The sequence below is a fragment of the Alligator mississippiensis genome, chromosome 12, assembly GCF_030867095.1.
Source record: "Alligator mississippiensis isolate rAllMis1 chromosome 12, rAllMis1, whole genome shotgun sequence".
Lineage (NCBI taxonomy): Eukaryota > Metazoa > Chordata > Crocodylia > Alligatoridae > Alligator > Alligator mississippiensis.
Window position 1 is genome coordinate 29,868,414 of NC_081835.1, and position 288,358 is coordinate 30,156,771.

A 288,358-nucleotide genomic window follows, 5' to 3' on the forward strand; every position below is an offset into this window, starting at 1 on the left:
GTGCTTTGAAATGAAACAAAATGTCGAAACAAAACACTGTCCCTTCAAAATGGTAAAATGAAAGTTGAAACGAAACAGTGCTATTTTGCATAGTATTAATGTTTATATATAGCAAGTGTAGCACTTGAGAACCTTTCAGGTAAAGGTTCTGTATAAATGTAATATTATTAAAGTTATTATAGTTTTTGCTTCCCTCGACTCCTCATGGGAAACCTATAGTTTGTTCTCCTGAAATCCTACTCCCATGGTTAAATTAAAGGAACAGGGATGAATTTAAACACAAGTTTAAATGCAGTCATCAGGCCCATCTTTAAAAGTCTAATTCACCTAACACTGAAGTCTACAGAAATTTACACATAGACTTCAGAGGGACTTGGAGTGATCTATTTATAGAGCAGTAATTTTCTCTTTTATAAAGGAACAGTTTTGGTTGATTTGGACTTTGTCAATGTAAAGGGAAGAGAAAAAGTCTGATTAAACCCATTGCAGCCAGAGACCCACCTGCCATAAGGGAACCAGCAACGCCGAAAGAACAAAGGATGCCACAGGAACCTTGTTTCATTAGCATCTGCTCAGTCTGGATTGGACTGCCCTGCAGCTGCATGGGTATTTCAAGCCTGCCAAAAAGATCTTCAGGGGAGCAAGAGGAGCCAAGGGGAAAAGCAATGAGTCCAGAGCCCTGAGACACTGGAGGAGAGGCTCTGGAGGATGAAGAGCCAACTGCCAGCCAGCATGAGAGCTCGGCTGAGCACTGGTGAGCCAGGAGACAACAGCATTGGATCCACCGTGGGAAAAGTGGCGGGAGTCAGTGGGAAGCCTCGCCAGGAACTTCGCCAGCCATGGGAGAAGTGGCCAAGCTCAAATTAAGGCTCTGTTTCTTTTTTTTCTTTTCCCTGTTTTGGGGGTTTATCTTCATTGGGGATTATCCAGAGGACAGCCAGCTAGGCTGAGTTCTGACCCTAGCACTGAAGAGGGGAACAAACTGGCCGCTGGCCAAGAGAGAAGGAAAGGCGCAGGCCGGATGTAGTGCATGAGTGCCTGAGCACATATAACTTGGCAGGGCCAAAGAAAGCCCCATGCTCAAGGGTTCAGACCTGGCTGGGAAATGCTGGTCCAGCACAGAAGCACCCCAGGGCTGGAGGGAGCCTCCACATTTCAGGGAGGCAAACCCAGCTGGGGTTCTTTTTTTTTCTTTTCCAATTTGATCCAAAGAATCAAAATAAAACCCCTATAAGCTTCAGGAGCCCAAAGCATGGTGAGACTTACCTGGGAAGTCAAAATCCAAGGACAAGACTGATGCAGTAACATCTGGGTGACGCTTCCTCGGCCAGCTGTGTTAAATCTAAACACCTCCCGATTTAAATTATCATCTACGCATCAAGACGTGGCAGGTAAAAATCGGGTAACTCTGCAGTGAGCCCAAGGCAAGTGTACTTGTGCCCCATGGTCCAGTCTGGATGGGCACAGGGACACTGGGCCCCATTGCCCTATCCAGTACTGTGCCGCCAGCCAACAGCTCCCAGATAGCAAAAAATGAAAAACAAAATTCTGCCTCTTATCTCTCCATGTATAAAGTCAGTAAGAAGGCACTGATGATTAGAGATTGTTATTGTGAGCAGTTGTTAACTATGAGTAAATGTACATAATGAAAAAACAATTTAAAGAATAAAAACAAAAACAAAACATTGTCTCCCCCACAATCTGATTCTCTTTCTGAACAAAAAGTGACATAGATTACTTTTCTGGAAAACTTTGTTCTAACCATAAGGGATGCTTTTTTGTACTCTGTGGCCATGTCTGCATGAGATGCTGACTGCGTGGTAGCTTGTTACTACTGTGCAGTAGCATTGTGTAGCACAAAGCGTCACCAAAAAGCTATTCAGAGATGCTATCGCACAGTAACACCAGTTATTGAGCTGTCATTTAGTATTTGTGTACGCAAGTAGTAAATGACTGTGCAGTAACTACCGTTCAGGCAGAGTCTCGTGTAGACACAGCCTGTGGGCACATCTATGCATGTGCTTGACAGAGCAGTAAACTAATTTGCTGTGCAGTAAAGCATCACCATGTACACATGTGCAGCAGTTAGGCCAGTGTAAACTAATTTACTGTCAGATAGTACTATCAAACACAAGTATTATTGGACAGCAGAGTAAATTACTGCGCTTAAACAAATCCAGATTAATTTAGAGCTGCATCCATTTTAGTGAGCCACTCACTTTAGCTTGTGCCCCTTCCCCACGTTTTACTCCCCTGGCTACCCAAATGCCCAGTTTCAAAAGGCAGGCTGGAAAGGGCCTGGATAATGTGAAAACTGTGGCCTAATGGTTAAAGATGCCAGTTGCAACCTCCTTGGAGTGAGGTGCATCTAGAACAGGGGTGGACAATTGTTTTGGGTGGAGGGCCACTTACTGAGTTTTGGCAAGCTGTTGAGGGCCACATGGGTAGCACTGCTCCTTGCAGGTGCCCTGCCCCACAGTTGCTATCTTGTGACTGGAAGTCCTGTCTCCTAACCCCTGACCTCTGCCACCAGAAGTCCCTCCCCTTGCCCCCGGAAGTACTCCTTTCAGTGAGGGGTTTTGCCATCTCAAAACCAGAAAAATACCAAATTATATTCTAAAAAGCAAACATCTACAACAGGGGTGGCCAACCTGCAGCTCCGGATCCATGTGCGGCTCTTCAGAAGTTAATATGCGTCTCCTTGAATCTTTGCACAAGCACACAGTGACCAGATTCCAAATGGACCAGCTTCCAAATGGAAGCTGATCACTGTGTCTTTGTGCAAAGATTCAAGGAGACGCATATTAGCTTCTGAAGAGCAGCATGTGGCTCCAGAGCCACAGGTTGACCACTTCTGATCTACAACATTCATTAATTTGATTTAAAAAAAATACTTTGTCCTAATTTACATGTGTTTGTGTAGTGTACATAGAAGTGATTGCACAATAGCTTAAAATGCAGTTTTACTCTTGTGTATTGTGAGGGGTTAGGGGTTATGGAGGTGTGGGTATAGGTTTGTGGGACTATGTGGGTATGTGAGATGTGGGGGAGGGTGTGGGTGTATCTGTGGGGGTGGATGTGGGTGTATCTGTGGGGGTGGATAGGAGTGCGTGGTGTGGAGTGAGGGAGCATGTGGGCATTGGCTACGCGTAGGGAGTGCATGCGGGTGCATGTGCATCCCCGGAGCTTGGCAGTGCAGCCGCTGCAAAAAGGTGCCGCTGACACTGCTAGCGGCACCTGTGGGCAGTTGCCGCTCGCCACCCCCTCCCCACAACAACATTGTGGCCATCTGCAGGAGCTCACCGCTTGCTACCACCATGCTCCCACTACTGACAGTGCTGCTACTGCCTGCAGGAGCTTGCCATGCCCCCACAGCCTCCAGGGGCATGCGGTGTTCATGCCCCCGGAGATGATCCTGGACCTCATCCAACCCTCTGATCATTACCCCATGGTCCTCATCCATGTGGGAACGAATGACGCAGCCAGGGGCAACCTGGACTGAATCACAAGAGACTACAAGGCTCTAGGGGCAAAACTCAAGGAGACAGGGACACAGGTGTTTTTTTCTTCTATCCTTCCAGTGAGCAGACGTGGATGGTGCCATGAGACATGCATCGGCGAGGTCAGCCAGCGGCTTCAGACCTGGTGTTACCAGGCTGGTCTTGGGTTCTTGGACCATGACCCACATTTCTGCATAAAGGGCATGCTCGGGCGGGATGGGCTTCATCTCTCCCCGAAAGGTAAGCATGTTTTTTCTTCTAGGCTGGCTGATCTCATACGGTGAGCTTTAAACTAGGTTCACCGGGGGAACTCAAGGACACTTCACCATCAAGCCAGGTGATGCGCACAGGTAGTACCCAGGTAAGTGACAGGGGCCAGGGCAGACTTAGGAACAAGTAGGAGGCACAGGCACCTACAGGAGGCCTCAAATGCCTCTACTCAAATGCTCAAAGCATGGGGAATAAGCAGGAGGAACTCGCTATCCTGCTAGCTAGTAAAAACCCAGACCTAGTGGGGCTCATGGAAACCTGGTGGAATTCTACCCACGACTGGGCAGTGGGATACAGTGGGATACAGTGGGATACTGTATCGAGGGATACAGGCTGCACAGGCAAGACAGAGCAGGGAAAAGGGGTGTGGTGTAGCGCTATATGTCAAAGAGCAGTACACATCTTCGATGATCAGGATGGGGTCAGAGGAGGGGCAAAATGAGGCACTCTGGGTAAGAATGAAAGTGGGGAATGGGGAAAGGGACTTGATAGTGGGCATCTAATACAGACCACCTCACCAGGGGGATGAGCTGGACCTGGAATTCTCAGGTCAGCTCATGGAGGCTGTAAAGTCAAGGGATGTGGTTGTCATGGGTGACCTAAACTACCCAGACATCTGCTGGGAGAAGCAGTCAGCCAGGTTCGACTGCTCATGTAGGTTCCTAGCCGGGATACAGGACCTCCACCTAAGCCAGGAGGTGCATAGTCCCACCAGGGGAAATGCCTTGCTGGACTTGGTCCTTGCCACAGACAATGACCTGGTGAGGGGTCTGTGGGTACTTGACCACCTGGGCGACAGTGATCATCCCCTGCTGGAATTTACTATCCAGCGCAGGGTGGTGAGAGCAAGCAGCAAGGCAGAGGTCCTTGACTTCAGGAGGGCTGACTTCTATAAGCTAAGAAGGTTAGTAGGAGAGGCATTGGGGTCTCGGAGCTTCAATGAGATGGGAGTCCAAGACAGGTGGTTGTTCCTCAAGGAGATGATTCTCCTAGCTCAAAGAGAGTCAGTCCCAATGCACACCAAGGGGGGCAGGAGTGCTAAGAAGCCTCCATGGCTAGGCAAAGGCATCCAGGGATGCCTGAGGGCAAAAAAGGAGGCGTACAAACAGTGGAAGCAAGGGGCTATCACCAAGGAGGATTACACCTCTGTTGCTTGGGACTGCAGGGAGGCTGTTAGGAAGGCCAAGGCAGAGATGAATTTAGGGCTAGTGACCAGAATTAAGGATAATAAAAAGTCTTTTTTCAAATATATAGGAAGTAAGAAGAAGGTACCGGGTAATGTGGGGCCCCTACAGGATAGGCTGGGCAATCTGGTGATTGCAGCAAATGAAAAAGCTGACCTCTTCAACGAATTCTTTGCCTCCATATTCCTGAACAGGGACTGGGACATCTCCCCCACTAGAATTGTGGATGGACCCAGGGGAGGCACCGCCAGGCCTAGGGTCAGGGATGACCTAGTTAGGGAACTTTTGGAGGGGCTGGATGTGTTTAAATCAGTAGGTCCAGATGATCTTCACCCGAGGGTGCTGAAGGAATTGGTGGGGGTCATAGTGGGGCCCCTGGCACAGCTCTATGAGTACTCGTAGGGCACTGGCCAGGTACCAGAGGATTGGAAAAGGGCCAATGTGGTCCCCATTTACAAGAAGGGGAGAAAGGAGGACCCCGGCAATTATAGGCAGTCAGTCTTACCTTGGTCCTTGGGAAGACCTTTGAGAAAATTATCAAGGGCCTAGCAGGGGAGGTAATGATCAGGGGAAACCAACATGGGTTCATTGAGAGCAGATCCTGTCTGACTAACCTGGTTTCTTTTTATGATCAGGTCACAAAGTCCCTGGACGAGGGTGATAGGGTGAATATCGTGTTCCTGGACTTTAAGGAGCCTTTGACATGGTTTCCCACCACATTCTCTTAAAAATCTTGGTGACTGCAGCATTGATGCCTACACAGTCAGATGGGTGGCAAATTGGCTAGATGGTCACATCCAGAGAGTGATGGTGGATGGGTTGTTTTTGACCTGCAGGCATGTGGGCAAGGAAGTCCCCCAGGACTTGGTCGTGGAGCCTGTACTGTTCAACATCTTTATCAGCCATCTGGATGTGGGTGTGGAATGCACACTGTCCAAATTCACTGACGACACCAAGTTGTGGGGCGAGGTGGGCACACTGCGGGGGAGGGACAGAATCTAGCTAGATTGAGACAAATTGCAGAGGTGGGCAGATGAGAATAGGATGGAATTCAATGCAGACAAATGCAAGGTACTGCATCTAGGGAGAAGGAACCAGCAACACACCTATAGGCTGGGGAACACCCTTCTTGTCGACACAGTGGCAGAAAGGGATCCTGGAGTCATTGTTGACTCCAGGATGAACATGAGCCACCAGTGCGAGGAAGCAGTCAGTAAGGCTAACCGCACCTTGTCATGCATGCACAGATGAATCACAAGCAGGTCCAGGGAGGTGATCCTTCCCCTCTGTGCAGCATTGGTCAGGCTGCAGTTGGAGTACTGTGTCCAATTCTGGGTGCCAGACTTCAAGAGGAATGTGGCTAGCATTGACAGGGTCCAGAGAAGGGCCACTCACACGGTCAAGGGGCAGCAGGGCAGGCCCTACAAGGAGAGGCTAAAGGGCTTGAAACTATTCAACCTCCACAAGAGAAGGCTGAGAGGGGATCTGGTGGCCGTTTAGAAACTCAGTAGGGGGGACCAGTGGGAACTGGGGGAGGCTCTGTTACCCTGGGCACCACCCGGGGTTACTAGAAATAACGGCCACAAATTGTTAGAGAGAAGGTTCAGGCTGGACATAAGGAGACATTACTTTACAGTTAGGGCTGCAAGGCTCTGGAATGGGCTCCCAAGTGAGGTGGTACTTTCTCTTACCTTGGGGGTCTTCAAGAAGAGGCTGGACAGATATTTGGCTGGGGTAATATGACCCTGGCACGCATTCCTGCCCAGCGCAGGAGGTCGGACCTGATGATCTGTTTAGGTCTCTTCCAACCCTAAGCACTATGATATACTACACAGGAAACAGGCTCACAAATTGTGCATAAGTGCCAAAAATGGCAGTTGCTGTGCAAATCTTTTGCACTGGATTCTATCACTTTCTTATGCAATTGCGCAGTGATTAGAGCACACAAGAGGTGGAAAAACTAGGTTTCATTCCCTTTTTTGCTGCAGGGGATTCAAACTCACATCTCCCACATCCTGGGGCAGCATCTTGACTTATATGTTATTCCATCCTCCTACTTTGCAAAAACAAAAAAGTTTAAGATTAAGTAAACTAAAGCGAAAAAGCAAGAGTAAAATGATTCTCCAGTCTAACAATGAATGTACTCACTTAAAGGAGAGAAGCTCTGCTCCAGTGACTATTTTAAAGTGTATAAATAGAGCAGGGATTGTGTCCCAGGACTCTTCTCTTCCAGGTAAATGCCCTAACCACTAAACCAAGGGCTGGCAACTTGTGGCCCATAGGCCAGATCCAGTCTGACAAGCAATTTCACCCATCTTATGGAGTTAGGGACACTGGCAGCAATTTAGTATGAGGACATTCAGCAATGGGTCAGAAGCATGGTGGCAGCAGTTCCATGGTGGGCAGTGGCAGCGGTCAGATTGCAAGTGGGAGCTTGCCTAAGACCAAGCTGCATTATTTTGTCCCACTGATCTTAAAAACTTGCCAACCCCTGCACTAGGCTAAAGGTTCAGGCTTACTCTTGCTCTTTCTTTCTATCCTTATGGCATAATCAATTTTAAATTATTTTCTACAGTGGCATAGCTTCAGCTGGAATGAAAGAGCCTGCAGTGATTAAGCATGCTCCTGGGATGTGGGAAATGTGAGTTTGCATTACCTCAGACAAAGAAATTGACCCTGGGAATTCTACCACATGGCTGAATTTTACCACCACCACCACCACACTATTTGCAGCTGTGTTTTCAAACAAAATTGTTTTCCGTGTTCTATTCTCAGATGAAAGACCATAAGCACATATCTTTAGGCGAGAGTTTTGGGCTGTTAATCCCAACTGGAGGTAACTACTTCCTGCAGTCCCCAGTAAAATGCTTAAACCCTAGAGCAGGAGTGGCTAACCTGCAGCGCACAGCCTTTGTGGGTGGCACATGGCATATCAGGGATGGGACAAGCAGCACAGTGGTAGATATGGCAGGAAGCAGAAAGGAGGTCAGAAGATCAGGCAGGAAGCAAGAAACAGAACAGCAGAACAGGCACAGGAGGGGGATTAGAGTGATGCTTGAGGAGGGTGTGGAGCTAAATTGTGGCATGTCTGACAAAAGATAGGCCCCCACTGCCCTAGGAAGTGGTGTTTCCATACTGGCCAGCGCTAGGTTTCTTTCAACCATACTGGCTTGTTTTGGTTCTAATCTGAGTAGCCTAATTCTCTTCATGCACTGTATAAAGGGCCTATGTGCCTAACTCAGAATTCTGGATTCCACTTCAAGGCTAAGTGCATAAAAATAGGCATTGCAGCACTCAGTAATGCAGTACCTAAGACTGTTTTTGATTCTAACTCTTAATTTCCATGTGCCTTGGTCTCGAGACTCTTTGGTAAAAGAGAGGTATTGTAAAATGAATTATTGTTGGTGAAATTTTTGAGATGCCTAAAGAAAAGGCACTTTACAGGGTAAAGAAATAATTGGACACTTATCTTGAGAACCTGCAGTCTAACTTATATAGATAGCAGAAGTGAAAATACATATTGGGAGAATGCTTCTCTGAAATAATTTAGGGGTAGTGTAACAGGAATCAAAACAATTTACACCAGATGTTCTTTGCTGTCTAAATCTTGGCCAGAATTATTCAATCCAACTGTAGAAGTACATATCTGAAAATTAAGCAGAAACTGGGTAGTGACTTCAGCTCAAGCACTTTGGGACTCAATTCTCCCATTAGTGGATGCATCTACAAGTGCTATTAGTATGATGCAATAATCTCTGGCGCAGTTTGCACTGGAGTTTATTGCTCCCGGGCGCCATGTTTACATGTGTGTCTGGGACTGCCATATGTTGAGCTGGGTCAAAGAAGCCCTAGCTGGCAGGGGACCTGGGTGGGGGTCAGACTACACCCACATCTGATCTGACCCAACTCAGCATGCTGCAGAGGGGCTGGCTGGAGCATGAGGCTGCTAACTGGCAAGCTGCACCAGCACTGAAGCACCCTCGTGCCCCAGCCAGTCATGTCAGTGTCCACATGTGCACTGTGGTGCACTAAATAACGTTGCTGCAGGACAGTACTTGTGTTTACAAGTACTATACTATGGTAGTGTTTATTAGTTTACTGCGGACATAGGACCTCATATGTAGATGCTGAGACTTTACTGCAGAGCTAATTAGTCAGCTCTACAGTAAATGTCTTGTATAGACATGCCCAGCGTGTCTGGAATAATTTCATTAATCTATATTGAATTTATCCCAGGTAATAAAGAGAAGAGTTTGTTCCAATGACATTGGCAAAAAAAAGAATAAGAATCACTAGATTCCTCTAACAACTCTGAAATAAATCAGGCTGCTGGCTAACCAAGAAATGTAAAATGAGACACCTGTGTTTCAGATATAAACAGATGTTTGCTATTCATTTCCTTTGCAGAATATGTAATGTGTCAGTTGTTTTCCCTAAGGTAGACTAGATTTCTTGAACAGAAATTCCACAATGCAATTAACAACTTTGTGCTTTCCCGTTGTGATTCAAATCTCAGTCAAACAATAGACTTTCCATTCATGATAACACTTTTAGAGAGAAATTTAAGGGCTTTAAAAGGCCCTTAAATTCCCACATCTGAGTGTGAAGACACACTAAAGGACCTACTCTCCACTTGGAACTCCCTTTGCACCCTGACTGTAAATACAGTGAGGTTCAGTTCACTGGCACATCCACCTTCATGCAATTGATGGTAGAGATTAATGTTTTCTTAAAATAAATTCCTACCTATGGGTTGTCCAGCTAATAAGCAAGACCCTTTCTTTTTAGAGGTATTAGATATGAAGTTTCTGTGCCCAGTATCATTTCCCCTTTGTAGGTTACAGTGAATAATTCCGCAATTCTCTTCAGTATTGTAGTATTTATTTTATTAGTTTTTCAGTCATTACATGAAATGTTTTGGGATCCTATCAAAATGCTAATAATTTGTACAAAACTCCAATAATTAGATTCTATATATGGAAAATTATATCAAATTTATAAATTTTCCAGATACAGAATCTAATTATTGCAGGGGGAGGTCATCTTGTAACCAGGGTCATCTTATAGTCAAGTAAATATGGTAACAGGCTTACTCCCCCAAATAAGAAAACTAGCCCTCAAATAAGAAACTAATCCACATAGTTCACTTGTCCCAAGTACTGGCAAAAATCCCCAAAGTCCACTCGCTTCTATGGGGTTCCTATCTGCAGCCTCCCTGCTCCTTATCCAGCTTCTCCATGCCTATTGGCTAAGGCTCCTGTTATCAAGTTGCCTCCAGATTTGCTCAGTCTTTGCTGACTTACATCCAGTTCTGGCTTTTTCTCAGTCCTCCACTATGGCTGCTGGGCTTTCCCAAGCTTTGGCCCTTCCCCAGGCCTACTCACCATGACAATATCCAGTCTAAGTTCCAGCCAGAAGAAGCTCCTCTGCCTTCTGTTGCTAGGCCTTTCTGCTAAGCCTTGGCAGAAACTAGGCTTATACAGTCAGGGGTACAGGCTTTCCAGCCAACACAGCCTGGCTCTTAAAGGCTAAGACCCTTATGCCTCTGTTTCAGGGGTGTCAAACTCATCTGGCCCCCAGGGGCGGTCCTAAAGGGTGTCAGGCTCATCAGGAGGTACGGCTCCAGACTGGTCTATGGATGCTGCATACAGCATAGGTCCCAGACCAGCTGGAGTGGGCACTGCAAGCAATGGAGTTCTGAACTGGCCAAATCTGGTGCCAATCCAGCATGCAGGGGGACCCACAGAACTGCCACCCTACTACCCCACATTCTGGATTCAGTGCTTACTCTGGCTAGTCTGGGACTGCACCACACATGACCCACACTTCAGGACTTGCACTGTATGTGGCACCCACCCTGGACCAGTTGGAGTAATCAGCGTGCAGCTTGTGTACCTGACTAGCCAGAGCAGGCATTGCATGTGGTGTAGTCCCGGACCTGCAAGAGCACGAGCCACAGGCAGTGGAGCTGTTGTGGAGTGGGGAGAGTCACAGACTGGACCCACACAAGGCCAGCATCGCGGCCTGGATGATGGGTTCCACGGGCCATCCTGCTCTTTGACATCCAGAGCTGTCTATAAGGGTGTGTGGGACCCGGGGCATATCAGACTGTGTGGGGCCCAGAGCAGGGGCGGGGGGTGGGTGGGGGCGATGGCTAGCAGCCAGACCCAGCAGTGTTTGGTGGCAGCAGCAGTGGCAGAGCCAGCAGCTCTTTGCAGTGGCAGAGCATATCAGCACTGTCCATGGGGCCCCCCAAAGCATGGGGCCTGGGGCAGTTGCCCCGATTCTCCTCCCCCATGGATGGCCCTGTTGACATCCATCCCTATTATATCTCTTTGTAATGGGGTTAGGGACCTCATGTTACGGAGAGACACAGTAACATATTTATCATTCTCTTTTGTGAGTTAATGTATCTACACAACTGCCCTGAAGTATAGCAGGCTTAAAAAACAAGAAGCAAGATAGCCCCCATTTTCTTTTTTTTGAGATGCCGGTAACTTGTAAAAGGTTCTGCTGAGAACACCTCATCTGTGAAGTCTTCTGTGAAAGCAGGGGAGAAGTTAAATATAAATTCAAGAGTTATACTTAAGAGTGGGGCTGCCTACAAGCTCATCGGGGGGGGCGGTCAACAGCAAATAGGCAGAGCCCTTTTCTCCCCAGCACCACCTGGGGTGACGAGGAACAATGGTCATAAGCTGATGGAGAATAGGTTTAGGTTAGAGATCAGAAGGCAATATTTTACAGTTAGGGTGGCCAAAATCTGGAACCAACTTCCCAGGGAAGTGGTCCTCGCTCCTACCTTGGACAAATTCAAGAGGAGGTTGGATGATCACCTGTCTGGGGTCTTGTGAACCCAGCATTCATTCCTGCAGGGGGTCAGGCTAGATGATCTGTTCAGGTCCCTCCTGACCCTAGCTACTATGAAACTATGAAGACCCCCAGACCACTTCCTAGAAACTGAAAATCTTATAGATTCCAGTACCACGTGGCACATGGAATCTTATAGATGATGGTGGGAAAGGAATTTTAGCTTTTGAAGTCATGGCAATAAAATCATTGGTTTTAAATGAGACCTTCCAATAATGCTAACATTGGTGGCGCTGCATTATAAAAAGGCTTAAGTGTGTGTGAATTCTGGTGTTATGTAAGCAAAAGCAAGCCTGCCCCTTTCAAAGCAGAAGCCCTGAAAACAGGCTGAAGTGAGAGGTCGAGTTGTTCTTACAATATTCTGTCATTTGAAAATAAAGTGTGACTGTATTTGTTGAAATACTTCATTGTGCAAAACAAACAACTCACGCCTTCTCAAAAACCCCACCTTTAAAGTGATCAGTGATTTTCTAGAACAGAGGTGTTAAACTTATCTGGCCCTGTGGGATCTAGTGCTCATGGCACTTGTTCTGGGATCTGTGTTGCATGTGGCATCTGTTCTAAACAGTCTGGGATGCACACCACATGTGGAGGCGGGGCGAGGGCAGGCGGTCTGGTGCAGACTGCGTGGGCCAACTATAAGACCCAGGGACAACACTGAGGGCAAGATTAGGGGGCTCTGTGGAGCAGTTCCAGCCCACAGACCGTCTTTAACAGACCTGTGCTAGAAAAAGGAAACAAAATGCTACAACCAAAGTAGTTTTGAGCAAAGCATTATATGCTCATAACCATCATCAATTTATTTCACACATGTAACTTAAGTGAACTTGAGCTGACATCACTCTGCCCTACTCATTTTCTTGTTATAGTACGAAAAGAAAAGCCAGAGATTTATCATGTCATTTATCTGTCCTCTATTCTTTTGAAACAGAAGAATAGCAGATGGGCAGTGAGCAGTTCAACAAAGGCCCCTTAGTGCCTGTGTTCTAGCAAGAGATACAACCAAGAAACTCAACTAGAAACTGCAGATGGTGCAATAAAATTTATGCTGACATATCTTTAGTCTAGTAAAGATTCTGTCAGTCTCTAAATCAATGATCTCCACTTGGGAAATTTTGTACAATTTAAAATAGCTAGATCAAACCAAGTGTAATTGTTTTAACATCTACCTCCCAGGAACTTATTGGGATCTGTTCACCTGCTGTGGCGAAATGGCAGATGTGGATTTATATGATATCTGCTCTAAATTCTAGGTTTATGGTTTGTATTTTCCCATTCCCTAAAAGTTTGCAGACCCTTATCCACTATTTTAATGTACTACCTTTAAGAGAATCTAACAAGCTAAAAAAGAGAGTTATCAACGGAAAGATTTATTAATCTAGCCACTCCTCCTACTAATCAAGAATGAGTTATATAAGATAAATAGTTATTGTTTAACACTTCATAAGAAAAAAAAATGAGAAAATGCCCCTCACAACTAGATCTGAGACTACCTTAACAAATCAGAAATGCACTAGAAAGAGGGTTTTAAAGCCCCTGATGTTTGCATCACCATAAAACAAATTACTGTTTTGGCTAACACATGCTTAGAACAGAAAACATGAGGGGTCAGATCTCAGACCTTCAGAATAACAGGGCCTGATCCTGGGGGGGCCCCAAGCGCCCCAGGGGAACTTCAGACTTTTTAGCATAAATGCCAAATGGGGCTCTTCAGGAAAACAGTATTGTGTGCTGTCAATGTACAGATTTTACCATATGAATAATCATAAATCTGATTTTTATTAAAGAGGACAGATCAATAGGCCCTTTGTTCCACAAAGATGTTTTCTCTTGGTGATTCAGAGCAGATGGAATTAAGTCACCATTCTCATTCAGTGTGAACTAAGGACAGTTACTCCATTCAGCAAATATTGCCCCAGATCTTGCTTGAGGAATCCCACTGAAGTCAATAAGAAGACTAAAGCAAAAAGGTAAACATGTTTACAATAAACATTTTTTTAGCATTTGAATAAAACAAATTGAATATTGACTATTGTTTGTTCAAATGTTAACACAGCTACAACCTACACCCCTGTAATTTTTAAAGAGAATTTACACTACCCCTGCAATAGATTCTGAAAATCTCAAATTTCATAGTCTTAGAAACCACAGTGATTTGAACTTATTTCTTTTAATATGTTATAAATCACAAACTGACTTGTGCTAAAAAAGATATCACAGCTACAGAGGTGAAAAAAATTCATGAGTGAGAGAACAAGCAACGAAATGAACAACCAAACAACAAATTATAGCCTGAATTCTGTAATGTACTTTAGCAAGTGCTTTATTTTAACGAGTAGTCCCGTGAACATAAATGGGGATATTCACATGCTTAAATTATATGAATACTCAAATATTTTGCTAAAACGGGTCTTTATAACACATTTTAGGCTATGGTAGAAATGAATGCTTAGCCTAATCTCACACTTAAGAAAACACAACCCCTGTACAGACAAAAATAGTGGTAGGGTTACTTATGCTGAACCTTTAATAAAAAATCCTCCTGAAATATTATTGTGGCACTTGGTAGTGCTGCTATTGTAAAGAGCATTTCCATTATAAACCCCTATTTGAGAGGTTTAAATAACTCAAATGAAAAAATGCTGCAGAATGAAACTAAACAGAAATCTTTCCAAAGCAGCAGCTGTTGATTTAAAAAAAAGAAGAAATAATAACACCTCCAAAAACTTAAGGGAAAGAAATAAACTGGATCTTTATTAGTACCAATATGCCTTTATTTCTTGTATATTTGCATAAAAATAGGTAATTTAAAATGAAATGTCGCAGATGTATTTGAAAGTAGTATACTGTCATGTGAATGAGATATTAAGATGCAAAAAGCAATTATAGATATTTTCAGAAAGCAACTATTTCTGACATTTTTATAATGTGGTTGGAAGCATGGACCTGTAGCACAAAACAGGGTCCAGTACATTTGCATTCACAGGACACTGTACACAATTTAAGCTCCTGGTGTTTTGACACTAAAAGCAGGTCACAATTTTCAACTCAGAATTTAAACTCTGATGCAGTGTCAACTGACAGCAATGAAAAGACTCCCATTGATTTAAGCAGACACAGAAGAACCTGTTAATCCTGCAGTCCTCCCAGGCAAAATGCATACTGAAGTTACCAGAAAGAAGCTTTTCCTGAAGACATTTTTTAATCAAAGTCCTAAGACCTGGATTCTATCTCCATTAAGTAAAAAATACAGCTCTTATGAGACCAGGACCAATGAAAAAAATGGTCTTGTGCTCTTTTCTTTTTTGGCCAAGAATGTATCAGGAAAGCCTGACCTATTGTCCCCTTCCCCCTCCTCCATTTGTTGCTTAATTTTTACATGAGAAAATCAGAATATATCTCCCCTGAAGACCATTGAAAATATCAGAACAGTCATATTTCAACTTGGGCAATTGAAGCTGTCTTCAGCTGACAGAAAACGGGTTTGAGAGGAGGAAACCTAACAGGCAGAAACTAGCCTGTCGTAGAAATGCAATGGGTACAGGACACTTTCCTTTTAACTCAGTACTTTGAAAAAATCAACCAGAGCCAGAGGCTGTCTCTGCCTTCTGTTTGAGGAACACAAAGTGATGAGCCTCCATTAGGCGAGGGGCAAGCGTGTGCGAGTGAGTGAGCCACAAGCACTGCGTCTCCGTCCCGGGGGGGGGAGGGGGCAAATGCGGCCGCGACGAGGTGCAGTGCGGGCCGGGCCGACACTGCAGGGGCTCTTGCGCTGCTCAGTAGCGGGGGAAGCCAACCCAAGACCGCGCCTGAAAGCAGCGCCGAGCTACGCTGAGGAGCCGCGAGCTCGGGGTCCGCCCCGTCCCAGTCCCCGCCTCCGGCCCGGCCCGGTCCCTCCCTGCTCCGCTCCGCTCCTGCCGGCCAAGGCGCGGAGTAGGCTGCACGTGCACCCTGATGCGGGCAGGAGGGGACCGGCCCGGCCGTGGCCCGGGGGCCGCCTGCTTCAGCGGCGCGCGGGCGGCATGGTGCGGGGAGGTGGGAGCCATGGCCGCGCGTGAGGCGGCGGAGCGGGGGCCGGAGCCGGAGCGGGAGCCGGACCCGTACCGGCGGCCGGCGCGCAGGATGCAGTGGCTGGTGAGCGCGCTGGCCTACCACTACGGGCTGGACCGCGGCGTGGAGAACGAGATCGTGGTGCTGGCCACGGGCCTGGACCAGTACCTGCAGGAGGTGTTCCACCACCTGGACTGCGCCGGCGACGGCCGCCTGCCGCGCGAGGACTTCCAGACGCTGTGCCACGTGCTGGGGCTGCGGGCAGGGACCGGGACCGGGGCCGAGGAGGACGCGGCCGCCTGCCGGGACGTGTCGGCTGAGCTCACCTTCCGCCAGTTCCACGCGCGGCTCTGCGGCTACTTCAGCACCCGCGCCGGCTGCCCGCCCGGCCGCGCCGCGCTGGCGCGCCTGCCCGTGGGCGAGGAGAGCGAGCACATCGAGACGCAGATCCGGCTCCGCAGCCCGCTACGCCGCCGCCGGGGCCGGGGCCGGGGGGCCGGCGGCAGGAGCGGCGCTGCCCCCGGGCCGCCCGGCGCCTGCTCGCGGGAGTGCTACGAGGAGATCGTGGCTCTGGAGCAGGCGGAGGACCGCATCGCGAAGCTGGAGGACGAGAACGCCAGCCTGCGGGAGCTGGTGGAGGACCTGCGAGCCGCTCTGCAGAGCAGCGACGCGCGGTGCCTGGCGCTGCAGGTGAGCAGGGCGGCGCGGAGCCCGCACCCTGCCCGGCCCGCAGTGCTCGGCGCCTTCCTCCGCCCCGGCGGTGCTGCGAGGGAGGGTGGGCGGGCAGGCAGCCTGCGCCTCGGGCTGAGGAGCTAAGCAAGAGGCAAGGGCGAAGAGGATGTAGGGGGCGCGTTGCTGGCTGTGGTAGGTCTGCCTGCGGCTTCTAGGGTGCCCGTGGGCAGCCAGTGTGTGCAGGTTTGCATCGCTGCTTTGAAGTAGGTTTATCAGTTGATAATTGAAGGCAACCCTCTTCCAGGGAATACAGGCTTCTAGGTACTTTGCTGAAGAGCTGCATTCAAGCTTGGTTTACATTTAACTTGTAGCACAAGTAACCTGTCACCGGCTGGAAGTAAAAATCACTGGTGGGTGAGTCCTACTGTTGGGTAAGGAAGGTCATTACATTCTGGGATCCAAGTTCAGACCAAACTTCTTGTCAGGTTGTAGCTCTTGCGCATTCTCCTTGGCCTTTCAAGGAAGACAAAGCACCATAGAGAAGAGCTGCAGGTTTGAGTTCATTCAAATGTTTGCTGGTTTTAGAGTGAACAGGATATCCTGCTTAACAAGTTAAGGCTCCAAAAGTGTATTGAAGAAATTGTCTGTGGAAGTGCACAAGAGAATATGAAAATTTATTATCTTGCTAGGTCAGCTGGGAACTCTTCATTCATGCTGGAAACATTTCTTGAATCTTCAGGCAAAGTTGCTTTCCTTGGCCATCAGGACTTCCTTTTTTTAGCTAAATTCTGTGTTAATATTGATACAACTTGAATATGAAGATGTTGGGTTCTTTTTAATGAACATCAAAAAAGCTGATTATATTAACCTGAGGGAAATCAAGTATTGATCATATATCTGGTTTCTAATTAGTGACTATAAATGTAAGTAGTTTGTAGAAGAACAATAACTTTTTTTTGGTATTTTTTTCTTGTTTTTATTAGTTTTATTGTGTACAATCTGCTTGGACAATCTTTTTCTTGATGTACTATCAGATATTGAGAGCTATACTACATAGTTTCTTAAAATAGTGAAAGGTTTTCTGAAACAAGTACACAACTTCAATTTAGTGAAGTTGAGGATCTAGGGGTGAAGTGGGAAAGTTGTCTCATTGTGTCTCCTCCTCTGGACTCATGTAGGAAGGTGCCCTTATGAATGCCCTTATCAAGCTCCTAATGCATACCAGCTCATTCCAGCTGAGTTGATGCTGGATGCATCATAGCCTTGTGTGTTGTTTGGTAAGAAACTGGTGCATCTTAGCCATGCTTACCTTGTGGGCCATTAGGCTGAAGTGGATCATTCTTGCCTTTAGTAAAGAATAGCTCCTTGCAGATGTTGTTTTTGGGGGGGGGGGGAAGAGGACAACAACAAACAAACAAACAAACAAAAAAACCTAGCGCTTTACTTTAAACTCAGTACATTCCTGTGCTGAGTGTCCCTCACATGTCCAGCAGAGGCAGCGTGTTGCTGTATCCTGGCTCTGCAGCGTCTAGAAATTGGGCGCTTTAGCAGGGCTTTTTTGACATTTATTTAATAGCCGATCAGCTTTAGCTAAAAGCACCAAAGAGCTCCGCTGAAGCTCCTGATCTTTACAGATGCTGCAGAGCTGGGCTGGAGTAACTTGCTGATTCTTCTAGTAAAGCACAAGCAACCAAAGTGTATTTTGATCTTTTTCTGTGGCCTTTGATTTGTCAGCAACTTTATATAATGTCATATTGTCTAAAGTGTAAGAAAGAGTGTATGTTTGCAAGAACAAAAAATAGGATGCCAGTTGTCAAAGGAATATTTTGGGACTTACACGTAGCCAGAGTTGAGAAGTGCAGTCTGAGGACTCGGTCGTGTGTGTTCAGATTTGGAGCCCATTCTGAAGAGCGACTGCTAGACATACCCATTCAGAGCCTGTTAAATATGGAACCCAATTCTGCTGCTCTTGTTCAGGCAAAACTGTCTGATTCCAGTTATAGATGACAGGACTGTAATAGCAGGCAGAACCCGAGACAACAGGCAAATTCTTGCACACAAAAGGAGCAGTTGAAATGATGAAGAATTGGAAGCCCAATATGCCAGCTATTTTAGCATACCTAGTTACCTTAGATTTAAGAATAAAAAACGTAACATTCATAGAATGTTTACTGGTGTACGTGACTGCAGTTCTAGTTTACCATTAATGCATTTTTCTAAGCCGACTGGAGTGGTAGATACATGTTAGCCCAGTTTTACAAATAGGAACAATGAGACATGTCACAACCCAAAGTTGTGATTTTTTGTTTGTGTGCGCGCTTCGGCACCGCTAAATTATTTCCCGCCAATTTGTCGCTTTCTTTGCATGGTAGAGTTCTCTGCTGCAAGAGAGAACTCTGGTGCAACAGGGGATTTCCCGCCAGATTACAGCTTCTTTGCAGGGTGCATTTCTTTTGCATCGTAGTGATACACGCTGCAAAGAAGTTCCCGCCATTTGTATCAGGATTTGCGCCACATTATTGGCCCATTCCTAATGTAGGCACACATGGCGGCTAGCGATTGGCTTGCTAGCCATACAAAAGGCTTGGGTAGTTTCCTTCCAAGTCGGAGGAGGGAGGACGAGAGAGATTCTGTGTGAAGATCTCCAAGCGCTGCGGACCCTCGCGGACCCAACGCGCCTCCCCTAAGCAGGCAATAGAACCGAGCCTACGGAGCTTTCGCTTCTCGCCTCTCCCTGTCGCCGAGTGCAATCCTAGACGTATCCCTTTCCTGTAACTTCGGACCTGCGGAGCCTAAGTAACTCCGGGGAAACTTTTCAAACCCAATTTAACTGGACCCGCGGAGCCTAGCAAACTCCGTGGGAGCAATCGATTTGTTAGAGTCCTCCAACGAGGGTTCAAGCGGGAACTGTGCCTAGAAACCTGTCCAGCCTACACCAATACCATCTTTGGGTGTAAGTAAACAATCTTTTCAGTCAACCATTATGCCTCCGTAACTAATTCTAACTTGCGTGCGCTAAACCGCCCCGCGGTTCTGTCCAGCCCCGCGTGCCCGGGCTGCTGGCCACAGCCTGTGTGCACCGAAGACGGGTCCGGTACGACCCCGGTTCGCTCCCGGCTCGCCCGTGGCAGCCAGAATGGGATCGGAATCACCGCCGCACATGGCGACGAGGGCGGGATCGGGGCCCGGCCCGCACAAGACAAAAGGTGAAGTAATGGATCCAAAACCATAAAGTTAATGCAAGAACCAGGATTAGAACTCAGGACTCCTGACTCCCACCTCTTAGGTTATTCCAACTGGCCAAACTGGCTTTAAAAAAAAAAAAAAAAAAAAAAAGAGCATGTAAAGCTTCTCCAAAGATTAGCAGCCCACTGATACTGACAACAGAAAAGCATATTATTTGAGTCATAAATTTTAAATAAGTCTAATGATTTACCCCAAGGATTGGCTTTGCATAGGGTAAAGGAAGGTTTCTAATTAAATGCAGATCATCTGTACACAATGAAAAATGTCAAAACATTATCTATTTTTAGCTCTTATTAAAATGCCAGTTGTTTCCAGATAAGTTAATTTTTCTTCTTTATACCTCTGTTCATTATAGGTAGGACTGCGGAAGAGCCATGCTGATCATAAGAAAGATGGGACTTGTTTCATAGGTAATAAGACACTATTAACTCAGAACAACTCCCCGACCACCAAGTGCATTCAGAGTGTCCTTAAGGAAGTGGAGCTACTTCGGAGTTCCAGAGATGGACAAATTGAAGAAGCAATTAGGTTCAATCAGGAATTGGAAAGGGAGTTGAGGAGTTCTCAGGAAGCAGTAGTCACCTTGGAAGACTGCAACCGTAACCTAAAGAAGGAACAGGCAGAAATGAGGAAAAAAGTTGAGGAAGCCAGATATGCAGTCCTGAACAGTCTTGAGAAAGTGAAGGAACTAGAAGCAAAAGCCAATGAAGTACCACAGCTACAAACACACATTCAGCAGCTAGAATCAGAACTACAGTACTACAGGTAAGCTTTCTTGATTTTATTGTCTCAATTGTGGATCTGTGTACAACAGTATTATAGATTCATGTCTTTACAATATTATACTAAAAATGGAGCCCAGTAACAAAAACATTTAATATAAATATAGTAGCAAATAGTTTGGTTACTTTGTTCAAACTTATTTATATTATGGGTGTATGTGTGTTGTGTCATTTTTGGGAGCATGGCATTTAGCTAGAATCCTTAATAAACTGAATTGAAATTGAATTTCTTTATTCTTTAAAGAAGTCATTTGAAACAGGTAGGCTTTAGACCATACAAATGAAATGTCTATCAAATCACCATCTTTAAACACAGCTTGACTTGAAAATAAATGGTTATTTTATCAAATCTATTTATAAATGTGGTTGGAGAGAAATTAGGAGCTATCTATTCATTTACTTAGTAAGACTCCACAGCAGATATCACTGCATTTTTTTGGCGGAAGTAAAGATATATTACAGTGAGGAGATTCTCCAAATAACTGATACACCAAAAAGAAAAGAAGCAGCAACACTTCAAGATAAACCTATAGAATCATTAATTTACTCACTCCTTTATTAGTCTACATTTTTCACCTATTACTTTAAGTTTTAACAACTAATTAGAATTGCATTATTTCCTGTTTATTAAACCTGATATACACGTTAGAAATGGTAACTGAATGGAGAGTGTTCCATCACTCATTTGAAATGTATACTAAGTCATAAGTTGGAAATGTCATGAGCGAAGCTAGGTTCTAGCCTCAAGTTTTAAATTATGCTGTGCATTATAGTCTATCTATGAAAAGTGATAGATGTATCTCAGTTCATTGGATAGCAAATAAACTAAAAAATAGCTTTTGGATAATTATTGTGCATCTTGTAGACATTACAAAGCTTTTCACTGAAGTTAAATAGAAACTAGTGGATTCTAGGACCTAGTATGCAGGGAAAGTGGCTGGGGAGCCGTGAGGGGTCTGGTCCTCCTTGTAGCAGTGCAGCCCTGGCCCCTTCGCCACCATCTTCCCTGAGGCACATATGCACCCACTGCCAGCAATGAGCTGGGCTGGGGTTCTATGGACCCCAGTGCAGCTGCTTGCAGTCTTGGCCAGCTATGCGCTGGCAGCAGCAACAGGCAAGGGGTTTTCCCAGCCAGTTGCTGCCAGCCCTGCCACAGCCCCATAAGGGTGGCAGTAGCACGAGGGGCTGTCCTAGCCTGCTGCTGCCACCTAGAGAATAAGTGAGAACAGACAGGGGTCAGTCCCTGTAGATAGAGGTTATTGGTCAACTGTTTAACAGACAACATTAGGAGAGTTTAAACAGGTACTTAATTAATGGGGATTTACATCCCAGTACAGACCTAATTCCTTTGATGCTTTTGTTCAGACAAAAAAAAAAAAAAAACTTCCACATAATGCAGTGGTGCTTATTTGAATCGCAGGAAGTTTCTCTAGAATCAGAACTGGATAAATAGTGTTATGTATATATCAGCATATCTAGGTGGACATAATAGAGAGAGAGCATTTATTTTCAAATAGACTTCTCTTCAATTTTTTTCCTGATATCTACATATTTTAGTATTTTTGGCTACTCCAAATGTCATAATCTTTTCCAAATTGGTGTTTCAGCTGCTTGCTTATGGTAAGACTTCATGTTGAGTTATTTATGGCAACACAGCTATTGTGCTATATTTACATTGTATATTTATATCAGAAGAATCTAAAAATACCTACTCTATCCGGTGTCTTTATATAAGCATTGTGTACGTTTATAGTTGTGTGGCTGCAAAAAAATGTATGCATTTCATTAAATCGCTGCAGCATTTTAAAAATACTGTCAAGAGCATGTCATTTCCTAGACTACACTCCTAACTTATTAGGCCCCACTGCCAGCAAATCCCTCTATGAGCAGTACAGCCTTCATTCTGTTGTCTGTGACAGTACTCCACCTGCCTGGAAGAGCAGATCTCCACTGGCTTTGCAGTGAGAGTGCAGGCCCTTCTTGCTTCCCACCTGCAGAGAGATTTTTCTCAAGTGTGATGAAGCATGAAAACTCATCCTTGAGAAAAAGGAGTTAAAGATAGGGTGACCAAACATCCCAGTTTGGCCAAGACAGTCCTGGATTCCATAGGCCAGCTCCAGCCAGTTGGTCAAAAGTCCCAGGCTGGAGTCTGGTAGGAGACAGGGCAGCATGGTGCAGCAGGTGGGCAGGCACCACTGCCACTGTGGGGAAACAAGGAATATAGGGACCTCAGATTTGGCATCTTAGGGTGACCATACGTCTTCCTGGCTTGCTCCTGCAGCACGGCAACATTGACTGCTTGCCCCCCTGCCTGGCACACCATGCCACTAGTGTCCCACCAGACTCCAGCCTAGGACTTTTGACCAATCAGCTGGGACTGGCCTATTGAATCCAGGACTGTCCCAGGCAAAACAAGATGTATGGTCACCCTAGTTAAAGATCAATAGTTCAATAGATCATACTTTAAAGATAAAAAAGGGCTACAGCAAAATAAAGGCTGTGGTTTAAAAATGTATAGTCACATTTTATTTGTAATAGAACACTTTGATTTATAATGCAATTGTAAAATTGCACAGTGATTTTTAAATTGAGTATAGGGCTCAGGAATGGAGCCTGATGACAGCCTGAAAACAATCTTTTAAGATGCTGAATATATTCAGCACAGGATAAATGCAGTTATTCCATAATGTTTCATCAGCAGGTTTTTGTTCTGTACAGATATCAGCTCAAAGGGCAAGACATTTGTTGCATTTCCTTGCCCATTTAACACTGGCCTCTGCTTTAACCAACTCCTTTGCTGGCAATTTATGTCAGCTGTGATATAAAGACATGGGGACAAATTCCTCTCTCAATGGGGGAGTCTGTACTGCACATTCCAGGATAGCAGAGAGATCCAGGAGCTCTTAAAGAGAAACAGGATAAGTTAGCTTGCATAGAGATCCAGACTGCTGTGGCTGTGCTATTTCTGCTATTTAAACTAGAATATTTAAAGTTAACTCAGATATCTGTGCACAACTTCAGTTTGCATTTTGGATATACCCAATTATACATATACATTGAATTCCATTTATGTAATGGGTGACAGAATCTAGCTGCCATTAACCATACACTGAAAAGCCATACTGTACCCTTTGCTTATTTAGTTCAAAAAAGTCCTTGGAGGTAGATTGTGCAGAATCACAGGTTGAAGTTACATGTTAAACTTAGACACTATTAAAAGGCACTTAAAATGCAAGCGTCCACACAATGCTCATTAACTCATGCTGAGGGCCTGATGAGCATCTCAAAGTTGCTCCACTTCAGGCAAGGGTTAACTCTTGGCTGTGCTACCTGGCTTGTTGAAAGTAACTTCAGTCTGCTCCATGGAGATGAAGAGCAATTTGCAGTCCTCCAAACATCCCAGGATGCACTGTTCCCAGCCCTCCCCACCCCTGCTCCTTGGACAAACTTTACACCTTTCCAAACTCTACTGCCCAGCAGGTGTTACTGTCAAGGAGCAGGTGGGGTCCTGCCAGTGCCAGGAGGCAGGTTGCAGTGGCAGGAACATGGAGCTGAGAGGTAAAGAGGTGTGACCATGGGGGTTTCCTCCCGCAGGACAGGAATGAGGGTCTGAGGCTTTGCTACAGGGAGCCCTTCACCAACTCTTGCCAAACCAGTGCCCCCCACTCCTGATCTCAGCCCTCCCAGCCTTCCCTGGAGAGGATTGTACTTTTTGCCCAGAGCCAGGCAAGAGCCATGGAAAACTTCAGTTAATCTCCATGCTGCTGCTATGCTAAATCCCTGGCGTCTGTGCTGGTAGCATAGCCCTCTTCCCCCACCCCCCCAAACTCAGGATAGGAATAGGGGTGCAGAGGAAAGCCACAGCCCCATTAGACCATGTGGCTGGGGGAGCACCAGAAGTGCTTGAGGGAAATGGGCCAGGCAATGTGGGAAAGTGTCAGTTATCTTGAGTAATTGAGGTTAATTTAACTTTGTGGCTTTTGGCCAGCTCTGGGCAAAAGGTGTAAGTGCTCTCTGGGGAAGACTTAGGGGGCCCGAGATCAGGTCATAGGGGGCTGCAATCAGGTCAGCGGAGGTCAATGAAGGGCTCCCGCAGCACAGCTTTTTCCCCACTACCCCCTACCCTAAGATGCGGATATGGGGGGGCCTGTGGAGGGAAGCCGAGACCCCATGCCTCTCTTCCTCCCAGCTCTATGCTTCTGCTGCTGTAACCCCTGACTGCCCCCCATCCCCACACCCAGAGCAGGGATACAGCCCAGGTCTCCTAGGTGCACCCCTGCTCACCAGCCTTTTAGTGGTAGGTGAGAGCTGTATAGGAAAGAAACAGTATTAACCCTTAGTGTGCAACTGCTCACAGCACATTCCAGCTTTAACACTGCTGAACTCCATATTTAGTATGGAGTAAATATACCATGCAACTTGACCCATAGAATCCTAAGCTAGAAGGGACTTCAAGGGTCATCTAGTAGTTGAACCCCCTACATGAATGCAGGATAGCACAAGAATAGTGTATCCCAGACAAATGTCAGTACAACTTCTCAAAAGTCTCCAATGAAGGAAATTCCACAAACTTCTCTGAACAGCATATTCCACTGTCCTCCTGTTCTGGCATTGGGGCACAAGGCAGCCCATATAGAAGGGAAGAATGAGGTGTGGTCTCTCTCTCTTCTGTACATACTTGCCTTCATTTATCTGCCCTCTGCTGTCCATAAGACCTGTAGATAGGTAGGGAGTTGGCCAAAGAATACAGTGAGGTGAACAGCTGCTTTAAACCTCATGTTTCCCCCAGATGTCAGATGAAAATTAGAATGCTTAAAGGACTGTAAATTATTGCTGCTATGAACAGATTATTCCAGCTCTATGAATTTTCTGCATCTCAGCAAGTCTGTGAGTACATTACAAGCATCCAGGTGCAGCATGAGTAAATACTGCAGGGTGTGGACAGAGAGAGGCACTCAAATAGAAGCTGTTGTGCTCACAGGGCAGAGGAAGGTTAGTCACTTGAGACTCCCAGCCTAACTTATTCAAGTCTCTTTTCATCCCCAGTATACTCTGGTGAAAGCCCTGCTCTTCTCAGAGGACAGGTACTAGTCTACCAGTCTCACACAACGTCCTTGCTCACCTTTCATGCTTTTTAAAATGTTAAGGAGAGGTCTGTTTGCCTCAGATTCCCCAAGTAATTTAGGTGACTGACTCCAATTTCCAGCCCTTAGTTACCAAAGGCCACCAGGTTGCTGTAACTTTTGGGCATTATTAGTCATGACTCAGGTAATATTACCCAACATCCTCCCAAGAGGTGGATAACTTAAGTCTACCTCTTGAGAGGAAAACCATTTAAGGACTCACTGTTGACAGAATGCTCTCCTGAGTAGGGATGTTCTCCTGTTTTGGCAGGACTAAGGTCAGTTCCCCATTGTATCAGTGCACCTCTAGTGGATACATCAGTCCGATATCGGATCAGTACCAATATAAAGAAAATTTGCTATATCGGATATTGGCCCAATGGGGCAGATAATTTGGCTGATAAATGCCCATGCTGCATGCAGCAGCAGTGAAGCACAGGCAGCAGCATGGAGAGTTAGTTGCCTTCGGCAGATTGGGGGGGGCAGATCAATGCCCCCACAGTGAGGGAGGGGGCAGGGGAAGGGGCAGGCTCTGCCCACACATGGTGGGGGGGCATGCAGGACAAAGCCATGGCTCAGGGGGGGTGCAGCTTCCACCACTGCTTGCACCCTGGGAGGGTGGGAACCATCACGTGTGCTCCTGGATCTGCATGGGGTGGGCAGGCTGCAGCTGCCGGCTCAAGCCAGCACTGTACAGCATTCTTCTTGGCAGGGGTGTGGTTCGGAGCAGGCACCAGTGGTGCTGGGAAGGGGCTGCAGCCACCCCAAGTTTCACTGCAGCTCTGCTCCACTCCTAGCACCGCAGCCGCTGCCTGCCCAGTGCACCCCACCTCAATAATCTGCTGCCACCCATGCGATGGGAAGAGCTGAAGTAGTGCCAGTCAGCTGGCAGCTGTGGCACTGGGAGTGGAGCAGAGCTGCAGCAAAATTTGGGGTGGCTGCAGCCCCCTCCGAGCCCCGTCCACATCAAGAAGAGCCCTGTGCAGCGCTGACTCGAGCTGGCAACTGTAGCCCACCCCACGCAGAGCCGGGGATACACGCAACCCCACCCCCGTGCCCTCCTGAGATGCAAGCAGGGGTGGGAGCTGTCCCCCCCCCCCCCAAGCTATGGCTTTGTCCTGTGTCCCCTCCCCCAGCCCTGACTGGGCATCACCTGCCCCCTCCTTCCCTTCCTTCCTCACTGCAGGGGTGTTAATCTTGCCAAACTGATTCAGGCTGAAGTTTTCCATGTTAGGTATCTTCCTCAAACTAAATTATTTGGGGGAAATTTTAGTAAAACTAGTTAAGTTACTTCAGAGAGCAGGATTAGAGGAAAAGGTGTGGTTTTGTCCATATTAAAATAAGGACATGTTTAGCCGAATAGTTCTAGTATTGCGAGCTAGTGGGGACAGGGAAGAAGTTGAGATCGGATGAGGAGCTGGGGATACAGAGATTGACTAGATGAGGAGCTTGGTTGGGAATAGAAATAGAGGAAACTGATAAATTGCTGGGAAAGGAAAAGGCAGTGTAAGACTGGAAGAGAGAGAAGCAGGAGGGTTTCAGCTTGAAGGGAAGGGGGGGGGGGGCAGAAGGTTGTTACTCATAGACTAACTTCCCTTCCATGGCCAGGCAACTTCCAGTTAAAGTTTATGCACCAAATAAATCTATTAAGGCAAAATAGAAGAAGAGAGCTGAATGGCATGTCAGGAGACTGTCTAGTTCAGCACCATGCACTAATCAGGTGCTGCTAAATGTTGTCTGACAGATATTTGTCTAACCCAGGTGTGAGAAAGTGGGGGTCCCTGACCAGCCACAGTGCTAGTTTTTCCCCACCTGCCTTTGGGCATCCCACCCACCTGTCTCACCTCTCATGCCTTGTTGTTAATTAAGTTGTTAATTAAGGCAGGAGGCTGCCCATTCTTGCTCTGATGCCAGGGGGCGCTGTCTGCAGCTCTGTTCCTCCCCTACACCACAGCCCAAGCCTCACAGATGGCATCCAGATGACAGTATGTTCCCAGCCTACAGCTGGAGCTAGCTTAGGCCTCGTTGTCAAGCTGGAGATGCACACACATTCATACTGCCCGCCTCTCACCACAGAGTCTCTCACTCCCCCCCTTCTCACAGGGTCTCTTTCACACCTCAAAAACTTGTACTGCGTTGCTCCCTCTTGGAGCAGGCCCCTTAGGCCATAGGCTTTACCTGGCTCATAGCCTGGGTGGCAGACATACTGTCTTTTGGGCCTTTCCCACAACCCTTACTGGGGTAGTGGCCAGCCAGCTGGGTCTAAGCTTGCCCTGGCCCTTTCCCAAGGCAACTCTGTACACTCAGACAATACTAGGCTCCCAGCCCTTTGGTTTCTCCCCTCCCTGGGGCCCCTTATCTCCACCCCCTCCCCAGTGGGTTTCAGGCAGCCACAGCCATGCCTGGCCACTGCTCTTACTCCTTGGGGTCTTGCACCCCACACCGCTCAGGTGGCCACAGCTGTGCCTGGCCCAACTACTTCTAATGTTGAATGACCCACCTGAAGGTGAGGGAGGGAGTTAAGGTGCCCCTACCCACCTTTCACCAGGGTGGTAACTGGTCTGGCATTTCCTGGGATTCCCATACCACTGAGAGCCCCTCCAGGCCACCCACTCCCAGCAGGGTGCAGTTTTAGCTCATGCCCAGGACCAGGAGCCTCCAAACCATCCCCTACAGCTCCTGCCCTTACCTCCAGGATGTCACATGCAGCCTTGCACTCAGGCAATGTTACTACCTGGCCTGCCAGCAGTAAACTGCTCTGTTTATATGGCTGGCCAGAGATCTAAAATGGCCGCCGCAATCAAGCTCCTGTTGGCCACTTGGCTCAGCTCTTAAAGTGACAGGCACCAACAGTGCCCTGCCACATGCCTTCCCCCTTAAAATAGTTCCTGTGGGAGGTTTCCCCTGCTGCTCCTCCAAAGCAGGCTCCCCTCAGAGCCTGTGAAAGCCCTCAAGTGGCGAGCACCCCCAACGGTGCTCCGCCACACACCTCCCCCCTTCGAATGACATTTAGGGGCTTCGCTTGGCTGCCTTCCCTGCGGCCTTTGTCCCAGACTGCTGCAGCCCCTACCACGTGGCAAGCGCCCCAACTGTGCTCCGCCACACCAGGGGTGGGCAATTATTTCGGGTGGAGGGCTGCTTAAGGAGTTTTGGTGAGCTGTCAAGATGCCATATAGATAGCCCTGCCCCTTGACATTTGTCCTGCCCTGTGGTCACCATCTGGGAACTAGATATCACACTCCTAACCCCTGACCTTTGCCACCAGAAGTCCCTCCCCTTGCTCCCTAGAAATACTCCTGGGCGGGGGGGGGGGGGGGGGGGGGGTGCCATCTCAGAACCAGAGAAAAAACAAATCATACACTAAAAGTCAAACACCTACTATAGCATATTTACATTTTATTACAAACAGTATATTTGTCATTATGTGTGTTTGTGTGCTGGATATAGAGGTGATTGCATAATAACTCAAAATAAATTCTTAGCTTTGTATATTGTGGGGGTGTGTGTGTGTGTGTATGGTGGGGTGTGTGTGTATATGTGTGTGGTGTGTATAGTGGGTGTGTATGGTGGAGGGGTGTGGGGGAGGTTTGTGAGGGGGTGTGGCTGTGGGGGGGCATAGGGTATGTTGGGGGGTTGTGTATATGTGGGGAGTTGTGGGAGCAGAGTGTGGGTGTGTGGGGGGGAGGGGTGTGGGAACCCCTCCACACTCCTCCCATGATGCACAGGTGCCTGGCAGAATGCAGCTCCAGCCAGCACTGCACATCGCAGTGGGGGGCACAACCTCTGCCGGGCTATCTGTATCGCTGGTGCCCCCCACCACTCATGTGCAGCCCCTGCACTTGCACAGCACAGGAGGGAAGCCCCGCATGCTGGAGCAGGGGGCTATGCAAGTGCAGGGGCTGTGTGTGAGTGGTGGGAAACAGGTGGCCTGATGCGGAGTTGTGCCCCTTGCTGCGATGCGCAGTGCTGGCTGGAGCTGTGTCTGGCTGGACACTTGCGCCGAGTGCTGCCCTGCAGCTGCTGCCACCACCTACCAGGCTGTGCGCCATGGATGGCGTGTAGGGGACTCCCCACCCTCCCTCACACCCACATGCTGCCCACCCAGGCTCCATGCTGCCACCACCCCCTTGGGTGTGGGCTCTGCGCTGCCACCAGCACCAACCGCACACTCTGCGCTCCCGCCCAGCTGCAATCCCATCCTGCTGCTTCCCTACCTGCAGCAGCAGCCCTGCGCAGAACTTGTACACTGGCTGACTGGGCCTTTCTGCCTACAAGGATGGGAGTGAGGTAGTAGGGTACATTTGGGGCTGTGTGTACACATGGGCACCTCATTCCCACCCTTGTGGGCAGAAGGGCTGGGCAGGGCACAATTTGTTGGTGGGTGGGGCACAATTTGTTGCTGGGCACCATGGGCTGGATGAAAAAGCTTGGCAGGCCAGATTTGGCCCATGGGCTATATTTTGCTCTCTAGTGAAGGCAGATTTATAAATCTCCCTCTTTAGCCTGTTTCAGTGCTTCACTGTCCTTATAGTTAGACAGTTTTTCCTAATATTCAATCTACATTTTCATTGCTAAAAATTAATGTTTTGGGGTTTTTTGGCTTCTCTTCCCTGGACATGGAGAATAATCCATTACTGTTGGGGCTTTTTTATACAAGAACTTTTTACATATTGGAAGACTGTTACCATATCTTGCCTTATTCTTGTCTCTTCTAGACTGTCTAGCCAAATTACTTCCAACCTTTCCTTGTAGGTAACATTTCTTAAACTACTTTTGACTCTTATTGATCTCCTCTGGACTCTTGTTTAAATGTTTTGTAAAGTGTAAGTATGGCTGTCATCTTACTCATGTCAAATAGAGCAAAATTAATTACCTCCCACATTTTACATTCAGTGCTCCTGTCATTACAGAATAAGATTTATCTTCTTTGCAATAACATCACATTCTTCGCTCACGTTACGTTTGTGATCCACATTAATCCCCAAATCTTTTTGTGCATAACTGCTTCCTAGCCAGTTATTCTACAGCCAGTTTTGTGCTTGTGCATTGTTTTCCTTCCCAAGTGTAGTGTTTCACACTTGCCTTTACTGAATTTCATCTTATTGATGTCAGACTATTTTTTCAATTTATGAAGATCATTTAGAACTCTGATTCTGTCTTCAAAGGTGGCTAAAACCTCTCACCATGAACTTATCTGAAAATTTAATATGTGTAGTCTCTGTTCCATTGCCTAAATTTTTTAACAAAAATAGTGATTCAAACTAGATCCAGAAGACTCCTATAGGGCCCTACTTGAACTGCTCTTGCAGTTTGATAGAAGCTTACTTATAGTTTCTCTCTGAATGTAGTTTTTCAACCAGTTGAGTATCATCTTGTCATGATTTAATCTAAACTGGGGCTGTCCAAATGCTGGCCATCAGGCTGCATGCAACCCACAAGGGACTAAAATGCAATCCAGCCATTGCTGATGTAATTGGCCTTGCTACAGCTGTTCCTTTATAAAAATTAAACTTGAGAGAAAGCATTAAGCAGTAGTTTTGGTACAATAGGCAACATGCTGTCTATATTTATTTAGTTTAAGCATTGACCATTGATTAAGAAGGCAATATTGAATTCTGGGGAAAGACTGTATACTACACTCAGTTGGAAATGGACTTCTGTAACATGGGGAATTCTGATATACATCTCATCCATCTATATATCCAAACATAAACAAAATGTTATATATAGTATCTTCATGAAGGGGAAAATAATGGTACTTTAAAGTTATATGTAAGTTATACACACAAAAATATCTATAGATTTATATCAACCTTTGGATGTAATCTAAGGCAAGGGTGTCAAACATATGGCCCATGGCTGGATCTGGAGATGAGTCATCTAGCCCACAGGACTTCTCATGGTTTGGACCACCCATCTCTGTGGGCCAGATTTGTCTCATGGGGATTATTGCTGCCCCCGTGATGATGCCGTTACTGCTCCTGTGTTTTGGCACAGCTTTGGAATTATTTAGCAGATGTAAGACTGTCTTATTATTACAGATGGGTTTAGGAGGTGCTGCTGTCTATTTGTCCATGTATCTGAATGTGCAACCCAGCAGGTTGCATGTATTCTGGAATTGTTTTCCAAAATGCACTATGCCAGGGGTGGGCAAAATACGGCCAGTGGGCTGGATTCAGCCTGCCAATTGATTTTATCTGGCCTGCAAGTAGGCAATGCAGGTGGTAGCACCACACAGCAAGCCATAGGAGAGCCACACTTGGGCCCATGTCTCTCCTGCCAGGCAGCATGGGCAGCAGCTGTGGCTCTGGCCTCTGCTGGCACCACGGGGAATGCTGGGCGGAAGTAGCCCTGACAACCTTCCCAGCACCTCACAGTAGCCTGGGAGATGGAGTTGAGTCCACCCAGGGCCTGCAGGACTGGACTTGTATCTCCCAGGCACCATGGGGGATGCTGGGAAGAAGCAGCTCCTCCTGCCTACCCACCCGCCACTGTGCTGTGCCAGCAGAGGCCAGAGCTACAGCTGCTGCCAGACAGCAAAGGTGGGGGCTCGAGCACGGCTCACCCAGGGCCTTCCATGCAGTGCTGGATGGGTGAGGCTGTTTCTGCCTAGCATCCGTGCTAGGGAAGGCACACTCACATGTATGTATGTGTGTGTGCGCATGTGCATGCATGCATGCATGTGTGTGTAGCCCTCAACAGCTCACCAAAACTCTTTTAAGTAGCCCTTCAGCCCAAATCATTGCCCACCCCTGCATTTTGCTCTACAAGAGAAGCTATATACTTTCCTAGCACAGGGGTTTCAACCTGTGGTCTGTGGATCCCGGGGGTCTGCAGACAATGTCTGAGGATGCCTGGGGCCTCTGGGACCCAGGAAGAAGGAGTAGGGGAAATCCTGTCCCTTCTGGGACAGAAAGGGCACAGGCCAGGATGGGGGGTGGACCTGGTGCAGGGTTGTGGGCTCCCCTCACCGCCATGTCTTAGGGGTCCATGAAAGATGACTGATCAGTCAAAAGTATGTGAATACCCACACTTAGAATTCAAAGGGGTCCACACCTCTACTTGAAATTGTTAGGGGTCTGCAGATGAAAAAGGTTTGAAAACCACTGCCCTAGCACATTGCAACAGTGCAAAATTAGATTAATAAACAGTAAATGGTTTAAACAATGCATTGCCATAACAATGGGGCCAGCTTTGATTATGCTCAATATTGCTAGTCACCTTGGGTCTCCTTGTGGAGATGACAGCTGGAACCAGAGTACAGATATACAAGAACAGCAGTAAGTTATTTTGCACTGTAAGAGAGAGACTAAGTTCTTACCTAACACGTTAAGAACTTCTATAATAGAAATTAAGAACTTTTATAATTACCTATTTTGTTTTAATGGAAGGAATTGAAATATAAGTGCAAGCTAAATTCTATACAAAAAGACAGAGGCAATATACAAGAAAAGATAGATCAGGAGTGTCAGACTCATTGGGCCCCACAGGCCCAAATGACCTGTGAGTAGCAGTGGCAGTGTTAATCCCCACAGGTGCTGGAGCTTCTTTTTCAGCCTGGCTATGATACCTAGAGAGTTAACGTGGCTGTTGCTCACCCCCATCGTTTCCCCTTCTATCAGTTGTAATAGCTAGGAGCTACTAAAAAAGCCCTATTTTGACAGTGGGTAACAGGAAGGAGAGTGGCATTAACTTCCTGGGTTCCAACCAGGGTGGATAAAAATCAATGATTTTTTAAATAAAAAAGAAATAGGACTTTTAAAAATGTAAATTAGATTTTGCTTTTAAATCAGATTTTTAAATTAAAAAAAATCAATAAAATACTAAATTTCTCTCTCGTTTAAAAAAAAACAATTCCAATTAAATCTTATCACAAACATGCTACACCCAAGGTTCCCTCTAAGGTGTGTGTGTGCACGGCTACACACAAGTAAAAGTATGGCCGTGCACAGCCTTTTCAAGGCCGTGCACCAGGAGAGGCTGGGGCAGAGATTCACTGGCTCCGGGGAAGTGCTCCATTCCTCTGCATCAGGGCCGGGGGGTGGAGCACTTCCCCAGAGCCGGTGGAGCCCGCGCCAGCCACCCACCCCAGCCTCCATCCCTGCCTCGCCTCACCTCGGGGAGGAGCCGCTGCCTGCCCCAGTGAGGCTCCGCCGGCTCCGGGACACTGCTCCGCTCCCCTGCATCGCCCCTGCATCGCCTCAAGGAGCAAGGAGGCATGTGGCATCAGGGCCGCGGAGCGGAGCAGTGTCCTGGAGCCAACACAGCCTCGCTCGGGGCAGGCAGCGGCTCCTCCCCGAGGTGAGGTGAGGCAGGGATGGGGGCTGGTGCGGGCTCCGCCAGCTCCGGGGAAATGCTCCACTCCCCAGCCCTGATGTGGGGGAGCAGAGCACTTCCCCGGAGCTGGGGAGTCTGCACCAGGCTCTGGCTCCAGCCTCTGGTCCCCGGCTCCAGCCCCTGGTCCCTGGCCCCAGCCTCCAGCCACCGGCCCCTGACTCCAGCCCCTGGCCCCTGGTCCTAGCCCCTGGCTCCTGCCTCCGGCCCCAGCTCCAGCCTCCGGCCCCAACCCCTGGCCTCCAGCCCCCAGCCCTCAGCCCCCTTCAGTAAGTGTACCACGCCAGACTGAGGCGGTGCGCTCACGGACCAAGGCGGTGCGCTCACGGATCGAGGTGGCGCGCTCACAGACCACTGCTCCTTAGAAGGAACATTGGCTACACCTACACTTACAGTCTCATAACAATGAATTCATGGCTCTGTCACACACACACACATTGAGTTACCTACCAGTCAAACATGGGCATTCATTTCAGTTTTTCATCTCCTGAAAGTGGCTCTAGTCTGTCTGTCCAGCCTAACTACCAGCTCTTGTCCCTTGAAAGTTCTGGGCTTTCAGTTTCTATTTCTCAGCAGACTAAAGTCACATGTGCAAAGTCCCAGGCTGGATAGGATTGTTGTTCTGTGCTTCTGTGGTGGTGGAGCTGGGCCAAACATGGCAGAGGACTTAGTTAAGACACTATCTTAAAGACAGAGAGACAATATAGGAAAGGACCGCGGCAGAGTAAAAAGGAACAATGGAGTGGACTGGAAAGAAAAAGGGAAGACATTATTCAATAGTATTCACACAGCTTCCTATATTCCCCCACACTTTTGCCACAGTAAAACTGCCATGGCTTCTGGATGTAAGAGAGACCCTATCTAGGAATATTTTGAAGAAATTCCTTCCCTGGGTAAAAAAGGAAAATGTATCAAGTGTAAGCAGTGTAAGAAGGAGATGCAGGGCCTAGTTGCAAGAATTAAACATCATAATGAAAAACTGCTTATTGGGAGAAAATGTGTGGATGAAGACGTGGATATGTCTGAAGAACAATGTGGATCAACTGATTAGTAAATTAAATAATTCACTTTTCAATGCATCATTCTTCAAGACTCTCTCTATGCCTTTTAGTATAAGTGTGATTTAACAAGTAAATTCCCAAGCTGTTTGCTATGTTGGATGTTGCTAGAAAAAAAATTTAGCTTAGCTAATCCTTATGGCTTGTTTAATTAGTTAACCAGGTTTAGAATCTATCACACAAGTTTATGGTACAGAAAGCTGCAGTAAGAGAAATCTAGAGTTGCCAGTTGCTGCTGGGTGTCACTTTCTTATTTTATATTACACAATACATGCCCCTTATTTTGGAACATCATGGCCCATAATGTTGATGACATCAATCTATTCCCCATTTTACTTCAGCATAACTCAGCTTTCGCAAGGGAACCCCATCCTGTTCTTAAAAACAGAAGTGCCAGTGAGTTCAATGGGGCTTACTCCAAAATTAAGTGTACTCTAAGTGCTGTCAGGCTTAGCTTTTTTGGTAATTTGGAATTAGATCTGCATCCTTGCTGAAAAAAATGTAAATGATTAACTGAATAATAGAGTGAGAAGATCTGAAAAGAATGACTATTCAAAAATCATGTTTGTTTCAGGATCTTATTTAGGCATGAGACTTTGACTGTCCATCTGAAACAACTTCAGTCATCCGTTGGTACTTTTAGCAGCAGTGCTGCAGCTAAATTTATTTCAGACAACAAAGTATCAGTAGCAAGCAAAAGATTTCAGTCATCCAGTAAAACCACCACCATGGATGGGTTTGTAGTAAGGACCAGCAAATACCAACAAGACACCATAGATGAAAACATTGCTCGGTTCTTTAATGCCACAAGTTCTCCTTTTCACATCGTTAACAATAAACACTTTGTTGACATGGTTGAGTCCTTACAACCAGGCTACACTCCACCTGGTAGAGCAGACATTGGTGGAAGGTTGCCACATACAGTGTATGAGAAGGAACTTTAACTGTGTGCAAGAAATACTGAGGGAATATTTGCCAGTTTAAGCTTTGATGGGTGGAGCAATGTACACAATGATGCAGTAAGATGTGTCTGTGTGACAACAGAAGATAGGGTTGCATATCTTTCAGACACAAGAGATTCATTGGGAAATGCCCACACAGCAGAATATTTAAAAGAAGTGGCAGTGAAAGCTGTAATAAACTGTGAACAAAAATTCACCTGTCACGTGCAGTTTTGTCACAAACAATGCTGCAAACGTGGCAAAGATGAGAAGATGCTTAGAAGAAGAAACGGAAGGATGCTCCTAAATAACATCTAGCTGCAGTGCCCATTCAATGCATCTTTTAGCTAAAGACTTAAGTACTTCTTCAGGAATAAAGGAAAATGTTGTTGAAGTTGCAAAATACTTTTGTAACAACCATTTTGCTTCAGCTTCACTGAAGAGAGCAGGAGGATGCAAACTAATTCTCCCTCAAGATGTTTGATGGAGTTCTGTGGTTGATTGTTTTGAACAATTTATTAAGAACTGGCCTAGTCTCATAAAAATTTGTGAAGAAAACCGTGATGAAATAGATGGAAGTATCTCATCCAAAGTGTCCTTAAAGAGGAATATAGAGGATATGCTCAGTATACTGAAGCCTATATCCATAGCCTTAAACAAACTTCAGAGAGATTGTTGCTGCATTGCTGATGCTGTCGAAACTTGGAAGGCACTTGAAGAGACGTTGAAGAAAGAAATACCTAACCAGAAAGTTAAACTGCAGGCAATAAAGAAGCGAATGGATCAAGCACTAACTCCAACTCATTTTCTTGTGAACATTCTCAACCCCAGATATAAAGGTAGATGCCTAACTTCTGAAGAAGATGATGCTGCCATGGCATGGGCATCTCAAAATCATTCCTCAGTGATGCCAGTCATAATACATTTCAGGGCTGGAGGGGAACCATTTAAACAGTACATGGTTACTCATGACGTTTTGAACAAAGTCACTCCCTGAATTGGCAGAAATCATTAGCCAGGCATCTTGAAACAGAGTTCCTTCAGTTGCTAAGCCAACTTTTCACAGCAGTAGTTTCCTCTGCAGGCACAGAGAGAATACTTTTATCGTTTGGTATTATTCACTCAAAGCTAAGAAATCAACTGGGAGTTGGGGAAGAAGAGATGTAGTTGTAGAAGTTTTAAGGACAGTGTACATTTAGTGTTGTGATGACTTGTCTGTTAGTGGTAATAAAATTTGAAAATTAAAAAAAAAGTTTAAGGACATGTAAAATGCTATATTGAGTTGTAAATTAACATGTTTTAGTGATCAGATTTGTGCCATTGTTTAACAAATATGTGAAGAAGTATCAGTGGGAAATGATTTAAATCAGGGTTTTCTCTTGGTGATATAAATCATGATTTAAATCAATGATTTAAATTGCCTTGATTTAAATCAATGCACCCTGCTAACATACATATGAAAACTCAAGAAGGCATCAAGTTTCTGATTCTGTGGGATTAATAACTTCAAATAGTTTGACTTTTTAGATTTTACAGTCTGCAGCATTACAAGTTTATGCATTTAAAATGAGCAATGTTTACAGGTTGAGCATGATGATAATTTGGAAACTGAATTAATTGATGGTGAAGCAGACACTGATTGAAGCAGCTGCCTTAAAAATGGTTGTTTTATGTAAACTTTAGTGAAAAGAGCAGTAAACCAGACTGTTCTAGTTCAGGAACCAGATTCCTATGGTTAAGAACAAGTTGTAGGAACTTGTTATGTAGTGAGTTTAAAATACGGGTGCACCAGCAGAGATTTTTTGGGCCATTACCAATGGCTGATTTTTAAGGAGCCATATCGGCTGGTACCAATCCAATTTCAATATGCAGCCAGGCAGTTTGGAGACCAGCATTGGGGTGATAAGTCTGGTGTGGGAAAGGGGTGGGAGGGGACATGTAGGGGGGCAGATCGAGCCCCCACACTGAGGGAGGGAGTGGGGCTGGGACAGGTGCTGCTCAGCTGGGATGGGGCGGGGTGGGGCATGGGAGCCAGGAGTGGCTTGTCTAGGGGGCATGTGGGGGCATAACTCCTGTCCTGCACACACCCTGGGAAGGCATGGGGGGCATGTGCCCCCAGATCTGTGCATGGGGTGAGAGTGGGCTGCCACTATGGGATGAGGCCGGCCGGGGGTGGCACTGGGCTTTCCCTGGCAGGGAGCTGGGCCAGGCTGTGCTTGGGGTGGGTGGCAACAGTGCTGGGAGGAGACTGCGGGGGCAGGGGCTGCAGCCACCCCAAAATTCACCATAGCACTCCTCCCAGTGCTGCTGCCTGCCCCGAGCACAGCCCTGGCTCATCACTCCCACCGGGAAGAACCTGGTGCAGCCCCTGGCCCCAGCCCACTGTGACAGCCCGCCCTGCCCCATGCACAAATTCAGGGGCACATGCCCCCCGTGCCTTCCCAGGATGCGTGCAGCAGCAGGAGCCACACCCTTGTGCCCTCTGGATGAGCCACTTGTGGCTCTGTCCTGTGCCCTGCCCGTCCCAGCTGTGCAGCGCCTGCCCCACTCCCTCCCTCACTGCGCGGCCCTCAGTCTGCCCCCCCAATGCCTCTTCCCTCCTCCCACCTCTTCCCCCACACCAGACTTACCAGCCTGATGCTGTTCTCCAAGCCACTGTGCTGTGCTTCTGGCTGCGTGGGTGCTGCACAAATGCACGGGGCATTTATTGGACACATTATCGGCTACATCAGGCAAATAAAGCTGATTTCCAGTACTGTCAGTTTTCCCTACATCAGTACCAATCCGATATGGGACCAGTGTATTGATGCACCTCTATTTCAAAACAAAGAAAATGAAAAATGAAATTCTCAAATAAGTTTACAGTATGAGCAACTAAACACTTCTCACATGATTGGAATGCAGCCATAAAGGGCTGCACCCTACACAGAAGGGACTGAGTAGGGAAGAAAAGTGCAGGTGTAGCTCTCTTATGTGAGGGAGCAGTACACCTCCTTGGAGGCTGACATTGGCTTGAAAGAACAGCAGCTCAAAACCCTCTGGGTCAAACTACCGGGTGGGTGGAGCACGGTGAGAGAGATCTAACTGTAGGTGTTTACTACAGACCACCAAACCAAGGGAGGAGCTCAATTTGGGGTTCTCTCGAGAACTGGCAGACGCCGCGTGCGTGTGGGACATGGTTGTCATGGGTAACTTCAACTACCCAGACATCACTTGGGAGGAATACTCGGCTAAATCGGATCGGTTGCACTGCTTCCTGACCTGTGTCAAAGAGCTCTATCTGACTTAGGAGGTGCACAGGCCAACCAGAGGTATCTCTCTCCTAGATTTGGTCTTGGCCAAAGGAGACAATCTGGTGAACGACTTGAATGTAGAGGGTAGCCTGGGCAACAGTGACCACAAAACCATCACGTTCGTTAACCATTGCAAGGCAGGCAAATCAGCTAGCAGGGTTGAAGTTTTGGACTTCAAAAAGCCAATTTCAACAGGCTCAGGGCAATAGTAGGGGAAGTGCTGCAGGACTAGGGACCGAAGGTGGAAGAAGTGCATGAAGAGTAGTTGTTCCTCAAGGACAGTATCCTCGAAGCCCAAAAGAAGTCCATTCCCATGCAGAGGAAAGATAGCAGAAGGGCTAGTAAACCTTCTTGGCTTAACCCTCATCCATTCTCATGAAACCATAACTGTTGTTGGTCTCCTGGGGTAACTTGTTACCCCACCTGCATGAACAAAACCAGTGACAACAGTATAAATGTACCAAAAACTATTTATTAAACATACAGATTGTTTGAAAGAGTATTTATGATGATTTGATCCCAAAATATTAATTAGAACTATGAACAACATTTAAACTTTTTTTAGTATTTCAAAACGTGAATGATCTATTTGCTAAATCTGCAGTTCACACTGTTTTCAAAGTAACTGTTACTTCCAAAAACATTTCCTTACTGTTTTAACTAAATATTGCAATCCTTACAAAGCAGCAGTGATGTATTGTGGTGTGCACAAACAAATCACTTACAGTCTTTGCATTGTTGCCGGGTTTTGTGGTCATCCGTTCTTGGACAAAAAGCACAGTGTTCACTTATGCTTACAGAAGGTTCTACTGAGGTGCGTTGTGGCAATTTGTAATTTAGGACAGTCATACCAGACTTGACGGGCTTAGACAGATTACGTGTATCCATTGTTCTTTGTTCTATTTGTCCGTCAATCAACTATTCTCCAAGCTCCTGCAAAAAAAAAGTGCTGTCTTCTTAAATGTGATCTTTGCTTCCAGTTTACATTGTGGCTTAGCCAAATGATGAAGCTGGCAATGGCAGTCACATCTAGCATATTGAAAAATAGTGTCATTGGCCACCTTTTGATTTTTCCATCTGCAGGTGGTCACACGGACTAAGTGGTCAAGGTTTTCATAGATTCATAGATCGTTAGGGGCTGGAAGAGACCTTGCAGATCATCAGGTCCAGCTCCCCTGCTCTAGGCAGGAAGACAACTGGGGTCAGGTGACCCCAGCGAGCTGACTGTCTAGACTCCTCTTGAAAACCTCCAGGGTAGGTGACTGCACCACCTCTGGAGGGAATTTATTTCACAGTCTGGACACCCTGACTGCGAAGGAGTTTTTCCTAGTATTAAGCCTGAAGCGACCTTCCAGGAGCTTATATCCATTCGTCCTGGTCTTCTCCAGGGGTGCCCTATTGAACAGTTATTCACCGAGCTCCTGATGCACTCCTCTGATATAGCGTTAAGCCACTATCAAGTCCCCTCTCAACCTTCTCTTCTTTAGGCTAAAGAGGCCCAGGTCCCTCAGCCTATCCTCGTATGGCTTGCCTTGCAAGTCCCTGATCATACAGGTGGCTTTTTTCTGGACCCTCTCAGGTTTTTCCACATCCTTATTGAAATGCAGCACCCAGAACTGGATGCAGTACTACAACTGCAGTCTCACCAGTGCTGAGTACAGCGGGAGTATCATTTGATTAGTTTTACATGAGATGCTTTGGTTGATGTATGCCAGTGTATTGTTTGCCCTGCTGACCACTGCCTTGCACTGATGGCTCATATTCATACAATAGTCGATGATAACCCCAGGTCCCTTTTGGCCGTGTTGCAAGTCAAGCTTTCACTACTGAGCATATATATATGTTGATGGTTGTTTGCCCCCAGATGGAGCATCTTATACTTGGAAGTGTTAAACTTCATCTTGTTCTGGTCTGCCCAACTCTCAAGCCTGTCCAGGTCTGCCTGTATCTGCAAACCTATCTTCTGGCATGACCATGTTGCCCCATAACTTGGCGTCATCCGCAAACTTGGCCAGCGAGCTTTTCCTTCCCCCATCCAAATCATTGATCAAGATGTTGAAAAGCACTGGTCCAACCATGGACCCGTGAGGGACACCACTGGCCACTTTGCATTAGGATGACACAGATCCATTCATGAGAACTCTCTGGGTCCTACCATGTAGCCAGTTTCCTACCCACTGAACTGTCAAGCAGTTGAGCCCGCAATCTTCCAGTTTTCCCACAAGGATATTGTGGGATACTAGATCAAAAGCCTTTTGGAATTCTAGGTATATAACGTCTCCTATGTCCAAGTGGAGAGAGACCTGATCGTAGAAGGAGATGAGATTGGTAAGACAAGACCTACCCACAACAAAGCCATGCTGGCTGTCATTCAGAATCTTACCTTCTGCAAGTGTACCACATGTAGATTCTTTAATGAGCTTTTCCAGGATTGTCCATGGGATGGAGGTTAGGCTGATTGGCCTATAGTTGCCTGGGTCCTTCCTCTTCCTCTTCTTGAAGATGGGCACAATGTTGGCCCTCTCCCATTCGTCAGAGTTTTCCCTAGTGCACCACAAATTTTGAAAGAGCTTTGCCAGGGGTTCTGAGATGACCTCATCCAGCTCCTTCAGCTCTCTCGGATGGAGTCCATCCAGTCCTGCTGACTTATAAATGTCTAGCTTTTCTAATTGGTATTGTACCTACTTAGCATCCACAGTGGGGAGGCTGTCAGTCCCGGCATGTCCCCTATGAGCCTTATCTCGCTTGAAATTCCTTATGGTCCAGTGAAATACCGAAGCAAAGTGGGCATTCAGGAGTTCAGTTTTTTCCTGAATGTTGGTTACCAGCTGTCCCAAGGTGTTAAGCAGGGTTCCCATGCTTCCATTTGTTTTCCTTCCACTGCCTGCATACCTAAAGAAGGACTTATTATTATCCTGGACTGCTTTAGCTAACCTAAACTCCATCACTGCCTTAGCTTTCCTGATCATTTCCTTACAAGGTTATCCACTATATCCTTGTTTTTATTGTAGTCATGGATGATGTCTACCTTTCTTTGCCCTCCACCCGCTGACAGGTCATGGTGCATGCTTGACAACAGCAGCACAACTCTGGACTTCTTTGGAACATAGGAAACTAGGATGAGTTCCCCATCAACAGCAAAAACAGAACGGAGGATGGCCATCTATTAGTTACCATGGATACCTGAAGTGGGCATGAATGAGGTGTGAATGAATGCTGACTTTTCAGATGCATCCAGCCAAAGTGGCCAAACAGGTCTAGGCCTGTCATTTATACAGAAATTGCATTGGGGTAACTTGTTACCCCAATGCGGTAGCATGGGATTGAGGTAAGTTGTTATCCGATATGGAAAAACACATTTATCCCTGGGGTAAAATGTTACCCTGGGCAGTTTTTCATTCACAGAAAGCAAACCATTCATGTAAGCTGGCTGTTCCTTGGGGATATTGTGCACTGTCAATGTCAAAGTGCCAGTGACAATGTCCTAAAAAGAAAATTTTTAGAATTAATTAACTTTAAGATACAGTGCAAAATATGAATCTGAGGTAGTAAATTACCCCATGGGAACATACAAAGGTTATTAGGGATATCATGGTCCTCTTGAAAAAGAAGATAGGCAATGGAAGCTTGGGACAGTCCCCAAGGAGGACTATACAACAATGGCCCGCACTAGTAGGGAGCAGTTTAGAAAGGCTAAGGCGGTGACTGAATTTAAACTAGCAACAGAAATCAAGGACAATAAGAAGTCTTTCTTTAAGTATGTAGGGAACAGAAGGAAAACAAAGCATTGGGGCCATTGCTTAACAACTCAGGACAGCTGGCTACTGACATTCAGGAGAAAACAACTCCTGAATGACTACTTTGCTTTGGTATTTCACTGGCTAAGGGGAAAATCATAAGGTTCAGAATGGGAATGACTGCCTTCCTACTGTCAACACTAAGCTGGTGCGTGATCAGTTAGAAAAGTTAGACATAAGTCAGCAGAACCAGATAAACTTCATTCGAGAGTGCTGAAGGAGCTGGCTGAAGTCATCGCAGGACCTCTGGCAAAACTCTTCTAAAACTCGTGGCGCTTGGGGGAGGTCCCTGAAGACTGGAAGAGGGCTAAAGTTGTGCCCATTTTCAAGGGGAGGAAAGAGGACCTGGATGGCTATAGGTCAGTTAGTCTAACTTCTATCCCAGGGAAAATCCTGGAAAAATTTATCAAGAAGTCTATGTGTGATACACTTGCAGAAGGTGGGATTTTGAAAGACAGCCAGCATGGCTTCATCACGGGCAGGTCTTGTCTTACCCATCTCATCTCCTTCTATGACCAGGTAACTCACCACTTGGATAAGAGAGAGGAGGTTGACATTATATACCTAGACTTCCAAAAGGCCTTTGATCTGGTATCCCATGATGTTCTCACGGGAACATTGGAGGATTGCAGTCTTAATTGCTTGACAGTTCGGTGGGTAGGAAGCTGGCTGCAGGGTAGGATCCAGTGGGTTCTAACGGGTTCTGCGTTATCCTGACAAGAAGTGGCCAGCGGTGTCCCTCAGGGGTCTGTGCTTCGTCCAGTGCTTTTCAACATCTTTATCAATGATTTGGATGTGAGGATAAAGAGTTCACTGGCCAAGTTTGCAGATGACACAACGTTATGGAGGAGTGTGGTCACGCTTGAAGATAGACTGCAGATACAGGCAGACCTAGACAAGCTGGCAAGTTGGGGGGATCGGAACCAGCTGAAGTTCAATGTTGAGAAGTGTAAAGTGCTCCAACTGGGGACAAACAATCCCCAACATACTTATAGGCTTGATGGTGCCAAACTGAGTAGCGCCACGACTGAAAAGGGACCTAAGGGTAATAACAGACCATAGTATGAACATGAGCCATCAGTGCAATGCTGTAGCCAGTAGGGCAAACAATACTCTGGCATGCATCAACCAGTGCATCTCAAGCAAAACCAAGGAAAATTTTCTTCTGCTTTACTCTGTATTGGTGAGACTGCAGATGGAGTACTGCATCCAATTCTGGGTGCCACACTTCAACAAAGATTTGGAAAAGCTTGAGAGAATCCAGAGAAGAGCCACCTGTATGATCAGAGACTTGCAAGGCAACCCATATGAGGAAAGGCTGAGGGACTTGGGCTTCTTCAGGCTAAAAAAGAGAAGGCTGAGAGGGGACTTGGTAGCAGCTCACCACTATATCAGGGGAATACGCCAAGAGCTTGGTGAACAATTGTTCACCAGGGCACCCTCGGGGAAAACCAGAATTAATGGCCACAAACTCCTCGAAGACCATTACAGACTTAACACTAGGAAAAACTTCTTCACAGTTAGGGTGTCCAGACTGGAATAAACTCCCTCTGGAGGTGGTACAATCACCTACCCTGGAAATCTTCAAAGGGAGACTGGATGATCAACTTGCTGGGGTCACCTGACCTCAGTTGTCTTTCCTACCGAGTGCAGTGGGACTGGACCCGATGATCTTGCAAAGTCTCTTCCAGCCCCTCACAGTCTATGAATCTATGAACACCATTGCAGATATATTTTACATCTTAATTACAGCATATGGAACATGCCTTACTGGATCTCACAAACTAAACTGGGTCAAGATTGGGTTACTAATCAGTCCACAAATCTTAAACCGGCAATTTGGTGTAAAGAAAAACGATCGTTTTTGGTGATATATGGTGTATTATTATTCACATATGATAAAAAGAAGTGGTAATCAAAGAAAATGGAAAAATTATTCAGTGGTAGGGGCTGACTTACTTTGGATGCATAAAGTGTTTATTATACTTTTTATAGGTTGTTAATACATGTTTCATATAATAGCAAAAGTTTTCCTCCAGATCACTTAAAATTTATACAGAAGGATGTCTATGTACAAGGGAGGTGGCTCTTGGTAAGTTTAGTTTAATGGCTGAAATATAGCCAAATCTAGTTCTTTTCAGTACTGGGCACTTACACAGTGTTAGTTCTCAGGAGAGTTTTCTTAGCTTCTCATTAAATCCTCCTTTTTATCTGGCTTTCTCTGTTTGATGAGTTTGGAGTAATTCAGTGGGAGCACAATAGCGTCACACATAGGGACATGGTGTATTCATTCTAACAGACCTACATTTACACAGTCTGAGAGCTTCTTTCCATAAGACTGAATAGGAGCCATTTGTTGCACACATTGTAGCTGTCACTTAGCAACCCCTACTGCAATACACACCCAGCAGCTGATATATTTCAGCCTGAGAGTATTGCTGTGGTAAGTCATAACAAAGGTAGCCCAGGACAAAGCATTAAGTGAGTTTTGTAATTTATCACATGCCATATATAGCAGATTCCTGCATTTCATTGACTAACCAGCTTTTATCTAACTGTGCCAGAGGGATTTATTTATCCGAGAAGCAGGGCAACTGGTGCTTCTCCTACCCCCCCCCCCCCCAATGCTACTTTTGCCAGGTGGATAGCTTTTGTTTCAGCCAGCAGCTCCAATAAATCTATACAAGTAGAGGCCTCAGTGGGGATGCATTAAATCAGCATATCCCCATTTAAGGCCAGCCTGTCTATACCCACTGCCCTAGAAGCACCACTCAATTTGTGGACCGTTATCCTTCACAGTGCTTATAGAGCCCCTGGCAGAAAGATGTAGCCACAGTGTGCAACCATAAGCTCCAGATTTTCAGATGCTAGGGTCAATCTAACTTGGTTTATACCAGGAAAAAACAGAGATGAATTATGATCTTTAAGTCACCAGAGTCAGGTTTTAAACAGCTCTGTTTATACTTAAATGAATTACTCTCACTTAGCAATTTGATGAATGTGGTGTTCCTGTCAGAGGCCATTCAGCTTTGACTTAGTGCTTATCAGAAAGGGCTCACTCTCCTTAGCTTTCATTCTTACGTGAATGAGATTTAGAAAGAGATGACATTAGCTTGCCAGTTGGGTGTAACACTTTGGTCCTTGAGTGCTTGTAGACCAGTTTTCCAGATATACTTTTAACACATAAGCTAGGGTGAAGTTACATGTTACACTTAGACCAAACACAATCTATGGAATATTAAGCAGTATTGAAGTTAGAACATGCTGTAAGCAGTTGCACATTAACGATTATTACCATTTCTTCTCTGTACAGTTCTGATTTGCCACTAGAGGGCTGATTAGTAGGGACATGGCTAGGAGCCAGGACATCTGGGCTCATTTCCTGCTTTGGGTGGGGGGAGGAGTAGCTGGAAGTGATGCATTGTGGGATGCTAGAGGACTGGAAATTGCTTATTTTACCTGCTAGGAGCAGATTGAAATTATCCTAACACAAGCTATGTAGCACTGCCCAGAGTTAACCCTCCCCCAAAGAGGTGTTGCTTTGAGATGCTCAGAAGACATTTAGCATGAGTTAATGAAATTTAATGTGTGGTCATTCGCGTTTTAAGTGCCCTTAATAAGGTCTAAGTGTAACATGTAATGTTACCCTTTTTATCTTAATGCCACTTTCTGAATAAATCCTGATCAATGGGCAAAGGGGTAGGATACAACACAGCAATATCTTCTATTGCTCTTTTTTCATAGGCAGCTCTCACAAGCCTGAAGATTATCCTAGATTTGATAATAGCTACATTACAATATAGAAGCAAGTGCGTTAAACAAGTCCACATATTGGGACTTAGTATTATTTATCTGACAAGACTGGGATTTGTGTACTGATGACCTTTCCTTGACTCAGCACTAAAAAACAAGGATGTCCTAAAGAAATATATACAAATAATTATTATTTATAATCAGGAATAGTGCAGCTTAGAAGCTAAGGATTTGCAGCTTCCAGTCACTGTGTGAACTCACTTAGAGACGGAAAGCTTGCTTAGTCAACTATCTCTATTCATAGATTCATAGATTATAGAGTTGGAAGGGATCCAATGGATCATCGTGTCCGACCCCCTGCCCCTGGCAGGAAAGAGGACCGAGGTCAGATGACCCCAGCCAGGTGATTGTCAAGCTTCCTCTTGAAGACCTCCAAGTTAGATGCTAGTACCACATCTCTTGGAAGCCCATTCCAGACTCTGGCTATCCTTACTGTAAAAAAATTCTTCCTAATGTCTAACCTAAATCTGCTCTCCACTAGTTTGCACCCATTATTCCTAGTTACTCCCTGGGGTGCTCTGGTAAACAGCACATCCCCAATTCCCTGCTGTCCTTCCCTGATAAACTTATAGGCAGCTACAAGGTCGCCCCTCATCCGTCTCAACTGCTCCTCATAGGGTCTTTCCTGGAGACCTCTAATCATGCGAGTGGCCCTCCTCTGAATCCTCTCCAGATTTTCTGTGTCCCTCTTGAAGTGTGGCGTCCAAAACTGGACACAGTACTTCAACTGTGGCCTGACTAATTCAGTTGCATGTAGTCTCTAATTTGTTATTCTTAAGGAACCTTGACAAATTTGTATTCAGTTTTATGTGAAGGAATGTTCTCCATTTTACCAAAGATTTTGTGATGTTACTAGGTTCCACATTGTTTCACCCTTTACTTGTGCAAGGTAGATATATAACAAGCAAGAATGAAGCCTGCTCTCTATGCTCAAGTGAGGAGTCCTGATGAATTCATACTTATCCATGTTTTTAATGCTATAGTAAATGTAAGGAGGGGAGCATTATTTTTTCCTGAAAGACTGATCATTATTTCAAAAAGTGAATGGAAGGAGAATGTCATTAGAGAAATCAAAAGATGACTTTCTCTTAGCTCCTCAAACGATCTTCCTATACACAGGATACCAAAACAATGAAGGATGCAGGAAACCATAAGGTACTTTGTAAACTAGTTGCTGACAATTCAAATGTGCAGTGAGAATAAAGTAATTTGTCTTGTAGGGGAAAATCTCTTTTCTTAATGTGGAAGAGTTGTTGATCTTCAGGGGAGGAGACCTTATCTGCAAGAATGCACCCTATGGACTATTAAGAGTATGACAGAATTTGTGAAGTCATTCTGGAATAGTGCCAGGTGGATTGCAGATGTTATTGTAGAAAAAAAATGACCTTTTAATTCTCTTACATGCCAGAAAAAAGTATGGAAGGATGAAGTCATGCATTTAGACTGGGTGATCTAGAGAGACTATAACTAAACTGTAGAGGAGAAAAACCCACTTAAATTCATCTTTGATTCATAGGAAATACCTTCTGTAGTTAGAGGTTTCAATTCAGCCATTAATTTACTGTTGTTTAGTCAGACAGAGAATGAAATTAAGTTAACCTTTTGATTGGGTAAATGTTTTTCTTTCCTTCACACTGTTCACAATAAAGCATTTTGCTAACATTTTTTGCTCTGGATAGACTAGTTGTATTATTTTTAATTATTAAAAAGTATCCACTCTACATATTTTTTCAAGTTGGTTATAAACATCTCATCTACCTTACGTTGCAGAATGATGGATTTTTGGCCATGATGTTTGGTTCAGGTTACTTTATGGTAGCGAGCAAAGTTATGTGTAATCATTACTGTCACACAAATCAGACTCTTTCTCATCTATTTGTGACTGTTTTCAAATCGCATAAGAAAAAACAGGATTTCAGTCCAAACAGGATCCTGGTCTCAGAAAGCTAAACTCCTTTTTCTTTAAAAAAAAAAAAAAAAAAAAAAAAGAAGCCTATCTTATGAGCTGTCTTTTCATTAAACGTCCTCTGCATTTCAGCTGGAAGTTTTGCACATTCAAATGATGTGAAACAAAAAAAGTTAGGATACAGACAAAAAGTTCCAACTCTCCGTGTTTTTTGGAGGGAGGTTGAATCCAGGGTTTTGACTCAGATCATTATGAAGATAAGAGAGATTTCCAAAATTCAGGTACACATATGGTGCAGAACTCAGTCCTTAAAGGTTTGGGTATGTAGATATTAGGTTTGTTTTGTACCTGCAAAAATTAGTCTTAGATCATAGACAGTATTTAAAAAAAGACTATAAGCCCATCTATAGCCCCTTTTACCTAAGGACCTCATTACTGTGTACAAAAAAAAGGACTTACTTGAATACAAGATGACCATGAATATAAGACGACCCCCCAATAATTAGATTCTATATATGGAACATTTATAAACTTGTTGTAATTTTCCAGGTACAGAATCTAAATAATGGCTTGTTGGCTTGAATCCTGCCTCCCCACTGCTCCCCAAAGCAGGGAAAGCCCCTTGACATCTGCCTCTCAAACCCAGCTCCGCACAGCCTCTGCTGCTTCACCTCCTCCCCTCAACTCCCCAGTCTCTGCTTCTTCCGCTCCACTCGCCTTACTGTCAGATGCTGCTTGGGCTGTTCTGTCCTGGAACACAGCATGGGGAAACTCAGCCCGAACCTGGCCATGCAGCAGTGTTGGTGCTGCTTGGCTGGGTAGAGGAAGGGGTTTACATGTATTCCATGCCCAGGAGAGACCCCAACCCAAGCCAGAGCCAAGCTGCACCAGAATGTAAGGGGGAGTGAAGGGGTGGGGTGAGGAGGCAGAAGCTGCAGAGGGGAAGTGGAGCAGGGGGCAGGCCTACTTGATACACATTGAGACATGGAGCGGTAGGGGGCAAGAGGCTTCTGTGGGTCTGATTCTGGCCCCTACCTGGGATTAGGGCCAGGGCCAGAGCCACAGCAGCTACCTGTTGTTCCACACCCCACCCTTCATATGAGAATATAAAGCAAGCGGCTTCTCCCCCCCCCACCCCGGCCAGTGCTGACTGGGGTGGGGGCACCTTATCTTCTATTGTAGTAAATATGATAAATGTGGCCTCAAGGCTTCCATTATAACTAGAGGTTATTACTTATCCCAGGTTTATAAATGGGAAAACTCACTTATGCAGTATACCGGATAGACAGAAGTGGCAGACAGGTGTGTCTCAGGACCTTGATTCTCTCTTATTAGTTTGCAAATAGCAGGTCACACAAAGACCATTATGTTGCATATGCAAAAGTGTGCATAGGAAAAATCAGTAGCAGATACAAAGTTTCAGGGCGAAATTATGGTCTTTTGGGAAATTTACCTGTGTATAAGAAACTACTTCAGTCCATATAGGACACTTGTTAAAAATCCTTGAAAAACTAGGAGTAAAGCTTGTGATGACTGTGTGTTGGAATTCTGCCTTCTCTATGAATAAGTGTCTGAAGAGTGCCTGAGTTCCTAGTTCTCATTGGCATCATATAAATAACACATCATCCACTTCAGCACAAGAGGTGCCAAGTGTTGTGAATCACACTACACTGGAAAAAACAACCAAGCCATTCAGTTTGTCCACAGAATAAGATCAGAGCCCTTTGTTTTCTTTTATGGAAATTCTCTTTTCTGGTGCAATGCTTTAATAAGGGCCTATGATATCACATTATTTCTAACACTAGAAAGCCTGGCATAAGTAGCACATCTATTCTGCTTTTATTCTGTACACTTGACCCCATCACTTATACTTGACATTAGCTCACATAACACTGGAGGTGTTTGGTGGTGCATGAAGAGAGGTCAGCTAAGTTTAAAGGAGAACATTGTAAGATTTAAACCGAACTTTGGGTAAAATATTCCAAAATTCGTGGAGCTGATAATTTTAAGTACCAATTTGTTCTCTAGAAAACTTGAGAGCAACACTTAGGCATTCATTGACTTTGGTGCACAAGAGGGAACATCATAAAACTTTATAGTTCCTTAGTTATGTGGACCAGTCTAGCACTGACTATAGTGAGAGTAGTGAGAGTAGCATAGGGGCCAGCAACCCTTAGCATGTGTGCCAGGGCGTGGCATGCAAAGACATTTTGCTTGGCATGCATGCCTTAGAGCGGACAGCAGGGAAGGGTCTGGGGCTACATTGCCACAACAAGTATTGGGCCCTTTGTGGTTCCCCTGCTGTCCTTCCTGACACGTGCATGCATCCACTTCTGGCCACTGTGCTGGGGCTCCGTGGACCCCAGTACAGCTGCTTGCAGCCTGCTTGCCATGTGCTGCAAGCAGCCTGGGCTCCATGGCAGGTGGCAGGGCTCAGAGCCTGGGCTGGCTGTGGCAGGGAGCTGGGAGGCTGCTAGCAGCTGTGCTGGGGTCCACAGAGACCCAGCCTGTCTTGTTGCTAGCAGCACGTACACATGCACCTCAGGACAGATGGTGGGGGAGGGGGCCAGGGCTGCACTGCCACAACAAGGATCAGGCCCCTGGTGACTTCTCTTCCATCCACCCTTGGCATGCCAACCTCTTATAAGTCAAGGTTGCGGGGGGGTTTTGGCACTCGGCCCAAAAACGTTGCAGACCCCCCTGGAGTAGCATATAGACTGCTCTGACACGAGCTGAGGTGTGATTCCCTGAGGCAAGTGTTCTTCCTTCTCCTTCCCTCTAGGCCTGAGCAACAAAAAGGAGCCTGAATAAATTCAGAAAGAAATTTCAGGTTGTATAATTTATTCCTTTAAAACATCAGAGATGTAGATGTGCTGGGATGCTGCTCCAACACACCCTCAGTTTTAGTCTAGGAACAGATGTTGCATTTGTCCCTGACAAGGTGTGCTTGTATGTATCCCGAAACAGAAATGTTCTAGAATTGGCATGTACATGCACTGTCCTTCCAATCAGGATTTGGTGAGCATCTGAATGCACGACTTTTCTGCCAGTGATGTAAGCCTGGGATTAGAATATGTTTATGTTCCTTGCTTTATTTATGTTATAGGACATAACAAGCAGTGAAGGTGTAGAGCAGGGGTGTCAAACTTGTTTGGCCCCCCTGGATGGATCTGGACCGCAGAGCTCTTTGCAGGCCATATCTGGGTCACCTCCAGCAGTGGGGCAAGCAACAGTATTAACCACTGTGGGTACCTGAGCTGCCTTGTTGCCAAAACATATCTCCAGTGGAGCTCAGTACCCCAGCGTTTGGTGATGGGCCCACCCATGCTCACTTTGCCCCTGAATTCACAGCAAGTCCAGCAGGCTTCATGGCATGGTTCTGTGGACCAGATCTGGCCAGAAGGCCATGTTTGACACTCTTGTTGTAGTGGTATGAATCCTGGCTAATCAGCAGCGGTCTCTCTCACAGTTACATTTGCGTTCACAAAATTAGCTCTGCTTCTCAGAGAGCAGAAAAGTTAATTAGTTTGGGTGTATTACTGCACTAATACACCTTTGCTATTTCCAGTTCTGGAGCTTGCATGTTGAAAGCTAGAGCAGGTACCTCCATACATGGCTGCATTGTATCACATAGATTCAAGTTGAATCAGCTGCTGTATTCACAGTTTGCTCAAAGTATCTTCAGACAGTACTGTATTATGCTGTGTGGAAATATTTTCACTGGCTCTGCCCAGCTTCTGTTCTTTGGGTTAGGGCAGACAGCCCCTTGTTCTGCTCTCTCTAACTTCAGCCTTCTCCAGTCTTGAGTCTCCGGTTTACAAAGGTCCATAGGCAAGCACTTCTGCCGTTCTCCAAGCTCAATCTTTCCCAGAAAACTGCAGCTTTCCACAGGGATTTCTCAGCTGACGCCTCTGTCAGAAATCTTGTGGATTGTTATCAATGCCAGTGAACTATCCCTTCCAAAAACTATCACTTCCTGCATATATCTTGCACTCTTACCAGCTATCTCTCTAATGCCTCAAGTACCATTGCATCCTCATAATAAGATCCTGGTGGAACACCCCATTCCATCAGAGGGGCATTGGGCCCAATTGGCTTAAAGGGACCAGTGACACTGTGGCAATCAGTTTTTATTAAAAGCATTTGCAAACTGTTGCATATGTGTCTTATAGTTTTATTTTGTATGTAAGATTCTCTTTCACTTGGCTTAGTAGTACACAAAAAAATTAGGAGGACAACTCATATGGTCAAAATTTCCTGGCCTTAGCTCATGCTTTGACATACAAGACTGCTTTTTAATAATATTTATTGTGTAGTCTCAAATAATTTAATCTATTCCAATTCAGTTTTCAGATGTTTCCCACTAGGAAGCACAAACTCTTTGATGTAGATGTCCGTTTTCATGCAAGAAAAAACAAAGAAGTGACTCCACTGGCATAGACTACAAAAGGCAGCGTAGAACTTTCTAGTTTATCTAGTTAGTCTCTGGAAGGCAATGCTGAACTGACACTTTTTTTCTTGGCCTTGTTGTATAGAGAAAGAAAGGCCACGGTGAGCAATGCAAGGAAAGAAAGAGCAGTTTGGCTCATTACAGTGAAAAAGAAGCCATCAAAATGGCTTCTTTTATCCTTCCTCCATTGCCAGCTTTTTCTTGACCTAGGGAACGGAGGCTTAAAATCAAGCAGTCATAATGAATGATGAAACAGCACGGTCTGTATAAAACAAAGCAAGGGGCTGCCAAGAGAGGTAAAAGTGAGGGGGGGGGGGCACCATCTGGAAGCAACAGGGAACACTCAGCTGTTTGTTTCCTTGATTCCATTATCACAGAGGCTGGTTCTTGAAGAGCTGTGGTGGGAAGAAAGACCCGCTTTACTTTATAACAGTAACCACAACCTGTAAACCTTGTGTATCTTTAAATGAACCCTAACACATGTACTCTTAGTTTGTAGCCAAAAGGGAAAGAGTGGGATGAGGAAACCAGTATCTGGCATCCTTTAAAAGGGATCAGACAATGGCCTGAAATAAAGTTTTAATACTGTCAGCTGGAATGGCTGATTTTAACTGATTTTAGTTCATATGAATGAGACCTGCAAGAGCTGCTACATACAAGCAGAAAAAATAAGTTCTGGAGTTACCTGTAAATGCACTGTTGTTTTTAAGGAATATTATCTTCCAGCAAACTATTCAGAGTTACTCATTCATACTTAGATTTTTATTATTTGTGCTGAAGTTGAGCAATCTAAACAGTGCTTTTCCAGGTTTGTTTTGGGTCTAACAAATCTTTAAAATAGCATTGTCAAAGGAAAAAAGTACTGCCAGGGTTTGGGGGCCATATGTATCATTGTAGTACTACCTATAATGCTAGATTTGGTTTTTGTGGTGCTTTATCAGTAATCTGTAAAAATTATAGTCTGGCCTGAAAGGTACAGTACTAGGTGGAAGTTCAGAGGTAAGGGCTATAAAACAGAGGTGCAAAAAAGTTTCTGTGGTTTGAGTTGCTTACCTCCTAATTTAAAAGGCTACATTTTTCCAGTTAAATAAATGCAGTGTTTCTGGCTGGCAGTGTCCAATGCAGATGACAGGTTGGAGTTTAATGAGATTTGTGTTAATCCCTCAGAAGCAGCATGGATTGAAGGGGCTCATATAACTACTTTCATCTGGGTTTTCAGTATGCTTTCCATACTGAAGGTCCCTAGCATAACACTCTTGTATTAAGAATAAAAATATGATGTTGTTTACTATGGTTTACTGATCAAATTTATCCTCTGTGTAATCCTATTGACAGCATTATAGCTACATTGGAGACACAATTGCCTCAATATGTTCATATGCAAACACTATCAAGAGAGCTGTTATGGCATGCGAGACTGTGGATTAAGATTTATACATTAGAAACAGATTAGTTTGTTTTTAAAAAGGAAGAAGCTCCTATAATATATTAAACAAGTATTATGCATATACAGTAGTTGCTTCCAATCCCGTTAAACTACTGTGGAATGTATGGTAGTTTAAGTGAATGGTTGAATTAATCTCTGCAGTAAATCTGATGAAGGCATTCAAATTCCATCAGGGATGGATTTGGTTTGTCGTGTCTTAGTTAAAAATGGGCTTGAACCATATATAACACTTGGAGCCAATTAAGAATTCCCATAGTTTTAGACAGCTGGGTATGGGACTTTGATTCTGGGCTGTTTTTAATCCTGAGTTGAAGAGTGGATTGGCTAGTGTTTGAAAATATGTTTTACTCTATATTTCTTTGTGAAGATCAGCAAGGCCAATTTATTAGGAAAAGTATGTCTGATTTGCATATATATTCACATACTTTGAAAATGAGCAAATAAAATACATACACACTAATAACTGCTGGTACAGAATTACCAATATTTCCCAGTTGAGTAACGAAATCCATATGTATATATACTTCAGTGTTTTAAACAACCATTTACTTACTGTAACAAAATAATTTTTTTAGTGGAAGCGCAAAATGTTCAGAATGTCTACAAATCAGTCCAAATTAGATTCTTACATGTTTATATGTTTTTATAAGTTATTTTTCATACAACCATAGTTTCATAGATTTCATGGACTTCATAGACATTAGAGCTGGAAGGGACCTTGGAAGATCGAGTCCAGCCCCCTGCCCCATGGGCAGGAAGTCAGCGGGGGTCATAGGATCCCAGCAAGATAAACATCCAAATTTCTCTTGAAGGTGTTCAATGTAGGTGCTTGAACTACCTCCGATGGCAGTCTATTCCAGACCTTGGGGGCTCAGACTGTAAAGAAATTCTTCCTTATGTCTAGCCTGAAACGGTCCTGAAGGAGTTTGTGACCTTTTGACCTTGTCATCCCCTGGGGCGCTCTGGTGACCAGACATTCCCCCAGATCCTGATGAGCACCCCGATAAACTTAAAGGTGGCCACCAGATCACTCCTGAGCCTGTGCTTTTCCAGGCTGAAGAGTCCCAGAGCTCTCAGCCTGTTGTCGTAAGGTCTGTTTTCCTGACCTCTGATCATGCGCGGCTCTCCTCTGGACTTTCTCAAGTTTCTCCACATCCTTTTTGAATCGTGGAGCCCAAAACTGGACACAGCACTCCAGTTGCAGCCTCACCAAGGCCGAGTACAACGGGAGAATGACATCCTGGGATTTGCTTGAGAAGCATCTAGGGATGCAAGCCAGCGTTTTGCTCATTTTACTAGCTGCAGCATCACATTGAAGGCCCATGTTCATCTTGTGGTCAATTATAACCCCCAAGTCCTTTTTGTCTGTAGTGCTAGCCAGCGTAGCACTGCCGAGCCTATAAGCATGCTGCGGGTTTTTCTCCCCAAAGTGGAGAACCCTGCATTTTTTGGTGTTAAACACCATCAGCTTCTCGTCCACCCATTTCCTGAGCCTGTCAAGGTCAGCCTAGATCACCCTCCTCTCCTCAGGTGTGGACGTTTTACCCCAAAGTTTGGTGTCGTCAGCGAACTTGGCCAGTCCGCTTCTGACACCAATGTCCACATCATTAATGAAGATGTTGAATAGTGTTGGCCCAAGGACAGAGCCTTGAGGGACCCCACTGGTCACAGGGAACCATGACGATTGACTTCCGTCAACCACCACCCTCTGGGTCCGACCACAGAGCCAATTCCCCAGCCAGCGGATCATGGTGAAACTGAGGCCACAGCTGGCCAGTTTTGCTAAGAGGTGATCATAGGATACCAGATCAAAGGCTTTTTTGAAGTCAAGATATATGACATCAATCTCTTCTCCCTTGTTCAGGTGATAGGTCACCTGGTTGTAAAAGGAAATAAGATTGGTCAAGCAAGACCTACCCGCAATAAACCTGTCCTGGCTATCTCTCAGGATGCTGACATCGGCCAGTCCGTTAAGAATGGCCTCTTTGATAATCTTTTCTAAGACCTTCCCCAGGATAGAGGTCAGGCTGATGGTTAACTTGTGGGATTTAGTTATGGCCATATGTTTAAAAATGCAGAAGAGGCTGCAAACGCAATGGAGGGCCTTAGACTTTGAGAAAACTGTAAAGGGATATACTGTAAAAGCAGCGTTATCTGGCACCTTACAAGCCAGTATGCTCTATTAACTGGCATGCCAACTCGTAAAGTAAAAGTGAAACCGCAAGTGCCCACCATGGCACTTCCGGTTTCGCAGAGCCCCCACAGCTCAGGGCAAAGCAGCCTGCTCTGCCAAGCCCCCATGACCCGGGACATAGCAGCCTGCATGGGGTCCACCTCCCTGTCCCTCAGGGCCCACCGGAGGGGCGGCGATGGGGTGGGAGGGCCAGCAATGCCCTGGACACAGCGGGAGAGGCGGTGGCCTGAACAGGTAAAGACAACTGTTTGGGCTTCTCAGTTAACCAGCATATTTTAACTGGTGCCGCCCGCCCCCCATTTCCCACGGGTGCCGGATAAGAAAGCTTTTTCTGTATGATAATTTGGGGAAATATCATATGTCCAGTTTACAAATTCTGTTTAATATTGTGGCCTCTCTGTATGCATCTCTCTCAAAATATAAACTACATATTAATGCAAGGCTAGTTTGCCTCCTCTTCTGTCAACCTACTTCCATCATGGACTGGAATTCTAGTGGGCTAGACAAGGGCTATAATGAAGGGTTGTTAAGCCTTAATGATTCTCAGAATTAGGTGTCCATAGAGCAGGGGTGGGCAATTGTTTTGGGTGGAGGACTCCTTACCGAGTTTTGACTGGTGCCCTGCCTCATGGTTGCTATCTTGGGACGGGAAGTCCTTTCCTCTAACCCATGAACAACACGTGCTCTCAGAGGCGGAGGGGGCATGGTGGTGGCAACTGGGGAGCTCCCGCAGGCAGCCACAGTGGTGTCAGCGACTAGGAGGGGGGCGACCGGCAATCGGCGACCACCCACAGGCGCTGCTGGCAGTGTCGGCACCATCTTCCTGCCTCATACCTCATATCTGTCTGTATGCATTCCTGTATATATTCATACAGATCCCAATTATGGTGATAGCATCTATTCTGTAACTTGGAGGACCATGTGATAAATTGCATTAATTATGCACCTGTGAATGTTTCTGCAGTATTCTTGTAGAGGTCACTGTATGTTTGGCAGTGTTCAAGACATAAAAGAAAGATCATCCTGGCCCAGAAAATGCTGGTGTCATATAAATGAATAAATAAATATGCAGCTTCCCATGCAGCAAAATTAAATTAACATTTCATATTAATACAATACAGGCTTTATCTGAAGCCTACTCAAGTCAATGAGAGTCCTACCAGTGGTTTTAGTGGTAAGGGACAAGAGTAAAAACAGACATTGTAGATAACACCCTTCATTTGGTTATTAAAACTAGGTATTTACAAAGATATAATATTTAGAGTAACTATGGGCAGAAATAATCAGAGTAGTTAGTATAGTATTGCCCTCCATGTAATTAGGTGTGTATTTCAAACATACCAAAGTCTTACGGCAAACTATAAAGGAATTTTGACTCCAGCTACCATTAGAAAAAAGTCTCATTGTATTAATTATTTTAATTTTGTTCATTTATAAAGAATCTCTCCAAATGTGCTCAGAAATAATTAAAAATAGAACTAAAGCTTTGGTCATCACAAACAAACTGCACAACTAGGACATTCCTGAGTAAATGCATTGGTAAGGTCACTTTCACTTGTGAGGTTAAATCCAGATCCAAGTTATGCTTTTTCATGTTGGCCACAGGTCCACAGTGAAAAGAAAGATAATTTAAGTACAACAAACTGATTTTAGACCCTAAAATCCTGTAACATTCCCAAGACTTCATTTGTGATGTTTACTATGGCATTCTCTACTAGATGAGTTTATTTTGCAGATAGCGATTTGAGTTTTGTAAGGAGAGGTCTGAGGGAGTTTTGTAAGCATGAGGTCTGAGTGAATTTTGTTTTGCTTTTTTGGACTTATCATAAAGAATGAACCAATGAAAAATTTACTACATAAAAATAGTGTTGATTCAAACCGTCATAGGGCGTGTTCAGATGAGTGTACATGTGCCTCTTGCGGTGTCTCAGAGTAGTTTGAGATGCTGCAAGAGGCATGCTAGGAACAGAAAAATGTTCTTTGCACTGCATATTTTCAGCGTGGGCTCAAAATTTGATACCTGGGAATCCAGATGGGGGTTGGGGGTAGGAGAGTGCTCAGGGTAGGAGAAGCTGCTAGAGCCAGTCCTAGAGCCCCCCTACTCCCCTAGAGCAGCCTGTACAGGGGGATGCTGACCTGGTAGGAAAGGGTGGGTCTCAATCCCTCATCCCCAGTTGAAGGCTTCCCAGGGATAGTGTAGGGCAGGGAGCAAAATAGCAAGGGCTGTCACTGCTCAATGCAAAAAAACAGCAGGTGGGACGGCTGCAGCTAGACTCATGTCCAGTTGCTGGGACAGAGCTGCCGCTGGGAGGGAGCTAATGGGGAGGAGGCAGAGGCTGTGGGTCAGGAGTGAGGGGATGGGTTGCGGGGGATGGTTGTGGGCTGAGGGTGAGGGGCAAGGGCAGGGGCAGGGCACTGGCATATCAGTGCTGCTCAGTGCCACTGAGCAAAAGGGGTAGGGACACTGATTTTTCTATGAAAAACAACCCAAAAGTAAATGCCAAAGTGTAGATATTTAGAATCCATTTTATTATGATGATAGAGGTGCTGGCAGGCTTCCAAATCACTTTTCACTTGTATATTAATCAATAAAACATTGCCCAACTGATCCCTATATATAGTGGTGTTTCATTTTAATAGCAGAAGAACACTATTTTGGGTATTTTAAATGAGAGAATTTGGGTTTCTTATGAGAGGATTTGCAATTTTTAAACAGGGAACACCAAGATCTCTGCTAGTGAGACAAGTGGTGAGACCCATGCAGAGAAGCCTGTGCAGGGCCAGCACTGGCTACCCAGCTGGAGGGCAGACAATGTAGCTGACCTCTTGATCATTGGGGGCCAAGAGGACATGTCAGAGCGGGGACACCCCATCCGGGTCTGGCAGGCATGCAGTCATGGGGCCGCAGGTCCAAGGGGGCGGATGCAGATGGCAGCAGATCACAGCCAGACAGCAGCTTCCACTGCCAGACTGCTGCAGTGAATAGGGGGTGCAGGGGCCACTCCAGGTTAGGGCTGCTTCAGCAGTCCATCTGGTACAAGGGGTAGTGTCCCCAGATACTAATTATCCGGACCCCAGAAGCTCCTATTTGTCTATCTGATTACCATGGGCAAGGCCCAACTGGCTAACTAGTAGTCCCTTGTTATGGGGGCTAATGGATGAATGGAACAATGACATTCTTGGGACAACTAATGAAAAAAACAGGATAGGGGTGTCGTGTGGGTCAAAGGATCAAAACGTGAAAATAAGTGCACCTGAGGGGCCACTGAGCAGAAGCCCCTGGGCTGTATCCACCGGTCTTCAAAGGCATCCAAGGAGCTGGTAGATGCTGCCAACTGGTGCTCTGCCTGGAAACTTGCATGGACAAATGAGAAGAAAGTGGCTCCACAGTCTCCGGGCACCTTCTTGGCCAGATCCTCCTTTCTGGTCAAGTACAGGGCCCACTTGGCCAGAGCCAGGAGGAAGTTGACCAGGAGGTCCTGGGACTTGGTGAGGCTGCGGATGGTGTGACCAAAAACAAAAAGGTGGGGGGTAAAATTCAACCAGAACCTCTCAGGAGGAGGTTCTGGAGGTGGAGGTGGAGGGGCTGCAGCCTGGCGCATTCAAGAGTCATGTGCGCCAGGTCTCCTTATGCCTGCAGAAGGGGTGGGAGACTGGGGTGTCCGTGAAGCTGGCCACATACACGCCCATGGTGATGGCTCCATGGAGGAGCTGCCAGCTGAGGCCCCAGAGGGGGCTGTTCCCCCATGGCTTGCCTGCCTGGGGCTGTTCCCCCATGGCTCAGTGTGCTGCAGAGAGGCTGACTGGGGCACAAGGGTGCTCTAGTGTTGCTGGGGCTATCCAGCAAGCAGCCCCACATTGAAACACTGTCATGCCCCAGCCAACCAGGGCAGCATCTACACATGTGCTACTGTGGAGTTAATTAGTTTACTCCAGCCTGATTAATTAGTTAATTAGATTAATTAGTTAATTAGTTTACGCCAACCTGGGAATGCGTGATGTTTATTGTGGAGCTAATTAGTCTATTGCGCAGTAAATATCTTATGTAGACGTGCCCTTTGTCACTCTGAATCAGACACATTAGTCATATGTGAAGTAAGGCACGCTGGTTCCAGTGTGGAAATAGCTGCTGGAACCAGTTTGATCAGTTTTTAGACTTAGCATTAAAAAAAAAATCTTCCAGATTCAGAAATACTCAATCTAAAAAAAATATATAAAATGAAAGTCTCACAAACTGGCAGTCTCATTTTCTTCGATAATATAGCAAAGGGATGAGCCAGTAAAAAGATAAACTATTGCTACTGGTGCAGCCACATAACAAAATTTCAAAATCCAACTTGCCCAATAGGTGCTGACAGACTGATCAACTAATCCTGTCATTTTTGGAAAGAGTTTACAGCTGTCAAAACAGGTAATCTATTTAGGTGTGGCTCTTTAAAATTAATTGGAATATAGGAATATAGACAGCCCTGAAGCTTTAAGTGTGGTTTCTTTCCTAAATCATGTAGGGAGTTTGAGGTCCTTTCAACCCCATGTATACAGTTGCAGTCTGTTTTTATTACACAGTAAATAGAGGAAGTGGCCTGTCTGTTCAGGCACAAATTACTTACATCTGCTCTGTCTACTGCTGCAATTCCTACAAACAAAATGCCATTTTCCCTTCTTTGTCCCATGTTGCAGGTTCATAGGACACCAATATTTTGTCTGGCTCACTATTTTTTGTCATTAAACTGCAGTTACAGGATGATCAGATATGGCATTCGCAAAATTAGCTTTAATGCCAGGATTGCATGATCGTGTGAAATGACCTAGATAAGTTAGATGCTAGGTACCATTGTACAATAAAGCAAAATGCTTCTAACACTTCTAAAAAATTTTGCTTCATAGAAGTTCATGAAGATGTTTTCTTGTTTTGTCTATATATATTTGTGCCCTGAGAAACGTTTGTTTTAATTTAAAAAGTTACAAATTTTATCTGATTTTCAGATATCATTGAAATTATCTTAAACTGCAAAGTTTGAGTAGTTCTGAATTGAAACCACGAATAACCCCTTTTAATTCAAAGCTGTGTTGGTTTAAACGTGGAGAAGTGTTCATGCTATCAAATTCAGTTCTGGCCTTTGAAGATCCTACCTTTCAGTACATTTGGATACCTATCCCTACTTTAAATGGTAAAGTACTGTTATTATTCTAAGGGTTTGCATTATGATAACAACTGAAGGGTCCTAATTGAAATTGGATCCCCAGTAAACTGTAGGAACAGTCTCTTTCCTGAATCACTTTACATACTTCAGTCTGGCCATTCGGTGAACTTTAACTAGACCAAGATGAGCATTACATCATTTGGAATGTCTCTGGAAGCATTTTACTATGTTTGTTAGTTAAAGCTAATGCAAGCTTGGCATTTTGTGTTGTTGGAAAGGGACAGAAGGAAGACTGACAATAGAAGGCCAAACATGTACTCTCTTTTACACATTCGTCTTAAGGAAACGCTTGCATCCCATTAGTATGGTAGACCAGGTTTTAAAGTTGTAGAAGGAACACTTATGCCTTCCACAGCTTAGATTGATGTTATGGTTTTGTATATATGTAATGTTAGAAACTGGAACCTGATACCTTTATATAATCCCAAAGAAATGTATCTGGAAAAGCCAGTTAAAAACAGAAAGGTGGCACCAAATCACTCACTCCCAGCAGCATTTGTGAAAATATTGAATGGAGAGCAGCATGCTTCTCCCCGTTTGAAATTAAAATCTTTGTTAGATTTTCCTTTCTGTTTGTTCCATTATGTCTTAAATTTCAGTTTAGGAGTGTGAGAGCATTCAACTTTTCCTGAAGGGTAATACGGGAGTAGACAATTTCAAAACTACGCCAGCTAAGAAGCCTTTATTTATTTGGTTTTAAAATGCCATCTTGATAGTATAACATTTTAGCATACATGTAGCCCTTGTTTCAAAGAGTGCCTAACCTCAGCTGAGGCTAACTGTCACCAACAAACCTACTAAAAGCATTGGATTTCTCATTATGTAAGATGCACATGATGTAAGTGTGCACCTCTTTGCCCACTGTGTTCTTATCAGTCTCTTCTGTACACTACTAGGATTTTTTTTTTCCTTCTAATCACCTTTAAATTAAAGTTTTCCAAATATTGTATTAGCAAAGAGGCAGGCAGTTATTTTGGGCGGAGGGTCACTTACCAAGTTGTGGCAAGCTGTCGAGGTCCGCATGGGTAGCCCCACCCCTTGACAGGTGCCCTGCCCCTGATGACCATCTTGGAATCAATGTCCCAATGTCTTGGGACCAATGTCTCAGGGCCAGCACTGGTGGGGCCCGGAGCAGGGCGCAGCCTGGCAGGGGTCTGTGAAGCTGGGCTGGGCTGTACCATAATGGAGAGGGGGGAGCTGGCCTGGCTCCATAGAGCCCCTGCCAGCCAGGACCCTATACCCCTGCCACCCTGCTCTGGGCCCTGCTGGCACTGGCCCTGCGATGCGGGCCCTGCACCCGTACCCGCTCACTCCCAGTGCCCTCCTAGCCCCGCAGTACAGGCAGGGGGCAGCGCACAGCCCCGAGCTCCCCTCCCCACAGCCCTGAGGCCCCTCCCCCACCCTGTGCTCGGTGTTCCCTGCTGCAGCTGCTCACAGCCTGCGCAGGGCTGTTCTGAGCAGGCACAGGCAGCCTCATGTGGGCTGCGAGTGGCTGCAGTGCGGGGCATCAGCTGGAGCTCGCATGCTGGGCAGCAGCAGCAAATGCTGTCCAGTGCAGCAAACAGGGAGGGCCACAGCTGCTGCCACCACGGCGCAGCCCCAATGGGCGAGCCCAGAGCTGGTGCAGGGCCCAGGCTGGCAGTGGGGTTGGTTTACAAGCTGGTGCTGAGTGTGGGGGAAAAGCAGCTCCTCACCCGCCCCGTGGCCAGTGCCCCGCGCTGCAGCCACTCACAGCCCTGTGGGGCTGCCTGTGCCTGCTCAAGACAGCCCCGCGCAGGCTGTGAGCGGCTGCAGCAGGGAGTACCGGACACAGGGCAGGCAAGGGGCTTCTTTTCTCCCTGTGCTCAGCACCAGCTAGTCCCCTGCCCTCCCCCCGCTTTACCTGAGTTTCCCACGCTGGTTCAGCCACATGGTCCTAGGCCAGAAGCCCCTGCTGGGGCTTCCAGCTTGGGGGACGGGGCCAGGCGGACCCTGCTGTTGCAGGAGCTCTCCAGGGCTTTCCCTGGGTCCTGCTGCCCTTGATTCCTGTCATCTTTGACAGGAACCAAGGACAGATAAATTTTAATTTTCTAAATTTTTTTAGGGGCCGCGTGGACTGGATAGAATGGCCTTGCGGGCCAGATCCGGCCCATGGGCCATACTTTGCTCACCCCTGTTTTAGCCATTATTTAGGGCTTGCAATGACCCCTGGAGGTGGTAGTAAGTATTTGTATTTAGAATTGGCATACAGAGCAGAAATCTGACTGTTAGTCAAGCCTTCTTTCTCGAAGCACTGAAGCAGGCAGAAAGAAAAAAGTGGAATCAACTTTCAAAATCCCATCTTCTGTTTTGGGTCATTTAGCTGAGATTTTGACTAATTGTGAAGCTAGATGAACCAGACTAGTTGCACCAGATGGAATGTCAGCAAAAAGAGTCTTGCATGAAACTCAACCAAACTGAATTTGTACATGTCTGCAACTAAGCTGAAAGCTTTTCAAAAGACTGACTTCTGCAATTTTGTTCTGGTTTGGTTAATGCAGCTCTTGACAGCTGATCACATCACAGGTATCCCTGGAAAATCATACAGTGCATAAGTGGAACAAAATTCATTTTGAGTTTGAGTTTAACTTTGTTATTTTGGGACAAAATAAACCGAAAATTGGAAGTCAAAATGAAAGAGTGCAAAAGCACTTTAGACAAAAGCCTTTAAACCTGGAAGTCATAAATATTTCTAATTTTAAGCCAGATGAAGATGCAACCTTTAGGTAGTAGATTGATTTATCAATCTCCACCCTCGACAGAAGGGTTATTTTTCAAGGTAAGTATATGTGTTTATAGGGCATGTCTACACGTGTATTTACGTGCGCCTAAACTTAATGTGCCTTTGCTTAAGGCGCATTAAGGTGATTTAGGCATCCGTTTACATGTGAACGTGCTAATGCTCATTGAGGTGCCTTTAATTTAGGCATGAATAGCTAAATTGCATTAGTGCATGTGCAGATGTGCTTATGTGCATTAACACAGTGTGCATCCACTGATGCACACCACATTGATTTGCGTTAGTGTATCTATATGTCCGCTAATGCGAATTAGTTATTCACGCCTAAATCTGATACCTGCTTTATGCAGGTATTAAATTTAGGATCACATAGCCTTAAATCGCCATTTTTAAAGTGTATTAAGGACATGCATGTGTGGACATGTGCCCTTAATTTGTTTTAAAAATGGCAATTTTAGGCTAAGCCCGCTTAAAAGAGGCATATGCCCATAGATACAGATACAGGGCTTGATGTGAGTGAATTGCATTACATGGAAGGACTCCAAGTGGAAACTTTCCTAATGAAAAGACTTCAGTAGGCTTTGGATTATACCTGTGGTTTGTACAAACTCATCTTACATGTTCAATGTGCTGCCTGTGGAATCTGACAAAATTATTTTGATTTCTTCTGAAACAGCTTAATAGATGTGGGGGAAAAATTGGGGGAAAACTGACTTCAAATGTTAAAGAAAAACTAATTGAAGTAAGAAACATGCAAAAAGAAAGAATTTTATTTTAGGCAGATTGCAAGCATCAGCATGACCTACTCCCTGTGCCAAAGTGTGAGAAAAAGATATCATAGCATCATCACTAAAGACTGTAGTGAGCACTGTCAGCTCTCTTATACCAGCTCTCCTACTACCAGCTCTTCTATAATGTAGTCCTGGAGAGAGGTGAATGCTGAAATCTAGCAATAATGGAAATATAAGCATTATGTCAGCATCAGAGGTGTAAAAATCTTGGCTTTTCAGTTAGTGCCTTACTTTCCCACTGTGATTGTAATTTACTCTTTCATATTTGATTTTCAAAATCCCACCAAGAAAAATATTCATAGTGAAACATAAGGCCAGATTTGCTCAGTGAGAAGGCTTGCTCGAACAATGCATGGGAGAACCTTGCACCTCTTAAGTTTTGCATCTGAGCAAGTAAAGAAGGTGACTGTACTCACAACAGTGTACATAATTCCTTAAAGATACAGGGATTGTATATAGGGATCAAACTTAAGACCTTTGACTCATAAAGCACAAGTAGATGTTTTTGAGCTACAGATCCAGAACACTTGCTTCGAAATGAGTGGAGCATGGTCTAATCACTAATGAAGGACAGAACCATATAGTATTCATGCAGCTTGCACACAACTGGTTATTCACCTTGCAAATGGAAATTATGTTAGCAAGCTTTGAGGCAGGCTTTTCATGACCACTTGTGCATTTTCTTTGATGTTACAGTTCAGATTTATAACCAGAAAGGCAACAATTCATAACAAGGGTCCACATTTGACTGCTGAGCATTTTTAGACAACAGCCTTCTAAACAATACCTAAACAATGACTGCCTTCAGATGCTAACCTTACCTGAGCCTAAGCCATCTGATATGGAAGTCATTTTCTTGACATTAGCTGGTTAAGGCTCAGGTGGGCTGAGTCAAACTGCATCCACATGTACTCCTACAACAGGCACAAGAGGGAGGGTTTGAGTTTCAGCCTTATTTCCCAGCTTCTCAGACAACAGAATCTGACAGCAGCAGAATACAGTTACATTTCCTAAGCATGAAGGTGTCTGATTTCCTTTGATTTATCAAGTAACTCACATTAATGTTACAAGAATAAATTACATAAATCCTCTACAGATCAGTGGGAATGCAAGTCCCTGAGGCTCTGTCTTGTTGGCACAGTTCCTGCGTTTTATGAGTGGCAATTGGATTGCAGCATCTTTCCACTAGTAGTGACAATAACAATTAGTAGCAATAGTAATTAATCCTAGAATTTCAGATTTGATATGCATAATCCTTTTGAATGTTTTCATTAAGTGCTACACATTGAAAGTTTGAATTCTTACACTCTAGTGCCTGAGTCTGTAAACACAGGTTAGTCACATTAAATGTATGGGCTACCGACAAGGTACATTTAATGAGTGTTTCCTTTTTCACAATTTGTTAAAGTCTTTATATCTAAGAACCATGCTTAACAGAAAAGTCATTTTTATAAATCCAAGCCAGTATACTTATACCTTCAGTATCATATTGTACTTGCCCAAATGAAATCCCAGCTTTTAATTTTACTCCTTGGAAAGGCCAGGCTGGATCAAGGGCTAGTTCAAAGAGTATCAAGATTGTTGAGAAAATGGTCCAGAAGCAGCTTGACTTAAGAAAGAACTGGAATGTTTTCTTTCACTCCAAAAGGGTTAGTGGCGTATAGCCATTTCATCAGGCTCTGCCAAATTGAATTTGCCGATAGGTCTGACACTTAAATCTGAATCAAGGTATTCTCCAGTTAGGTTTGTGTAAGATGTAAACTGAGGTCTTATGAAACTATTTGGGCACTTGCTTGAAAGCTAATAAACTCTCATTATTATATCTTTCCTATGCAACTATCCCTAGAGCCCAAATTCATCTAACTGTAATAACTGAATTTAAATAATCTTTTTGAAAATTTGTCTGGGAATTCTGAAGCTTTCACTACAACATATTTTCTGTCATTACTAGGACAGAAAACCAAAGACTGTCCAAGTAGTCATGCATGACTCCATTTTAAATGCAGCAGAAACAGATCTGTATGTGATGTCTTCTTTACTTGTGTTACTAAGGGTTTGTTTAGTTTTTAACTAGAGGTTTGGGAGTGAAGGAGTTGGCTTCTCACATCTAAACATAGGCTTTTGTTAGGAAGCAAAGTTTACTTTTCAGTTATTTACAAGACTGGTCATTCCTGATTGGTGTCTGCCAGTTCTCAATGAAAAGTGAATAGTAGCTTTGTCAACTAGTTACTCTCATTAAATCGAAATAAAGATCCTGTCTTTTCCAGGTAGGCTGAGGGCATGAAAACAAGCTGTATCATCCTAAACATCCCATTTTCTTGCCAGAACAAATGAAGCTCACAGAGAGCTCCTGTTGATGCAGGCCAGATTTCAGCATGCTCCTGGGATGATTTAAAAAATCCTTTAAGATGATAAGCTCACACCTGGCTTAATTTACATGTAGCATCTTTGTTAAAAATAACTCTCATGACATACTACATTTAGGCACAGTGCCATTTTTTAAGGTATTTACAATCAGGGCTGACAGTGAAGCATGTCAAATTGTATCACAGAAAATCATACCCAAAGGATAAATCCAGAATTATTCAAATATTCTTATTTGCCGAACAGTATGACACTAGTATCAAGTGAACATGTAAGATATAATTTTCACTGTACACAAATTAGAGGTGCGCTTATACATTAGTTTGATATCGGATTGGTACCAAGATAAAGAAAAATAGCTGTATCGGAAATCGGCCCAATGTGGCCAGTCATTTGGATGATAAATGCCCATGCGTGCATGCAGCCGCAGAGCAACACACAGGCAGCAAAGAGCACAGCCCAGCTGCGTTGAGAGCTGCGTGTAGCTGGTAAGTCCATTGTGGTGGAAGGGGAGTGGGGAGGGAAGGGGTGTGTGGGGGCAGATAAATGCCCCCTGTGGTGAGGGAGGGAGGGGGCAGGAGTAGGCATTGCCGGGGTGGGGTGGGGCGCAGGACAGAGGTGCAGCTCGTAGAGGGGGTGGGAGGGGCAGTTCCTGCTGCTGTGTACACTCGGGAGGGCAAGGTGTGTGCCCCTTGGGTCTGTGTAGGGCAGCGTGGGCGGGCTGTAGCTGTAGGCTGGAGCTGTGGCTGTGCTGGGCTCTTCTTGGTGGGGACTGGGCTCGGAGTGGGCAGCAGCAGCACTGGTAGGGGAGCTACAGAGGGGGCTGCAGCCACCCCAGATTTTACCGTAGCCCCACTCCCAGTGCTGCCGCTGCATGCCCAGCACAGCCTTGGCTCTTCCCAGTGCATGGGTGGAGGTGGGGTATTGAGCCAGGCCTGCGCCAGCCACACAGCCGCAGCGCTGGGAACAGAGCTACAGGAAGGCTTTGGAGAAATTTGGGGTTGTTGCAGCCCCCTCCGTAGCCCCTGCTCTGAGCCCAGCCCCTGCCGAGAAGAGCCCGGTGCAGCCCTGGCTCCAGCCCACCTGCCCCGCGCAGACCCAGGAGGGCACATACCCCGGTGCCCTCGTGGGGTGCACGCAGTGGCCCCACCCTGACTGGGCAGCACCTTCCCCGGTCTCTCCCTCATTGTTGGGAGCGTTGATCTGTCCCCCCCCCACACCCCTTCCCTCCCCCTCCTTGTCCACCACAACAGACCAGCTGCACACAGCTGTACTGGAAATCGGATTGGTATTGGCTGATATGCTTCCTTAAAAATCAGCCACCAGTATTGGCCTCCAAAATCTCTATCGGTGCAATCCTAATGCAAATCACTGAACTGGATAATGTTGCTATTGCAAAGATGAAAATTTTGATTTATTTTTGGGCCTTCTGCTGTTCAACATTTCAAGCTTAATGCTGAAAGAATACAGCTTCTTTGTTTTCTATTGTACATATTTGATTTTTCCTGCCTTAAAATAATATTGATAAACAAACCATCGTGATAAAAAATCTACTGCTGCTTGGTTTGGAACTGCCAAGATAGATAAGAACAATTTGATTTTCAAGTGAGATGTACAAAAAGATCCCTTTTTGTTAAATCTCTTCTATATTGCAAAGGTTACAAATATAATTTTCTATCTTGAGGGAAATAAGTCTGAAGAGAGTCTAAACCAGGGTTGGGCAAAATGGCAGATCTGGCCAGTGGTCAGACTCCATTTCCCAGCAGCCCCTGCCTACATTGCTGCAGCCAGTTTCCATGGAGACCCCAGCAGCCGGGGCATGATGACAGCAGGGGACCAGGTTTTCCCTGGAGACCAGCTCCAGCACCGCTGGCAGGGTGCGTGCCTGGGTGGGGAACTGCTCTGTGGCCGGGACTGGGATCTTGCAGTGTTGACAGCATGGTACAGAGCTGAGGCAGAGCCATGATCCGCTGTCTACCAGCCCTTGCAGGGGACATGCAGGCAGCAGCTCATAGCTCTGCTCTGGCTCTGGCTCTGGCCCACGCTGTCACTGCTACAAGATCCCAGCCCCGGAGCAGCTCCCTGCCCAGCCACACACCCTGCCAGTGCTGCTGGGGCTGGTCTCCAAGGAAAACCTGGTCCCACACTATCATTCTGCTGCCGCTGCAGGGGTCTCCATGGAAACTAGCTGCAGGGAGGGGCTACTCGGAAATGGAGTCTACCCTGTGTCCAACCCAGCCAGCAGGCCGGACTTTGCCTGCCCCCGGTCTAAACTTTTGAGGTATACCTGACTCTACCACAGTGTAACCTCATTTATTTGAGTGGAGTTATTCCTGATGAGCATGGCCTTTAGTCTAGTCTTGCAGGAACCTTTTAAAAAGTATGTTATCTAGAGTTTTAAAGATCCTACCAAGACAAACTCATACAATTCTGTCATGTAGATATTTTAGAACTCCAGAGTTAAACTATTTAGCTTTCATACAGACTCAAAAATTAAAGTAGCAGCATTATCAATTAAGTAGTACCAGAAAATATTTTTCTAAATAATATTTTAGAGGATTTTATACTTTTTTTTATCTTAAAGGACATCTTGTAACTGTCAGAGCTTACTCTACTAAAAATACCTGGAATTAAAATTCCAGGAAAATGTTCTCTTTTCATTCTGTAGCCATTTCTGCCTTATAAATTAATACAAAATATGCTGATGAGATGCTGTGCCATTTCTAATCTGCCCTCAGCCCCAGACAACACACTATGTAGAGGCCAAACATATTCGCTTCCCATAATTTGATTTTTTAACTTGTGAATTACCAGAGTAACTAGAGTAAGACTTACTTAAATCTCTTCAGGCTTGACTGCTCTAGGGTCCTTCTTCTCACACCCACCTGCCAAAAAGCAATTCCACAATCTCCCTAGACCAGTTGGGGTAATGTGTCCTAATTCTATGAGTCACTAGAACCTACCTGACTTTGTCGTTGGGTGCTGTTGCTAGCCTTTTACCCTGCCCCACAATGAAACTTTGAATATTTCCATCATGGTTACTAGAAGCTGGGCTTTGAAGGGTTTGCAGATGGATCAGGAAGTGATTTCAAATCTGAGGATTAAGTAAGGGTCCTAGTAGCAGGCACCAGTAAAACCAGCTCTCTTTGTAAAGCTCCAGGCACATGTTCCATTTGTAACTCAAGAATAAGGGTTGTGTTATAAAGTCAAGAAGCTAAGGAAGGGCTTAAATCTCATGTTGTAGGGAAAGAGGTCAGATTAGCCTTTGGAAAGTTGGGATTTTATCGAAGTCAGAGGCAGATGAGGAGATTTCATTTGTGGCTCACCCCAGTAGCTCAGTGAAGGTGGACTGCATTATCTTAAAATATAGGCACGGCTGTTTTTAATATTAACCAACTTCCACTGTAAACTAAAAAAAAATAATTAAAATAGCTTAATAAATACAGGGTTTTTTTTCCTGTTTGAGCCTGTGATGTTAGGTTTAATTTGTTGCTTTTATAATAAGAGAATACAACTAGTGTCACAGTCTCTCTCTCAAACAACTGTGTTTATATTAGGTCTTCCTCCTAGTGCTCTGCTACAATTTTCTACTTCCGACTGTTGTTCTCTGCTTTTCATACAGATTTCCTTCTTTTCCTCTGGGACTTCTTTGAGGAAATGATGACAACAGTAAGAAATATCTGTGTTCAGCTACCTGTAAGATTGTCCCAAAGAATCATCCTTACATACTCCTTGGTCCCTGTACGATGCAGGTTGTATCTGATCTGAGCAGTGTTCTGTTGCAGAGCTCCCTTTAGGGTCAGTGGGAGCTGAATGCTCATATACAAGCAAGATCTAGTCCACAACCAGAAGTGCCACCCATTGGTATGAAGGGAGCAGAATCATGCAATTGAGTATTATGCCCTAAGATTAGAGGCAAGCAATCAAACTCTGAGAAAGTCAATGTTTTCCTTCCAGAATCAAAGATGAAATTATCAGCAGGAATGTCCAATCATATATCACAGATGTAGCTATCAGATCCTCATGTTCATGAGCTAGAAGAATCACCAGGTATCGCAGGTAAATTCACATGCACTGATCTCCTTTAATCTGAAACTCAGTGGGCATGTCTACTGTGTGGGCATGTCTACTCAGTGGGCACGTCCACTTCACTGTTTACTGTGTGGGAGACTAATTAGCTGCACAATAAACATCTCGGTGTCTACATGTGTGCTCCTATTAGGCAGGGGTAAACCAATTTATGCTGGAGTAACTAGAACTACTAGACTGGAGTAAATACGAGTACTGCCCTGCTGCAGAGTGTTTTACTGCACAGCCTCAGATGTGTAGATACTGGAGGGGCTGGCTGGAGCACAAGGGCGTGTCTGTGCAGGGGCTGTCTGGCAGCTAGCCCTGTGCTGAAGCACTCTCGTGCCCCTCTGCAGCATGTCGAGCTGGAGGAAGCAGCTCTAGGCTGGCTTGCCAGCTGGGGTTGCTCTGCCCGTGCTCAACCTGCTGCTATCCTGGGCATACATGCAGTCACATGCCCTGCAGCAATAAGTTCCTGAGCAGTAAGAGCTTATTACTGCCCATTAATAGGCACATATACATATGCCCACTGTATCCAAGCCATGCACTGTAAATAACTTATCCAGGAACTCCTGCACGTATCAAAACCACATCTCCTACAAGGGGTTTTGATGTGCATTGTATCCACTTGGTACCCACAAAGAGTGAGCTTGAACTTAGCCTGCAGGCTAGCATCTGTACCTTCCCCTATTTTGACTGCCCACAAGCAGTGGCTCCTTCCCAAACCTCTACTAGCAAATCCTGCAGCTACCAACCCAGTTCTGTTCAGTGAAATAGGGTCATATTTACTGGATACTGTATATAATATAGAGACAAAGAGAGAAAACAAAAGGGTTGGAAGATCAGACCTACGTAGATGGGCATTACCACCATCAGAAGCCACTCTGGCACTGACTGAGTCTTCTGAAGCTGCATAGTAGTAGCCATCCAGGGGACCTTACCTCTATTCCTGGGAAAATGCTAGAGAAAATAATCAAAGAACACATTTGTGAAGGCCCAGCAGGGGAAACAATGCTGAGGGGAAACCAGCATGGGTTTGTCACAGGTAGATCCTGCCCGACAAACATTGTAGCCTTCTATGACCAGGTCACACACTGCCTGGATGAGGGAGCCGAGCCCGATGTCATCTTCCTGGACTTCAGGAAGGCTTTCGACACAGTTTCGCACCCTATCCTCATTGGGAAGCTAGCAGACTACGGAGTGGATCCCTACACGGTCAGGTGGGTGGCCAACTGGCTTAGGGACCGCACCCAGAGAGTGGTGGTGGATGGTTCCTTCTTGGCCTGGAGGGAGGTGGGCAGTGGGGTCGCGTAGGGTTCAGTCCTCGGACTGATATTATTTAATATCTTCATCAGCGATTTGGACGAGGGCATGGAGAGCACCCTCTCCGAGTTTGCTGATGATACCAAGTTATGGGGCAAAGTTAGTACACCGGAGGGCAGGGAGCAGATTCAGGCCAACCTGGACAGGTTGGATCAATGGGCAGAGAGAAATAGGATGCAATTTAATAAAGAAAAATGTAAGGTACTCCACCTGGGAAGGAGGAATCCCCAGCACACCTATAGGTTGGGGAGTGTCCTTCTCAGCAGCTCGGAGGCAGAGAGGGATCTTGGAGTCGTAACTGACTCCAAGATGAACATGAGCTGGCAGTGTAATGAGGCCATCAACAAAGCCAATCGCACCTCGTCATGCATTAGCAGGTGCATGACTAATAGAATAAAGGAGGTGATGCTCCCCCTCTATGCAGCACTGGTCAGGCCGCAGTTGGAGTACTGTGTCCAGTTTTGGGCGCAGCACTTCAAGAGGGATGCGGGGAATCTGGAGAGGGTCCAGAGGAGGGCCACTTGCATGATTAGTTGCCTTTGTGATAGACCCTACAGGGGGAGGTTGAGAGAGCTGAATCTCTTCAGCCTTCACAAGAGACGGCTGAGGGGAGATCTTGTAGCTGCCTATAAATTTATTCGGGGAGGTCAATGGGGAATAGGGGAAGCGCTGTTTACTAAGGTGCCCCAGGGAGTGACTAGGAATAACGGGTGTAAACTAGTTGAGAATGGATTTAGGTTAGATATTAGGAAGACATTTTTCACAGTGAGGGTGGCCAGGATCTGGAATGGGCTTCCAAGAGAGGTGGTGCTATCACATAGCTTGGAGGTCTTCAGGAAGAGGCTAGATAATCACCTGGCTGGGGTCATCTGACCTCAGTCTTCTTTCCTGCCAGGGGCAGGGGGTCAGACATGATGATCCATTGTGGTCCCTTCCGACTCTACAATCTATGAATCTATGACCTATTGCTGCTATTGTAACTCCCTCTTTACTGTTCCCTGAGATGCTCACAGTGCTGCAGAAAATGTCTGATAGTGCCACCTCCAGACAGTTCTCCATGAACTGATGCAGAGCCAGACCTTAGAGCACTCTCATGAAGAAACTTTCCAGAGTGGCTTTCCCCCTTCTACACCTCCTTTGCCTTTTCTTTTAGGGTTAGCTCGCCTCCTTTAGTAGAACTGGGAACAGTGCTAGACTACGAGAAACCAACATACAATCAGCCTTTATGCAGAGATGCAGTAGCATGGATTTAGAGCCATGTATGATAGAAGATCATACATGGGCTAGATCTAGCAGTAGACGTAATCTTTCTGGACTTTAGTAAGGCCTTCGACACTGTCTCCCACCCCATTCTCATTAAAAAACTAGAGGACTGTGGCGTCAACACCTACACAGTTAAATGGGTTGCTAACTGGTTAGAGGGCTACACCCAGAGAGTGGTGGTGGATGGGTCATTTTCGACCTGGAGGGATGTGGGCAGTGGGGTCCCCCAGGGCTCGGTCCTCAGACCCGTACTGTTCAACATCTTCATCAGTGATTTGGACGAGGGGGTAAAGAGCACCCTGTTCAAATTTGCTGACGCCACTAAGATGTGGGGGGATGTGGGCACGCTAGAAGGGAGGAATAGGCTGCAATCGGACATAGACAGGTTACAGGAGTGGGGGGATGAGAACAGGATGGGTTTCAACACTGACAAGTGCAAGGTGCTGCACCTGGGGAGGAAGAACCAGCAGCATACCTACAGGCTGGGGAACTCCCTTCTTGTCAGTGCAGAGGCAGAAAAGGATCTTGGAATCATTATTGATGCCAAAATGAACATGGGCCAACAGTGTGGGGACACAGTCAGGAAGGCCAACCATACCTTGTCATGAATCCACAGATGCATCTCAAGCAGGTCCAAGGAGGTGATCCTCCCCCTCTATGCGGCACTGGTCAGGTCGCAGTTAGAATACTGCGTCCAGTTCTGGGCACTGCACTGCACTTCAGGAGGGATGTGGACAACTTGGAGCGGGTTCAGAGGTGGGCCACCCGCATGATCAGGGGGCAGCAGGGCAGGCCCTACGAGGAGAGGCTAAGGGACCTGAACCTGTTCAACCTCCGCAAGAGAAGGCTGAGGGGGGATCTAGTGGCCTGTTACAAACTAGTCAGAGGGGACCAGCAGGCATTGGGGGAGTCTCTGTTACTCCTGGGAGTGCTCAGGAGGACTAGAAATAACCGTCACAAGCTGGCAGAAGGTAGATTAAGACTACACATCAGGAGGCGCTACTTCACAGTCAGGGCGGCTAGGATCTGTAACCAACTTCCAAGCGAAGTGGTGCTGGCTCCTACACTGGGGGTCTTTAAGAGGAGGCTAGATGAACACCTCGCTGGGGTCATTTGACCCCAGTTCTTTTTCCTGCCATGGCAGGGGGTCAGACTTGATGATCTGCTCAGGTCCCTTCCGACCCTACCAACTATGAAACTATGAAGCTAAGATGACCTAAATATTGTAAAAGTTCAGTATTTTTTCCATACCCTAGTATTGGTAACTTCTTTAATGCCTTCTTTTACAGCGGTCAAAACAGAATTACTCTGAGGTGTTTTTTATATATGACTTGAATTACTTTCCTTTCAAGTAGAGCTCCAGTTTGTTTTAAACTTCCTCGTTGTGAGACTGGAGCTAGAAATCCCAATAAACAAAAAAAGAGTGAAGAAGGCATAAGTATTGCAACATCTGTTTCTGCTTTCTGACAGTCTGTTAGGCTCCACAGAACCTGGAGGAAATTTACTTCCCAATGCAGCTGTATTTCAGCAGGATGTATGGATAATTCAAAGAGAAACTGGACATCAGGAAGCATTAAAGACAACGGGTGTATTCCTCTCTGTTTTTTATTCTATTATTGTGCTATATCAATAAGGCTTCCAATGCAGTGCTTAACTGATAAATCAGACTTTCCTCTGGTTCATTTGAAATGTTGCAGTTGAAACATCACTTATAGGCAGTTAAATCAATAATAAGAAATACTGGAGTTTTTCAACACAACTACCCATAAACAAACATACAGGAAAAACGGAATTATCAGTGATATTGTACATTTTAAAATATCATTTATATTGTATGCATATTGCTTAAAGATTCTGATAAAGATTAGGATTCCATTGTATTATGCACTGTACAAACCAGGGAAGACAGGAAGACACTGTCCTGAAGAGTTTGTGGCCTAAAAATGGAAGAACTGATACCACCTTAGACTGTCATACCACATAGCCAATGTCAGTAGCCTCAGAGTAAAATAGGCAACACAGGCTTTACTTTGTCACATTGCAGTAGTGCCTTGTTGTCTTGTGCATGTCAGGGGCAGAGCCCCAATGTACAGAGCACTACACAAATTACAGTCTCTGTACTGGAGTTTTACCATCTAAGGACGGTGGATGGCCTCATTCTGTAACTGTACATACAAGCCAAAAAGAACATCAGCCAGCTCCCTTGATAACATGGTAAAAATATTTCAGGAAGGGAAAAATCCATGTGACCCAGCAAATCTAGCATTTTCATGCTGTAATATGTCATCTCACCCTTGAGAGATCTGGCTAATTCCTAATATGACCATAGTTGAATCTTCTATTACTGTCTTTGCTGGCCTGCTCCATATACAAGTAACCTTCGGCATAAAAGACATTTTCTTAAACTCCCCTTAATGTTTGCTTGTTTCTGGATTGTAGCTTGTACTCCCTTGAGTAAGACCGTATTCTACCATCTATTTTCATGGATGATCCCCATATATTTCACTGGGAAGTCTCACTCAGATTAATTTATTGAAAAAGAGGAAATTGGATTCTGCTTAGTTTCATATTTTGCCTATTTGCACACTTTCCCATAGGACAAAAACATATGCTGTTTTTTATATTAAATTTCACTCGTTTTTTCACACATTGACTTTTAGCATGTTTCTGTGTATTGCAGAAGCCAAAACTAGAAAAAACAAGCCAAGAATCAAGGGTACTGCAAAGACTGAGTGCACATGGATAGATTTCCCACTCACAAGAGGCAATTCATCATAATGTTTTAAATTAGGAAACATTTTTGTTATCTGGCAAATGATTACATATGACTTTTTGTTGTTTTACATTAATAGCACAATTAACTTTTCTGAAATGTACTTAATCACAGGAAATGCATTAACTACTCTTTTGACCATATTGGATTATTCATTCATTCAGCAGCATGCCTAAGAGCACTGATTTCTTAGGCCAGGCCCTCGTCGCCATGCACGGCGGTGATTCCGATCCCATTCTGGCCGCCATGGGCAAGCCGGGGGCAAACTGGGGTCGTACCGGACCCGTCTCTGGTGCATGCGGGCTGTGGCCGGCAGCCTGGACACGCGGGGTGGGAGAGAGCCGCGAAGCGGTTTAGCGCACGTGAGTTAGAATTAGTCACGGAGGCGTAATGGTTGATCGAAAAGATTGTTTACTTACACCCAAAGATGGTATCGGTGTAGGCTGGATAAGTTTCCAGGCACAGCTCCTGCTTGAACCCTCGTTGGAGGACTCTGACAAATGGAATGCTCCCACAGAGTTTGCTAGGCTCCGCGGGTCCGGTTAAGTTGGGTTTGAAAATCTCCCCGGAGTTATTCAGGCTCCGCGGGTCCGATAAGTTTTCCCCGGAGTTTGCTAGGCTCCGCGGGGCCCGAAATTACAGGAAAGGGATACGTCCAGGGATTGCGCTCAGTGACGGGGAGAGGCGAGAAGTGAAAGCTCCGTAGGCTCGGTTCTATCGCCTCTCTTGCCTGCTTAGGGGAGGCGCATCGGGTCCGCGAGGGTCCACAGCGCTTGGAGATCTTCACACAGAATCTCTCTCTCTTCTTCCCTCCTCCGGCTTGGGCGGAAACTACCCAAGCCTTTTGTACGGCTAGCAAGCCAATCGCTAGCTGCCACGTGTGCCTAAGTTAGGAGTCGGCCAATAACGTGGCGCGGACCCTAATACAAATGGCGGGAACTTCTTTGCAACATGTATCACTACAGTGCAAGAAAGAGATGCACACTGCAAAGAAGCTGCAATCCGGTGGGAAACCCCCCGCTGCACTAGAGTTCTCTAGCAACAGAGAACTCTACCGTGCAAAGAAAGCGACAAATTTGGCGGGAAATAATTTAGCAGTGCCGAAGCGCGCACACAAAAAATCACAACTTTGGGTTGTGACATCTTATATTTGATATTTTCTAGGGCTGTGCAAAGCTTTGGTCTCTGATTCAATTCAGTGGAGATTTGGCTCGATCTGGTGGCCGAATCTCCGAATCCGAATAGAATCACGAGACCCATTAATCTCTTCAAATTGAATCGGAACCCTCTGAATCAATTCAGAGAGATTCAGAAAGATTCAGCGATTCGGACATAGACACAGCTTTAAATGTTTTTTCTGTGGAACTCTAGGTCGCAGGCACCTCGTAAATGCTGGAATGGTGGGGCACCTGGAGTGTCCCACAGGAGCACAGGGGGCTCCCCAGCACTCTCGGCAGCAGACCTGGAAGTGGACCAGAAGTAGTTCTGGTCCACTTCCAGGTCCTCTGGATAGTGTGTGGGAGGGGGCTGGCTCAGAGACTGGTGCCTCCTGGGTCTGGGGTGGCATCCGGGGTCCCCCTGTGGCTGATTGCTGAGCCGGGGAGGCACGGGGGGGGACAGTGCACTCCCTGGCAGACCCAGAAGTGGACCGGAACTACTTCCAGTCCACTTCCAGGTTCGCCGCTGAGCACATAGGGGGGCCCCTGCGCTCCTGTGGGACGCTTCATCCACCCCACCATTGCAGCGTTCACAAGCCGTGCTGGGTACCTTGAGGTATATAGAAAAAACCTTTAAAGCTGTGTCTATGGCCGAATCACTGATTCTCTGAATCAGCATTGAATCTTCAGATTTGGATTCGGAATCAGGGACAGTAATCCAAATCAACAAATAGAATCACTGTCCTCGATTCAGCCGAATCTGAATTGAATAGGGCCCGTTTTCGCACACCCCTAATATTTTCTTCTTTGTTATGCCCACACACATGGTCACGTGTAAGAGAATACTGGGTTATAGGATGTGGTGGAAGAATAATAGATGTAATTTTCAATTTATTCACCAAAAAGTCCTTAAGAACCAACAAATAAATGCACAGGGCAGCACGTGGGGCAGTACTACATTATGGTCAGGAATTGTTCTAACTGTTTTTGGTTTTGTTCATTGTTGTGGGTTTTTTAATTTTTTTCCCCATTCTGTTTATTACCATAGTTTATTTGCATTTTGGCGGGGGAGGGAGGCTGTGCAAATAACAGAAATTCTATTGTATTACTCATGTTTGTGGTAAAACCTTAACTGCACCTTTCAGCAAATAATGTGTAAGTCTTTTTCTTTATACAATATTTGAGATTTAATTTTCTTTCCTAATGATGATCTCTTGGGCCCTTCATTTTCCTTTATAAAAGGTTCCTAAAGTTTTGTATAAGAATTCATTTGTATTGGTTTTCTAAAACTGTTTCTTCATGGGGACGCCCATGCCCGCTACGGGACAGGGAAGTCCAGGTGAGGGTGATCCCCTGCCCTCCATTAATGCTGACTTCGTGAAGGAACATCTTGAGAAGCTGGATACCTTCAAGTCAGCCGGCCCTGAGACTCTTCACCCCAGGGTACTCAAGGAGCTGGCGAGCATCATAGCACAGCCTCTAGCATGGATCTTTGAAAACTCTTGGCGCTCTGGTGTAGTGTCTGAAGACTGGAAGAAGGCCAATGTGGTGCCTATCTTCAAGAAAGGGAGGAAAGTGGATCTGGCTAACTATAGGCCCATTAGCCTGACTTCTATCTTGGGGAAGATCTTAGAAAAGTTTATTAAAGAGGCCATCCTTAATGGACTGGCCGACGCCAACATCTTAAGGGATAGCCAGCACGGGTTTGTTGCGGGTAGGTCTTGCTTGACCAATCTCATTTCCTTCTACGACCAGATGACCTATCACCTGGCTGGACAAGGGAGAAGAGATTGATGTCATATATCTTGACTTCAAAAAAGCCTTCGATCTGGTTTCCCGTGATCACCTCTTGGAGAAACTGGCCAATTGTCGCCTTGGGTCCTCCACGATCCACTGGCTGGAAAATTGGCTCCATGGTCGGACCCAGAGGATAGTAATTGATGGAAGTCACTCATCATGGTGTCCTGTGACCAGTGGGGTCCCCCAAGGCTCTGTCCTTGGACCCATACTGTTCAACATCTTCATTAATGATGTGGACACTGGAGTCAGAAGCAGACTGGCCAAGTTCGCTGATGACACCAAACTTTGGGGCAAAGCATCCACCCCAGAAGACAGGTGGGTGATCCAGGCTGACCTAGACAGGCTCAGCAAGTGGGTGGATGAGAATCTGATGGTCTTCAATGCCGATAAATGCAAGGTTCTCCACCTTGGGAAGAAAAACCCACAGCATCCTTATAGGCTCGGTAGTGCTATGTTGGCTAGCACTATGGAAGAAAGAGACTTGGGGGTCATCATTGACCACAAGATGAACATGAGCCTGCAGTGCGATGCTGCGGCTAGTAAAGCGACCAAAACGCTGCCTTGCATCCATAGATGCTTCTCAAGCAAATCCCGGGATGTCATTCTCCCCTTGTACTCGGCCTTAGTGAGGCCACAGCTGGAGTACTGCGTCCAGTTTTGGGCTCCACAATTCAAAAAGGATGTGGAGAAGCTTGAGAGAGTCCAGAGAAGAGCCACGCACATGATCAGAGGTCAGGGAAGCAGACCCTACAATGACAGGCTGAGAGCTCTGGGGCTCTTTAGCCTGGAAAAGTGCAGGCTCAGGGGTGATCTGATGGCCACCTATAGGTTTATCAGGGGTGACCACCAGTATCTGGGGGAACGTTTGTTCACCAGAGTGCCCCAAGGGATGACGACTTGGTCGAATGGTCATAAACTACTGCAAGACCATTTCAGGCTGGACATAAGGAAGAATTTCTTTACTGTCTGAGCCCCCAAGGTCTGGAACAGCCTGCCACTGGAGGTGGTTCAAGCACCTACATTGAACACCTTCAAGAGCAAACTGGATGCTTATCTTGCTGGGATCCTATGACCCCAGCTGACTTCCTGCCCTTTGGGCAGGGGGCTGGACTCAATGATCTTCTGAGGTCCCTTCCAGCCCTAATGTCTATGAAATCTATGAAATGTTACATCTGACCTCAAAGAGACCAAGCATTACTGAATGGTAAATGAAAATACTGTTTTTAGCAGAAGTTAAATATGGTCAGTTCCCCTCTGACAGGGGCCAGCAACCTATGGCCCACAGGCTAGATCCAGCCAATGGACTTGGGGAGTTTCAGTGGCATTCTGGCAGTGGGGGTATTTGCTCATGTCTTGCCTCAGCTAGACAGAGATTTGCCCATGGTGCAGCTAGGTGGTAGGCAGAAGCAAGGCATCAGTGGCAACAGACAGGGCCTAGCACTGACTTGCTTCGGACCCAAGCCAGGTCATTCTGGAATGGGCTTCCAAGAGAGGTGGTGCTATCACCTAGCTTGGAGGTCTTCAAGAAGAGGCTAGATAAATCACCTGGCTGGGGTCATCTGACCTCAGTCCTCTTTCCTGCCAGGTCATTCTGAACTGCCACTGCAAAAAGGTGACCAACCACTGCTCTATGAAATAAGGTGCGATGGCAATGGATATCATAGAATGTGTGAAATAATATAATAATGTATTGTAGAAACAGAACTCCAATTTGTAAAGCAAAAGAGCAACGGAGAGTTGGCATATAAATTTACATAATCAATACTCTTCCTTTCCTTTGTCATGTCCTTGTGTGACAAGATATTTAGCAGAATTTATAGATTCATTGGCATCTGACAAGGCTGCACCATGAACACTTCTGCTGTGGTCTTGAGCTTGTAACCTCTGGGCTGTCAATCATGTGCCATAGAGCTTACAGAAATCAATAGTCTGAACTTGAGTCAGATCAATGTTGTGAAATATGTCAACAATGAAGTCCTTGCCAAGCATTAGAACAGATCTTAAACATTAAAACATCACCTTAAACCTGTGATTAGTCTCACTGCTAATACAAAGTGTAAGTTAATTCATATATATTTTTTTTCAATCTGGCTATTTGTGTGGTTAAAATTATGTACTTTCTTGCTGGAGTGGGGCTGTAGTAGGGAGAGGAGTTAAGTGGGGTATAAGAGTAAGATTTAAGAATAATAAAATGAAATTAAGAGAATATTGCACTGATGTTTGTTAGACAAAGCAGTCAGACACATCAGTGGGGAGATACTGCTGAGACAAAATGGAAACGCTAGTCTAGACACTGCATTAGAAAGTATGTGGGAGCTTGTCCTCACGTGAGAAAGGTAGACTATCTAAAGTAATGCTGGAGGTCATTTCTGTGTGGCACGTGTGATCCTAACATTATGCTTCAATTATGTAACTAAGAGATCAACTGAAAGAGGACTATATTTGCTGATGAAACAAACCTGAACCCAGATTGAACCCAAAGAGAAAAATAAGCGGTGTACTTAAATCTTCATTGTCATTGCAGACAGCACATAATGATTTCCAGAGGAAAAATAAATTAACTTGGTATTTTAGTAAAGTTGTTTGTGATTAACCTATTGCAGCAGCAAAGACTTCAAAGGAGGAGTGGAGTGACAGCCAGAATGCTCTCTGAGCAGTTTAAACTGTTTCAAACAGACATCAGAAAAGCAGATAGAGAACTTAAAAAAAAACAGTGTGTGCTGTTTGTGCTGTTATTATATTATACACTATCTAATTTATAACAGCATTTTGCACTTCTACACTGCTTCCTACTCAAGAATCTAACATTACAGGCATTAATAAATTAAACTTCACAACACCATGAGGTAATTGTTATTCCTGCTTCCTGGTAGAGAATCTCAGGCACAGGAAAAGCTGTGATTTGCCTAAGGTCATACAGCAACTCTCTGGCAATAACAAGAATAGACAGAGGTAGTTAGCCTTGTTAGTCAGAAGGCAGGGTAGATATGCACCTTGTAGATTAACTACATAAGGTATTTATAGAGAGAGCACAAGCTCTCGTGACCCCAAGTTCACTTCATCAGATGCTGTGAAAGGACATGCAGAAAGCCAGAACAGTCTGGGTTCCATCCTGTGATAACCAAACTCTCCCTTTGCAGTCTGGCTTCCAGGCACAGCATTCATACCAAAGTAGCTTGCTTATGAAAAACCCTCCGCACAGTGTAGTGATCGTTTGACCGACAGACTTTTGCCCTTAGTGTGACAATTTTCTGAGGTCTCTTTAAATCTGATTCAGGCATGACAAATCAGGAACTCCAACTACTGTATGTGAATCCTGCATTTTTTCTAAGGATTACTGGACATAATTGGTTTACATCAACTTGCAGCAGGTTGTCTTGTAAGTCTGCAAGAGAGGAATGATGCTTTTAAAAGCCAAAGCCCTGTCCTGCCCATTAGAATCTACAGAGCCCAACTTCTGCAGCCAGACGTAGGGGATGGAGCAGCAGTGACCAGTGAGCTGGGGCTTCCCCAGGGTGTGCTGCCACGGGCTGCATCTGCAGTTTTGTAGGGGCAAGAAAGGGGAGAGCTGATCATGAATGTTTAACTGAATATTTTTAAGGCTCCTAGAGTCATGTTTATAATAGTCTCCACCCTGTTACTGAGCATACACTGACTTCAGTTTAACCAGAAACGTTGCTTTGTTTAGGAGACTTTGAAAGGCTCATAACACATTCATTTCCTACTAGCTTGCAGATTAGTTCATGAAAAGTGTAACAGGGGACCCAAGCCCTGGCAGACAAGAAAAAGGGCTGACAGACAAGAAAAAAATCATGTGGCTGAACTTTTCTGGCCCAGAAGGGCAAGGGCCTGTATAAGGAGAAGGCTGCTACAGAACAGGATATGGGACTTAGCCATAAACCCTGTGGAGAAAAGAACCCTGATCAGGGGAGGAAGAAAGTGATGAACTGTGATGATGGTGCCCCAGCTAACAAGGGAAACAAGCTGCTTAATAAGAGGCTGCACCAAAGTGGGTCTGTGGACTAAATCTGGGGCACAAACTGGTCCAGAATAAACTCACACCAGAAATCTATCAAAGACAGAAATACCCAATTCCCTGTGGGGGCACAGTTCTCACAAGAAAACCTCTCTCTCTCCAATCTCTCAGTCCTGATCCTCAAAGGAAACTTACAAAACACTTCCCAGAGATGAGCCTATGAACTCCACTTCATCAACCTCCTGGATACTAAAAATCATGGACTAAATATAGACATTGGATTTAGGACACATTATAACCTGCCTGACATCTGACTCCCCAGGTATCTCTCCACTTTCATCCCCCTTCTTTCCCCCCCCTTCCCCCCCGCCCCTGTTTCTCACCCATTGACTCCTCAATCTACATTTTCACTGACTACCTGTCTTGTATGCATACCAGCCCAGCCGCTGGCTTTACTTTTCATTCCATCCAGGAAGAGCACACACCAACTGCTGAAACTTCCTTAGCCTGACGAAGGGTTTTTGAACTCGAAAGCTTGCTTAATAACTATTTTCCAACTATTTGGGTTGGTCTAATAAAAGATATCAGATTCACCCAAGGAACCTTGTCTGCCATAATTCATTTTGATGTTTCTCCTGGATAATGCCATAACTATTAACCTTCAATTTTAAATAAAAAACAGCCTGTTTCACAGATTACAGATTCAAAAGTACAGATCTATATTTATGCATGTGTCTGACCAAAATTATAAAAACATCAAATTACTACATCTACTTAGTGTAGTTTCATGACATTGAAATTAAATGCATCTTCTGCTGAGCATCATGAGTCTAAATAATACAGATTTATACTACTTCAAAATAAGGATTCTTCCTTGTTGGCCATCTGTAACAGGGGGCCTCCTCGGGGCCGATCTCAGTGGCCTGCCCACCTGTTTTTGGGCCAACTGCCCACCTTCTTGCCCACCATGCCTTGATGTTAATTGATTCATTAATGAATGTCAGTTAAGCGGGAGGCTGCCCATTTTAGTGCCCCGATGCCAGGGGGTGCTCTCTGCGGCTCCTTCCCTCCCCTATACCGCAGCCCAAGCCTCGCAAATGGCATCTTGGTGTTCACATAGTCACCGGGCCCCACGCTGGGCCCCAGAATCATCCTAACAGGACCCCTCCATGATCCTTCCAATCAGACGGCCTCTCCGCCTTCATCTGGGCTACTAGCCCCCCCGAAACCATTTTCCCCTCTCAGGTGTGGTCTCCCCGGGACCTTCGGCTACTAGCCCTGGCCCACCTCCAGGCCAGTCGGGACCCGAGGTCCCCGGCTCTTGGGCATCCCTCGCAGTGGGCCCCTGGTCCTTTTGACCATCCTAGTCCTAGCCCCAGCATGGGCCAGTCGAGGGTACTCTCTTATTTGGGTCGGGTCTCTAGCCCCTCACTCTCTCCCAGGGTCTGCCCTCTGGGCCTCTCAAACAAACGGGGTTACCCACCCGGTGGTGGGGGCAAGGGGTTAAGGCGCCCCGACCCACCTTTCACTGGGGTGGGAACTGGCCTGGCATTTTCTGGGGGCTCCCGCACCACTGAGAGCCCCACCAGGCCACCCAGTCCCAGCAGGGTGCAGTTTTAGGTCATGCCCAGGACCAGGAGCCTCCTTACCATCCCCTACAGCTCCTCCCTTACCTCCAGATTGTTCTCAGCAGCCCTCCGACCAGGCGATGTTGCTGCCTGGCCCCCAGCAGCCAAACTGCCCTGTTTATATAGGCAGCCCTTGCCTCCAAAATGGCTGCCCTCGTCAGGCACCTGGTGGCTGCCAGCTCCAGGCCCTTAAAGTGGCAGGCACACATAGTGCCCTGCCACACCATCTAAACAAGCAGGTCAAGGAATGAAGAGTTACGGAAACTGAACTATTATTTTTAATGCTGCACCTGTGCAACAGACAAAGAACTTTACTAGTACTCTGTCTGGTACAGTACCCTTCATCAGCACCAATGTCCAGTGGACATGTTCTCTCACTGTGTTCCTCATACAATATGTGTGTTGATAGGTGTATAACTTTATAGATTTCATAGACATTAGGGTTAGCAGGGACCTCGGAAGATAATTGAGTCTAACCCCCTGCCCCAGGGGCAGAAAGTCAGCAGGGGTCATAGGATCCCAGCAACCTAAACATCCAAATTTCTCTTGAAGGTGTTCAAAGTAGGTGCTTGAACCACCTCCGGCGGCAGTCTATTCCAGACCTTGGGGGCTCGGACTGTAAAGAAATTCTTCCTTATGTCCAGCCTGAAACGGTCCTGAAGGAGTTTGTGACCTTTTGACCTTGTCATCCCCTGGGGCGCTCTGGTGAAGAGACATTCCCCCAGATCCTGGTAAGCACCCCCGATAAACTTATAGGTGGCCAGCAGATCACCCCTGAGCCTGTGCTTTTCCAGGCTGAAGAGTCCCAGAGCTCTCAGCCTGTTGTCATAAGGTCTTCCTGATCTCTGATCATGTGCATGGCTCTCCTCTGGACTCCCTCAAGCTTCTCCACATCCTTTTTGAATTGTGGAGCCCAAAACTGGACAAAGTACTCCAGCTGCAGCCTCACCAAGGCCGAGTACAACGGGAGAATGACGTCCTGGGATTTGCTTGAGAAGCATCTAGGGATGCAAGTCAGCATTTTGCTTGCTTTACTAGCCGCAGCATCACATTGAAGGCTTATGTTCATCTTGTGGTCAATCATAACCCCCAAGTCTTTTTTGTCCGTAGTGCTAGCCAGCGTAGCACTGCCAGCCTATAAGCATGCTGCGGGTTTTTCTTCCCAAAGTGGAGAACCCTGCATTTTTTGGTGTTAAACACCATCAGCTTCTCGTCCACCCATTTCCTGAGCCTGTCAAGTTCAGCATGGAGCGCCCTCCTGTCCTCGGGTGTGGACGCTTTACCCCAGAGTTTGGTGTTGTTGATGAACTTGGCCAGTCCGCTTCTGACACCAACGTCCACATTATTAATGAAGATGTTGAATAGTGTTGGCCCAAGGACAGAGCCTTGAGGGACCCCACTGGTCACAGCTCACCATGACGATTGACTTCTGTCAACCACCGCCTTCTGTGTCTGACCGTGGAGCCAATTCCCCAGCCAGCAGATTGTGCTGTCACAGTTGGCCAGTTTTGCTAAGAGGTGATCATGAGATACCAAATCAAAGGCTTTTTTAAAGTCAAGATATACAACATCAATCTCTTCTCCCTTGTCCAGGTGATAGGTCACCTGGTCATAAAAGGAAATAAGACTGGTCAAGCAAGACCTACCAGTAACAAACCTGTGCTGGCTATCCCTCAGGATGCTGCCATCAGCCAGTCTGTTAAGAATGACTTCTTTGATAATCTTTTCTAAGACCTTCCCTGGAATAGAGGTCAGGCTGATGGGCCTGTAGTTTGCCAGATCCATTTTCCTCCCTTTCTTGAAGATAGGCACCACACTGTCCTTCTTCCAGTCTTCGGGCACTTCACCAGAGCGCCAGGAGTTCTCAAAGATCTATACCAGTGGCTGAGCTATGATGCTAGCCAGTTCCTTGAGTACCTTGGAGGATAAATTGTCAGAGCCAGCTGACTTGAAGGTGTCCAGCCTCTCAAGGTGTTCCTTCACAAGGTCATCATTGATGGAGGGTAAGGAATCACCCTCACCCAGGCATTCCTATCCTGTAATGGGCAGGGGCGCCCCTTGGGACTGGTGAAAAACCAGCGCAAAGTATCCATTTAGCAAGTTGGCTTTTTCCTGGGTGTCGGTCATCAGTTGTCCCATCTGGTTTAGCAGGGGTCCGATGTTGGCCTTGCTTTTCTTCCGGCCCCCCACATATCTAAAAAAGGACTTTTTATTGTCTTTGATACTTGTAGCTAGTTGGAGTTTCGTCGCAGCCTTGGCTTTCCTGGTTCGCTCCTTGCAGGTCTGGACCTGCGCGGAATATTCCTCCTTGGAGGTGGATCCAGTACGCCATCCTTTGTAGGTCTTTCTTTTGAGACATAGGAGGTCCGCTAGTTCCCTGCAGAGCCAAAGGGGCTGCTGTGCCCTTTTGCTGCTTTTCCTCCGAGACGGAATAGACTTGGCTTGTGCATCCAGGATCGCTCCCTTGAGGAGCAACCACTCTTCCTGAACTCCCTTTCCCCTTTGGGTCGTGGTCCCTTAGAGCCTCACTGACAAGCCTCCGGAGCTTGTCAAAGTCAGCTTTCCTGAAGTCAAGGACTTCTGTATTGCTGACTGACCTGCCAGCTTTACGGCGGATAGTGAAGGTGATCAGCTTATGGTCACTGTCACCCAGCTTCCCTTCGATCATTAGGTTGCTGATTAGGTGGTCCCCTGTAGCCAGTACCAGGTCAAGCAGCGCTTTGCCTCTCGTCGGCCCGTCAACTTCTTGCATCAGGTAGAGCTCATCCACACATGGGAGAAAGCTTTGCGACCGCTCAGATTTGGCCGAACACTCTTCCCATGAGATGTCAAGGTATTTGAAGTCTCCCATGACAACAATGCACTGGGAATGCACAGTTTCAGTCAATTCCCTGGTGAATTCCTGGTCAAGCTCTTGATCCCGGGTAGGAGGTCTGTAATAGACTCCCACGATTGTGTCCCCTGTGCTGTGTTCCCCATGGATTTTAACCCAGAGGGTCTCCAATCATTCCCCCACCTCGATCATTGATGGATATCCACATGGCACCAGTCCGCCTACGGTTAATTCTGAAATAGTTAAGGAGCTCCTGGAGGAGCTGGATGGGTACAGGTCAGCAGGCCCGGATGACCTCCATCCATGGCTGCTGAAAGAATTGGCCAGTGTCATAGCTGAGCCGCTGTCACAGCTGTTCAAGCGCTCGTGGTGCTCCGGCCAGGTCCCTGAGGACTGGAGAAGGGCCAATGTGGTGCTCATTTTCAAGAAAGGGAGAAGGGATGAGCCGGGTAACTTTAGACCAGTCAGTCTTACCTCTATTCCTGAGAAAATGCTAGAGAAAATAATCAAAGAACACATTTGTGAAGGCCCAGCAGGGGAAAGAATGCTGAGGGGAAACCAGCATGGGTTTGTCACAGGTAGATCCGCCTGACAAACCTTGTAGCCTTCTATGACCAGGTCACACACCGCCTGGATGAGGGAGCCGAGCCCAATGTCATCTTCCTGGACTTCAGGAAGGCCTTCGACACAGTTTTGCACCCTATCCTCATTGGGAAGCTAGCAGACTGTGGAGTGGATGCTTACACAGTCAGGTGGGTGGCCAACTGACTTAGGGACTGTACCCAGAGAGTGGTGGTGGATGGTTCTTTCTCGGCCCAGAGGGAGGTGGGTAGTGGGGTCCCGCAGGGTTCGGTCCTTGGACCGATATTAGTCAATATCTTCATCAGTGATTTGGACGAAGAAGTGGAGAACACCCTCTCCAAGTTTGCTGATGATACCAAGTTGTGGGGCAAAGTTAGTACACCGGAGGGCAGGGAGCAGATTCAGGCCAACCTGGACAGGTTGGATCAATGGGCAGAGAGAAATAGGATGCAATTTAATAAAGAAAAATGTAAGGTACTCCACCTGGGAAGGAGGAATCCCCAGCACACCTATAGGTTGGGGAGTGTCCTTCTCAGCAGCTTGGAGGCAGAGAGGGATCTTGGAGTCATAATTGACTCCAAGATGAACATGAGCCGGCAGTGTAACGAGGCCATCAACAAGGCCAATCGGACTTTGTCGTGCATTAGCAGGAGCATGACTAATAGAACAAAGGAGGTGATGCTCCCCCTCTATGCAGCACTGGTCAGGCTGCATTTGGAGTACTGTGTCCAGTTTTGGGTGCCGCACTTCAAGAGGAATGCAGGGAATCTGGAGAGGGTCCAGAGGAGGGCCACTCGCATGATTAGTGGCCTTCATGATAGACCCTACAGGGGGAGGTTGAGAGAGCTGAATCTCTTCAGCCTTCACAAGAGACAGCTGAGGGAAATCTTGTAGCTGCCTATAAATTTATTCGGGGAGGTCAATGGGGAATAGGGGAAGCACCGTTTACTAAGGCGCCCCAGGGAGTGACTAGGAATAATGGGTGTAAACTAGTTGAGAGTGGATTTAGGTTAGATATTAGGAAGACATTTTTCACAGTAAGGGTGGCCAGGATCTGGAATGGGCTTCCAAGAGAGGTGGTGCTATCACCTAGCTTGGAGGTCTTCAAGAGGAGGTTAGATAGTCACCTGGCTGGAGTTATCTGACCTCAGTCCTCTTTCCTGCCAGGGGCAGGGGGTCAGACACGATGATCCATTGTGGTCCCTTCCGACTCTACAATCTATGAATCATCCACCCTGGGCACCAATGTTGGCTTGCAGGGATGTGTAGCTTTCCTTGACATAGAGAGCTACACCCCTGCCCCTTTTGTCCACTCGATCTCTCCTGTACAGGGTGTAGCCGTGTATACCTGTGGTCCAGTCATGGGTAGAGTCCCACCAGGTCTCTGTTATCCATGTGATGTCATAATTATGTGTGTTTAGCAGGAGGACAAGTTCCTCCTGTTTATTCTCCAAGCTTCTGGCATTTTTATACAGGCAGGCAAGTGTCCTTTTAGGGGTCCTTGCCTTGCCCACAGCTCATTCCAGGGCTGGGGCAGGGGTAGGCTCCTTTAAATGCCTTGACCTGCTGGTTTAGATTAGAAAGGAACAGTAAGGTTGCAACATCAAGCACTTTCTAGCTGAGGAAATGTCCAGATTGAAGAATGCCCCTACAACCTTAATTCAAGCCCCTGCTCTGATGTTTGCATATTGATAGACTTAAATTATAAGGTCACATATTTTAAGGCCATATAAGGTCACATAGAATTAATGAACCCCCTGCTTCATTCAATACAGAGAATGGACAGGACTCATTTAAGTGAGCTGCTTGCTATTCAGTATTTCGTATATTGGTTAAAAGTTGTCCCTGGCCCCCACTGCCCACTTTTAAAACCCTGCTCTGAAAGCAAAGTTGTTAATTTTCTCGTGGGTTTTTTCTTTGATATTCACTACAGTGGCAATTTTATAGCCGTAGAGGGAGTAGCATTTTAAACTTCTGCTAATTTCATATACCCAATTTGGGACATGTGGAACCTGTTTTTTCGGAGCGCTTAGAATTAGATAACGTTTCATATGTTGAAAGCACAGTTCCCATTGAACTCAGACTTCCTAGACTCCAGAGAGCCTTAGACTGGACACCCATAAATGAGGAGCATAGAATTAATGGCCACGTGTAAAGAGTTTGTTTTAAGTACCTTCTACAGCATCACAATGGAATTGTGTGACAGAAGCAGAGGTAAAATCCGGTTTTCCATGGCAACACTCAACTGCCCTAACTGTGATACAATTCGTTCTTTCCTACAATCCCTTGCCTTGTTCATTATCTTCTTCTCACTTCTGCAGTAGATGAGGCAGGGAGCCTACCAGCAGTAGCCTTTGTAACAGTCCTGATTCATGCCCAGAGCAAATCTATCCAGTGCAGTGCATTGGGTGGGGTGCATTTAGAAAAATTGCTCGTGATTGTATAATTAAAGACTATTTCATGATCCAAAGGGCCACTTGCACAGGAAACTTTACTTCTAACATTTCACATGTTTTGAGCACCTGGTTCTGCTACCTTAGTAATGTTTTTCAATGTCTGCATTTCACATTTCAAGAGGAGTGTATTCTTGCTGTAACAGGCACTGCTACATCTTCTTCCAAACCTGACAACTTTTACCCTTTCCTCTCTAACCAGTCTTTTTCTTGTCCCTGTAGATTTCTTGCTAGAGGAAGACTGGAATGGTATAGTCTGCACTGCAAAACTGTAGTTGGTTGCAGTCAGAAGTGCCTTTCTCTCTCCTCCTCACAGATGCAGGTGAAGGGTGAATTCTGCCAGATCAGCTATTGCCATTTTCCTGAGAGTGTCTAGGGACCTATTTTGTCTACTGGTTAAAACAGGAAACTTTGAATTGGGCCCGAGTTCTAGCCATAACTTGCTATGTGACCTGAGCAAGTCACATCTCTCTCTGTGTTTCTTTTACCTCATCTGTGGGGGGTGGGATAGCTCAGCTGCTAAGGTGCATAGTATGACCAGAGGTAATAAGTTTGAGGCCACAGCAGAAACGCTCATGGTGTGGCCCGTCAGATTCCAATGAAATCTGTGAATTCTGCTAAATACCTTGTCATGCAGGGACATGAAACAGGAAGGCTGTCATCTGTACAAAGGTTAGCATTTTGATCATATGAAGATGCTTTGAACTCTTCATGTGAAGAAGGCACCTATGTGATGGAAAAACATCATTAACTGTGTGGCAACAGCAGAGAATGTATTTGTCCGTTCTGACAGCACATGCAGACAGGTGGGATGACTCAACAGAAAAGAAGCTGCGTTCAGGAAAGTCATTCTCCTCATGAGCTAGAGCTTCTAGCAATACAATTAAAGCAAACAGAAGATTATAGAAAACACTCCAGCACTGTGGCCCTTATTGAACCATGCAACTGTTCCCCTCTTCCTGTGATTTTATTCTTTTGATTATAACTCTAGGTCCTTTAGTCACTATCATTACATCTGCTACAGCTAAGGGTGGCAGCATAAGACAAAGCTATAAAAACCACTTTCAATTATATAAAACTTGGCTCTAACACAAACTAAGCCTTAGCATAAAAAACTCCGATTTTATTTTTTGAGGAGGAATGTGAAAAGGAATTTCAAGAAAATATGTGGTAATTTCTGGATTTTAAGGGTGGGAGGAGTGTGCGGCTAGGATTTTTATGAGCATGGGGACACACTGGGGGAAGGGAGGGCATCAGCTAGAGCTCCCTTGGACCGTCATTGAACAAGTGTGACGGGCTATGGGAAGTACATTCATACTGTTTCTTCTGAAGAGAGGTACACAACTTCATGGGGCTTTGAAGTTCATGAGAGGACGAAAAGAGAATCAAAACAGACCACACAACGTGCCATTAAATTGTGTTATTTAAAAGGATTGATATTTGTAAAGAATCCTTAAACATAATTTGATGATAATTGAATCTTTTAAAACTTGTAGTTTCCAACTAGAGACAGGCAAAGACTAAACCATTATTTGAAATTCTCTGAACTTGGAGGGTTTGTATGAAATGGGCAAACCACATCTAATTTTAACTTTGTGAAACATCCTATCTTTTGCCCATCCCTGAAATAAATATATATAGTTCTTTTACACATACATACATACATAAAAAGTACAGACATATTATAAACATGAGTTCTTTTAGGCGATTTGTTTTAAGAATCTGAACTGGAGTAGTTAATATGAGTATAATGCCTAATATTTTCCTAGAGCAACACTTTGATTAGATGGGGAAAAAATTAAGTTTAGTTTGTTCCATGGCAGAACAGGTGCTTTGTGCTGCAATTAGAAATGTGAAATAACAATGTCAGAAGCATTAATTAAAAGCCAATTAGTCATGGACATTAATTGAAGTCCAGCACTTTGTAAGCTCTCTGCTCCTAGATTTTCCCTCTCTTGAGCTACCCATTATCCTCACTACAAAGGCCTTAAAATGAATGTAGACCCTTTGACTGTTACTATGGAAACCTTACTATGCTACATGGTACACAAACTCTTCCCAGGCATCTTCAGAGCCACTTCCCCCTATGATCTTTGCCCTACGCAAATGTGCTGTTTATTCACTCTTTCCCTTATTTATGAAGACCCATTAGATGTTTTATGAATACTAATGAAGAAAAATTGAACCTGCATTTAAAGAGGACTAAAAATTCCTCCTGTGAGAATTTACCATGGCAGCAGTGATTAGGCTGCTTCTTGTTACTTGCTGTAAGTTGGTCACTTCCGCAGCTCCAGTTAGTGGGTGGATTTTTGTATGAAATATTGCTGATTAAAAATCTTTAAAGAGGTTCATTATAGCACACTTCCTTGGAGGCAGTATTCATTATGATCAGGGATCCTGATTTTTCCTGATAAAAAAAAAAAAATTGCAAATTCTCTAATAAAACCCCCCAAATCTGTGACTCCCCTCCCACAGTCCCCACAGTTCTGCTGGTGCCTGTCACTCCCACCCCACAGCCCCCTGGCCCTGCTTGTGCCCACACTCCCCCCACAGCCCCCTCAGCCCTGCTGGTGCTCCCTTGCTCTCCACCCACAGCCTCCTGCTCCCTCCCCAGTCCTGGCAGAGGGGGCCTCCAGCTGCCAGGGCTATGGGGCCAGACACCCAGGTCTGTAACCCCCTGCCCCTGGCAGGAGGGTGGTGGCTGCTGCAGCAGAGTGTGGAGCCTGGCTCTCCCCTGCTGCCTGCTGCAGGCTTGGGCGGGGGGGGGTGCACAGCTCCTCACCGCTGTGTGTACTCCCGGGAGGTGTAGCAGGGACCTGTGCCCCCCAGATCTGTGTACAGGCTTCCCACTGTGGGCTCAGACTCCTGCCCTACTGTCCTCCCCCAGGGCCTCCGCAGCTCAGCAGGTGCGAACCGGTGCTGCAGGGAACACTGGGGCCATGCGGGGATCTCGTTGCCATGAGCCCCATGCCTGCATGGCAGCAGGGACGGGCACAACCCTGTGCTTCCACCCCTGCTGCTACCACATGCATAGGGGACTTGTTGCCAGGGCAATAGGGAGCTTGCAGGAGCAAGTAGCTTTCCTGTGCAGTCTCACTGTTCTCTGCAGGGCCAGGTCAAACCTGCTAGGTTGCAGAGGCCCTGGGAGAGGGCAGCTGGGTGGGAGCCCGAGTCCACAGCAGGCAGTCCACATGGACCCCGCGCACAGGTCTGGGGGCATGAGTCTCCCCTGCCCTCTGGGACTGCATGCAGTGGCAGGGAGTCAACCCCACACCCAGCCTGCAGAGAGCTTATTGCAAAACTGCAAAATTCACTGGTTTCTCTGTTAAAATGAGAAATCCTGTGTTTGCCTTCGGTAAAAGAGGAAATCCATGTTTTTCTCTGGTTTTCCATGGAAAACAGAAAACCCGGATCCCTGGTTATGGTGCTACTGATGAGCTTTGTCATGTGTGTGCCCCTAGCTAATCTGTACTGTGTCAAAGTGAAATGTTGAAATTGGGGCAGCTGCTGTGTATTCCATCTATGTAAATTAAGAAGCATGGGGAACACCCCTTCTTGCTTGCCTTTCTCGTACTTTGGAGTCAAAACGTGATGGAGAAATTAATACAGAACTTGACCTTTTAGCTGCATCACACTCCAAAATGGAGGGCACTTGAATTTTATAGTCATTGGCTAAAATCAGTGATCAAAATGGAGAAGGAAAAAGATGTTTCTGCTCTATTGGGAGCAAGACTCAAGGCTAGAGTCCAGAACACATTTCTTTCCAAGGTAGCAGCAGCCATCTCACAGAGCCACACACCCTCCTGCTTTCATTCTACCTCCTGACCTTTCCTCTCTTGACCACCTAGAGGGCCATCTTCAAGAGGAAGTCTGATTAACATCTATCTTGCTGTGGTTGGATGTCAGAGAGACACATTCAAGCCACTTTTGGGTGAGTGGGTCCTGAAACATGGGTCTCCTGCTGCCTTGGCGGTGGTTACCTTAACCATTAGGCTAAAATGTGAAAGACCTTCCCCCTCTCTTCCAGTGTCTAATACCTACGATTCAATGGTTTTTGCCTGGCAACAATTTTGAAACTTTTGAAAACATTTTGAAGCTTATGCTTGCACAGGTACATGTGTATGCAGCAACAGCACAGCTAGAACATAGTCTATTGTGCATCCTCAGTAGCCATGTGGATGCTTGCATGCCCACGCTACCAGTGAAATAGGATCACAGACAGTACATTGGTGCCAGTGTGTGTGTGTAAAGTGAAAGAGGATTCTGTCCCATGAGTACAGAGGTATATCAGCAGCCCTTTTAAAACCCAGGAATCTGAAACCCAGCACACCCCAAATTTTGCAGCCTTTCCAAACTAAGGACCCTGTCTTGCAAACAGGCTCATAAGGGATGCAGGTTTTCTGTTTCCCACGGAAAAACAGAGAAAACCACAGATTTCCCCTTTTTATCAGAGAGAATGTGGATTTCTCCTTTTACCAGAGAAACCCATGGATTCCCAGCTTTTGCAAACAGCTCTGCAGGCTGGTTGAGCTCCTGCCTGCAAAAGCTGTTTGCAAACAGGGTGGGAAATGCACAGCCGGCTCCATGCTGCTTCTGGTACAGCTGCTTGCTGTGGGGGGCAGGGAGCTCCAGACTTGAGTCCCTGGCCCCATGGCCCTGGGAGCTGGGGGCCCTCTCTGGCATGGTTGGGGGGCAGGGGCTGTGGGTGGGGGTCAAGAGACACGGGGCACTGTTGTGGGGGCAGTGAGGGGCACCAGCAGGGCTGGGGGAGGCTTTGGGGCAGTGAGGGTCACCAGCAGGGCTGGGGGGTGCTGTAGGGGGCTTTTAATTTTAATAACGGATTTTGGGGGTTTTGTCAGAGAATTTGCAATTTTTCCTCAGAGAATGTGTGATTTTTTTTTTATCAAAGAAAACAAATAACCCTGCTCATAAGTAGTGCTGACTACCACTGATGTTTCAGTAGGAAGTGTTTAGAGGAGTGTTGCGTAAAATGAAGGTTTTGGAGGAGGTGCCATCTCTAAAAAATAAACAACCTAATAACAGTACTGCTACAAACAAAAATAACAGCATGTTTCTGTAACAGCTGCAAAGGCTTGCCTGACTGCAAGCTGAGAGGGTGAGCTGTGCCTAAGAACTTTGCAAGAAAGGTGGCAAAAAGTTTGCAGAGGGTACAATAGCTTTTCCAAATGGAGGGTGTGCTGTGCACAATGCATACTTTTTACTGGAGGATTTGAACTGTAACCAGAACTCCCCCATTACAGACCCCAGGCTCTGATTGGCTACTATGGAGCCATAAAAGCTGAGGGAGGGAAAAGCAGCTGGAGAGAAGGGCAGGGATTCAGCCCCTCCTTCCCCCAAGCCAGAGGGAATGGAGCTGAGGCTCGCTGGTGAACAGACTTCAGGATAGAGGAGAGCCTGAGTCATCCCGGGAGAAGCTCTTTCCTCCCACCGCCAGGGTTGGAGCTGTGCAACCCAGGACACAGGTACCCAGAGAAAGAGTGGGGAGGGGTTGGTAAGCTAGCTGGGAGAAGCTCCCTAGTCAAGAACCTGTAGAGGAAAGTCTTCTGTTTGGGCTGGACAGGCTTATACTGCAGGGACAGAAACCTGCAGAGGAAATCCCCTGTCTGCATGTGGAGGTGCTGGGGGAGAGAGCCCAGAGAGGGAGTGGGCTGTGAGAACCCCAATTCTGCATGCGTGTGTGAGGGAACACTTAGCCCCTAGTGTTTGCAGGAGGTGTATGTTTCAGAAGGAAACTAAAGAAAAGAAGCCTATTACCTGCAGTGGCTGATCAGAGACTTGGTTTTTTGCTGAGTTACCAAGAAAGAGTGAAGAGTCCACCTTCCCTGGAGCAGCAGAACCCTCACCTCTGCCACCTAGTGGTGGATCATAGTTAAAGCTGTATTGCCATTTATTGTTATGGAAAGAGGAGTGTGACCAAAGGGAAATCAGCATGGGCTATTTGGGGGGGGGGGGGGGAACTGTTTTAAAGTGTTATAACCAGATAAATGTAATCATTGAGGTTGTTTGATACAAGTGGGACCGCCCAGTGTGGTGGAATTATTCATCTGTTGTTTCAATTGTACATTCTAGTCAAATTGTTTGTTTTATTATTAACTATAGATATAGATATGTATTTTTCTTCTCTTGATTTAATCATTTCTGTATATAGTTGTATATAAGAAATATACCCATTTGTTTACTGGACTTAAAGTAAATTCTTGGGCAGCAAGGACACGCCTCTCCAAGGGACACCTCAGTCAGCAGACCTGCCTGGGGGGGGTTCCCAGGGCTACTGGCACCCTGAGGATCCAGAATCCAGAATATCACCCGGCCTACCCTTCAAAGTGATTATTCAACACACTACGGCTCTCAACTGTCACTAAAGACAAATTTCAAAAGTGACTAATCAATCTGCACACCCTTCTGATTGCAGATGTGATTTCAGAGGCTTGCTGCTCAGCTTTCCTAAAATCTATGCTGCTTTAAGGTCTCTGATTGGACACCCAAAAACTGAAGCACGTAATGTCACTAGTCACTACTGAAAATCTAGGCGTTTTGCAAGAACATGTCTCCTTATAGTAGTCAGGATAACACTGGGTTTAATTACAGATATTACTGATTCCTCTGTTAGAGCAGGGTTGCTACACCCCCAAGCCCACTAGCTAGATCTGGCCTGCTGAGTCCTGTCCACATGTCTCCCCATGTATCTGGAAACTGTGGGCTGGGGGAGCAGTGACAGTTAACACTGCCACTGATCCCTTTCTCCCAGAATGCCAGACCCCCTACAGCTGCATCAGGCCCCTGCTTGCCCTGTGTGGGGGGAGGGGGAACCAGGCCCTGTTCCTGCCTGGCTGGATTGAGCCAGAGCCTGATGCAGTCACATAGAAGTGGCCTGGCCAGGACCTGGTACAGCCACAAGGGGCTGCAGCTCAATATAGCCTCAAAGAAGCAGCCTGACCAGGGCCTGATACAGCTATGCAGGGTGCAGTTGGGATAGGGACACAGTGCAGCCATGTGGGATGGCCAGGCTGGACTGTTCCTGTGCAGCTGCATTGGCCCCAAGTAGGCCATTCCTGCATTGGCCTCAAGTAGGCCATTAGGTTACAACCCCACATGGCTGCATTGGCCCTGGCTGGGCTAGCACTGCGCACTAGATTGGGCCCACAGCCAATCTGGCCTGCAGATGGACCTGGCACCATTCATCTGGCCCATGAGTGGGAAAGGTTAGGCATCACTGGGTTAGGGAGTAGCCTTTCTGATTTCTAATCCTGGTTGTGTTTCAGTGATATGGAGAATGTGTTTATTTTTGAGTGTGTGTGGAGACAAACAAATAGAAATCTCTGAGCAATGTCTTTGGTGTTGTCTGTTCATTTAAATGTTATGAAAACCATTTGAAAATGAATATGAAACTTGTTGATGCTTTCTATGAAAACCGTATCACAAACTGGTATTTCACATATCCTATCTTACCTGATAGTATTTCTTTTAAGTAAGGCAACTTTTACTGTGATTTGTTTAAAAAAAGTCTCAACTAAATGAGCAGGCAGACCCCAGGCTGAAGATACCATGCCCCTTCACTTTCAGAGGGAAGCTAATTGTTGCTAGGCTAAGGAATACTATAAATCATAAATAAAATATCACTTTTTATACAGCCAATGATACTCTTGGAAGTATGAAAGTTATCCCCAAGCATGGTTTAACTAATTTCCCTTTCAAATCTCTCCAAAATTGAATAGGAAGGCCATTATTTAATCTGGTTGTCTGGTGCACGCCCATGGAGCCAGCACTGGTATAGTTCCTTAGGAACTGACAGCAGCTGTGTTAGATTAAACAAAAGCTCTCCATGATACTTATCTTTTTTTACTTGGCATCAGCCTTTGTATTACTATGTAGCGGGGGGGGGGGTTAACATTTGGAGTGGTTGCATTTAAGTATGGCAAGTGTTTGGGAGGCTTGTACAAAAAGATCATGTTACATAACTTTTTTTTCAGTAAGATCAATTTTCTTAATGTTTTAAATATCGATGAAAAGAAAATAAGTAAGAGTATTTTAAGTATAAGGAATATTCCAAATCTCTATGGAACAAAAACTAATCTCCAAAGTAATTTGGAGAGATATTTATTAAGCAAAACTGGGATTTGATTTGCTTTCATACATAGTTAAAAAAAAACTTGGTGAACTGTGTATCATTTCTTAATGGTTTAAGTTACAAAGGATCCTGGTGAAAAATAGTGATATTGTAAGATTTTTAAAAACTATAGCAAAAAAGCTGTCCAAACCCAATTTGGGTGAGAGGAAATGTAATTCCTGGAACACAGAACCTACTTACACTAGTTTTTACATGATCATCTTTAAACTAACTAGTATAGTTGTGGGTGTTTCATTATGCAATAAATCTCATTCATTTTTTAAATTGTACTTTGCTCTTGGTCTCAATAATGGCTCATGGCAATGAGTTCCACAGGTTAGATTCATAGATGTAGGATTGGAAGGGACCTAAGTAGATCATCAAGTTTGACACCCTGCCCTGGGCAGGAGAGAATACTGGGCTCATATGACCTCAGCTAGGTAACTGTCAAGCCTCCTCATAAAGACTCCCAAGGTAGGAGCCAGCACCACTTCCCTTGGAAGTTGGTTCCCATCCTAGCTGCCATGACTGTGAAATAGTGTCTTCTAATGTCCAGCCTGAACCTACTGTCAAACAACTTATGGCCGTTATTCCTTGTTACTCCGGGAGGTGCACTGGTGAACAGGGTCTCTCCCATTCCCCGCTGGTCCCCTCCATGGTGTTAATTGTACACCATGTTAGGAAAAAAACCTTAAAACAATAGCAATGTTACATTTTGTTGGTTTTTGTTTAATGTACTTTTCATTTCGTTTTTTTAAAATTGATAGGAGGTGTGCTCAAATTTCTTTCCTATGCTATTCATTATTCTGCATCCCTCTTTTATGGCCCTCATTTACTGACTATTCTATATATCCACTCTTGTTAGTTGCTTCTGCTCAGACCATTGCTAATACTGGTCGATCATATTTGATATGTGAGGGGGAGGGGAGACTAAGCATACTGTTCGAATGGGAAGTGTACCACAGCTTATACTAGACTGTATAATACTTTCAGTATTTGGACGCTGTTTTTTACATATCATCACATTTTGTTTGCTTTTTGAGATCACTTCTGCATATTGAGTAGTTTTCATTTTGTTATTCTCCCCCAACTAGTCTCTTTTCTTGGTGGAAATTTGGAACTGAGTAGTATATATGGACACTTCAGATATTCCCTCTAGGGTGTATTTATCTTAAATTTGTCAACAGGGAATTTAATCTGAATCTGCATACTTGCCTAGTTTTGTCTGAAGTGCCTTAATCTTTAGCTAATGTCTACTCTGTGACAGCACTTCACTTTATCAAAGGGTTCTGAATATCTAAGCAAATTATAACAATTAGTTTTCCTTTATCTTTTGCTTTTTGACCTGTTCAAAGTATTAAACAGATTAGTGGAGCATGATTTTCTTTTGTGAAAGCTATGTTGGTCAGACACTGTTACGTTTAATCATCTAGGTGTTTTGCAGGTACTTTTTGAAGCTCCCTTTTAAACATTTTACTTTATGTAACATCCACCTTAGTGCCTTTAAAGATAGATAAAGCAATGTCTGCTCTCCTTTCATCCTCCAGGAAAATATTTTATCCCAAAGTAGATTGTTCGCAGTTCAGCTACTTTATTAGGTCCTTTCTAAACTATGACTCATTGATCTTTAAATTTATCATTCTGTTCAAGTGTTCTGTTCTTTTGACATCTCAGATAACATCACCTGATCTTTATTACCTGAAAAACCAAACTGTAAGGTATCTTCTTGTGTTATAAATAAATGCTGAGCACAAAATTAGGAATCAGGTGTACTAAATTCTAATCCTGGCTCTGATAGATTTGCTGTGTTTACTCAGACAGTGCAATTAATCTTTCTGCTTCATTTTCCCCATCTGCAAAATGAGTGTAAATACCTTTTAGAGATATTAGGAGGACCAATAAGTCAATATTTATAAATGATCTGAACCTGTGAAGTGCACAAGAATGCTGGTATTACTGCCCACATTTTAGAATTCCCATTTCATCCTATTCTATCCCAGTGCAATGGGCCTATGCTGAGACCTATAGATACTTTTAATGTTCTCCCCACTTAGCTTTTAATATTGGCTTTAAGGGGATTAAGTTCCCTGTAGGGCCTTACACCAATCCTGCATAATAGGTTGAATTTTGTAGTGCAGAACTATGTAACTGACTTTTATTAGCCTACATTAGTTTAAGTGTCTGAATACAAGATTTGTCACCCTAATTAGGGGTTCATATTGGAAAATGAGCCACAGTAAATCCTTGTCAGTGGAAAAGGAATATTTTATGGCCAGAGGAGACTGTTTCCACATAAATTTTACAGATGTCTTGAATTTTAACTAAAAGCTATAAGTAATGCTTGTTTAATTATTAATACCAAAATCTAAGGATAGTTCAAATCCACCTTCCTCTAATCCTTACCAAGACCATTTAAAACTGTCCTTGAGGGTTCCATTTAATAGGCATTGAAGGCAGATGCTGCTGTTCTTCAGAAGCATGCCTGAACCGTTTTATTTGAGCAGAATTGTTAATAGGGTGAAGAAGCCTCCTCTGTGCACATTCCTCCAGCCTATTCTGGTTTTCTGAGTCCACTTTATTTTGCCTTTCTTCTCCAGGTCAGAGGTCATGAAGCTCCAGCTTCCTTCTAGAAGCAGCAAAGAGCAGAATGAGGGGGCAGCATTACCAGACAGAAAATTCTGTTTATCTGTTGTGCATCAAGATCGAGGATCGCCTGCTGGAGGGGCAGGGATTTCAGAGAACGGTATTGAGAATTTATATAATTAGAGCAGAATTCCAAGCTGTTTTATTTCCTCAGTGTTTTGTCAGATTATCAGCAGAAATGCTTTAATTTTTTATGGATTTTGAACAATTTATAAGATAATCATAATGAATCTTGAAACCTTGTCATTAAACAAAAATTCAGTTCCCCTTATCCCCCTCAAAAATCTTACTATATCCCATATAACTAAGGATTTACTTTTTCAACAGAATTCATTGGGCCACAGTCTCTTTTTTCCCCAGATTATTAGGATGAAGTCAGAGTCGATTCAAAAGAAGCTATTCACAGTTAATATAGCAGAAAGTCCCACTCCTTGGACATATTCTTACCTTTTCTGTAATCCTGAAAGCTCCAAATGATTTAGTACAGTGGTGCTCAAACTTTTGGCTTCTGGGCCAGATGAGCAGTACCTGATCTGTCCGCAGGCCGGATCCAACCAGGGTTCCCAAACTGGCACCAGGGGTGGTCACAGCGGGACCCCAGCCTGGCCCTACAGAGGGAAGGGAGCTCTCCCCAGCTCCAGTCTGGACCCATGGGGCCTGGGTGTGGTTTGGTCTTGAACCAGCCACAAGAGAAGGGTATATTGCCCTACCCCAATCCAGCAGGGTGGGAGGGTAGAGGCGGAAAGGGGTTGTGGCCCAGCCCCAGTCCAGCCACAGAGAGGGAAGGGGACATGGACCAGCCCCAGTCCATCTTCATGGGGGGGGGGAACATGATGTAGTCCTAACCTACGAAACAGGATTTGAGATTTGGGAATTCGGCAGCAGGGGAGGGTGGCCTTATTAATTGCCATCACTCCCCTGCCACCAAATTACCCAGTTCATGGGCCAGAGACTAGATCTGCAAGCTGCATTTGGCCTGTGGGCCAGAGATCATGTACTGCTGGCTTAGTACACGTAACACTAACTACTGCCAAAAGGATGCTTTTCCGTTGCAATTTCCATAGGATTACGTGTAGCACAATTAGAAAGTCTCTTAAAATTATCAAGTCCCCCAAGGTTGGCTCGGTTTAATTATTAGCCATACAGAATACCAGTGGAGTGGAGAATTATAGAGACTCTGGAAAGGATGATGATGTTTTTGGCTCATTTAAATACTGTAATGATGAGAGCCATCTATGAAAACTGTTTTAGCATTCAAAGGTCTCTGTTACTGATAATGGCCTAAATAGAAAACCCAGAGTGTGAATTTTGGTGTAGATGGACACATCTATGATCTAATGAAGATGAAGGTTTAAATCCTATTTCACCTTTATTTGTCTAAGTGACACATAGGTGTCTGCATAACAGGAATTTTTGGCACTTAATTGCATTATTTTCTAAAAGTATCTTTGTACTTGTAATCTGAATTGAACACAGCATTTTTTTTTTTGTACAACCAAACTGGCCAGCCTAGGGCTACTCAGAAAGCTTTGTGATAGTAACGCTGAATTGAATGGAGAAACATAGAGTATCACTACTCCTGGACAGTGAACTGAGTACTTCTGAAGCGGCATGCCGATTATTGTTTTCAGAAGGGGAGTTGGCACCTCACATTGTATCACACCTTTTCCAGAAGTCCAAAGAGAAGTGCTTAAAGTTTGCAAATGCAGCCCCATCTAGTTCTTTCATAGAATCATAGAAAATTAGCGTTGGACGAGACCTCAGGAGGTCATCTTGTCCAACCCGCTGCTCAAGGCAGGACCATCCCCAACGGTATCACCCCAGCCAAGACTTTGTCTAGCCAGGTCTTAAAAACCTCCAAGGATGGAGACTTCACAGCCTCTCTGGGTAACTTGTTCCAGTGTTTTATTAACTGCCTAGTGAGAGTTTTCTCTAACATCTAACTTAAGCTTCTCTTGCTGCAACTGCAGTCTACTGATCCTTGTTCTGTCATCTGCCACCACTGAGAACAGTCCAGCTCCATCCTCTTTGGAACTTCCCTTCAGGTAATTGAAGGCTGCTATTAAATCCCCTCTCAGTCTTCTCTTCTCCAGACTAAATAAGCCCAGTTCCTTCAGCCTCTCCTCATAAGTCATGTGCCCCAACCATGTTTGTTGCCCTCACTTGGCTCTCTCCAAAATGTCTGTATCCTTCCTGTAGTGGCGGGCACAAAACTGAACACAGTACACCAGATGTGGCCTCACCAGTCCTGAAAAGAAAGGAGTAATCACCTCCCTTGATCTGCTGACAACACTTGTACCAATGCAGACCAGTATGCCGTTAGCCTTCTTTGAAACAAGGGCACAGTGTTGGCTCATATCCAGCTTAGTGTCCACTATAATACCCAGGTCCTTTTCTGCAGAGCTGCTGCTTAGCCAGTCAGTCCCCAGCCTGTACCAATGCAAGGGATTGCTTCATCCTAAGTGCAGGACTTTGCACTCGTTCTTATTGAACCTCAGGAAATTTCTTTTAGTCCAATCCTCCAATTTGTTGAGGTGACCCTGAATCCTAGCCCTGCCCTCTGGTGTATTTATTACCACCCCCAGTTTGGTGTCATCTGCAAACGTGCTGAGGGTACACTCCATCCCATCTTCCATCTTTTTCTTTTCTGGAAAAAAGCCGTCAACACAAGCTGGATTGGAATTTCAGAATCCACAAAAAAAAGAGTTTTGGAAAAATTTATTTTCAGAATTTCACGTGTGCTGGGATTTCAAAATTTTGCATGGAACATTTTTTATGTTTACATTATTTCATGTTGTCATTGGCAGTCCTGCTCAGTCTCATGCTTATTATAACAAAAAGTGGGTGCATCTACACATCACCCTGCAGTGTGGTACAGCAATGTAGTGACCACATGTGTGTACATGCAATCGCCAGCTACATCGCTGTAGCAGTGCACTCCCCAAGTATAGCACACTACTATGCCAACATAGCAGTGAAGTCTAACCATGTGCTGTGTGCACAGCGCAGTAACTGCCCATACTTCCAAAAGGAAGTACTAAAAGCACAGTGCTGTAGCAGTGTTGCCATACAGCACCATGTAGACATGTCTAATAAGAAACACTTTGATTTAGAAAAGATGTTTCAGTCAAAACCAAGTAGCAGATACTGATAAAGATTTAAAAAATAAAAATAGGTTTCAACATGGGGGGGGACATCCTCCTGGCCCCCCTGAACCTACTCCCTGGAGGCAGGGGCAGTGGAGCGGACAGAACAGGGGGAGCAAGTCCAGCAGTGCTGGCCTCAACCCACCCCCCCACCCTGCTCCTTGCAGGTGGCGACGATGGAGTTGGGGGGGGGGGGGGCTGCTCTCAGAGAGCTGGCCTTACTCCTCCCTTACTCCTTGGAGGTAACGGCGGCATGGGGGCCTTACCCCTCCCTTACTCCTTGGAGGTAACGGCGGCATGGGGGCCTTACCCCTCCCTTACTCCTTGGAGGTAACGGCGGCATGGGGGGAGTAGGGTCAGGATGCTGCGGAGGGCGGGGGGTGAGGCCACTGGCTCTGACCTCGGCCTGCCCTTCCCCCTTCTGTCATTGCCACCTGAAGGGCCCAATGCGGCGGCAGCGAGAGGAATAGCCAGGCCACTGTAGCAGGGGGAGCAGTGGGCCCGGGCTGAAACCGGCAGTGGCAGGGGAATGGAAGAAGGACTGACTCAGGGGTGAGGGGCGGGGATGGGGAAGGAGTGGGAAAAGGCCTGATGCGGGGGATGAGGCCCACTCCTCCCCTCCCTCTGCTGCTGCCTGCCCCCCGCGTCAGGCCAGCTCCCCCTGTGGTGGCGGCAGTGGGGGAAGGGGAGGAGCGGGCCCAAGGGTGGGGAGAAGCCAGGCCACTGTGGCAGGGGGAGCTGCAGGCCCAGGCCGACTGGGCAGTGGCGGGGGGGATGGGAGGAATGGACTCTGAGCTAACGCAGGGCAGGTGGGGGTGGGGGAGGAGTGGGACTGGGTCTGAGTGGGGGAAGGAGGACTGAACCCGAGGTGGGGGAGAAGCTAGTCCAACGTGGCAGCAGCTGGGGGAAGGGAGGAGCAGGCCTCCTCCCTCCCACGGGCCCGGTCCCACTCCTCCTCCACCCCGCCTCTCTCCCCCACGTCAGCCCCAAATCTGCTCCTCCTGTCCCCCGACCGCTGGGTCGGCCTGGGCCCACTGCTTCCCCTGCTGCCGCAGTCCAGCTTCTCTCCAGCCTTGGGCCTTGTCCTCTCCCACATCAGGCCCGGGCCCACTCCTCCCCTTCCCCCGCTGCCACCGCCATGGGGGGGGTAGAAATCAGGCCTGACGTGGGGGGTGGGGGAGCAGCAGGCCTCACCCCCGCATTGGCCTCTCCCTTGCTTCTCCCATCCCTCCAACACCATGGGTTTCAGCCCTGGCCTGCTGCTTCCCCCCGCCGTAGGAGCCTGGCTTCTCCCCAGCCTCGGGCCCACTCCTCCCCAGCACTGTGGCAAGGAGCGGGGGAGCGGGCCCAGGCCCCAAGCAGCAGGAGAGAAGGGGGGAGTGGGGCCAGGTGGGGGGGAGGGGGGGCACAGGGCTCCATCCCCACCCGCTCCCCTCCCTGCCCCCATCATTCTTGATGGGCACTTGGCTAGTATAACATATCAGTAGTACCAGCAGTGTATATTGCTTCATATGTTACATTAAATGAACGATGTAAAACTCAGACAAATAACACATAAAACACAATTTTTCAAAATCAAGTTTCTGAAGTGGATTTTTTCTTTAAAGCTATTGTCCAGGGCATTAAAAAAAAAGTCAATGATTTGGTCAAAAAAATGGTTTTAGTGAAATGAAATAGCTATCTCTGACAAAAAAAAGTTTCAATTAAAAATTTCCAGCCCATCTGCCATATGCCAGATGCATCACTGGCTGATAGAAAACATTATAGAGTTGTCAGGTTTTAAAGGAATTGATGCTATTCTGTAGTGACAGTGCCTTACGAACCATTCTGCTTTCTCATGCTCCAGAGCAGTTGCAAGTGCTGACTACTTTTTGACCTCCAGAGCAAGAACCTAAGTGATTATGTATAAATGCTTACTATCCATGTATCAGACTGAAGACCTGCCAATAAATTTTTACTTTGGCAATGTGAGGGGTAATGAAAGTAAACCAATTTAAGGATATTAATCTGCATGCATTAAATATTGCAAAAAAATGTGTGGGTATTCTCTCTCCATCATTAAGAACTTCCTTACTGTTTTGAATATTAACTATCGATCAGGATAATTCATAAGTTAGGCAAGCGGAATGTTGTTTGAAGACAAACTGGCTTAGCACACATATGGCCACTGTATAAAAAGACAGAAGCCAGGTTGCTTGGTTTTGGGTTTTTTTAATATTATGAAAAATTTATCTGGCAGAGAATCTAGTATCAATTAGGCTTTGCCAAGTAAGAGTCCTGTTAGTTTGAATGTGGATGTGGTATAATAGTGCCCTCTAATGGATGGACTGCAATATGTCAGACTTCCTCAAGTCTGATTGCCACACTGCCTATTGGTAAAATCCCTGTAATGAGACCACATCATAAGTTCTACTATTAGTAACACTGAATAGATATTGCTCTTTAACTTGAGTGATAAAAGTCTGCATCTTTAAACAGAAGGTTGAATTTTATTTCCTAGACTGCAGGTATTAACTGAACCTGCTGCTTTTCTCTGCACTATCTATTGTGAAAATCTGTAAGCAGCAGGTAACAGCATGGCTGGTTTACTAACAGCTAATACAATTCATGTCTTTCAACAGACAATTGCATACATCTCTCACTGTCTCCCTCACACACAAGTAGCTGTTCCTTTAATTTGAAAACACAACCTTCTATCGGCAGGTTTAGGTGTCTCAGCTTTTATTTTGAGCTGGATCCATTAAAGAGCTTCTTCATATCTGGCCTCACTTAGGCACCCGGGCTTCCTATACAGTGTATGGGGAGAGCCAGGTGCCTCAGAATAGGATCCAAAACAGCCAGCAGGTTGGGCAGGGAGCTGCTTAGAACAAGCCATTAGGAACCATTAAGGATCGGGGGTGTCTGAAATCCCACCCCTCACCAAAGATTAAGCACCCGATTCAGGGTTCCAGTAAATTGCTTCTATTAGTTTAAGATCCACAGCCTGGAGCCCTTTCCTGAGAGCAGGCATCTACAACAATTCTTTCCATGAACTAAGCAGGGCTCATTCTCTTCTCCCTTGTATTGACCTGCGGGGTGTAACTGTTGGTGGTTAGAACACTAATAATAGCCTGGTGGTTAGAGCACTTAATTAGGAAATGGTAGACTTGGGCTCAATAACCTTCTCAGCCTAAGGGGCACATCCAGACAAGCGCATGTGCCTGTTGCGGCATCTCAAACTGCTTTGAGATGCCACAAGGGGCACATTGGGAACAGAAAAATGTTCCCTGGGCTGCATATTTGCATCATGGGCTCTAAAATTTGATACTTGGAAATGCAGGTATCAAAAAAAAAACCCCACCATGCAAAAAAAAGTGGTGCATGAGCACAACTGTGCCCTGAGGCAACCTGAGGTTGAGTCCTCTAGAGAGATACTCTTGACATCGGGATTGGCTCCTGCCACCACCCGCCCTAGTGGGGAAGGCCAGGGCCATTCACCATGTACAGACCATGGGCAGGTCAGGCTGCACTGCGCCCCGTGGGGCTGAGCTACAGTGGGCAGGGCACAGCTGGCTGCTGCTGCCAGCAACAGGGGCTATGCGCCAGGGGGTGGGCATGTGGCAGTCCCCACCTAAAACCCCTACCACAATCCCCCCATACCCACCCCCCTCCTGCAAACCCCATATCCCCTCCCACATCTCATATCCTGTGTGCCCAGATACCAGACAGAAGGAAACCTGCTGGCTGGAGCTGTGGCTGCAGGGACAGGTGTCCCCACATCCTGGTTAGTAGAAGGGTCAGGGGGAGATCTGATTTTTCTTTTATTTTCTATTATAAAAAAAAAAAGCAAACACCAAAGCATATAAATATTTAGAATGTATTTTGTTATGATGATAGAGGCAGTGGTAGGCTTTAAAATAGTAAATATATCAATAAGACATTGCCCAACTAATCGATCTCTCTCTCTGTATATAGCTATACATATAGTGATGTTTCATTTTTAATCGTGGAAGAACATGGATTTTCACTAAAGAGTGAATTTTTGATTTTTTTAAATCTGAGAATTTGCAATTTTTAAACCGGGGACACCAGGATCTCTGTTGGTGAGGCAAGTGGCAGGACTCAGGCAGAGTAGCCTGCCCAGGGCTGGCACTAGGAACCCAGCTGGAGGGCAAATGAGGTGGCTGACCTCCTTGCCATTTGAAGCCAGGAGGACATGCTTTGGCAATTCAAAGCAGACCACCACACTGAGCATATCTTCCAGATGATAGCTGTCTAGATGGCAGGGTGGGGACACACACTGCAGCAGTGCCACATGAAGGCCAACTGTGCAGCCACAGCCCACTGGCAGCTGGCCCAGAGGAGCAGAAAGCCCTGTTGCAGTGCCCATGCCACAGCCTAGGTGGCCATGCAGTCCCTGTCCAGGTCTAGCAGGCGTGCAGATATGGGGCTGCAGGTTCGAGGGGGCAGATGCTGTCACAGGTGGCAGCAGATTGCAGCCAGGCAGCAGCCCCTGGTGCCAGACTGCTGCATTGGGTAGAGGGTGTAGGGACCACTCTAGGTCAGGGCTGCTGCAGTAGTCCAGGTGGCACAGGGGGCTAGTGTCCCCATGTGTCAACTGGCTGGGCTGCTCCCAAGAGCAAGTAGCCCTGAGCTGCTTGCCAGGGCAGTTTTTTTTATACTGCTGCAGCTTACTACCCAGCCTTCAGGTCCCCCTGGCTGCAGATCTGGGAGGAGCTGGGCAGGGTGAGTTTGCCTCAAGTGGCACGACTTGCCCCACACCAAAGCGTATGTTCAGGCACTTGTGCTGAGGCACAAATCTCTGGCCCAAATTTGTGCCGCTGCTGTTTGAGCTGCTGGAAGCGCACATGTCTGCATGTGTGGACACACCCAAGGAGTTCAAACCCATGTGTCTTCCTTTCCGAAAGAGTCAGTAGATAAAATACATGTGTAAAAGTAGTAGACCTTTAGCTTCACATTCAAACTGGGAGATAACATGGTGGCATTAGGCTGCAACTGAGCTAAGTTTTGGACTAAGGCTTCTCAATTCCACCTAATCCTGCTTAAGCATCCAAGTCTGTTACTGACACTAGCTCTTTGCGGGAGCCTGTGGAAGGCACTCACATCCACAAAGCTAGCACCTTGCACTAAGAAGGTTAAAAACTACCTGAACATATTAACTAAATGTATATGTATGCTGTCTTTGAAATATAACTGAAAACTTAATAGCTTTAAATTTGTGAGGGAGTAAACTCTAGCTCTTGTAGATTTTTTGGTTTGCAATCTTCACAAAAAAGTATAGAAACCAATAATTAAACCTGGGTTTAAATTGGTTTAAACTGTTGTGAATTCAGGAATAAACATTTGGAATAAAACAACTGCCAATGCCTTCCATGTATGGGCAACTTTTTTGGAAAAGTATTTATGAGCATTTAAATAAAATCCTCCTGCAGAGAAAAGATCCTTTGGCAGTTAATCGAATCTAACTACTGTTAGTGTGAACTAACGCACTGCTGAAATATGGAAATGTGTCTGTATTATTTCGTGCATATGCCATTTGCTTCATTCAGATTTCTTAGATTTCAGAAGAGATTTACTTCAGGCTAAATAGGTGATGCTAACATTTAAGTGGTCATAAAGATGATATTACAGTCACTTATTAAAATTACTCTCCTTGAACCACATAAAATGCTTTAAGCAAGAGAATGGTTTAGTGTAAGTGATAGCAACTCTCAGTCAAATTCCCTGTACTCTCTTCTGAGCATACATTCAGTTAGTCCAGTGAATATGCAGAAGATGCCTCAGAGTAGGGTCTCATTCCAGTTCATAACAGCACATACATCATATACCGATTAAATAACTAGTAATTGTGCCTACTCTAATGTTTTGTTGCCTCTCACTCTTTCTTAAACCCATGCTATTTTCTTAAAAAAACACAATGGACTTGCCCAGACATGCATGGACGTTTGGTTCCACAGGGACAACTAGCAGCGGCATACCTTGGGCCTCAGCTTCTTGTCCCTGGGGAATGCCTGTGCTTTGGCGCGCAGCAAGTTAACCCAGTGGCAGTAGGGGGGCCTTACCTGGGGGCCTCCGGGGGGTGTAGCTGTGGTGATCCTGCCAGGCAGAGCCTGGCTGGCAGCCACAGCATGGCTCCAGGCATCCCGCCTCTGCTTTTCAGTAGCATGCACTGCCCTATTATTTTTTTCCATGGTGTTTTTTTGACCCCTGGATATCCCCTGGAAACCACGAAGAGAAAACGCAGAGCAGCATGCACATGGGCAGCACACCCTTACAGAGTGGAGAACACTGGACTGTGCGGTATGTGGCACCGTAATCATGTTTGCAACATTACATACTGCATGACCACGTTCATCTGGACAATCCAATGTGTTCAAGTGAGACAGTGGCAAAAGCTACCAGTTGAAGTAGTACCAGAGTATTAGAAGAAAGAATATTTAAGTCAGCATCACCATGAACTCTCATCCATTTGGGGTTCATTTCAAAGGTCTGGTGATAAAGGTATGTACCATGTATTTTAATGAGATATTTAAAATTTCTTTTTCTTTTTTTAAATCCCACTCATTTAAATTGTTACAGCTGGAAAGGCGGTTGTCCTGAGCATGACAGAATTTTACATGTATTTATGTGACTCTTCTTTTCTCCAGTAGAAGATCAGATGTTCCGTTCTGTGGAGGGCCAGGCTGCCTCTGATGAGGAGGAGGAGAAGTGGACAGGGGAGCAGCCATCTCAGGTGGCTGAAGTGAAGAAGCTACTGACCAGGCTTCCTTGTTGTGGCAGTGGGTATGTCTCAGAGATCAATGTTACGTATCCCTTTCTCCCACTGAGAATTTTACTCGATGATCTAAAAAGAGGTAAAAGGTACCATGGGCTCAGCAACAGGCTATGGAACCATGGTCCCTGGCACACATTATGCTTAAAGACGTGATTAACCAGTTAATCACATCTTAAGTTATTCCCCAGACACGTTAATGCAATTAATGGCATAATAAAACAAGGAATAAACCACAAAGTTATTAGGAAAAAAATGTGTAATAACGTCATGGCTGTTTCCTATTACACCATTAATTGAACATGTAGACTGGCTGGGGCCCACAGCTGTGGGGGCACATCATACACTCCTGTGGCTGGGAGTCCTGTCAGCTGATCCAGACTCTCAGTCGTGGGGACACACCATGCACTCCCACTGCTCCCAGCTATATGAGCTTTCTACTTGCCAGTGCAGGGGACGCCTAGGATAATAATCCTGGTCTCTCCCTGCACCAGCAGTAAGGCGTGATAGGATCTGATGCTTGATGCCACAATTACATCTCTTGCCATGAACATGTGGCATGGGAGGAAACGTGATTGTGGGGATTGCACATCAGATCTCATGGCACCTTTACTTGCACATCTGCCAGGTGTATATTTCACTGAAATAAAAGATAAGATACCCCTGTCATAGGAGAAAGGTAGATCCTAGCACATATCAGAGAGGATAGTGAATTTGAGTAAGTGGGGCTTAGAAAGAAAATAAAAAGCAAGCCAAAGTCTGTATGGCAGGGGAAAGCCTGTCTTATCACCCACATGCTGCTTGAATCATCATCATCATCAAGTGTTTAGTCCCGTCTTTAATTGTTCTTGCAGTAAAAAATTTAAAAACACACTGCACAAACTAAGTATGCTGATTAGGATTCCTAATGGAAAAATCACCCCCTTCTCTCAAGAAAAAGGATCTGCCTGCTTAGAATCTGCCTTTCCAGCACAATCACGCATACATTGAATGGGTTTTAGAATGTGCACTGAAGGTCTTGTGGCTGTGGCTTTGTCAGACCAGGGTGTAGGGACAGACCTGTTTTAGGATCAAGGACCATCCACTTAAGACACCCTACCTTGTCTCTTTTCAGTTATACAAATGTAGAAACTGATAGCTGAGGCACCTCAGCTTGTGTGTAAGAGGAACTGGAACATTTTTACGTAGCCAGGATCCAAACCATAAAGAATTTAAGTCATTGCCAGTGCTTTGAATTTATGTCCTATGAGATATTGTGCTTCTGGGAGTTTTGCAGAAAAACAGCCATACCTCTTATGCATATTGATCCTGGCTAGGCAGTTTTATTTACTAACTCCTTTTTATTTATTTTCTTAAACATAGATGTGATGACAAAATGCTGAAGAAGTTGATGTCTTATTTTGGAGATGCCAATAGTAATTGTCATGAGAATGCCACTGTAGAACTGGTAGAGAGAACTGTGAAGTTGACTGAGCAGCCTGAGCATAAAGGAAATGATACGAAAACATTGGAAACTAATGTGGAAGAGGTAATAAGTGTTAGATAGTGTGAGAGAGGTTATTTGTATTGATTTCTAGACAGCAGTATGGATCTCTCATTTGCTTGCACTGATTTCTCACTATAACATCATTATAACAGGGAGCCTGGGGTTCTGGTTACTTTAAGAAGAAAAATGGCAGCAGATGGAGCCCAGACAGCTGAGACGGGTTAGCCACAAGAGAGAAGGCAGGAAAGAAACATTGCTGCCATGGCAGGGAGCTGCCCAGTAGAGTGAAGGGGCTCACCTATGACCAGTCAAGAGAACTTTGCCTAGGGTGAGTTGGCTGCAAGGGAGTAGGCAGTAGGAGTAGGATGACTGCTAAGGGATGCCTTTCTGACTTCTGAGCTGCCCTAGGGCCTGCCAGTAAGAGACCAATGACTTATGAAGAGATACCACCCAGGGTAAGGGGAAACTATGCTACATACAAGCAGCAAGTTACTGCTGATGTTTGCACCTGGAGCGGGTTTAGTTTGTGTTACAGCCAGTAGGCTTGTTCCTTTGTTACAGGTTATCCTGCTGGTTTGGGATGGGACTTTCAGGAATTGGTGGAGGCCCCAATTGTGCCCAGGGGCACAAGAGTGTTTTGAGTCCTGCCAGGGCTAAGGGCTCAAGACACAGAGCAGGTAGAAGCCTAAAAGAGGTTGTAGTCTAGCAAGAGGTTGAAGCCTAGCATGGGTGAAAGCCAGACAGGGCAAGGGGGCCCAGACGGAGCCAAAGTAGACTTAGCACCCCACGACAGGGCAGAGATGGGGCCTGGAGGCCCAGAACTAAAGTTATTGAGATAAGAGCTGGAGCCCAGAAGCCAGGCCCTACAGAGTGACCCTGGGCTAGAAGGCTTAGTTAGAGAAAAGGGGTGGAGGCCAAGAAGGCCGAGGCCCCAATAAGGGATTGATTGTACAGTACAGGTTTCCTTTGCCAACCACAGGGGTTAGGTTCCTGAAAGTTCCCGTGGTTGGCAAAACTGGTAGGGCTGGAGGAGCAGGGGCTGTAGGTGGGGGGAGTGAGACGCATGAGCAGGGCCATGGGGGGTATTTTCAGACTGCACCCCTGCCGCCTTTGGCGTGTGGATACTCAAAACTGTGGTTGGCAAAACCATGGTTGGCGAGGGAAACCTGTAACACGTGCAAGGCATGGCTGTAGGGGAGGTTGGAGGCCATGAATAGCCCTTTCAGCTACAGGTGCCTGGTGTGGGGCAGACATGGGCTGGGAGTCCTACTTAGCGTGAGTACAGGACCAACACCAGCAGGGTCCAGGAGTGACCTGCTGGCAGTCAGAAGGATAAGGGCTTACTCTAGGACCCTTAGGCATCCTTCCTTTCAGTCATTCAACAGATACATCAAGGCATGGCAGGAGAGCTTGAAGGGAGCGGTATGCTGAAGCTCAAACAGAGAAAGGGTTGTGTGGTCACCAGGGGGCATCACAGTTACCTGTGGAGCCCAAACAATCATAATTCCATATCTACTCTCCTTGCACAAGAGCAGCATTTGCAAGAACCTCCAGGTATCTAGAGGACAAGACTGACTCAAATAACATTTAAATACAGGCTGTTTTAAAGAGTTTTAAACAAATTATACCGTTAACTAAAGACTTAATAATTGAAAATAATAAAGACTTAATAATTGAGAAGACCCTCAGGAATGATATTCCCAGAGAAAAACAAATGCAGGACTGGAAATGTTTGCACTGGAAATGTAGACTTCCCTAATCTTCAACTGTGGGTGAAGGGTTCCTTCTACCCTATTACCAAATATTGGAGCTATTCAGTACCCCTGACTAAGTTACAGGTATTCACCATTCTGGAGTTCCTTCAGGAAAATCTTCCAGCTTACTCTAAAACTAAAGAAACTTTGTCCATGGACGGGCATTCATTTATACTGGTAAGAATTTCATTGCAATTCTTACTAGTAGAAAAGTAGCTCAGGAGCTGGAGCATACATGTATTCCAGTCCTCTGGCTAGAGAGCTACATAGGCAAGCTCTCCAGAGAGGGGGCACTAGAAGGCTGCACCTGCCCTCCTCCCCCATATCTCCTACCCTTGGGGGAACCCATTAATTAGCAGACTGTCTTCTCCTTTGCCTTGCAGTTAGCAGGAAGGGGCGAGCCCCAGGAGAGTGCCTCCTCCCACCCCCATCAATCAATAGTTGACTGGCAATGGAGGGGGAAGGGTCCTTTCTCCTATGGTGGGAACCCTCCCACAGAAAATAGCCACCACTCCTTGAACTCCTCTGGGCAGATCCGGAGGAGTGCAAAGAAATGGGGACATTCTGTCTTTGTGGAAAAACTTCCAAGCCTTGCCACTGCAGCATGGCAGCCTGTCTTATCCTGCACTGCTCTGGGCTGACTCATCCTGTCTTGTCCTGTGTAGCATGGTACCTGCTGCCTTTTGGTAATGTTAGAGGAAATTACTATGGAGTTGTTCTAGTGCTACTAAAAGAACAGGATGCTGTGAAAAAACATCCTTGAAGTGGAAGAATGTGTAGCCATTGATTGTGAATGTAGAGAACTGATGGGTACCCACTGAAAAGTTTAAATGCACCTCTCATTAGCTGGGTGTCAAACTAGTGACTGGTACGTGGCATATCAGGAGGTGAGTATAATGGGGGCGCTGATCAGAGAGGCTAGATATTAGGGAAATATCCCAGAGAATTTTAGGAAAGTGCAATTAAATAAATAAACAACTTTTTTTTTCTTTTGCATTCTTTATTGTTCTGATTAAAAGTCAACCTTTCTTCCCTCCAAACAGAATCCTAAAAATCTCAGTTAAAATTGCATGGGGTAAAACTATATTTGGGTCAATATAGTGCTGTTGCATGGGAAGATGACTTTGTACAGTACCCTTCAGAGCTGCACTGGCTGCACTATAAGGGTACTGTGCAGGGTCATCTGTTCCATTATGGCAGGCTCATGCAGGCCAGAGATACAATGGGTGAGTAACCCAGCTTTCCACTCCCCTTCGAGTTCTCCCTGGCCTTTTCCACTGGAGTGGGAGGCAGCTTTAATCCTTGATCATGGACGTAGGAGTTTAGAAGCTAGGAGTCTTGGTCAAGTTGAGACTTCCAGACCCCTGATTCCATTGCAGGCTAGTAGAAAATCTTCAGATACCAGCTCTGTACAGTCGATGCACTAATTTACCACTTGAACTGCAGAGCCAGGAACCAGCCCACAAGATGGGCTCTGTTCTATTGGACAATGTGATAGGACTAGGCCACATGGCTCCTGCCCCACTCCGACTTCTCAAGTTCACTCCCTTTCCTCTCACCTGCCACGCTTTGATGGAATTATTTGATTGTAAGAAAAAGGAGTCTGCCGTAGGGTCCCAGAGTGAGCCCAGGTCTATTCTTTGGATATCAGATCCCTCTTGGATCCAGCTGATCCCAGTCCTGCTCAAGCACTGAGTGGGGCTCTCCCAGCCCCGTCTGTACCCCAGGGCACTAGTTGCCTTAAAGGGCCATTTGTGGCCTCCTTCTGCCCCTACAGCCATGCTTATTCCTCACAGATGTTACTCTGTCCACAGCTGAGTTCTCTGTTTATAGAGACCTCAGATGTCTTGGCTTTAGCTCCCCTTTACTCTGGCTGCAGGCTTCCAGGCCCAGCCCACAGATTTGGGCCCAGCTGTCTTGGCCTCAGCCCTCTCTGCATCTCCAAGTCCCTCAACCCTGTGCATTGTCCTAGCTCCTCTGGTGTCCCTAACCCTGGGCAAGGCTACTCTCAGTTCAGGTCAGTACCCATGGCATCTCTGAGCTGGGGTTAGGCTGTTTTCTGCTGAGTGCCCCTGCAGCACCCTTATCCAATCCACCTCTACCAGCTACATCCAGTCCTCCAGTAAAACCTAAAACAAAAATTCAAGCAACTACTTGAAACTCAAAGTCCCCATCCCCACAATTGGGTCAGCATACCACTGCAAGGCTACCTTCCGACTTTTTGGTTCTCCCCAGTCTGGCAGTACCTGCCATGGCCTGTAGCTTTCACTCCTCACCAGTCTGGGCTGGCAGGAGCTCCTTTCCCAGCAGAATTTAGGACTACAGTGGCCTCTGTGCCTCAGGAGCCCAGGCTTATAGCCCATGGCTCCTCCATTTCTTGTCAGGTGCTCCCCTGACACCCATAGGTGTGCCTCTTCTGCTTCCAGGGCAGCTTACTGCCAGTACCATTGCTACCTAATCAGGGGCTGCACTACTCTCCCACTACTAAGCAGCCAGCCCCACAGTAGGCACTTGCAGCCTGTGGGCTGCTGGCTGCCTACACCCCTGCAGCTATGCCTTAGTGTGCTGTTTTCCCCACCTGAGGACATCCCTCCTGTGGCTCCTTACTTAAAGTAACAGGAGCCCCTGGCTCCCCATTACAGACCGCAGCCTGTGTTTCATTGGAATCAAGTCAAAATCAATAGTGAAGGATTTTAGATTCTAGAAATTAGCATTTTCCAGCAAAACAAAACAAAATTATTAAACAATTTGCATACATTTTCTCCGTCCTCGTGTCCCTCAAAAATTGGGAAAAAATTGGAATTTAATCCAAAATCCAGGAGTGTTTGAAGGCTGGGTTTTGTCTTTACATATCATAGAAAGGTTGAATCCAGAAATGCAATGCAGATCCCTTGCAGTAAGGGCCTGTCTTTATTTAAACCTGTGAAGTGTTTTCAGTTGTCCTACAAATATTTGTTTAATATGCATTACCAGGGAATTTTAAGCTAAAGACAAAAGGGTAATAAGACTTTGGTAAAAATATCTTTGGTACAGAAGATGTTTCTTTCTTTATATTAGCATTTTAGTGCATTTAACTCTTTTGGCCCTTTCCTTGGTTATTTGATTTTTTTGTTGGATTTTGTAAGGGCAATAGCAGTTCAAGGACTTACTAGCAATTATCAGCCTGTATTCAGGGAACAAGTTTTTTCCCAAAACTGAATCTGAAAATGTGGGGTCTACTTATATGTTGGGTCACCAGAACAATATGGTATTACCCTCTTCAGTGTGTGTGTGTGTGTGTGTGTGTGTAGATAGATAGCTAGCTAGATAGATAGCTAGATAGATAGCTAGATAGATAGATAGATAGATAGATAGATGCACACACACACTTCACTACATACCCCACCTGTCTCAGAGGGCATTCATTACGTACTGGACTGGTTGCTGCTGCATTGACAATGACAGTGTTGGCTTTATGTACAGGAAACTGTTTGTGTGCTCAGCAGCTACAAAATAGGATTTCAGATAGGAATTCTTAGGTAACTCACTGGCAGAGGATGTAAACCAAGTCATCTGAAGTGCATGTTGTTCACTGTAGCTCAGAGTTGGAGATACTCTAAAAGTAGGGTTCATGTAGAGCTAATATAGTCAAATAATTTTAAGCTGATGTTGAGTCAAGTGCCAGTCAGAACATATTTAGCATACACTTACCTTTGAGAAAGGAATCTGTGGGTACATCTACACAAGATGTTTACTGCAGAGTAGACTAACTAGCTCCACAATAAACCTCTCAGCATCTATACTTGCAGGGCTGTTAGGCTGGAGTAAACTAATAAACTCTGCAGCAGGGTAGTAGTATTTACAGGTACTACCCTGCTGCAGAGTTTTTCACTCCACAGCACCGTATGTGTAGATGCCGATGCGGCTGGCTGGGGAACAAGGGTGCTTCAGTGCGGGACCTGCCTGGTGGCTAGCCCCACATTGGAGCACCTATGTGCCCCAGCCCCAGCCAGCCCATCCACAGTATGTTAGGCTGGGTTGGAGCAGCCCTACGCTGGCAGGCTGACCCCCAGGGTCCCCTGCCAGCCAGGGTTGCTACAGCTTTGCTCAGCATGCTGTGGTCCTGGGTGCACATATAAATGCAGCACCCAGGAGTTTATTGCATTGCATTAATATGCACGTGCAGATGTGCCCTATTTGGACATGGGATTATTTTACTTCTTCATTCTGATTCCAATTGTTCTTTAGAAAAATGAAGTTCCAGCCCATCTGTTAAGTATTGATTAAGATATTTTCCACCAAATGAAACCTAAGTAGCAACTCTACTTGAAAGCCTGTAGTTACTTCAGTCCAGCCCTCTCTAGCTAGTGCTAGAGCTGCAGTAAAGATGAATGATAATACCAAAAAGGAATAAACATAACCAGCAAACATGGAATTTATCCCCCAGAATTTGGTTCCTTAGTGTAATATATTCTTATCTGGCTTACGTTTGGAAACCACAATAGCAAAAATGATAAGAATTCTGTCTGCTCTGCCTGGGCCCAGTAATGAATGAGGACTAGGGTTTATTTTGATCTAATTAACTTGAGTGCTTATGCAAACCTGAAATTAATATTTCAGCGAAACATTTTTCTGACCACCACTTTTTTGGCTCTCTTTAATAGATCAGCCAATACACTGTCTTCCTGTTCCATGGTCCTTTTCCTATACCAGGCCCTGACCTCCAGCAAAGAGAGGCCTTGACTTACCCTGACTACATAGCAGCTTTGTGATACGAAAAGCAGGGACTGAGATGAAGTCCTTAGTATCAGAGGACTACCTAGAACCAGCCTGCAGCAGTGCTTTTGGAGAGAGAGGTTCCCAAGCATGCCCTGCTCATCTGCTCTCATTCACACATGCCAAACACAGATATGTTGTAGTGGAGCTTTTTCAGAGAGATCTGCTCCAAAGCATGTAGCAGGCACAGATTTAGCATGTGTGACTGGAGGAATCTTTCCATGGGAATCTCCAGCATACAGTGGAGCCGTTGCCATGAAGTGCTGCAAAGTCATATATCCATTTACTCCCCAAACTGGGATTCAGGCTTGTTTTTATAGAAATTAAAACCCAATTCAGTGATTCTGTTACTCAGATAACATTAGCTTGTGGCATTTTCCATGCCTAAAGGAAGACAGTTCCTTCCACAAGAGAGAGTTGTGTAGGACAGGCAGGAGATGGGTAGAGAGATACAGCAAATCAGCAAGGTGGTCAGGGTGTGATAGGCACAAATCGTAACTGAGTCCAGCTTGGCTGCTGATTCTGTTCTCCAGATCCTTCATTGACTCTACCAGGTTGGTTCTACCTACTCTACAAGACTGTCTGTATCTTGGTCCTTGGATTGAACAAAGCACTTAAAGACATGCAGGACCTGCTTATATAAGGAGAAGTTGTTGGAGATGGGAAGCAGCCCTTTTTTCTGTCTAAATATTCTGTTTTATCAAAACATCTTGTGGCAGAATATTGGTTTGGGAACTTCCAGTGCTTCTTTGGAACCTTTCCCTTATGTACAGATGTGTATAAATGCTTACAAAAAACTAGCTGAGCCACTTAAGTTACATAATACATCTGTGTTCCATGCATAGGCCTAAAAGTTGGGGAGTATACAAACAACCCTATCTGAATGATTCCCTTGGACAAATACAGATATGAGAAGGATTGAAGAAATTCAGAATGATAACAGTTAGGATTTCTGAATGGCCTGTTTGCAGTAAATATTGAATGAATTGTCATTAAAGAACTGTCATTAAGCAGAAGAGCAACCAACCATACATTTCGTAGCAACTATTACTTCTGTTGATGTAACGCCTTCTGCAGTATCTTAAAGAAATGCACTTCTTTCCAAGATAGTTTTCTGAAGTGAACTGACATTTGGCAGATAAAGTTTCCTCCTTAACTGCAATTTTTGTGGCAGAAAATGAAAACTTCCAGTGTTTTTAATTTTCTATGTCATTGTCCAGATGAAAGGCCCATTGCTAGGTGAGTTGCAACAAAAAGTGGAGGAGACGGAATTGTTGAAGATGGAGCTACAGATGTTGGAGACTGAGAGAGTTAGACTGTCACTGGTGGAAGAAAAGCTCATGGATGTTTTGCAGCTTCTTCAACAACTTCGAGATCTGGTATGACAAGAGAACAGTCTAAATATCCAGAGCTGTTTTTAGCAGTGTCCACCCAAAAGTAAAAAGAGCACCTCTTTTACCCAAATGCAAGGAGTCCCTTACCTACAAGGTACACTGTTGCACACCTGTCAGCTCCAATGGTTGCGATTTCCCAGAAAAACCTTGATTTCCAAACTATCCCCATCTTCCATACAAAGTATAAGATTAAAAAAAAAAATTACTAAATCATAAAGTCCAGGCCTTTTCCAGAGCAGGCTATAGCCATTTGTATCCCTCCAGTAAGAGATAATCACATTTTAGACTGACATTAAGGGATCCATCAAGACTACATCTGACTTCCTAATCAGGGATTCTTCGACACTGTAGTTCCTTCAGAGCACAAAATGCTCTCCAGGTCCAATTTGAAAATGGTAGAAACATATCCTAATATTTTTATTAGGATTTATACACAGGGGTCTCCTTATTACTACAAATCAGATCATGTAAGTCCCTCAAAATTGACTTAGGAGATGCAGCAGTTTTAGATTTGGTTATGGATGTACAAGAGACTGGGATTACTAATTTACAACACAGAGCAAATTTGGTCAATTTTGGCACACATGAGATGCATCTACATGTGTACTTTAGTGAGGAGTTGATTAATTAGCTGTGCAGTAAAGTGTCACTATCTATATTTGAACTGCTATTAGGGTGCAGTAAATTAACTAACTGCTGTAGGATAGTACTTTTTGGGACAAGTACTATCCTATCGTGGAGTTATTTAGTACACTGAAACACATGTAGACAGTGACTAGAGCTGGCGGGGCACTAGGGTGCTATAGTGTGGCGACTTCTTGCCAGCCCCTGCTTGCCAGTGCAGGGACTGCATACCCCAGCCAGCCCCTCCACAGTCTGCTGAGCCAGAGTGGAGTAGCTCTGGGCTAGCAAGGTGACCCCCCAAACCTGCCAGCTGGGCCTACTTTGACCCAGCTCAACATAGATTCATAGATGTAGGGTCAGAAGGGACCTAAGTAGGTCATCAAGTCTGACCCGCTGCCCTGGGCAGGAGAGAATATTGGGCTCATATGACCCCAGCTAGGTAATTGTCAAGCCTCCTCTTAAAGACCTCCAAGGTAGGAGCCAGCACCACTTCCCTTGGAAGTTGGTTCCACATCCTAGCTGCTCTGACTGTGAAATAGTGTCTTCTAATGTCCAGCCTGAACCTACTCTCAAACAACTTATGGCTGTTATTCCTTGTTGCTCCGGGAGGTGCACAGGTGAACAGGGTCTCTCCCATTGCCTGCTGGTCCACCCTGGTAAGTTTGTAGACAGCCGCCAGGTCCCCTCTCAGCCTTCTTTTGTGAAGGCTGAACAGGTTCAGGCCTCGTAGCTTCTCCTCATAGAGTCTGCCCTGCTGTCCCCAGATCATGCAAGTGGACCTCCTCTGGACCATTTCAGTGCTGGCCAAATCTCTTCTAAAGTGCGGTGCCCAGAACTGGATGCAGTACTCCAACTGTGGCCTGACCAGTGTTGCATAGAGTGGGAGGATCACCTCCTTGGCCCTGCTTGTGATGCATCTGTGGATACATGACAAGGTGCAGTTGGACTTACTGACTGCGTCCTCATGTTGGCAGCCCATGTTCATTTTGGAATCAATAATGACTCCAAGATCTCTTTCTGCCACTGTGCTTTCCCCAGCCTATAGGTATGCTGCTGGTTCTTACTGCCCAAGTGCAGTACCCTACACTGGTCAGTACTGAATCCCATCCTATTCTCATTCGCCCACCCCTGTAACGTGTCCAGGTCCAGCTGTATCCTGTCCCTCCCATCTAGTGTGCCCCACCTCGCCACAGACCTTGGTGTCATGAGCGAATTTGAACAGGGTGCTTTTCACCCCCTCATCCAAGTCACTAATAAAGAGATTAAACAGTGCAGGCCCAAGGACAGCCCTGGGGGACCCCACTGCCCACATCCCTCCAGGTCAAATATGACCCATCCACCACCACTCTCTGGGTGCAGTCCCTCAGCCAATTTGCTACTCATCTGACTGTGTAGGCATCAGTGCCACAGTCACCTAGCTTTTTAATGAGAATGCGGTGGGAGACAGTGTCAAAGGCCTTCCTGAAGTCCAGAAAGACTACATCCACTGCAACACTTGCATCCAATGATTTTGTGACCTGATCGTAGAAGGCAATCAGGTTGGTCTGACAGGACCTGCGCTTAATGAAGCTATGCTGGTTGCTCCTGAGCATCATCCCCCCTGCCGGTCCTTCCCAGATGTGCTCCTGGATAATCTTCTCAAAGAGCTTCCCCAGGATTGAAGTAAGACTAACGGGCCTATAGTTGCCCGGGTCCTCCCTCCTCCCTTTTTTGAAAATGGGAACCACATTGGCCCTCTTCCAGTTGTCCGGCACCTGGCCAGAGCACCACGAGTGCTCGTAAAGCTGTGCCAGGGGACCGTCAATAACCCCTGCCAATTCCCTCAGCACCCTGGGGTGGAGAGCATCTGGACCTGCTGATTTGAACCTGTCCAGCCCCTCCAGAAGTTCCCTAACTCAGTCCTCCCTGACCCTAGGCCTGTCAGAGTCTCTCCTGAGTCCATCCTTCAGTCCCAGGTGCACATGTAAATGCTGCACTCAGGAGCAATAAACTCCAGTGCAAACTGTGCTGGAGTTTATTGCTGCATGTTAATTGCACGTGTAGATGAAACCATGGTGGAGGTTTTGCTTTCCTCTGTAGTGTGGGCCACATCTCATTTCTTAGATCTGAGCATATTAGCTAACTATTTTCCTGTAACTATTTTCTTGTCATTGTAGAGTGACAGGGCCTTGGCAGTATCTATCTCCCCTGATTTTACCTGTAACATGTTATACGGTGTTTGTGGTATTTTGGCTATTGTTCTTTTTACTTGTGCGAGGGCTGGAACTGGAAATTTTGAGGATTCCAGTAAATGGTTGTCTGGGAATGTGGGGGACTGGACTTAATGGCCTGAGAAGCCCTTTCCAGTCCCACGTTCTTATATCTAACTGAGGTTCATAGGTGAAAAGCTAACAGAGACTAAGAAATGAATGGTAGGAATCTTCCCCATGAAAGCCTGAAGCCAGATACAACTTTGGTGAATTAGTTCAGGTCTGACTCCCCATACATCTCACCTACTTGTCTTTAGCTGTTCTCTACCAGTGGCCTGTTGGCTTTCAGTACTCATCATAATGACCAACTTTGCAGCATGCAGGCCCCTCTCCCTATCTGGAGTCTGAGGTGCAGCAGTTTAGGCTTTCTTTTCTCTACATACTAAAGAAATATCTTTGAGAGTAGGTCAGTGACATCGTCACATGCTTGTGATACAATGGCTACTACTTTCAAGGGCCTGTGTCCGTCCAGTATCAGAACGTACCACCCACATTCACCTGTTCATTGAGACAGGAAATGAAGAGTCATAGCCCTCTCTTATGGTTCTGTAGTAGCTTTCATTCCAGAGTTTAAACACACACGCCTCTTTCACTCTGAAATCACATTGTCTGCCTCTGATCTACAGTCTCGGCTGGGGTGAAGTAAAGCTCTGCTGTAACACAAGTCAGCTATGTTACACACCAGTTATAGTGCAGATATGAAGATTTTACTGTTCAATTTAAACTAGAGAGAGGAATTAGGGAGACTGCAACATTCAAGCTAGGATTTATACCTCATTAAAATAAGAGATGTAGTGTCCAGAGATGTTTATAAACTTAGTCTTCTAGCAGAGGCTTGTCCAAATTTGCTGTGGCTAGGAGCTGCAAGGGGGTGCCATCCTGTAGCCCTCACGCTGCACACCACACAGGTGGCACATGGTGGGGGCAGCACCCTTGCCCAGGTTCCTCCTCCTTGAACAGGCTGCACTGGGATGCACGGACCCATGTGGGTTCTGGTGGTGGTGTGTAGCCCACCAACAGCACACAACCCTCTATCCCTCCATGCAGGATCACTCAGCAGCATGCAGCCCCCAATCCCCTGTGCAGGACCTGTTGGTGACACGCAGCTTGCCCACCTCCCCCTGCCCCCATCATGTGGGATCTGCTGCTGACCCAGCCTCACAGCAGTGGCATGCAGCTCCCTCCCACCCATCATGCAGGATTCTCTGGTGGCGCACAGCCTGCTTCCCCCATATAGGATCTGTTGGTGGCATACTGCCCCTTGTCCTCTGCCATGCAGGCTGCTTAGGTGGTAGTCCCCAAGACCCACAGGGCATACATTAGGTGTTTGTGAGCTACATGTGGTCTATGGGCCACCAGTTGGACAGCCCATTCTAACATACCCACTCATGATGCTGCTGGATACTCATTTCAGTGGGAAGTGTACAAGTTATTGAAAAAGCAAGCCCACTCTTTGCATCACCAGTGATGCTTAGAGAAGTCTCTCATGGAATAACTCAAAACAGAGGCTACTTTGTGTATTGGAGCTGAGGGAACTGCAGCCCAAAGCAATCTGACTAAAGCCTAAAGTGACACTAATATTATACATACTGCTTTTTTTTTTTTTTTTGAGGGGGGGGAGGTGATGAGAACTGGCTAAACAGGTGGGCAAGTAAGATAACATTTGAAGCTATACAAGTCTACATTGCACCCTTAGAAGTTAATTCCTTGGTTTACTATTTAGGATTTCTGAAAAGCCAATCAGTATGTCTGTGACTAGATTGTTACCTCAGATGGTCACTTTACTATGCTTGAAGTATATTCATGTTCCACTGCTGACTTCAGGGATCAAGTGCAATATCTCACATTATGGTAACTTCCTTTAGCACTTGACAGCACCAATTTTACTTTCACATCTCAAGTCTGACACTGCATGCATCAATAACAATCCAATGAAAGATGTACTATTAAACTGGCAAAGAATGACTGATGGTGATTGACAGCAAGCATAACAACTCTCAGTGTCATGACATTAACATGTCATTCACTGGTCAGCAGTGTTGTTGAAAATCATTCTAGCCTAGGAGATGATCCATCATACACTGTGCCATGTCTTTGTTACAATACTGCTTGAATAGATATTTAACTGTATGCTTGAAAGCTTTGCCATATATTCTTTATTTCCCTCACAACAATTACAGATTCCCAAAGTAAAACAAAGCTAAGCATCTGGAATCTCAGAGGCTGCTTTTAGCTATGCAGTGTTTATAGCATCAGCTGCTGGTTTGAAAATAAGCCAAAATAAGTCAGTGTTGGATTTAATATTACTAGAAAAAATATCTTATGTGCTGTCATGTTCTACAGCTGCAGGACTGTGAACAAATGTCAGTGGATGATGATGATTTACAGCCTTCCCTACACAGCCGAAAGAATGTGCCATGGATTCCTGTGTAAGATGCACTTTAGATCAGAGCAAGAAAGCTTATTCACAGGTGACTGTAGTTTGCAGTGTGTTGCCTCTGCATGTTCACTTTGATGCATGATGCAGGTATAGGAACTTTCTAGAAAGCAGTGCCTATCTAGGGCCAAATATCTTCTCACAGCACTGAAAGCTCAAAATAGAGGTTATAAGGGGGTTATACACTTCTAACACCCAAGTGTATAACAGTATAAGGAGTATTGCTCAGGCATTCAGGGATGAAGTCAGGAAGGCCAGAGTGCTATTGGAATTGCAGTTAGCAAGGGACATGAAGGGTAACAAGAAGGGTTTCTACAAGTATGTCAGAAACAAGATGATGAACAGGGAAAGTGTGGGTTCCCTACTGAATGGGGGAGGCAACCTTGTGACAGGATGCAGAAAAGGCTGAAGTACTCAGTGCCTTTTCACCTCAGTTTTCACAGGCAAGGTCAGCTCCCAGATTACTGCACTGGGCAGCATGGTTTGGGGAGGAGGTGAGCAGCCAGCAGTGGTGAAAGAACAGGTTAGAGACTATTTAGAAAAGCTGGACATGTACAAGTGTATGGGGCTGGATGTGATGCACCCAAGGGGGCTGAGGGAGTTGGTTGATGTGATTTCAGAGCCTCTGGTCATAGTCTTTGAAAACTCATGGCTAACCAGGAGAGGTCCTGGATGACTGGAAAAAGGGCAAATATAATGCCCATAATTAAGAAACAGAAAAAAAGGGAGGATTCAGGGAACTACAGAACAGTCAGCCTCACGTTCCCTGGAAAAAAAAAGTCATGGAGCAGATCCTCAAGGAATCCATTTCTAAGCACTTGCAGGAGAAGAAGGAAATTAGGAACAGTCAGTGTGGATTTACCAAGGGCAAATCATGCCTGACCAACCCAGTTGCCTTCAGTGATGAGATGACTGGCTCTTTGGATGCAGGAGACCAGTGTATGTGGTATACCTTGATTTTAGCAAGACTTCTGATACAGTCTCCCACAACATTCTTGCAGGCAAGCTAAGGAAGTATGGCATGGATGAATGGACTGTAAGGTGGAGATAAAATTGGCTGGAGCATCAGGCTCAGAATAGTAATCAATGGCTGCATGTCTAGTTGGCAGCCAGTATCAAATGGAGTACCCCAGGGTCAGTCCTGGGGCTGGTTTTGTTCAATATCTTCATCAACGACCTGGAAGATGGCCTAGGGTGTACCCTCAGCAAGTCTGCAGATGACACCAAGCTGGGGGAAGTTGGGGGGGCGGGGGGGAGGGGGAAGAATAGTAGATAAGTTGGAGGGTAGGGCTAAGATTCAGAGAGTGACCTAAACAAATTGGAGGATTGGACCAAAAAAAATCTTCTGAGGCTCAACAAAGACAAGTGCAAAGTCCTGCACTTAGGATGGAAAAATCCTATGCACTGGTACAGGCTGGGGGTTCACTGGCTGGGCAGCAGCCCTGTAGAAAAGGACCCGGGGGGGGGGGGGGACGACAGTGGACAATAAATTGAATATCAGCCAACATTGTGCCCTTGTTGCTAAGAAGGCTAACAGCATACTGGGCTGTATTGGTAGAAATGTTGCCAGCATGGCAAGGGAAGTGATGATTCCTCTGTATTCAACTACTCGAAGGAGGGTTCAAAAGAGGATGGAGCTAGACTGTTCTCAGTGGTGGCAGATGACAGAACAAGGAGCAAAGGTCTCAAGTTGCAGCAAGGGAAGTTTAGGTTAGATATTCCAAGATTTTTTTCACTAGGAGGGTATAAGACACTGGAACAGGTTACCCAGAGGGGTTGTAGACTCTCCATCCTTGGAGGTTTTTAAGACCTGGCTAGACAAAGCCTTGGCTGGGATGATCTAGTTGGGGGTGGTCCTGCTTTGAACAGGCGATTGGACTAGCTGACCTCCTGAGGTCCCTTCCAACCCTCATTTTCTTTGATTCTATGATTCTACGAGTGCCGCCTCCTACTAAATCCAAGAGTGCTAGACAAGTAAAACTTCAAGAGGGCAAGGTGGATAGGTATTGTGAATAAGCAGAGGCAATAACATTTCAACTGGAGTTACTGCTGTGTAATCTTTCTTCAGGAGTGCTCTTGCTGCCTATTTCCATTTCTTGGAGTTTAACAAAAACAATCCACCCCGCCCCAGGTGAGAGGGCTGAGATGGCCAATTAAATGTAACAGAAGGACTGCCAAAGTATGCATCAGCATCTACATAACCAACTTAAGAGAGTTGTGCTTCTTAAGCATGTAGCAGCCCAACAGGTTTCTACAATGGATCCATTACTATGGAAAGGCAACCATCTACTAGTTCTAAGACCCTAAGGTACTATCAGTCAGGCTAATGTTTAATACTTTTCCATAAACAACAGCCAATGGAGGCTGAAAAAGAACTTCTCCAGCTGGGTCTCTGGAATGAGACATGTAATAACCACTTCTGCCTTGTATGTGTTAAAAATGGCACCATGATTTTAAATATTAGTGGGAAGTGAGTTATACCACTCACCTTTCAAAATACACAGGTTCTGCATTATCTCAGCCAGGCTTTTAATTGTTTTCAGCTTGCTCATCTCCTGCTTGCAGTCCGTGAAGTGAATAAACATTTAGATTTATGTGGGCACAAGCTTTTGAAAGCTTTGCTATAGTTCCGTACAGGAAATAAAGAATATATTACAGATTCCCTTAGTAAAGCCAAACTAAGGATCTGGCATCCTAAAATCTGCTTTTGGCTGTGCAGTATCTATCTGCAGCTGCTGGTTTGCAAATATGCCAAAAATAAGTTAATGTTGTTGGACTGAATTTCATTTTGTTTTTCATTTTCAATGCCAACACACTTTCCATATTTTCAGATGTAGCTGGGTATATTTAACCTCATGAAAGAGATAATTGTTATTTTGTGTTTTAAAGAACATATCTAAGCGAGCCTTGGGAAAAATCTTGCTGAGCACTTTGGAATCCTGCCAGGACAACCAACATGGTAAGAAAGTAAATCATATTTAAGGAACAAGTAGTGGACAGTGTCTATAAGCATAGAAGTTAGTCTGAAATCAGGCAGAAGGCAGGGTAGATTTGCACTTCACGATTAACTAAATCTGATACAATTAGCGTAAGCTGTCATGAGCAGTGGGCATACTTTATCAGAGACTATGAAGGGACTGAAGGAAACACAGCTTCTAAATGGAAAGTAGTGATTAGAATACAAAAGGGTGGGGGTGGAAGAAAAAGAAGGGGACACTGGGGATAGGCAAGGTGGGGAGGAGAAAGAAAAAACAAAGTAGTCAACTCATTGAGGGACATCAGGCTTATAAAAGCCAAGGCAGGTAATGTGATAAGAACCAGTAGTCTTGGTTTAGATAAGGGGCGGGCAAAATGTGGCCCGTGGGCCAGATCCAGTCCACCAAGCCATTCTATCCGGCCTGCAGGGCCCCTAAAAATTTAGTAAATGAATATTTATTCACTCCTGGCAGCCTGTCAAAACTGACAGGAGCCAGGGGCAGTAGGAACCAGAGGGAGCCCTTGTGCAGCCCAGCCCCACTCCACCCCCAGCCAGTTCCCTGCTTTCCTGCCCTTGCCCTTGCCCTGCTGCATCACCAGACTGCAAAGCACGGGACCACGCTGATACGGGGGGGCCGGCGGCACAGTGGTGTTCGTTCATAGCGTGAGTCCCACACTCACACTCCACCATACATATGCGCAACCCCCCCTCACACTGCCACACACAAACCCCAGCCACCCTCCCTACACACCCCATACCCACCCACACCCCACATGTCCACACACACAACCCTCCACAGCATACAAGAGTAAGGCTTAATTTTAAGCTGTTGTGCAATCACTTCTATGTACAATACACAAACATGTAAATCAGGACAAAAATATTTTTTGAAAAAAATCAAATTAATGAATGCTGTAGATGTTAGCTTTTTAGACTATAATCTGGTATTTTTCTGGTTCTGAGATGGCAAAACCCCTTGCTGAAAGGACTACTTGAGGGGGTAAGGGGAGGGACTTCTGGTCACAAAGGTCAGGGGTTAGGGGGCAGGACTTTTGGTCACAAGATGATGACCAGTAGGCAGGGCACCCATCAAGGGGCAGGATTATCCATATGGCCCTTGACAGCTTGCCAAAAAACATTCGGGAAGCGGCCCTTCACCCAAAATAATTGCCCACCCCTGGTTTGACCATAATTAATACAGTCCAGTCTGTGGATGATTTCTTGTTCTGCAATTTCCTGTTCAAGTTTGTTTTTCAAGTGTTGTCATCTAAGAACTGGCACTGAGGTCAGTGAGGGTAATATGTCCATGGAGTTTAAAGTGTTCTGCTACAGGAATTCTGTTTTTCTGGAATTGATCAGATCTATGGTCATTCATCCTTATGTAGGGATCACCCTGTCTATCCAATGCAGGTAGCAGAAGGGCACTTTAAGTAAGTGATGGCATATATGAGGTTGGTAGACGAGCTGATGAATGAGCTTTGGATGTTATAATCCATATTACTTAGTTTGTGATATGGTCCATGTTGCAGAGAGGGCACAGTTAGCACCTGGGTCTGAAGCAAGGTCTTAGTTTCTTGGTGAGGATAGCAGTTTGGTCTGTATTTGAGAATGACTTTTAGGAGGTAGATGACATATATAGCAACAAGAAATTCAAAACTTCCCGTCGGATGGGGAAATCAGTGACTATTCAGGTCTCTTAAAGCTAAATCCTTCTAGTCATTGAAACTGCAAAACATGCAGGGAATCACAGCCAAATTTTAGTGTTCACATGAATTGTGTAACTAGCTGCAATCAACAGAAGCCATTTGTGCATGTCCAACAGCAATAATGAGTCCTGGTCCCAAATTTTGCCTGCAGTGTCAGAGGGTTGCACAGGTCTGGAGGACAGAATGTGTCCCAGAGTGTGTGAGAGAGCCACTCTCACCATTTACAGTTCCATTGTCTACAGCTCTTTTCACCTTTAACTTAAAGAATGCAGCATCCTTTAGTAAAGTAAGTGGGTCAACCTTGTTCCCTTCTATTAATAATCTTTCATGTTCTTGATATGAAAATTAAAACTTGGAAAGTCCTCTCCCCTGACAATGGCCTACTGTGCAGAAGTTGCTGTGGCAGAAACTGTGCTGCATTTACAGCCTGGAGGTTTGGATTTGATTACTTTGTTTCTATTAGCAGAGAATATTATAAATATTTCTATTATTCAAGGAAGCTAACATGGTGTACCAAGCCAGTTTGCCTAGGAAGACTGCCTGCAGGGACTCTTAATAGGCAGAGAGGGGTCAAAGAAGAGATAATTAAAGGTTAGATGTGACCCAGGGGTTTGGTCCATGGAATATTAATAACAGCAATTCAGGGAGAGAAATGTGTACAGAGTGTTTTGACTTGCACGGAGCCTTCTTACCATTTAACCTATTTGTTACTACTACACATAGATTCACAGGCAAGACATTCTTGAACAACATGGCTGCACTGGGAACAGGGAAGGAGCAGGTATGGCAAGTGGTAAGCCTGTCCCAGTGCACCTGCAAGCACCAAAGGCAGCCAGGTCTGAGCTGCTGGCCCAAGGAACAAAGACATGGCAGATTGTACCTGCAGGTGCACCAACAGCTACTGTGGGTGCAAAGGAAGTGTTCTGGCAGCTCTGCACTCCGATAGGATATTGTACTGACCACACATGGAAACAAAAGGCTCCGGCACATGTGCACAGAGCCTGCTCTGACATACTGGAAATCCAGCGCGTCAGAGCAGGCTCGATTAATCAAGTCTGCTGGAGCACAGAAAGTGACGCACTCTGGCAGCCTTCTGTGTCATGTGTATCAGCGTCGCTGGCAGCAGCAGATGGCAGGCCCTTGGGGTGCTAATGGCTACGGCAGCCAGAGCCCCCTGATTATGGAGACAGAGAGCCTGCCTAGGTTAAAGTATGCAAAATTATGGAATTATGCATGGTCATACTTTATGTGCAAAATCACGTGGGTGCATATTTGAATAATTCCCCAGGGTGTACCTAGATTTCCTCTGCTCTGGACTGGCTTCGTACCAGATGTGACATGAAGCAGCTTTGTAGTCGATCATTTTCTCACTGTTTGAGAAGTGAGAACTACTCCAATAGCTGATTGGAGTAGTTTCTTCCAGACTGCTGTGACTTGTGTCTAGTCTTGACTTGAATGATGAGAAGGCATTTAGTCAACAGGCTATACCCATCTCAGTTTCAGGAAGTTTACCTGATATAGGGCAGTGTACATCTCAGACGCCAATACATTTAAAATCTGTCTTTGTTCAAACAAGGAGGTTGGGGACTAGTGAGGAGGGAGTTTCAAGTAGGAAGCATGCAGAGGGATCAATTTGTGCATATAGTTCCTCTCTGTGTAACTGTGGTGTGTGGAAGAATTCATTATTTGTTCTCAATATTTCGAAATTCTACGCTTATTGTTTGAAAGGCCATCTCTGTAAATGAGAAGTCATTTGTAATTGTTCAACTGCCTCTTCCCGACTTTGGCAATATGCTAATATACTTTGTAAATTTCTTTTAAAGGAAAAGCCCATATTTTTGAGGTCCTAGATACTCTCTACCAGGAGTTGGCTGCAAGCGAACTCTTACAAAGCCAGTCTCTCGAGAAGGCCCAGAGCCACCAGTCTCTGTCTAACCCACTGGTCATCTCTTGCTGAGCAACATTACCATCTACAGCTTTTCATGACTGTTCAGACAATGATACTTAAACAGAGAATGCAAGAATGAGATTTGCCATATTCAAAGGAGTTCAGTAAAGGAGAAAAGCAGTACAACAATTAAATCATAAAATCCCAGGTATGCTGCTTCTGGGAGCACCTCTAATGCCTCAGCTAATTGCAACACAGTCCTTTATTTCGAAGAACGTTCACATTTCATGAGGATTACTTAATGATGCCCAACTCTGAAGCCTAACAACTGCCACATTCTGGCATTTTAAATTGTACCAGCTCACCAAATAAAGAGCATCCCAGATGCACTGACAAGCCTAATATACAGTTTCAACTCTGATAATAGATTAGGTAGAGACAGTTTTTATCTTTTGTGGTAAATGAATCAGTTTATTCAAACAGTGACAGTCTGTGTAACCACTAGATAACATGTTTTCTTAAGGTAGAAGAAACAAAATTACTGTATTATAAGATATATATGCACCTTTATAAGCCAGTAGGGCAGGCTAAGGACCTATATACAAATGTGTCTATCCATCTATGTGATCATGGTTATACATCTTATTTAATTCTAATTCTAGCATTGTTTCTGATCCTCTGTATCTTTATTTGAAACTATGAACAATTTAGACATGTAATTACACTTTGATATCAATCAGCAACTATCCTTTCTGACTCTAATCTTAGACATAATATTTAATATAAAATATAACTGCTTGAACAAGTGCCAAGTGATCTTGTTCGCCTGACTGTCAAGATGGAAAAGGCTGAAAAGATGGAGAGCTTCATCTCACACCGTCACAGATTCCATCATCCAACCAGCAAGTGATATACTGATACGGCTTTCCTATATCATCCAGTTACCCTGAATGAGACTGTATAGATATAAAGCAAGGTCTTATCTGCAGGCAAAAGCAATTTGAAGGAAGTAAAATGCTGGACATACTTATGAAAGTGCCTAATATTTAGTCAATAATAAGATCAAGACAAAATTAAGTCCAAAAGCTGCAGCCAAGTTGTTACTGCTACTTAAATAAGCCAAAAGGCAGAATTTCTTAACACAGTCTAGCGAATTTGCATAGTTAAAAAAAAAAATAGTTGTTTTATAGTTCTTTTGGGTGCATATAAAGAATTTGCTTTGCCTGAGATAATTCAGGCAATGAAATGAGGCTGTTTATTTAAAAAATAATATATACTTGAAACCATCTCTGCACTGGTTTTCCCATAAGAAAAATGGTTCAAGGCCCAACCTCATTTACTTTTTGTAATCCTTCATATTTATACACCATTATGTTTATTCATGCAAATCAGATGTACATATACACTTAATTGCCAAGTATTGAGTATCATTTAGAAACATGCTTATGACAACAGTTTGCAGTAGATCTTTTCATTTCTTTTGGGGGATAAAAAAAAGGGGAATGGAAAAAGTGGGCCAAATTCTGCTTGTTGAATTGGTTCTCTCTAGATTTATACTGAGATTATAGAACAAAATTCAGCATAGTAACTATGTATTTACATTACAGATATACATTAATGTTAGATTAGACTTAGATTGACAGGCAGTCATGATGTAGGAGTCATAAGGCAATAACAAATTAAATATAAATGTAACAATAAAAAAGATCAAATAGCAAAAATACTGTGCATTTTCCTGTTTGTGTTCATTTCCTCCAAAGGAGAAAACAATGAACCAGATTGCTCTGTGCAGCTCCTACAGATGTCAGCAAGAGCACTGCATTTATACCAAGACAAGATTTGTTCTACTGCAAATGCTGGCAAAACCATAAATACTGACCAGGATGTATGTGCGCATTTTATGGGAGTAGTCTAGAACGTATTACATACCTGGTTGTGCATTCTCCAAATGATGGAGGTAGCCTCAGCTCCTTACAAAGGAGCATACTAATTTTTTCTGCCACTGTCTTGCTACTTCACTTCCCAATATATCAGATAGCCTGCCATCCTGATGAGAAGCTAGGGAAGTCATGTAACCTAGATGCTATGCAACTCAAACAGCAATTAAGGTGTAACTGGAGACAGAAAAGGTGTCACTACACTGTGGTTACTGCTGCTGTTAATGAAGTGAAGAGCAAGTGCTAATGAAAACTCTTGCCAATAAGTTTGCTGGAATTGTGTAAGATGGGAAATAGCAGAATCTTGTCTTGTGAAAAATAGTTTCCCAGTTCTGTACCATTTTCTAGTCGCATAAGAAATGGCTGCATCAGAAGTGCCCCAACTAGTTCTCCTAAAATAAAATACTTTCAGAAACCCAATAGAATGCTTGAACACTACAAGGCACAGGAGCTCCTTCTAGTGGAATCAGAATTTTTGTTCCCAAGTTCCAAACTAGCCTCACTGTATTACAAAATAAACAGAGAAAAGAGAAATCTCAGCACATGTATTTTTTCCAGCAAAGAAATAAAGTTACCAATCCAGAACCAGACATTCTGTACAGTAGTTTTGTATGGTTGCTTTGTTATGTAGCAGTAGAAAACGCTCCGTGACAAAAAGGTTGGCTCCCCAGTAAAGGAGAAATCTGTGATATAGAGTCTGGATACAAGTGAAGGGTAGGATTCTCTTACCTTTGTGCACCTAAATAACACCTTTCTAGCCATGTAAGTGGCTTATTTGGCATTTACACACGTGCCCTGTAGTCCCAACATGTAAGAGCGTACATGTAGACTGAACATACTTAGTCTATATACTGACCAGTTAAGTATACAACTACATATGTGCAACAATTTTGGATGCATACCTGCATCCAAGGTGTGACAGGGGGCAGCTCTCAGGGCCAGGTGTCATGCTAGCCTGCCTAGCAGTCTACAGAGCAGTCCACCCAATCTCACCGGCCACAACTTTCCTGTTCTCAACCCAGGTGACAAAATGTGGTAGACTGTCCATTACATACCCTGATGCCAGGGGGTGCTATCTGCAGCTCAACCTACCCTACACTACAGCCCATACCTCATAGATAGCATCCATGGTGTCATTATGCTCCCAGCCTAGAGCCAGGCCAAGCTTAGCCCTCCCTGTCAGGCCTCTTTCACACACATTCACTCTGCCCTCCTCTCACTAGGGCTTCTCGCACTCCATCCCCTCTCACAGGGTCTCCCTCTCACATCAACAACTTGTTTCACCCTGCTCCCTCTTGGAGCATCTCCTGTAGGCAATAGGCTTTATTCTGATCATGCCTTGGGTGGCAGACGTACAGTCTCTTGGGCCTTTCCTGTGACCCTTACCTGGGTAGTGGCCAGCCAAGTTCCTGACCTGGGCCAAGCTTGCCCTGGTCCCTCCCAGGGTAGCTTTACATAAACACATGCTGGGCTCCCAGCCATCTGTTTCCTCTTTCTAGGGCTCCACACTTCTCTCACCTTGCTCTCCAGGGGGTTGGACCATATGCTACCCTACAGGCTGTCCCATAGCCCTACTCAGCACACCCCTTCTAGGCTGCCCTTCAGACTGGCCCTCAGCCCTACTCAACCTATTCCCAGGCCCCAACTACCACCTCTTCTCTGGGGTTGGGTTACACATCTACATCCTCCTTCAGGGCTCCAGGGTTTCCCTCCCCTGTGGAGGCTCAGGCAGCCACAGCCATACCTGGCCCCACCTGGATCTTACACTCTCTGCAGGCTCAGATGGCCATAGCCATGCCTGGCCCCTTGTACCCAGTATTGTGGGGACTAGGGGTTAAGGCACACCAGCCCACCTTTCACCAGGTGGTAACTGGCCTGGCATTTCCTGGTGGCTCCACCACCAGGAACCCTACCAGGCCACCCATCCCCAGCAGGGTGCAGTTTTAGGTTATACCCAAGACCAACAACTTCCTATCCAGCCCCATAAGCTATTACCCTTACCTCCTAGATGTTCCTACTACAGCTCAACCAAACCATGCTTCTCCCTCAGCTGGCAGCAGCAGACTGCAGCCTTTATATACTAGGTTCTCAAAATGGCTGCCACCATCAGGCACTGCAAGTGCTCTGCCACACAAGGCATGCCAGCATCCATGGGTAATGGGTGTGCTAAACTCCAGAACAGGTGAACCTTCCCATGTTTAAGCCTCAATAATCGAGTGTCTCAGACATTTGCACAGGACATGGGATAACTGGGTGGCAGGCCCCTTCATCTAAATGGGGTTTGAACCTGTATCTCTGACTTCCCAGGGCAGGTCTCTAACCTCAAGGAGGGATCCTTGGGCAGCCGTTTTGCCTGAGCTGCAGGCCAGATAGCTCATCTGTGCCTCTAGGGAAGGATGCCCACACCACAGGCCAGTCTTACCTGCACCCAGAGAGCCTCACTGGCTGCTCAGATTCTGCCATCTCCCCACCATACAAGTCCACACCTGGGACTGTCATAGGGTTCTTCCTCCCAAAAGGCAGCCATGGAAGGGGTGCCCATAGTTGAAGGGAATAATGACCCCCCTAAAAAACAACAAAGGTACAGAGGAGCCTACCCTATAGTTCCTCTGCTCCTGGGGACCACCAGATGCCATACGTACCGTGCACACCCCAAGCAGTGCTCACAGCCAGTGAGTAGCCCCCAGCCCTGTTCCCAAACTAGCAAAGGTAACACCATCAGGGACCACCACTTCATGGAGAAATCCCTGACCATCTCTTGGACCAGGGCACATCCATCCACTCTCTTCATCCTGTTTCCAAGACAGAGGCAGGGCATGATGGAGGCATCGCCCCATGTTCCTGCTTAGTTCACCTGAAGTGTCCAGAAAGTACCTGGTAGCAACTGTGCATATAGCCCATCATATCGCAGTCATCACAGATTCACTTCCCTCTATATCTCCATATACATGACCCTCTTGTGTTTTGCCTGACAGATCTGGCACAGTACCATCGCATCCGCTTCCTCCTCTAGTCCCCCAAGTCTAGCCCCCCAAGACTCAAGTCTTCACCCATCTCAGCCTCTGGACAAATCTCTTCTCTTTTCTCCTCCCCTATGGCTACTTCCACTGGTCCCCAGCCAAATTCTGCAATGTATGGCAAGGTGGAGAATACAATATACCATGAAAATTAAAGGCAACCTCACAGACAGCTCTCCAGCTACATTTGGGCTCCTGCTAACAACCCTCCCATCAAGCCATTCTAGAATAACATGCACATTTAAATAAAGTAGACCAGTGGTTCTCAACTTTTTTAGACTCAAGACATCCCTCATTAGATTCAAGTCAAATGACAGCCCCTAAGCTTTTACTTGTTCCTTGACTACAAAAAAACAATTCTTCTGTTGCAAATAGCTTAGAAATGCCAAAACAGGTCATGATGGTTTTGACATTATGAATTTCTATTTTAAATCTCTGGCTTTATCTTGCAAATTGTGCAGGTGTGGCACTGTAGTGAAAATCTTATAGCACCCCAGGGTGCTATGACACCCTGGCTGAGAATCACTGAGCTAGACTATGTTGTAAATTATCTCCCAAAGAACCTTGCTGAACTGTGAGTACTTGTATGAGTTACTTAGGTCTTGACTACATGGGAAAGCTGTACTGATTTAATTAAATTGACTTAGAAGCTAATGAGCAGCCATATAAGGGGACTGTACAATTTATTTTAATTGAGTTTTAAACTAATTAACAACTTCCTTGTGTTGACCAGTTCTTATTCCTTGATTTGCCTCAGATTTTTGTTTGTTCCTGATACTAGAAGAAATATGTCTTTGTTCCAGGAGCAAAGTTTGTTTTCTTCCTGACTGTCTCTGTTGAATGATACTTCTTCTTTCCCAGAAATTTTGATTACACTAGAAAAATTGTTTCTTTTTCAGAACTTATTTTACAGACCCTTCCTTTCTGTTCCATAACTAATCCTCAAAAAATAATCTCCCAATCTCCCAGTTTTCATACTGCTCCTGATATCCAATCTTCTTTTAAACAGCTGCCTAGAAGGCTCTGACCATTTCCAAACTTTATTCTTGCAGGTATATCCTTTCACCAGCACATGTATATCTCTGCCTGACAGCTTGGCTTTTACAGATTTTCCTCATTAGACTTTTGTATCCATTTCCAGCAAAGCAAAAAACCAACAGAAATGTCTGTGTCAACCCTTCCTGGGAATACAACTGAGAAAATAGAAGGGAAGATGCTGATAATCTGCTTGACTGGTGGCAGCCCCAATTTATATGCATGTACTCTTCAAGATGCTTGCTAAGATACTTGCCACAGAAACAATTAAATTTAAATTTACCATCTTCTTGGGCTTTAGCTTCTAATGGTAAATTACAGTTATTTCCTACCAGTTATTTTATAACTGATGGATATAGTATGGTATAAAGCAGATGATTTACCCAGCATGTGAATATTTATTCTCCTGAATTGAATAATCCTATTCTTTGTAATCCTCATCTTGTTGTATTTTAAACATTTATCAGATACTGTGACTTACCTTTTAGATTTTGGCCCCTTCACCAAAGGAAATCTTAATACTTCACCCAGGCTTTGCTTTTGATCAATCATCTCTTAAGAGCCTCACATAATTTCCTTCCCCTTCCTAATTCTCATCCTCCTTTGAGTGTATGGCCTTCTTTGCTAATTACTCTGGAAGGTGGCATGCTGTCACCATGGCTGAGAGATCATCTCCATAGGAAAATTTACTCTCTCAGCATAGTAGTGCTCCTACTCATGAAAAATCTTGGAGCTTTTACAGCTGGTATAACCAAGGGAACAGAGTGGCTAGGCTATGCAGGCCTAGTTCCTTATTACACTAACCATAAGGGCCCCACTGCTGCCATATGCAACCCCCAACTTGTTTAATCCACAGTTCATCATGTATTTAGCTTGTAAACCATTTGGGGCAGGGATGCTCTTTTCACTGTGTCTGTATGGGTAGGCCCTAGTACAACCAGGCCTCAGACCCTGACTTACTGTTACCACAATGAAAATAGCAAATAGGGGGCTTTAGATACCTGATCCTTTTCAAAACTTTGTCTTATTAGAATAAAAAGTACCAGGAAAAGTCCCTTGCTAGAGTACATTTGTACAATCTTAGGCTTAATGACTCAGAATTAGACAGCTATAACTCCTGAATCATCAGACTGACTCTCTAAGCTGTTACTGTCAAACATCCATTATCTATTTAATTAAAAATTGAAGTTTTCCCTATCTTAGAAATCAAAGCATTTCCCCCACTGAGCTGTAATGTGCTCCCATACTTAACTTTAGCCTATAGTCTCACAAAACACTTTCTCTATTACCTTCCCACCCTGGTTTAGCAGACTTCTATCAGATAACCAGTAGGTCTATAAAAACCATAGTAGAAGTTGTAGTTTTCCATTATACTTTCTTTATACTGCAGTAATACTTTTACTCTATGTAAGGTATAAACTATTGGTAAATTAGAGTCCATCCAACGTAGCAGATTATTTCATAATTTCCCATTTCTCTATTCTTGCATCTTCTCTTAAAACATCTAGTACTGGTCACTGTTAAGAGCAAGACACTGGACAAAAAGGATCACTAAACTAACTGTGTGGGGCAATTCCTACACTTCTAAATAATTTGAAAGGTTGATGGAGATTGAATCTGTTTCTGGAACTAACATTTCTTTTGCTTTTGCATGTCTGAACATGCTGAAACAAAGCCTTCCCTTCTCAAGACATTCTGTTAATCCATTATACGGTGAGTTTGAATTATGAAAGTCAGGCTGCTAATGCTTGTAGACTACATTCTTTTTTTTTCAATTTTTGAGTAAAAAAGAACACTATAAAATAATGGCACATTAAACGGAATTCCTATGCCAGTGGGAATGACAATAACAGTCACAGCATGTAAGAGACACATCACATTACCACCCAAAGGGCTTGGTTTAAAAGTAATATTTTCATGGAGTTTTAAGATATAAGCCCTTTAATATTCAACTCAACTTATTTGCTTAATAATACAAATAATTCTGCATAATAGAAAACTTGTACAGTGTGCATCTGAGTGTGAAATTTAACTGAACACTATCCTTTGCTGAAGGAGACTGCTTTCTGAGGGGCCAGGATTTTTAGAATTCTTGTCATGTTTCTGTGCTAGTTCTTTGCCTGTGTTGTAACTCACAAGCAGTCATCTATATCCATCATCTGCAGTACTTCCTCTTAGAGCCATTGTGTTGCCCTTGAGGCTCTATATAGTTGCCCTTGAGGGCAACAGTTCAGAAACAACCACGTATTTGATGAGAAATTAAAAATGTTGCTCCCTGAGCCAAGCCTGCAGTTTGCACAGTGAGGCATTTGAATGAGTACCATAGCTATAGGGACACGGGAGGGAGTATTGCTTTCCAAGCTATCATCCACCACTGGCCTGGAGACTAGCTCCATTGAAAGTCAAGAGTGCTCTGAGCAGTTCCTGTTCCTTCTCTGCTACATATGCTCAACAATGCAGCCTAAACTGAGTAGCTCTGCCTGTGTCTGGCTGCCTTAAAGGCTGTGGAGTCTTCAGGAGACCTAAATAGTAGGCCTGTGAGAAGCGGCTAGTAGTTACTTCAGATTTGGATTTGGCTGATTCACGGGACAGTGATTCGATCTGGGGATTCAAATCACTGCCCCAAATTGATTCGGCCAAATCTGATTTGGAGATTCGGCTGCTGCCAGGTGAAAAGTCATGCAGGCCCATCCCCCGCTTGCTCTCCCAGCCCAGCAATGGCTGCCCCGCCTGCCCCAGCTCCCGATACTTTGAAAAAACAAAGCCCAGACTCACCAGGTGCTGCCAGGTGGGGGGTGATCCCCGCTGCCCTCCACTACACCGCACCATGTGGGGTGCTCTGCATGAGCCCCCCAAAACTCCAAGGCCACTGCAGGAGCCGGTGAGTCCTGGGGTTTTTCTTGGGTTTTTTTTTTTCTTAAAGGGCCAGAGGGCAGGGCAGCCATGGGAGGAGCTGGGGGAGCAAGGGAGGGGATCAGGGGGCTTGTGGCAGAGCCCCCCATGCAGCATGTGGCAGTGGGGGGCATCAGGGATTGCCCCCCCCCACCTGGCAGCACCCAGTGAGTGGGGGCTTTTATTTAAAGCACCAGGAGCTGGGGTGGGCATGGCAACCATGGGGGGGGAGGGAGGCTGCGGGAGCGTGCTGGAGTCGATGGAGCTGAGGGAGCAGGCAGGGGATGGGGCCTGGCAGGGGTCCCCCCATGGTCCCCTCCTCCAGCGCCCCCTCCCCTCCCCTCTATTTACCGGTATGGAGCTGTAGCAGGCAGGAACTGCCCAAATCATCAAAGCTCTCTGAATCTTTTCCGAACATTCAGAGAACTTTGAATCAATTCAGACCTTTTTATTGATCCCGTTTCAATTCGGATTTGGAGATTTGGCCACCAAATCGGCTGAATCTCCTCTGAATCAAATCGCCACCCGAAGCTTCATGCAACCCTACTAAATAGGCACTGGCCCAGTTTTACCTATGTCTGATAGGCAGGGTAGCACCTTAAACATTACCCCTCTACCTGATTTCAGAGTAACACAGTTAACTACTTCTCCCTAATAAAATAAGTGAATTTGTCCCCGACTTCACTGACGCATTTGTTTTGACACTCAGGCAGAGAAGTCTGGATACCACATCTCAGGTTCCCCAGGAGACCTTTCCGCTAGCATGATTTGACCCTTCTTTCTCATTCTTACCTAGGGCTGATATCTCATTTGGTTGGATTTGTTTTTAAAATGACAGTTCTTTTCTACAAAGTCTACTTAATAATTAACTGGGTGTGTCTACACAAGGTGGTTAACTTCTCATTAGCATAGTTTACTGCAAAGTAATCATGTGTGTCTACATGTGCACATGCTTACTATACAGTTGGCCTCCCTAATCCTGAGTAGATTTGCTACCTGCAATGCAAGTAGCAAATTAATTTGAGATTAGTAATGGTGCGATAGTGCTTGCGTAGAAGCCTGACCAGGACCAAATCTGCTCCCGGTCATCCATCCATCCACCAGGAGGCGGGAGATAGCTCCCTGCCTCTGGGAGCTGCCTGCTGCTGGGGTGGGCTCCGCCACAGGAGCCTGGGTGGGGTCTATGTCCCCCTGCCCTGGCAACAGGGAGCTTCAAGCTGCCTGCTCTGAGACTGAGATCAGGGAGTCAGGGCTAGGAGATACTTATCTCTCAGCTCCCACTCTGCCATTGCAACTGGGGAGCAGGGGGCTGGGAGACTCTTAACTCCCAGCACCAGCTCTATGACTGTGGATCCGGTGCTAGGAGATGCTTATCCACGGTCGTGGAGCTGCTGCTGGGACATAAGCATCTCCCAGCACTCTTGTACAAATGACTAATTTGCTCAAATGCTACTCAAGACCTTATGAGGAGGATAAGGCAAAATGCTGTGTTTATTGACTGTAATAGTTAAAAGAATGTTTATACATACACACACACACTCACACCCAATCACTCTGCAGATGTTATAGTTACCAAAGTGCATTGCTGCGTACTGCACTAGGTGGCCAGCCTAGGAGTATGAGATAAGGAACGGGGTATACAGACACGTCTGTGCTACAATGAAGTTTACAGAGTGTTACCCAATTTCTTGATGCTAAGTCTATCCCTTTTATAGGGGGCACCAAGTCTTTATTTAAACTTGTAGTACTTTTCTATCTTGACATGTGGTTAGTTCATGCATCATTGTCCAAAGTGTTGCTCTTTAATCACTCTGTTTACAATAGGGCTGTGTGAAGCTTTGGTTCCTGATTTGATTCAGCAGAGATTCAGCTCGATTTGGTGGCTGAATTTCTGAATCCGAATTGAATCAGAGGACCCTTTAATCTCTCCGAATTGAATCAGAACCCTCCGAATCAATTCAGAGAGATTTGGAAAGATTCAGAAATTCAGACATAGACACAACTTTGAATGTTTTTTCTATATACCTCTAGGTAGCAGGCGGCACGTGAATACTGCAATGCTGGGGTGCATGGAGTGTCCCACAGAAGCTCGGGGGGCTCCCCAATATGCTAGGCAGCAGACCTGGAAGTGGACCAGAAGCACCTCTGGTCCACTTCCCAGTCCGCAGGGGAGTGCGCAGGGCCCCCCCCAAGCCTCCCCGGCTTGGTGACTGGTGCCTCCTGGGTCTGGGGGGGGGGTCACCTGGCATCTCCCTGCAGCCGATTACTGAGCCGGGGGCCCCCCAACGCGCTCCCCGACAGACCCAGAAGTGAACTGGAAGTATTTCTGGTCCACTTCTGGGTTCGCTGCCAAGCACATGGAGGCCCCCCCCCGGCGTTCCTGTGGGACTCTCCATGCACACCAGCATTGCAGTATTTGCGAGCCGCCTGCTACCTAGAGGTACATAGAAAAAACATTTAAAGCTGTGTCTATGTCCAGATTGCTGATTCTCCAACTCAGCATTGAACCTTCAAATTCGGATTTGGCCGAGTCAAATCAGGGACAGTGATCCAAATCAATCAATGGAATCACTGTCCCTGATTCAAGTTGAATCCAAATCCGAATCGAATAGGGCCTGCTTTGCACACCCCTAGTTTACAACATTCTTTCGTCATTACCGGTGTAGGCTGTGTCCATCACAAAGGGAAGTCTCTAGCCTCGAGATATTTTACAAACTTGTCTCTCCTGCTTATTTTCTTCTTTGCCTGGTACAGACTAGCTTCTTCAACCTTCTTTAAAATGATTTACCATTTGGTAACTTGTTTACTAGCATGTAGCTTACTTCTGCCTTTACCAGTCACTCTACATTTATTCATTCATAGATCCAAATATATCTTTCTCTCTCTCTCTCTATATATATATGATATAATAACAAAATATAAAAGCTTAAAATTATTACATTAAAACATAAAGTAAAATAACTGCTATACTTATGCTAAGCATTATTAATTTTAAGATAAAGTTTTAACTATGTTACATGATACTAAAGCTTACTTAGAACTAAATATTAAAATAAATATAAAACAAATAAATCAGTATTAGTTCAACAGCACCAGCCTCACAGTCACAAAGCTGGCACTGGGAGCTCCCTGCTGACGGGGGGCTGGGGAGCCTGTTCCCCACCTAACTGCATGCTCACGGAGCTGGGGGGCAGAACAAGCCCCCCCCGCTCCCCACCCAGCTCTGTGCTCATGTAGCTGAGAGGGGAATAAGCCCTCCAGCCCCCACCCAGCATGTCCTGGTGAGGGGCAGGTCCCAGACCCATGCCCTGTTCAGGTGATTGAGGCACAGGGCTTGGAAAGAGCTTCAGGGGTAGGGTAGGTCCCAGCCCCCTGCCCTGTAAGACAGATATCTCCTGACCCAGTGCTCCCTGCCAGCCCCGGGGCTAGCACCCAGGGGTAGCCTGGAGTTCCCTCCATGGCGGCAGGGGCCCATTGCAGGGCTGCAGGAGACTTGGTGCAAAGAGCAGGAAATCTTCTCCCTAATCCCCCCATGTGTAGACACCTGCCTGCAAATGCCTACTCCAGAGTATTTTACACCAGAGTAAACTTAGGCCAGAGTAAATGCACGTGTAGATGTACCCACTGTGGCCAACATGGAGTTGCCGCTGACACTCATGCATATGAACAACACCTTGTTGAACAAAGACATGCTTATGCTTACCACCATAAACCACTTTCACCAGGATGACTCCTTTAACTTTGACAGGATTAATCCTGATATTCACAAATATAACTAAGAGAAAAATAAAGATGAAAGCTGAACTTCAGTTTGAAGTGTCTCAGAAGCAGTGTGGCCTCCTAGGTAGACCCCTGGATGGGTACTCATAAGACCTGGGTTTTAGTTCTTATTGTTCAGTGGCCTTCTGGATGACCCCAGAAAGTCACTTCATAGGTTTTTGTCTCACTTCCCCCATGTATAAGCTAGAGATGATGATATTGTCCTCATTTCTACAGCACAGTGATATTTACTAATGAAAAGAACTAATACATTTTGCATTTGAATTCAGTGGCTTCCAAAGTATTCATTGTTGGTAAGATTTGTAGATATTATAAAAATTGGAGGAGTGGTAAATAATACAGCTGTACAAAATTTCAACAGGTATTTCGTTTCGAAGCTGTTTCAATGTGTTTCAAGCTCAAAACAGCAAAATTGAAACAAAACAAAAGGCTTCAAAACAGCTTCGAAATTAGGGTGCTCGAAAGTTTCGAAACTTTTTGAGTTTTGAAGCCGGGCTTGCTGCAGCTAAACAGAAACTAAGGAGAAGGAGGGGGAAGAGGTGGGAAGGACTGCTCTCTGATATTGACATCTAGCTCCCTGTTCGATTCCCCAGCTCTCTGATCACTTCTCCCAGATCTCTGATCGTTTCCCTAGCTCTTGGGGGCACAGGCCCCTGATCTGTGCACTGCCGCTGAAACTGCAGTGGCTCTGCCAGCCCCATGGAGTTCAGCTCAGTGGTGGGAGAGCCAGTGGCGGAGCCACTCTGAGCGCAGCCCCAGCAAGCACAGCTCGGCGGTGGGAGGCTCTGCAGCCCCAGAGAGCTGAGCCTGGTGGCAGGAGGTGCCAGGAGAGCCAGTGGTGGAGCCACTCCAAGCACAGCCCTGGCTCCAAGCACAGCCCTGGCCAGTGGCTCCACTGCCTTTCAACACCAGGCTCAGCTCTGTGTGGCTGCGGAGCCTCTTGCTGCCAGGCTGTGCTCTGAGTGGCTCTGCCACTGGCTCTCCTGCCACCTCCCACTGCTGGGCTGAGCTCCATGAGGCTAGCGGAGATGCTTGGAGCATAGCCCTGGCTCTGAGCACAGCCCTGGTGGGAGCAGTTCAGCAGCTAGAGGCTCCACAACCCCATGGAGCTGAGCCTAGCAGTAGGAGGCAGTGGGGGGCAGCAGAGAGCCAGTGGCAGAACCGCTCAGAGCACAGCCCTGGCTCCGAGCGCAGCCCTGACCAGCAGCTCTCCCCCGCCTCTGGCCACCATGCTCATCTCTGTGGGGCTGGCAGAGCTGCTTGGAGTACAGCCTGGCAGCAGAAGGTGGGAAGAGCCAGGGCTGTGCTCTGAGCAGCTCCGCCAGCCCCATGGAGTTCAACCTGCCCTCCCAGCACTGCCACTGATTGCGGGAAGAGCCTGGTGCCGCCCCTCTTGCAGCTCTGGGATCAGTGCCCACAGCTGCTGGTGAGAGCAGTCCAGCAGCTGGAGGCTCCACAACCCCATGGAGCTGAGCCTAGCAGTGGGAGGCAGCGGGAGGCAGCAGAGAGCCAGTGGCAGAACTGCTCAGGGCACAGCCCTGGCTCCGAGCGTAGCCGTGGCCAGTGGCTCTCCCCCACCTCTTGTACAGTACTTTGAAATGAAATGAAACAATGAAATGAAACACTGTCCCTTTGAAATGGCAAAACAGAAGTCAAAATAAGAGAGTTGTGGAGCCTCCAGCTGCTGGACTGCTCTCACCATGTGCCTGCAGCTGCTGGGCTGCATTGCACCCTGAGCTCCATGGCATGGTGCAGCCCAGCCCAGCCACCACAGGAAGGCAGCATCCACCACTGTCGGGGCTGCAGCAGAGTGGCACTGAGCTCTCCCCAGTGCTTGCGGCAAGCCACAGTGATGGAAGGGGGGCTGCTGCCACCCCAAAATTCACTGTATCCCCCCCAACCTGCCTCCCAGTGCTGCCACCAAGTGCAGGCCTCCCAGGGGGCACGGGTCCCCAGATCTGTGCGTGGGATGACAGGAGGTTGCCGCTGCTGTCTGGGGCCACTGGCAGTAGCAGTCTTCCCAGTGCTGGGCACAGGTTGCTCCCAGTGCCAGTCCCAGGTGGCAGCAGCAGCATCCTGTCATTGTGCATGCAGATCCAGGGGCTTGCACCCCCAGGAGGAGTCCAGCACAGCCCCACAGCTCTTCTGGGGGTGTGGGCCCCCAGATCTGAGTATGGGATGACAGCAGGCTGCTGCTGCTGGCAAGTAATACAGGTTTTGCTTTCAACTGTTTGAGGTGCAGTTTCACAAAAACCCCTGCACCTATCTCCTTGAAACTTGGCAGACTTCATACCCTCAGGCGGGGCTACCATTTCATCAATTTTCATCTGAATCAGGAAAGAAATGACAAAGTTATAGGCATTTCCATAATTCCCCATTATAGCCTATGAACAAAACGTTGAAACAGCGAAACAGTTTCAACAAAATGGAATAGAACGGAACAGTACTTTGAAATGAAATGAAACACTGTCCCTTTGAAATGGCAAAACAGAAGTCGAAACAAGATAGTGCTGTTTCACACAGCCCTAGTAAATAATGATAGGAACGAGTCATTTCTGCAGAGCACTCTAGACCTCACAATAAATTGGGAGCACTTGCACAGCTAAATAGAAGTATGGCATTTAAAACAAGGGTGCAGAACACACTTATGAGTACTGTATTTTTTTTGGAAAGCAGTTTCTCAGAAAAAAGGACTTGGGGTTTTATAGTAAACTAATCAGCTGAACATGAGGTCTCAGTGCAGTGCAATGACAAAGAGCGCAGGTACAAACCTTGGATATGCAGGAGTGTAAAAATAAGGATGTGATATTAACACAGGATATAGAATCATAGAAAGTTGGGGTTGGAAGGGGCCTCAGGAGGTCATCTAGTCCAATACCTTGCTCAAAGCAGGACCAGTCCCAACTAGATCATCCCAGCCAAAGCTTTGTCTAGCTGGGTTTTGAAAATCTCCAAGGATGGAACTTCATAACCTCTATGGGTAACCTGTTCCAGTGTTTTACTACCTTCCTAGTGAGAAAATTCTTCCTCATATCTAACCTAAACTTGCTGCAACTTGAGACCGTTGCTCCTTGTTCTGTCATCTGTCACCACTGAGAATAACCTAGCTCCATCCTCTTTTGAACCCCCCTTCAGGTAGTTGAAGACTGCGATTAAGTCTCTTCTCAGTCTCCTTTTCTCTAGACTAAATAAGCTCAAGTTCCCCAGTCTTTCTTCACAAGTTATGTCCCCCAACCCCCTCACCATTTTTGTCACCCTCCGCTGGACTCTCTCCAATTTGTCCACATCCTTTTTCTAGTGGGGGCCCAAACCTGAACACAGTACCCCAAATGTGACCTCACCAGTGCTGAATATAGGGGAATAATTACTTCTCTTGACCTACTGGAAACACACCTACCAATACAACTCAGTATGCTGTTAGCCTTCTTGGCAACTAGGGCACACTGCTGGCTCATATTCAGCTTATTGTTCACTGTAATCCATGGGTCCTTTTCTGCAGAGCTGCTGGCCAGCCAATCAGCCCCCAGCCTGACTGAGGCATTACTGAGATCATTACTAGTACAATGCGCCAAGTTTGGGTGTCTATATTTTTTTTTTAAAACCCAACGATAACTTGGAAAGAGTTCAGAAAACCTCTATAAGAATGGTTTGGGGGTCTAGAAAACCTGCCTGATCATGAGGTACTAAAGGGGCTCAGTTTATCAAAAAGAAAGTTAAGAAGTGGCTTGATCATGGTTTACCTGATCATGGGAAGATTTCCAGTAGTATCAAAAATTTTCAGTGGTTTGGTCAGCTAGATGAAAATCAAATGGCTGAAGCTCAATCTAGACAAATTCAGGTGCATATTTTTGTAAACAGTGCGTAAGTCTACATGTACACTTAAGCATGACTAAATGTAATGTGCATTAAGCTAATGTGTATTATGCAGTTTTTGGCAGGTGTCTACATGTACAGGGACTTTGCACTAAAGTTAGTGCACTTGGCACTTACGTTAGTGCACTTGGCACTAAAGTTAGTACCAAGTCTCTGCAGCCCTGCCATGTGCCCCTAGTGGCTAGGCAGACCTGGCACTAAAGTTACTGCCAGTTCACGTCTACATGTGTGCTTATGGGCTTTAACTAATTACACCTAAATTTGATACCTGGAAACGCAGGTATCAAATTTAGGTGTTATTAGCCTAATTTTGCCATTTTAATACACATTAAGGGTGCACACATGTAGATGCACACCTGTCATGTGCATTAAATAAGGCTAATGCATATTATCATGTCTCGTGTAGATGCGCCCAGTGAGGGGCATAAGTATTATTTGTCTGGGATATGATTAATTCTCTATTTTTTAAGGGTTTTTTTGTTGTTTGTTGTGTTTCAGAAAACTTTATTCTATCTCAAACAAAATTTATGACTTTAATGAAGGAATTCATTTATGCAAAAAATCATATTGGAGGATGATAACAAGCTCTTCTACCTTAACCTATTAATTTATGATAAATATTAGGGCTGTGCGAAACTTTGGGTGGTGATTTGATTTGGAGGAGATTCGGCCCAATTCGCTGGCTGAATCTCTGAATCTGAATCAAATCAGGGGACCAATTAAAAAGTCTGAATCAATTCAAACCTCTCCAAATCTTCAGAAAAGATCCGGAGAGCTTTAATGATTCGGGCAGTCCCCGGTGGCTGCAGCAGGGAGCTGCAGCCGGACTCCATGCTAGTAAGTAGGGGGTGGGTGAGGGGGGGCTTGGGGAGGGAGGATGGGACCATGGGGGAACCCCACCATCCCCCAACTCCTGCCTGCTTCCCCAGCCCCCCTGACCCCTGCCTGCTCCCCCAGCCCCCCAGGTCTGCCCTGCCTGCTCCAGGTCCAGCTTTATAAGAAAAAACATGGAGAAAAGCCCCAGGACTCACCACTCCTGCAGTGGCCTCAGGGAGCTTGTGCAGAGCCCCCCACACAGTGCGGGGCAGCGGGGATCACCCCCCACCAGCAGAAACGGTGAGTCCCAGGGTTTTTCTCTGTTTTTTCTTTTTTCCTTAAAGAGCCAGAGCTGGGGCGGGTGGGGCAGCCATGGGGGGGGGGTGATCAGGGAGCTCATGCAGAGCCCCCCATGCATCATGGGGCAGTGGGGGGCAATGGGGATCGCCCCCTCACCCGGCAGCACCTGGTGAGTTGGAGCTTTTTTTTTCCAAGTACCAGGAGCTGGGGCGGGCAGGGCACCCATTGCTAGGCTGTGTGGGGATGGGCCTGGGTGATTCGGAGATTCGTCAGCAGCTGAATCTCTGAATCAGATACAGCCAAATTGATTCAAGACAGTGATTCGAATCAACTAATCGAATCACTGTCCCCCAAATCAGCTGAATCTGAATCCGAAGCAAATACTAGCCACTTCTCACAGACCTAATAAGTATAAGAAATAATATATTTCTTATGTAGATAAGGAATACAAGAATGTTATTTTAAACGTACGATAAGAGAAGACAGACAACAATGTTTCTGAACCAAAGACAAGAGAATTTTCATAAATAAAACTTTGCTAAATTGATATATTCATTAAGTGATTTTAAACAGCAAACTATATTGCTTACTTGAAAATAACTTTTTTCTAACCTACAAATATTAACAACTATATTTTCAATACAATTTCTAGTTTGGTTTTAAAAAACAGAATCAAGAGGAGTCGATTAACAGACATCTTAAAATGTATCTTTGATATCAAATAAACATGATCCATCCCCACAAGGTGAAATAACGAGTAATAAAAACAACGGCTTTACATGAGAAACAAGGAGGAATAAAACCCCTCAAGCAAACTCCAGGAATCATAGCTGGCATTTTAATATAACCAGCCAAGTTAGAAATCAAATTCACAGCATGGTTGGTTTGCTTCCTGCTAACATGGAGAATAGCAGTCTTTTTGTCTAAAGAAACTCACAACAGGATGGGCAGGCTGTCAGAATCAGTAGACAAATGACTGTTTAAATAGCTAACTAAAGTGGAGACATCTTTGCAAAACCCCTCAAGCACAAAACACAGAGAGCTGTTTAAATTTCAATTTAAAAATAGTGCAAGAAAGGAAAAAAAAATGTAAAATTAATTCACACTGCAGACAGTGTCTATACCTTCGAACTTAGAAAACAAATTTATGTTTTCTTTTATTATAATATCTAAAAGACTTTATTAATGAAAGGCTCAAATCCTGCAATGTCTGGGAGCTCTGCCTATGATAGGACTGCAGTCCTGGTAGCATAATATATATGCTGATGATAGCATAGTAACCAACAGGAAGTTAAACAACAAAGCACGGAGCAGAGACAAACTGCTTTTGTATTTAGGAAAATGTATGTCAGATAAAATGTTGTTAAGTAGCCAGATTTTTAAAAGTGCATAGCATGCAGCTGCTCTCATTGTTCTTGTTTTTAACCAACTCAACAGGAGCTGCTAAGCACTTCTGAATATCTGGCCAATTCATTTATGTCCTAGATGTGAGCTGAGTTCTTTTGAAAATCTGGCCACTTCCTTTGGCTAGAGAGGATGCACAGCACTTCAATGAACTGCATGAGCAATCAGCTCAAAATGAGGCAACTCAAGCAGCTTTTAATTTTTTCTAGCCTAGGATTTATTGCTGTTGTGCTAACACCACCAGTGTACTATTAACCCACAAATACTAACTATCGTATTCTCATGTAGACAAGCTACAGTACACATATAAAAAAAAAGGTTAACCAGACAAGTTCATCTAATTATACTTATTGAGTATGCCTACACAGCAAAAGAAATGTGTGGCTATAGCCTGGGTAAGCACTCTCACATTAGCTTTAGTATATCTAGTACAGGTAAAAATAGCAGTGAAGACAGTGGCATAGGCAAGCAACCAGAGCATGTATGCCTCTGTGGTCCCAGAGGACCACTACTCTTTGCTACCCCATGGTCCCAGAGGGCTGCTACTTTTTGCTAGCCCTTTCTGAATCTTGTGCCACCCTGTCATTAGTGCTACCAGAAGACTGTCATCTTCATTTTGAGGGACTACCAACAATGACAACAACAATCTGGCCTAAGTAGTTTCAAACTAGCAAGGTATGTCAATCTGATACAATCACACTGTGCAGTGCAGTGCTAGGGGCAGTCTGCCTTACTCCCTGGCTAATACATGCTAACATCATCCCTTTGAAATCTAATTGAGCCAAAGCTACATAATTTTTTTCTCACTGAAAATATGTCTAATGTTTGGCACTTGAGCATGAGCACCCTGGTTAACCAGGTCCAGTGTGAGCAGCTACACTGCTAATTTGTATCTAAATGACTATGCCCTCATTAGTGCTGCATTCCTTTGCATATATCACTAGGATGTCTGGGGGTACATCCCATGATTACAGAGCTGTAGTAAGCTGAATACTCTTGGATTCTCTCCCAGTGAATTGAGAGAGAACATTGTCCTTCTGGGTACCTGGGGTAATTGTGTGGTGGCATTAGAGAGCTATCATCACATCAGTGGCTTTGCCTTTGTCCCAGCTGAAAAAGACTGGTTCTCAGCCAGAACACAAAGAGCACTCAGGCCTGCAGCCAGCTAGCCCTGGATGAAAACATCACTAAACCTGAATCAGGGTTGTACATACATGTGCATGCACATGTGCTAGAGCCAGGCTCAGTGCCAAATAAGTGAGTTAGTTCCACAGTGAAGATATTCACTGCCAAGCTAGGGACAGACATTCAAAAAGCCTGAATCGATTCAATCTTTGCAAGTTAGCCTAAGCAGCAGAGCTTGAACCAATTTGCAAGTGAATAGACATTCACTTTTGAATCAAGAAATGCAGGCACATGCCTGCAGTGACTCAGGCTAGAAGCTGGGGGGTGCTACAGCAAGCTCTCCCTTCCCTTCTACAGTGCTGAGCTGGGGGGGGGGGAGGGGTGGCCAGGCCCTGGCAGGATGCTCTGATTAGGGAGGGCTCTAAACCCCCACCCTGGCCTGCACAGTCTCCAGCCAGGGTGTGCCTGGAGGAGGAGAGGGAAGCAGCCCTCTCCAGGCTTTTCCTGGCTCACTGATCAAGGGGCGGGAGTGTTGCCCTGGCTAGCATGATACTGAATTTTTCAATCTCCCTCTCCCTGCTTCCTCATATTGTCTGCAGCAAACTGGCAGGCAAGCAAGCCAGCAGGGAGCTGATAACACAAAGCTTATCAAGAAAACAAAAGCCTCTCTCATTACTTCAAGCCCCTCTTAAACAGCTTTTTCTAAGGCAGGAATGGAGGGACATTACCAGCTGACCTGCTGATTAGCTCCAAAAAGCCTTAAGTGGATGCTGTTTTGTCTGCCTTTGTCCCAGTGAAGTTGGAGACACACAAACAGACACTTCTCAGCATTAGCTAGCATAGGGGTGGTGTGATAAATGATGAGATGCCAGCTAGGGCCCGAGCTGTTGGACAGGGGACGGGAATCCTGCTTGAGCAGCGAGCGGCAAGGGAGGGGAGGGGGGGGGGGCAGGAGGGAGCCAGGCAGATGCTGCTGTGCCTGCAGTCTCCACCTCTTTCTCAGCCAGTCAGAGCAGTGACAGTGTTTCAGCTAGGGAGCAGAGGGGTGGGGCCAGCCCTGCTGTCTGGAGCAGACAGCACAGCACAGCCCAGGGGTGAAAAGCATGCTGAGATCTGGAGGACTCTGATTTAACTTAAACCAGAAAGGGATTTGGGACAGAAGTTCCATAAGCCAGTTTGACCCAAATCAGTTAAGTTTGATACTATATTCAACTAAGTTTACTTAAACCAGTTTTGGCCATTTTGAGATTGGTTTATGTACACTGAACTTATGTTCTGTTACAGGTTGAAACCAGTTTCTGATCACTTAAACAAGTGTATGCGTAACTTCCGTCCCTAGCCCAAATGTGCAGATGTTTTATACGGGTATTTGTATAGCCTGTTTCACGCTAGTAATGTGATACCAGTTCTTATACTACTGACTTGCCTACAAGTTTGCCTAAGTAACGGTCGCAGTGTTTGAATAGTTAATATACTTTTGTTTTTGCTGTTAATTCCCTATGTATTGTATACAACAGTTATTTCATTAACAACAAGCTTTGTCAGATCCTGGATTATAGCATCAAGAGGGGGGAAAATGGAAAAAGTAAATCTTACTGAAACAGTTTTCAAGTGTCTGTCAGTACCGAAAATGAGAGAAGAGACACAGAAAAAATATATGGTGAGTGGTGATTTGGTCTAAATACCCTGTTTTTCAATAAATATCTTTAAACAGAAAAAGAAATATTCAAGAAGGGGATGGATTACCAGTCCTGGGAGCAAAATCCTTTACATGTGCATAAAGCAGGTATAGTACATGAAGCAACACTGACATGTTTTCATCATTCTGCCATGCCTTGCAATTCTGACCAAAGATGTTAGGGGAATTCAGTGAAGCTGCCAGTCAGAGTATTGTTTATGAACACATATCTGCCATGGCCTGGGCTGAGACACACCACTTCACCAGCTCGCGTTGGGCTGTCCATCCCCAGGAAATGCCGCTGGGTCTTGCAGTAACTTTGAAAGTAACTCTTGAATGTTGTCAAATTTTAAAACTAGCAAGCGATGACCGCATACATTCTTCAGCTTGGCCATTAGGGAATTCAGCACTTATTACTACCACAGAAACCATTTATAGGTCACCTTTATACAAGCAAAGCCACAATTAAAAGCACAGACTTCATTAGTGAAGATTGCAATAAGTGATCCGCTACCATTTAATACTGTACATGGCAGTAAAAAAGTAGAGTGGCTTCACTAAAAGGACATAAATACATATACTGTGTAGGGGACCTTTGTTCAGACCTTGTTAGATTATTAGATTCCTGAAAATGCAAGTGATGTTACTTCATGAAGACTCCCTAAGGTTTCTAGACCCTATGCAGCCATTTTGTAGTGCAAACAGTATCACAGCTGAGGTCAATATGGATGCTTTAGAGTGTATAATTAAACAGTGAATAGAATCTACAAAGAGGGAAACACAGCTGGAGTTGCTTTTATGTGGCTAGCTGGAACTATGTATGACTAAGACTGGCAAAACCATCAGCTTGCGTCATAAAATCAGGTTTGAGAAACCAGTCAGTTGAACAGCAACATACTGAACAGAATTTGGAGAGAAACAAGAGGCACTTCAAACCCTAATTGTGAGAGATAATCACATGCTGCATTCTTTTCTGGGAGAACCATAAAAGTCATCTACATAGGAAGAAGGGAGTGATTTTTATGCTAATTGTTAATGAACACTGTACCTGAACGAATGTACGTACAATTCAGAATGTTCAAGCCCAGACTGTGCAAATCTACTGAACTGTTTTCCCTTTACACTTTAGGGGCGCTTCCAGAAAAGTGTGCACATGCCTGTCGCTGTGTCTCAAAGCAGTTTGAGACACCATAAGAGTCATGCTGGGAATGAAAAAATGTTCCCCGGGCTGCATATTTGCAGCATGGACTCTAATTTTGATACCGGAAAATCCTGGTATGAAAAAAAACATGCTGAAAAAAACAGCATAGGACATGCTCCTGGAGCATACCCCAAAGCAACCAGAGGCTGGGTCCTCCAAAGAAATGCTCCGACACCTAGCCAGAGCATCTCTATGCTTGCTCCAGCAAGCTACTTCAGCGTGCTGGGACAAATAGGAGCGGGATGAAGCTGCAGCAGTGGCTTGGCTCGGACCCAGGCTCTGTCCCTGGTAAGTAGGGATGTGGGGGTGGGGGGGCTGTGGGGGTTGAGGGTATTGTGTGTTTGGGTGTGGAGGGGACTGTGTGGGTAGGGTAGACTACTCGGGAGAGGTGGGTCCCCTGCCTGCCCCCTGCACAGTGCACAGCCACCCTACAGCAGCAGCAGCAGCAATGACTATCTGGGCACTCAGGGCCTGCTACTGGCAAAGCCTCCCCGAGCCCTCCCCACAAATCTCACACCTTGCATGTCCAGCTGCCACCCCAATGGGACAGGACCTGCTGGCAGGAGCTGTGGCTCGAGGGGCAACTGCCACGCTGCAACCTTGCCCCGTGCTCATACCAGTGCTGGGACATGCGGCCTCAGCCTGGGGGGGCTCCAGGTCCCAGGAATCACTCAGGTGTGTGATGGGCTGTGGGGAGGAGTGGAGATGGCAGCAGGGGCGTGTGTGTGATAGAGAGAGAGATGGGGGTCACTGATGGGGGAGCGGTCCAGGTAGGAGAGGCCTCCAGAGCCAAGCTTAGAGGTCCCTGCCCACCTAAAGCAGCCTGCAGGGGGGGAGACTGGCCTGGAAGGGAAGGGGCTTGCCAAGCCCAGTTCCTGAGCCCCAGTTGAGGACTTCCCATGAACAGCATGGGAATTGCTGGGTCCTGAGCATAGGGAGCAAAACAGCAAGAGCTGGCACTGCTCAGTCACAAAGTGGCGATTAAGGGTTTTTAGTGTGCAGTAGGTGAGCACATGTAGACGCATGCACTTACTGCTCAGTAAATTAGGCTACTGTGCATTTAAGCATCTTATGTAGATGAGCCCATTAAGTATCTAAGTAGACTGGGGCACCCAAATGCAATTCTATTCTACCCTGTTCAAAACCCTGTAAATCTACTTTTGTATCACACCATCATTTTACCCTTAAGACTGAGTCACAAAAAAACCAACAAGGAGGAACAGGACACAGCCCCCTTTCACCTGAGTCCGCTTACATGCCTAATAGGTGGAATAGGATCTGGCCCAGGGCATTGAACTTAAAGAATCACGAGATGTACAATGCTCAGGCTTTCAGGCTAATTATCCACACATCTCTGAAAAGTAGAAAAGTAATTAATATTTACATTTACTCTTCATTCTTCCAAGCAAATGGAATTCTTCTTTTCATGGAGAAGCACAACTGTTTACCATGTGATTAGTGTTTCATTACACTAGGGCTGTCCAAATGGTGACCAGTGAGCCATGTGCAGCCCCCCAGGTGCCAGCCAGCTGCCACCCCTGCATTGCTCTGGCTGCTGCAGGGGAAGGGCCTAGGGTCTCTGTCCCTCAGCTTTTGCTTTCTGCTTGTGTCCCAGGGTGTAGGGCAGCACAGCCTATGAGCTGGGGCAGACCACAGTGTGATGCAGCACTGGAGCTGAGGTGGGAGCTGCCCATACATGTGGTAGGGGGAGGTGGGGGCGTTGGCTGTGCATGTTGTGCAATAGGAGATGTTAGGGAGGGGAGGGTGCGGGGGAAGGGAGTGTGCAGCCCCTGGCTACTTAGAAGTTGGACAGCCTTGCATTAAACAAGCTGTTGCTTTAGAGATCCTTTCAAAATTTCCCTGTAACAATGTATGAGGTATCACATAAGCCAGCCCCAAAAGCTTGAGAATTAAAAAGCACAGCAGGCACATAAAGTAGTTAAGTAGCATAGGAAAGGGCTCAGATTTTAAGCTAAGAATATGATTTGGCTGTGTGGAGAGGCATAGTAAGAGAGACCCAGCTGCAGGAAGGGTATGGGAGAAGGCTGTCACACAGGTAGAAAAACAAAGATGAGTTGTTCTTTATTGTTCCACATATGGATGGATATGAGCAGAAGTATAACTGAGACAGTGTTGAGATGGCAATGGGTGGATTTGAAGGAAGACCTTTTCAAACAATAAAAAGCCTGAATGAGCTTGAGCCTGTGGATAAAGTTTACCAGGGCATTTTTTATAACAATAATGTAAAATCTAGCATTTGAAGCCACCTTCCCAATGGGCTAGAATAAATAGCAGTTTACTCCCTGACGGTGGAATTTTTTTGAAGGTACATTAGCACAATCTTGATTTGGGTCTGTAAAAGGCTGTGAAAACAAGTCAAAGGAGATATTCAATATTCTTAACAAAGGCAGAAACAAGACCTCCATTCCAGGTGAATGAAAAGACTGGGGTAGTAATATAGCACAGCACTAAAGATAATTACAAGTGGGAAAATAGCTCTCTAAGGGAGAAGCACCTATACTAAAATAAAGGTTACTGACTCTGCTAAACCACAATAAAATTATTATAGGATACTGCATTGTATTATGGAAAATGTGGGGTGGGGGTAACAAGTACCAGCAGAATTAACTTCACTGAGTTTCCCCAAGACATAGCTATCAAAGGCCTGGAGATTCTCCCTGTCTCATTAAATGGACTGATGGAAAAAGTGAACCTCAGACCTCCTGGAGTTTTGCAGGTGCTTACTAAAGGTTTCCTAATAGTATAATAATTACAGAGCTGTGGAGCTTGAGGTTCCTCTGCCAAGCTGTCCAGTGGAAGATCCTCCATGTGTAACTCAGGCAAGGGTACAACATGGCCAAACATCACTGGGCTATGAAAGACCTGAGAAGCTGTCTCATTCTGCAGTCCCCTGCCTCATTCACTCCACAGTCTTCAACTGTTGCAACAAATAAAGCAGGGGCCATGCAGAAAACAGCTTCATTATCCACACCCCTAATTCAGCCCCAGAATAAAATTTGCTCTTCCCACGTGCAATTCTAATTCTGGTACCTCCTTATTTTTGAGTATATACAGGTGAAATGGTGAGAATTTAGGGTTACAATGGCCTGTTGCCTTTTTTAATACCATAATTAACACATACAGATTAGAAGTGGGAATGGTAGTGAAGTGGAGTTCATTTCAGTGGAAAGTAGTAGTGGTGAGCAGCCAAAAGATGCAAGTATTGAAAAAGGATTTGAAGATGGATAGAGGATTTTCTAGGCTAAAGCAACCATATTTAAACCTCTCTAGTTTTCATATTTAATTTTAGATTAAATATTTGTATACCTACAATCTGTGTTTAAGGCATGTAGCTACACTGTAAAACATATGTTATTCTGAACTGGAACAGCCAGTCCATTGGAATGAGGATCCCATACCATGTTATTCTGCAAACAGCCTGAGAGAAGTGGCAGTGAGTGGGAGGGGCCTGTTTCTAAACAACAGTTTTAGGATCACTATAGAGTTTATATTAACATAGCTCAAGATTCAAGTCTCTGTTTCCATTAATATTTAATAATATATATAGCATAAGTAGCTCTTACAGGAGAGACTGTGAATAGGCCAGAACAGTTTAGTGTTTGTTCCCCTGGTATATACATTCAAGGACTGAGGTTTAAGTCCCTAGTCTGAGTCACAAAGGACTTGAACCTTCCACACCCCACATGTCTGCTCTGTTCACTGGGCTGTTGGGTCCTGACCAGAAATCCTAATCTTGCCAAAACTGATGCATATGTTTAGGTAGGAAATTTTGGTTTTAATTAATTGATATTTGATTTAAAAAAAATAAACAGAAAATGCTTTACCATTTCCAGATTGTGGTGGGCTCTCTGCTTTTGCCTGGCAAGCCCAGCTTGGAGAAGGACACTTGGGATTGGTGGAACTTTTCCACCAATCAGGTAACAGCTGGGAGGGGCTTGTCCCACCCCTGCTTGGATGGGGTGGGACTATGATGAGTCCCTGGACCTGATTGAAGATTGCGCTTTGCAGGTCTGGCAGACTTCAGGTACAGGGCCTCTGGTGTAAATAAAAGATGTGGCAAGGGACTCAAGAAGAGCCAGGAAAAGCTGGGGAGCTCTCCCCCAGCGGGCAATAGGCCCAAGGCTTCTGAAGCCACCACTGGAGGAGCAGCCTTGGGAGCGGTGCTAGATTGCTTGGGCTGTTGATGGCACACAGGGACGGTGTGGGGAGACCTGGCCCTGGGAGTGGTATGAGACCACTCGGGCCCATCATGGCGTACAGTTCAGTGCACGAAGCCCAGGCTTTGGAAGCCGCAAGTGGTGGCTCGAGCCTGCAACCCTGGCAGGGCCAGCAGGCCACATGGTGCATGGGGCAGCACACAGGACAAGGGCCTTGGGAACCAGGGAGCAGTGGAGGCTACTTGGTTTAGCCACCCAGTGTGAAGATAGACGACCAGAGCCTGAAGGGCCCAGCCTGTGCTAAAAGAGCCTTCAGTGCTGAAGCCAGGGCATGGGGAAATAGTAGTGCTGCAGCGTGAGGCCCAGCACCCAGAAGCCAGCGGTGGTGGTACAGCAGCTAAGAGGAGCTGAGCCCCCGGTGCCCAGAGCAGGGCATAGGGTAGGGAGGAGCCCAGCAGTGTGGGAGAGGCCTGGAGAGGTGCTCTAGCAGAGGAGAACCCATCGAGCTGCGCCCTGACCACCACCACCTGAGGGAGTGTGAGTCATTGGGCCGCTGGGTCCCACAGGGGAAAGATGTTTGGGATGGGCAAACCCAGAGAAGGGGGTGGGTGAGCAGCCCCCAACCTAGTCAAGGCCCTAAGGGGAGGGGCCTCTGGTGTTTCCTAGACATGCCCCCAAGTGACCCCATTGGAAGGAGAACTGTCTCTTGCCATGGTCAGGGACTATATTAAGAAATAGATGTTACTAAGATTGTTCATGTTTGCGCCTTATATTTTGTAAGTGAAATTCTGTATTGTGATGTTGTATTGTGTTGATGCTGGTGAAATTGTTTTATTGTGACGGGTAAATAGTAGGGTGTGCGAAATGGCACCATTCCATTTCGTCTTGAGTTTTGACAGTTCAACGGAAATGTGGGTGCAAATAGTTAAAGCAAATTAACAAACATGTAGAGGTGTTAAAGCACATTAACACTATGTGTGTGGACTAACTTGGGACTACTTTAGGTCCAAGTCAGTCCATTTACAGCATTAATGAGATTTAACAATGGCACATGTAGATGCCTGCCTAAACCCACTTAATACGCATTAATCTAATGCACATTAAATTTAGGTGTGCTTAAATGCACATATAGACACCCACACAGTAATGCAATTTGATACAGGAAATTGTATGTGACTTTGACAAGCATCTGTTTATAGAAAATGTCTTGCAGGGGAAAGTGAACAGAATTCACTTAATGTGGGATTTTGTGGATGTGACCTCACAGGAATAAATAACTCCTTGTTATGTGGCCATAGGTCAGTTTGGCAGTGTTTATATTTTTGCATTAGTGATGCTTTCTCACGTAAATGCCTTTTAGTTACAATAAGCATGGGATGTCTATAAGCACTGCATGTTTATTAATGGATCATCACTTAAACAATTTATCTCTTACTTGTGTACACATTTGCTACTAAAATAGACTCTTTGAAAAATACATTTTAAATTTAAACTAAACCAACTTTGTCCCCTAAGTTGCATGCTTACCAGATAGTTGTGTAAAATGTTTGTTAAGGTTTTCTTCTCCCTCTCCCCAGTAATATGTAGTGTGGCCTTAGAGTGACATGTCAGCGTTCTGCTAGAAGAACTGCTATCATTTGTATTGAAATGTTTCTGTGGTGTTGGCTGGATGTGAAGTGATAGTGAAGATATAGAAGAAAATGTGACAGCATTTGCTGTTTGGTTGTGTGATAGTTTGAGTGAGTCAAAGGATAAACTACAAGAAAAAACTTTATTTCAGAGGTAGTTCCACTGACAGTTTAAGATCTGTTTATTTCCAGCAAGAGCCAGCACCATGTCTTCACAATATTATCATTCAAGAGCATATGTAGCTTTAAAACTATTTACAGATTTTATTGTCCTGTGCAGAAAATGGAAGCAAATTTGGAATCTGTAGCATACAATTTCCAAGAGGTTCATTGAAAGCCCTTGACTCAGTCACTTATGTTTTTTATGAGCAGTAAGAGAATATGGACTTAAATTTGTAACATTTTATTGTTGTGTTTTATTATTGATTTTGCCTCCCTGTGCTGTGGACGTATGAAGACCCATACAGGATTTAGCATGGAGTATATATGGCTTGAGACAATCTTATTCCTAGCCTGCTGTCTTCAGAAATAAAAAACAGAACAAACCCCCCTCCCCCAAGCAAATAAAAAACGAAACAGAGAAAAAAATGCTGTATCAAGAGGAACTATTGGTTTTGTAATCAGAAAAAGTAAGTAGCTTTCAAAGTCTCTATCAGCGGTTCTCAATGTTTTGGGCTTGAGGCACTCCTCATTGGATTTGAGGACCCCTCTATAACTTTTGTGAATTTTGTAGCACCCAATTTCAAAAACAAATTTATATATTATAGTGCTTACCACCTTACACAGGAAGTAGGAAGTAGGGGTGGGGTATTATTCAGAGACAAAATGGAGCCTGGTTTAACTGCTTAGTTTATCTCTCCACATCTCACTAATCCCATCATACCTCTTTGCACCCTTCAGTGGATCTGGCAGCACCCTAGGGTACACTGGCATAATGGTTGAGAATTACTGTTCTGTATCTTTCTAGTTTTACAGAGAGAAGAAACATCTAACACCTTGTAACCCGGGTACACCCAAGGGTGTGCCCTATTCTCGATCGGATGGGATGGATAGGCAGAAGGGGGTGCTGTGAGAGGGATGGTAGAAGTTTGAGCAGATCCCTCTTTCCTCTATAGAGTTAGCCCAAGCCCAAAGTTCTTAACTATATACAATTTATTGGGTTATAATACACATAAACATAAAACTAAATATCATATACATATATTTACACAGTGAACATTAACCAATAACTAAGGTCAAACCCTAAATAACACTGTGGGAAAATCACTCTCAACCACAGCCCCCAGAGAAAACAATATATCTACAAAAAAAAAACCCCACAGCTTCCCCACCTCACTGTGGGGAACCTGTACTCAATTAAAGGGGCATGCAAAGTATAAGACTGGAAATGTGATTTTACCCCTACAGAGGAACAGTTCCCTCTTTCTTTAATACAGAAAGATAGGCATCAAATGGACCCCTGCCCAGTTAGGGGACCTAGCATTCCAAGAAACCAACAGGGTGCTTTAAAAAAAATGTACTAGGGCTGTGCAAAATTTTGCCGGCCATTTCGTTTCGACACTGTATCAACCAATTTCGAGGTCAAAACAGCAAAATTGGAATGAAACAAAGGCTGTCAAAATAGCTTTCAAAAGTCAAAACATTTTGACCATAGGCTCGGGATGGGAAGTCAGTCCAGCTGGGCTGACTTCCCTTCCCCAGTGTAAGATCCAGTAGGGGGTGGGAAGGCAGCCCAGCTGGGCTGCTTGTTTGTCCCCCATGCTAGATCATGCTGGGGGAGGGAGGCAGCCCAGCTGGCCTGCTTCCCAGTCTCCCACGCTAGATTGCACGATCTAGTGCAGGGGACTGGGTAGCAGCCCAGCTCAGCTGCCTCCTGCCCCTGGAGTGATCTAGCACAGGGGACCAGAAAGCAGCCCAGCTGGGCTGCCTTCCGTCCCCAGTGCGGTCTAGTGGGGATGGGAAAGCAGTCCAGCTGGGCTGACTTCCCATCTCCAGTGAAACTTCGAAATAGTGTCAAAATAGCCTTTCTGTTTCGACGGAATGGAATGGAACAGCTGTTTCACCTTGAAATGAAATTTGATATGAAACACTGTTCCATTGAACTGTCAAAACTCAAGACGAAATGGAATGGTGCCATATCGCACAGCCCTACTACTTACCCATCACAATAAAACAATTTCAGCACCATGCAGTGCCCACCGACTAGGGAGACAATGATCCAATTGCTCAGAGAGCAAACACTAGCACACATTTTCCATTTTTAAAGTGCATTAAGGGCATGCACATGTAGATCCCTAATGTGCCTTAAAGCATCTTGTGTAGATGCACTCGAAGGTGATTTACTTCTCAGATTTCCATATATATAGAATTGGGAGCCAGAGAATATAAGACTATATATCTTATATATAGACAAAAACTATTTCAGGCAGGAGTAGAAAGGCAGAAGTGTTTGGTGGCCTCAAGAGTATATTACTGTTCAGAAAATGCAATAGAACTTGTAAAAGTTATAAAAAAAAAGGCAAAGAATGTCTTTTGTTCCCTTTTATGGTCTGATCAACGGAGAGGATGACAGCCATTTGCTATTATCATATACCTCATTAGCTCAAGTGCCTAAGACCATGTTGTTGATAACTTGTGGGTGCCAATATGTTGTCACATATTAGAATTTATTTTCAGATTGCATTCTTAAATACATAGGAAATGACAAACACAAAGCTAACTGAAAAAGTACTAATATAACCCTTCTGCTGGGCACCAGCAGGCAACAAGAAAGACTGGGTTCACATTTCAGGGTACCCAATAAGTCATACTGTTAGGGTAACTGTATTTAGATCTTGGGGAACATTGAATTTGAAGCTGAATAAAAGGCTATAGCTGTGGCCCAGCAAAGCTGCTAACCACAAGGCAGAATGATATATTAAAAGTAACATTGCAAGATGCTTAGGCAAGCATTTTTCCTAACAATGTGGTAGTGTTATACGATATCTAGCTCATTGTGTAAGGGGAACAAGATGCAGCCCACCAGCTATTGTTAGGAGATAAAGCAGAAGTAAGACCTTAAAGATAAAGAAGGAGTCAGCAAGAAACGGCAAGTGACCAGAGGAAGCGGAGGTCAAAGTCTTAGGCATGTGCTCATAGCAAAAAGGCATGTAAATGAGTGAAATGCATAGGCAATTACACGCTAATGAAGTAAACAGTAAACAGAGGCAGAGCTCAAGGTAGGAGGGAATATGAGTGAAACAAAGGAGGGACAAGGGTAAAGTAAATGTTAATGAATATGAACCCAGATGTATAAATATAGAAAGAACTCATGTTTGTGGCAGCTCCCCGGTTTGTTGGAGCTGGCCTGAAGCTGTCTCCACTTTGAATAGAGCTGTTGTGAACAATGTGTGCTAGTGTTTGCTCTCTGAGCAATTGGATCATCATCTCCCTAGTCGTTGGGCACCGCATGGAGTCAGGGTCTAACACATACATTTGGCTCAAGCCCCAACTTCAAACCCTGGTTGTGAGAGATAATCACATACTGTGTCCTTTTCTGGGAGAATTGTAAGAGTTATCTACACAGGAAGAGGGAAGTGATTTTCATGTTAATCATTAATGAACACTGTACCTGAGCGACTGTACATACAATTCAGAATGTTCAAGCACAAACTGTGCAAATCTACTAAACTGTTTTCCCTTTACACTTTAGGGGTGCTTCCAGAGAAGTGCGCACATACCTGTTGCTGTGTTTCAAAGCAGTTTGAGACAGCACAAGAAGCATTCTGGGAATGAAAAAAATGTTCCTTGGGTTGCATACTTGCAGCATGGACTCTAATTTTGATTCTGGAAAATCCTGGTATGAAAAAATAATGCTGAAAAAAGGTGGCACAGGATGTGGTCCTGGAGTGTGCCCTGAAGCAACCATAGGCTGGGTCCTCCAAAGAGTTGCTCTGACACTTAGCCAGAGCAACTCTATGCTTGCCCCCTTGTCATGCTGCTCCAGCGTGTTGGGGAAAATAGGAGCGGGGCAAAGCCACAGCAGTGGCTCAGACCCAGGCTCTATCCTTGGTAAGTAGGGATGTGGGGGCAGGGGTGCTCAGAAATCTTGGAACACTACATTTGCTGGGATGTCCTGCATAAACAAACCCCACTCCTCACAAGCAGTATAAACACAAAAGAACAAATTTATTACAGAAAATAAAGCCAAAAATACCAACCCCCCTCCAAAAGGAAAACACCAAATACAATTTAAGACACTATTAACTACAAGACAAAGTTTACAGGTTGCACCTTCTTGGGTAGGCTTCACCCATGCCCAGGCAGTCTGGGACTTGGGAGCTCCTTAAAGGGCAGTTCCAGGGGCCTGCAGCCCTATACCTGCCCTTCAGCGATGGGATGGAGAGGGGGGGGGGGCACACTGGATAGTCCTATGAGCTGCTCCTTTGGTTCACTGTGCTGCAGGGAGTTCCTTGAGAGCGTGGGTACTTCTGCATTGCAAGGGGCTCCATTGCTCCTGGGGAAGTGGTAGAGCACCAACCTCCACTTCTGCATGGTGGCTTTGAGAGTTTAACTGTGGCTTTTATCAGACTACCACACCCCAAAATCCCTAGTCCCTATCCCAGCTCTGCCGGAGCAGAAAACTGCAAAAGAACTTGGAAGGGGAGTCAGGCCTGTACCACACTGAGGCATGGATCAAGAACAAAAAGTGCCAGGCCTCTCCTGGGTCCAAACAATGCCAAGTTCCACCCTGGCCCAAATCGGCCAGCCAAACATACAGCTGGGGTTCAGCCACATAGCTAGGCCAAGACACAATAGCTGTAAGACAGCAAAAAGGGCCCAAGCCTATGTGGCTGCAGCCTGGACATCCAGTTACACTATACCACTTGGCTGAGACACAACAATTATAAAACAACAGTGGGGAGCCAGGTGTATATGGCCAATAATTGCCAGGACTGCATTCCTGGTCAGTCTGCTCCAGGGTCTAACACCCCCATGGTATTATCCCACTCAAAACTCAGAGAAAAAATGGGAAAAGAAGAGGGATGGAATAGAGGTCTCAAACTCTGAGATGGATTTTTTCTCTTTGTACCTGAGGCTTTCCCTTCACATAGCTTTAGCTTGTCTGGGGCTACCATACATCTGGGTTTTCCCAACATGTACTCTTTTTGGGTCCTCTGATCTCTGCCCAGGTGTTTTTTTTTTAATATGAACAAATGTCCTGTATGCTGCTCTGCTCAGTATTAGGATTTTCCCAGCACTTCTTGGCTTGACCTAGCAAGAAGCTACTTAGGACTGGGGGGAATAGGGGGAGGGTGGAGGCAAGGGGCATCATGTGTGCAAGTGCATGCACGCACATGGATGGCATGCAGCCAAACAGAGTGGTGGGACCAGCCTTGGCAGCTTGACTCAGGTAAGTCTATGAGGAGTGGGGGTCAGAGGGCCAGGGCTTGGGGAATGTCTAGGGCAGGGGTGGGCAAAATATGGCCTGCAGGTCAGATCTGGCCCATGAGGCCATTCTATCTGGCCCACAGGGCCCCTAAAAAATTTAGAAAATTAATATTTCTCTGCCCTTGGTTCCTGTCAAAAATGACAGGAACCAGGGGCAGTAGGACCCAGGGAAAGCCAGGTGGGCTCCCACAACAGCAGGGCCTGCCCAGCCCCAGCCCCCCAGCCAGAAGCCCCAGTGGGGGCTTCTGGCCTGGGACCACATGGCTGCCCCATGCTGGAATCTCAAGTAAGGAGGAAGGCTGGCGGAGGGAGAGCAGGGGAGTACCCCGGACAGGGAAGGAGCCCAGGGAAAAGCTGAGCATGGGGGGGGGGGAAAGTGGCCCCACACCCACCCTGTGGCCAGCGCCCCACTTGCAGATGCTTGCAGCCCGCATAAGGCTGCCTGTGCCTGCTCCGGACAGCCCCACATGGGCTGCGAGTGGCTGCAGCAGGCGGCACCAGCCACAGGGTGGGGAGGGGCCACTTTCCCCCCCCCATGCTCACTTTTCCCCAGGCTCCTTCCCTCTCCTTCCCAGCACAGAGGAAAGCAGCCCTTCCCACCACTGCCTCTGTGCTGCCCAGCACATGAGCGAGCTTCAGGCGGGCAGCAGCAGCCAGCACTGCCTGGTGTGGCAAGCAGCGGGGCCACAGCTGCTTCTGCCATGCACAGCTCTGATGGGCGAGCCTGGAGCCAGTATGGGGCCCAGGCAGGCAGCAGGACAGGGTTACAAGCTGGTGCTGAGTGTGGGGAAAAGTGGCCCCTCACCCCATGCCTGGACCCCCACTTGCAGCTGATTGCAGCATGTGTGTGGCTGCCTGTGCCTGCTCCAGACAGCCCCGCATGGGCTGTGAGTGGCTGCAGCAGGGAGCACCGGCCATGGGGCAGGCGAGGGGCCACTTTTCCCTGCTATCGAGCAGGGGGTTGGGGCTGTGCACTGCCCCCCCCCCCGCACCATGGGGCTGGGGGACACTGGGAGTGAGCAGGTACGGGAGCCAGAGGGAACACGGGGCCCAGACCGGTGTCCCGGGGCCAGTGCCGGTAGGGCCCAGAGCAGGGCGGCAGAAGTACAGGGGTCCGGGCAGCAGGGGCTCTATGGAGCCAGGCCAGATCCCCCCTCTCCTTGCTGGTGCAGCCCAGCCCGGCTCCACAGACCCCTGCAAGCCTGTGCCCCATTTTGGGTACCAGCAGTGCTGGCCCTGGGACCTTGGTCCCAAGTTGGAGACCAAGGGGTGGGGCACCTGTCAAGGAGCAGGGCTACCCATGCTGCCCTTGACAGCCTGCCAAAACTGGGTAAGCAGCCCTCTGCCCGAAATAATTGCTAAGCCCGGTCTAGGGGGCTGTGTGTGTGTGTGGCGGGGGGACGCATGTGTATGTGTGTGTGGAAGGGGTGTGTGGATAGGATGGGTGTGTGAGACAGGGCACGTGCCTGCTGGCACTGGGGGAAGCTGTCTGGGTGCTGGGGCTGCAATAGGGTAGAGGGGGTGAGGGGAAAGGTGTCTGCCCTTCCAGTGGGGGAAGGGGGTACACGAGCCCTTCAGGGGTAGTGGGAAGCTTCATGGCCAGGCCAGTGGCACTGGGGCCAGTGCCCTAGCCCACAAGAGTGGGAAAGCCAGGAGATACTGCAGGGCTGGGGGGAAAAGGGGGCTGTGGCTTGGGAGTGAGGAGCACTGAAAGGGCTTGGGGAACTGTACATTGGGAGTGAGGGGCATTGGTAGCACCAGAGGGCTGTAGGTTGGGAGTGAGGGGCACCAGAAGAAATGAAGAGGCTGTGGGTTGTAAGGGACACTAGCATGGTTCAGCGGGGTGGGGTACTGTGGGTTGGGAGTGAGGGGCATTGGCAGGGTCAGGGGTCTGCGGGTTGGGAGTGATGGGCAGCAGCAGGGCTTGCTGGGGGCTGTGGCTTGGAAGTGAGGGACAGGGCACCACCATATCACTGCCCCACCCCCAAAAATATTGCCACTCTCTGCAACAGGTGTACTGTTTTTTGGAACTGGAAATATGGTAACACTAAGCTTTCTTCTCCAATGAAAGTGGAGGGACAGGACACTCCCACATGAGAAGCAGTTTCTCCAGTTCCCAATTCAGCGTTATAACTCTTTGCAGCCCCAAGATAAATAGAGAGAGTCTTAGGTGAGTTGTTCTTATATATCTGGCATGACATCACCCAAGCCTTGTCCAATCAGGGATTTTACATATTTCACCCAGATACAAGGCATTAGTTTACAAGGCAGAGCACATGGCCAGAACAACAGAGGCCATCATGCCCACATGACCAGACCACATGTTTTCTCCTTAAAGCAGAAGGCCAAAGGACATGGGGGAAAAAGGAAAAAAGGTAAAAACAAACCCTCTCCCACACACACACTGCACAACAAACAAAGGCACACACCCTGCCATATACAGCATAAGTTTGTGTGGGTGTTACATTAAGGTTGTAAAGTCAAGCACCTGAAAGTTTTAAAATACCAGAATTAAGGTTGCCTGTGCAATCCTAGCTGAGCCCCATGTGTTATGCATTATGCTACAGTGTTTAATTGGAAATACAAGCACACAATCCTAGCTGATGTTCTAAGGCAGATGAAAAACAACTGCCTTAGAATAATGCTTTTAAAGAGTATCAGTGTTGTATTTCCAGGCAAGCTGTACCCTTTTGATCCTCAGGTCGGTCCTTCCCATAAAAATGGGTTAACACGTAAAGAGTTCTCTCTATATATTTTTATTTGTGCTTACCCATAGCTCAGGTAGATTAAATTTATGCCCACTACTGGCTGGAAGGAAGTAGACTGGGGCGGGCAAAATACAGCCCACAGGCTGAATCCGGCCCTCCAGGCCATACTATCTAACCTGCAGGGGCCCTAATAAAAGATTTAGAAAATTAATATTTATCTGCTCCTGGCTGCCTGTCAAAGATAACAGGAGTTGGAGGTAGTAGGACCCAGGGGGAGCCAGCAAGACTCAGGATCAAGGCTGGCCCAGCCCTGCCCCCCCAAAAAAAACAAAAATGTGCTTTTACTAGAAGCAGCAGCTCATGACTTCAATCCAGCTTTTCAGTGTCTGTAAAGATTGGGCATTGGAGCGGGGATTTTTGGCACTGTTAGCTAAGGCTGATTCTATCACTTATTAGATAAAAATGCCAAAAAAGCCCCACTAAAGTGCCCAATCTTTACAGACTCTGCAGAGCTGGGTAGAAGCAGCATACTGCCTCTTTGGGGCATGCGTGGTGCTCACACCAAGTTAAAAATAAAGTGCAAGGTTATTTTGAGGGTTTTTTTAAATGCCGGCAAGCACCTACCAGCAAATTATAAGTCAGCGCCTATGATGGGTAGCCTATAGTTGTTTATGACACTTTTCCCAGGCCTTGTCCTTAGAACTCTCCTTTTGATCCCAGGCTTAGTTTTGAGAAGAAAAGATTGCAAATATGTATTAAAAATTCCCAATGAACATCTTCTCCAGTTTTCCTAAAGATCTCTTACCTGTGTCATTGTTCCACTTTTCTTACATGGTTCCTTTAACAGCCTGTATTCATCTAAGGGTCATTCTGAGGGTCATATAATATGTATCAACAACATAACTCCACACAACATTACTACACATTCTTCACAACAGACTACAAAGCACCTCTTCACAAGACAGACCCCCATGTCTAACTGTACTCCCTTTACCAGCCTGTTTGGATCACCCTTCTCTTATACGCTAAGTGCTGGATTAATGAAAACCAGGCCACATTTCACCAAGTAGAGGTTCACACTCTTCTTCTTTGTGGATTCAAAGTTACAGAAATATAACAGGAGGTTATATTCACAGACAAAACAATATTGAGTTAAAAGATGTCATGTGAGTGGTTCTCCTCAAGTAACTTGTGGAAAAAATACCTAAATTTGAAGCATAATATAAAACTCTCATTGGGTCAGCCATACTAATTGCTCCTTGCAGAATTGGGGAAAAAAATGACACTTTGCTTTAAACTCCGTGCACCCCTGCACTGAGCCCAGTGCATGCCCAGAAGAGGCAGAGTATTAGCTGGACCTGGCTCACCTGATGTCTGTATAGATCAGGCGCTTTAGTGGGGCTTTTTTGGTGCTTTCATCTAATAGCTGATTGAATCAGCTATTAGATACAAGTGCCAAAAAGTCCTGCTAAAGTGCCCTATTTATACAGAATGTCAGGTATCCAGGTTGTAGTTGTATTGGTCAAGAGGAAAAAGCAATCAGGGCTTGTGGTAGAGGTGATATCTTTTATTGGACCAACAAGATTTTTGGGATACCACTTCTGCCTCTGTTTAAGATAATTTGCATCATCACAGAGCCTCATAGGAGAGCTGAGAAACTCCTTACCAGCTATGAACTGACTGCCCAGAGGAGTTTTCCATCTATTGACTCCTCTGTGAAATATGAACTTTCATTTCCACCCAGGAGAACTGTTACAATCTTTTCTCTGATGCCTGATAAAGGGTGTTTGTGCCTGAAAGCTTGCAATTAAAGGTTTGGGTTTTTTTGCAAAAATCTTGTTGGTCTAATAAAAGATATCACCTCTACCACAAGCCCTGATTGCTCATATTTTACACTGTCTGAACATGGATGAGGAAATCATGATTTGTTTCCATAAAAATAAACCATACAAAAACAATTCTGGCTGGAATAAATAGGCAGGCAAAATGCCATTTCCTGTAGAAAGCCCTAGCAAAACAAAAAGAGAAAAGAAAGTATCAGACAATAAAACAGAAAATAATGTAGCCAACTAAATAGATCTGAACACTATAAAAGAAGTCAGTCTTAAAACTGAGTGTGTTATATTTAGAATGTGAAGTTAGTTCTGCACATGGTGACAACTGCTAAGCACATCACTATGGAAATTGAGAGCTCACAGCAGGCCTACGGAGACTTAGACATCTGGGAAATCAATGCACTATATGCTGCAGCAAAGAATGATTCAGCAGCGTGACCTTATACTTACTTACAATTTCTATGAAACTGTTTAAGAGAAAACATAATGAGACAAGTACAGTGAAATAAAAACACGGCAATTCTGTAGCACCTTGGCCAGCAACACAGGATCTCAAAGAATTTTGCAAATAATTCAAGCTCCTAGTACTTCTGTGAGATAGGGCAGGAATAATAGCCAAGACTACATACTGTTTTACTGAGGCAAAATGGCCACCTACTTAACAGCAATACCACACAATGGTTTAGGGGAAAAAAGTAAAATATACTATAGATTATTGGAACTGTGAGGTGTGTTCAAGCAGAGACTGTCATTAATTTGGCAATTTTATCAGAATTAAAACCCAACCCTTGGGAAGAATGAGATGGTCTTTACATGTGTTGTGCAGCAAAGCGAAGGTGGCATGACACTGTTCTTCCCAAACTATGGAGAGAAGAATAACACGAACGTGAATATTGCTGCTTAGGAATTTTCCAACAAAACTCCTCATCAGAAAAGGAATTTGTTTAAACAAAAACAAGTGTTTGCATAAACATGCCAGATTCAGCAAAATTTAGGTGTGAATAGTTTGTCAAATTCAGGACAAAACCAAAGAGACAGAGAGCAAGCTCTGTCCCAGAACAGCCAATATTTAGGTGGCCAGGACACTCATTTCAGATGTAGGAAACTAGGTTTCATTTCCCTCCTCTGAATCAGGAAGAGCAAGAATTTCAGCCTTGATGTCCAGCATCATAATGAATATCCTAACCACCAGCATACTGGGTCTTTAATGGTATGTATCTCTCTGTCTCTCCTGTGGGATTGGTGCCATTTTGCATAAATAAATTAACTGAAGCAGGGACTGGAAACTGTTTTCTCTCATATTGTAATATTACCACAGGCAGCTAATACATGGTAACAACCCCCTTCACACACACACACACACACACACACACACACACACACACACACACACACTCTCTTTTGATTACAGTAATTATTTTTTATGCACAAACCCTTATGCACCTAATGTGGAGGCATGTTCTGTCCCTCCCTTGCACACATTGCCTTTGTTGTCCATTTGTAATAGAAACTCTCCTAGATAAGGGTTGTCCATTACTATATGCTTTTACAGTAACTACTATAGAAGTGTTGAGTTGTGCCTCTGGGCACTACTATAACATAACTGTGAAGGCACATAATAATAGCCAAACCATAAGAATCTATTGTCTTGTGTCCCTTGTAACAGAGTGGAATGTTGGGTTCACATCATTCAGACAGGCCTTTGTACAGAACACCAGTCAACATGGGGAGCTGCAGAGAACAAGGCTGATGACAGTGTTTAGGGACCTTAAGGAGAAAAGTAACAGAGAGCTTGGCAGGAAAAGCAATGCCACGGAGGAATGGAGAAGAACAGTTTAATGCAGAAAAAGCTGCCTCAGGTATCACACTGACAAAGAGAAGTGCCTGTTTGGAGTGCGAGCTTCTAGTCAGTGATGATGGATTTTGACCTGGGCAATGTGAAAAATAAGATTTTTTTTTAATTATAAGCACAGACTAATGGATAATAAAATGGAGATTAACTTTTAAAATAATAGTTAAGCAAAATTTATGTTGCAAACTACACTTGCAGAAAAATAGGTCTCAGATAAATTTTAAAATTTGCTTCACACAAAAGTGTTGTTTGACCACTTTTAAGTCGAAGTTATTACCAGCGCCAAAAGACAAGCTGTTTATAGAGTGAAAAGAATGCATAGAACTCTTCCTTGCTACTTTTTTAAAGGAACATTCTATTCCTATATCAAAAGAACATTGTACTTTAAAAAAAATTGGACCCTATATTTACTGTACCCATGTGATATACTGGTGAAACAAGGAACAAGTAATCAAAATTCCTGTGTTCTAACCTTCTATAGTTGCTGAGAACAGCTTGAAGACATCAAATGAGTATACCCTGCAGACTATTTGCCAGATGGCAAATAAAAAGAGCATCAAATATATTATTTTTTAGAAACTCATAATTCAGAAGTTGGGAATGCTGCCTACAACTTCAGAACTCCTTTCTTTTGTAGACCACCTGATAGCTGATGAAGGGAGAAAAGTGGTAGCTTTGTACTTATCACACAGAGGGTGCATCTACATATGTGATTAATTCACACAAATAAACTCTGGAGTTTATTGCTCTGGAATTTTTGCTCCTGGATGTGGCATTTGAATGTGCGCCTGGGAGCAAAAAACTTCAGAGCATATTGCTTCAGAGTTTATTCATGCATGTAGAGCCTCGTTGGAGCAGCCCAGGCTGGCAGGAGACCCAGGGCATCAGCCTGCCAGCCCAGGGCTGCTCCGACAGCGATCCATGTGCTGTGGAGGGGCTGGTTGGGGCTCAAGGATGCTTCAGCATGTGGGCTGCCTGCCACCTAGTCCTGTGCTGAAGCACTTGTATTTACAAGTCCTAACCTGCTGCAGATTTTATTAGTTTTGTATGCCCTAATAGGGGTGCACATGTAGATGCTGAGACATCTACTGCACAGTTAAAAAGTCAACTGTGCCGTAAACATCTTGCATAGATATACCCACTAAGTACCAGAGTCAGCCAGCAGGGGAAGTCAGAGCCGGAGTCCAGCTTCCCTCCTGCTGGCTAGACTTATGGAAAAGTAGTAGAGTTCATACCCAGCAGCCAGAGACATTCAGAAGAGACATGGGAATTTAGTTCCCCCAGCCCCCACTGATGTCAATGGCAATTAGCTGCCCCAAATCCTCAGTGGATATGGGCTAATGATAGTACCAGGGAAGGACACCTCTAATTAGATCACAAGTATGTAGAGAGGGACAGTGAATTAGGTACCCAAACAAGGGTGGGGCTGACACTGTCACTATAGGAACAAATCATTACACACAACAGACAGAGAGATGTGTATGAGCACACACACAAAGTGCGGAGGGAGAGATGAAGCTCTGTACATATATACATGGACACACAGACATGTCTTTATGCTAAAAATGTAAAATGCAGTGCAATGGGGGGTTTGGGGGCAAGGGTAAACAAGCTCATCTCCAGAGCCAGTTCTTCATCCCACCATCACACTGTCAGCTTTTGGATTAGGCTTGCCAACCCAAGAAAAAAATAAACAAATATACTCTAGAACAGGAGCAGGCAAAATATGGCCCGCAGTCCACATCCAGCCCACCAGGACATTCTATCTGGCCCATGGGACCCCTAAACATTTTAGAAAATTCACTTTTATTGGCCTCTGCTGCCTGTCAAAGATGACAGGGCCAGTGGCAACAGGACCCAGGGGGAGCTAGCAGCAGGACCTAGCAGCTGAGCAGCAAGGCCCACACAGCTCCACCCCATCCCCAGCCCTTCACCCCTCCTCCCACCCTTACCCCCCACCCAGAAACCTCTGCAGCATCTAACCTGGCAACCCTTTACCTGTTCCCTGCCCTCCTTCCATCTGAGTGGAAAGTCAAATAAGATTGGACAGAGGGAGGGGGGAAACCACTGTGATTCACCCAGCAGCCAGGAACCACATGGTGCTTGCCAGGCTGGTCTGGAGCCAGAACAGGAAGTGGTGGGTGGGGAGATGGAGGGAAGCAGTGGTGGCAGGGAGAGTGGCTGGGGGTATGTGCAGAAAGCAGCAGCAACGGGGGGAGTGGTAGGGAGGCTTCAGGAAGCGGTGGTGGTCTGGGGAGCAGTGGCAGCAGGGTGAATGAGGCACCTGAAGGCTGGGCCCTCCACAGAGACACTTTGGCTGCTAGAGCATCTCTGTGGTTGGCCCTTGCCCTGGTGCTGAAGCATGTTGCCTGGCTGGCAGTGTGCTTCAGCACGAGGGCTCCAGTATCAGTAAGTAAGGGGCTGGGGGGGCTGGAGGAGGGGGAGGGGACTATGGGGGGACCCCTACTGGCCCCACCCACTCCCCCAGCTCCCCCATCTCTGCCCTGCCTAGCCCCAGCCCGCCCCACTGAAGCTTCCAAACCCTGCCCTGCCCAACCCCATTCCCTGCCAGCCCTCTAGACCCTCCAATCCCTGCCTGGCCCCACCCCGCCAACCCCTGAGGCCCCTGATCCCTGTCCCCCCCACCCCAGCATCCCCACAGTAAAAAAAAGCAACAACCTTTCCTGTCACTTATTGGCAGTCCAGCTGCTGTCTGTGTCACTGGGGCCCCACCTGCACAGTGCGGGGCATGAGGACAGCCCCAGCAGCCCAAGCCCAGGCCCTCCTGCCCTCCGCTGCCCTGTGCTGCCTGGTGGGGCTCTGCCAGGAGGCTCCATAGCCCCCACAGCCCTTGCTTCTAGGGTGAGCAGAGCCTTTTTGCCCATTTTTTTCTTTTTTTTACAGTGACAGTGCATGGGGTTGGGGGGGCAGCCATGGGGGCCTGGGGGTGCAAGTGGGGGAAGGGGCTGGGTGGGGCAGCCATTGGAGGGTCTGGGGGAGCCTGGTGTGGGGCTGGGTGGGGCAGGCATCAGGGGGGCTGCAGCAGCCAGCAGGGGATGGGGCCAGGTGAGGCAGCAATCATGGGGCTGGGGTGGGGCATGTGGGCCTTGCAAGGGGGTAGCAGCCCCTGCAGGAGCCATTTGGCTCCTGTTGGGGGGCTGTAACCCCTGTGTGGGGGCCATATCACCTGTTGGGGGGCCATAGCCCCTGTGTGGGGGCTGTAGCCCCCATTGGGGGGCCATAGCCCCTGTTGGGGGGCTGGAACCCCTGTGTGGGGGCCGTAGCCCCTGTGGGGGTGTGTGGTCCCTGTGGGCGGGCAGCAAAATATATATTCATGTATTCATGAATTCATGAAACATGTATTTAGAGTTCACTTTATTATTATGATAGAGACACTGGTAGTCTTCCACATTGTTTTAACACTGTAGATATATCAATAAAACATTGCCCAACTGATCGCTGTCTCTGTGTCACACTCTCTCTCTCTCTCTCTCTCTCTTTATAATACTCTTTTGTTTTAATTGTGGAGGAACATGGATTTTGGGGTATTTTACAGAATGAATGGGATTTTTTTATCAGGCATTTTTTCAGTTTTCCAATAGGGAGCACCAGAATTCCTGCTAGGGAGGCCAGTGGCAGGACCCTGCCTGCTCAGAGCTGGCACCTTGGACCCAGCTGGCTGTGGCTGACCTCCTGGCCAAATGAGGCCAGGAGGACATGCTTTGACAGTTCAAACCAGGCCACCATAACTGGAACATCTTCCAGGCAATAGCTGCCCAGATGGGAACAGATAGCAGTAATGCCGCACAGAGTCCAACTCTGCAGCCACAGCCCACTGGCAGCTGGCCCAGAGGGGCAGATGCCTCTGCTGGCTGTGCAGTCCCCATCCAGGTCTGGCAGGTGCACAGCAGGTCACAGCCAGGCAGCAGTCCCCACTGCCAGACTGCTACAGTGGGTAGAGGGTGCAGGGAACTCTCAGGGCTGCTTCAGCAGTCCAGCTGGCACAAGGGGTAGTAGCCCCAGGTACCAATTGGCTGGGCCCCAGAAGCTCCTGAAAGCGAGTAGCCCTGAGCTACTTGCTAGGGCAGCTTTTTGTACTGCTGTGACCAGGACAGGGCAGCTTTTTATATTGCTTGGGACAGCACAGGTGCTGGCCCCAGGCTCTAGCTCCCCCTGGCTGCAGATCTGGGAGGAGCCAGGCAGGGTTATTTTGCCCCAAGTGGCACAATTTGCTCCCCAACAAAAGTGCATGTCTGAGCACGTATGCTGAGGCAAAAAGCCCCAGCTCAAATTGGCACCACTTCTATTTGAGCTGCTGCAAGCACATGTGCTTGCATATGTGGATGTGCCCATAATGGCTACTTTTACAAGAACATTTAATCATTGAGAATAATGTCTCTCTATATATAAAACTTTGCACTATAAGCATAAACAATTGTCTCAGAACGGATTTATAAACCCTATGAACCCATCTAATAGAGAGAAGTGACAGTGATTTGTTAATCTTAAAGCCCCTGAAAAATACCTTTGTGTCTTATAGTACTGCGAATGGGCCACTCCAATCTGAATCCTTGTAAAAAATGGTTTCAGGTATAGCACAGAGCTTTCAGAAACAGTCAAAACTCAATTGTGTAGCAAATGCCTGATATGGTAGGTTACTGTTTCAATTTCATTAGAAGAAAAGGCGTTTTTAAATCAGTCATTTGGTAACTTCCCACAATAAGATCACAGCCCATACAGAGGTGCACTTACTCCAATTACAAATGAGAAATTCAAACTTAGTGGACCCAAGCAACAAGCTCAAGGCCACAGAAGTTTGTAACACATGTGGCGCTTGAACCTGGGCTTCTCAAGTACTAAGTTAGGCCCTTGAGCCCTGGACTAGGACTAGGGGTTCCAACCCTTCACAATCAACTTAAAGTAAACCACAAGTCACTTATAAACCAAGGCATGAATGTCCACCCAGGGGTTTGTGCCCACTTATTTTGGTTTATATTCATACCTTGAGGTAACTTCCCTACTTGGGCAAGGAATAACAGAGACTAAATCATAAACAACTTGAATAATGTGAAATGCATTTATCCATATAGCCTCCTGCACCAGTTTAATTATATTAAACTAACACATGAACTTACATCAAGACAAATTGCTGGTGCAGACAAGCCATAGGTCTAAAAAGAGTTTTGATCTCAAGTCAGTGCTACACAGGAAACTTCCCACAACAAGAAAATCACCCCCAATCATTCCTGTTCCCCTTGTTGCCAACTGTAAGAGAAGCTCAGAATTCAGTGGGCACCCTGATAGAAGCCCAAAAAGTAGAGCTCTTTTGGGGAATGACTCGGACACACTGGAGGGACACAGTGAAAACTTCCTTTTCTTATTCCTTTATTTGGTTTACTCTGTGGAGATAGGATTTCACCGAATCATAAGCATTAAATTTATTTTAAAAACTCAACAGTACTTCTCATTTAGAAGGGCTGAGTGCACATCTTGCAATTAACTGGCCATGTATCCTGAAGTGATTTGTTAATCTTGATTTGATTAACAGTGATTTGTTAATCTTAAAGCCCCTGAAAAATACCTTTATGTCTTATAGTACTGCAAATGGGCCACTCCAATCATTACTACTGATAAGCATGTTAGATATGGCATCAAAAGAGATCAGTAAATTTCAGAGGAAAAAAGCTTTAAATTTGTGAGTCACATATTGTGCAGGAGTGCCTGTGGCATTTTGCAAATAGAAAACGCACTCTGTCTGCTTAAAACTGATTGCAGATCAAATGTCAAACTTGCTTATGCTGAAAGATTGATTTCTTCTACCATATATAATTCAACCTCCCTTTGTTTTTGCTGTCTTTCTTTAAAATATTTTAAATCACTTTTCCTCTCATTTAAATAAATGTCAGTTTGATTTAAGACACTTTAAAAGGGCCTGAAATGCAGATGGTGAATACTCCACACTTTCTGAAAAAACAAGCCCATTTACAGTGCAAAGAGATTGGGCCCATTTATGGTGCAATGACAGTATAAATTCTTTCACATTTCTCCCCCTCATGTGCTTCAGTCCAGAATTCTAGGGATGACAGAATAGTCTGTATTCATATTTATATCTTTGCATGTTTATGTGTACATGCATATTCATATTTGAATTGTGACAGACACTTGTTTCAGGAGGAAATGAACTAAGACCATGGACTCATTTCACATAAGCTGCCCAGCAGTCATTACAAGGGAACAATTTTTGGTTGCCACTCCTATGGGCTGGATTTAAAATCAATGACCTAAAATAGAAAGGCTTTACAGTCCTCCAAGCAGTCAAGTCCATGCTACAATCTCATTTTGGGGTGAAACCCATGATGTACAAATAGTAAGATGAATAAGAGGAACTCAGGAAGAGTTCTGGACATGGTAGTAAGAACCTATTCCACTAGTAAGGCTATATTGTTATTTGTTAGAGGCTACCACAATCTGGTAAGAAAAACAATTACATTACTTTCTTGCATATGGGCCCTACCAAATTAAAGTACAAAGATTGTTTTTCTAATTTTTCTGTTTTGCCTTATCATCTAATGAATAATTCCTACTTTGTTTTTTTCTTCCTTTAACTTTTAAGAATTGCATAAGGAGCGATTATCCCCAGGCTGAAAAAGAGTTGTTCAGACTCTAAAAAGCTGAGGCGAAAGGAACCTCTTTGAGGTTTGCAAGAATTAACTTGAGCTTGTGGCAACAGAATTTAAAATTTGCTGTCTTGTCCTTTTGGCACAGGTTCATGGCTGAACATGACACCTAATATTTACACTTTTGTCCATTTGTTGTCATAATTATTGGCCAAAGCTAAAGTGTGGACGAAATTTAATTTTGTTCAGGTGTCAGAAAAAATTGTACCATTCAGTCCTTTTCAGATCCTGTGCTGTCATTTCCAAAGCCTGAGACAGCATGGTGGGCAACATATCAAAAGCCAACTGAGTAAAAATTGTTTGAAAACCGCTGGGGAAAAACACAGTGGTGACATGTAGGGGGTGCACAGGGATGTACGTGCACCCCCTCTTCCAAGAGTGCTGGTGCACCCCCTGACAGCCAGCACTCCCTGCCTGGGCGACAGGCAGGGGGAACAGGCAGGAGTGTTGATGCCCCCCCGAGAGTGCTGGCCGGGGAGTGGGGACACTACAAGAAGGGCCGGGCACACCCCTGGCACTTCTGGGTTGGTGTGATCGGCCATGGGAGGGACCCCCTTTCCCCAGTTGCTGACTGGACACTGGGGAGGTGTTGATGGTGAATACAGCAACAACTAGGCCAAGCCTACACAAAAAAATCTTTGTGACCAAATTAAAATAACAGTGTATCTTGCACAAAAATGCAAAGGGGCAGCTGGGACCATACAAAATAGAGCAACCCCAATTGGTTTTATTCTCTGTGCTAGATTTTGTCATATCAAGAAAATGGTCAACAGAGAACTGACATGCTCATCATGTGTGTGTGTCTCAGAAGCCAGTAAAGGCAAGAAAGCTACATATGTATTTCAATTGACCTAGCAGCTAAAGGAAACAAAAGGCAAAATATGCATCTCAAGAGAAACTTGTAAAAGATACAGAAAAGATGTCTTGTACGTGACAAACACTTCTTTCAGGAAACAACCTAAGGTATGAGGTGTTAAAAATGTCTGAACCATTCAATGTATGTCTGGAGTTTGAAAACCAAACCATCACCTGTACAAGCTACTGCAAATGTGCCCCACTGATATACAAATACCCCAAGATAGGTTTGGTGACACCTCTAATTATCCTGTCTGACTGCGTAGGCCCATCACCTGTAAACTGACCTACATTTACATGGTCTGCAGAGGTGCACAAGTTTTACACCTAGACAATGCAAGAACAGGAGCCAGGTAATCAATAGTTATGATATGATGATCAACACCTTTTCCTCACTGTTTGTTTGGACTCTAATCGGCCAACTATCAGCCAAAAAACGCTTTGAAGTCATACAATTAAACAGTATAAGAACTAACAGAATTTGCCAGCAAAGTGTGCACTCCAGGAGAAGCAGAGAGAGATCACGCTACATTGCACCCACCTTAACCAGCAACGGATCCTGTTTGGTGAAAGCCACAAGACTAGACCAGCTTCCTTCACTGGCATTGGTGAGAAAACTATTGCTGCTAAATATGTACTAGGACTTTGTGGAGTAGCTCATCTTATTTTGGGAAAGAGTCTTTTTTTCTGTCATTTGGTTTTATAAACTTGCTTGTGGTATTGTTATTGAAGCCTTTCTGCTATTGATCAACCAGGTGTTGTGTCAATTCTTGGGGCACTAGATTTAAAAACCTGCTTTCTAAGTGGAACAGGGGGCAAGTGTCCCCTCAACTTAGGAGGCAGCAATCGCCCATGAACATACTCCTACTCACAAGTTTGTGCAAACTGGTCTCAATGGCTTAAGCGCAGTGATTTTCTTTTAATGGACTGGCTCAGTAAAACATTATTACCTGATTTCATTTTGATATAAGAACAAGATAGGACATATTCTATTAATTTAGCAAACTCTTCTGAGTGGTATTGTATTCCAGCAGGCCATTCAAACACCAGCACTGACAAATGCAATATCCACATTAAATAAGAAAACTTTAATAGAAGATGTAAAACATGTTAACAGGGAACTAGACCTCGATCAACCTTTTAGGTGCCTCTGCTTAAGCAATGAAATACATTTCTATGTGTTTCTATTTATTTAGGTGCCTTGCCAGAGGAAAGTCATCCACGCCCACAGTTAGGTACCTGGGATCCCTATACTGTAAATGAGGAGATCCGAGTGCTTCCTCAGGGCAATCCAGCAAGCTTGTGTGATGGCCAGGGAGTAATTTACAGCTGACTAGGTTAGACAAAGGGGGTATGAACTCTAGAGCTCAGATTTCTGATTCAGGCTGCACATCAGGTATATCTATCAATAATCTCAGAGTCCAGAGTGCACACAGGAAAAGCACTGAAAGAATGTAGCCTTGAGTTCAGTGTAAAGCATAGCACCCTTCCACATTGTCTTTTGAACACTGTTTCATAACCATGTTTTGTCTAATGCCCTTGTGGTTCTGGTCTCCATTCATCGGGCTGTTTATTATTAGGCAGGCTCTGGTTGAAAACAGAAATTATCATGTCAGGTGGGACCAGAACCCAGCAGGGCGGTGGCCTCCTCACTGGGATCTGTGACTGTCAAGGAGATAGGTGCATGGCTTCTGGGCTCTGGGGCCCTGCACCTCTAGCTGCTGACAGGCAAAACTCATGACATGGGTGCTTGTGCAACTGTGTCTGTCTTGGGGCAGTTGAATATCTGTATTGATTATTTCCTCTCCTTAGTTTGTGGTTTTGTAGGTGTTAATCATTGCTTGTTAAATCATTAACACCTACATTAAACCACAGACTAAGGAGAGGAAATAATCAATACAGACAATCAACTGTCCCAAGACAGAGACAGTCAGTTGCACAAGCACCCATGGCACGAGTTGTGCCTGTCAGCAGCCAGAGGTGCAGGGCCCCAGAACCCAGAACCCCCACACCTATCTCCTTGACAGCTGGCAGGCTTCATGGCTGCAGTGGGGTGTACCATCCCTGCAGCTTTCACCCCGCTGTGCCTTAACACAGACAGTGTCATCCATGTCACAAGTTTTGCTTGTCCACAGCTTGAGGTACAGTTCCCCCCAAACCCCTGCACTTATCTCCTTGAAACTTAGCAGGCTTTGTGGCCTGAGCAGGAGCCACCACTCTTGCAGTTTTCAGCCTGCTGCACCTTAACACACACAGGGTCATCTAAGTCTGATGGTGTTCAACGCCGATAAATGCAAGGTTCTCCACCTTGGGAAGAAAAACCCGCAGCATCCTTATAGGCTCGGCAGTGCTATGTTGGTTAGCACTGTGGAAGAAAGAGACTTGGGGGTCATCATTGACCACAAGATGAACATGAGCCTGCAATGCGATGCTGCGGCTAGTAAAGCGACCAAAACGCTGGCTTGCATCCATAGATGCTTCTCAAGCAAATCCCGGGACGTCATTCTCCCCCTGTACTCGGCCTTAGTGAGGCCGCAGCTGGAGTACTGCGTCCAGTTTTGGGCTCCACAATTCAAAAAGGATGTGGAGAAGCTTGAGAGAGTCCAGAGAAGAGCCACACGCATGATCAGGGGTCAGGGAAGCAGACCCTACGATGACAGGCTGAGCCCTGGGGCTCTTTAGCCTGGAAAAGCGCAGGCTCAGGGGTGATCTGATGGCCACCTACAAGTTTATCAGGGGTGATCACCAGTATCTAGGGGAACGTTTGTTCACCAGAGCGCCCCAAGGGATGACGAGGACGAATGGTCACAAACTACTACAAGATCGTTTCAGGCTGGACATAAGGAAGAATTTCTTTACTGTCCGAGCCCCCAAGGTCTGGAACAGCCTGCCGCCGGAGGTTGTTCAAGCGCCTTCATTGAACACCTTCAAGATGAAACTGGATGCTTATCTTGCTGGGATCCTATGACCCCAGCTGACGTCCTGCCCTTTGGGCGGGGGGCTGGACTCGATGATCTTCCGAGGTCCCTTCCAGCCCTAATGTCTATGAAATCTATGATATGAAATCTATGAAAGTCACGGGTTTTGCCTATCAGCAGCTTGAGATGCAGTTCCCCCCAAACCTCTGAACCTATCTTCTTGAAACTTGGAAGGCTTGGTGGCCTCACCAGCGGCCTGCAGTTTTCACTCCCCTGTGGTGTAACACACACACTTGACATGAGTTTTGCTTTCAAGAATTTGGGGTGAAGTTCCCCCCAAACTCCTGCACTGATCTTCTTGAAACTGGGCAAGCATTATTGCCTCAACAGAGGCTACCATCCCTGCAAGTTTCATCCAAATCAGACAAAAAAACAACAAAGTTATAGATATTTCATTGATTCCCCATTATACCCTGTGGCTGGATCTCCGAGGTGGCTCCGAAGCTTTTCCGAAGCAGTTCGGAAGCTCCAAACCGCTTCGGAAAGCCTAAAGAAACCAGCGCTTTGATCCAGACATGCTGCTTTGGATGCCGAAGCATCCGAAGCTTCTCCAGATGTGAAGTTCTGTCCGAAGTCTCGCACAGCCCTAGTGAATATTCTTCTCTCACAGAAATTTCAAGCCAATGGGATTCTCACACAGCAAGGAAATGTGTTCAGCCCTCTGATTTACATAGGTTACAGAATACAGACAATTCATATTCCTGCTATATTTCTGTGTCAGAAAATTTAGACCATAAAATATAGCTCTCTTGCGGACAATTATTTTAACCAAGGCACTGCATGGCATGGGTTAAGCAAGGATCAGTAGTCCCCAACCTTGTTTGGCTTGACAAACTCCTTGGAAAGCTCCAGGTCTTAGTTTTCACCTGTTTTTTAACTACATAAAAATAATAGAGCAACAAATTTGTGCCACTACTTTGAGTCACAGTGCATGCCCCTGACCATGTGCTATGCAGTAGGACACTGTCCCACTGCTCCACATGATACAAGGGGGCTGGCTGGGGTATGGGGGCCCTCTCTCCTCATGCCTCAGCATGGGTGCTCTCCTGAGGAGCCCCCATGCTGAGGTACCCTGTGCCCCAGCCAGCCACAGAGCAGCTGGCTAGGGCATAGTGTGCTTTGAGAAGAAGGAGCAGCCAGGGCTGGCTGCTCCCCCACTCTCAAGGCACACTGCATTCCAGCCAGCTGCTCTGCAGCTATCTGGGACATAGGATACCTCAGCATGGGGGGCTCCACAGTGCACCCAGTGGAGAAGCAAGCAGCCCTGGGCTACCTGTTCCCCTGCCTCCCCATTTGTCCTGGCTCATGCTGCTTCAATGTGCTTTGCACCACTTTTTTCTTCAGGGGATTTTTTTGCTACCGGGAAATCATAGGACTGCTCGTAGGACTGCTCCCCCTGTCATCACACACTCCATCAGCCATCAATTTTCTTGCATCCCCTTTCTATAAATTTTGATTATAAATGATGGAAAGATTTTTTCATCAGTCTGTGTGTGTGATGGGAAATTGACATTTATCAAAGTTTACCAATAAAAATCAAATGCTGCCAAGCCTAGTGCTAAGGCATGACTTTTGTATTTATTCAGTGAGAATCATGAAAATATTTGTGTTCACTGATCAGCAAAACCAGGGCCATATTCTTCTATGCTCTAGTGAGACAATTAGCCCCATTAATGAGCTTGCTCATGTGCCTAAAGTGAGCAAAACAAGGCCCCTCATTAAGGAGATGGTTGCACTGGTTTGCAAGGATTTACTCATAGAATCCTGTGCATTTCTACAGTCTGGATCAGCCATCGCTAGTCGTGCAGACAGCAGAACAGTTCCTCGTTACAACTCATAGTGTTTTGCAGGAAGCGCTATGAGTTGCAATGATTCCCTGGACCAAACAGAAGTTCACTGTTGGGTCTGGGAGTTGGGGAATCCAGTTGCTTGCTGCAAGCCTGCAGCCTGGTCTCTGTAGCAACACCATTCCCCTCCCAGCTGGGATGCCATTATCAGAATGGAAGTGGGGAAAGAAAGCAAAGGGAGCTCATTCTTGGGGTTCCCCAGCCAGCACTGGAGGGTGGAGTAGGTGGATTGGAGTCCCCCCCTTCAAAATTGTGGTGGGGCATTTTAACCAAAGCTCATTTGACAAGCTTTAGTTAAAGCACCCCCACTGCCATTTTGAAGCATGGGGACACTGAATACATGTGATGCCAAGGCCATTGGAACAGGCTAATTAGCATGCTCCAAAAGACTCAGTTAATTGAGTGAGCTCTCATGCGTTCTAATTAGAATATGTTGGAGCAGGAGTCAGGCACCTGTATAGATGCTCACAGTGCTTTATGCATGCTATCTCCCAAACCAAAAGTAGTATAACCGGTTACTGAGGTGCTATTAACTTGCCAAAAACTCTGCCTCAGCATCAGTCAACTGCTACTCTGAGAGGCAGAATTTAATGACGCACATGAAACATCACAATGATGTAGCTGTACTACCTCTTAAAGCAGGGGTGGGCAAAATGCAGCCCGGGGGCTGGATGTGGCCCGCCAGGCCATTCTATCTGACCCGTGGGGCCCCTAAACATTTTAGAAAATTAACATTTATCTGCCCCTGGCTGCCTGTCACGCAGCCCTCAATGGCTTGCCAAAACTCAGTAAGCAGCCCTCTGCCCAAAATAATTGCCCACCCCTGTCTTAAAGAAACAGTTCCACACAATACCCACAAAACATAAGCTACTTGTTAGGAAAAAGAGAAACTAACAAGAGTTCAGAGAGTATATTTCAAGGCTCAGTTCTTTAGTTAGGCTTTACGCCTAATGACAGGCCAGCGTATTTAATTGAATACAAGAATTCTTCAAATTTAAGATGACCCCCCAATGATTAGATTCTATACATGGACAATTTGTATTTTTTATAATTTTCTCTATACAGAATCTGTATAGAATTACTGGAGGGGTCATCCTGTGAGGTTCGACCTAGAAACTACTATGCAAAGCCTAAGCAAAAGTGAATGTTATGTGACGAATGCCCATCTGCAATGATAAGGAGCAGATAGTCTTAGATAGAGGAAGCTTGAAAACAAAAACAGAATCAGAGGTACTGGGACAAAGAGCTCATTAAAATACTAAAAATCACACCCCTAGGTGGGGAAGATATATGCTAATGAAACATATATGTATGTTAATGAGATACATAGCTAAAACACAGGTATAGAGACATGCTCAGTAAAGAACTCCTTGCGTCACCCCTTTATAACCAATTAGCAAACAGGGATGCATATGAAGATTCAAACCCTTGTATATAAGGGGCTTAGTATTGCATATCTAGTGTGCTTGTTCAGTGAGATTATTCCGCTTGCACCTTTTATTGCTAGCAATAAATCTTCTTTATACTTTCACCCCTGGTATCTTTATTGGCCTTTGCATACCGGGCACGAACCCAGACTTGAGCTGGGGCCCAACTTTCCTAAATTCACCCCCTTCACTGCTGCAGCAGGAAAAGCAGTGGCAAGGGGGCTGGCAACAGAGAAGTCAAGCAGCCTGGCCCTGCCCCTTACCCCCACCCCTTGACCCCTGATGCCTATGCCCCCTTGCCACTTGTCCCCCATGCTGCCTTCCCCCACCATGTTGCCTTCACCCTCCCACATCTTGCCCCTGCCACTTGCCCCCTTACTCCTGCCCCCACTTGGCACCCTCTGCTGTCTGCCTCCCTGCTGCCTGCTTATCCTCAGTGGAGACTCTGGCTCCACTCTGGCCTCTGGCCTCCCATTGTACTCAATCCAAGATGAGGGGCTTTTTCCTCCTCAGTGTTGAATGGAGAAAAAAAACCTCCTCTGAGGTGTGAGAAAATACAGTATTTGGAATAGGAACTACCTGTGTGAACCAGGGCTGCTGGATTTGGCCTACATTCTTCTTCAAGTCAAATAGATTCATGGACTGAATATGATCCATGAGTGCCTACAGGGGATGAAGAGGAATGAGGGGGACAAAAAGAATGATGAATTGAAACTCCATGTAAAGGCAGAACCATTTATTCAAGACTGATGCTATAGCTGAGTTATTTAACTGACACTAATATGGAATCTAAACATTGCATATTCTTTTTAAGGATTAGAGAAAAGTGCAACAAATGATCCCTGTGTGGAACAATGTAATTTCACTCAGAATAGCATAATTCCTTTAAAATGTAAGCAATGTAGGATATGGGGAATAAGAATGGGAGAAACAGGGCACTTTGTAGAGTGTAGTTGTAGAGTGTATATTCCAGTAAGCTGCATCATTTTCAACAAGCTTGTTTGCTGTTAAAGGAATCAAGAGGAAAAGATAATAATCTACATATATTAATTTATATTTAGATGCCTACACACACACACCACCACAAGAAGAACCACACATGCACACATAAGACACATTACAACAGACAGATGATTGACTAGCTCCTAAATATTTTTTGTGTTCCAAAGCCAACTCTATAGCTGCAAAAGTCAGCATGCACTTTCCCCCCCATTATTAGAATATATTCATTTGACCTGTCTTTGTATCAATAAACTACCCATTAAAAATTTGCCAGAATTGTCTTTTCTCTCTGCTGAATAATGCCCAGATGAATCAGAAAGGGGTTAACACACATACACCCTTACTAAAGCTTTGCATGAAACAATTCTAAATCAGCAGGCTCTCCCCCACAACATCAGACTGCTAAGCATCTGACAGGCAGATGGATTGCGATTCCAAAGGATCAGAAGGGGTTTTATTTCCCCCACCTTGCAATACTATCCAAACAGCTTTTAAAATGTTAAATGTACCAGAACCATAACTCATCTTTTAAGAAAAGTCCCTAGCAAATTTTGTTTTACTAGAAGCAGATTCTGGCAGACATTTAAAAGTAAATAAAAATCAGGAAAAAGTAGTCATCTTAAAGACTGCTCAAGGAGCAAGGAGAAATGTAAATACCAGGTGTATCCTTTCCTCCTCACTTTCCATGATGGACAGCAGGTCCTTGCCAGAGTGGCTCAGAAGAAAAAGCTGTGTTGCCTGTTTGCAGCACACAAAACTCATGGAAGTTTCTTGAAATGTCCAAAACTCACATCAGCTTCACAGAAAAGAGGTGGCATGGTACATATTCCCCTTGAGCAGAGAAAAGCCTGAATTAAACTACAGAATGCACCTTTTCCACATTTTGGTGATGCTCTGATCCCAACCTCAAAAGTCAGCCCCCAGCTTAGGTTTCAAATGCAAATGGAGACAGTTCTGAGAAATTTATCTAAACCCAAAACTCCAAGTAAAATGCTCCTGGTGGACAGGTGGGTGAATCTATTTCAAGTCAATTCCTCAATTTCAGAGAAGCCTCAGAGGGGTGTAAAAGAGTTTGAATACCAAGAGTGGTCAAGAGGCCTTGGCAGGATTATAATTGTGCTTCAGAATTGAGTGGAAAAGACAGTTTTATTGTTACTTTTAATTACTTAGGAAGAGGAGTCAGTTACAAATATAGTTTTAACATGTTTGTATCGTGGAATTGTTCATGCTGTGGATTAAATACATCTTGCCTGTATTCTAAATTTACATGCTTCCTGTTGTTTTTTAAAAGGCATTCCAATGCCAACATATCTGGCAATGAATTGCTTCTGTTGTCGGAATAGCAACAGCTTTGGATTTCTAAGAAACAGTTGATGTAAATCAGAGCCCAAACTCTGTTAATATAGGAGAGTTACAGTGCCATAAGCTAAAGTGCAAATTTCAATTGAAAATACTCCATGAGAATGCTCTTATTCCAGATTAAAAGTGGCCTGAGTTCATTTTATGTCAATTTGGAAGAGGTTTAAGCTAAAACTAAAAAATGTCACTACAGAATAGGGGTGTCCAAAGAGATAGTTAAACTATCTTGAAACAGTTTTCTTATTAAAATAAAACCCATTCTGTATTGACAAGCCCTAACTTTAAGACTTTTAGGTCTAAACTTGATTCTAAACATTTTGAGTGAATCAGATGATCAAATGTACCAGTCACTGAAAAAATAAAAAGATTCCATATACACAGTTTATACCACTTTCTTAATCTTGCTTCTCACTGGGGATATGTATTTAATTGATGTCTAATTCTACTACAGATAAAAATCTTTAGATTTTAAATAGACCGATCAATTGTATATTTAGTCCTCTTGCAAGACAATGACCAACTTCATGAAAGATATAGATGCAGAATGACTGAAGGCATGAGTTTACTTAACTGATGTTTAGGTAAAAATCTTGTTTCTCTGCATGAAATGTAAATTGGCTTGTTTAGTAATTTTGGGAGGCTCAAAGTTTCTGGAGTCCTCTTTGTAATAATAAGGAGCTTGCTTCCATGTCATGGCCAACCTGCCTCCTTTCCGCTCACTCTTGTACACAGAGAACAAGGAAAAAGCTGCATGGTGAAGAAAAGCCACTGAGATGGCAGACATAATAATCCCTATCAGATTAACCCAGATGGTTAGAGACAGAATAATCCTTTTATCTGTCTGCTCTGTGTTCCATTTTCTATATCTCCTCTTGTGCACTTTACTAATTGGCTGTATTAGTTTATAGTGGTAGTCTAAGGTTGGTAAATTTTATCTGTATTTGATTTAAAAAAAAAGATGAGGGAGGAATAGTTCCAATATACAATAATAACAATTGGAGCCATTGGACTCTGATGCTCATCATGTGACCAATAATCTGTTGTGACCTATATTCAGCAACCTATATATTCCCTGTCAACTCAAGGAATAAAGAACTTCATAGGATCTTGCCCCTATATGAAGGCCATTTACAGGTACTTTGTGTCAGTGACTTCTAGGGACCAGCCCTGAACAGAACACTGTTGGCACAGTACAGGGTAGGGCAGTGGAGCCTGCTGGTCCTGTGCATGACCAGACTGGGCCATGGGGATACAAGTAGAGTTGATCCAGTTATGCTGTGGAATTGCCCAATTCTTGTTGCTTTCCTTGCAGTGAGTTCAAAGCTGGCATCCCCCAGTGAGGCTTCCCACTGGCTCTGGCTGCTTTTCTTGTAACAGGCTCAAAGCTGGCATCTCCCAGCGTCCTGGAACCCCTTTGAGCTCCTACGCTGGCTGGCAGCAGGCTCATTATCCTCCGGAGCCTCTTCTTCGTATCCTCTGATCTCCCACATCCAGGCTCTTTCCTCCAACCCATCTCCTCTCTCTCCTAGTCCCTGTGGTGGGCCAGAAATACCCATGCAGCTGAGGGGGTGGTCTGATCTGGACTGAACAGCTGCTAATAAAATGTGGTTCCCACGGCGTCCTTTGTTCTCCCAGCATTTCTGGTTCCGGCGTGGCAGGTGGGTGTCTGGCTATTCCAGGTATGAAAAGATTCTTTCTCTCTTCTTCACAAACACTAATAATCAGGGATCTGGGTTTTTCATTCACCATGGAAAACCATGGTAAAACATGGATTATCTCATTTTAAGGACAAAACCCCAGATTTTCTCTTTTTAAGGACAAAAAACATGGAACACAGTGGGTTTCCCCTTGCAGGCTGGCAGAGTTCCAGCACATGCACATAGCAGCCAGGCAGCATAAGAGCAGCTCCCCTCAGGTAAGTCTGGAGGGGGAAATGAGGCCCCCCATAGTGAGGGTGGGAAGGAGTTGGGTAGGGCTGGGGCAGGGGCTACTGCCCAGCTAGGGTGGTGTGTGGGGCTTTGGGCCCAGGTCTAGAATGAGGAACAGGATGGCACCGTGGGCAGCTCTTCAAGGAGGTGGCAGGTGGGGCTAACTCCCTGCCACTGTACACATGCCTGAGTGGGGGCATGTGGGGCATGTGCCCCCCATATTTGTGCACGGGGTGGGGACAGGTGCAGACTGGTAGCTGTGGGCTTGGCTTCCTGCTTGTCGCAGGGCACTAAGATGCCTGCTTCTTTAAGGGCAGAAACTGCCTAAAGTGAGGTCCCTAGGAGTCAGGCAGGAACACCGCAGGTGCAGGTTACTGTGGCAGCAGACTAATGAGGGAATTAGCCTGCACCTGCAGCTGGCCAGCTGACCAGAAGAGGCAGGGCCCTGGGCACATATAAACCCCAGGGCTGGGACTAGAGGGTTAGTTCTCTGTCAGCAGCCAAAGGGGAAGGAGTTCTTATATAGGAAGCTAACTGGAGAGGCTTGATTGCCTGTCCTGCTTCTGGTCTGATTAAGGGGCTCCAGGAGCTCACCAGCTACCCTGGCCTACAAGGCACTTAGTATGGGGGGTAGTCTGACTCTTTTAAAAGGACAGAGTGCACCCTGAACTGCTTGTTATAGCCCAGGGGTTCATATTTTGGTTGCTGTTTATAAACCAGTGGATCAGGCTGAGTCTATTGGGGGAGGAGGCGGCCTCATTAGGGGGCCCACTACAGTGTGGGGGACCCCAGCGCCAGGGGGTGCAGTGACAAAGGGTCTGTGGAGAGCACAGCACCAGTGTGGGCACAGAGACAGGGCTGTGGAGAGCCTGGTGATGACAGGAGGCTGAGCTATAGCAAAGGCCCCAGAGAGGCAATGTTTAAATACCAGCTGTGAGATTTGGGGTGTGGTAAAGGTGGTTTTGGAGCCACACATCTAACCCATAAGGCTGAAGGTGTCCCACGAGGCATCCATTTTGAGTGGGATCCAAAAAGGGGTCTAAAAACCCACAGGATTCAGTGGGGTCCATCAGGACTGTATCCAAGCATGAACTCAAGGGCAGCCTCCCTATTTATTATAATTACCAACAAGACATGGCAGATGAGGAAAAGAGTGCCTGTTGGGCAGGATTGGCATGGTCACGGAGTCCTAGGTGTGTCATGGCCATCACTGGGTACCCCACCCCGTGACACTACTCTGCTGCCCTCCCTTCTGGGGTTTCTGCGACCCAGTAGGTGGGATTCAGCACAGAAGGGCAGAACAGGGTGGGGAGGCTTAGTACTGCCTCTGGAAGCCCTATGCTGTTATGGTGAGGGGCCCCCTGCCTGGCAATAGAAGCAGGCACAACTTGGTGCTAGATGGGCACGGGGTGCCTTACTATGGCAGCATGGGGCTGGCACTGGCAGCACTGAGCCTCCCCACTATGATCTGCCCTGCTGTGCTGGGTCCTGTCCACTGGCCTACAGAGGCTCCAGGGAGAGGGCATCAGGGTGGGGAGCCCCTACTTGAAGCCACTAGCCTGTATCCACCCCCCACCCCACACAGAGTCTGCTCCAGTGATACCACCCACAGGGGAGGGGGAGCTAGACTCTAGGCTCTGCTCCACTGCAGCAGCTTCTGCTTTCTACAGGCGGCAGGTGGGGCTCAGGCACTGCTATGAGGGCAGGGGGCTGTAGATCTGAGTCTCTGGGTTCATAGTCCTGGCAGCTGAGGGCCCTCTCAGGCAGAGCTGGGGGGGGGGGCAGGGGGCTGTGGGTGGGGAGTGAGGGACACCATCAGGGCCCATAGGATTATGGGTAAAGAGCAAAGGGCACTGGCAGGGCTGGAAGGCTGTGGGTTGGGAGTGAAGGGCACCAGCAGGGCCCGGGGTGGGGCAAAACTGGGTGCTGTGGTTTGGGAGTGAGAAGCACTGGCAGGCAGTGTTCCCTCTAAGCTGTGTGCATGCACAGCCACGCACAAGTAAAAATCTTGCCATGCACAAACTTTTTAAGTCTGTGCACCTGCCCAGTGAGAAGCTGGGTGTGGAGTGGGGCGGAGGCACCGGGGCTGGTGTGGGACACTTACTGAAGGTAAGCTCCTCACTCCTCATGCAGGGCAGGCAGTGGCTCCTCCCTGAGGTGAGGCAGGGGCAGGGGCAAGGACAGGGGCTGGCACAGGCTCTGCTGGGTCCAGGAAACTGCTCCACTCCCTTGTATTGCCTTGGGGAGTGAGGAGGCACATGGCTTCAGGGCTGGGGAGTGGAGCAGTTCCCCAGAGCTGGCAGAGCCACACATGGGGCAGGCAGCAGCTTCTTCCTGAGGTGAGGTGAGGCAATGCAGGGATGGTGTGACAGCTGAAATTGTTTGTGCGATAAAGGTGCTTGCTGAAGGCTCTATGAAGATTAGACCAAGTGTTTTTCTGTCATTTATTTAGACATTGAGTTATATGTTGTTGCTAAGAGCCTAATTAAAGTTTAAGATGTAGTAAGGCCTTGTATAAAGTAAGGCCTAGTAAATTTAGCAAAGTCTTGAAGGAATAAGGCCCTGTGGCATAGTTAAAATTTAACCTTATCAAAAGAATGCAAGGCTTGCACTGCTATTGGTCAGTCTAAGGACAGTTGAAGTAAAAAGAATCTGAGTGGCTAAGTTATCAGCACAGTTCAGAAGTTATAAATTGGCCGAAACATCCGGAAATCATTCAGAAGGAAGATACAGCTCTGTGAAAGGGATTAATTAGCTGTTGACCTAGATCAGTGGGCCCATAGATCTCGAGGAGCCCAAGGACTGAATACTAGGGTCCTTCCCAGTACCTGTCAGACAGCACTGATCAAGGATGCCTGACTTCGCTTAGCTTTGTGGAAAGAGAAACTTGTCGTACATCAGGCATCAGAGGGGACTGCCAATAAGTTGCCAACATGAATTATTCTCATCTGTTGTTGTTTGTCTTGTTACCATGCGTAGTTGTGTTTTTGTTAAGTCAATAAACCTTTCTTACCTTTCTACCCCCTGACCACACTCTCAATCAATCCCAAAACCTCCGCTGGTGGCTGGGACAGATGGGGCTGGGGGCTGGCACGGGCTTCACCAGCTCTGGGGAACTGCTTCGCTCCCCAGCCCTGACTTCATGTGCCTCCTTACTCCCCAAGGTGTTGCAGGGGGAGCAGAGCAGTTCCCTGTCCCCACCCCTGTCTTGCCTCAGGGAGGAGCCACTGCCTGCCCTGAGTGAGGAGCTTACCTTCAGTGAGTGTCCTACACCAGCCCCGGTGCATCCCTTTCAGTTCTATTGATTGATTGTATCTGGCCCATGGCTGCCCCACAGCACTCCACTGCGCTGCTCTGGGTGGTGGCTGAACCCTGCCTGCTCCCATCTGGACACTTACTTTGGGACACTTACCAGCAGTGCGCTTATGGACTGAAGCTCACTGATCGCTACTCCTTAGAGCATTGCTGGTAGGGCTAGGGTCTATGGATTGGGAGCGAAGGGCAGCAGCGGGAATGGGGGGAGGGGGTTCCGGCTTGGGAGTAAGGGGCAACAGAATGGGCAGGGCACTGGCATATCACCGCCCCCACTCCATCACAGCTGTATAACCCTTCCCCACCGCATGTGACAGGTCTCTCTTTTTTTTTTTTGTTTGGAATCAATATAGTATAGTGTTTTCATTTCAATTGTGAAAAAACATTGATTTGGGATATTTTAAAATCAGAGAACTTTCAGGGGTTTTTAAAATCAGAGAATTTGTGGTTTTGAAATGGAGAAAACCAGGATCCCTGCTGATGAGAAGTATTCTGAAAAATGGGGGAAGAACAGAGTGAGACATTGGTCCACCAATATATACTGTATAACCTCAAAATCTGGGTTTTAAAAATACAGCACTCTTGGCTATCTGGCACTTCAGTGGGCAATCCTGGAGTAGTGGTGGCTTGTCCACGGCTGCCCAGACAGTGACCGGCCACTACTACCCCTCCCCCTCCTCCCCCCGCTCCACACGCTTAACTTACATTTCAGAAATCTGGCGTTTTCAAGTATCCGGCGGGTGCTGGGTCCAAAGCATGCCAGATTTGTGTGCGTGCGTGTATGATACATAAAACACACCTCTCTCACAAAGAAAGGCCCCAGGTATAGAGGTGCTGGCCTTAAGGAGATAAGGAAAACCATGTGGAGAGGATCAATTCAAGGACAGAAGAGCAGAAGAAAGATTAAAGGAAAAAGCAGAAAACATGAATTAAGTTTTCCAAATGTATAGCAAGGCCTTGTAGTCAGTGGTGTTCTCAAATCAAAAGGGAGTGGCTGGACCAAATAGACTTATGAGAGAATAAGTATTGATCATCTGAGAATGCAGAACAGACATTGAAATAACTGCCAAGAGGGAGAGGTTACTGGCAAGAGCAGAAGCTAAGGACCTGGGCAAGGCCCACTATGTAGCCTAATGGTTAGGGAATGTTGATAGGAAACAGGAGACAAAGGCTCATTCCCTGTCTTTAGTGGGACCTTGAACCTGAGTGTCCTGATTTCTGGGCAAGTGCCCTAAACACTAGGCCACTGGATTCCTCTGTCTAGGACCCACAAGTCATGATTTTGCACAAGTAAAATTTTGGGACTAACCCTGATTTAAGCGACTAACACTCATTTATTCTTGTGTTAACATTGCCCCTTGGCTTAAATAGATTTATATTTTCCCTGATATTTACTCCCAAATGTACAGATAAGGAGCAATCATACCTCTTCTCGGTCTTCATTTTGCAAGGCTAGGCAATATCGGGCACCTATACACATACACTGAGGCTGCTCTAATGCACTGTAATTATGTCAGAGCAGACTTGATTAATTAAGTCTGCTGAAGCATGGTAATTACTGAACTGCAGCAGACTTCAGCAGCATGTGTATTAGCATCCCTACACTGAATAATGGGGGCGGCAGCACTTTAACTAAAGCTCATTTGATAAGCTTTAGTTCAGTAAGCTTATTGAATGAGCTTTAGTTAAAAGTCGTGGTGCTTTAAGTGTGGGGATGCTGATACACATGATGCCCTAGGTGTTTTAATTAAAGCCCCCCCCCCCCCCCCCCGGAGCACATGTATAAATGCCCATCAAGTTGTTTCCATGTCCTCATTTAGGATAAACTCTCCATTCCTCCAACCCTCTTCTGGTTTGAATTAATCTGTCTCTAGGTAACCTGAACTGTACAGCATATTCTAATAAGCCTGCACCAGTGTCTTGCACAAAAAGAGTCAATGCTTATTGTAAGTCATTCATATGTGGATACTACAATGTATTTTCATAAGTTTTACAAGTTCAGAAAAAAGGGCAGAATATATATATCCTTGGCTTATTAAAAAACCCAGAACTGTTTAATGAGCTAGCATTATCTGCTCTATAACCTTAATATACATGTCTTTATCCTGCCCCACCTGTGAGTGATGAAGTCTAAGCTTGATTTTATTACTGATTAATACTTGCCATGAGTCTTTTCAGAGTTTAAAAACCTGCCATCTTTTAAAGAGAAAAGAAATCTATGAAAAAATAAGAACTATAGAATCCTTTTCCTCTTGTGCTGAAATGATTAAAAAAGCTCCAACAGCCAGATGATACCATGCTTTTCCCAAGGAGAATGGCTTCCTGTTACACACAGGAAAAGGCTCATATTGTTCCTTTCTTTATCTTTGAAAAGCCAACTAAATTTGTTCCATTTCATTCGGAGCTCCACTGCACGGAGAGAAAAGAAAAGAAATCTCACAACAAAAACTAAGGGTAAGTCCTGCAGCCAACCCATTTGTTGTTTCTTAGGTCTTATTCCAATTTAATTTGGCATTTGTTGGTGTTTACAGATTATATAGTAACACAGGTTCCTTAGGATACACGTTGTTTACCAAATTTTAGTCAGATAAAATACTCTCATTTTAAAGGCAGACAAGGTTCCTTGGGTGAATTTGATATCTTTTATCAGACCAACCCAAATAGTTGGAGAATAGTTATTAAGCAAGCTTTCAAGTTCCAAAACCCTTCATCAGGCTAAGGAAGTTTCAGCAGTTGGTGTGTGCTCTTCCTGGATGGAATGAAAAGTAAAGAAGCCAGGGGCTGGGCTGGGGAGTCAGTTGTCATTTTAAAGGTGCATCTTTAAGAAGTTACCAGTCTCTATTGAAATTTTGAAGGTATAAGAAGGCACTTAACTACACTTAGAGGGTTATTTTGTGATTAGGATGAGATTAGCAATTTTCAAAAATTTACATTTCAACTATGTGGTTTGTAATAATATGGAATAAAATCCTACTTAAATTGTAGGGAAAAATATTATTTCACTCAAACTTCCACACTAAATCTGAAATTGCCTAACTTGAGAAATTAATTACATGATCTGCATTATTATTTCTTGAACATGTGACTCCATCAAATATTTAGAAATAGAGCTAATAAAATGCGAGCTCTCTTAGGATGCTTGTGTGTGCTCTTTATTTTATAAGTGTTTCACCACATACTGCAGGAGTTTTGTTTGGACAATTTTAGACTTTCCAAGCTACTTCAAAATAAGGAAAAGCTTCTATTTAACAAAATCCCAGATGGCTGCAATATTGCGTTTATGAAATCTATACCACTCAAGATTTAAAAACTCCAGAGCTGTCAGTCTTTTCTCATCATTATTAAAAGTTCACTGGAAATACAACCTAAAGCCATTTGGTTCAATTGGTTGATTTCACTATATTAGAAGGGACATTCTCAGCTATGCTTGTGGTTGCAGCTATGTTTTGACCTCTCACTGACAAATAGTGATAAAAACCAAGGATTTTATGCAGACAACAGGACAAATATTTTACTATCCCATTTCAGAAGGGCTGATGTCTAAAGCAGGTTTGACATACCATGATGGACACTTTTCAGTAGACATATTTTAATTGTTTTGCCCATTTAAAAAAAAATGGAAGGGGAATAAAACATGGTGCTACTCTATCCATATCTAGACACATGCAGGATGCCTAAAAAAAATAATTTCATATTCAAAGAGTGAAGTCTTGACCAAAATTGAATCCCTTGATATTTAAAAAGAAATTCATACATCCCCTGAACTTTGAAGCAAAGACTTGTCAAAAGCAAATCCAACCAAATAGGCTTTTTGCCAACCTTAGCCTTTATTTATTAAAATTTCCTGCAAGAAAACCATGTCATCTTTTTTTTTTGGTTTAGTTTTTTTAAGCCTTTCTTTTGAAATATTTTCTCACTGGAGTTTAGTCTAGTCACTTTTAAGATATTATCACACAGGAGTTTTCTGTCCAAACTCCATACTGCCATCTACAGAATATAAATTCTACATTACTTCTTTGTAAAAGCCACTCTGCCATTAAACGTTACAGATAAAAATTTAATAGGTCTCCTCTATCTGCTTGTGAGCTTCAGTGCTTTGACCAATCTAATTTCTAATCACTCTTATGAAAGCCTTTCAACTTCTTCTGTCTGCAAGAATGCCTGAATTATGGAGGTTCTCTCACTTTCTTTTAGCTAAGAGGCACATTGCTTGCAGTACATTGTAATAAAAGCCCATACTTTTAAACTATATGCCACACCCACAGTAAACACCCTGGGTATTACACAAAATCAGAATTATTTTCTTTAAAATGTGCAGTTAAATGGTGTATTAAAAAGAAGTAAAAAAGAAAGACTATTAATTATAGGGTAAACTACAGTTATAAGAAAAGACGGTGCCAAGCTCCAAATTTGGACCTGTAGTCCCCTAGTAGCACAAAGGAAAATTGGCCTGAATTTCCAATTTAGTCCCAAGCTTGGCCATGCTTAAAACAATACTGGAGGGGATAGGGTAGGGGAAAGAGGTACTTGGAGGGCGGAAACATTATCAAGAGTTTTGGAGTGAGCGTGGGTGGGATAGATGATGAGAAGCAGTTCCACAAAACTGAGTTTGCTATAGCAAATGAATGATTTACCTGTCTTCCTAAGACATGGCAGTAGAGTTGGAAGCAGTGTCAGAGCACATAAGCACAATTTATAGATCTTTATTGTAGGTTGTTATCCATGTTCTTTAACTTCTAAAAGTTTAAAGTGTGAGATGAATAAGTCAAGAAAAGACTCTAATCTACACTCCTTCAATTTTCTTACAGATTATTTTGATCAGATAGATTATGAACATTTTCTAATGTCTAACTGAAATGTAGCTAAAAATCTCTGAAGGGTATGTAATTAGAAAACATTTTAAACTGTTCAACATGGCTGAAATCTCGTGAGCTCAAATATCCAAAATCTGATTTCAAAACCAAATTCAAATGTTTCAATATTCTAAACGAGTAAGCCTGGAACTAGACTCAAAAGCCTTTGTTTTAAAACTGAGATCTAACATCTACCTTCTTGAGCTACTTCAATAAAAGGGTATTGGAAGTATTATTTTATATTATAATGGAGTGAAATAATAAACATTGTAGTTGTGGTATTTTCACAAATACATTTGCATTAGCCAGCGTCAGGGAAAACAGCATTATGTGAACTAGAGAGGGAAAAGAAACTCTGCCAGGATATTCCATTTACATTGAAACAGGAGGTAACACTGGAAACAATGTTACATTCTAGCTTGACATTCAGAATTGTAACAACCAATATATGATTTTTATTAAATTATGTTGCCTTTTCTGTAGTTAAGACATGATCAAGATGAAGTTACCTACTGCTGCAGGAGTTGCTGTCTTACTACTGGTTAACACAGTCCAAGCTGAAGTCTGCCCTCCTTCTTGCATATGCAAATCACCCAAAGGAACGAAGATCCAGCTAATTGACTGCAGCTCAAGGGGACTAAAGGAAGTGCCTGCCCTGCCTGCTAGTACCAAGCAACTTTATCTACAGAATAACAGCTTGACCACTGTTCCTACTGGTGTATTTGACGGCTTAGTCAGCCTGGAAGAAGTGAACGTACTCAACAATCCCTGGAACTGTGACTGCCACATTCTATATCTCAAACTCTGGTTAGAAGACTTCAACTCTTCTCTCACCAACCTCAGCTGTGCAAGCCCAGCTTCCATTGAGGGAAAGCCTTTGAACCAGTTAAGTGGGAACGAGCTGGATGGCTGTAGGGCACTTTTCCCAATCAAATGCCTTGAGTTCTTTTGGCGGGATCTTGTTTTGATCATCTTTGCAATAATTGCACTTATTTTAATGGCATATGACCTGAAGCACTTCAAAAAGCTAGCCATCAAGTTACTGTGAGCCAGAATGAGCCTTTTGGCCTACTGCTGCAAAAGCAGAGCCTAGAAAACTACAAATCACAATGAGATGTCATAATCACTAATAGCTCTCTTCACTAGAATAGCAAACTTCCCCGTCACAAAGGATGCAATTGCACAGGAAGTACAAGTTCAGAATTAAGTCTATTGGGATGGGTCCCAAGATGGAAAGCTTGGATCCTCACATATCTCTTTCCCCAGAATTCAGGTATAAGAGCTTGATTTGTACCCATCTTTAAACTGCACTTAATGTACTTATTAGCAAGTCACAGTAAATTAATCTTAATCCTATATTAAGCTGCTTTCAATAAGCATGTAGCTGTTTTAGGAAGTTTTATTTAACTCTAATCTGTGATTCTAAAAGATGTAATTTCACATTTTTGCCATTATAGTCTCAGCTCTTCTCACAGAAGTTTTTACAATGTAATGCTAACTAACTAGCTTTTGCTAATGTATAGATACAGATGTAGTATACAGATTACAGTATATCATAATTACTAAGTTAGATGCCAATCCTAACTCTGACTCTGTGTACCCCTATGCTGATATACAGTCATATTGGGTAGGGACACACTTGCAGTCACATTCAGCCATTCTATCAAACAAAGCAGTTTGCTATGCATCAGTGACCTGTTTTTTCAGTTATTTACTGCTCCCTCAGTCAGTGTCATTTGTAAACTTTTTTATTTGTGGTTTTGTGTTCTCTTTCAAATGACTGATTAAAAGAACCAAACCTTGCTGGCCTTTCCTTCAGAAGTTTATTTACAGCTTTTGCCAAAACAGTACAATAAAATGATATTATAAAAACAGCATTTATATAAATTGTAACTTTACTAAAAATATATAATAAGATTATCCATTGTACTAGTTAACACAAAATTAAAACAGAACATGATGTATAATGATATCAAAGAAAATGTTAAATGAAGTCATGAATGATAAAATAAAAGAAGAAAATTCTATTTGATTTTGGCCCTTATTTTTTTGTTCAAGTAGCACAAATATACATAAGGTGTATAGGACAAAAAGAATTCAGATTTGTTTTTTCTTCATTAGCCTACTATTTAGTATTTCCCATTAATGAAGAGATTAATTTCCCTCTCATTTCTTCAAAAACATACAAGACCACGGATAATTATTTACGTCAGCAATCACAATCTTTCTACAAAAGCATAATCTGTCTGAATATGGAGTCCAACACAACCTGCCCATGGTGATTTGCCAATCTCAATCTAGTAGTGCCCTCTCCTTGTTTGTACTTTTGCTGGGCCAAAGGAGTATTTTATTAATCTTATAAAGGGGGAAGTTTGCAAGTCTCACTGCCAGCATATCTGTCTGCATGCTGCCATTTTTAATTCTTAAATGTATGTTTTGTTTTAAATACCAGGGAAATATTGGATAAGTGATTTTCAGTACATTTGTCTGGAGGAGAATATAGATATTCTTTAGTCATCCAAACCAAGGTTTATTTGGCAGAGGAGAGGCTTCCAAAATGCACTATTTGGTAGGCATAATATATCTAATTTTCACTCAGTAATTTAGGGTTCTCAATTGAGCTAAAGTGCTCAAATTTTATCAGTCCAATTTCGAAGTGGTTTTCTGGTGAACCATAGCAACCCTTTGCTTCAGTCTAAGACCATGTGCCAGGCTTCCTTTACCATTAAATTGCCAGCACCTCATGAAGACCACTGTCAGTAACTCCTGTATCTAGTGTCCGTTTCTTTATCTGGTAGCGGCTGTAGGGCCAAAGTCTGTTTCTGCGAGTGATGGAGCACGGCTAGAACTAGATCCTGTCATGCCTTATTGCTAGTACAGGGGGAGCCCAGGGTCATAATTGGCTACCCCTGCACCAACAAGTGGAAACTTCGGTGGCTGGACACTCTGCACATAATGGGGCTCCCGGCTGTCAAGTGTACTAGGCTGAGGGATCGCAGTTGATGTGGTCTCCCAGCCATGGAGGTGCCTGGGGCACCCCTGCAGCTGGGTACCCTGTCAGCTGTGAGCTCTCAGTCTCTGGGGTGTACATGGGACCCCAGCTGAGAGCCTGACCAGTTGATGGGGCTCCCAGCCACATGTTCATGCATTTTAGTATGGAGCAACAAAGTTATTACACATTAGGCATGACTACATGAGACATTTACTGTGCAGTAGACTTATTAGCACAGTAAACATTGTGCATCTAAACATGTGCCCCTATTAGGCTGTAATAAATTAATTTATTCTGCAGCAGGATAGTATTTGTATTTCTTTACAAGTACTATTATGCTGTGGACTAAAACACTTGGCAGCAGTACACATGTAAATGCTGCCCTTGCTGGCTGGGGCACAAGGTGCTGCCTGCTCGCTAGTCCCACATTGAAACACCCTCATGCTCCAGATAGCCCTTTTGCAGCAGGATGAGTCAATGGGGAGCAGCCCTGGGCTGGCAGGCTGACCCCCCTGGGCCGCCTGCTAGCTGGGGCTGCTCCAACCCTGCTCAACATGCTGTATTAAGCAGCAGAGTTTATTGCATCACATTAATATGGACATGCAGACACACCCATTTTTTGGAATAACTTTGTGACTTAGTTCTCCTTTTATCACACCATTAATTGATCTAAATGTGTGATGGGTAACACATTAAGCTGTAATTAATTGGTTCTGCTACCTGTGGAACCCTTGCTTATACTGACTAGATAAAGCATATTATATATAGGGTCATATCTCTAGGAAGAAAGTAAGTGATACTTTACAGGAAGCAGTGATTCTGAAGAGGACTTTGGGGTCACGGCGAAAAAAAAAAAAAATCAGCCAAACATGACTCCCGGGGCTGTTCTACAACTGAAAGGAATAACGAGATCAAGGAAGGGGGAGCTGGGAGGCTACATTATCTCTGTACTTGGCACTAAGTTGATAGACCCTGGAAGCCTGCATCCAGTTCTGGTGTCCACAGTTCATTATGTCTGAGCCCTCTCCTCCAGTTCTTCAACAGAACCATGAAAATGATTAAAGCGTTGGAAAACATGCCTTATAGGAACTCAATGGATATAGCTCCCCCAAAAAGAAAAGATTTAGGGATGACTATCACTAATTAATGTTAGATAACTGCGCTGTTCCAGGTCCAAGGAGAGAATTACCTTCAGTGGTGACCAAGGTATATCTGTATCCCTTACTAGCCCTGCAGTGATGTTGCTCAACTTAAAAAGGCTTTTAAGTTATCAGGTGAGAGACCAGAACTAAATTCTATCCTTACATCCATGCCTGATTTCAATGAGAGTTATGCATACAAGTTAAGAATTTTTTTTGGCATTGCTAAATTTTGCATGCAAAACGTGACCTCTTACAGGACAGGACAATTGGCAAGAACCATGGCAATATTATGGTTTGTGCTGCATTGTAACTTATGACTGCTTTTTCTGCACTAAGCTGTTACATTTTTGAAAATTAACTGCCATTTTGTGAGGCAGTGTTAATACAGTATATAAGAGAAGTGCACTTTCCCATTATATTCTTTTCTCATTTCCTCTAATCTGAAGTTAAGCATTCAGACTAAGTGCAGATGGCTGCCTTTATGCATAATGACAAATAAATGTTGGTGTACTGGCTGTAAAAATGGGTCACATTCTGCTCTGTGAAACCCCACTGAAGTCAAATGAATAGAAGAAATAACAGCATATGGCAAACAACGTAGGAAAATATTACATTTAACATGTGAGTAACAAAGCAGGATGTTGCATTATATTCAAGTACACATAGATATATAAATGGAAGTTTTCTGATTATTATCGACATGTTAAAATGTTTGTTCTGAATAAGGAGCATAGAAGAGAGAAAAACCTGTCAAAAGTCTATCAAACATGCAGAAGTGTTGCTTTGGGATGAGGCACTTCCTGGCTTCTGGTATTCTGAGCCCAAGAATAAATATAGACAAGCAGTGTGGAGGAAAAGGGAAAACCAATTCCACTGCAGCACTTTCAATTCCATGAAACAGAGTTCTGTTTATCACTTCTGAACCACTTGGCTTTTATCTGAAGACACTCTGAAAAGGAGGCAGCTGAAACATTAGCTAGAGCCTATAAAGTGGTGTTCAAGTGCTTATCTGGTTTGGCCAACATGGTTTATTTAAATGCTACCATTGCTTACAGCACTTCATGAAATGAAAACAGGAAAATACCATGTCTGGCACCTAAAATACAACATGTAGGCAGAGTTCCCAAAGCAGTTTGCAAGAGAGGCAGAAAACCCCACACTTTCCTACTCTGCCATTTCACACTGTCAAGAATGCAAAGTAATGAATGTACTTTTCTTCGCATCTGTATGACTTATGGTAAGTGTTACATTTTTTTTAAAGGAATTTATGCATTCTTTTGTAACATATGCTTAGTGAACATATACTTACCCTGTATTTAAATAACGATGGAAGTAAGAGTTGCTGAATGGGTAAGAATAAGCTCCAGGAAAGGTAGGCACTATGGGAGGAGAATCACTTTAGCATTTGCTCAAAGATAAATGTGTAATCCATTTTATAGGTAACAAGAAAGACATGATCTTGCAAACCTTCTACATGTTTAGTTCTATCAAAAGCAAATGGTAGCATTTCATATGAGGGGACAGAAGGCCTGGGGTAGATTTCAATAACTCCAGTATTAAGTAGACTATTTTACATTTACAGGGTGCTGTCCTTTCCAGACTCCAAAAGCAGTGACTGCTCCACTGTAATAAGGTTCAGACAAATTCATTGTTTCATAGACAAAGTTGTTGAAAAGCAACACAGAAAAAAACTGCTATTGTTAGTATCAATGGCAGCAACCAACTAATACATAGTATGGTACACAAAATGACCCATTGCAAGAACAGCCATATTAATAGACTTAATAAATTCAGTGCTTCCACATCTGAGTGAATGCAACAGACTTGGACCACAAATTAAACAAAAATTGATTTTCTACCTCCCCAGGCAAGGAAAAATTACATATAATTGTTGATCATATATTAACTTAAGATGCTGGTTCATATTCATAAGATATTTAATTAACTCTTTCTTATCATGAACATAAGGAAGAGAAGACAAAAATCTTCAGTCATTGAAAATTCTACTATGAAGTGTAATTTGTACAAGTCTCAATTAAAAAGATTTGAGCTTTGCTTTAGATTTAACAAGAAAAATAGCCTTATACAATATAAAAGAATAAAAATAAAATCAATTGATCATAAGAAATATTTGTGATCATGCAATAAGGTGAGAGTATATTTATGGAATAGACCATTAAAATAGTGTAGTGGAAAATATTTTTAGGCTTCACTTGCATGGAAATATCTGGTTAACCACGAGGAAAAGAAAAAGAAAAAAAAAAAAAAAAAGCAGCTAAGCCTCTCTTCTCTTAAACAACTGACATAGTTAAAAGCTTCATAAGCTATAGCACACTGAATAATTCAACATGAATAACTTTAATTTACCTTAATGTATTCATTCAGGATATGACATAATTAGGTCTTATTAAAGATCCTTTTTAAAATTTCATTCATAGTAAGGTTGTGTTACTTCTTTTGCTATTTGTGACTGATAAAGCTACAGTATTATCTGGAAAAGAGCTACTGACTTTAATGCAGCTAAACAAAAACAAAACAAACAAGAAACCTGAGAAGTTAAGTCACTTGTTAAAGTTTCTGTCCTGTTCTCAGAGAACACCTAGCACCAAAGCTGCTCCACAGGCCTTATCCAAAACGTGGTAAAGTCAGAGTAGCTTTTCCATTGTACTGAACATGTGAAATCCATTCAATTTTTTTCATTTGAAATGTTATATGGCTAAATTGTTCTCTCTTTAACAGGTTTCGCCCCTTTTGATCTGCAAGTTTCATCAGTTCTCCCACTCTTGCATTCTCAAATACAAAGTGACTCAGTCCCACAACAAGCATTTTGATAAGTCTGCATTTCACCTATCAGAGGTTAGTTTTTCTGATATTAGGTTTTTGCTGCTCTTTCAACAACAAGATGCACCATAGGAAATAGTTTCCAAACAAGGGCATGTCTACATCCTGTATTATGGAGTATTTCCTTTTGAAAGTATTAAAGCATAGTGCAGTAAATGCCTGTACTGTGCTGTGCCCATAGCATGCAGTTAGTTTTAGCTGCTATGTCGCTGTAGCATGTTGTATGGCAACATAGGACATGTAGACATGTTTCAGGAGACAGATTTTGGCTGGTATAATTGCTTTTGGTGCCTTATATTAGTACTTAACAAAAGGTAGATGCAAACATAATAGGTGCCTGGTCCACAAAATTAAGCCAGAGGACTTCAGCACCAAAGAGTAAAGCCTCCACCAACAGTTTTGCTAAATACAGTTAATTCATCAGCATGTAGCAGGCTACTAGATATATTCACGAAATCATGAATACTTCATGCTTGTCCCTTTGGTAGATCAGGAGTGTTAACAGACATGCACACATAGAGAACATCAGTGCACGACAGAAGATCCATTAGCATAGGTTGCTATTTTGGCCAACTCAAGCTATCCTACGCCTGATTTTACATTGTCTAGGATTTTATATCCTTATTTACAACTGTGCCAAGTGAATGGTACTATTTTACTTACAATAAAGTTAAAAAAAAGAAAAGAAAAGAATGGGAAGTAAAGAGTTCATGCATATGAGATTCTTTTTTTGAGGGCAACACAACATAATTTTTTGCAGTTTTATAATCCTTTGTAGAGGGAAGTTGGGGTGTTAAAAATTAGGCCCCATGTGATTTAGAAACATTACACTGGAAGGGATAATCTGGGCCATAGGCAGGTCCTTTTGGAGGCCAGAGGGTAATGGGTAAACCATACATCAGACAGCCATGTAGGGTATGAACATATGTACATTTGGAGCCATTTCAAAAGGGGACAGGAAATTTGTTTCAACCAATGAAACAACTCTACTTTCAACATTGCTTTATCTAGAATTAAACTTGAAGCAGATCAGCAGCTTTCCCTTTGAAATGTTTCCAAATGTACATGTGTCCATAGAGGCATCAACAGAAACTCGGGATCTTTCAAATAGAAAACAAATAAAAGCAAAAAACTATGATGTGTCACTGAAAAAAGAACAGGTGAAACCATTAATGCCTTATTCAAGATCAGACAAAGGTAACAGCAGAACCTGGAATATAACCCACAAATACTCACTGCAGACTGAATCCTGGAGAGAGCAACAAGCCATTCCCATTTTAAAGATCAAATTCCTTAAAATACAGTTTTCCAAATTCATGTTACGGATTTTTCACAGCTGTATTATTAAAGAAAAAAATACTAGTAAATTGCTGGAGGCAATGATTTTTATGGGTGATACTTTTTATTGGACCAACTGTTAGACAAGCTTGTTGCAGCAGTTGGTCCATGCAGTTGTTCCAATAAAAGGATTCATAGATGTTAGGGTCTGGAAGGGACCTCACGAGACCACTGGGTCCAGCCCCCTTGCACTTGGGCAGGAATATATCACCTACAAAGATATATTACCTACAAAAATCCTTGCTTCTCGCATAATTCTTGGACCACCACAGCTATGTCTACCCAACACTACTGATAAATTGCTATAATTCTATCATGGTTGTGTAATACAAATGGATTTCAGTCTTGCTTGAAGTTCACTATCAACACCTCTATAACATGTGTGTGTATTAAGTAGAGTACTTTATTACGTAATACAAATGCCAGACAACTTGCCTTGGCTTTGACTTGGAAGAGCAACCACTTAAGGCAGCATTTCCTAATCTTGGAGTTGCAACCCCATTTGGGGTCACAATGATAAAAAAATGGGGTCACGCACTCCCAGGGAGGGAAGCATGGGAGCACATGTGCCCTCCAGATTCGTGCATGGGGCAGGGGTGGATGGGGGCTGCCCACTATGGGCTCACGGCCCCCTGCCCTGCTGCCCTCCACCCAGGGCCTCCAAGGCAGAGCTGGGAAGGGAGGGGAGGCTCAGTGTCACCACTGGGAGCCTTACGCACTGCCATAATGAGGTGTCCCTGCCCACCCAGCAGCAGTAGGGGGCACAACTTTGCACCACCATTGCTGCTGCTGCCACGTGATCAGAGGGGGCTTTGCCATTGCAGTGTAGCCAGTGTGGAGCTCTCAACAGCAGCACCAAGCCTCCCTGCCCTCCTTATGGACTGCAGAGGCTCTAGGGGGAGGGAGCCCCAAGCCTGCAGTGGGCAACCTGCATCCTCCCTCAGCCAAGGGCTCTGCTCCAGCTGTGCCACCCATGTGGGGGGAAGGGATAGGGGGGTGGGGAGCTGGGCTCTGCTCTGGTCGCAGCAACCACCACCTGCCATGGACAGCAGCCAGAGCTCAGGTGCTGCTGTGGGGGTAGGGGGCTGTGGCTCTGGTCATGTAGCCCTGACAGCTGGGTGCCCCCACTGGCAGGGTTGTGGGGGGCAGGGGGCTGCAGATTGTGAGTGGAGTGTACCAGCAGAGCTGAGGGAGTAGGGAACTGTGGGTGGGTCACCTGGGGTGTGGGGGAGTGCAGGTTGGGAGTGAGGGATCATGCTGAGGAAAACTTTGGGAGACACTGACTTAAGGGCACATAAGTTGAAATACATTAAAACATTATATGGATGCTCATTTAATCTGTTAATGGCCATTTTACTTGCCCAACCTGACCCCAGAGGTATGACACACTTCAATATAAGCAATACTAAAGTACAGACAGTCAAAAAGCCTAAGGCTGAATCAATTCAATCTTTGCAGATTAATCTAAACTGTGTAGACTGAGTTGATAAGCAAGTGAACAGACATTCACTTCCGATTCCGGAAGTGCAGCTACATGCCTGCAGTGGCTCAGGCCAGAAGCTAGATGGCGCTAGAGCATGCCCCCCTGCTTGGCTGGAGCAGACAGCTTGGGCCAAGGCTAGCCCACCAACCCTACAAGGGAGAGCTGGGGGGGAGGGGGATGTGTGAAGCATCCTTGGATGCTGGGTGACTGTGAGTTAATTTGAATCTGGAGGGGTTTATTATTATTAAATCAGTTCTGGCCATTTTGAAAGTGGTTTATGTGCACTGAACATCTGATCGCTTATACCAGTTTATATGTAATCTTTGTCCTTAGCCACAACTATTTTCCTTCAGTTTCCTGCTTGTCCTTATGTAAATGTGGTCTAAGAGTGAGAGAAATGATTAGTCCTTATACCTAGTCAATCCCTAGCTTTGTTAAGCTGGTCAGCAAAAATGCCAACTGGTGGCTTGGTTAAGCTTTGATTATGCGAATATTTGGAACCATGACAAAAACAGCCACTAGACATTTGAAACTTCCCAATCCCCAGTATTGTAAAAGATTGGTAAAATAAAGTTTACCTAGTACTGATGAATCTTCCCACTAATATGTTTCTAAGGACAATGAGCTTCTTTCTCTACTGCCTTCCACTTTCATAGCTGTTTACACCTATACAAAAATTCTTCTTAAAATACTAGCACCGTCTCTCACTTTAGCAAAATGTACACATGTACAAGCACCTAAATGAACGTTCAGGTAGAAAGGAGCATACACTTTCAAAAGTATTTTAGCCTATTTCACTTCTCTCCCCTTTCTTTCTATATGCCAGTAGTGGAATAAAGGATATCTAATGGGTTATCTTTCAGCCATTCTGTAGTTACCTAAACTTCATCTCTTGAATTTATGGTGGTATTTTCACAAGACATTCTATAGATTGGATTACAGTTTAATTAACGGCAGTCACATTCTCAGAGATCCGTATTCCAGGATGAACTGGGGGAAGTATCCATGTAATGATGCACCACCTCTTTTCAGTTTAGGCATTATGCTCTCACTGGTTCTCAAAAATTTCCATTTTCAGAATGTTTGCCTGTCCAAGATTGCTGGTGCTTTTACTCCTGAAAGCCTCCTTCACAAATCCCTGCCCCCATCAGTGCATGTGCTCCTCTTTGGGTCCTGCGTCACTCAAGGTAGACTGTGGCTCTAGAGACCTGGATGCCCTTCCTCTTCTACCTAATGCAACAGAAGAACTTTATCTGCAGTACAACCAACTGAAAGCAATACCTGCAGGAACATTTGACAACCTTTGGACCCTAAAAAGGATCAACTTATCCAGCAACCCATGGCACTGTGACTGTGAGATTATCTACTTAAAAGTCTGGTTGGAAGACCAAGCAGACAACATGGTTAGCAATGAGGTTATTTGCTTCACTCCACTTTCACTTAATAAGAAAACACTCTCTCAGTTGAGACAGAGTGATTTTACCTCTTGCTCCAGTGCTAGAAGACATTGTTTTGACTTCGTGCTCACTGATGCATTTCTCTTGTTTCTTGTTCTGCTCTTGTTGACTTTACTGATCTGTGGTGTCTTGGCTGCAAAAAAATCTAAGTACAGAACGAACGTTTCTAGTGATACCATGGATTGGCCCCCTGCATCACCTTCAATTTCGATTGAAGTCAAGAGAATAACTCCCAATTAAGAGAATAATGCCCAGGACTTTAAGCAGTACATCATGCTAGCGACTTGTGCGAGTTAAAATATTAGGTAGGAAAGATGGTTCATTAGAAAAGCATGCGACTGTAAAAACCAGATGAGAATGGCATGTGCAGGGACTATATAAAGCATGACATATAAGTATAGGGCCTGACCTTGAAAGCCACAAACTAATGAATTAAATCCTGACCCCACTGAACTCAGCAGGAAAACTACCATTGCCTTCGATGGAACCGTAATTCCATGCAAGTTGCAGTACTTACTTCCAGGGTTGGTCCTACTGAAATTAATGATCTACACCAGTGGTCTCCAACCTCTTTGAACAGGAGATCACTTTTTGAATTAAAAAGCAACCCAGGTTCTACCACACACCACCACCCCTCCCCACAGCAGGTCAGTCTGTGGGGAGGCAGATAGAGGTGGAGGAAGAAAAAGTTATTTGGAGGCACCCCCCCACCGCAGAAGGTAAGTCTGTGGAGGAAAGGGTGGGGAGGAGGGGGGACAGATTGAGGCCCCAGCAGTGAGGGAGGGAGCAGGACACAGGTAGGAGCAGGGGCTGGGGTGATTGGAGCCCTGTGTCCCCTGGGCCCCCGCTTATCCCACCACCTGGCCCTGCTCAGCTGGGGCATAGGATGGAGTTGTGAGTGGCTCGTCCAGGTGGTGCCCAGTGTGGGGAGGGGATGGTGGCTCCTGCCACTGCATGCACTCCAGGAGGCCATGGGTGTTGTGTGCTTGGGATCTCCGTGGGGCAGGCTGCTGCTGTGGGCTGGGGGGCTGCCACAGGCTCTTCCCAGCACAGGGGTTGGGTCATGCCGTGCTCCAGGCGGGCGGTGGCAGCGCTGGGAGGGTAGGCTAGGGGGACTATGGCAAACTTTGGGGCAACTCCAGGCCCCCCCCACCGCCGTAGCCCCAGCTCAGGGCCACTGCTGCAGGAGTGTTGGGCCTGAGTGCAGCCTGGCCCAACACTCCTGCCAGGAAGAGCCCAGCACCACCCCAGCCCCAGCCCACAGCAGCAGCCCACCTTCACTCTGCACAGATCTAGGGGCACATACTCACCATGCCCTCCCAAGGTGCATGCCCCCTTCTCCCAGCACCTCCCTGGATGAGCTACTAGTGGCTCTGTCCCACACCCTGCCCCAGCTGTGCAGTGCCTGCTCCATCCTCAGCCCCACTCCCTCCCACACTGCTGCATGTGTGCCCCTCCACACCCCTGCTATAGCTGCCCACACTGCCCCATGTTTGGGGGGGGCACATGCCCCCCCCAATCTGTGTGTGGGGCAGAGGTGGCTGCCACTGCACATTGGGCTTAGCACCCCAAACCCCACTGCAGCTGGCTCAAGAGCAACCTGATGCCACATGTGTTCTGCTGCTGGGCTGAGCTGCACCCCCGCCCACCCAACAATGGGATGCACATGGTGTTGGGCCACTCCTGGGCCAGCTGCAGTGGGGCTCAGGGCACAAAGTGCAGCAGCAGCTATCTCCACCCCATGCACAGATGGGGGGGGCATGTGCTCCCTGGGCCTGTGCTGGGGTATGCAGTGGTGGGAGCCCCCCATGCCCCTGGACAAGCCACCTGGGCTCCCATCCTCCTACCACCCAGGGCCCCACTCACTTTAGCCCCTGCTCCTGCCTGTGCCACCCTCCATCCCTCACCATGGGGGCCTCAATCTGGCCCCCACCTCCTCCTTCCCCCACAGATCGCATGTGCTCAGCCCCACCCCAGATCAACTGGAAGAAGCTTTGTGATCGACCAGTCAATTGGTGACCACCAATCTGCACCTAATAAAAAGAGCTTGCAGATGTTTTGCCTTTCATTTGAGTGAACACTATTTGCAGAAAATGAAAACTGCCAAGTTTATATAATATTTCAAACAACAATTTTATGTTGTTTAAGACCATAGATTTCAAAATAAAAATCTATATTTATCATTAATACATTTTTTATTTTTCACCTTTCTGTCCATTTAGACAGTAAAAGTATCACTTATGCTTCTAGCAACTATGTTACTTTTTTTAATGTATTGAAAACATTAAAATGTTTGAGTTTTGTCTTCGGTGCAAATGAAACACACAATGGTATTCAAAGAGCAGAGTTCACAGCTCAGAATGCTTTCCATAAGAGACCAATCAGAAATTCCTAAAATTTTTCAAACTTCAGTTTGGGATTTTTAGTGCCCAAGTTCAATAGCACTTGGTTTCAAGTTTTTCATGCTGCCCATTATGGATCTGTGTTGTTAGTTTGAGCCTATTTCAAGTTACAATCAATGCAAATAAAAACAAACTGTGCAGACAGCCTGTTTCTGCTTGAATGTTTAATGTTCCTGGATATCTAAGTGTCCTGGAACCAATGCCTGAGGTTCATGTATACTTTTGTATATGCCTTCATGTAGTCTGCTCACAATTACTATGTGTATAGAAGGCTTATTTGTAGCTATACTTACACCCACAAAGATAAGCGCACAAGAAACTTGCACATTAGAAGGCATGAAATTGTTGGCCTTAGGTTTATGAAAATCAGTACTTTACTATTTCATAAGGTTTATTATAAAAATAGGAAATTGCCTTTTGTTTTCTGAAAATCCATTATTCGTTCATTTGATTAAATACAATTTTTGCGTCAAGAGCCCTTCCATGAACATTTCAGGAGTTTCAAAAATAAGTTACATGTATACTGATAGTTTAAGGGTATTGTTGATTTATAAGACCACTAGAAAAGAGAAATTTCCCACCTTCGTATGTGGCTGTACTGGTAATTCAAATAAATGTGCCTATATCCACTAACCATGTATGAGCAAGTATAATGGGTCTCTTGCTCCAGGGGTGCCCCCTGAGGGCCCCTTTGCATTGCTGTAGCCCTGGGGTGCTCTGCCATTTTTGTTCACCCATCATGCCTATATGCAATTATTTTGTTGCAAGAGAGGCTGCCTTATAGATCCCAGGGCTAGCCCCAGTTCCTGTAGGTGCCAGTTGGCTCTTCTGAGGCACCAGTTTTACCATATGTGGCACCATCCACCTCTTTACAAAATGCCCATGCTTCACAGGAGTTGCCAGTCAATGGCTTTGGTGAGCACTTGACCCCAATCCAATACTAGGCCATCTCAGGCCTTTGCACCCCTGTTGGGGCTTTGGTCTTCCTGGCTGTGGCGGGCCAGTAGGGAAGTGCTCCTGTGTTGAGCTGCCTGCCTCACTGCACCCAGCCAAACACCAAGCTCTGAGTGCCTCCCCTGAGGCACCTCATGTCTAGCCAACCCCTTCCTGGAGCGCATCTAAAAGCCTGAGGTACTGCTGCCACCACCCAGACTCAGATCTTTGTCTGGGCCCTGTGCTGCCTGGGATACCCAGGCTCTGTAGACCTTGGGATTTTGGGGTGCTTCTATTAGCCTGAAGCATTCACCAGCAGCCTCCCACACAGGAGGAAAGTAAAATAGTCAAGCCCACCTTAGCAGGTTTCTTCCCTCTTAAGCACACACAGCAAGGCAAGCTAAAAATGGATAGATTTATTGATCAAAGAGAGATAGGGTGGGGAAGGAATACCAATTGCAGAATATAGAAAGAAGACTAACCTTGAGTAAACCTAGGTGGCTTGTCAGCTTTTTGAAGTGCAACTAGAATACATTAAACTAAGCTTCTAGTTAGGTTTCTGGTAAGTTACTCACTTCTACATCCTAATTTTGAAAAAGAGAGTTCCAGAGGTCCACACTTCTGTGTGTTCATTTTAAAAATGTCTGCCTCTCCCCTTCTTCCTGATGGGATCCTCTTAAATAGCTCAACTGACCTCACCACCTGGAACCAGTCAGGGACAGGTGGCATTTGATGCTGGCCAATCAATTTGAAAGATCTCTCAGTTACCTACTGAAGTAACATGGATTTAAGCCCCTGCCCCCATGTTGTAAGGTCAGAGCTCAAACAATAGAGGGGCAAAATCCACCTCTGCTTACCTGACATTCCTTATGTAGGCAGTGAGTTGCTGTCTAGCAACCAGATCGATAAACACATGAGAGAGAGAGAGAAGGGAAACAGACAATCCCCAGAGAGAGAGAGAGAGAGACAGAGAGAGAGAGAGGAGGCTGGGGATTCTTTCACACTGGCCTCAGCCCTTTTTCCTCTTGCTGGCTCCCATTAGGGTGACCACCCATCCCTAATTGGGCATGGCAGTCCTGCATTTGTCCTCTATTCACAGCATCTACAGGGGCTGGGGAATAGCAGGTTCCTCCTTGCAGGCTGGCAGCATTCCAGCCTGCAAAGGGCTGCCAGGAGTGGAACACAGGGGGCACTACATGCATATGAATGTGACATAGCCAGGAAGCATGGAGAGCAGCTCCCTGCAGGCAAGTCTATGAGGGTTGGGGGGAGGAGGTATAGAGAAGGCAAATTGACACCCCCATGGTGAGGAAGGGAGTGCGGCAGGGGCTGGGTGTGCTGGCCAGCCAGGGCAGTGCATGGAGCCAGGGCAGGGAGCCCGATAGAGCCACAGGTGGCTCATCCAGGGTGTGAGGAGCACAGACAGCATGGCTGCTGCAGGCTTGGAGCTCCCTGCCTTGTTGCTCTGTCCCTGGTGGCCCAGCATTGGCCATACTGCCATGGCAAGGCACCCCCTGCCCACCTGGCAGCAGTGGGGGTATCGACAGCTTGGAGTTGTGCCCCCTGCTGCTGGAGGGGCATGGGGCACATAGCCAGTGTGGGGCTCCCAAGGGATAGACTGCAGGGTGGGAAGCCCTGAGCCCACATCCAATGTCCACTCTGCTCAGCTCAGCTCTCACCTAGCTGTGCTGGAGGCAGTGGTAGCAGCAGGAGAGGGGGGGGAAGAGGTGGGCATGTGTCCCGTCTTCTCCTTTTGAAAAGGTGGTCACCCTAGCTTCTATAGCCTAAGCCCACTGTGCCAGACCTGGTTTCTGGATCCCAGCCCAAGTCTCATTCTCTCAGGTTCTGCCCTACTTGGGCTGCAGGCCTCTGACCCCGTCTCATCTCATCTTGGGCATTGAGCCCGCTTTGGCTATCATTGGGCTTTCTGGTCCCCAAGCTCTGACCTGCTCTGGGCACTTCTACCCACAAGCTCTGCCTTCAGCCTGATTCCTGGCAGGGATCAAGGAAGTAACATGCTCACTGGGCACTAAAGGGACCTACAAGCCACACCTTAGTTCCTTGCACAAACCACCAGGTAAAACACAAACCAAAACATCAGCACACTGGCTACAACTTAATTCTCTCTCATATTGGCTATCTGAAATCCCCCATTCATACCGAGTCTCATTCCCTGCCAGCTCTCAGCTCTTTACTGGCCTCTCTCCAGGATGCCAGGATCTTTATCAGGCTTTCCTGAACAAGCAGCTTACTACAGGGCTCCTTCTTTGATCTCCAGGGCCAGACTGCCTGGTTAGCTCAGGCTCTGGGTTTGTATACATCAAGCCCAATCCCCTTCTGGTCAGGTGGCTCCCTAACCCCCTGCAGGGGCTTCTCCTCAGGTCCTAATGACTCATCCCATGGCAACTTTAAATGGTTTCCCTAGCAGCCTCTTGCTGCTTGCATTAGGCTTTGTCCTGCTGGTTACTGTGGGCTGCCAGGCCTATGGTAAGTAGCGGTAGCTGCTGGGCTTCAGCTCCCTATTCCTTTGACTACCAGCAGGTGCAACCCTTTGCCTGAATGGGCCTGCCCCCTGTCTAGGCAGCAGGGCTTTGCCATTACCTGGCCTTTCTAGCTGCAGTTTTTCTTCTTAAACTATTCTTAAAGTAACTATTAATAGATTTCTTCTTAAAGTAACTATTTAATAAATTTGTTTCAGTTATGCCTAAAAGCATAACTACTGGGTTGAACATGTTCTTCTGGCAATAAATAAATGAATATTGGTAAAACATAGGAGAGAGAAATAGGAATGCAATTAAATAAGTCATCTTTATTCAGAAATATTTAGTGGTGTTAAAAAAAAGAGCACCACAAAACCACCAATTATGTTCAAAAGATCCTAATGCAGGGGTTTTCAAACATTTTTAACAAGTGCACCCCTTCCACCTCAAAGTTTCAGCTCATGTACCCCTTTATATTTTTCCTCGTTTTTAAGGGGCAGATTGTTTTTCTTGTTTTTTTGGTTGGGGGGGGGCAGATTGAGGCTTCCAAGGTGATGGAGAGGTGGGGCTGGGGCAGGGGCAGGCACTGCACAGCCAGGGCAGAGTGCAGGATGGAGCTACGAGAGTGGGTTATCTGGGAGGGTGCGGGGGGGGGGGGGGGGGGCAGCTCCCACCTCTGCACATACCGTGGTGGAGGCCTGGGGGGCATGTGCCCCCCAGATCTGTGCATGGAGCAGAGGCAGCTGCTGCTGCAGGCTGGACTCTGCACCCCACTGCCTCAAGAGGTGCACAACACCATGTGCCTGCTGCTGCTGGGTGGGCAGGGGATGGACACACATACACACACTTACCTCCCACAGCAGGTATGTGTGTGGGGAGAAAAGGGGCAGGGTGGGGGAGAGGGAAAGGTCTGGGGATGGTAGATCAAGAACCCCACAGTGCAGGAGGGAATGAATGGGGCAGGGGTGAATGGGGCCTGGGTTGGGCCGTGGGACAAATGAAAGCTGGGTGGCACATCCAGGAGCATTGGGGGAAGGGGGCGGAATACCACTGATGCGTGCACTGCTGGGGAGCCAGAGGTGGAGGGGCACATGCCCTCCCTGCATAAGGTGAGGGTAGACTGGGCTCTGCTCTGCCTCTGCACCCCACTGCCACTGCTTCAAGACCGGTGTAATGCCATGTGCACCCCACTGCTGGGTGGCTGCCCACCCAGTGAAGGTGTGCACATGGCTGTTGCACCACTCTCAAAGCAAGCAGTGCCAGTGACCTGCAGAGGGTCCGAATGGTGGGAAGAGGGGGGAGGCAGTGTGTTTCTGTGCCTGCTCCCAGAGACAGGGCCAGGAGGGGGGCAAGGGCAGTGGTACTCCTCTGCCGGCCGCACAGGTGCTGCCCAGCTGGCTGGACCGGGGGGGGGGGGGGGGGGGAAGAGAGAGAAAGGGGGCTTGCATGTGGTGGCCACTGCTGCCACCCACCACCACTTTTGAACATTATTGGTGCAACCCATTGCCCTGTGCTGCTGCCACTGCCACCCACCACTCTGTACTGCCACTGCTGACACTCACCACCCCCTGTTGCCTCCACCATGGAGCTGCACATGCAACTGGACATGAGAAAGTGGCATGGAGCAGTGGTGGTGGCTGCCACATGCAGCTCCCCGCCGGGCCGTGTGGTGCCTGTGCAGCCCACAGAGGGGCACTGTTGCCCTTGCCCCCCCCCCACCAAGCCCTGCTCTTGAGAATGGGCACATAACCACTGAGGCCCTCATGGCTCTGCAGGAAGGAGGTGGCCGCAGCGCCTCCTCACCATCAGCTATTGGCTGAAGGCAGTGGCCCACAGTTAATCAGGACAGTGAGCTGAGGTGGGGGGGAGGGGGGGCAGGGAGGCACTGCAATGTCCTGCATGGGCTCAGCAGTGCCTAGCACACCCCTCTTCCTCCCACAGGCAGGAAGCAAGGGGTGGAAACATGGTGGGAGATATGCCACTACCATGCCTCAGGGCATGCTCCGTCCCCGTCCGCCTGCGTATACCCCCTATGACCTTTCTAAGTATCCCTAGGGGTACGCATACCCCTGGTTGACAACTGCTGTCCTAATGGATAGTGGCTTATCTAATATTAATTCTGAAAGACAATAGATGGATTAAAGAGCTTCTCTTTGTAATAAGTCTCATGTGATAAAAGTGTGTGTGCAAGCAGAAGAGAGTGTACTTAAAAAGTACTTTTCAGTGGCTAAATGGAGTTAACCAAACCATATGTATCAAACACACCTGCTTGATGGCTTTCCTTTTATGTTGTAGCATGTCCTCATTGACCCCCTCCCCACTCATATTCTTCAGATATATTTTCTTTGTTCAGATCATAAGCTGTTTGGCACATAGCTCACACTATATATGTCATGTACAAAAACAAAAGCTATATATTAGAGCTTATTTTAATGCATATTAAGTAAAAAGCACGAGTTTAATATGTGACACTTTAATGCACATCAAAATAGGCTAATGTGCATTAAAGCTCATGTGTACACATGCCCAGTGTCTCTTAAGAAGGCAAACAGATAGCCACCTTAAAATGGCATCTGGTCAAGTTCAAAGAAACCAGTCAATAAGCTCACCAGTTATGGAAATTTTTCCAACCAACTTTGTCCCTTATTCTAATAAAAGCTTGGTGTTCTACGTAAAACGATGAGATGGTTTCATTGCAATTCCTAGTGAATAGATAACAAAAATTCCACTGACACTACCATATATGTTAATTGTGGAATTGTCATGGTATCAGGATGGAGAGAGAGAAAAAGAGGTAATCCTTCCAGTTCAAGATGGTACATACTGATTGGATGTAAGAGGCTTGTGATACCCTTGTTTCTGCCCATGATAAAAGACCTATATTTTCCAGGTTAGCCACTTGGGTAATTTAAAAATCCCTACAGGTTTTAGTAAATAATCAAGTAGTCTGTAACCATATAAAACCCTATTTGCTCAAAAGTTTTAGTTCATTCATTGAGGTAAACCCATTGGAGTCAATGAAATTACACAAGGGATTAATTAATCCTGTGTGTTCATTGTTTCATTCATATTGTCATTGTGTACAACCTTCATGCTAGCCATACAGATATATCACAGAACATTATCCTTCATTGTTTTCAAGGATCATGGGCCTTTGATAGAAAGCTGTTATTTCTGACTAATGTGTTAACAACTAACTGCGGCATTATATAATTTCAAATAACAGAGACACGCACACATCCACACCCACTCTTAGTGGTGGCTTCACTCATTTTAAATTAGTTATGGTACCTCCTAGTAGGTGGGTATTCATATTTCACTTAAGATTGCTCTGCCAATATTTTATTTTTATGAAACTGGGAGGAGAGGGATGGCCAAAAATCACAGCAGTCAATCTAGTGCTACTAAAGTCACACACACACACACACACACACACACACACACACAAAGTGTCTGGTAATGGGGTGGCCTCATTGCAGTGCTGCTGCTGCTATTTTTCTTTTTCTATACTTTGATTACTCAACCTTGTTGATGTCATTTCTGAATTAAATCTTAAACCGTCTCTGCAGTATGCCTTGTTCTTTGGGAGAAAGAAGAAATGCAAATGAAAGAAAGGTGTGATGCACTTCATGGAATTGCACTGGCCCATATGTAAAACATTACAAATATCTTTAGTACTGTGTATTACATTAGACAAATGATCATTTACTTATAATGTATTGTATAGACAGAGGTATAATTTAAAATCAGCAGAAAATGATCCTCTTAAGACCATTTTGGATGACAACTCTGTAATGTGCACTGGCTAGTGTTTACACAATATGGAACTTTTAGAAAAATAAAGCATGCAAACCAGATGAAGTAGACCTACTTAAAAATGAAGGAGAAAAGTAGATAAATGAGCAGATCAGTAACTAGCTCACTTCTGGGTCACTGGTTCAAATCTTTACCAGGCTGGCAAAATTAGAATTTACTGCCATCCACTGGTTGTTACATTTTGGACAGAATTTTATTTCACCTAGCAGACAACCAAAATGGTATTTGCAGTCAATTCGGAGTTACCAGACTAAATCTGCAGTCAGTTTGGAGTTATCAGTCAGGAAGCTCAAAGTAGGTGCATCTACACGTGCTATTAAGGCACATTAGGCTTACTGCATGGTAAAATATTGAGCAATAAGCCTTCCCTGGGAGGCTGTCTACATGTGCACTGTTGGGAGCAGATTTTCTCCCAATAGGAGCAGCTTGGTACAGGGCTGCTTCCACTCTGCTCTCTCCCCTGCAGCAGCCAGGGGGAGCTCCTGGCTCCCTGGGGTGTGAGCGGGGCCAGGAGAGCACTGCCTGCTGCAGTGCCAGCTGTCTTCTGGCCCCGTGCACATCAGGATGTGACCTGATGTGCATGGGGCTGGGAGACAGCTGCCACTGCAGCTGGCAGAGCTCTCCTGACCCTGTGCACATTGGGACACCCAGCTGCCAGTGAGCCCCATACCAGGTGGGGCTTCCCTACCTGGCAGGGGATTCACCAGGAGCTGTCCCAGGTGTTGGGTAGCTGCTGGGAAGCCCTTTGCTGTGTGAATCCCCTTGCTCAGCAGGGGTCTGGCCAAGAACTGTCCTGCAAGCAGGACACCTGCCAGAGAGCCCTATGCTGCCCCCCCCCCCCCCCCCAACTTGGCAGGAGGCTCACTGACAGCTGACCCGCATGCGGGACAGTTCCCAGCTAGCCCCCTGCTATGTGGTGGGGGGGGGGGCCCCATGGGTCTTGCCAGCAGCTGCCCTACTTGGGTTTCCAGTCCTTGCTTTCCCCTACCCCTGAGCAGCTGTGTGTGGCACACAGCTGGGAACTCCAGAGAGCAAGCAGGGGCTGGAGTTCCCAGCTGTGTGTTGCACAGAGCTGCTCTGGGGGCCAGGCAGGGGCTGGGTTCCCAGCCCCCACTCACTCTCCAGAGCTCCCAGCTTCATGTTGGGAGCCAGGATGGGGGCACAGAGCTCCCCAGTCCTGGCGCTGATCAACTCCTAGCTTCTGGGGGGACCTGAGAAGTGAGTAGTGCCAGGACTTGGGACAGAGAACGTACAGTCTCCTGTGGCCCCCAGTCCCGGTCAGCATCTACAAGTGCAGATGCTGTATTTACAGGTACTAGCTAACTGCACAGTAGCCTAATTTACTGTGCTGTAAATGCCCTTCCCATGTAGAAGGTGACACTTTATTTTACTGAAGAGTAGATTAGTCTATTGCACAGGAAAGTATGTTGTGTAGATGTGTCCAGTTTCTCACAAGCTATATGTTGGTTGTCCACTACATGAAATAAAATTCTACCCTTCATGTATGAGACCCCAACCCTCTGCCCAGAGTTTCTGATCAGATAATCTAACAAATATATTTTGAATAAAAATTCAACATTACGACTTAGTATCAAAAGACAAGGAGAGGAAAGCTTGGGAAAGAATAAGCAACAAATGGATAAATCATCCACCCAGAAATGTACAAATCAAAACAGCTTGTGTTTGTTCCTGAAGTGCAATAGTTTCCTTCCAACATTAAAAGCATGTGAGAAGGACAAATTCTTATTGTCTGATATATATCAGTGACTGCCAGAATAGTCACAGTGAGAACATTTTCTTCTCAATTCTGGTTTGCTAAAAACACATATACAAGCTATTGTGCAACAGGAACTATGGCAGGATAATCTGGAATGGAGCCGAGTGCCCAGGAGGCAAGGCCTACATGTCTGCATGAATGTATCACCTAAAATCAACAACAATGATTTTCAGCCATTAACCCCAGTTCAGAAAAGTATCCCTGCATAGGAAGGGCACCTAAGAACATGTTTAAGTCTCACTGAAGTCCATAAAACCCAAACATATTCTAAAGTGTTTTCTTTGATGCCATATTTTCCTGCATACAGCATGCACCTTTAAAAAAAAAAAAAATTAATCACAAAACCAGCTGCTAGAGATTGAAGTGTGCATTATATGTGAGGAAATACAGTAACACCAGTTTCTGTCTCTTGAGCTTCGGCAGGACAAAAGTCTACAAAAGATACAGTGGGAGCAGAACAATGAGCAGCTGCTATTCAGTTACTTACTGCAATGAAAGATCTTTTTTCTTCATTCTACCTTTCCAAAGCAAGGTACATACCTCATTCTAGAGTGATTTATATGAGAGACAATATGGCAGTTAAGGACATATGCACATGCTTACATGCTGCCTATATCAGAGCTATTAACAATGATCCTAATTGGAATAAACAGCTTGGAAACAGGTCTATTTGCGAGATCACTGTTAGAAAGAATACAGATGCATACTCCTGATACTTTTGTTGTGCAACGGGCACCTTAGTGGTTACTTATGGAGGAGAGTAGAATTTGGTGCATTATGACACTGTTTTTTGGCTCACACATGTTTGATTAGGCTAGAGAATATATTTGAAATACAGCTTTTGGTTATTTTAGTCATTTCAATAGCTACAAGCATCCAAACCATAAGTTGGGAGTAAAGAACTATGTTAATGGAAATGTTAAATCCCACATTTGTTTGAAATAAATATTTATCATTGTACAGAAAACTTTAATATATGTTAGTAACATGCAAATTCCTAAAGCATTTGTGATTTTCAGTGTGTGGTAAAATCTCAGCTGCCAGATTCAAAGGCTGTACATTATTACCTACAGATAGGGACCTACTGAACTCCAGGTGGCTGCTAGCCAATTTCATGGGAAAAATGTGGACCTGGCAGTCATTTTCATGGGTGGAATGCAGCAGCCCCCCCACCCCCTTGATTGGCCAAGGGGCCCGGTGGCCAAGCCCCTTACTGCTGATTAGCTGCAAGGGCTGTCCGTCATGCAGCCCCACTGTTGATAGTGGAAGGGATGGGGACCATATGATGGACAGCCCTCACAGCCAATCAGCAGCAAGGGATGGGGTGGCATCCATCTTGGGCTGCCAGTCATGCAAGCAGCACCCCTCCCCACTTGGTGGGCTGTGCAGCTGGGCCACAGTATGGTAAGGACTGCTGCCTCCCTCTGGGTAATCAGCCTTATTTTCCAGTAAGTTTACTTCCTTTTTTTGTGGATTTTGCAGGCAATGCCAGATTTCTCAAAATCCACAATATCCACTGTTGCAGGGCGCTAAGGTGTGCCTGGTCCTTTAAGGGCAAAAACTGCCTAGAGAGAGGGAATTACTAGCACTTGCACCCATCCAGCTGACCAGAAGAAGGCAGGACCCTGGGCACAGATAAGCCCCAAGGCTGGAATGGGAGGCTGTAGTTTCCTCGCAGCTGCCAGGGGAAGGAGCTTCTGAAGAGAAGAACTGCCCAGAGATGCTATGGCTGCCTGATATGCTGCTTACAGGACTCATGGGGCTCCAGGAGCTCATCAGGTACCCTGGGCTGTGAGGCACTTAATGCTCAGGGAGAAGTTTGCCTCTTTTAAAGACAGTGCACCTTGCACCATTTGTATTACGTTATAGCCCAGAACCTCATATTTTGGTTTTTGTTTGTACTCTGGTGGACTGGGCTGAGGCTATTGGGGAGGAAGAAACCTCATTGGGGCACACAACTGTGTAGAACCCCAGCACCAGAGGGAGCAGTGAGAGGGCTGCAGAGAGCCCAGTGCCAGAGGGTGCAGCGATAGGGCTGTGGAGATTCCAGCACCAGAGGGTGCAGCAATGGGGGGTGTAGAGATCCAGCGGCAGAGAAGGTGCTGCTACAGGGGGTGTAGAGACTTTAGCACCAGAGGGCGCAGCTACAAGTGCCCAGGACCTAGTGACAACAGGAGGCTGAGCTAGATGGAGGCCTCATAAAAAGGGACAATATTTAATTACCACCTGTGAGGCATGGGACAGGGTAAAAGGGAGGTTTTGGAGCCACATATCTAGCCCATAAGGCTTGGGGTGTCCCATGAGTCGCCTACTGACAGTGGGGCCCATCCAGCTAACAGGAACTTGAATTAAAACATCTTACTCAGGACCATTTTGTTGAGACCAAGCCTATCACATTAATGTTCATACATGTGCTAATATGATCCCGTTTACCCTATTATGCACAGCATTTTGGCTCCACTGAGAAAATGGCCTGGGAGAAACCATTCTAAGATGGTATATCTTTTCTCAACAGTAATTTGTTCAAAGTTCAGTAAAAAGCTATACAGTTATTATTTAATGAAGCTAAAGCAATATGTTGTCATAGACCAGGGGTGTCCAACCTTTTTGAACGTGGGGCCGGATCATGAACTTTTTATCACCCAGTGGGCCAGTGAGCCATATTCAAAGACCTCACAGGAAGTAGTATCACATCAGGAAGTGATGTCACATGACCTTTGACACCAATGAAGTTGCAGGAAGTGACAATGAAATGGGTCTGGAAATGTGGTTTAAAATCCAAAATAAAGACAGTACCTGACCTGGACCCCATGAGGCAGCAGGCATCCTGCCACCAGTCAAACAAGACCTTGGGCAGAAATTTCCAACAGCTTCTTGCCAATGGGAGGAGGTAGAAATCAAAGAGAAAACCTCTTCCCCATTTCTTTTTGTCCATGTGTTAACTGACAAGGCACAGAACAGAGCCTGAAAACCTTGCTGTATTTCTAGTACCAGCCCTCTGTTCAGAGGTTAGAACAGCAAGGGAGTGGAGCAGACGGCCTAGGGAAGTTGTGGACTCTCCATCATCGGAGGTGTTCAAAAAGATGTTGGACAGCACTGGTCGGGCATGATCTGGGCCAAGGTTTCTCAAAACATGGGTTGCAACGCAAAAGTAGGTCTCAAGAATATATGGAAGGGTCATGAGCAAACTTTAAAAAATGGGTTCTCCATTAAAGGAGAAAAACATAACTGTGGCTTTTCTCTTGTGGGCTGGCAGAGTTCCAGCCTGCAACGGGCATTGGAGTCTGGAGGTAGGAGCAGTGAGGTACACTGGGTCGGGACTGACCATCTATGTTTACAAATGGATCCAGGTACAAGAAAGGTTGAAAACAACTGATCTAGACCAGGGTGGGCAATTATTTGAGGCACAGTAGAGCAACACTTTGCTCCTGAGGGCACAACCTTTGCTCCTCAGGCTCCCACAGCCACCGGCCCGGCCCCAGGGCTGGCACCGTCTTCCTGCCCTGACCCCAGCCCTGGCCCAGCCCTACCTGCGGCACCCTGGCCGGGCAGGAGGCAGCAGAGGCAGATGATGAGGGAGAGCCTGGTCATCGCACCGCCTGTGAGTGGCCACATCACCATGCCGCGCCAGGCTGGAGGGAGCTGGGGCCAGGGCAGGGTGGCACCTCAGGGTGCAGCAAGCGCAGGCTCTGCCTGAGCCCAGGGCCTCCCCACACAGTGCAGCCAATGCCGACAGCCCAGCAGGAGGAGGCACCTGCCCGCGCCGCATCACTCCGCCTCTGCCTCCACCAGAAACCCAGGGCCAGGCAGCCAGGCTGGGCTGTCTCTCACCTGTGGGCGAGGAACAGCCAGTCACTTGGGCGGGGAAGCGGTGGCTTCCTCACATGGTGCTGGGGATGGGAGGGGTGGGCCGGGTCTACATTCCTCTTCCCACACGCACTGCGTCACCAATGTCAAGCTGACGCTGTGCATGTGGGAACCTTGTCCCTTCCCTAGCCCTTCAGCAGCCATTAGGAAGCTGCTGAGGGGCTGGGGGAGGGACAAGGGGTGGGAATGAAATTAAACTGTGTTTACCTTCATTTCCTGTCGCAGCATCACGGGCCACAGAAAATGCCTTGGTGGGCCACATGGCAGCCCACAGGCCGTATGCTGGACAAGCCTGTCATAAACCTATGATTGAGTGCAGTTTTATATGTAATTGGTACAAATGTATCAGATTACAGTACAAGTTATAGTATTTAAGGATGTAGGTTAATTAATTTTTCAGAGTGGTTTGATGACATGGGGTGTGACATGGGGACAAGCTCTGTGCCCAGTGGGGCTTCTCCATGGCTGGCTGGGACCTGTCCCTGTCTGGGGCAGGTCCTAGGCAGCTCCAGGCTGCATCCCTCCTTCACAGCTGTTTCCCAGTCCTGTGCCCTGATCAGGCAATCAGGACAGTGGCTGGGAAAGAGCTGTGGGTAAGGTGCAGGTCCCAGCCCCCTGCTCCAATCCAGAGGGACAGATAGCAGTGAGACCCTGGCTAGGTAGGGACTCCCCATGGAACCAGGGGCAGCTGGGAGCTGTCCCATGGGTGGGGCAACTAGCAGAAGCAAGCCCCCAGCTGGGTGGGGAATCCCCACTTAGCCAAGGGCAGCTGGGAGCCGTTCCACCAGTGGGGCAGCTAATAGTGAACCCCCAGTTGAGTAGGGAATCTCCACTTAGCTGGGGGCTTGCTGCTAGCTGCCCCACCAGCAGATCAGGGTAGGGGACTGGGACCCACCTCTTTCCCTCAGCACTTTCCAAGCCCCATTCCTCGATTGTCCAATTGGGGCATCAGGCTGGGAAAGAACTGCAGGACCGGGACCTGGCCCAGACTGGGATAGTTCTTGGCCAGCCCCAGGCTGCATGGGGAAGTCTGCATGTGCAGCCGGGAGCTGGCTGGAACATACCCTGAAATGATCACAATGCTGGGGCCAGGAGCTGCCTGCTGCCAGGCAGAGGGACATTGTCTCAGCCAGGTTCTGAGCTCAGAGCCTGCCCCAGCAGCAAGCAACTCCAAGGGGCAGGGAACCATCTCCCTGCTGCCCAGATGATCGGGAATAAATATGATGCTGGTCAACTGTCTACACGTACATTTCTACACAGTAACTACTCCTCAGTTAATTTGCTACTTGCATTTGCAGTTAACAAATTAACCATGGAGTAGACAAATTTCCTGCGTAGTAAGCAACTCCGCTTGTAGATGGTGATGTTTACTGTGCAGTAAATTGGTCTACTGCACAGTAAAGCATCTTGTGTAAATGCACTCATGGTGTACTATATACATCTTAGCATTCAATGTAACCCATAGATTGGAAAATTCAGAATGCTGACTTGTTTTTTACCCATCTCCATGTTCAAATTGGAATTTAGGGGCCTAATATGGGTGTTTGAAACTCAACTTATCAGACTAGCATTTGAAATTTAATTCAAGTTTTCCCAATGCATTTTCAAGAAATCAGCTTCTATCACATCCTCTGCAATACCTGCAAAAAGATTTTTTTTTTTATTTACACAATAATATGTATGTTTGGCTTATTTCAAATAGTTGATCAGTAAGAATGAGTTTTTTCCCAAAACCTAGTGACATGGTGTAATAAACCTGAAGGCAAAGGCTGGGGGGGGGGGGGAAAAAAAAAAAAAAAAAAAAATGTACCTTCAAAACTGTTCTATGCAGAAGATTGATTGATTTATTTTTTAAACAAAACTATTCACAAAGCATTTAGCCATTGGGGGGGGGGGGGGAAAATTTCCATAAAAAAAAAACTAAATGCCCATATAAGAAGTTTAACCAAAAAGCAAAATATTTTCAAACTATATTGACTTGGAAAGGATGTAAAGGTGCATAATGGGGGTTGTAGTTCAGTTCTCATTTTCCCAGTCTCCTCAATGGTCTGGTTTACCAAACCAGAATATTGCAGTTTCTTGCATGCAACATGTACCCTTTTCCCTAAAATCAGCCCCCCAAAATAGGGATCTAAGTATTAAGCAAGAAAGCTGATTTTCTGATTGGAGATAGAAGAACCCTGCTTTGATTCCTGCTCCACAGTGCAGCAGCTCATGTATTATTATTCAGGGAGCTAAAGGAGTCAAATGACTTAGTGGCTCATTGTTCTTCACTCTATAGGCATTAATAATCATCACTCCTTTTTAATGGTCTTGATGTTCCACTAACCAAGCAGAACTTTCTTAGGGCAATTTTGCTATCTGCTACCTTGTCCTGACAGGAACTCCCTCCCAGGAGGAGAGAGTTTCTTCTCTGAGCCTACAGGGCCTATGCTCTATTATAGCAGGGTGGTAAGCAGTGGCTTAATGGCAGGAGGCTGGTGTGGAAGGTTGCAGCAGAACTCTGTTACTTTCATATCCCTGCACACAGCTGCCTCTCAGGGCTGGATTAGGAATACTGAGTCTCTCTCTTTTTGTTGTATCTGTCCATAAATTGTGTATAGGCTGTTTAAACTATTTCTTTTTGGCAGCACAACTGAAGGAATCCTCTTATGTATGCTAAGCATGGGAAACTTTATAATGCCCCCAGCCATAGTGCTTGAGACCTCAGTGTCTGATATGCCTCAATTCCAAGCTTGAGGGACATCCAACTACCAAGGTACTGCCATACTACAGAACATGCCTACATCATCCTACAAAGGAATCAGTAACAGTTCTGATGTTCTCACACAATATAGAACAACATTGAGTGTGTTACCTCAAGAGTCCTATACAACTCAGTGAATTCCAAAACACTGATTCTAAAGATGAAATTTTCTTGGCAGTCATATTTTAGTCCCTCAAAATACTAAATTTAATTCAAAATCCAACATATACCTGAAATATTTAATCATGTTCTCACATGCACAGTACCTGGGAACAGAGAGATTTTCTTTCCCCTCTCCCCCAACACACACCTCAATTGAAGTACTCATAATGAGTAGCATTTACAGTTTAAAAGAGTTCTGGTTATTCATACTTGCCTGGGGAGGAAGTGTCCAATGAAGCCAGTATTCAAAGGGATACAGTTATAAAGGGGAGATGTCTGTTGGGGATCTCCAGAGGGCTGACAAATACTGGGATTTCCATTTATCTTTGTATAAACTGGGTTAAGATTTCTGGTCTCCTGTTACTAATTTAGGGCCTTTGGTGTCAGTTCATCTAGTTTCTCATGGTGGCTCTGTGACTATGATCTCCCATGAAGTGAAAAGCCTGTGTACTACCTACTACTCTCATTGTAGGAGTAGTACCAAGAAGTGTAAAAAGTATTGTAATCATCACCCGACCTAGGCTGCCTACTTACAAAGAGGTTAGGACTTCTAGCAGTTTACATTAGATTCTCTTAACTCTTTCAAAGTGCTTATGATAAGACAGCCCGCACACCAGACATTTATAAAATGCTGAGGTATTGGGAAGATTAACACGAAGAATAGCAGTAATTAGAACTTGAAGGAAAGGGCAGCTAGAATTCCCATGAGAAGATAAATCATGGATAATTAAACTTTATAGACCCCGAAATGTTTTCTTTAACTTATGTGAAAATTCTGTCAACAAATGGCTGTTCTGAAACTGGATCAACACTGGCACCTAGTGGCCAGAGATCCTCCAAGGAATTTCTCACCCTGAACTCCTTCACTCTTCCTCAAAAATCTATTTGGTAAAATGTGACAGAAAGATTTTCCAAACAGAGAGCTAATTACAGTTAAATCTTTGTAGACCTGCTGTGTGTCATAGAATGCATCAGAAAGTGCTATGTGTAAAAAGTTCTTTTGCATTGACAGGAACTTAAGAGTGACCGTTCTGTTGGATATTGGGTAGTACATTTCCAAAATTATTTCAATTCTGTTTTGTTTTAAGACTACCCTTACAATTTCCTACTTTACAAACTAGTGAGGAGGTTTTGAGACTGTCCATCTAAACTTTAAGCCTTTACATCATCGATTTTTATATTCTCTCTCTCAGTGTGACTCCAAACTTCTTGTAGAACTTTGCTGAAACTAGATTCTCATTCATCTCCCTAGTAGTAAAACTAGAAACGGTTATCATTACATTGTTATAGGATCTGGAGGATCCTAGAGCCCCCAAAGCTATAGTCTATCAACTGAACAGCTAAAATACAATTACCAAATTTAAAATAGTTGGACAGGGTTTCTATGGACCTCTTCTGGGCCTGAAAAGCTGTTATTTATAAAAAATGTTTTTAAAATAACAGTAAAAATCTAGCAGATCTAAACAAACAAAAAAGACTCTTGATCAATTTACGTCAAGTTTTGTCATTAGCTATATGACAAAGTTATCATGACTGTAACAGGAGGGCGGTCAGGGTTGCCGTGCACTCCCCTGCCGCCTCCTTTACCGTGCCAAGCTGCTGACTTGCACCCTCCAATTCTCGCCCACCACAACTTTAATTTTATATATTTTTATAGGGAGGCTGCCTTCCGTCTTCTTGGCCACGGTTCTCCTGTCTCAGGTGTTCCGTACACCCCAGCCTTATGGGCTAGGCATGGCTCCTACCACCCCTGTACCACGCCCCAAGCCTCGCAGATGTAACGGACATTGTTAGGTCTCTCTCTCTCTCTGCGCCCCCTCTAGCACTCGGGCTCCCCACAGTCCCGTCTCTCTCTCTCTCTGCGCCCTCCTCTCCGGGGCTGTCTCAGTAATGCCACTCTCCTCTCCGGGGCCGTCTCAGTAATGCCACCCTCCTCTCCTGGGGCTCACCACAATGCTGCTCCCTTCTCCGGGGCTCACCACACCTGCACTGGGGCTTCTCAGCAATGCCCCCTTCTCTGGGCTCACCACAATGCTGCCCCTTTCTCTGGAGCTCCCCACACCCGCACTGGGGCTTCTCAGCAACGCCCCCTTCTCTGGGGCTTCTCAACTGCCCCTCTCTGAGGCTGGGGTCTGTGCACCCCGAATGCTGCGCCCTCACTGGTACTGGGGTCCCCACACTAGTGTGAGTCCCCTATGAGGCCTCCTCCAACCCCTAATAGCCTCACCCAAACCACCGGTTTAACAAATAGCAACACAAGCCCCTGGGCTATAACACAAACTGCAGCCACCCGGCTATAACCACGCACAAGCCTACCGGGGGTTCTTCATCCCGCCACTGTGACAGACGCTGCTTCTGCATCAGGCTTGGCTTCTCTTCCCTGACAGGGAGCTCCTTCCTCCTTGTCTGCTGGTAGGAAACTGCCACCTGGCCTCCTGCCTGTGGTTTATATAGGAGCCAGGCCCTGCCCCTTCTTATCAGCTGGCTAGGCAGGTGCAGATCATTAGCTCCCTCTAGTTGCCTCAGCAACCGTCACCTGAGGAGTCTTCCCAGCTCTCTCAGTAGCAGGCACCTTAGTGCTCTGCTACAATGACCACCAAAAATGTCTTTTCAACTAAGATTAGGTCCACAGATGGGCATTACCTTGTCACCCAGTTGTATTCCTGAAAATTCACACTGACCTCATAAGAAGTTTTTATTTTAAATAATGTTATTCTGTTTTGCCTCAATATACATTGACAATATGCAGCACAGAAACAACAACTGCTGCTCCTGGTCAGCTGCTGCCAGCAGCTGGAAGTCACCATGGTCTGGTGTACTGCTATGGCCCAGGGTGCAGAGCTGTCTCGTTACACCTCTGATTTTGTTAGCAGTAGTCTGGCCTGTTCTAGACTACACATGATACAAACCAGGTTGAGATAATATTATAAGAATAGTAATATAAATTATTGTTGTACATGGCAAGGATGTTTGGTACTGGCATTTAAGGAACAGAGGAAGGAAGAAACAGAGAAAGCAATTACTAAATTAATTTTATAGGATTAAAAACTTGGGATAATTTCCTTTATGCCATTAGGATGACTATGGGTGACTGGTGCCTTCTGAGTCGGGGGGGGGGCACTTGCCCACCCCAGTGACCAGTCAGCTGGCCCCGCCTCCTGCCGGTCACTCACGCTGACCTGGAAGTGCCAACAATGTACCTGGAAGGGTCAGCACTTCCCCTGGACCCCCCACTCTGTGGCTAGTGCTCTCAGGGGGGCACCAGTACACCCATCCGCTCCCGCTGCCTGTTATCTAAAGGGGAACACTGGCACCAGCACTCTCAGGGGATGCACCAGCACTCTCAGGGGGTGCATGTACACCCCCTACACATTGCCACTGAGGACAACACTCCATTTTTTCCTGATTGTCCAAGTAGCCATTTTTTTTGGTTATGATAGGGCATTTTTGGCATGCTCACACCAAAAGGATTCTTCTATTCCTGGTCACATAGCCCTGTGCATATGGATAATTAATTATGTGCAGCTGCACTGGTGAGCTGAATATGCAGAGTAGAAGCCATAGCACAGATGTAAGCCCCTTATGAATGTGTAGCAACCTTAGATGCCTGAAAATGGATTCAGCTAAAATCCATGGCTACCAGATTGAGAAGAAAAAGGGGTGGGTAGGATTTCAGGCCTCCCCTTATGTAGAGGTAGTTGGAAGCTGGGTGACCCTGCCTTCTCAGCATAACATGCCAGCCACTATACAAGAGATCAGCCATCATTCACACTTGTCTCTGATACTCCTTTTGAAGCTGAGTCACTAACGTAGTTATTGGGGAAAGAAATCAATGGAGAGCAGTGTAAGAGGAATCATCTGCTTCACTGGGAGCAAGGGCCCCATCTAGAACCCAGAGCTCCTTCACTGAGCCATACACCCTCTCTTTGCCTTGCCTTGTGGTCCCATATATCTCCAACCTACCAACCCTGGGGACCAGCTTCCAAAGGAGTACTGGAGAATACTGAGTACTTACTGACTTGTGCTGTGGTGGTTAGAGTGCTGTGCTCTGGGTGAGGGGAGGCCCCAAAACTAGATCCTCTAGCTTCCCAGATGAGGGCCCTAGTCACACAGCTATTTGTGGGGGGAAAGATGAGAGGTTGGTCTCTCTCTCATTTTGTTGCTCAGTCTGCACACTGTAGCAAGGCCTGGGTGTCTCAGGCCATCTGCAGGCCCTGCTGTCCTGCTTCCTTCTCTCTGACACCTAGTACACTTTCTTGCCTCACCTGCCAGGTCTTGATGTTACTAAGGATAGTTATGGGAGACTGCCTTCAAACACCCAGGCTGCCAGTTCAGAAGCCCCTTTTCCCAGTGAGAAGAGCTTTATTTCTTTATTGCTGGGCTTTCAGGCCCTCCTCACAGTCTCTCTGGGCCTTGCAGGAGTCCACACAGGTGCTGCCTGCCATCTGCAGCACCTTCATTGGGCACCCTCAGTGGCCTCTTTCAGCCATTCCCAGGCCTCACGGCTAAATTACGAGCAAACATTAAAACTTACCTCTCTCTGAGCCTTACTCTCCCGATGAGTTTCTTCTCCGTAGTTCCTTCTGCTACCACCGCCTGGGCCAGACTCCCCTCTCTAGACCAGGAACTTTATTTAAATCCCCTACCTGGCTTTATCCCTTCCAACCACCAGGCCACAACCCCACCTAATGAGGGACAGGGATTCCACCTATGCTGATCAGCAGGGTTATTCCCCTGCTCCTTCCCTCATAAATTACAGTCCCTTCAGTTATGTTGCAGTTACTTCCATACTACTTTTCTGGAGTTTGGCCCTTTTATTGCTTATTGCCATGTAGCCTGCCACCAAGTAGTCACTGGCACAGTTATAGCCCCTTCTTTCCCTTGGCTGCTTACTAACCTAGAAGTGGCCCTGACCCAGCCATCAGCACCAGGTTGCAGTCCTATAATGCTGCTTGTCCCCAGTCTGAGTAACAGAAGTTGGGGAACTTGTTCAATATAGGTATAGCTGGGGGTTTGTTGTTTTGGTTTTTTTAATTTGTATCCGAGGCCAAATTAGCCAAAACTAATTCCAAAGCCAAGAACTGTAAGTGGCCCTACTACCAGCAAACATTCTCTACCCACACCTGGGGCTTCAGATGTTTCCAAATCCTCTGGCAGGCATCCTACTTGCAGGCCCAAGCCCAGAGGCTTGTGGTTTGGATGCCCCCGAGTTTTGCTTGCCCTTAGATGTAAGGGCCTTGGAGCAAGCAAAGGAGGAGACGCCCATTTCCATAAAGTGGGCTTAAAGCCGCTACACCTTGGCGGGTACTGAACCACACCAGAAGAACAGTTCTCCTATGGCGCGCTTCAGGAAAACTGTCTTCATGGATACAGATACATGGTATTTCCCGTGTGTGTGTATGCGCCAGCCAAGTTAAGAAACTACTATGCTTGTCCTGAGACTTCAAGAGGTATAGTTGTTTTGGGTTGGGTTTTTTTTTAAGCATGCCTTCCTTCGATCGGTGCTCCACTCCTGCTCAGTCTCAGGCATGTTGTGGGCTTCTCCTTGCTCTTCTTTAATCTGGAGAAGTAAATAGTCCACTCTTCCCCCTCTGTCACCCAGGGCGCCCTGGCCTGGATGATCTTTTTCCTGGCCTCTTCTTGGTACCAGGACCCAGTCTGGGCCTTTACCTCACACACGTCCTCCCTCACATCCCAGCCTGCCACTGCCTGCCTGTGCAGGTCCTGTAACTTATTGGTCAGGCATTCATGCTGCCTTCTGTGGGAGAAAGCTCACCACTTGCTGGCCTTCTGGAAGACTTTGGTCCTGTTTTTGATGTTGGCCCATCACTGTGTTTGATTTGGGTACAGGCTGTTGAGGGTCCTCCAGCCTGCATAGTGCTCTCTGTAACTTTGCTGTCTCTTTTCATCTTCCAACACCTGGTGTTTAGCTTCCATACTTCCTTGCCCCTCTCCAGCTGACCTCCCATTTCTGCCTGGATTGTGAGGAGGCAGTGATCTGAGAAACAGATGGGTATAGAGTGGGCTCCCTTTATCTTTCACCCTTTGGGGAGGACAACAAAAAACTATCTGAGTTTTGATTTGCATTACTGGGTCCACTTGGGTGAAATTGCCACTGGGGCCTTGGACTTTTTTTTTGGCGTCTCCTAGACTGTGGTCTTTGATCAGCTGTTTCAGTAGCCTAGATGATCTGTCTATGGGCTCTGCTGACTCTATCTTCCTTGCTGATGACACAGTTGAAATCCCCTGCGATGATTACTGGCCAGCTATGTGGCATTGTTAGGGCCATTTTACAGGAAATCATACCTTGCCTTGGCTTTGGCTGGCACGTACACGCACGGGACTTTGAACTCTGTCCCATTTGCTTCCATGGTGGATTGTAGCAGTCTGCCTGCCACTATTTCTCTGTGCTGCAGGGGGTGCATGGTGTCCCCTTTCAGCACGATTGCAACCCCAGTAACCCTAGTGTCATCTGCTCCCAACCACAGGGCTGCCCATTGTGGCCAGTGTTTGGAAAACAAAGAGCTGCTGGTGTTACTGGGGAGACCACACTCCTGCAAGCAGGTCATGTCGGCTTCGATCTGTTCCAAAGTTTGTATTACCTGGTCCCATTTCCTTTTCCCTAATAAACTTCTAACATTCACTGAAGCAATTTTAAGAGTTTTCATTGTGTAGTTAAATATGGGGGTGGGGGGTGGGGGGGCGGTAGGATTTCAGGTACTTCCTTTTTTGTCTCAATTTCAAGTTTGGCTTTCTTTTCCTCACTCTCTGGATCTTGCTGTTTTACCTGACTGTGCCTTCTCTTGGATTCCCTTGTACAGCCCATCTTGTTGTCCTCTGTTGGTTTTTTCTTCCTACTCTTGTGCTTTTTGCTGTTTTGCTGGGTCCACTCGTTCCCCTCTAGGGGGTCGAAATGGGGAGAGGTTTCTTGGGTTTCCTCTTTCTTCCCTTCCAGCTCCTTCCTTTTCTGGGGTTGCTTTCTCCCTTGGCTTAGGTCTTCCTCTCCTGTCTCTTCTGATTTTTCCCTTTCCCCTTTTCTCTCTTTCTCTTGTTCCATGGTTGAGCCTGTTGCATTCCTATTCAACTCCATTAGCATCTCAATGCTCCTTACAACAGACTCAGAAACAGGAGTTTCCTCTAGCCCTGGGGGAGGGCTTCCTCCTTCTGTTTCCACATCATCCCCCTCCTGCTCCATGTACTTCTCACTGTCCTCTTCTGAGCCAACCTGCATTTCTAACTCTGAGGAGAAGGACTCAAAATCCTCCTCTTGTTTCCCCATGTGCTTGTTTGCCCATGGGCATTTCCTGAAGAGGTAACTCTCCTCCCCACAGAGGTTGCAGTGTTTCTCTTTGTTGCACTCTTGGGATTTGTGTCCAGTCTGGTTGCAGACTGCACAGAGCTCTATTTTGCACTCTCTTTTCAGATGCCCCTCCTGTTCACATTTGTGGCACAGTTTGGGTTGGCCTCTATAGTAAATCAGGCCCTGGTGGCACCCTGGGTACAGGGAAGCTGGCAAATGCTGCATTACCCCAGAGCTACCATGGTACTTCTTTAAGAGTACTCTAGCAATCCTGGCCTCTGTCCAGACTCCTTCTCCATCCTTCTCCTCCTCTATTGGTCTCACCTCCTCACAGTGCCTGTTCAGCCAGAAATGGAGGTCTGCCTCATCTATTTCTGTCATGCACAGATCAATTTTTACAATTTTCTGTCTCCACTGAGCTCCCTATGTGTATCCTCCATGGAAAGCTTGGGGTCCTCCCCAACCTCCTCCAGATGTTTCCAGAAGTGCTGCCTGGCTTCAGGGCTCCTGAGTCCCACCACCCAATTCCAGGGTGCTTTTACTTTCATCTATAAATTACATCCTCTTTATTTATCTGGAGCAGCTCTCTCAGGACTTTCCTGTTGAACTCTTCTCTTCTCATGCCATTGGGGAGATACCCGGTCTGTGAATCATACTCGGACACCTTGAAATCCATGGGAAAGCCCCTTCTCTTTGTTCTAGCTGGTCCTGGACCTCCAGTGCTCATGCCTTTCTTTGCAGTATCTGCATAACTGCCTGCCATCTGCACTTCCTGGACTCCTATGCCACCTGGCCACCAGGAATCCAGAAAAGAGATAATATACCCCCCTCTCCCCCGCAAGCATGGTAAATCATGAGCCTTTGGCTTTGAACTAATATTATGCATAGTTTGCATGATACGTAAGTAGGTGACAAAGTGCTACTTAAAAAGAGTGTTTATGGAGTATGCGTACTAAAACTTGCATCAGTTTTAAAAATAAAAATGTAATGTACCAATTCTGGATGAACAAAGTGTATGAATACTATATGCAAATTACTACAGCCATATTTAATATCAAGATTATAGTTTTCAAATGTTGTCCTCCCTTCCATGTGCTCAGGGAGAACAGGGCCTGACAGTAAAGAGAGGGGGAAGGGGCTCCCTGGGAAGGAAAAGTTGGATGGAAGCAGAGGGCAAAGGGCTACCTGTCTTCCCAAGTTTATTTTCTCTGCTGTAGCAGTGGGAAGGGGACAAGTTCAAGGAAAACCTCCAACAATTAGAGTCTATACCCAGAAAATTATAAAAATTCATAAATGTTCCATTTATAAAATCTAATGATCAGAGGGATTGTCTTATAATCAGGGTCATCTTCTATTTGAGTAAATACAGTATGCTATAGATTTCATAGACATTAGGGCTGGAAGGGACCTCGCAAGATCATTGGGTCCAACCCCCTGCCCAAGGGGCAGGAATTCTGCTGGGGTCAAATGATGAATATAGTGAATTCCAAACCCACAGAACTGTGATGTACATCGGACCCCCAGATTGCAATGTTGGTAATGCTGCACTTTTCTATGTGACATGTTTAAACACAAGAACCGTGTGTACTAGCTCATAAAAGCATAAAAGCTTTGGTGTAGTAGATATGGGTGGGGAATTGGTTCAATTCTCTTTCCTTTTTCTTCATTCTGAGTTATCTTTGATGTTACTTTGTTTCAGTTTTCTTATTCATTCATTGATTACAGACACACCCTTTCAAACATGAGTCTAGGTAAGAAATATTTCTTTAAGGTTCCAAATAAAAATGGAAACTATTTTTCTGATGCACTCTTTGACTTGACAAGGCAGACCTCAAATTAATATTTTAGCAGCAGAGCATAAAGAAAAATAAGGACAGAAATATTTAGACTGGTTTCTTTAAACACCTAATATTGCTTCTTGGCCTTTTGGCTCAGATCAAGCATGTAGTCCCTCTTCATCTCTAAATGGAAGTCTGTGCTTACACATATTACATATATTACACATATATAATAAGCTTTATTATTTTTTCTGTACTGGTTGATAGTCAGCTTCTAATAGACTATTTTCTTTAATGTTGGCATGCTCCCCTCCCAGCTCTGCCAAAGCTGCATTTTCAATAGCTTAGAATGTGGAGGCCCCTGCTTTATTTATATAAATGCTCATGTGAAGCATAAGCATTTTCCATGCTGGCCTTTTACAATAATATGGCTGATCAAAAGTGTACGAAGCCTTTGATCTTTAAAAATTTAATGCTGATTCAGTTTCAAACAGGATATCTTTGGTTTCAGCTTGGGTTAAGAATTTATACCTCTTCTTTAACACTATCCTTACCTCTATTGTTCTCCAGATCTATTATTCAAGGCTGAAGTCTTTATTCTACATTTATTTGCTTCTAACACTATGCATCTCAGAGACCTTGGACTTTGATTTGATAAATGCTAAATATTTCAGCCTCTAAAGCAGAAAGTCAATGTATTCTGGCCTCATACATATGTGTACTAGTGAATTATTTATTGCTAGATTTTGCCCTTCCAGGAATAGCAATCTGTTCCAAAAGAGGGCCTCACATATTCTCCTCAGATTATTGAAAGTTTGACTTTCATTTTGAAATAATACTCACTCCTGCAAAGGGTGTTAAATGCCCCCAGCTTAAAGATGCAAACATATTTCTTCACAAATACTGCTTTCCTTGCACTCAATCATAACTCATTCATTAGTAAAAAATTCCCAGTGTAGAGCAAGCAACTTCCTGAACTACCCCACCCAGGGAGAAACATCATCTCTGGCCAAGGGCATGTTTCTTAAGTTTATTAAATTTCTTTCTTTCTTAAGTTTATTAAATTTCAGCAAAATGATAAATTTCTTATGAAGTGTTCTAGCATTAAAACCAGTCATTTTCCCAATTTCTATGGCAGAGCTTTCTAGTTATCTGCCTTGCTTACACTTTGGTAGTATTAATCTCCCAAATATACATCCAATCTACCAATTACTCTTCAGATGGATTTCACCAGATCCTGTATGTTTTGCGCTATTAAACCACCAAATGCTAGGAACATTGTGCTAAATATGCTGACACTTACAGTAATCAAACAAATGACTAGAACATGTTATTGAAGCCCAGTGCCAGCAATCAGATATGAGCCAATGGAGGATCAGCAACTTGGTTCAGAGAACAGCAGGCACATGCCTGGCTCAGAAACATGCCCTGAATAAATCCTTCAGAGCAAATACTTTCTGTGATGAGAGTTCTGGCCTGGAATTTGCTGACTGCTAAAACAGCCTAAACTACTGTGTGCCTGCCTCTGCTCTATTATGCATTCCCGCGCTGCCTTTGCCCGGGCAGTTGATCTTGCTTGCCAGGGACCTACATGTGGACCCAGAGGGTACCTCAGCTGTCATCAGGGAAACCCCCTAACTTGCCTGCCACGACTTTGAATGGATCGTCAGTGGAGGGGGTCCCATTTGAGGATGCCTCCAAGGCCATCACACTCCTCAGCGGGCACTCACAGGGCTCCAACCTCCCCTACACCCCGGTCAAGCGCCACCCTTTGAGACGGGCCTCCAAGTCTATTTTTGTGGCTAGCCCCTGCTGGTATCTCCCCGATCTCCGTGTAGCCTCTCAATGGTGATCCCCCTGGGTCCTGGCCGGGCTGCAGTGGGAGGGCTAGGAGGCCCTCGGGTTTCGGCTCATCTTCAACGATGCCCTTAACCCTCAGTGCTTAGTGGCAGTAGCTCCCAGTGCACCCCACCTAGAGCCAAGGACTCCGCGGGTCTACCCTAACAAAAGGGACCATGGCACATGCCTTGATCCTCAACCCCTATTCCCAGAAACACTCGACATGACACGAAGTGAACAAACCACCCCTGTGACTGCTGGTGAGGCATGACCACGAGGAGAGAAGGGAAGGAGGACCAGAAGGAGAATAGAGTACCCCTCCCCGTGGGAACTCCATGTGCCCCTAGCGTCTCAGTGTCCCTAGGCCAGGGCGCCTTCCAAGTCGGGGCCTGCGCTCTCACCCCAACTGGGGCCCTTCTCTCTCTCTCTCTCCAGGCTCTGCTTCTACTCGGGGTTGTGGCCCCGTCGTCTGTGGTCAGAGGTCTCCAGCCGGCTCTTCCACGGGTTGCTGTGGGTCCCTCTGCTGGCTCCCTCAATCCCTGCTGGGCTTCTCCGGTTCAGGATTTCCCGCTGCTCCTGCTACAGCTATCACAGCCAGCGTTCCTGCCAGTTTCTCTTCCTGCGTCTTCAGTCCCTGCCATTCCTCGGCTCAGGGATCTCCTGCAGCTCCCACTGCTCCTGTTGCTGCAGCACCCGCTGCTGCCACCTTTGCCGGCCTCTCTGCTGGCATCTTCGGTTTCTGATGGTCTTCCTTGGCTCAGGGATCCCCTGCCACTTCCGCTGCTACCCTCACCGCCATTGCTGCCATCGCCACCGCTGCTGGCAGCCAGCCGCCACGGCTGCACGCCTCCTGCCCGGAGGTTCCCCGCTGGTTCTCTGGTCCTCGGCAGCCCTCCCGCACCTTCAGGGCTGCTCTTTATCTCCACCGGGTGGCGTCTCCTCCTGACGCCACCCGGTCCCAGCTGGATATAAGCATGGCTAATGAACTGCGTGGACGGTTTCCTGGCGCGCACTTCCTTGTTCCTCCCGGCCCCTACAAGAGGTATGTTGGGGTTTTCTTTTCTTTTTATGTTGAACTGTGGTTTGCCTGTAACCACGGCTTCTCCCTCTCCTGGTCCTGTGCCCCTGGGACACAACCCCCCCCTCAAGATGCCTTGGGACACCCTATTGTCCCGTTTCTGGGTCATACCTGGTGGGCTGGTGAACCCCTTGGTTTGATTTTCTAGGTCACCGGTCCAGGCCTCGCCTCCACATCTGGATAAAAAATCCGCCACTGTATTAGCTTTTCCTGGCCAGTGTACTATATGGAATTTGTATGGTTGAAGTGCCAAAGTCCACCATGTAATCCGGGCATTGACCGTCTTGGCTGCGCTCAGCCACCTTAGGGGAGCGTGGTCTGTCACCAATTTAAACTCTCTACCCATCAGGTAATACCTGAAATGGTCCACTGCCCACCGGATTGCCAAGCACTCGCATTCTATTGTTGCGTACCTTGTCTCCGCCGGTAGTAGCTTGCGGCTGGCATAAGCAACTGGTCTCTCGTTCCCCCTTCCTCCTGGGTGAGAACGGCTCCCACCGCCGTCTCTGAGGCATCAGTCTGTAAGATAAAAGGTTTCCGGAAGTCAGGTGTGTGTATTATGACATCTTCACACAGCGCCCGTTTTAGCATCTTAAAACTTTGCAACATCTCTTCCATCCATCTTATTGCCCTGGTCTTTCGTCCTTTAAGAGCCTCTGATAGGGGTGCCGCCAGCTCTGAAAAATGTGGCACAAATTGCCGATAATTGGTTAACCCTAGGAATGACCAGAGTTGGCAGCAATTTTGGGGGGCGGTAAAGTTACGGATAATTTCCACCTTGTCTGCCAAGGACCTAATAGTGCCCCTTCCGACCAAAAAACCCAAATATTTTGTCTCTTTTTGGGCTAGGGCACACTTCCATGGGTTTGCTGTTAGTCCGGCACGCCTCAAGTCAGAAAGGATGGCCCTGAGGGCATTTCTATGCTGGGCCCAAGTCTGTGAGAATACAATGATGTCATCTATGTATGCCGCTGCATGTTCGGCGTGGGGTGCTAAGATTTTGTCCATTAAGTGCTGAAACGTCGCGGCTGCACCATGTAGCCCGAAGGGCATCCTCACGAACTCGTAGAGTCGGGGTCCCAAATGCAGTTTTTGGCCAATCTTTTCTGGCTATGGGGATCTGCCAGTATCCCTTTGCGAGGTCTAGGATTGATATATACTGGGCATTCCCAATGCGCTCTACTAGCTCTGCCACATGGGGCATGGCGAACGCGTAGAAGACTGCCAAGGCATTCAGCCACCTGTAATCAATGCATAGCCTCAAAGACCCATCCGGTTTGTGCACCAGGACCAGGAGGCTCCTCCAGGGGCTCCTTGAAGGTCGAATGACCCCTTGTTCCAACATTGAGTCAGTCTCTCCCCAAACAGCTTCTAGGAGGTGGTAGGGAAATGGGTCACCACCTCTCCCTCACTATTGCCCCAGGTGGGGACTTTATAGCATGGGAAGTGTCCCAAACCCACCTGGGTTCTTCGTGGAACACATCTCAGAACTCTTTTACCAGGGCTTTTGCCTCCTGCCTCTGAAAAGGGAACAATTCTTCCCCAACCCTAACTAGGGTTCCGACTTTAGAGGGTTCAGTTCTTCTTCTTATCCCTTGAGGTCCAAGGTCTTCGTTATCAGTCTCTGAAAAGGCAACCCACCCTTCAGGCTCTTGCCATTCTCAGAGGAGATTTACATGGTAAATTTGCCTCTCTCAAAGGTGACCAGGCCTGCGTACCTCATAGTCTACCGGCCCAACTCACCGTATTATCTCAAATGGCCCCTGTCATTGAGTCAGGAGCTTACTCATGGAAGTGGGAAGGAGTACCAGCACTTTCTGCCTGGGCTCGAATGTCCTCTCTTTGGCATGGCTATCATATTTCTCCTTCTGGCGGGTCTGTGCTTCCCGCATATTTTCGCTTGCTAGGTCACGGGCCATCTTTATTCTCTGTTGGAACTCCTGTTGGTATATGGTTGGCTCCCGGGCGGGTCCTCCATCCTGCTCCCATTCCTCTCTCAGGACTTGTAGGAGACTCCTCGGGTGATGTCCTAATACCAATTCAAATGGGGAGAACTTCATGGTGTCTTGAAGGGTGTTCCTGAGGGTGAATAGCACCAGTGGAAGGAGGAGGTCCCATTTCCGGGGGTCCCCTTGTATGCAGTGCTGTAATATCTGCTTTATTGTTCTGTTTAGGTGTTCCATCAGGCCATTGGTCTGGGGATGGTAGACCGAGGTACGGAGATGTTTTATCTGCAGCATTCGGCATACCACCCTCAGGACCCCTGACTTAAAATTCCGCCCCTGGTCGGTCAGTATTTCTTGTGGTATCCCCATCCTGGCTATCCACTTTATTAGCTCCTCGGCGACACATGGGGCGGTCACGGCTCACAGGGGAATGGCCTCTGGGTACCGGGTTGCGTAATCCACAAAGACCAATATGTATTGGTGACCGGAGCTGCTACGAGGAAGCAGCCCTACGACGTCCAAGGCTAACCATGAGAAAGGGATGTCTATAATGGGCATGGGTTGGAGGGGAGCCATGCAGGGCGTTCAGCCCTCATTTTCTGACATTCGAGGCAGGCTGCACATTGGCGGGCCGCCTCCTCCCCCATCCTGGGCCAAAAAAAAAATCTAATTACCCTTGCGAGGGTCTTGTCTCGCCCCAGATGCCCTCCTGCGGGGCTAGCTTGTGCCAACTGCCAAATAATTTGACGGAACTGGGCAGGCACCACCAATTGCATGCCCTCAGTCCCATCCCGCCTGTCCCCTTGTATTTCATAGATTTCATAGACATTAGGGCTGGAAGGGACCTCGGAAGATCATCGAGTCCAGCCCCCTGCCCAAAGGGCAGGAAGTCAGCTAAGGTCATAGGATCCCAGCAAGGTGAGCATCCAAGATAAGCATTGTACTCAGTAAAGAAGTTGGTTCCTTACCTCGAAGTGGGGAATCCCATCAGGTGGTGGGATCGGGACGTCTCTGGTGTCACGGACCTGCTCCTGAAGTGTCCTGAGTTCCAGATTTTCCTCTTGTGCTTCCCGGAACTGTAAGCAGCTGGTAGAGTCATTGAGGTCTAAGCCTTCTGCCTCATCTGTCAACTCTTCGTTCTCCTCTACTTCACCTAGCCACCCCTCATCGTTCTGGATTTTCTTGTGTGCCACTTCCGCATCCTGTACCCTATCCAGGACATCATAAAATGGCGCCCAGTCCCGGCCCAGTAGCATTTTGAAAGCTAGCTGTGGCACTATCCCCACCAGAAATTCTCCTTGATGCTCCATCACACGGAGGCGTATCCACAGCCGCTCAATTTGCTTGGCCTCCCCATGGAGGCAGGCCACCTTCACTGGGATGGCCTTCCTCCTGCCCTGTGGTTGCACCAAGTTGGCCCTCACTAAAGACTGAGTGCATCCCAAGTCCAGAGTAGCTTGCACAGGGCATCCTTCTACCCAGCCTTTGATGATGGGGCGACTCCAGGTCACATCCTCCTCCCCAACCGCATAGCTGCAATCCATCAGCTCGCTGGACTCGGGACCCCTCCACCTCTTTCCTTGGTCCATTGACCTGTTGGCAGGGAGCCAGCGCTCGGTGGACGGACTAGGGCATTCCCTTGAAAAATGGCCATTCTGCCCACACCGAAAGTATATGGTGTCCTTGGTAGCCCCCCAGTTGGGCGGACGCCTGTGTTTGGGTTCTTTTGGTGCTACCACAAGGGGCCCCAGGTTCCTCCTCTCCTGGGGATAGCTGGCCTCTGAGGCAGTAATGGCCTCTGCAAACTTCAGGGCTTCCTCACAGGTACGTGGGGTGTGCTGGTGCACCCAGCATTGCGTCTGCTCCTCTAGGTCATTTTGAAACTGCTCGAGGAGGATCTGGTCCACCAGGGCCTCTCTATCGTGCCCCACTGGACTTACCCATTTGTCCAGGAGATTCCGCAGCAGTTGTAACAGTACCCTCGGCTGCCTCTCATCGGGCCCTTTCTTTGCACGGAACAGTCAGCGATAATGTTCCGGGTTGATCTCCAACCTGTATAGGATGGCCGCCTTCACATGTTCGTAGTCTCTGGTGTTGTTTCTCGAGAGGGCTCGGTAGGCGGCCTGGGCCTTGCCTACCACCAGCGCTCCCAACTGGCTGGCCCAATAGCTCTTGTCGAGTCCGGTCATGAGGGCGTGGTGTTCAAACGCCTCGATATAGGTCTCCAGGTTATCGTTTCTGGACATCTTTGGCATTTTGAGACACCAGACTGTGCCAGAGCCAATCCTGCTGATGCTCCAGCATCTGCTGCTGTGAGTCCAGGATCTGGGTGAGAACCTATAGGTTCTGTCCAAGAGTATCCGCAGGGGCCATGGCTGCAGGTTGCATATTGGTGTAAGCCGCCAAGTCGGGGTTCTCCATTTTCCCAGCCAATGCACCACTTTGTGCCTGCCTCTGCTCTATTATGCATTCCCATGCCACCTTTGCCCAGGCAGTTGATCTTACTTGCCAGGGACCTACGTGTGGACCCCAGAGGGTACCTCGGCTGTCATCAGGGAAACCCCCTAAAACCCCCTAACTTTCCTGCCATGACTTTGAATGGATTGTCAGTGGAGAGGGTCCCGTTTGAGGATGCCTCCAGGGCCATCACACTCCTCAGCAGGTGCTCACGGGGCTCCATCCCCCCCTACACCCTGGCCAAGCGCCACCCTTTGAGACGGGCCTCCAAGTCTATTTTTGCGGCTAGCCCTTGCTGGTATCTCCCCCGATCTTCGTGTAGCCTCTCAACGGTGATCCCCCTGGGTGCTGGCTGGGTTCCAGCGGGAGGGCTAGGAGGCCCTCAGGTTTCAGGCTCGTCTTCCCAGATGCCCTTACCCCTCAGTGCCTACTGGCAGTAGCTCCCAGTGCACCCCACCTAGAGCCAAGGACTCTGCGGGTCTACCCTAACAAAAGGGACCATGGCACATGCCTTGATCCTCAACCCCTTCCCAGAAACACCTGAAGTGATGCGAAATGAACAAAACCACCACTGTGACTGCTGGGGAGATGTGACCGTGAGGAGAGAAGGGAAGGAGGACCAGAAGGAGAATAGAGTACCCCTCCCCGTGGGAACTCCATGAGCCCCTAGCGTCTCAGTGTCCCTAGGCCAGGGCACCTTCCAAGGCGGGGCCTATGCTCTCGCCCCAACTGGGGCCCTTCTCTCTCTCTCTCCAGGCTCTGCTTCTACTCTGGGTTGTGGCTCCATTGTCTGTGGTCAGAGGTCTCCAGCCAGCTCTTCCAGGAGTCACTGTGGGTCCCTCTGCTGGCTCCCTCAATCCCCGCTGGGCTTCTCCGGTTTGGGGTTCCCACTGCTCCTGCTGCAGCTATCACAGCCGGCATTCCCGCCGGTTTCCCTTCCTGCATCTTCAGTCCCTGCCGTTCCTTGGCTCAGGGATCTCCTGCAGCTCCCACTGCTCCCGCTGCTGCAGCAGCCACCCCTGCCACCTTTGCCAGCCTCTCCACTGGCGTCTTCAGTTCCTGCTGGTCTTCCCTGGCTCAGGGATCCCCTGCCGCTTCCATCGCTGCCGCTACCCTCGCCACCACTGCTGGCAACCAGCCGCCACAGCTGCACATCTCCTGCCTGGAGGTTCCCTGCTGGTTCTCCAGTCCTCGGTGATCCTCCAGCAACTTCAGGGCCACTCTTTATCTCCCCCAGGTGGTGTCTCCTCCTGACGTCACCCAGTCCCAGTTGGATATAAGTGCGGCTAATGAACCACGTGGGCGGTTTCCCGGCATACACTTCCTTGTTCCTCCTGGCCTCTACAAGAGGTATGTTGGGGTTTTCTTTTTTTTTTATGTTGAACTGTGGTTTGTCTGTAAACACGGCTTCCCCCTCTCCTGGTCCTTTGCCCCTGGGACACACTGCCATAGGGTATGTCCAGATGAGCGCGCATGTGCCTCTTGCAGCTTCTCAAACCCCTTTCAGATGCTTCAAGAGGCATGTGCAGGAACAAAAAAAAATTCCCTGTGCTGCAAATCTGCAGCCCAGAGGCAAGATTAGATACCTGGATATCCAGGGGTCAAAAAATACCCCAAGGGAAAAAATCAGAGCCAAGCCCCACTGCCCCACACCACACAGCAGGGCTGTGCCATGAGGCTCTGAGCATCCCCAACTGCTGCTGCTGCTCCTGGTAAGCTGCAGGTAGTGTGGGAGGTTGGAGCCAGGTGGGGGAGTAATGGGGGGGAGGAGCCAAGCAGGGCAGTGATCAGGAGGCTGGAGCTGACCAGGGGAATCCCTGAATTGCCTCCAGCCTCCTGTTTATTCTCCTGCTCATCTCCAGCCTCGGGAGGACTGCAGACAGAGCAGGATAATGAGCAGGAGGCTGGAGAAAATCCCCTTGAGATGAGCTAGAGACCTTCCCCTGCTCATCTCCAGCCTTGTGCTCATTCTCCTCCTCATCTCCAGCCTCCTGCTTGTTCCCCTGCTCATCTCCAGCCTCCCCAGGCTCATTTTCCTGCTCAGTTCTGTGCACCTCAGCACTATATGGATTCAGGTGCTCTAGGGAATATACAGAAACAATTTAAGGGACCTGAGGAACTTTATGTCCAACACCCAAAGTGCCTATAACATTTAGATGTCTCCTGGGGCTCCCAAGGCTGGAGACAAGCAGGAGAAGAAGCAGGGGGGTGGAGATGAGTGGGGGGGTGCTGGGTGGTAAGAAAGGGGTGCTGTAGTCCTGGGACCCTGCAGGCAGAGCAGTCCATGTGCTGCATGATGGGCTTTGCCCTGTGGGGGGCAGGGGGACACACCCCTCCTAAGCAGCCCCCCAACAGTCCCCCTACACCCATAGTTCTCCCACACCTACCTACACACTGACCTACATCCTCCCACATCCTTCCACACCCCTCCACCGCTCTTCCCACCCCCCTACTGCAAACTCCACATCCCCCCATCACACACTCACCATGTGATAAGGAAACCAAAAGCAAACATTAAAACATCTACATATTTAGGATTTATTTTATTATGGTGATAGAGGCACTGGTAGGCTTCCAGATTTATTTAACGTTTTAAATATAGCAATAAAACATTGCCCATCTGATCAATCCCTGTTTCTCTCTCGCTCTTTTGTTGTAATTGTGGAAGAACGTGGATTTTGGGGTATTTTAAAAAGTGAATTTGGGATGCTGCTTCAGCAGTCCATGCGGTACAAGGGGTAGTGTTCCCAGATACTAATTGCCCAGGCTCCAGAAGTTCCTGTCTATTTGTCCATCCGATTACTATGGGCAAGGCCCACCTGGCTAACTAGTAGCCCCCTTGTTATGGGGGCTAATGGATGAATGGAACAACTAAATTCTTGGGACAACTAATAAAAAAAAAAAAAAGATAGGAGTGTCGTGTGGGTCAAATGGTCAAAACATGAAAGCATGCCTGAGGGGGACACAGAGCAGAGCCCCCCAGGCCGGACCCATCGGTTCTCAAAGGCATTTAAGGAGCTGGCGGATGCTGCCCACTGGTGCTCTGCCCAGAAACATGCTCAGACAAGTGAGAGGAAAGTAGCCCCACAGTCTCCAGGCACCTTTCCGGCCAGAACCTCCTTCCTGGTCAAGTACAGGGCTCACTGGAGGTTGACCAGGAGGTCCCAGGACTTGGTAGGACCATAGATGGGGTGACCAAAATGAAAAAGGTGGGGTGTGAAATTCAACCAGAACCTCAAGAGGAGGTTTTGGAGGTGGAAGGACTGCAGCCTGGAGCACTCAAGGGTCATGTGCACCAGGGTCTCCCTCTGCCCACAGAAGGGACAGGAGACTGGGGTGTCTGTGAAGCTCCCCACATACATGCCTGTGGTGATGGCTCCATGGAGGAGCCACCAGCTGAGGTCTCCAGTGGCTCATGGGATGAGGATGGAGTATAGGCTCAGCCACTGGGGTGCCCCAGCCACACTGTCGCTGAGCAGGTCCTGTCACTTGGTGTCTGGGCAGGACACGAGGGCAGCATGATGGATCGTGTGGCATGTAAGCATAGAGAGGTGGAGGTGATGGATGGTGGTAAAGTGGAATGGTCTGGTGTCCTCCAGCTGGCTCAGATGGTAGAGTGGGGAGCGCCACAAGGTGAGGCGAAGCGCCGGCCCCATGACAAACTCCAGTGGTTTGGAGGACACAGAGGGGGGAGGGGAGCGGGGACCACCACTGTGCAAGATCTAGTCAGCAAAGGCAAGGGCATTGGAAGATAGGGCAGATTTCACCTTCTGGACCAGACTGCAGGTTGCATATGTTGTGGGTAGACCCATGCACCAGGCCAGTGCGGTGGGTTCTACCCACTCTTGCCTATCGTAGTCTAGTCTCCAATACGGGTGACACCAGCCAGGATCAACCTCTGTCACAATTGGGGCCCCTCTGCTGTTGGCACCTGCAGCTAGGGGTTCCAGAGGAGGGGCTTGATGAGCAGGTCAGTGCCCTGGGCGACTGTTGCGGGGGACCTGGAAGCAGAAACCAGCTTCCAGGCCTGGAAGAGGTCCTGGTAGAAATCTGGTGGCCCTTGCAGGTCCTGCAAGAAGAATCCCTGCAGGCTGAGGAACTGACAGTTGTATCAGAGCCCCTGGAAGTGGCAAAGAAAAGTGCGCCCCGGGTGGCCCTATGCCGCATGGCTACTGACACCGTGTAGCACTTGCTGCTGGGCCTGAAGGTGGAATGCCAGAACCTGGCTGCGCAGGCAAACCAGGCCCTGGCCACCCTCTCACAAGGGGAGGCTCAGGACTTCTGCAGTGACCCAGTGCCATCCTGGCCAGAAAAACTCCAGCGCCCATCTCTGGAGTCTTGCCAGGACCTCAGGGGGCATAGGCAGGTTCTGTAAGTGATGCCAGAGCATGGACAGGACCAGCTGGTTCAGCACCAGCACTCTCCCACTCAGGGAGAGACATCTCAGGAGCCCTGCCCATGCTCAGAGCTATTCCACCATCCTTGCCTTCAGCTGGTGCCAGTTCTCTGGTGGGGAGGGGTCAGTGAGGGACAGGTAGACCCCCAAGTAGAGTAGCAAGCCCGCGCTTCAGCAGATCCCGTGGAGCACGGGTGGGAGTGAGCCCACCTATCACCCATCATCCACCACCAGGCCAAAGCTTTTGACCCAGTTGACCTGGGCAGAGGAGGTTGCCGAGTACAATTCTTGGCAGACCTCCACCTGTGCCAGGTCACCTGAGTCCTGGACCATGAGGAGTACGTCATCAGCATACGCTGACAGAACCAGCCATACCACTGGCTCCTGGAGCATCAACCCTGCCACCCACTTCCACAGGAGAATGAGGAAGGGCTCCAGGGCCAAGGTGTACAACTGGCCTGACAGTGGGCAGCCTTGATACACCCCTCTCCTGAACAGGATGGGCTCCGTCAGGGTCCAGTTGAGCTTGACCAAACACTCTGCAGAGGCATACAGCACCTGGAGAGCCCACACGAAGCAGGGCCCAAAGTCAAAAGACCACAGCATGACTGTGAGGTACCTATGATCCACTCTGTCAAACGCCTTCTCCTGGTCCAGGGACAGGAGAGCGAAAGACAGGCCCTCCTGGCATGCTAGCTCCAGGAGGTCCTGAACCGGGTACAGGTTGTCAAAGATGGAACGTCCAGGCACTCTGTACATCTGCTAGGGATGGATCATGTCCGTCAGCATGGACTGCAGGCGCAGCGAGATGGCCTTCACTGCCACCTTGTAGTCCATGCAGAGGAGGGACATGGGATGCCAGTTCCTCAGGTCATGCGGATCCCCCTTCTTCAGCAGGAGGGTCAGCATGGCCCTCCGGCATGACAAAGGGTGTTCCCCACTTCCCTTGATTCAGCCCAGACTGTAGGGAGGAAGGAGGGTGAAGCTCACTGAGCAACAGCCCCACAGGAAAAAAACCGTGAGGGCTATGCTTTGATAATGTGGGGGTGGGGTAACACACCCACACACACAAGGGCTGAGGAAACTTGAGCTGGCTTACTCAGCCACACAACAAACACCAAGGCAGGGGGAGTGGACCACAGGACTTGCCATGCAATGGCAAGAACACACAGGGAAGGCTGCTGAGGCAGATGTAACAGATGGCTGGAGCAGTGGAGGGGCTTTGTTTGTTGAATATCTGTCCAGGATCCCCTCAGGCCTCCAGCCAGGTACTCAGCAGCAGCACAGTAGGCAGGAAGACAAAGGAGGATCAGATGCAGTGAGGTAGCTGTGGGGGAGGACAGAAGCAGTCAGTCAGGGAGTAATCCAGTGCAGGTGTGGTGTCAGGTGGTGCAGCAGGGAATCTCCTTCTTTCCTGAGTGGGGGCAGCAGCAGAACAATGGCAGCAGCAGCAACAGCAACTGTGATGGTAGGAGCCGTCCAGTTCAGCCACTCAGGGTGTGCTTCTGGTGAAAGTGGAGGTGAAGGCAGGGGTTGGCCTGCCAAAGCGCCTTTAGGATCCAGCAGTGATGGTGGGGGAGGGGACCACAGGCAGTGCAGACTCCTTCCCCAGGCTGTCCCAGCTCAAATTTGCACTGTTTATATTTGAGCTGCTGCAAGCACACGTTTGCATATTGTGCAGGCCGGGAGCGGTCCGAGGCCCTCGGGGGTTTTTTCTCACGCGGCGGGCTGTGGCCAGCAGCCCAGACACGCTGGGTCGGGGAAGACAGGCGGCACGCTAGAATTAGGCACGGATGCTTAGTGGTTGAGATTATTTTACTTACACCGAAGATGGTTGCGGTACAGGCAGGAAAACTTGCTTGAGTTGCAGTTACAAAACAAAACAAAACACTTGAACCTGCAGAACATAAGGGTACATTGCAATGGGGTTTCGGCGATGGGAGATGAACAAAAACTTCGAGAGTACGTCGCAATGGGAGTTTCGGCGACGGGAAGAAAAAACTGCAGGGTTCGAATCCCGGGTAGAGCTCTGGATTCACTCACACGAAGTTTGCTAGGCTCCGTGGAACTTGCGCGCAGGGAAGGGTACGTCGAGGGATCAGGCAGCGACGGGGAGAGGCAAGAGGTTGATCAGACCCCTATAGCCTTCTTGATATACACGCTGGGTCCGATAGGCTCCGCAGCGCTTAGAGATCTTCACGAAACGTGAAGTTCTCCTCCTCCCGATAGTCGTGGAGTCCTCCAACTTGGGTGGAAACCACTCAAGCCTCTTATACGGCTAGCAAGCCAATCACTAGCCGCCATGTAGGAATAATTTAGAACTGACCAATAGCGGGGCACGAATCTGAATACAAATGGTGGGAACTCCTTGCAACCTGCATTTCTATGTTGCAACAAAGAAATGCACCCTGCAAAGAAAGCTACAAGTGGCGGGAAATAATTCAGCAGTGCCGAAGCACACACAAACAAAAATCACACCCTTGGGTTGTGACACATATGTAGACACATCCATATTGTCCAGTCAAAAAGCCTCTTTCCAACTTTTTAGTAAATTTAAGTGAAGAAAGGCAAAATATAACCTGCAAACCATACAGTCAAAATACTGTAGGCATCACAGATTTAAAAGATGCATTCCTAACCATTGTTACAACTTTTAATAATTCTGATCAATAAATAGGACCCTTTAATATTTTCTACAATAGTAAGGACTTCATATCCACTTAACATTCTCAGAAAGGACCAACAGTTCCTGGTGACTGTCCTATGAAAGGACTAAAACAAAAGACATATTTCTTCACTAATACTTCATTACTTGTACTCAACCATAACTCTCTACAGCATACTCTATGTATACTCAATTAGTGTACAATAGTACTGCCTCCACTCTGTTCAAGATGGTAGCTATAGATATCCAAATATGAGAGTGTGGCCAGTAGAAATTATATATCCAGTATGCATTCTTGTTCCAATGTGATTGCTTATAGAATTAATGACGTGCCTACTTAATGAGTAGTGATTTTATTGGTAAGATTATTAGCCACTCTGAGACTTTGGGATACACAGGGATACAAGTTTTATAAATTCTAATATAGTAAAGGACTTAGTCCATCTGTCTGTCCATAACACTCTTGGAGCAGTCTGATTGGTCACTGAAATAACCAATCAGAGAGTGCTCCAAGAGCATTATGGACAGGTCGCGGCGGCAACACTCTGCCATGACTGCTCTGCTAGCACTGCTGACCTTACTCCCCTGCTCCATCCCCACCAGCAGGGCTCAGGGTGAGGCTAGTGATGCTGGTCCCAGCCCTGATCCCTGGAGGCAGTGGCGTGGTGCCATGATGGTGAGGATGGAGGGGACGGTGTGGGGTGCTGGCAGAGGGGGATAGGGAGGCAAGCTTCCCTTCCAAGCTCCTGGAAGGAGGCGGTGGTGTGTGGGTGGGGTTAGGGTTAGCAAGCTTCCTTTCTCCCCTCCTCCCCGTCATTCTTGATGGGCAATTCACTAGTATATAAATAAAAGACTTCATTGGAATTGAAATCAAGGCACACCTTTCCTGTAGAGGTGCAAGGTCTGTAATGATGTTCCACCACCAGCCCTAGAAACAAATGACACTTGAACACTTCCAGAAATCTAGGCTGCTGACAGATGTGAACCCCCTCCCCCCCCCCCCAAAAAAAAAAAAAAAGCAAAAAACCCCCCATGCTTTACCAGAAGAGGTAGTACATTAGTTCAACCCAGCTCTACAGCATCTGTTTAGATTGGGTGCTTCAGTGGGGCTTTTGGACCCTTTTATCTAGTAGCTGATTTAATCAGCTATTAGATAAAAAGGCCAAAAAAGTCCCACTGAAGCACCTGATCTATATCTATCAGGGACGGGCAATTAGTTTGGTTGGAGGGCCACTTAACAAGTTTTGGTGAGCTGTCAATGGCCAGAAGGGTAGCCCCACTCCTTGACAGGTACCCTGCCCCCTGGTCACTATCTTGGGACCAGAAGTCCCACCCCCTAACCCCTGACCTTTGCCACCGGGAGTCCTCCTCCCCCCCCCCCCCCCCCCGAGAAGTACTTCATTTGAGAAGGGGGTTTGCCATGTTGGAACAGGAAAAAAACAAATAATACTAAAAATCAAGCATCCACAATAATATTTTAAAATTGTATTTAAAAAATATTTTTGTCCTGATTTCTGTTTGTGTCCTGTATATAGAGGTGATTACATAATAGCTCAAAATGAAGTCTTACTCTTGTATATTGTGGGGTTGTGGAAGGGTGAGGGGAGGTTGGGTGTGTATGTGAGGTGTGGGGGAAGGTGTGGGTAGCTGTGGTGTTTGTGGGTTGTGTGATTGTGTGTGAGGAGCATGTGATTGTGAGGTTTGCAGGGGAGGGTTTGTGAGTACGGTGGGGTGTGCATGGAAACCCCCCGGAAGCACCCCCTTGAGCTAGTCAACACCCAACCTGTGCATCCTGTGGCACGTCCCCACCACTACTAACAATGCACAGCCCCACCCCATCCCACACCTGCTTTGGACTGACCCTGGCAGGAGCAGACCAGCTGGAACCTGTGCCACAGCCCCAACCCCAACTTTCCCTGTGCCTGCTCCTGACTCACCTGCTTAAGTTAAACAGCAGTGGCAGCACTGGCTGGGCAGAAGCTATTGCTCAGCATGGGGGAAAAGCAGCTTCTCCCCCTCCCTGCTGCCTTACGCTCCCTGCTGCAGCCACCCCAAGCCCATGCTGGGCTGCTCTGTGGCTCATCTGTGCTGCCACCATGGCCCCATGGGGCAGCCTGGAGGTGGCGGTGACAGAAGTGGAGACACAGGGCAGCCCAGCATAGGCTCTGGGTGGTTGTAGCAGGAAGCACTTGGCAGCAGCAAGGGGGTGGGGCTGCTTTTCCCCCACACTGAGCAGCAGTTTCTGTTTAGCATGAGCAGGTGAGTCTGGAGCAGGCACGAGGCAGGCTGGAGCCCATGGAAGCCAGGGAAAGAGCTGTGGTGAGGGTCTCCACTGCTACTGCGGGGCTGAGGCCAGCAGTGGCAGCAGATGGAAGAAGCTGCCATCACCTGGTCTGCTTAGAAAGGGGAAGGCAGTGCCCAGGGCATGGCAGGACACACCATGGCCAGACAATGCCTGGGCCAGGTGGGACTGAAGGACCCGCTGTGGGCTGGATTTGGTCTGCAGGCCATATTTTGACCACGCCTGATATAGATGTTGTATGAGCTGAGTCAAACTAATGCAATGCCTCTTCTGGGCATGTGCTGGGCTCAGAACAGGGGCACACCAAATTAAAAGTAAAGAGCTGGGATTTTCTTTTGTCTGCAAGCATTGTTTGTAACTAAGCTGATCATATCCATTTTAAGCTTCTTTAAATCCTTATGCTGAGCTGTCTCTTAGCCTTCACCACAGTATTTATTATATTCAATAAGCAGGTTTTTTCCTGAAGTAACAAAGTCTGGTAAATCTTCATATTGTGAGGAATTGTCTAGTGGTTTTGCAAGTAAAAATTGATTGGAAAATCATGTGCCCTCAGAGGCAGGGCAGCATCTCATGGGGACAAAAGTTAGTTTTTCTTTGACTGGATTTTAGCCACTGTAGATAGAAGGGACAGTTTTTGCCTGATCTGGCCCCTAAAAGTGCTCTACAGCCATGACAAACAGAAGTACATGGCTGCAAAGCACATTAAAAGGGCCTGATCCCATAAAAATATAAGCCCACAGTGCATGAGTGTTCAGCTGAAGATGTTTCAAAACATGGTGTCTTCAGTAACTTGAGTCTGCCTCAGGAGGGCTCCAACCCATCCACCCCACCCCCTAGCGATGGCTGGGGAACCCCTAGAACAGACTCCTTCTGCTCCCTTTCTCTCCCCCCATTCTGAAAACAGCTCCAAGGCTGAGAGGGAGGAAGGGCCATTGCTGACGGAGGCTAGCTGCTAGAAGCTAGGTTCTAGGGCTGTGTGAAACAGTACCACTTTTTTGTTTCAACTTCCATTTCACCATTTCAAAGGACAATGTTTTGTTTCAACATTTTGTTTAATTTCAAAGCATTGTTCCATTTCGTTTTGCCGAAACTGTTTCACTGTTTCAACACATTTCCATGTTTTGCCCATAGACTAAAATGGGCAAATCACAAAAATTCCTGTAATTTTGTTAATTCATGCCTGATTCAAATGAAAACAGCAGGGAGGGTAGCACCTACTGATGCCACAAATCCTGTCAAGTTTTAAGGAGATAGATGCAGGGAAACTGCACCTCAAACTGTTCAGAGCAAAACTCATGTCACTTGTAAGTATGAAAGCATGGGGCAGGGGGTAGTGGTGAAAAGAGCAGGTGTGGTAGCCCCTGCTGAGGCCATGAAGCCTGCCAAGTTTCAAGGAGATAGGTGCAGGAGTTTTTGGGAGACCACATCTCAAAGTGCTGTCAAGCAAAACCCAGGTCATGTGTGTGTATTAAGGCACAGTGGGGTGAAAACAGCAGGCATGGTAGCCCCTGCTGAGGCCATTAATCCTGCCAAGCTTCAAGGAGATATGCACAGGGGTTTGGGGGAAACTGCACCTCAAACTGCTGACAAGCAAGACTCATGATTGTGTGTGTGTGTTAAGGTGCACCCCACTGGTGCTGGGTCCTCTATACAACATGGTAGTGTGCTCCAATGAGGTCTCCTCCTCCTCTACAGCCTCCAACTGGTCCACCACTTTAAATAACAACAGGTAAGTAAGCAGCACAGTAGCACTAGCTCTCAGGCAGCCAAACTGTCACAGAGCCTTTCTTTCCTTTCCTGCAGGAGCTTCTTCTCCAGCAGCTGCCAGAGAACTCTCTCTGCCAGCCCCAGCCCTGGGGCTTAGATGTACCCAGGGCCCTGCTTCCTTCCAGTCAGCTGACCAGGGAAAGGTGTTAGGGGTGTAGATTGTAGCTGTGTTAGTCTAAGGACATGGCACTGGCAGACAAGGTTCTTTGGGTCAATCTGATATCTTTTAGTAGACCAACTGAATAGTTGAAGAAATATATCTTAACAAGGTTTTGGGTTGAAAAACCCTTCATCAGGCTAAGGAAGCACCCACAGTTGGTGTGTGTACTGTTCCTGGATGGAAGGAATAGTAAAGAAGCCAGAGGCTGATATGCAATTTAGGCAAGGAAGTTGGACAGCGAAAATGGAAATGGAGGTGTCAGGGGGTGAGGGACAGGCTGGGGTAGGGAGAAAGGGAGATGCAGCAGGTAAAAGTGGAGAGGTACCTGGGGAGTCAGGTGTCTGGCAGCTTGTAGTGTGTCAGAATTCCAACGTCTAAGTTGAGTCAAGTAGTTTCTGTACCTAGGAGGTTGATGAAGTGCAGTTCGTAGGCTCGTCTATGAAAAGCGGTTTGTAAATTCAAACAAGCACTGAACCTGGCTAACTGCATAACCAGAAGTCAACTTCCTACGGCCCAAAACACGCTGAATGGATCAAGACCATGCCATGATGAGACATGCAAAACCTGCCAACAATATCTCCAGTATGGGGATATCTTCACAATACATATCTCCATCAGGGCACCAAGTGCCCTATTGGAAAATACGTAGGGGACACCAAACAACTGTGCACCAGAATGAGTGCACGCTGAAAATATATCAAAGACAAAAACACCCAACTACCTGTCTCCAATCTCTCAGGCCCGATCCTCAAAGGGAATTTACAAACCACTTTTCACAGACAAGCCTATGAACTGCACTTCATCAACCTCCTAGGCACAGAAACTCATTGACTCAACTTAGACATTGGAATTTTGACACACTACAACCTGCCAGAGATCTGACTCCCCAGGTACCTCTACACTTTTACCTGCTACATCCCCCTTCTCCCTGACTCCAGCCTGTCCCTCACTCCCTGATGCCTCCATTTCCATTTTCACTGACTGACTTTCTTGCCTGCATTGCATGCCAGCCTCTGGCTGCTTTACTATTCCTTCCATCCAGGAACAGCACACACACCAACTGCAGGTGCTTCCTCAGCCTGATGAAGGGTTTTTCAACCCAAAAGCTGGCATTCTAGTCAGTTAAGCTGAGCTCAGTTGGAGCTTCACAACTCCACAGCAACCAGCAAGCTTCAGGCCTGTCAAAGATATGATGGGACTGGGCTTTCCCCAGCCAGGACTGTGCGCGAGCGTGTGGTATCTAGAGGTTATGGCGCCTCCTACCTGCCTTCCATCAGAGAGCTCCTCAGTCCTGGCATCTCCTGGAGTTGCCATGACACCGGCAGTTCCACCAGGCCTCCTGACCCAGGAAGAGTGCAGTTTTAGTGGTTGTGCCTAGGACCTGGGTCCTCCTTCTTCCCTATGGCCCCTGCCCATACCTCTAAGTTAGTCCTGGCATGGGAGCTCAGCAGAGACATGTTCTTCCCCTGCGGGCTGGTGATACAGCAAGTGCCACCTCCAGCTCTGAGAGCGAGGCACTAAATGATTGTGAAACAAGGGTTAAAAAAAAGAAAGAAGTGCAGATGGAGTGAGGAGGGTGGTACTCACTCTGTCTGCACGTGGAACTTAAGGAACTCCAGGAGCGGGAGGTTCATCTTCAGGATGACCAGCTGCTCCACCAAACCAGGATCCAAAGAGGTGCACTGAGGTGTCACTACATCACCAGCAATGCTGAACCACTTTCACTTGGAATACTGGTCGGTGGACAGGACAGGTGCTCCCAGGCAATCATGGCCACATCTGGCTGCAGTTTGCTCAGTAGGCCAAGGGGTCAAACAGCAGCAGCTCCACATCCTCATCAAGATAGGCAGCCACCAATACCTGAGTGCTGCCTGCCTGATGGTGGGTTGTGATGGCTCTGGACCCCACCATGGAAGGCATCTTTCCCCCCTCGATGCTCTGGTGGAAGTAGCCTGCCACCTTTCTGCATTTTGAAATGAGCTTGCTGGTGGTGCTGGTGCAATCACCAGCAGTTCTGTCTCTCTCCAAGGCATTCCTGCCAATGAGTTGCAACTTGTGTGCCACACAGCGGATGTCAACGAAGTTGGCATCACAGACTGCTTTGGCCATATTGGCCCCATTGTCTGTGACCATGAACCCATGGGTAAGCTCACCCTGCCCAATGAGCCACCCCTGCATCAAGCATTTCATGGCCCCCATGATCTCAGTTGCCATGTGGGACTCATCCATCACCTCAGCTTGGAGAGCCCACTGATGGCCTGATTTGTCACACAGGTGCCCTGTGAGGGGAAGGTATGCATGATCTCCACCCCGGCTGCTCCAGATGTCCAAGATGAAGTTTAAAGCCACCTGCAGACCTGCCTTGCGCACCTCCTCCCTCAAGTACTCTCTGCATGCCTCCTACAGGGTGGGCACCACTGTCCTGCTGAAGATGGTGCATGCAGGCACTTGGTAGGATGGGACCACGAGCTCCATGAGCCAAATGAATTCTGTCTGATCAACTAAGGAGAAGGGCTGGCCATCCACAGCAAACATCTCCCCAATGCTCTGGGTGATCTCATTCACCTTGGGAATGCCCCCATCCACCTTTCCCCCACTGTTCCAGGGTGGCCTGCTCTGCTTTGGGGGGATGGGGGCTTTTGAGTGAGGGGGGGAACTTCTTCTTTGGCATGGTTCCACTGGTGCCAGTCTGAGGAGGAGCAAGGGCAAGGGGTTGGCGCCCATGGAGATGCATCAGCATCACCGTGGTGCTCGTGCGTTTCATTCCCTTTCCCCAGCCTGGTTTTGGCTCAGCAGTGCAGGCAGATAGCATGTGGAATCATCTACCAGCTCAAAATAATCCCAGACCATGCTACCCATTTGCTTTTGGGGTGCGGGTGCATGTGCAGACGCTGCCTTTTCTCCCTTCCTCAGCAGGTGGAGGCACAGCAACAGGAGGAGCAGACTCAGCTGAGCCACTTGCCTCCACAACCTCTATCTCAACCTCCTCTGAAGTGCCTTCTGGGGAAGGAGACCTGGCTCTAAGGGAAACATGAGAGGTATGGAGCACAAACTCAGATGATTCCCCCTCCTTCCCCAGAATTTCCCTTGCTATGGCACTCAGATCTAGCTCCAGCTCTTTCTCTGGCATGGGAAGGCTCAGAATGGGAAGCAAAATGGGCTGGAGGAGACTGTCATGCTGGTGGTGCTTGTTGTCATGGTGGTGGTGGTTAGGAGTAATGACTGGTGCTCTTGGAGGGGATGCAGACTCAGGCAGCGGCACTGCTCCCCTCTCCTTGCTGCCAGTAGAACCGGAAGTCTCATGCCTGCTAGTTGTAGAAAAGAAGCTGCATCTCAGTTTGGGGGGAGTGGGAACTTACAGCTCTCCCTCTACCCCCTCTTCTACCCTTCCTAAAGGCTTGCAATCTGCCTTTCCAGCATACTTCATGCTGTGTTTCATAGTGTCTGCCTTGATGTGCTGAAAAATCTGTGTGTTCTTCTGTAATGTGATCTTTATTTATGAAATATATGTAGATAATTTTATGTATATGTAGTGTGTGTGTGTAGTTATGTAATAAATAAAATATATAAATGTATGTAGTATGTGTTCCTGAATACATTCTATATTATAATATGCCATATATGCTGTACTTCCCTGCACAGTGAATGGAATGCACACTGTGAGAAAAAGCAGAGATTTCTTTTTCAGGGGAAAAGAATCAAAATAGACTAACAAAAAAAAAAAAAAAAAAAAAAAAGAGGATTTTGGGGGAGGAATAAATTGAAAGGAATGAAGGAATGCAATAATAAAAGGATATAGAAGGCAAAAGGTATTGAATCCTACTTGCTAGTAACAGGCTAGCAAGTAGGAAGTGATAGCCTTTCTCTGGAGCTGGAGCTCCCTGGTTACTGCTGCCATGCTCCCGCTACTGCCACCGTGCCCCCAGCCGCCGGAGGCACATGTTGTTCATGCCCAAGGCACATAGAAACTCAGTTCAAACAATGCTGCTTTTTATGCTGTTTTTCCACCCCTCCGCCAGAGCACTGGGATTGGAAGGGACCTCAGGGAAGGATCAGTCACTGGCCAGCTACACAGTCAATATCAGAGCAGTCCTTCCCCCCTCTTCCCCCTCCCTCTCCTTAGTTTTTGCTTCCCTGCAAGTAAGCCCAGCTTTAAAACTCAAAATATTTTGATTGCTGTTTTATTTCATTTCAATTTTGCTGTTTCAAGCTCAAAATGAGTCAAAACAGCATCTAAATGAAACACCTGGCAAAATTTTGCACAGGCCTATTCCTCTCCCCCACGGACTCAACAGTGAACTTCTGTTTGTTTTGGGGGAATTGTTGCAACTCATAATGCTCTGCAGGAAGCATTCTAAGTTACAGTGGGAAGATGCTCTTCTGTCTACACCCTGTCACTTAATCTAAATTACATTAGAATAACTGATGCCACAGCCTTTCCTTCAGATCTTTATCTTTCTAGACTTACAAAATGTAGTAGGAAGTAATAAGGTCTTTGGTAATCAAGATGTCTGATGCCTCTTTTGAGCACCTTAAGATGCCATTTATTTCAAAAGTAGCATATGTTTGGCCTCTACTTATAAAAAAGCTCTTGTTGATGACATTGCTGATATTAGATCACTACATTTCTGTTCAGATTACTCAAATAGCTGTGTTGAGGCAATTTAGTATGTTTGGGTACCTCAGATGTCCTTGACTCTTGCTAATTAGCATTCCAAGAAGCATATAGACAAGAGACCACATTTCATAGATTTAGAGATGATGAAGCCAGAAGAGAATGTTATGGCTACCATTTCTGATACCTTCAAATTACCAGCCATAGAATACTCATATCTTTTTAAAGAATATCTAATCTTTATTTTTACAATATTCAGTGAGGAACAATCCATTAAAACCTTTGGTAACTGGTTAATTACCCCTTTTTTTTTTAAACAAGGTGTCCCTTATTTCTAAGCAATAGGAATAGCTTCAACTTCCAGTCAAAGTATTAAATCTTTGACTGCTAGACTGAAAAGCTCTCTTTTGCAGAAGAAGCCAAACTTCATACCCCTTCTAGATGCAAACTCAAATCTTGACATAGATGAGAATCAAAGAACACAAAGGTTTTGAGACATGCATTAGGGCTGTGCAAAGCTTTGGGTGCTGATTTGATTTGGAGGAGATTCAGCCCAGTTCAGTGGCTAAACCTCTGAATCTGAATCGAATCAGGAGACCAAATAAAAGATCTGAATCGATTCGAAGCTCTCCAAATTGATTTGGAAAAGATTCAAAGAGCTTTGGCTCTTCAGGCAGTCCCTGCTTGCTGCAGCCGGGAGCTGTACCCGGACTTCATGCTGGTAAGTAGGGGGTGGGGGAGGGGGGGCGGACCATAGCAGGACCCCTGCCAGGCCCCATCCTCTGCCTGCTCCCCCAGCCCCCCTGAGTACTCCTGACCCCCACCTGCTCTCCCAGTCCCCCCATGGCTGCCCCACAAGCCCTAGTTCCCAGCTTTTTAAAAAAAACAAGTCATGAATCACCGGCTGCCGCCAGGTGGGGGGGATGATCCCTGCTGTCCCCCAACTGCATGGGGAGGTTTGCATGGGGAGCGTGGGTGGGGCAGCCATAGAGAGTGGGTGGGGGATGGAGCCGATTTGGAGATTTGGACAATTCAGCAGTGGCTGAATCGATTCAGGACAGTGATTTGAATCACCAAATTGAATCACTGTCCCCCAAATCGGCTGAATCCAAAGCAAATACTAGCTGCTTTGCACAGGCCTCATGTGCATGTCCCAGTCAGCGATCTGTACAAAGGGCTCACTCAGATAGTAATTTGCTGGTAAGATGACTTCTTAGAATAAGTAATGTGTGAATTAAAGAAAAATAATGAAATATTATAGACAGAAAAAGGATGTTTTTATTTAAATCCTCTGTTCTGAGAGAGGCTTTTAAAACTATGTAGGAACTGCATGTAGCTCACAAGCTGCAGTCTGGCCACCTCTGCTGTGTTATCACTACTTTTGTTCCCTGTGTAAGGATAGTCTTAGACAAAAGGAAAGTCACACCTGAGTCATCTCTTCAAAAAATTGAATGTATTAAATTTCAAGTCTTCCACAACAGAACAAAGTTTTCCAGGCTTGTAATCATTCCTGTGGCTCTTTTCTGAATCCTCATCATTTTACAAACTTCCTTGTTGAAGCATTAATATTAGAACAGGATGCAACGCTCCCATAGTGATTGTACTAGTACAAAATATAGAATCAATATAGCCTCCTTCTACCAATTGACTGTACCCCCTATTTGTACCACAGATATCATAAAACCTTTTTGTCCAGAGCTTCTGCTACTCAGGATACAGACTTCATCTTTTTAGTATGACCTGGATTCTTTATTTTTATTTTAAGTTAGCCAATTTTGATTTTAATTTAGCCAAATTTAACTGCATTTTATTTGTGTGCACTCAGTTCACCTAACAACCCAGATTTCTGTATCAGGCCCCCTCTACATGTGCAGGTAGAAATGCAACTGGAAGACTCTGGGTCCTAGTTGTCTATGAGGGGCAGCCAGGACCAAAAGCCTTTCATGGGCCTGGGATTTTCACAAACCCCCGAACACCATGGACATGGTACCGTGGACATGGACTATGCTACATGTGCAAATTAAAGCTGGATAGCAACCAACTATAAAGTTAGTATACATTTTTGAGGTCTAGCTTTATAGCTGGTTGGAACTTTTTATTGTGTGATAGATACTTTGGTCTCAAGGTAACTGCACAATTAATTGCACAATACTTACATGTAGAGGAGGCATCAGTGACATATCCTCTTCTTTATCTATCACTCTCTAGGACTTGCAAACTAGTCAAATAATATCAGTTACTGGTCAATTGACCAATTACTATTTGACCACAGTCAAAAACTGTCAGTGATGCCACGAAGCCAAGAATGCCCTCGCTAACGAATGATACCCACCACCTCAGGTAGGTGTTGGCCTGTCTTTTTTATTGCATCATAGTGTCATTTGTAAGCAAAGGCATAAGTGAGGAAACACACTTTACAAACAGGTACTCTCTACCTGGCTCCTCTCTCCTGAACTCCAGTCTCCTTTTCCTTCCTCAACATTAAGCCAGGTAGAGCTGCAGGAGCTGCTCTATGCGGAGAGAAGAGCCAAAAAGAAAAAAAACCCTTGTAACAGGAGGGAGGTCAGGGTCGCCATGCTGTCCCCTGCCACCTCCTTTACCGTGCCGAGCCGTCATCTTGCACCCTCTGATTCTCATCCGCCACGTCTTTGATTTTATATATTTTCATAGGGAGGCTGCCTTCTGTTCACTTGGCCATGGTTCTCCTGTCACTATTGTACCGTGCACCCAAGCCTTATGGGTTATGCGTGGCTCCTACCACCCCAATGCCATGCCCCAAGCCTTGCAGATGTAATGGACGTTATTCTGTCCCTCTCTCTCCGTGCCCTTTCTGGCACTCGGGCTCTCTGCAGTCCAGTCTCTCTCCCTCTCTTTCCGTGCCCTTCTCTCAGGCTTTCCCAGTAACGCCGCCCCCTCTGTGAGGGCTCCTCAGTAGTGCTGCGCCCTCTCCGGGCTCACCACGCCCACACTGGGGGCTTCTCAGTAATGCTGCCCCTCTCCTGGGGCTCTCCGTGCCCACACTGGGGCTTCTCAGTAATGCTGCCCCTCTCCTGGGGCTCTCCGTGCCCACACTGGGGCTGGGGTTTATGCACCTCAAATGCTGCGCCCTCACAGGCGCTGGGGTCCTCACACTCCACTGTGAGTCCTCTATGAGGCCTCCTCCAACCCCTAATAGTCTCACCCAAACCACCCGTCTAACAAACAGCAACATAAACACAAGCCCTCTAGCTATAACTTAAATGGAAGCCACTTGGCTAAAACAACACTCAAGCCTACCAGGAAATACTCCATCCCTTCCATGAGAGAGCTCCTTCCTCCATGGCTGCTGCCAGGGAACTCCCCCTGGCCTCAGCTCCTTGGGTTTATAAGGGAGCCAGGCCCCACCCCTTCTGGTCAGCTGACCTTCTCTGGTTGCCCTGGCAGCCCACAGCTGGGCTCTTTGTTCCCTGCTAGGGCTTCTTCCCTAGCAGTTTCCCCTATTTAGGAGCAGGGCAGGTCAGTGCCCTGCGACACCCCTCAAAAACCCAAAACCAGCAACACAGAAAAGCTCCTATTGACTATCTGCTGTGACTGCAGGCATCTGCAAATGCAAACAGAAAAATGCATGAAGAATCAGCCTGCTGCCTACTTAGCATAACTTCATTTTAAAAATGGACTTTTGTCTTTTATAATTGCTATGTGTGTTTTATTTCTCTTTAATTTCCCCCTCCTCACTCCTTCCCCCCCCCCCCTTTTTTTTGGTAACTGTTTGGGCAGATTTTGGTTTCAGAATAAAAGCTATGGAAAAAAAGAACTGTTCATTCTCAAATATTATTCATATTTACACTTACCTAACACTGATAGCTATAAAATTGTTAACTTTCAAGTTGTTAAAATTTTATTTCATTGTTTTACAATAATAGATAACTAACTTGGGGTTTGTTGTAATTAGCTTAAGTATCTATGCTAGTAAAGATTAAAGTATCTCTCTTCACTGTTCTAATAAAATATTGATTAAAATGTACTTGACCAATCAGTTGACCAAGTGTTTTTTGACCAGTCAAATACCCAATTCTACCACTTTCCTTATCTTTGTGTGTGTGACAGACTTGCTGATGCAGCTCGGCTCAAATGGGATCAGAAAATCTTCTTTTGTATTGGTAGAGCCTGTCCACCAATCAGGTAAGGGCTGGGTGGGGCTGGCCCTGCCCCTCACACAGGGTAGCGGGGGAGGCAAACAGCCTCCTGGATCTGATTGAAGCCTGCATTCTGCAGGTCTGGCAAGCCTTCAGAGGTGGCTTTCCGGAGTGAATAAAAGGAGCTGCATGCCCAGCACTTGGGAGATGTGTCGAGGGACAAATAACCAGGCAGGGCTCAGAAGAGCTAGGGAGAGCTGCCTAGTGGGTAGAAGAGGTAGCCCAGAAGAGCCCTGGAAGACCCCCTTGGTGGGACTAGAGCAGCAAGCAGCTTTGGCTACAAACCTGGCAATGCACAGAGTGGTGCATGGGGCAGAACCTGGGAGCTGCAGGAGACAGCTTGGGTTCCTGGACACCTGGTGCATGTGGCAAGGCTGCTTGGGTTTGCAATCCCTCCCTTGGAATGAGACTGGGCGCCCAGGAGGCACCAGTGGGGCCTGGCAGAGGTCTGGTGGTCTGGGATTCAGGGCCTGCACAAGGCGGCCCAAACCCCAATGGAAGGCAGAAGGCAAGGCCTGGGTATTGGGACCTGCAAGAGGTGGCCCAAGCCCCAATGGAGGACAGAAGGCAGGGCCTGGGCAGGCCCGAAAAGGCACCTGTGGCTCTTGTAGCCCTGTCAGCTTGCTCTCTGGATCTATGAGTAGCCGGGGAATGGGTCCCCACAAGGGAGGAAGCCCTGAAAGGGGGTCCTGAGGGATCAGGAACCAGATGGGCCCATCTGGGGCTGAGGAGGTACTGGGACCCTTCTCCCCCTAGGAGGGTGGCAGGGTTTGGCACCCTAGGGGAACACCCAATAGTCTTGACCATGTGGGTACCTGTAGCAGGGGGAAGACTTGCACCTACCATTTTGTAAACAGTTATAGATAGATAGATAGATAGATAGATAGATAGATAGATAGATAGATATTATTAGCCTCCAATGTGGCCTGGGTTATGTCAGCAAGTTGAGGTTTATTTGTATCTATTTCTTGTTATTGTTCTTGCCTGAACTTACCTGTTGATACCTGTGTGTATCTGCCTAGCTATATTTACCTGTTGTTGTTGGACATATTTACCAATACAGATATTTACAGATTGATAAGAAAGTATCAGTTGTATATTAATAGCTATCTTGTTAAGGTTCCCTGTAAACATTAATACATTTGTATATAGTTAAGCTATTCCTGGTCCTGGCCTGACTCTATAGGGAATAGGGGGAACTGGCCAGTATTTTACAGATCCCTCTCACAGCACTTCTGCCTAGCTACCCATCTCTTCTATTTGGAGAGGGGAGCACCTAGTTGGGTGTGACTGGGTTACATGTGCAAATTTTTTAGTAACAATTTTGGTTTCTTCCACACCATTAATAAAAGCATAAAATAGTGTAAGGCCAAAAACCAATCCTTGAGGGACCCCAGTAGAAGTACTTGGTTATTATTTCCTATTTACAATTACATTTTGAGATGTATAAATTAATCAGCTTTTAATTGACATAAGACTGGATCATATCCCTTTGTGCATGAAAATGGTAGTTCTCTAGGTGTGTAAGTGGGATTTTTGCTACTTACCCATAGGACATAGTTCTATTTTCCTTGCACTGTGGACATGTTTAGTGTGTGCACGGACTGACAGGCATAGTAGCAGGTACTGGCTAAACCGATACATATTTTTGTATGCCTTGGATGTACACACACATATCTCAGATAAAAAAACGTAGTAAGGGAAAGTGTCCCAGGGACGCCAGGGTTAGAAGGGAATCCTGGGGCAAAACCAGGGGGCAAGTAACCACTTACTTACCCCACGCAGAAGCTGGAGGGAGCAGGGACATGTGCGCGGGAAAACCGCCGGCGCGATTTGTAAGCCACGCTCATATCCAGCTGGGGCCGGGCGACATCAGCAGGAGATGCCACCCGGCAGGAATAAAAGGCGGCCCCGGAAGCGGAGCAGGGCCGGAAGGGGGGAAAGCCTGCAGGGAATCCCGAGAGCGGGACCCGCGCCTGCGGGGCCCATGTACCCAGCGCGACGGGGAAAGTTGAGGCAACGGCAGCGGCGTTGGTGAGAACGGCAGCGGCGTCGACAGCAGCGGTGAGAGCCACCTCAGTAAAGGAGCCAGTAGAGGAAGCCGCAGCTACAGCAGCGAGAGCTGCGCTCTTAAAGGAGCCGACGGAGAGGGTGGAGATGACATCGGCAGTACAACTGGAGAAGGAACTGGCTACGGTGCTGGTAAGAGAGCGGGTGGCGTAGCCGGTGAGGAAACTGGCTGTGGACCCAGCGAGAGAGCCGACAGACAGGCCGGCGGAGGAACTGGCAGCGGACCTGGCGAGGGAGAGAACACCAGATACGAGACTCCCAGAGAGCAGGAGCCACGGGCCCGGAGTGTAGACACCCGGGGAAGTCAGTGGCCTTAAGCCACCCGACAGACTTGGAGCCAGGGCAGCCCGTCGGTCGGGGCTTAGGCACCCGGCTCAGGTCCTGGGCTCACCGCGGTAGAAGGGCTTGACTTTGTTTTGTTGTTTGCTTTCCTTTAGGCTCTCTCGTTTTGTGTTACGGTGGCCTCAGGTCAGTATAGGCTAGGGGCAGCAGGGAATCAGGGGGTGTGAGACCCTCAAGGCGGATTTCAGCCTGGGAAGCTTGGATCCCCGGAGTGGGGACCACTGGGAGACAGGACCGAAAACATGGCGGGGTCACCAAAGGAAGGCCACAGGAAGACCCACAGCAGCAGATGGCAATTAGCTGGGGTGTAGGGGAGGTTGGAGCCCCATGAGTGCCTGCCGAAGGCGTAACGACCCTGGGAGGCAGCGCTAACGGAGACCCCCACCACTGAGGTTCCATCCGAAGTCATGGCAGGTGAGGTTAGGGGGCCTCCCGACACCACCCGAGGTACCTCCCGGGGCCCTCCTGTAGGCTCGGGGCCAGCTAGAACAGCCACCCGAGCGAAGGCAGCTCAAGAGCACCTGGTTGAGCAGAGGCGGGCACAGAATGCAATAGTGGAAGCCCTAGCAATATTCTCAAGGAGCAGACAGGACAATCAGTAAGATACCTGAAATATTTATATACTAATATAACAAACATAGGAAATAAACAAGAAAAAATGGAGTTCCTAGTAAAATCATGGAATTATGATGTAATTGGGAATATAGAGATGTGGTGGGATAGTTCACATGACTGGAAGTCAGCCATAGATGGGTATAACTTGTTCAGAAAGGACAGGCGGGGGTAAAAGGAGGAGGTGTTGCCTTATATACAAAGGTAATGTACATGTCACACCACTGCCTATTTGACAATCGATCTCTAGAGTACCCCAAAGCAGGCTCTTCACCCTCAACTCTTCTGCCACGACTTGATGTTAAAAGAATTCTAAGGAGGTGTTCAGTGGCATAATTACTGATGTCCCTGCTAGGGGTACTCATGGTTTTGATGTGGTTGACATTGTGGTTCCACCTCCCCTACACTCCCTCCACACGCCAACCATTGGTGTTGAGGCTTTCTGATCACTTGTGGCAACTTTGGCCTTATCCGGTCCCAGTATTCATCAACCGATGTCCCAGCTTCTGCTTCCTCAGTGGATTGCCAGCCTGGTCAGATGATATTCCTTGGCCCTCTTAAGGCCATCTGTCTGCTCCCCACTCTCTAGACATTACTCACTAAAGTGGACTTTAGATAAGGGACTACTCAGTCACTGGCCCCTGTGGCCTCTCAAAATATGAAATCAATGTAAACAGAAAACAAAAGAGAAAGCCTCCACTCTGGGGGAGCTATTGATTCAGGGCTCAGTACCCATGTTGAGTTTGTGTAATTCTCTTCACTCCCTATGGGAGCTGGCCCCCGAGCTAGACTGAAACCGTTGTCCCAGCTTCATCCAGTTGGGGCCTCCCTGCCCTGTGTTAATAGAGCCCTAGCACCACCCTGCCTTGGTGACCTGAGAGCTCATCTGCCCCAGTCTCTGCTGGCCTGGAGTCAGTTCCCACCACCTCCCTGCCAGCACTCTCAGTGCCATTTTTTGCCAGTGCCTTTTTTTGCACTCTCATTGCCTTTTTTCACAGAAGCACCTGTGGCTGACAATCAGCTGGGCACCACCTAGATTGATTGACAGGGAGCTTCTAAATTGCAGTGGCCCTGCCACACATCACCTTGGCTCTGACTCTCCCCACTCTACAGGTAAGTTTTCTCTTTTTCTTCTCCAGAGCTCCCTGCCCGGCCCATTCTGGGTCGGTCAGGGATCCCTGGGTACCGAGGGGGTGTGAATGGTCTTTATCATCACAGTGAACATGTTCAGAGGTGCAGTATAAAGTGGCAGGTAGACCTGTTGAAAGCCTCTGGTCAGAGGGGAAAGCAGTAGGGGGGATGTCATAGGGGGCATCTGTTACAGGCCAACAAACTGAGAGGAAGAAGTGGATAAGATCATAGAACAAGTTCTTAAGGAGCCTATTGTGAAGCACCTAGAGAAGAACATGAGATTTTTGCCTCAGTGTTCCTGAACAGGGCTCAAGAAAAGTTTCCTAATGGGTTCTTAGATGGGCATCAGAGGGACACCAGCCTACCAACTGTTAATGCTGGCTTGGTGCAGAGTCACTTGAATAGACTGGATGTGTTCAAGTCAGCAGGTCCAGATAAGCTGCATCCAAGAGTACTGAAGGAATTGGCCGGTGTCATAGCAGAACCACTGGCACGGCTGTTTGAGCGCTCGTGGTGCTCAGGTCAGATCCCGGAGGACTGGAAAAGGGCCAACATGGTCCCTATTTTCAAGAAGGGCAGGAAAGAGGATCTGAGTAATTACAGGCCAGTCAGTCTCACCTCCATCCTTGGAAGGGTCTTTAAAAAGATTATGAAGGATCATATTTGTGGGAGTCCAGCAGGACAAATAATGCATCGGGGAAACCAGCATGGATTGGTAGCAGGTAGATCATGCCTGACCAATCTGGTTTCATTTTATGACATAGATGTTTACACAGTTTGGTGGGCGGCAAACTGGCTTAGTGGCTGCACCCAGAGAGTGGTAGTAGATGGGTCGGTATCAACCTGGAAGGATGTGGGTAGGGGGGTCCTGCAGGGTTTGGTCCTTGGACCTGTACTCTTCAATATCTTCATCAGTGACTTGGATATGGGTGTGAAGTGTACTCTGTCCAAGTTTGTGGATGATACTAAATTGTGGGGTGAAATGCACACCCCAGAGGGTAGGGAATGATTGCAGGCAGATTTGGATAAGTTAGAAAAGTGGGCAGTACACAACAGGATGCAGTACAACAAGGACAAGTGCAGAGTGCTGCACCTAGGGTGCAAAAATATCCAGGTCACCTACTGGCTGGGAAGTGACCCTCTCAGCAGCACAGAAGCGGAAAAGGATCTTGGAGTCATAGTGGACTCCAAGATGAACATGAGTTGTCAGTGTGACAAAATCATCAGCAAATCTAACCGCAGTTTATCATGCATCAGCAGTTGCATGACAAATAGAACCAAGAAGGTGATACTTCCCCTCTATGCAGCATTGGTCAGACTACAGTTGGAGTACTGCGTCCAGTTTTGGGTGCCGTATTTCAAGAAGGATGTTGATAGACTCAAGAGGGTCCAGAGGAGGGCCATTCGTATGGGTAGGGGCTTACAGGACAAGACCTATGAGGAGAGACTGAGGGATCTGGACCTCTTCAGCATCCACAAGAGAAGGCTGAGAGGTGATCTTGTGGCCACTTACAAATTCATTAGGGGGACGCAGCAAGGGAGAAGAGATGCTCTGTTCACCAGGGTGCCTCTTGGGGTAACAAGGAACAATGGTCACAAACTGATAAAGAGAGGATTTAAACTAGATATCAGGAAAAACTTCTTCATGGTAAGGATGGCCAAAATTTGGAATGGGCTTCCAAGGGAGGTGGTGCTCTTCTTTACCTTGGGGGTCTTTAAGAGAAGGCTGGATAGGGATCTGGCTGGGATCATCTGACCCCAGCACTGTTTCCTGCCTAGGCAGGGGGTCAGACTCGATGATCTGTTGAGTCAACCCTAGCAACTATGAAAAAAAAACAAAATAATCAAGAACAGCCAGCATGGGTTCACAAAGAGCAAGTCATACTTGACCAAACTGATGTCCTTCTATGCTAAGGTGACAGGCTCCATTAATGGGGCGGGAGAGCAGTAGATGTGATATACCTTGACTTTAGCAAGGCTAAAGTAAGTTAAAAGTAAGTGAGGCCAGGAGATAAGAATGTGTGATAGGGTATGTGAGTCAGTGAACTGACTGTTTCCCTCCCTGTGAGGGGGCCCTGAGTTCAAATATAGAGCTTTGTTCCCAGTCAGATAGAACCTTTTTCATTGCTCTTGATCCATTTTATCCAGTGACCATGAAATGCAGAGCCCCTGGCTCTCAGCTGCGGGGCCTGCCTGTCACTTTTTCAGGCTCTGGGGCCCGGGAGCATGGCCATCTCCCCTTGTGAGGTCTGCTCCCTCTTGGGGTCTCTGGCGTGCCAGCTGGAGGAGCTCCAGGCTGCAGTCCAGAGACTGGGTGCCATCAGGGATTGTGAGCAGGAGATAGACTCCTACTGCCAGGCCCTTCTCCCCCGGGAGATGGAGGGTAGACCATGGTCTCCCTCCAGGACAAGGGAGGACTCAGGGACCTCCCATTCTGTCCAGCCAAGGAGTTGGACCAAAGTGGTCAAGGGCCCCAAGGCCCACCGCACCAAGGTCCCTGCCCTGCTGAAGCTTTGCAACAGGTACAAACCTCTTTCAGCTCCAGCAGAGACTGCTAAGTTGCCAGCTCCCGCAGACAACATAGGCTGTACTATAGCTACCACCCCTGCTCTCCCCAAGACAAAACACAAAGTGTTTGTCGTGGTAGACTCTATCCTGAAGGGGACTGAGGGGACGATCTGCTGCCCTGACCCCTTAGCCCAGGAAGTTTGCTGCTTCCTGGGAGCCCATATCTGAGACATTGCAGATAAGATTCCCTAAGCTCCTCCAGTCCACTGACCACTACCCTATGCTCCTTATCCATGTGGGCACCAATGACACGGATTGGAGCTCTCCCAGCCAGGTCATGAAATGCTACAGGGATTTGGGAGTGGGGCTAAAGGGTTTGGGTGCGCAGGTGGTGTTTTCTTTGATCCTCCCAGACTTGGGCTATGGGCTGAGGAGGGAGAGGAGGATCCAGGTAGTAACCAAGGACTAGTAAAAAACTAGGGGACTGTGGCGTCGACATCTACACAGTCAAATGGGTCACTAGCTGGCTGGAGGCACCCAGAGAGTGGTGGTGGATGGGTAATTTTTGACCTGGAGGGATGTGGGCAGTGGGGTTTTGCAGGGCTTGGTCCTCGGGCCCACACTGTTCAACATCTTCATCAGCAACTTGGACGGGGGTGTAAAAAGCACCCTGTTCAAATTTGCAGATGACACTAAGATGTGGGGAGAAGTGGGCACCTTCTCACCAGTACAGAGGCAGAAAAGGATCTTGGAGTCATTATTGATGCCAAAATGAACATGGGCCAACAGTGTGGGGAAGCGGTCAGGAAGGACAACCGCACCTTGTCATGCATCCACAGATGCATCTCAAACAGGTCCAAGGAGGTGATCCTCCCTCTCTATGCAACACTGGTCAGGCCACAGTTGGAGTAGTGTGTCCAGTTCTGGGCACCGCACTTCAGGAGGGATGTGGACAACATGGAGAGGGGCCAGAGGAGGGCCACCCACATGACCAGGAGTCAGCAGGGCAGGCCCTACGAGGAGAGGTTAAGGGACCTGAACCTGTTCAGCCTCCATAAGAGAAGGCTGATGGGGGATCTAGTGGCCATTTACAAACTAGTCAAGGAGGACCAACAGGCACTGGGGGAGTCTCTGTTCTCCCGAGCACTACCAGGGGTCACAAGAAATAATTGTCACAAGCTGGAAGAGGGTAGATTTAGGTTAGATATCAGGAGGCGCTACTTCACTGTTAGGGTGGCTAGGATCTGGAACCAACTTCCAAGAGAAGTGGTGCTGGCTCCTACCCTGGGGATCTTTAAGAGGAGGCAAGATGAACACGTCGCCGGGGTTGTTTGACCCCAGTACTCTTTCCTGCCATGGCAGGGGGTTGGACTTGATGATCTGCTCAAGTCCCTTCTGACTCTACCAACTATGAAACTATGACTTCGGCGCTGGTGTCATCAGGAAGGCTTTGGCTTCCATGACCACAGTCCGCTCTTTGGTGAGAGAGGCAGTGAGTTTCTGAGAAGGGATGGCCTCCACCTCTCTCCACTGGGGAAGAGGCTCTTCTCAGCCAGACTGGCTGACCTGCTCAACTGGGCTTTAAACTAAGCCCGCTGGGGGACAGGGGGACTATTGCCACTGCCGGCCCACTGAGCAACCCTTGCAAAGCCAGCAGGCCAAGGCACTTAAGGGAGCCCACCCCTGCCCCAGCCCTGGAACAATCTGTAGGCAAGGCAAGGGTCCACAAGGGGACACTTGCCTGCCTGTACACGAATGCCAGGAGCTTGGGGAATAAACAGGAGGAACTTGTCCTCCGGCTTAACACAAATTATTATGATGTCATAGGGATAACGGACACCTGGTGGGACTCTACATATGACTGGACCATGGGTATAGATGGCTATACCCTGTACAGGAGAGATCGAGTGGACAAAAGGGGTGGGGGTGTAGCTCTCTATGTCAGAGAGCTACGCGTCCTTGCAAGCCGATATTGGTGACCAGGGTGGATGACTGGAGACCCTCTGGGTTAAAATCTGTGTGGAACATGGCACAGGGGACACAATGGTGGGAGTCTATTACAGACCTCCCACCCAAAGTCAAGCGCTTGACCAGGAGTTTGCCAGGGAATTGGCTGAGGCTGCATGCTCCTGGTCCATGGTTGTCATGGGAGACTTCAACTACCCAGACATCTTGTGGGAAGAGCGCTCGGCCAAATCCAAGCAGTCACAAAGCTTCCTCTCATGCGTGGATGACCTCTATCTGGCACAAGAAGTCTATGGGTCAATGAGAGGTAAAGCGCTGCTTGACCTGGTACTGGCAACTGGGGACGACCTAATCAGTGACCTAACAATCAAAGAGAAGCTGAGTGACAGTGACCATGAGCTGATCACCTTCACCATCCGCCATAAAGCTGGCAAGTCAGCAATACAGAAGTCCTCGACTTCAGGAAAGCTGACTTTGACAAGCTCAGGAGGCTTATCGGTAAGGCCCTAAGGGACCACGACCCCAAGGGGAGGGGAGTTCAGGAAGAGTGGTTGCTCCTCAAGGGAGCGATCCTGTATGCACAAGCTAACTCTATTCTGTCTTGGAGAAACAGGCAGCAAAAGGGCACAGCAGCCCCCTTGGCTCAGCAAGGAACTAGGGGACCTCCTGAACCTAAAAAGAAAGACCTACAAAGGATGCGGGAGGGGATCCACCTCCAAAGAGGAATATTCCACACTGGTCCGGACCTGCAGGGAGCAAACCAGGAAAGCCAAGGCTGCGATGGAACTCCAACTGGCTACTAGTATCAAGGATAATAAAAAGTCCTTTTTTAGATATGTGGGGAGCTGAAGGAAAAGCAAGGGCAACATTGGACCCCTGCTAAACCAGATGGGACAACTGATGACCGATGCCCAGAAAAAAGCCAACATACTAAATGGGTACTTTGCATCGGTCTTTCATCAGTCCCATGGGACACCTCTGCCCAGCATGGGACAGGGAGGCCTGAGTGAGGGAGATTCCTTGCCCTCCACCAATGCTGACCTCATGAAGGAACACATTGAGAGGCTGGACACCTTCAAGTCAGCCGGCCCTGACAATCTACATTCCAGGGTACTCAAGGAACTGGCTAGCGTCATAGCTCAGCCCCTGGCATGGATCTTTGAGAACTCCTGGCGCTCTGGTGAAGTACCTGAAGACTGGAAGAAGGCCAATGTTATGCCTATCTTCAAGAAAAGGAGAAAAGTGGATCTGGCAAACTACAGGCCCATCAGCCTGACCTCCATCCTGGAGAAAGTCTTAAAAAAGATTATCAAAAAGGCCATTCTTACCAGACTGGCCGATGGCAACATCCTGAGGGATAGCCAGCATGGGTTTGTTGCGGGTAGGTCTTGCTTGACCAATCTTATTTCCTTTTATGATCAGGTGACCTATCACCTGCACAAGGGAGAGGAGATTGATGCCATACATCTTGATTTTAAAAAAAGCATTCGATCTGGTATCCCATGATCACCTCTTGGCAAAACTGGCCAACTGCGGCCTCGGGTCCACCACGATCCGCTGGCTGGGGAATTGGCTCCATGGTCGGTGTAACAGCGCCGCAGCTGCGACGCGGTTACTAAAAGAGGGGGAAAGAAGGGGAACAGCTGCCCTCCCCAGAAGACAATGAGGAAATTGATGAATAACCCGGGCAGCCTATACGAAGCCGGAAGAGGATAATAAGAGAGAGGAGGAGACTTACCAAAGATGCCTTTGGGCACGCACGTGACGAGAGAGACGAAAAGGGGCCCCTATGGCAATAGAGCCTAAGAGAGTGTCCAGGAGATAGGGACGCACACCCTGATGACGAGGGTAATTGCGGGGAGTGATGCACCCATCTACGGATCGTGTCCTACCTTGAGAAGATGGCCTCTGCAGTGAGTGAGGAACCAAGCAGCGGCACGGGACCTTCCCCATCCCCACAGAGGACTCAGAGCTGGGGAGGGATTCCCCGAGCTGAAGAGGGGGGAGGAGAAGAAGCGTAAAGTAAGGAGCACAGAGCAAGAGGGCGAAGGAACCCCAACCTTACCTTGCAGGCTCTATAACGCGGGCCTGGTACCGGAGGGTAAAGACAGGAAAATTATAAGGAGAAGAGGAAATTGACGAAGCCGTACTTCACAAGCCGGCACGAGCCGCAGACGGGGAATCCCAGCGTTGGCGTTGATCAGCCACCAATGAGGTAATTAGCGGCTGATCAGCGAGCAAGTGGCCAGCTAGGGAGAAGACAGAGAGCGGGAAAGAAAGTAACAGAATAGTAAAGGCAACAATGCCGTGCTCCCCAAGCCGGCATGAGTCGCAGCCAGGGAATCCCGGGGTCGACGGCAATCAGCCGCTAACCGGGCTATTAGCGGCTGATCATTGAGAAGAGGGACAATAAGTAATCCCACTTTGATCTTTGAAGGCAGGCAGAGAGAACCCCGCTGTAGGCACTCGGGAGAAGGGCCAGCCCTGGAGAAAGAGCCAGGCCACATAAAATAAAGCATTGCCGGTGAAGATCTGACCTGGGTATCTTCTTTACCGGGGTACCGGTTTCTAACAACTGTTCCTTCCCCCTCACAAATTAGGTTAAGATCAAGTCATGGCAGGCGGGAATCAGGGGGAAGTCACCTGAAAACCGGGTACCCAGGAAGGGCATGCGCTCACAGTGGTGCATTGGCCGGGAATCGAACCACTTGTAACGGACGAACCCAGAGGCCATGGAGACGCAAAAACCTACGACCTGGCAGCAGGCTCATTCCCTTACCTTACACCTCCTACAGGGCCAGCAGGCTCAATTGGAGGAAATGGTGAGACTTTGGATGCAAGAGGCGGAGACCCGGATACAACTGTGGTCTAGACAACAAGACCTCTGCGAAAAACTCGCCGAGCAACAAACATTCAGGCCCAGAGAAGGAGGCCTGATCGGACTCCCTCAAATGACTAAGGAAGACGATGTGGAGGCCTACCTCAAGGCCTTTGAGCGAGCCACCACGGCGGCAAAGTGGGATCCAGGGAGCTGGGCTGCTAAGTTGGGCCCGCTTCTGATTAGGCCGCCTGTGCTGGGCCATCGGGGCCTTAACCGGCTAGAGGCATGGGACGAAGCCAGGGTAAAAGCAGCCATACTGTACCGCTTAGAGATTTCCCCAGAAACCTACCGGAGCAGATTTAGGGCCAGGAAGGGGCCCGAAGGGAGCAGACCCCGACTCTTAGTGCAAACACTCCGACACCTCGCAGCACGATGGCTGCAGCCCGAGAAACGCACAGCAAAGGAGAAAGTGGACCAGATAGTGCTGGAACAATTCTTAACTGACTTGACAGGCAACACCCAAAGGTGGGTTCAGCGCCATCAACCGAAGACCGTGGAGGAGGTGCTTCAGCTGGCGGAGGACTATACAGTAGCTGAAGGAGAAGGAGAGAACGTCAAGAGAGAGAGGGGGGGGGAGGACCAACCGCCTCCCATAAAGCAACCAGCATAGCAATACCCTTTAGAAGGGGGGAAACGACCCGCAAGGAGAATCGCCCAGGGAATACGCCGGAGGTAACTTGCTACCAATGCGGGGAAAGGGGACACATCTCACAGTTTTGCCCACGAATGACCCGCGAGGTGGCTCCTCGGGCAGAGGGACACGACAAAAAATGGACTGTAGTTTCGGGCGGCATCAAGAGAGTGGCCAGAAGAACAAACCCATGGTCGAGGTCCGTGTGGGCAATACCATTATTTCCCCAATAATCGACACGGCGTGTTCCCAGTCTATGGTCCGGGAGGACTTGATACCTCCACAGGTAGGGACCCCAAGTACACCAGTGTCCATGGTATGCATGCACGGGACCGTATATACCTACCCAAGGAGGAGGCTGGAGCTCTCCGTGTTGGGGTGAATGGAGGAGATGTTGGTGGGGCTGGCCAAGACACTCCCCTGCCCTATGCTGCTGGGCTTGGATTGGCCTCACCTGAGAGAGGTGGTCCGCCAGAAAATGATAGATAACTCGGAGACCCGGGAGAAGAAGCCACGGGAACTGTATTTTGGGGACGAGGAAGAAGAATTAGAAATCGACCAGCTGATAGAAGGGGGGAATTTTTGTTAAGAACAACGACAAGAACCCCTGTTTCAGAATCTATGGAAGACCCAGGAGGAAGAAGCTGCGAGAAGAGCTGGACCCGCACCAAAACCCCCCAGGAACCCATGATATGAGGTAAGGAGGGGTCTGCTCTATAGAGTGGAGGATTTGGAAGAGGGAGGCGAGAGAGCACAGCTCCTGGTACCCCAAAGATACTGGGAGGGCTTGTTGCGGGTCGCACATACCTTACCCATGGCGGGGCATCTGGGGCGCGATAAGATGGAGGCCCGCCTCAAACGGCGGGTTTACTGGCCCGGGATTTTTAAGATGACCGAGGAGGTCTGCGCTGAGTGTCCTGAATGTCAGAAGACGGGAGGGGTAAGACCAGCACTGGTACCGCTGATCCCCATGCCATTGATTGCCTGGCCCTTTGATCGGATAGCCTTAGATATCGCAGGGCCCTTTCCGCGCAGCAAGACGGGCTACCAATTCGTCCTGGTAATCATAGATTATGCAACAAGGTTCCCGGAGGCGATTCCCCTAAGGTCCGTAACAGCCCCAGCTATAGTAACCACCCTGCTACGATGGATAGCCTGGGTAGGAATTCCCCGCGAGATCCTAACCGATCAAGGGAAACATTTCATGTCGAAAATCTTAAAGGGAGTGTGCAAAGTCTTGAGAATAGACCAGTTACGCACCTCGGTATACCACCCCCAAACAGATGGGCTCGTAGAACAGTTTAATCATACCCTTAAAGGGTTGATTAAAGCCTGCATAAAGGGAGACACCCGGGAGTGGGATGCACTTTTACCCCCGTTGCTCTTTATAATAAGGGAGGCCCCTCAGGCCTCCACGGGGTTCGCCCCATTCGAGTTAGTCTACGGACACAGCCCTCGGGGTTTGCTCAACCTGGTGTATGAAGGGTGGACCCAAGCACAGGGGGAGGAACCTCAAACCCGGATAACAGGAGAGTTCCAAGAAAAATTGCAGAGAGCGGTGGAGATTGCCCAGAGACATCTGAGCCAAAGTCAAGAAAGACAATGATAGCAATACGACGCAAGAGCCGTGGACCGGGAATTACAAGTAGGAGATAGGGTGGTAGTACTACTGCCTGACAGTACCCATAAATTGACGGCTCAATGGCAAGGACCCTTCCAAGTGACAAGACGAACAGGGCCGGTGAATTATGAGGTAATACGTACCCACCCTACATGACGGAAACAAATATACCACATCAATCTCCATAGGAAATGGCAAGAAAGGGAGGGGTGGTTAGTGAGCCAGGACGAGGGGGAAGAAGAAGAGGTCATGACGGTAAGGTGCTTAATGGGAGTGACAGAGGAGCCCCAAGTAGACGACCACCTAGACCTTGGCCAACAGGCCAAGGTAAAGGCCCTAATCGGGGAGTTCCAAGATGTGTTCCAGGAGACACCGGGGGAAGCAAAGGGGGTTTGCCATTCCATTGTTACACCTCCAGGAAAAATAATAAGAGATCACTGGAAGAGATTACCTCACCACCTATGGCCCGTGGTCCACTGGGAGATCCAGCAAATGAAGGAAAGAGGAATAATTGAAGAGTCCCAAAGCCCCGTGGAGAAGCCCAATAGTAGTGGTACCCAAGCCAGATGGATCCATCCGACTATGCGTGGATTATCAAAGGCTGAATGAAGTGGCAAGATTTGATGCCTTCCCGATGCCCCAGGTGGACGATATGCTTGAGAAAATCGGACAGGCATGATTTATATCCACCTTAGACCTTACAAAGAGCTGTTGGCAGATCCCCATGGCAGAGGAGGACAAGGAGAAGACAGCATTTGGGATGCCATGGGGGCTGTTTCAGTTTAGGAGAATGCCCTTTGGATTACACAGGGCCGCGGCATCCTTTCAATGCCTCATGGAACGAATCTTGGCCCCAAACCAGGGGTATGCCACTGCTTACATCGATGACATTATTATATTCTCCCCCAGTTGGGAGATGCACTGTAAACATCTGAGGCAAGTACTAAGCAGCCTACGTTGGGCAGGACTGACGGCGAATCCGCGAAAATGTGCCTTGGGGAAATGCGAAACCCAATACCTGGGGTTCATAGTGGGCCAGGGAACCATAAAACCCATAACGGAAAAAGTGGCGGCCATAAGATGACAGCCTCTCCCTAAAACATTAAAACAACTTAGGTCATTTCTGGGGTTTGCCAATTATTATTGGCGATTCATCCCCGACTTCTCAGAGAAGGCCGCTCCGTTGACTGAGTTGACAAACGGACGACGCAGCCCGGTAACCTGGAACCCAGGGGCTATACAAGCCTTTAACCAGTTAAAAGACGCCTTGGGCCAACACCCCGTCCTATACACCCCAGATTTTGAGAAGACCTTCTATCTTCAAACTGATGCCTCGGCAGTTGCACTAGGAGCAATATTGTTCCAAAAAGATCAAGAAATAGAGCATCAGGTAGCCTTTGCCAGCCGGAAGCTTAAACCGGAGGAGACACAATACTCTACCATAGAAAGAGAGTGCCTAGCAGTTCACTGGGCCATAGATTTGTTTCAATACTATTTGTTAGGACGAAAATTTGTGCTTGTCACAGATCACGCCCCCCTGCGGTGGTTGAGAACCGCCAAATTAAATAATGCTAGACTTATGAGGTGGTCATTAGCCTTACAACCATTCTTTTTTTCAGTGGAGCACTGAGCCGGAAGAAGAAATGGAAATGCAGACCTCCTATCACGTCCAGGAGACGGCCAGGAGGAAAAATACGACAATACCGACGAGACAATGGGAAAACATACATCAAGCACAAGTCTTCATGACAACGCACCCAGGAAACAGGTGAACTGTTTAACTAGGAGGGGGAGGTGTGTAACAGCGCCACAGCTGCGACGTGGTTACTAAAAGAGGGGGAACAGCTGCTGGGGAGGAAGACAATGAGGAAATTGACGAATAACCCGGGCAGCCAATACGAAGTCGGAAGAGGATAATAAAAGAGAGAAGGAGACTTACCAAAGATGCCTTCAGGCATGCACGCGACGAGAGAGACGAAAAGGGGCCCCTACGGCAACGGAGCCCGAAAGAGAGTCCAGGAGGTAGGGATGCTGTCACGGCGGGGTCCTATAGGAGGGCCGTGATCTCCTTAAGGCACTCTGTCCGTGCCAATTCGGCCCAAGGGCACCCTCGATTCTCGCCCGCCACGTCTTTGCTGTTTAATATACGTTGGGAGGCTGCCTTACGACTCCCTGGGCACAGATAGCTGGGACCTCTGTCCCCGTGTGTTCCCGGACCCCCTGGGGGTCTCCCGGTATGATGGGTGCTCCCCAGGCACCCTAGCCTTATGGGCTACTCATGGCTCCTACCAACCCCTAACACCACGCCCCAAACCTCGCAGATGTACTGGACGTTGGTCTGTCAACACGCCTGCTTCCCCGGGCCTCCTCTGTAGTCTAGCCCGCTCTCCCGGGCTGTCTCCAATATAAAGCCCCTCACTGGGACTCTTGTTGAGCCCCCTCTGGGCCTTCTCTAAAATAATCTAGCCCGCTACAGGACTTCCTAGCGGGTCTCCGGTCCTTTAGGCCAACCGCACGGCTACCCTCTCTGATCCCGGCTCTCCGCGCTGCTATCCCCTTTTGCCGGGGACCACCGCAGCACCTTGCCTTTCTCCTGGGGCGCTGTACTACTAACCCCTTCCATCGGGGTCCACCGCAGCACCCGGCCCCTATCTGAGGGCTGTTGCCGCACTAGCCTACAGCCGTGCTCGCTACGCCCGTCTCAGGCTCCTCAATAGTCTCCCTTCTTGGGGACCTTACATGCCCGCGCCGAGCTTCTCAATAATATCGCCCCCTCTCTGGGGCTCATTGTGCCCATGCTGGGCTCCTTAATATATTGCCCCCTTCCTGGGGCCGTCATGCCCGCACTGGGGCTTCTCAATAGTTGCCCCGCTCTGGGGCTTGCTACGCCCGCATGGGGCTTCTTAAAAAGGCTGCCCCTTCCTGGGGCTCGTTGTGCCCAACTTGGGCTTCTCAAACGCCCCCTCTGTGGGGCTGGGGTCTAAGCACCCCGTAAGCTGCGCCCTCACTGGCACTGGGGTCCACACACTGCTGTGGGTTCCCCCTGAGTACGCTGCGCCCTCACTGGTGCTAGGGCCCCCACACCACTGTGGGTCCCTATGAGTATGCTGCACCCACTCAGGTGCTGGGGTCCTCACCCTCTGTTGTGAGTCCCCAATGAGGCCTCCTCCAACCCCTATAGCCTCACCCAAACCACCGGTGTAATAGCAACAACGCAAACGCAAAACACAAGCCTCTAGGCTATAACATAACTATAAGCCGCCTGGCTATAACCCAATATCATTGCTCCAGCCTCTGGAGCTCTCGCAAGCTATACTTGCTATTAGGCTTGTCCTCCCATCCTAACTGCAGGAGCTCCTGCCCCTCTGGCTGCTGGCAGGGAACTGCTAGCCTGGCCTTGACTCTTGGCTTAATAGGAGCCAGGCCCTGCCCCCTACAGACAGCTGACTCTTATTAGTCGTCCTGGCAACCCACAGCTGTACTTGTTATCACTGCTAGGGCTTTTCCCCAGCAGTTTTCCCTTCCCTAGGAGCGGGGCAGCAAGGTGCGCTGCGACAGATGCACAACCTGACGACAAGGTTAATTGCGGGGAGTGATGCACCCATCTATGGATCGCATCCTACCTTGAGAAGATGGCCTCTGCGGTGAGTGAGGAACCGAGCAGCAGCATGGGACCTTCCCCATCCCCACAGCTCCCAGGACTCAGAGCTGGGGAGGGATTCCCCGGGCTGAAGAGGGGGGAGGAGAAGAAGCGTAAAGTAAGGAGCACAGAGCAAGAGGGTGAAGGAACCCTGACCTTACCTTGCAGGCTGTGTAACGCGGGCCTGGTACCGGAGGGTAAAGACAGGAAAATTATAAGGAGAAGAGGAAATTGACGAAGCTGTATTTCACAAGCCGGCACGAGCCGCAGACGGGGAATCCCGGGGTCGACGGCAATCAGCCGCTAACCGGGCTATTAGCAGCTGATCATTGAGAAGAGGGACAATAAGTAATCCTACTTTGATCTTTGAAGGCAGGCAGAGAGAACCCCGCTGTAGGCACTCGGGAGAAGGGCCAGCCCTGGAGAAAGAGCCAGGCCACATAAAATAAAGCATTGCCAGTGAAGATCTGACCTGGGTGTCTTCTTTACCGGGGTACCAGTTTCTAACAACTGTTCCTTCCCCCTCACAAATTAGGTTAAGATCAAGTCGTGGCAGGCGGGAATCGGGGGGAAGTCACCTGAAAACCGAGTACCTGAGAAGGGCATGCACTCACAGTCGGACCCAGAGGGTGGTGGTCGATGGAAGTCAATCGTCACGGTGCCCTGTGACCAGTGGGGTCCCTCAAGGCTCTGTCCTTGGACCAGTGCTATTCAACATCTTCATTAATGATGTTGACATTGGTATCAGAAGCAGACTGGACAAGTTTACCAAACTTTGGGGTAAAGCATCCACACCTGAGGACAGGAGGGCAATCCAGGCTGACCTCGACAGGCCCAGGAAATGGCCGGATGAGAATCTGATGGTGTTTAGCACCAAAAATGCGAGGTTCTCCACCTTGGGAAGAAAGACCTGCAGCATCCTTATAGGCTTGGCTGTGCTACGCTGGCTAGCACTACGGATGAAAGGGACTTGGGAGTCATGATTGACCACAAGATGAACATGAGCCTTCAATGTGATGCTGCGGCTAGTAAAGCGACCAAAACACTGGCTTGCATCCATAGATACTTCTCAAGTAAATCCCAGGACATCATTCTCCCCTTGTACTCGGCCTTGGTGAGGCTGCAGCTGGAGTGCTGTGTCCAGTTTTGGGCCCCACAATTCAAAAAGGATGTGGAGAAGAGCCACACACATGATCAGGGGTCAGGAAAACAGACCTTACGATGACTGGCTGAGAGCTATGGGACTCTTCATCCTGTAAAAGTGCAGGCTCAGGGGCATTCTAATGGCCACCTATGTTTATAAGGGGTGTCCACCAGGATCTGGGGGAATGTTTGTTTACTAGAGTGCCCCAAGGGATGACAAGGTCTAATGGTTATAAACTCCTGCAAGACCATTTCAGGCTGGACATAAGGAAGAATTTCTTTACTGTCCAAGCCCCCAAGGTCTGGAATAGCTTGCCATGGGGTGGTTCAAGCACCTACTTTGAATGCCTTCAGGCAGAATTTGGATGTTTATCTTGCTGGGATCCTATGACCCCAGCTGACTTCCTGCCCCTGGGGCAGGGGGCTGGACTCGATGATCTTCTGAGGTCCCTTCCAGCCCTAACGTCTATGAAATCTATGAAAGTGCAGTGGCTCAGCTTCAGAAAGAGTGCTAGGGACACAACCAAAAAATGATTAACTTGCAGCTTGGTGGTTAAAATACTATGCTAAGAGGTCAGAGAGACCTAGGTTCCAACTCCTTTCTGAGTCAAGGTGTCCTAGAACCTGGGTCTCTTTCTTTCTGGATAACCCTAACCACTCCCCTGCTGGGTTTGAAACATGTGAGGATAGGGTGATCATGCATACTGGTTGCCTGGGTGACTCCAGGATTCTGTAGCCCAGTCCCAGCCGATTGGTCAAAAGTCCTGGGCTGGAGTCTGATGGGGAGGAGGAATGACATGGTGTGCCAGGTAGGTGGCTGGGCAGGCAGCACTACTTCTAGGTTGGAGCAAGGCAGGTTGCTGGAGCAGGCACCACCCCACCCACATGTCGCATGTCACATGTCCTTGCACCTGCACAGGAGCAGTGGTGTCTACCCTGCTGCCTGCCTGGCACACCATGCTGCTTTATCTCCCCGCTGGACTCCGGCCTGGGACTTTTGAGCAACCGACCGGGACCAGGCTACAGAATCCTGGAGTGGTCCCAGCCAAACCAGGATGCATGGCTACTAGGGCTGTGAGAAGCTGTGGTAGCCGATTCGATTCGGAGGACATTTGGCCCAAATCAGGGACTGAATCTCCAAATCTGAATCAGATCTGGAGACCAAGTAAAAGCTCCAAATTGATTCAAAGCATCCAAATCAATTGGGAAAAGCTTCAAAAAAGATTCAGCCACTTCGGAGATTCGGCTATAGACTAAACAGGCAGCTGACACAGCTGCCTCCAGCTGGTAAGTCTCTTGGGCCTGGGGGAGGGAAGGGGTGTGCAGGAGGGAGGGATAGGGGCTGGGACAAGCTGCCTAGCTGGGGCGAGGGGACGCATTACTTGGGGCGGGGGGGGATGCATGTGTGGCAGTGCTGGGAGTGGGGGCTCTGCCCTGCTGCCACTTGCCCAGCCATGATGGGGGTGGGATGCAGGCACAGCTCGCTTCAGGCGGAAGGGGGCAAGTGGCAGCAGGGCAGAGCCCCCCACTCCCAGTGCTGATGAAGCCGTGGCAGCATTGGGAGTGGGGGGCTATGCCCTGCTGCCGCCTAGAGCAAGCTATGCTTGCATCGTGCCCCCTCCTCCCCCGGGCTGGCTGGGCAAGCAGCAGCAGGGCACAGCCCCCATGTCTCCCCCTGCCGGGGCAGAGGCAGTCACAGCTGGAGGAGCCATAGGTGAAGCCTCTGTGGCTGCCCTGCCCAGCCCCATTCCCTGACTGACCCAGCCTCCCGGCATTTAAAAAAAAGAACAAAAAAACTCCACACTCGTTAGCTCTGGCAGTGGTGTTTGGGGCCTCTGAGGGCTTATGGCAGAGCCCCCCCCCACAGTGTGGGGCAGTGGGGATTATTCCCCCCTGCCTGGCACCCATGCAGCAGCTGCCCCAGGGTGTGGGTGCAGCACAGGAGGCCCTTGGAGTGCAGCAACTGCCATGCTCCAGCAGACTCAATTATTGAGTTGGCTCCAGCACGCTGGAATTCCAGCATGGTGGATCAGCCTCACTGCTCATCTATAGGCACCCTATGTTACTATTTACATGTTTTCTCCCAAACAATTTGGTTCCTAATTATTTCAAATTGTGAATTTGGCCCCTAGTGACCAGGTGTTCATGCTGACCATATTCCATCTATCACCTACCTTTGATAGTGGTACCCAAGGTGGTGGTGTGACTTGAGGGGTCCTGTGGAAACAGGTGGACCAGCTCTTCAGGAGCTTTCCTTCTTTCTCATGGGAAGACTTGCACCAGGGGTTGGGGACACTTTGGGGCTGCCTTGGCAGATGGTCCTGGTATTGGGTAGGGGGACGGTTGTTTGTTCCTCCATGCATGTGTTCTCTCCCACTGCCCCCCACCCCTGGTGCCCCAGTTTTCCTGTCTGGAGGAGCAAATAGTCCCTTTCCTACCCAGTGCCAGAGTCATTTACCAAGGCAGCCCCCAGGTGCCCCCAACCCCCCACACCCCAGTTTTCCCACCCAGGGGAGCAAACAGTCCCTCTCTTACGTATCCCCCAAGTTCTCTCCTCCCCCTGTAGCTTTTGTGACCCCTTCCCCCATCCCCTGGACTGCTTGGCTCAATAGATAGTTCTTAGTTACAATGCAAGTGTCTGCAAAAAGAAAATGTTTTAAGGAGTTTACCTGTGATCCAAGCAAATTGAAAAATTAAACCCTGACTAATAAATCTTCATTAGCTCAATAGATAGCTTTAGATTTTCTATGAGTTTTAATTTATGGTGAATAATCATCTTTAATGACTACTCCATGCAAAGCTATAGTAGAATCATACTTCAATACAGCCATTAAATATTGTGAAAATCACTATTTCTTAATTGTGCATCTGATTCAATGAGCTAGAAAACTCACTTCAGTTACCAAAATCTTTCATGAAAAACTTCAAGAGTTATACTCAAGCTTAAATCCAAATAAAATAAAATATAAATAAAAAATAAAATAAAACTAAATTTATTCTGGAGAGGTGAGAAGAGCAAAATCTGTGTTCTAACAGGTATTAGCTACTTACTCTGTTTTTGAGAATTTGCTGAACAAACAAGAGAACAATGGAAGGTGTGTTATTCCTGGGTCC

The 288,358-nt window shown here is 46.6% G+C and overlaps 2 protein-coding genes and 1 long non-coding RNA gene across 5 annotated transcripts; all 3 read left to right on the forward strand.

Moving 5' to 3' along the window:
• The first annotated feature begins 15,672 nt into the window (after positions 1-15,672).
• Positions 15,673-136,386, forward strand: EFCC1 (EF-hand and coiled-coil domain containing 1). 3 transcript variants are annotated; one of them, XM_019495473.2, is made up of 8 exons: positions 15,682-16,561; positions 20,145-20,554; positions 102,626-102,771; positions 112,468-112,600; positions 113,952-114,117; positions 121,805-121,963; positions 130,178-130,247; positions 133,795-136,386. In XM_019495473.2, the coding sequence occupies exons 1-8, from the start codon at positions 15,776-15,778 to the stop codon at positions 133,926-133,928; spliced, it is 2,004 nt and encodes a 667-aa protein (XP_019351018.2). In that variant the 5' UTR covers positions 15,682-15,775; the 3' UTR covers positions 133,929-136,386. The 3 variants fall into 3 exon arrangements, with proteins under 3 accessions (XP_059571829.1, XP_019351018.2, XP_014452312.3); XM_014596826.3 differs by having other exon boundaries at positions 15,684-16,561; positions 112,465-112,600; XM_059715846.1 differs by lacking the exon at positions 121,805-121,963 and having other exon boundaries at positions 15,673-16,561; positions 112,465-112,600.
• A 61,895-nt stretch (positions 136,387-198,281) lies between these two features.
• Positions 198,282-202,818, forward strand: GP9 (glycoprotein IX platelet). The gene is given in 3 exon segments (XM_059715847.1): positions 198,282-198,387; positions 201,270-201,817; positions 201,820-202,818. Coding segments are annotated over 2 exon segments (621 nt in total). The 5' UTR covers positions 198,282-198,387; positions 201,270-201,276; the 3' UTR covers positions 201,900-202,818.
• A 3,095-nt stretch (positions 202,819-205,913) lies between these two features.
• LOC109285089 (uncharacterized) lies at positions 205,914-214,585 on the forward strand. The gene is made up of 3 exons (XR_002092757.2): positions 205,914-206,157; positions 207,660-207,776; positions 211,661-214,585. It is a non-coding gene; the product is annotated as an uncharacterized LOC109285089 (long non-coding RNA).
• The last annotated feature ends 73,773 nt before the right edge of the window (positions 214,586-288,358 follow it).

Bases quoted from the DNA above. Each gene is read 5' to 3' on its own strand.
- EFCC1 (XM_014596826.3), top strand. From the start codon at position 15,776: ATGCGGGCAGGAGGGGACCGGCCCGGCCGTGGCCCGGGGGCCGCCTGC. The intron at 20,555-102,625 runs GTAAGCTTTCTT...TTTCTTCTCCAG, and splicing joins TCAGAACTACAGTACTACAG to GTCAGAGGTCATGAAGCTCC. The intron at 114,118-121,804 runs GTAATAAGTGTT...GTCATTGTCCAG, and splicing joins TGGAAACTAATGTGGAAGAG to ATGAAAGGCCCATTGCTAGG.